The sequence below is a fragment of the Budorcas taxicolor genome, chromosome 8, assembly GCF_023091745.1.
Source record: "Budorcas taxicolor isolate Tak-1 chromosome 8, Takin1.1, whole genome shotgun sequence".
Taxonomy (NCBI): domain Eukaryota; kingdom Metazoa; phylum Chordata; class Mammalia; order Artiodactyla; family Bovidae; genus Budorcas; species Budorcas taxicolor.
The window spans coordinates 10,026,697-10,315,054 of record NC_068917.1 but is presented as its reverse complement, the minus strand read 5'-3'; the positions used below and the strand labels follow the sequence as shown (position 1 = coordinate 10,315,054).

Genomic DNA, 288,358 nt, shown 5'->3' with positions numbered 1-288,358 from the left:
CATTCTCTTCAAGTGTGCATGGAGCATTCGGTAAAGTATACCACATGCAGGATCATAAACCAAAACTCAGTAGATTTCAAAGTACTGAAATAGTTCAAAGTATGTTATCTAACATAACAGAATCAAATTAGAAGTTCGTACTAAGATATCTAGAAAAGCCTTTAACATTTGTAAACTGAGCAGTACACTCCCATATCGTCTATATGTTGGAAAGAAATTTCAAGAGGAATTTAAAAACTGTTTCAAACTGAATGGTAATGCATAATAAAACATCTAAATTAGGAGTTTGTAGCTAAAGCCATTCTTTTATTAGGAAATATTAAACATATGCTATTAGAAAAACAGAAAATGCTATCATTAGAAATTTTCTAATAACAAGAAAGACAATCAGGGAAGAAAAAGAGCAAATTAAATCTAAAGTAGGCAGAAGGAAAGATATAATAAAGAGTAGAAACCAAGGAAACAAAATTAGCAAGGCAAAATTTTCTTCATTGAAAAAACTAATAAAAATGGTATGTCTCCAGTGAGAATAATCAGAAAAGAGAAACCATACATTACCAATTTCAAGAAAGAAAAAAGTGATATCACTTCAGATCCTACAGACATTAAAGGGATAAAAGGGATATTATGAATAACTTCATGAACTGAATAATTTCCTTGAAAACATACAATTTAGCAAAAGTAATCTAAGATTACATAGAAAATATCAATTGCTATTAGTCTTTCAAAGAAACTGAATTTATAAATCTGCTCCGAGAAAATTTCAGGCACAGATGATGTCATTGCAGTGTTCTAAAATCATTTCAGGAAGAAATAATACCAGTGAAACTCCTTCCGCACAAGGAGGACAGAATGACTATATCTCAACTTGCTTTATGAGGCAAACTGAACTCTGATATCAACACCTTTCAAAGATATTAGATATCAGAAGTAAATTTATTAGTTATTATCAGACCTAGCCTCAATCGGAACAGAATATTAACAATCAAATCTATAAAGTGGTAGTATGGCATGTCCCAAAAGGAGTTTATTACAAGAATCAAATTAGCTTACATTTGGAATGAGTACATGTAATCACAGGAATAAAAATTTGCAACTATGTGTGGGGGCAAGAGGAGAAGGGGACGACAGAGGATGAGATGGCTGGATGGCATCACTGACTCGATGGATGTGAGTCTGAGTAAACTCCGGGAGGTGGTGATGGACAGGGAGGCCTGGCGTGTTGCGATTCATGGGGTTGCAGAGTCGGACACGACTGAGTGACTGAACTGAACTGAACTGATGGCAACCACTTTTAATTAGATTTATTGAGGTGATTATTTTTTAGAGTTAGAACATTACTTTGCCTACCTGAAACTAAAGTTTTGTGTCGACTATATCTCAATTAAAAATAATAAAAATTTGCCTTGGGGTTTCCCTGGAGTCTCAGTGGTAAAGAATCCGCCTGTTAATGCAGAGGGCATGGGTTGGATTCCTGATCTGAGAAGATCTCACATAGTGTGGAACAACTAAGCCCATGAGCCACATCTACTGAGCCTGTGCTCTGGAGCCTGGGAACTGAGACCATTAAACCCACTTGCCACAGCTACTAATGCCTGCACACCCTAGAACTCATGCTTCATAACAAGAGAAGCCACACAATGAGAAGTCAGTGCACCACAACTAGAGAGCAACCCTTGCTTGCTGCAACTAGAGATAAGCCCACACAACAACAGAGACCTGGCACAGCCACAAACAAATGAATAAATAAAATTGTTTTTAAAAGTCTGCCTTAATAATAAAAAAGGTCAAGAATATAAAATTGAAAAGTATTTGAGTATGACAATAACAGAATTTGTGCTCAGCTCAGTTCAGTCATTCACTCGTGTCCGACTCTTCGTGACCCCATGGCCTGCAGCACGCTAGGCCTCCCTGTCCATCACCCGGAGCCTATTCAAACTCATGTCCATTGAGTCAATGACAACATCCAGCCATCTCATCCTCTGTCATCCCCTTCTCCCGCCTTCAATCTTTCCCAGCATCAGGGTCTTTTCAAATGAGTCAGCTCTTTGCATTAGGTGCTGGGTTTAGGCAATTTCAGGCTAGAGAATGAGTCAGAGGAACACTTGGGGAGAGTCTTGGTTGCTCTATGGTTTACATTAGTTTCTAATAAATAATTTTTAAAACACAATTGCTACTTCTACAGGGACACGTATGTAGTTAGCATAATCAATAATAACTTTTATGACTTTGTCTTTTGATGTCACTCTCTTTCTATCTTTTAGTGATCAGTGGAACAGCACCATGTAACATATATTAATATGGAAAAGAAGTATTAAAGTTACATGTATAATAATGTAACACTATGTAAAAGTGAATTATGAAGACCATTAATGATTTCTTTTTAAAGTGGATTCTGGAAGTTAAATATCCTATGTTTGAAAATGACATCACATTAACATGTATGCTCTCTGCCATTTTTAGTCTTATTTTAACTTCGTTTTAACAATTTTAATTTGAACAATGCCAGGATATATTTGTAATTACCCCCACTGTTAAAAATAATAGGTTTCCTTCCAGAGCATTCTCATATATATTAATAAAACTTCCCTGGTGGCTCAGACAGTAAAGCGTCTGTCTACAATGCAGGAGACCCGGGTTCGATCCCTGGGTCGGGAAGATCCCCTGGAGAAGGAAATGGCAATCCACTCCAGTACTATTGCCTGGAAAATCCCACGGACAGAGGAGCCTGTTGGGCTGCAGTCCATGGGGTCGCAAAGAGTCGGACACGACTGAGCGACTTCACTTCACTTCACTTCACTTTAAAGGAAATATAGATCTTCCTCAACTTACACTGGGGTTATGTCCTTACAAACACATTATGAATTGAAAATATGCGTGTCAAAACGCATTTAATACACCTGATGTACCAAGCATCATAGCTTAGCCCAGGCTGCCTTAAATATGCTGAGTACTTACATTAGCCTACAGTGAAGCAAAATCATCTAACATAGTGTCTGTTTGTTGAATATTTCATGTAATTTATTGAATTCTGCACTGACAGTGAAAAACAGAATGGGCATATGGGTAGAGAATGGTGGTAAGTAGATTTAGGCTTGTTTCCCCTTGTGACTGTGCTTCCCTGGTGGCTCAGAAGGTAAGGAATCTGCCTGTAATGTGGGAGACCTGGGTTTGATCCCTCCGTTGGGAAGATCCCCTGGAGGAGGGCATGACAACACACTCCAGTATTCTTGCCTGGAGAACCCCCATGGATAGAGGAGCCTAGCAGGCTATAGTCCATAGGGTTGCAGAGAGCTGGACACAACTGAACAACTAAGAACATTCACATATACACACATACCCTTGTGATTGGGGCTTCCCTAGTGCCTCAAATGGTAAATAATTTGCCTGCAATGCAGGAGACCCAGGTTTGATCCCTGGGTTGGGAAGATCCCTTAGAGAAGGAATGGCAACCCACTCCAGTATTCTTGCCTGGAGAATCCCATGGACAGAGAAGCCTGGTGGGCTATAGTACATGGGGTCACATACAGCTGAGTGCCACACACACACACACACACACACACTCCTGTGATTGCATGGCTGACAAGAAGCTGTGGCTGCCACCGCCAAGCATCACAATAAAGCATCAGACAAAATATTGAAAAAAGCTCAAAACTCTAAATGCAAATACAGTTTCTACTGAATGCATATGGCTTTCTCACTATTGGAAAATTGAAAAATCCCAAGTTGAATCACTATAAATCGGGAATCCTCTGTACTAAATTGCTGGATTTCATTCATTCAGATTATTCTAGTAATGTTAAAAATGCCAGAGATAATTTTAGGGATTCAAGCACAATATTTTTCTTGTAAAGTCACGTAGATTCACTCTGAAAGGCCAACATCATATCTAAAGTTACTCTGCTCTGAACTACTAACTACCTGTCCAATTTAGTGACATTTTGGGCTAAGAGTTGGTGGCATTTTCTAGTTGGCCTTGACAAGTCTCTGAACCATAGCATACAGAATTCACCCTATTTCTGATTGTTTTGTAAAACATGAAGAGGCTGAAGCAGAGGAAAAACTCCAGAATTCTCCTTAGGTGATTAGGATTTTGGACCTAAAATCCAGGTCCAGATGATCTCACTCGAGAATTCATTTAACTAACTCTTTTGCCGAGAGTGGAAACTGACGGGTGGCAATGGGTACTAGGTGACGGCCTCACCTACACCCTTAAGGCACACATCAGTGTGAAAAGGTAACATATCCCTGTCCAGTTTTGGATAATAGCCAGTAGGCTTTTGTACTCCAAACTCATTATCAGTTGCTGGAGGGCACCCAGTGAGATTTTTGATCAAAACGCCCTTGTGGATTTGTCCAATAATATTTTAAATTTTGGGTACCATTTATTAACAAAAGTCAATGAAATAAATATCTCCTCACTAATGTTGAGTGAGTACAATGACTAATTTATCCTAGATGTGTGGGTAATAAATATCATGTAAAAATTTTCAAGATTTTTATTTGAGGCTATAAGCAGCCACTCTAACTGTGGAAGGAGTTATTTGCATTAATAAATATGTTTTTTCTTACTCTGGACTAAAGGCTGACATTGTATAATATTTCATAATATTCTCTTTGATATTCTCCAAAGACATGGTCTCTTTAGTATTGTGCAGTTTGGGGTCTTAATAGTGACTGCCTGTTTGGCACAATGATCAACAAGGTCATTTCCTTTGGCTTGAGTATCTCTTTATGGATGGGTGTCTATCTTGAAAATAGCCAATTCCTTAAAAAAAAATTAGAGCTATTAAAATGTCCCTAATATGCTGACCATTCTAACTTAGGGTTCCTCCGTAGATTAAGCATCTCTATTCCAAAGCTTTTAAAAATAATAGACTATTTCCAAAAGGTTTCTACCATTAGTGTGTGTATAAACACCCTACGTTTTTCATTTAGCCAGGAAGCTTATGGGGATCAGAACCAACTTTGCCATCTGGGTGAATTTTGTTTCTGGAAAGGGATCATATTCTAGTGGTGAGTTGAGATCCATTATAATGTATCCTGCCTAATATTTTCTGGTTCCATTATTAAGATATGATCTACAAACAAGATTAAATCTAGGTTTCTAGGCATGTTTTAATAAAGTTATTAGGATTGTCTTGATAAATCTATCAGATATTTGAATACCAGCAGTTAGGGACTAATGAGCTTTCCTTCTGTGCAAGAAAAGTAGAATCTAAAGTATTACAATGGTGAATGAAAATACAGTAAGTAATATGACTTGATAGGAAGTAGCCTACCTACTGGTAAATATTGCATAGTTTTGGTGGGCAGCAAAATTCAGCAGCTTAAACCATTAAGTTTAAGATAAACCCTAAAAGAAATTATGTTAGCAGAAGCCTCTACGATGTGGCAGCTGTGGCAAGCTTTAAATGAGTAGAACTTTGATACTGGGTTAATGGAAAACAGTTGCCTGACACTGATCTGTGATAATTCCATAAAGTTGAGTCAGAACACTGAGGGCTTGTTCAGATCTCTTATGTATGAATAGGTAGTGAGATTAGTGACAAGGTAGGCCTATAGTGGGGCTTCCCTGGTGGCTCAGTGGTAAAGAATCTGCTTGCCAGTGTAGTAGATGTGGGTTCATTCCCTGGGTTGGGAAGATCCCCTGGAGAAGGAACCCACTCCAGTGTTCTTGCCTGGAAAATTCCATGGACAGAGGAGCCTGGTGGGCTATAGTCCATGGGGTCACAAAGAGTTGGACACAACTTAGCCACTAAACAACAGCAACAAGGCCCTTTGTGAGAGGTTATTGAAGAGCTAATTTTTTAAAGCACAAAATGCCTATTCATGTTTAAACTCCAGGTGAGAGATTTGGTTAACAAAGATGTGGTTAAGTCATACAGTATTGGCAATTTCTGAAAATTGATGTGGTAGGCAGAATGCTTAAAAGAGCCCCCCAAATTTCCTGATATAACCCTGGTATAATCGTCTCCTCTTGTGTGTAGATAAGGGCCTGTGAAGATGATAAATAGCACTTGTGTGATTAGATTTTGTTACATGGCAAAGGTGAAAATATTTTACGGGTATAACTGAGATCCCTAATTAGTTGACTGAGTGATTCAAAAGGGACATTATTTTGGGTAGGACCGACTTAATCAAATGAAAGCTGTAAAAGCAGGAAGCTCTCCTGCTGTCCTCAAAGAAAAAGAAACAGCCAAGTTGAAGGACACCAATGGAGAGCACCAGTCTCCAAAACTGAGGACATCAATGCTATAACCACAAAAAGCTAGTGATCTTGGAAGAGTCCTTCCAACTCTAGACGGGACTACAATGTGGCAGATACCTTGATTTCAGCTGGTAAGACCCTGAGCAAAGCACTCATCTAAGCCATGACTGGACTCCTGACCCATGGCCATTGTGACATTATAAATGTATGTTGTTTTGAGCACCTAAGTGTGTGCTAATTTGTTGCTGCAATAGAAAATTAATACATTTGGGGACCCATTGCCTGCTATAGCCAATGAGAGCCAGGAGTCATCTGATAATCTTTTAGTTACTCACCTGGAAAAATTTTGAATTGTTACAATTTTTCAGGAATGAGAAATGCACCTCCTTGATATAAATTATGCCCCAAGGAATACACTATACTTTGACGAAATTTTGCTTCTCCTCAGAAAGTGTATAGCTTATTGGAGATAAAACAATAAGTAGAGAGATGGAGTCAGTTCTAGAGCTCAGCTGAACTTCCCCCCAAAAGATGGTCAACATATACAATAAAAACAAAATTTGGGCAGGTAACTCAGGTCTTGGTTGAGGACTTTACTGATTTTCCTAAGAGACAGCAAAGAAATGACTGAATAAGAAAGATGTTAAATAGCAGAAAACAGATTTATAGCTGTAAATTATAAACAAAAATAAAAGAATATTTGGGATTTGTACTGTATGCAGGGCAGGAAGCAACAGTTAGAACTGGACATGGAGAAACAGATTGGATCCAAATAGGAAAAGGAGTACATCAAGGCTGTATGTTGTCACCCTGGTTATTTAACTTCTATGCAGAGTACATCATGAGAAGCGCTGGGCTGGAAGAAGCACAAGCTGGAATCAAGATTGCCGGGAGAAATATCAATAATCTCAGATATGCAGATGACACCACGCTTATGGGAGAAAATGAAGAGGAACTAAAGAGACTCTTGAAGAAAGTGAAAGAGGAGAGTGAAAAAGTTGGCTTAAAGCTCAAGATTCAGAAAACTAAGATCATGGCATCTGGTCCCATGACTTCATGGGAAATAGATGGGGAAACAGTGGAAACAGTGGCAGACTTCATTATTTTGGGCTCCAAAATCACTGCAGATGTTGACTGCAGCCATGAAATTAAAAGATGTCTACTCCTTGGAAGGAAAGTTATGACCAATCCAGACAGCATATTAAAAAGCAGAGACATTACTTTGCCAACAAAGGTCCATCTAGTCAAAACTATGGTTTTTCCAGTAGTCGTGTATAGATGTGAGAGTTGGACTGTGAAGAAAGCTGAGTGCCGAAGAATTGATGCTTTTGAACTGTGGTGTTGGAGAAGACTCTTGAGAGTCCCTTGGACTGCAAGGAGATCCAACCAGTCCATCCTAAAGGAAATCAATCCTGAATACTCATTGGAAGGACTGATGTTGAAGCTGAAACTCCAATATTTTGGCCACCTGATGTGAAGAACTGACTCATTTGAAAAGACCCTGATCCAGGGAAAGATTGAAGGTGGGAGGAGAAAGGAACGACAGAGGATGAGATGGTTGAATGGCATCACTGACTCAAAGGACATGAGTTTGAGTAAGCTCCGGGAGTTGGCGGACAGGGAGGCCTGGCATGCTGCAGTCCATGGGGTTGCAAAGAGTCAGACACGACTAAGCAACTGAACTGAACTGAATTGAACTATTAGGATGTAGGAATTTATTATTAGAGTTCTACTCCTGAAATTTTGAACAAATCCATATCCCTGCCCTTTGGATTTTTTTTTTTCTCCTTTTCTTTCTTAGCTTAGAAAACAGAACTATTAAAGAGTAATACAAGGTTAATGACTCATTTCTCTCTTTGGTTTTTATCTTGCTACTCATTTCAGTACTTCTTTTGGTTTTAGAGGGTGTGTTCCAAGCCTGGGGAGATGTTTGGGGAGTTCAGCTCAAATAATGTTGGAAAATCAGCATTATTTATACCCAGAAGTATGATCATTCCTTAGACATGTAACCTCTATTAAGAGTACAAGTAAATCAATGTTTAAATTATCTATGACCTGATAATGATTAAGGAGTCCTCAGGAATGTCCAGGAATAGGCCATCAGGAGAGCATCTATTTTAGAGTAAATCCCCTACCCCACCCCATTTAGATAGTGGGCGTGATGTCACAAGGACAGAAGAATGTTTCTCTCTGAAAGGTCTGAGGGTGACCGCCTGGGCCAGGCAAAGTGTTTGAAGTGTTTGAAAGTACCTAGCACTTGATAGCTGTTTTCTCCCAGTGAGAGGTTGGATAAGAGTTTCAGGAAATACGACGTGTTACGTGTTAGTTACTCAGTCGTGTCTGACTCTTTGTGACCCCATGGACTGTAGCCCTCTAAGACTCTCTGTCCATGGAATTCTCCAGGCAAGAATACTGGAGTGGGTAGCCATTCCTTTCTCCGGGAGATCTTCCAGACCCAGGGATTGAACCCAGATCTCCTGCATTGTAGGCAGATTCTTTACTGTCTGAGCTATAGGGAAGTCCTGTCATACAGCCCATCAATCCAAAATCTGCAAGGTTTTTCTTTAGTATTTAGAGAAATTGGCCCTTGAAATAAAAGAAAATTGGTCACTTGATTCCCCCTTGGAGAAGCTTCATTAATTGCCCCACTTTATTTTTTTTCCCTTTTGTGTTTTAGCTAAAAAAATCAGTGCAAGCCTTTCCGTTAAAAATGTATACTATTGAGAAAGTAAGGAAGAGTCGATAAGAAAGATTTTTCAAGGACACTCTCTGGCCTTTGTTAAGCAGGATTTAATACAGTTTTACTGTCAAATTCTAGCTTTACATTTTTTCTTTTTGAAATTTCACATTTTACTCTTCACTTTCCCTCACTTTTATTCCACCTTTATTTTTACTCAAATCTTGTGATATGATGGTTGGATGTTGGGATTTGGGGGGCAGGCAGGAAGGTACAGTCTCTGAAGTTATCCCAAGTTGCAGTCTTAGGCAGGTAAATGTAGAGAGTGGGACCCAGATGTGAGGTCTGGTTCACAAGCGATCCTGGCCCTCCTCCAGAGGGAATGACTGCTTAGTGTTAGATATGCATTCACCCTTCACAAGTGATAGGGTTTTTTTTTTTCTCATTTTTCTCCTAAGTACGGTGTGTTCCCATCTGTGTACCTGGGCATCAGAGTTTGAGGGCCTTGTGTATTAAGGCTTTATTTCCATAAGGCTGATAGGGAAGATGAGATTGGGTGGACATTAGGTACTTGGTATCAGCACATTGGTATCTGCCATTTCACTCCCAGACAACACCTGGAGGGAAACTTTCTTAGGATTTTTTCCAGTTTTCCCTGAAAGTACTTGTGGGGGGTTCTTGGGTGTAAACTTAATTTGCCTGTGTCTCTCTCAGGCTTACCTACTCTCAGATTTGGCAATTCAACTCTGATTGATTCTTCCTACCAGCTTATATGCCACTCAGCATCTTATGTCTTGGGTGAGCAGATTGGTCGATGCAGTGTGCTTTCACATTCCTGTTTTTATTTTCAATTTTTTTCCCATGGAAGTTTTTATTATCTAATTGAAGTTATTAATTTGCATTTTCAAGGTTTTTTTCCTATGGTGAGGGAGGGAGAAACCCTATTTCTCCAAACCTCTGAGAAGACATCAGAACACAACAGCTGGTTTTTATGCAATTTTCTTTCTATTTGGGTTGAATCTAAAGCATTTTCCAGTACTGTGTCTTAAAGCCATTTTTCTCTGGAAAGTCAGCTGACCACTAGCTGAAATTATAATCAAGCAGAGAGTAAATTAGAAAATAATGCTGAGTTCTAAGTTCCTATTTTCATCTTTGTAGGATTAGTGTAATCAATTTTTATGAACAGAATGCTTATAAATTAAAAAAATCAACTTTTAAAAATTAATTATATGACTCATAACACTAATTTCAAAAGTAATGTATTTGTTTAGTTAGACAGATCAGAAATAATAATTTTATACTTTAATTATGTATCCCATATTTTGCAGTGGATAATTTGTCAACAAAGGCTCTATTTATGACACCATAAGTTCAAATAATATTATAAATCAACTTTTAAAATGAATGATACTACAAAACCAGAGTTTAACGAAAATCTTAAACTTAATAATTCATGTTAGTATCAGAGGGGAAAGTGTCATTTCAGATCAAAACACTTGGCAAGACACTGAGAGGTATTCCCACTAATTCTACCAGTGGATTTTATTTATATATATGTTTTTATCTATATATAAATATCTATAGGTCTATAGCTCAGTCTCAACATATCTATCTGGGTCTTTTTTTATGGGTATTCTAAGGTTAAACAAAGCAAGTTATATTTCCCATTTCTTAAATAATTTGAAGTGTAAGAAGTCCTCAGAGGAACTAAACTCTGTCATCTTATTTCTCAAACTTGACTAGCCCACAAGCTTATCTAAAAAATCAAAGAGTGTTGTGTGTGTGTGATCATGTTCATTATCAAACTATGTGTCATGTTGTTTTGTGAAGCTGGAAACTGTTTAAGAGGTCAAATATTTTAGTTAATACTGTTATGCTATTAAAAGATAGAGTTTATGTAAAGTAGTTTCCTTGTTATAATATTTGACCCAGAGCAACACCGAGTTTAGTTAAGTGCTTATGATGTGTTATCCAAGAAAATTTTAACAACTCCTCATTTAAATTCCAGATGAAAGATGCTGGATTTCTTTCTTGTTTAAAATTCACTAGTGGCTATCCTACAGGAAGAAAGAGTAAAAAGCCTCCATATAAACACATTTTTATTATCACAATGCAACAGATGCATCAATGATCAGTTGTTAGACTCATAAATACTACTCCCCTCAAAAGCCTCTTCTCAAACATTCAAATCCATCAAAAAAAGAAAAAAGAAGCCATTTATGTCCAGGATCATCACAGAAATGGCAAGACTTACAGTGAGGGGTGCATTATTTATTCTGTAGCTGCTCCAACAATTAACTCCTGTGACCCAGTTTAACATTCCTCTCTCTTCTTCTCGACTGAGTTTCATCAGCTAATTCATGAGTTTGGTATTTAGCAAGGTCAATTCTCACAGGTCAACTCAGCTTCTACTTAATGGAGAAATTAAGATTGTTATAGAAAAAATTAATATCTGATTTTGTTTTTACTTTCAAAAAATTTTTGAGCATCCAAAAAAGAGGACTTCAAGTGGAGAAGAAGGGAATGGAATTAAAACTCAGAGGAGGGGTTGCATATAACAGTACAAAAGTCTCTGACCTGGCCCAAGTTGCCTCAGAAGTAGAAAAATCTGGTTATTGTCAGGGAGCCCCAATTCTTGAGTATGTGTACTGTTAAATATGGTTCCTGTAGACCTTTCTTTGTCAATCAAAAAGTGCCTGTTGTGTCCAGAAGCAAGGCAACCTTTTATGAGTTATTCTTCCTTTTATCTTCCAGTGTAGGTTTTCTAAGAACAACTTTCTGGATACTGACCTGGATTAGATCACCTAATGTAGCCACTTTCCCTTTTTTTCTATGTAGATGGCTGAAAAATAAAGCTTATAACTCCTAGGTAACAGAGAACAGGGCTTTGATCCCAGAGAGTAAGTGGGAATATAGAAGAGTAAACCCAAATATGACTTGACAGCACCAACCTGATCTATTGGTTGTGATTAAGTCAACATGTTGGCACAACACATACATGAATGTGTATATAATATTTATAATCCTCAAATTATAATTTAAAGTTAAGAACACATATTGAGATAACAAAAATATTTTGATCCTTATAATAGAGGATCTCAATAAGTATTTCAGGAACATAGTAATGAAAACTTTGCTAGCATGAAAAATATAGTAGTCATTATAGAAAGGGTTTTTAGTTTGCAGTTATGAGATAAAATTTCAAAGGTCAATTATAGGTGTTTGTGACAAAAAATTAAACAATTATACATTTATAATACAAAAGAGTAGTATTTATTGACACATTATGATCTACTTAAATTTATTACCTTCATTAATTATAGCTGTTCCATAATTTTATGGTATTGAAGAGTAATAATTTACATCATTTAGAATAATTTCCTTTTTTTAAATTTTCATGTATAAACAAAGATAAACTTTCAAATTATAAAATGAACTTATAAAATGGACAGAGAAATGTAGAACATTTCAAAGTTTATCATTTTTTTCAGTATTAGAAATTATTTACAAGGTCTAATTCAAATGAGTTCTATGGTACAGCCATGCTTCATAATTTATAAGAATTTTCAATGAAGAATTGTTCCTAAAACATATTATGAGTAAGCTCAGTTTTGTCATGTCAAGAAAGTACAATTATTACTAACCTAAAGCATTTATTTTCATTAAGTTTTTGAAAGTCTTATGTAATTCTTCTAAATAAATTTCCCATCCATAGCAAATATATTTTTTCCACTCATAATCTAGTAGTCATGTATGGATGTGAGAGTTGGACTGTGAAGAAGGCTGAGCGCCAAAGAATTGATGCTTTTGAACTGTGGTGTTGGAGAAGACTCTTGAGAGTCCCTTGGACTGCAAGGAGATCCAACCAGTCCATTCTGAAGGAGATCAGCCCTGGGATTTCTTTGGAAGGAATGATGCTAAAGCTGAAACTCCAGTACTTTAGCCACCTCATGCAAAGGGTTGACTCGTTGGAAAAAACTCTGCTGCTGGTAGGGATTGGGGGCAGGAGGAGAAGGGGACAACAGAGGATGAGATGGCTGGATGGCATCACGGACTCGATGGACGTGAGTCTGAGTGAACTCCGGGAGTTGGTGATGGACAGGGAGGCCTGGCGAGCTGCGATTCATGGGGTCACAAAGAGTTGGGCACGACTGAGCGACTGAACTGAGCTGAATTGATAATTTACGAGAAAATAATGTTATACAAGTTTTTAAGAGAATATTGCAAAATAAACTCTAGATTTTCCCAATAGAACTAGTCAAAATAAATCAACCAATGTACTATAATTAAATCACAGAAACAAAATTGTGCCTTAAGCAGCATTCAGTAATTAACGTGGCACTTAGCTTGTGTCTAGTGGTTTTCCCTACTTTTTTCAATTTAAGTCTGAATTTGCCAATAAAGAGTTCATGATCCAAGCTGCAGTCAGCTCCCAGTCTTGTTTTTGCTGACTGTATAGAGCTTCTCCATCTTTGGCTGCAAAGAATATAATCAATCTGATTTCGGTATTCACCATCTGGTGATGACCACGTGTAGAGTCTTCTCTTGTGTTGTTGGAAGAGGGTGTTTGCTTGACCAGTGCGTTCTCTTGGCAAAACTCTGTTAGCCTTTGCCCTGCTTCATTCTGTACTCCAAGGCTGAATTTGCCTGTTACTCCACATATTTTTTGACTTCCTACTTTTGCATTCCAGTCACCTATAATGAAAAGGACATCTTTTTAGGTGCTATTTTGGAAAGGTCCTGTAGGTCTTCATAGAACCGTTCAACTTCAGCTTCTTCAGTTTTACTGGTTGTGGCACAGACTTGGATTACCGTGATATTGAATGGTTTTCCTTGGAAATGAACAGAGATCTTGGAAGAAAAGTTATGATCAACCTAGACAGAATATTATAAAGCAGAGACATTACTTTGCCAACAAAAGTCCATCTAGCCAAAGCTATGGTTTTTCCTGTTGTCATGTATGGATGTGAGAGTTGGACTATAAAGAAAGCTGAGCACCGAAGAACTGATGCCTTTGAACTGTGGTGTTGGAAAAGACTCCTGAGAGTCCATTTGACAGCAAGGAGATCCAACAAATTCATCCTAAAGGAAATCAGTCCTGAATATTCTTTGGAAGGACTGATACTGAAGCTGAAACTCCAATCCTTTGGCCACCTGATGTGAAAAAATGACTCATGTGAAAAGACCCTGATGCTGGGAAAGATTGAAGGCAGGAGAAGGGAATGACAGAAGATGAGATGGTTGGATGGCATCACCAAATCAATGGACATGAGTTTGAGTAAACTCCAGGAGTTGGTGATAGACAGGGAGGCCTGGCGTGTTGCAGTCCATGGGGTCCCAAAGAGTCCAACACAACTGAGTGACTGAACTGAACTGAACTGAACTGATTCTCTTGTGAGGTAGATCCTATAATCCACATTTGATAGGTAAGGAATGAGCGATTAAGTAATTTTCTCCAGGCAGGTGGCTCAGATGGTAACAAATCTGCCTGCAATGCAAGAAACCTGGGTTCAGTCCCTGGGTTGGGAAGAATCTATCGAAAAGGAAATGACTACTCACTCTGATATTCTTGTCTGGAGTATTCCATGGACAGAGGAGCCTGGTGGGCTACAGTCCATGGGATTGCAGAGTCCACATGCCTGTTGACTTCAAGTCAACAAAGCTGTTTATTGTCTCTGAAGTTTATGAATCCATCTGTGCCTTCATGAATTATGTATTTCCTACTCTGAATGTCTTTTCTCTCAGTCATTTCCAGTTCAATTCTACACTGGCTGTCATAGCATCTACAAAAGCTTTGCCACTGGAATTCTTATCTGAGACACAGTAAAACAAGTTTTATACATATATAAATATATATACATACTAATAAATATTCTGTTTATATCTGTACTTCTGTCTAGTTGTATTATGGGCAGTGTTAGTCACTCAGTTGTGTCCAACTCTTTGCAACCCCATGGGCTATAGCCCACCAGGATCCTCTGTCCATGGGATTTCCCAGGCAAGAATACTGGAGTGGGTTGGCATTCCCTTCTCCAGGGGATCCTCCTGAGCCAGGGATCGAACCTGGGTCTCCTGCATTGCAGGTGGATTCTTTACCTCCTGAGCCACCAGGGAAGCCCAGTTGTATTGTAGAAAGGGAAAAATATTTCCCCAAATTGTTGTCTTTGCTTTCAATACAACTTATTTGTTTTGTATATACATATGTATACACTATGTATAAACACATATATGATATATACACATGTTATATATACATACATAACACAGATAAACATTATATATACTACATATATTATACATATATATGTATATATTTTTAACATATTCATATAAACACACACACACACATATCATAATCCCAACAAGTTCACAGTATTTCTGAAAATGTAATAGTGTGCTCTTGCAAGCTGAGATGAGCCTGCCCAAGTACACCATTGTTTTGACTACTTTGCTTCTGATGAGCTGCTGCTTCGGATTGCCTGAGTACCTCCAATTGACAGAGATAAAAAATTCCTTTCCAAAAACAGTCCCTCTCTCTAGTTCCCCAGACTCGCAAAAATGGTGAGCAAAGTACTTTCAAACATAGTGATGCTTTATCCTACTTTATTATGCTTGATGAACTAAGAAAACTCTACATGTAATGCAGGTAGAGGATAATGAATGAAAAGTTATGAGAAACACTCTATATACTCAATATTTAATATTTCTGAGTTTCCAGGACACCTCAGGTATTTTACATGATATAATCTGATTTATTATTACCTGGAAACTAAAAATTCTGTTTTTTTTTTCTAAATTTTTTTTCTCTGTCTTGTGTCAGCATCCCACAACTTATTTTATATAGCATACTGACTCTTAGGGATAGATAAGTTCATTACTCTGTCATTTGTGCCATTTCTAGCTTTTAAAATGTCACTGAGTAAGTGTAAAAGTAGTTTTTAAGACACTCCTCAAGTGTTTAAGTAGTGACACACTACTTACTGTGGTTAAGACAGTCTGGTTCTGCCACTGACTTGCTGTGTTACCCTGGTAATTCGCCTGACTCACTATTGCTCCTATCAACCAGACAGGAGATTTGGTAGGGGAAGCCACGGAGTAAGTGTTTCTCTCCTACTACTTGTTGGTGAGAGGAATCTTTAAAGACAAAAGATAAACAATCTTTAAGTAAATTTTTATGTAAGAACAAAATAAAAAAACCAAGCATATAAATAGAGTGTAGAATAGAAATTATAAGTTAAATTAAGGTCAGTAAAGTATATGTGTGCATGTGTGCTTAGTCGCTTTTATGTGTCTGACTCTTTCCTATGGACTGTAGTCCACCAGGCTCCTAAGTCCATGGGATTTTCCAGGCAAGAATACTGGAGTAGGTTGCCATCCCCTTCTCTAAGAGTTCTTCCTGACCCAGGGATTGAACTCTTATCTTCTGCTTTGCAGGCAGATTCTTTACTGACTGAGCCATCAGGGAAGCCCAAAATATACATTTACTCCCCAAATTAGAACAAATAGAATAACACCAGGTTTTCTTTTAACTGTGTCTATAACAAATGAGGAGGAAAAATAATTTCCTTGAAACAAGTAGATATTTTTATCTCTGACTCATAGTTAAGCATAACAGTAAAAAAAAAAAAGTGCACTCATTATACAGGAAAATGCTGGCAATTAAAATATAAAATAGATCTTTAGACATTATTACTTTATATACATATGAATAAAAAGAAGATGTATGTAAGTAAAAACCAGGTATTTCATATGCTCATAAAGACCACTACCAAGAAATGTCCCAATTGTTCTGATTATGGTCATCATCTTTATCTATTTGGGCAGCTATCCCAAAATACCATAAACTGGGAAGCTTGTAAACAACAGATATTTATTTCTTACAGATCCAGAGGCTGGAAGTCCAAGATCAGGGAGTCAATACGGGCATATTCTGGTGAGTATTCTTCTGCCTGTTTTACCATGAATACCTCTTGGCTGTGTCTTCATAGAGTGTAAAGGGCTAGGGACCTCTCTGAAGGCTCTTTTATTATTAGGGCAAAGCCCATCCAGAGGGCTTTTCCCTAATAACTTAAGCACCTCCCACTCTCTCCGTCTCCTAACAATATTATCTTTGAGGATTAAGATTTCAATGTATGAATTTTGTGGTGACATGAACACTCAGACTATAGCAATCATATTAATTAAAATTTTTTTTTTCATAAACAGAAAAGTAATTAAAATATCACACACACACTCCCTCTCTCTCTTTACAATACATAGAGTGCCAGACCCATTTTGGTTATATTAAGCACAAAATCTGGTAACACTTTGCTTAGTTTATTGGCAAGAATATTATAAATACTTGTTAAATGAGTGACATGCATTCATTGTTTCCTATTTCTGCATCACAAATTGCCATAAATTAGTGTTCTCTGCTCAGAGTCTCTGCAGACTGACAATAAGGCATTTGCCAGGATTGGGTTCTCAGCTGGATGTAGGAGGTCCTTATCCAAACCATTCAAATGTTGATAGAATTTAGTTCCTTGCAGTTGCAGGACTGAGGTTCACTTTTCTTCCTTGTTGTTGGCCTGGGGTTGCTGTTGGTTTGTAGATGCCACCACTTGGGTCATGTGATCTAGCAGCTTCAGTGATGTTATACAGCAGGAGTCAGTGAACTGTCTCTGCAATCAGTCAGATGGTGAACATTTTAGGCTTTGACGGCCCTTGGGTCTTTGATGCCACTGCTAAACGCTGTTGATGTCTAACTATTCAACCCTGTTATTAAGCAGAATTACTTTACTCTATGGTTGTGGTGCAGACACAGCCACAGACAATACATAAATGATATGGCTGTGTCCCCATACAATTCGAATGATAAAAATGGGCCCTGAGTGAGATTTGGCCCATGGACTATAACATGCTGGGGCTTCCTAGGTGGCTTAGTGGTAGAGAATTCGCCTGCCAATACAGGAGACTTGAGTTTGATCCCTGGGTCAGGAAGACCCTCCAGAGAAGGAGATGGCAATCCATTTCAGTAGTTTTGCCTGGGAAATCCTGTGGACAGAGGAGGCTGGTGGACTATAGTCCATGGAGTCACACAGAGATGGACATGACTGAACGACTGAGCACATGCATAGCACATAGTTGAGTCACAATGTGGTCTTAGTTTCAGGTGTACAGCAAAGTGACTCAGTTGTACATACTCAGGGAAGAGTTTTTAAAGGCAACATTTGGAGTAAGAGTTGGAGAATGTGTGTTCAGCTCATGGACATTCTTCTGATTGGTTGGTGGTGAAGTAACAGGGTGATGTTTAGAGAACTTTAATCATTGACTTTCTGGTTCCAACCAGTCTGAGATGTACATGCTTGTGATCTGCATGGAGTCACCATTCCCCACCAGGTGAGGGTCTTAGTTTCACAGAACAACTCAAAGATCTGCATCAGATTGTTACTATATCCCTTTAGGAGGAACTAGGAGTCATGTGACTATTGTTCAAGCTTCTGTTACATCTCTTGCTTGACTGCTTTCCTTTGTTTCTGCCTTTTCCACTTCTATAATCATCTAGTGTTTGAGTCTGCTCTTTGAAGCTCCAGGAAAACCAAATAAGTGAAGGATACCGAGGGGCTTATACCTAAGTGTATATGTGTGTTAAGTTGCTTAGTCATGTCTATTTCTTTGCAACCCCATGGACTGTAGTCCACCAGGTTCCTCTGTCCATGGAGTTCTCCAGGCAAGATTACTGGAGTGGACTGTCATGCCCTCCTCCAAGGGATCTTCCCAACCCAGTGATCGAACCAGAGTCTCTTATGTCTCCTGCATTTCAGGTGGGTTCTTTACCACTAACGCTGCCTGAGAAGCCCTAGGAGCCATAATGTTCTGCTCAGTTTCATAGTGAGTTTGATATCCTTTATTCAAGGGAAAACAATCCGTGGATTGGATGAGTACAGTGTCTCACGAACAGTGGAACACTTCCCAGTGGATGTGTTAGCCAAAATTTCAGAAACAGAGACCTGATTGAAATTAAAAGGTGTTTATTTGGGGCTTATCTAGGGCTGCAATGTGGGGAAACACAGATTCTAGGACTTGAATTGTGTTCCCTCGGACTACAAAATGGGGGAGGCTTATAAAGGCAAAAAAGTTGCAAAGTTACATTTAATTACATGACTTGTTAATCAAGAATTATAATTGGAGCTGGCAAGAATTGGGATGCTTGTTAAGTAAGGATTGGTTGGGATCCAAAAATGCTGCATAGTTACAAGGGAGACCTTAAGACCACAAGGTTGTAGCTAGCAGGTGTTCTGAATACAGTTTGCGATGTCCTTGGACCCAGAACAGTTCAAAGAAAGTTCAAGTTCTCAGTGGTACAGAGACGTGTTTGAGACCAGATCCTCTATTTTTGTGTGCCTGAACTGTGATCACTCCATTATAATTTAAATTTGTCATTGAATATTTGGAAAGAGTAAGTTTTATAAAATGTTGGAAATAGCCATTTGGAAACAGGGCATGATTGGCTTGGAGGTCAGGAGTTTCCTTAAAAGCTAGCACGTCAGTCGGGGAATAAGGAAAAGAGATTTGACTTAAGTTGGTTGTCTGGGGTTGTATATCCGACCTTGTTTAGAACCAGGAAATCTTCACAGATTATTGGCAATCGAGAATCAGCTGCCTGGATACACATACTACATTTCTGGTCAAGTAGACCATTTACAGGGACACTAAATTTATCTAAATCTCAGTTTTCTGACATAGCACACCAAGTAGCGGCAGCTCCATCTTGGACTTAGAAACTTCTTTCAACACTAGGTTCTCAGTATACATGGAGTGTCTTGTAGTGAGTAAAACAGACATTAAGTATCAAAACAGTAAAATATTATAAATAGTCTTAAGTGGTCTTACAGAAAACAAGAGCACTAAGAGAGAAATATGAGAACTACTTCAAAACCAGGTTTCTGGGCAAAAGTATCACTGAGAAAATGTTAAGAAATATGAAAAATTAGAGGACGGGAAAAAAAGGAAGTAAGGGAAAAAAAAGGAAGTAAGGAGAAAAGATCTTAAGGCCCAGAAGAGCTTGGCACATTCAAGGAATTGAAAGAAGGCTAAAATAAATTATCAGTATGCAGAGCCAGGAGGGAAATTTGAGGTGAGAGAGGTGGGAATGAGACAGATACCAGTCTCATATAGAGCACTCCTTCTTAACCAGGGCAACAGTGCCCTCAAGGGGACAAAAATTGGTTTTGGGTCAGGAAGGAGGTGAATCTTACTGTATAAAGCACAGATACTTACAGTAAATTAATAGGTATAGATTATATCTATGGTATTATAATTTAATGCAGAGGCCATGATTAGGAAAAAAATGTCTTAAATAAAAACTTTCTAAGGACTGAAAATGAGTACAAGTTTGAGAACCATCAACTTAGGGTAACACCAGTCCTGTTATTTCTGAATAATTCTCCAATTTCAGTGGCCTAACAGCAATACATTTCTCATTAATATGTTCATGTGGCTTTGCTTTCTTCCACTTGATGATTCAAGCACACACTGCTTCTAAATTTGGGTTCAGACAGTTCTCAATGCCTTAAAGTTGGGAACTCTGAGCTCAGAATCCAGGATCTTGCTGTCAGGTACATTGTCATGGTCTTATTCTCTATTAAATAAAAGATGATCATATGCCCTTGTCCCTTCACCCCTCCATTGTACAGTTACAAGATATCCATTATGAAAAACACCTGAACATTCAGAGAGGGGTAGATATGGGGGGTGGGTGGGGGTGGGAGCACCATGAGGACCTGCCCTGGCGGAGATGGAAAAGTTACTTGATTAGATCCTGGTTCTCATCTGAGAACTAGCAACTGGGAACTTTGTCCTCTGTGAACCTCAACTGTATTCTGCGTGGTTTTTCCTACTTCATTTTCCTGGATAGTCACAGGTAAAGTGGATGTTAGTTATACATTCCATGCTGGCTGTAAGGTTTTGGCCGACTGCTTTCTGCTTAGGCAAGTCTGGGGATCTGGTGGCAGTTCTAGCAATAAATGTCAAAGGTTTTCTGTGCCGGAATTTGGTTTCTTTGACAAGAAAATCCCTTACAACTTGGGTGGAATTCCCAGGTGGCACTAACGGTAAAGAAGCCATCTGCCAAAGCAGGAGATGTAGGAGACTCAGGTTCTATCCCTCGGTGGGGAAGATCCCCTGGAGGAGGGCATGGCAACCCACGCCAGTATTCTTGCCTGGAGAATCCCATGGACAGAGGAGGCTGGTTGGCTACAGTCCATGGGGTTGCACAGAATTGGGCACAGTTGAAGTGACTTAATGCAAATGTACAACTTGGGAAGGTTTTTGCTTCTAGCCAGTTCAGGGTACCAGGAACCATACCAAACTTCTTTCTTAGAAGTAGTTCTCAAGCCTGTCTTTTCTCTTGGTTCCTCTCCCCAACACCCTTCACTCTATGGGACTTTTAGGCTCTGAAATGACAGCTTATATAACTTGGCAGATGAATAAACAGAATAACTCCCTCTGGTGCCCACTAAAACGGACTGCCTTCTGCATTCAGTAGCAGTTGGTTTCCACAAATATTTCCAGGAATCCCCATGTGTGAACTGTCCAGCCACTCACATTTGTTCATCTGTCATTTTTTGGTCAAATTAAAGCACATCTCCCACCACTATCACAAATAAATATCAACATTTCCGTCAATATACTAAAAATTTATTTCTCTCTTATCTAACAGAATGGCTGGTTTTTCCACTTATCCTAAGAACTGTCTTCCATGAAACAATTCAGAGAAACAATTTCTTCCATTGTGTGCTTCTGGCTGATAGAGGCAAAAAAGGAGGCGGGAGGGGAGTGAAATAGGAAATGGCAACCCATTCCAGTATTCTTGCCTGGAAAATTCTATGAACAGAAGAGCCTGCTGGGCTACAGTTTATGGGGTTGCAAAGAGTCAGACATAACTGAGTGAACACAAACAAGGGGCCACCCTGAATCCAGGGTGATCTCATCTCAGAATCCATAATTACATGTGCAAAGGTCATTTTTCCACATAAGGTCACTTTTGCTGGTTCTGGGGATTACAATTTGGACATACCTTTTGGGGACCACTATTAAACCTGGTACAATCTGGTAAGAAAAAACAAACAAACAAACAAACAAAAAAAAGGTGGGGTGGGTGAGAGGACAGAACATGCATTTAACTTCCTCCCCTGTCTTGGTCCAGATGTAACATATATCACCTGTTGAGAACTAAAGGTCTGAGAGTTTTCACTACTTGCAGATCAATAGGTTAGACTGCCGTAGCTTCATGAATGCAGACAGAAGGCACAAGATTCCTGAGTCAGAAACTGTGGACAGTCTATCACTTACCCCAAAGCAGGTAAAGAGTTTCGAGCTGTCTTCTGCAGTTTCAATAGAGTTATCAAGGAGGTCGATGATCAAACTATATTTAAGTCACACAGGTGATGATTTGGAGACCCAGCAGTGACAAAAACTTTGCAAGCTGCGTGGCCTGAAGGATTTTAGTTCTGGACCAGGGATTCTACTTGTGCACCCTGCGGGGGAAGCTCAGAGTCCAAACCCTGGAAAGTGAAAAAAAGTGAAAGTCCCTCAGTCACATCCTACTCTTTGTGATTCACTGGACTAGTGAGTAGGCCACCAGGCTTCTCTGTCCATGGGGTTCTCCAGGCAAGAGTTCTGGAGTGGGTTGCCATTCCCTTCTTCAGGAGATCTTCCTGACCCTGGGATTGAACTCAGGTCTCCTATATTGCAAGCAGATTATTTACCCTCTGAGCCACCAGGGAAGGCCAACCCTTGGGTCACCAGGGAATTTCAGCAGTCAATACAATTTGGCATCAGTGTATACATGGGAGATATACAGGAAAGCTTGCGACCCCATGGACTGTAGCCCACCAGGCTCCTCCATCCATGGAATTTTCTAGGCAAGAGTACTGGAGTGGGTTGCCATTTCCTTCTCCAGAAATGGTCCAAGTGAGCAGCAAAATATCATCTTCAGCTAAAGATGAAAGATACTGAGGAAAGGAAATTCAATTCAAGGGAAGATGAGTGTAGAAAATGTTTGGTAAACAGAGGTTGCCCTGCCCTGCAGATAAGTCTGTCAGGTGAAAAGTTATCTTTGATAACAGGTCCCTTCCCAGGTGGCACTAGTGGTAAAATAATCCACCTGCGAGGGCAGGAGACATAAGAGATGCCAGCTCGATTCCTAGGTTGGGAAGATCCCCTGAAGGAGGGCATGGCAACCCAACTTCGGTATTCTTGCCTGGAGAATCCTTATGGATGGAGGAACCTGGTGGGCTACAGTCCATGGGGTCACAAGGAGTTGGACATGACTGAGCGACTTGGCAGGTACACAGGCCCCTTGCTAGTACAGGTCCCCTTTCTAATGTAAAATAAATGTAGATTTCCTTTTGTAAAGGGTAACCTCTCTGTTTTCAGAGTTTCTCCTATGTCTGCAGCTTTTTTTTTTTTTTAATAGCTCAAAACGATCCTTATGCCAAGAAGGCCTAATCTTGGACCATGGAAGGGGTCCCCCTTCCTGCAACAGAAGTGTGCTACCTTCCATGTTTTGGGTGACATATTTTGCTGCCCTTCAATAGTCAAAAAGAGGGACACTAGGAGGTTCAAAGGGGTCACTGGGTCCAGCAGCTCCGAAATACAGCTGGTCACATGTTTCACATCTCTTGATTAGTTTTCAAAATCTGGGTTTAACCCTACGTGTCATTCAGCTCCACTCTGGTTTTCTCCTTTTTCATGGAAGGTAACACACTTCTGTTGCAGGAAGGGGGACCCCTTCCATGGTCCAAGAGTGGGCTCTTGTTGAACACTAGAAATAATCATAGGAGGAGACACAGGGGCTAACAAAGCAAAAGACTTACTGGGAAGGGGTGCCCGGTTGGAGAGCAGAAGGGTAAGGAACCCAGGAGAACTGCTCTGCCACGTGGCTCACAACACAGCCTTGGGTTTCATGGTGATGGGATTAGTTTCCGGGTTGTCTCTGGCCAATCACTCTGATTCCGCATCCTTCCTGAGGGCACTCCCATGGTTCAGTCACGGTGGATTCTCGTGAGGGGAATCCTGGGAGGTGGTAGGACATATGGGTTGGAATCTCCTCTCTTGAGTTTTCCTGAATTCTTCTGGTAATTTGTTAGTTCTGTGTTCCTTACCAGGACCTCCTTTTTAAGATAACTTGTTCAAGTCGTTGTTACTATGGTGCTTGTCCAGGGTGAGTGGTTTCAGTGTTTTCCCTAACTCTTCTAAAGCTGAATAATTTTATCAGTGCTCTTCCTGCCCGCAGAATTTTGGAGATCTGACAACTTCCTTTCATCTTGCACTCTGTCTGCCCTTTCAGTCCAATAAGCAGTGTTTTTTTTTTTTTTTCCCCTTTTAAAAAAAAAATAAGCTAAGCTTTTCAAAAACTTTGTAGGGCTCCCCTGGACTTCAGTGGAATTAACTTCATTTGATAAAACCCATTTCTACAGATCTTTCCAAATTAATGCCTTCTCTGTTACAGCTTCCTGCTGAGATGGATAAGGGTCAGTGCCCCTTAAACCTCCTGGAGGCCCCTGGTTTGATTAAGAGAATCTAACAGGCACACCCTTCATCTTTTAAAGGATTTTTTGTGTGTGAGTGGATACGTCTTTTTTTTTTTTTCTGAAGTTTCAGCAGAAGTTTAAAAAGTCACATTTTTGGGTTTTTCTTTGCCATCTTAACACCTGAGGCTGTCCAAATTCATCAAGTCCTGGATCCTTTTTGTTTAACAGTTTACCCTCAATTTCTCCCTCTTATAAGCAGAAGAAGAAACAGGTGGCATATTTACCCCTGGAAAATATTTACTTTTTTATGGAATGCAAGATCTTAGTTCCCTGACCTGGGATTGAACCCATGACCCCTGCACTGTAAGTGCAGAGTCTTAACCACTGGACCACCAGGGAAGTCCCGGAGCATCAAGTTTTATTCAGTGGGAATTTTTAGGACTTCAAGCCTCTGAGGCAGCATCTCAAGTAACCCTGACAGAACTGCTCTGAGGAAGCGAGGGGAGGAGGAGTCAGGTTATTTAGAAGGGAAGGTAGTCTAAACATCCAAAAATGATTGTTAATTAAAGAAAGCCAGGTATCTCGAGTTAAGGAATTTGTTGCTTTTATATTTATGGGAAGATACAAGAGTCTGGGCTCATTGAAATCATTCCTTTGATATGCACCTCAGCTATTTGGGGCCAGTTTCCTGCATTCTCACACCCTGAGTTTCCTCAGGGCTCAGCCTAGGGAGGGGCTTTCCTGGCGGCTCAGACAGAAAGAATCTGCAAGCAGTACAGGAGACCCCGTTCAATCCCTGAATAGGGAAGATACCCGGAGAAGGGAAAGGCTTACACACTCCAGTATTCTTGCCTGGAGAATCCCATGGATAGAGCCTTTATATTAGCTCCCTTGGACTGTCATAAAGTACCACAAACTAGGTGGCTTAAAGCAAGAGGAATTTATTCCCTCACAGCTCTGGAGGCTGGAAATCTGAAATCAAGGTGCTAGCAGGGCTGCATTTCCTCTGAAGTCTCTTGAGAAAGATCCTTCATTGCCTCGTCCTAATATTACTATTAATACTTGGTGTCCCTGCTGATTCACACCACTCTTAACCTCCATCATCATGAAGTCTTCTTGCCTGCCTTACACCTTCAGATGGTGTCCCTTTTCCTGTGTGTCTGTCCAAATGTACTTTTTCTTACAAGGACACCAGCTATTGTACTAAGCCCCCCCAAATCCCTTTGTGTGTGTGTGCTCAGTCGCTCAGTTGTGTCCAGCTCTTTGTGACCCCATGGACTTTAGCCTGCCAGGCTCCTCTGTCCATGGAATTTTCTAGGCAAGAAAAAACTGGAGTGGGTTGCCACTTCCTACTCCAGGGGATCTTCTTGACCCAGGGATTGAACCATGTTTCTTGTATCTCCTGAATTGGCAAGCATATTTTTTTTTAACCAGTAATGCCATCTGGGAAGCCTTCTGAAGACCAATTCATTAGTCACTGAAATTCAAAAAGTGTGCAGTGCCAAAGTTAGAAGCAACTTTCCTACAACTCATGGGAGAATCCCTTGACACTATTGGGATGGGAAGTATACCAATATAATATACCAATTCCTACTATACATTAGATGTAGTGAAAGTGAAAGTGAAGTTGCTCAGTCGTGTCTGACTCTTTGTGACCCGTGGACTGTAGCCCACCAAGCTCCTCTGTCCATGGGATTCTCCAGGCAAGAATACTGGAGTGGGTTGCCATTGTAGAAGCAACAACAACAACAACAAAAAAAATCAAATTGGTTCATAGGTCCCACCCACAAGGTCACATCAGCTTTCCTCACTTACTGTGCCCCCTATGAAAGTGAAATTGAAAATCACTCAGTCGTTTCCGATTCTTTGTGACCACATGGACTATACAGTCCATGGAATTCTCCAGGCTAGAATACTGGAGTGGGTAGCCTTTTCCTTCTCCAGGGGATCTCCCCAACCCAGGGACATAACCCAGGTCTCCCGCATTGCAGGTGAATTCTTTACCGTCTGAGCCCAGGGAAGCCCTGACCCCTATGAACCCTATCCAAACTGTATTAACTATATTTGGGCATTTTGTCTTCCCTGGGCACCCCTGGGCACCTCTTCTCATTTCCATGAAAGTGAGAAGGTTGGCCCTTTGGGTGGCTGATCCTGTAGAGTCACAGAAGTTTAAAACCCTCCATATCCCAAAGTTCAGAGTGTACATGGCCTTTGATCTTCCTTGGGACCAGAGAGACCTTGGCCCTACCACAAATTCTGTTTATCCTTACAGCCAATGAAACTGGGATGGAATGGGAGTGAGGGTCCTGTGGGTGGAGAGAGAGATCACAGCTTCACATTGGTTGGCAGGGCGCATTTGTTTTTAGGTTCAGCTGTCAGCCACTCAGGGCTCAACCAAATGAAGTCTTTTTCTTCATTTATCTATCTGCGCTGGGTCTTAATTGCAGCCTGTGGGATTTTGAGGTTGAAGTATGTGAACTTTTCGTTGTGGCTTGTAGGATCTATTTCCCTGACCAGGAATCGAACCTGGGCCCCCTGCACTGGGCGCAGGAAATCTTAGCCACTGGACCACCAGGGAACTCCCTCAACCAAATAAAGTTCTAATGCTTATACTACATGTAGAGTTCCATACTATATAGCAAGATCCTCATCGCCAACATCATTTCAGCTTAGGAGCTCCTCGGCTCAGGTGCCACAACTGCATCGTCTTTTGCATGGAGCTGTGGAACTGTGGAGAGGGCCACCCCATCTTCCTGATAATACCTCTTCCTCTACTTACCCAGATAAGAGTGGAAATGACCAAGGCACCATTTGACCAGTTTGAATCATATTTCTCATCACTCAGCCTCTTTAACTTCTTTAACAGGCAGGGCACTGCTACCCCCTCATCCTCCCACCGTTCAGTACATGGGTGACACCACTCAGTAATGAATTCCCGGTAATCAAGCCACTGATCTCAGAGTGTGGGGTCATTGTCCTTTCTCTTTCAGCAGCCCCTCGCCATAGACAGAACCATCAAAAACTGTGAAGAGTCTGAGATTTTACTTTGGTTGTTGTTGTGGTTGTTCAGTTGCTTAGTTGTGTTCAACTCTTTGCGACCCATGGACTGCAGCATGCCAGGCTTCCCTGTCCTTCACCATCTCCTGGAGCTTGCTCGAACTCGTGTCTATTGAGTCAGTGATGCCATCTAACCATCTTGTCCTCTGTTGTTGCCTTCTCCTCCTGCCTTCAATCTTGCCCAACGTCAGGGTCTTTTCTAATAAGCTGGCTCGTCACATCAGGTGGCCAAACTATTGGAGCTTCAACTTCAGCATCAGTCCTTCCAAAGAATATTCAGGACTGATTTCCTTTAGGATGGATTGGTTTGATCTCCTTGCAGTCTAAAGGACTCTCAAGAATCTTCTCCAACACCACAGTTCAAAGACATCAATTCTTTGCTGCTCAGCCTTCTTTATGGTCCAACTCTCACATCCATACCTGACTATTGGAAAAACCATAGCTTTGACCAGATGGACCTTTGTTGGCAAAATATGTCTCTGCTTTTTAATATGTTATCAAGGTTGGTCATAGCTTTTCTTCCAAGGAGCAAGCATCTTTTAACTTCATGGCTGCAGTCACCATCTTCAGTGATTTTGGAGTTTGAGAGCCACCTTCTGCAGTGAAGAGTTTGAGATTTTACCCTACCTACTGGTTAACCAAGGAAGGGGACCAGAATATGTGACCCTAAAACATACTACTATTGCATAATGATTACTTTGAGTTGATGGCAATTGAGGAACATTGGATACAGGGAAAACTCTAGAGAAGAGCATACCTTTTCTTTGTGTAAAAGGAAATTTATTTTTATAAAGAAAATTTAAATTTGTAAAGGTGTCTCCTCTTCCTGTGCCAGGAAGAGGAACTCTTCATCCTAGGAACACAACACCTGAGATGACTCTAGATTCTTATCAGCCATTCTTTCCAATGGGAAGAAATTCTTGCAAGGCTCTTGGCAGGTGAAATGGTACATTCTACTTCTAACCAATTTGCTTTAAGATTTTTAGTTCAAAAAATTATTTACAAAATCAGGAAAATATTCTTATCTTTATAGTCTCAATTTATTGATGCTATTTCATGATGTCAATGTATCATATGTCGATTATATTGAGGTGCTATCATTTATCTTGGCACTTCATAATGCTAAACACAATGGCTAGCTATATAGTATTAAAACTCAATTGTTTAAAATAAAATAAAAATTGATTCATGAAGTTATTTGAACTACTACCATATTCTAGGACACCAGCTTTTGCTACTTTTTTCCTATTTTTTGGTGAGGGACCAACACTAATCCTCAGAGCTCCTTGAGACCAATTAAATGTGTCTGGGATTGGCTAGCCAAGGTTAGTAAAACATCCACTTGAAATGAAAATTTATTAGCAGCATAGTTGTAATAGCCTATCTAACTAGCTATAGACTATCATACACATTGAATATGATTTTAAAACAGAAAATCAATTGAACCTCTCATGACTCTAAACTATATTCAGAGGGTAAGGCAATATACCCTGTTGAAAGCAGCAAGAAATCAGGTCATCTTCCTTACCTCTCCACTCAGAGGTGGGTAAAATTTAATTACTATTCCATACATGAAAGTCAGTGTAATGTAGGTAAGAATATGGCCTTTGGAGTCAGACAGGCATAGGACTGAGTCACATCTGCTCTTTGCTGTTTGGCCATAAACAAGTTACATAATTTTTCTGTTAAAACACAGAAATCAACTGAATAAAATTTAAAGGTTTTTTTGACTTTATTCAATGATTCATGAATGGGGCAGAATCCAATCTGGCTGATAGAAAGGGGTGCCAAGGAGCTTTCTAAAGTGAAGGACGTTCACGGGCAGAATGGAGTGGCAACAAGGAAGATAACAGGCAAAAAGCAGGTTGGTTATTGCAATATTACTTTCCTTTGGAGGCTGGAGGTGATCTGTCAGGTGGATTAACTAGTGATTCCTTAATCAGGTGATTCCTGATTTTCTGGTTTAAGATTCCATTACAAGCAGAAACTGTAGTTAGCTTAAATCTTAAGTTGGTGACATAGGGTTTAGCATAGGTAACTCCATTTTGGATCTATCATCTGGTTTTTAAAATCATTAAGTGTCAATTTCTTCTTCTATATTACAGAAATAAAATTGGCAACTCCTTTATCAGTTCTTGATAGAATTACAGGAGAGATAAAGAATGTGAAATTATACCTCAGTACCTGAGTACATACACAATTAATGTTTGCTTTTAAAAAAATAGTTTATTGTGTATGTGTTAAGATTACGAAGCTTCCCATCATAATGCAAATATCCTAATTTTACATTCAGTTCAGTTAACTTCATTTGCTCAGTTGTGTCTGACTCTTTGTGACCCATGGACTACAACACACCAGGCTTCCCTATCCATCACCAACTCCCGGAGCTTTCTCAAACTCATGTCATAGCCTCTGTTGGCCCCTTCTCCTCCTGCCTTCAATCTTTACCAGCATCAGGGTCTTTTCAATGAGTCAGTTCTTCACATCAGGTGGCCAAAGGATTGGAGTTTCAGCTTTAGCATCCGTCCTTCCAATGAGTATTCAGGACTGAATTCCTTTAGGATGGGCTGGTTGGATCTCCTTGCAGTCCAAGAGACTCTCAAGAGTCTTCTCCAACACCACAGTTCAAAAGCATCAATTCTTCGGCACTCAGCTTTCTTTATATTTCAAGTCTCACATCCATACTTGACTACTAGAAAAACCATAGCTTTGACTAGATGGACCTTCATTGGCAAAGTAGTGTCTCTGCTTTTTAATATGCTGTCTAAGTTGGTCATAGCTTTTCTTCCAAGGAGCAAGTGTCTTTTAATTTCATGGCTGCAGTCACCATCTCCAGTGATTTTGGAGCCTAAGAATATAAAAGACTGTCACTGTTTCCATTGTTTCCCCTTCTGTTTGCCATGAAATGATGAGACTAGATGCCATGATCTAAGTTCTTTGCATGTTGAGTTTTAAGCCAACTTTTTCACTCTTCTCTTTCACTTTCATCAAGAGGCTTTTTAGTTCCTCTTCACTTTCTGCCATAAGGGTGGTGTTATCTACCTATCTGAAGTTATTGATATTTCTCCTGGCAATCTTGATTTCAGCTTGTGCTTCATTCAGCCTGGTATTTGCATTTCTCATGATGCACTTTGCATGTATGTATATAAATTAAATATATGTATATACAAATGTATATGTGTATATACATGTATGTATATAAGTTAAATAAACAAGGTGACAATATACAGCCTTGAAAGACTCCTTCCCCAATTTGGAATCAGTCTGTTGTTCCATGTCCAGTTCTAACTGTAGCTTCTTGACCTGCATATAGATTTCTCAGGAGGCAGGTAATGTGGTCTAGCATTCACATCTCTTGAAGAATTTTCCACAGTTTGTTGTGATCCACACTGTCAAAGACTTTGGATAGTCAATAAAGCAGAAATAGATCTTTTTCTGGAACTCTCTTGCTTTTATAATGATCCAGTGGATGTTGGCAATTTGATCTCTAGTTCCTCTACCTTTTCTAAATCCAGTTTGAACATCTGGAAGTTCATGGTTCACGTACTGTTGAAGCCTGGCTTGGAGAATTTTGAGCATTACTTTGTTAGTGTGTGAGATGAGTGCAGTTGTGTGGTAGTTTGAGCATTCTTTGGCATTGCCCTTCTTTAGGATTGGAATGAAGACTGACTTTTCCAGTCTTGTGGCCACTGCTGAGTTTTCCAAATTTGCTGACATATTGAGTGCAGCACTTTCACAGCATCATCTTCGAGGGTGTGAAATAGCTCAGCTGGATGCTTCCTAAGGCCCACTTGACTTCGCATTCCAGGATGTCTGGCTCTAGGTGAGTGATCACACCATTGTGGTTATCTGGGTCATGAAGATCTTTTTTGTACAGTTCTTCTGTATATTCTTGCCACCTCTTCTTAGTATCTTCTGCTTCTGTTAGGTCCATATCATTCCTGTCCTTTATTGTGCCCATCTTTGCATGAAGTGTTCCCTTGGTATCTCTAATTTTCTTGAAGAGAATTTTAGTCTTTCCTATTCTATTGTTTTCCTCTATTTCTTTGCATTGATCAGTGAGGAAATCATTCTTATCTCTTCTTGCTATTCTCTGAAACTCTACATTCAAATGGGTATATCTTTCCTTTTCTCCTTTGCATTTAGTTTTTCTTCTTTTCTCATCTATTTGTAAGGCCTCCTCAGACAACCATTTTGCCTTTTTGCATTTCTTTTTCTTGTGGATGGTCTTGATCACTGCCTCCTGTACAATGTCATGAACCTCCGTCCTTAGTTCATCAGGCACTCTATCAGATCTAATTCCTTAAATCTGTCACTTTCACTGTACAATCATTAGGGATTTGATTTAGGTCATCCTTGAATGGTCTAGTGGTTTTCCCTACTTTCTTTAAGTTTCAGTTTGGCAATAAGGAGTTCATGATCTGAGCCAAAGTCAGATCCCGGTCTTGTTTTGGCTGACTATATAGAACTCCTCCATCTTTGACTGCAAAGAATATAATCAATCTGATTTCAATATTAACCATCTGGTGACGTCCATGTATAGAGTCTTTTCTTGTGTTGTTGGAAGAGGGAGTTTGCTATGGCCAGTGAATTCTCTTGGCAAAACTCTGTTAGCCTTTGCCTAGCTTCATTTTGTACTCCAAGCACAAACTTGCCTGTTATTCCAGGTACCTCTTGATTTCCTACTTTTGCATTCCAGTCCCCTATGACGAAAAAGATTTCTTTTTTGGGTGTTAGTTTTAGGTGGTCTTGTAGGTCTCCACAGAGCCATTCAGCTTCAGCTTCTTCAGCATTACTGGTTGGGGCATAGACTTGGATTACTGTGATATAGAATGGTTTTCTTTGGAAATGAACAGAGATGATTCTGTCGTTTTTGAGATTGCATACAAGTACTGCATTTTGGACTCTTTTGTTGACTATGATGGCTACTCTATTTCTTCTAAGGGATTCTTGTCCACAGTAGTAGATATAATGGTCATCTGAGTTAAATTCACCCATTCCAGTCCATCTTAGTTCGCTGATTCCTAAAATGTCTATGGGAGACCTAGGTTCAATCCCTGGGTTAGGAAAATCACCTGGAGAATGGAATGGCAACCCACTCCAGTATTCTTGCCTGGAGAATCCCATGGGCAGAGGTGCCTGGTGGGCTACAGTCCATGGGGCCACAAAGAGTCAGACACATCTGAGTGACTAACACACATTTATTAATATGCCCTTGTGCTAGGTCACTTTAGTCATGTCTGACTCTTTGCAACGCTGTTGACTGTAGTCCATCAGGCTGCTCTCTCCATGGGTTTCTCCAGGCAAGAATACTGGGATGGGTTGCTGAGCCCCCCTCCGGGTGATCTTCCTGACCCAGGGATCAAACCTGTGTCTCTTGCATCTCCTGCACTGGCAGGCAGGTTCTTTACCACTAGCGCCACCTAGGAAGCCCATTATAGATTAATATCTTATACTAAAGATTTTGAGGAAAAATTAAAGAAAGCTAAAGATTCATGTTTTAATGTGAGTATAGTTGAAAGGAAAGAAAATAACTATTCATTATGTACTATATATATATAATATATAATTTATTAGATCTGTTAGAAATGTTACTTTATAAATCCTTTATAAGTTACTTTATAAATATCATTCCTATTTTCTTTATATAAGAAACTGTATTCTTTTAGACAGTTTTACAAGAATATAAAATACATAATGTCATAAATTGGAGAGAATCCAATAATAACTATAATATGCACCTGTTTTACCCAGAGCAACATTGGAAAAAAAAATGATTGAAAAATAAAAGGCATCATTTTTATTTTTAACCATCAGATCTCATCTCTAAGTTCATAAATGCCCTTTAGCTATTTCTAAATTGAATTCACTCTTGGATAAATGGGAAGATTGAACAATAAGTTTGACTTTAGTGTTCATCTATAAACACAAAATATAATTTTACCTGAAAATGTTTTAAGATTTTGTTAGCCCATAGGTTTTCCAAGAAAGCATGCAGTTTTAATACAACCTATATGCAGGTTGTAAAACTTGGATGAAAAATTATGACTAAGGATCCTGGACCTTAAAGGTGATGCATGATATTCAAGTACTGTTAAAATGATTATCTGTAGAGAGAAATGGTAGATTACTCTAACTATAAAGTCATTGTAAGAAACAATGTCTTCTATAGAATATAGATTAGAGTAAGACACAAGACAACTCACATTACTTACCAACTCACCACAAGAATTTACACAAAGTATGGGGAAAAAAATTCAAGAGCAATGATCAAAGTGGATCAACTCAACATTTATTTGTGAAACTCTGTGACCAAGTTGAGATAATTTTCACAAGTATGAAAAGCTGACATATAAAACATAGGTAACCACCAGTGCTCCATTTTTAGGGATGGAGACAGCAAAGAGCAATACTCACAAGACTGGGTTGCTAGAAATTTCATTTTGTGCTACAGGAAAGCTAAGCCACCCAAGCAAAGTGTTTCTATCAGCTTCTTCCTGGAAGAAAAATTACATAGCATGATTGGGATATGAGAAAATTTGGAATAATAACATTAGTTGTAATGTTTCCTGCATTAAGTTGGAGAGAACTTGGCTTTGAGCTCAAGGCACTAGAAAAAAACAATTACTCTAAACACCTATTTTCCCCCTAATTTATATGGCTAAAGAAAGAACAATTACTTGTTTTGTATTTTTATATTCTCTTGTGTACAGAAAATCCTTAGAGATAGGTGGTTTTTGTTGTTGTTGTTGTTTGTTGTTGTTTGGTTGGTTTCCTGATTTCTCTCTTGAAGGGACAAATAAGATTAATTACTTAGTGAAGGAAACCTTCATTTCTTAGACGTAATTTGACAATTAGAAAAGATTAAAAGCAAGCAAAGTAAAATTTCTCTGGCCCTGCATGTTCTTATTTCTTCTTCAGGAAATCCAGTCTCCCCCTAGATAATCTTGGGACGTTCCTGGAATTGTCATTCCCACTGCTCCAAGAAATGAGTCGTCTCCATAGCTACTGCATGCATTTTAGCACTTTTCGCTTTCTTCTTTTGCTCACTGAGTATCTCAGCTGTTGCTCTTCCCCAGATGTCAACTGTGCTACCGATACCCACCAGAGACACAACTGCTCCTGCTGCTGCTACAGAGTCACATAGGGGCCCCGGAGCTGGCCTTCGTGCTGACCTTTGCACCAACTACTGGTGACTGACAGTGTTGATGAGCACAGCCTAGCCCAGGAGTACTCCCAAATTTGCCATCCTTCACCTTTATCTTCACTAATCAGCATAAATGTTGTCTCTGATCTGAGTGCTCAGATTTTTGTGTCCCACATTACAGAAAAACATCTATTTCCCTTCTCTCTGTCCTAGTCTGTCTCTTTTTTTCATTGTCTTCCTTGCATGTTAGGACACAGGAAAATGCAGGTGAAAAGTCAAGGAGGGTATTTACCTCTTGGATCTTACCTTAGGGGAGGAGAGACAGAGAATACACACGTACATACATACATAATCATTACCTGTGAAGTAAATAAAGTTGTTTATGTGATAGGAAATTACAGGTATAGTGTCTGCTTTACATAGTCTAGTCAGGAAAGCCTTCCTGACTAGAGACATGAAGGACAAGAGCAGTTAATAATGCAGAGAGTAAATATTCCATTTAGAGGCAATGATAAATTTAAATTCTTTAGGCAACAGAGAACTAAGTCTATTTAAGTATACTGAAGAACTAAAATGAAGCTAATCTATCACAGAATCTACATGACTTGACTTGACTTTAAAATAAGTTTTTTCCCCCCCTTGGTATTCACTTACACATGTACGTAGGCCCTACTGCCTTCTTGAAATGTCCTAAATATACTTACATCTTATAGTGAATATGATTTATTCTCAAGTGAAGTCTTCTCTACAGGCCAAAATATGCAGTAATTAAAAAGTCAAGAAATTCCCCAAGATATGGAAATCCCCAAAACCTAAGATCAGGTCAGGCTTTTAAAATTCTTTAAAACTATAATAAACTTCAGGTTTCTTGTGCAGCCTGTCACTTAATCTCAACAATAAGTGAAAAGTTGAGCAAACTGAAAAATCAACAGCTCTTCTTAAATTCTTAAGAGAAAAGTGAAGTCACAGGGCAAGCCAGTGCCATCAAACTGAATAGACAAATAGGCAGCTACAGAGGGTCACAACTTACTTGAGCAGAAACCCACTAGCAGACACCATCACAGGAACCAGGGCCAGGGAAGGGAAACCTGAATTTGCTCAATGATGAATTGATGGAGACTGTGTAGAAAAGTCTGAGACAGAGAAACCCCAGAGGACCCAGAGTCATTGGCAGGGTCTCACACTTCTGTGAAGCTTACAACCTGGAACTCTACCAGGTTCTTAGGGTGAATATCAGAGAAAAATCCTCTCCTGCTTTCAGCAGGGTGATGGGGAAAGAACCTTTTTGAAATACACCACAGCATTCTGTACTTCTTATCAAGGTCTGTTCTCAGGAGACACTACTTAAGTATAGCCTAACTTAAGCTGCTTGGGTTTTATCAGAACCTAATTGATCTGAGGGAGGAGAGATATCCAACTCCAGGCCATTCTAGCCATCTTGTACCACCTCAAGGGTGAGTAAAGAAAAAAAGTGAGAAGCACTGGTGAAGTTCACCATCCACAGGCATAGGCTCATTAAAAGACTGAGAATGAGAACTAAGCATAGAACTGAAATGTGTCCCCAGCTCATGACATTACTAGAGTTTTGTGCACAAGTAGTTCCACTATTGCAACTGAATTCGTTGTCATAATTGGAGAGTTCAGCAGACCTCTATCAGGAAATAGTTTCAGCAGGGAGAAAGTCAGCAAGGGCATAATTGAACTAACACCCCCATGAATCAACTGTATATAGTGGATTCTATAGCCTATTTCATTTAACTTAAGCAAAATACACATTTTTTTTTTTTTAAGTTCACGTGAAGTGATCCTCAAGACAGACCACATTCTGGGCCATAAGACACTTCTTAACAAACTTAAACATAATAAAAACCACATATCTCTTCTCATTGTTGTTGTTTCATCCTTAAGTCATGTACAACTCCTTTACGACCCCATGGAATGTAGCTTACCAGATTTCTCTATTCATGGGATTTCCCAGGGAAGAATACTGAAGTGGGTCACCATTCATTTCTTCTCCAGGGGATCTTCCCAATCCAGGGAGCAAACCTGGGTCTCCTGCATCGGCAGGCAGATTCTTTACCACTGAGTCATCTGGGAAGCCCTATTTCTTCTCATACCACAATGGAATTTAAAATAGAAATCAATAACAGAAAGATACTAGGAATGTCCCATGATACACGAAGATGAAACAACATACTTCTAAATAGCCCATGGGTCAAAAAGAAATCTTAGGAGGAATTAAAACCATTTTGAACTAGATGAAAGTAAAAGCACAATTTATCAGAATTGGTGGAACACAGCAGAAGTGATGTTTATAGGGAAAGTTAGAGCACTGAATGAATATATTAGGAAAAAAAGGTCTAAAAGGTCTATTCCTAAAGATTCCACTTTAGGAAACTAGTGAAAGAAGAGCAAATTCAATTCAAAGTAAGCAAAACAGATGCAATAATAAAAATTAGAGAAGAAATCAATGGAATTGAAAGAGTAGGTGAATGAGTAGATAAACTATGGTATATCCAGGTGATGGAATATTGTTTGCTTCTAAAAAGAAATAAGTTATTAAGCCATGAAAAGACATGGAGGAAACCTAAATGTGTATTAATAAGCAAAAGAAGCCATTCTGAAGAGGCTACATACTGCATGATGTGTGAAATTCTGGAAAGGCAAAACTAGAGACAAGAAGAGGTCAGTGTTGCCAGGATTTGGAGGCAAGAAGGGAAGAATGACTAGGCAGAGCATAGTTGATTTTTAGGGCAGTGAAGCTATTCTGTATAATATTATAATAGTGGATACATGTCCTTAAGACATTTGTCCAAGTCCATACAATGTAATACCCCAACAGTAAACCTTAATGTAGGGACTTCCCCTAGTGGTCCAGTGGGTAAGACTTTGCCTTCTAATGCAGAGGGTATCCGTTCAATCCCTGGTCAGGTAGCTAATATCCCACATGGCTCACAGCCAAAAAGCAAAAACATAAAACAGGAGCGTTATTGTAACAAATTCAGTAAAGACTTTAAAAATGATCCACATTAAAAAAATATTAAAAACTTTTAAGGTAAACTTTGGACTGTGGGTGACAATGCTTAATGTGGGCTCAATTATAACAAGCATACTAGTCTGGGAATGTTGATGATGGGGAGGCTATACACTTGTATGGGCAGGAGATAAATGGAAAATCTCTGTGCTTTCTGCTCATTTTTGCTGTAAACATAAGGCTATTAAAAATAAACTCTATTAAATACAAACAGAGTCTATTGAATAAAAACAAATTAGGTCTATTAAATAAATACAAAGTCTATTAAATAAAAAAAAGAGAGCCATAAGTACTTATATTTGCTTGACATTAAACTAATTTAACATATCAGGGTCAATGTATTGTATACAACAAATCTGAAAAACATTACGCTAATGAAAGAAATTAGTCACAAAAGCACACATCTTGTATTATTTCATTTATATGAAATGTCTAGAATAGACCATTTTATGGAGGCAGAAAGTAGATTTGTGGCTCCCAAGGGCAGAAGACTGGGGAAAATGGGAAGTGACTATTAATAGGTATGGATTTTTGTTTTGTTTTAGGTGGTTAAAATGTTCCAAAATTGGATTGTGGAAATGGTTGCATAGTTACATAAATACACTTATAAACCACTGAAATACACATAGAAGAATGTGCATTTTAAAGGGTATGTCATTTTAAAGGATGAATTTCTAAAATATGAATTATATTTCAGTAAATTATATTTACTTTACAATAAATTATTTTTCAATAAAGCTATTTTTAAAAATATTAATAATTTTCTATATATAGGTCTTTAGTTTCTTTAGGTAGATATATTCCTAAGTATTTTATTCTTTTCGTTGCAATGGTGAATGGAATTGTTTCCTTAATTTCTTTTTCTACTTTCTCATTATTAGTGTATAGGAATGCAAGGGATTTCTGTGTTGATTTTATATCCTGCAACTTTACTATATTCATTGATTAGCTCTAGTAATTTTCTGGTGGAGTCTTCAGGGTTTTCTATGTAGAGGATCATGTCATCTGCAAATAATGAGAGTTTTACTTCTTCTTTTCCAATTTGGATTCCTTTTATTTCTTTTTCTGTTCTGATTGCTACGGCCAAAACTTCCAGAACTATGTTGAATAGTAGAGGTGAAAGTGGGCACCCTTGTCTTGTTCCTGACTTTAGGGGAAACGCTTTCAATTTTTCACCATTGAGGATAATGTTTGCTGTGGGTTTGTCATATATAGCTTTTATTATGTTGAGGTATGTTCCTTCTATTCCTGCTTTCTGGAGAGTTTTTATCATAAATGGATGTTGAATTTTGTCAAAGGCCTTCTCTGCATCTATTGAGATAATCATATGGTTTTTATTTTTCAATTTGTTAATGTGGTGAATTACATTGATTGATTTGCGGATATTGAAGAATCCTTGCATCCCTGGGATAAAGCCCTCTTGGTCATGGTGTATGATCTTTTTACTGTGCTGTTGGATTCTAATTGCTAGAATTTTGTTGAGGACTTTTGCATCTATGTTCATCAGGCATATTGGCCTGTAGTTTTCCTTTTTTGTAGTATCTTTGTCAGGTTTTGGTATTAGGGTGATGGTGGCCTCATAGAATGAGTTTGGAAGTTTACCTTCCTCTGCAATTTTCTGGAAGAGTTTGAGTAGGATAGGTGTTAGCTCTTCTCGAAACTTTTGGTAGAATTCAGCTGTGAAGCTCTCTGGACCTGGGCTTTTGTTTGCTGGAAGATTTCTGATTACAGTTTCAATTTCCATGCTTGTGATGGGTCTGTTAAGATTTTCTATTTCTTCCTGGTTCAGTTTTGGAAAATTGTACTTTTCTAAGAATTTGTCCATTTCTTCCACTTTGTCCATTTTATTGGCATATAGTTGCTGATAGTAGTCTCTTATGATCCTTTGTATTTCTGTGTTGTCTGTTGTGATCTCTCCATTTTCATTTCTAATTTTGTTGATTTGATTTTTCTCTCTCTGCTTCTTGATGAGTCTGGCTAATGGTTTGTCAATTTTATTTATCCTTTCAAAGAACCAGCTTTTGGCTTTGTTGATTTTTGCTATGGTCTCTTTTGTTTCTTTTGCATTTATTTCTGCCCTAATTTTTAAGATTTCTTTCCTTCTACTAACTCTGGGGTTCTCCAGCTCTTCCTTTTCTAGTTGCTTTAGGGGTAGAATTAGTTTATTTATTTGACTTTTTTCTTGTTTCTTGAGGTATGCCTGTAGTGCTATGGACTTTCCTCTTAGCACTGCTTTTATAGTGTCCCACAGGTTTTGGGTTGTTGTGTTTTCATTTTCATTAGTTTCTAGGCATATTTTGATTTCTTTTTTGATTTCTTCTGTGATTTGTTGGTTATTCAGAAGTGTGTTGTTCAACCTCCATATGTTGGAATTTTTAATAGTTTTTCTTCTGTAATTGAGATCTAATCTTAAAGCATTATGGTCAGAAAAGATGATTGGAATGATTTCGATTTTTTAAAATTTATCAAGGTTAGACTTATGGCCCAGGACGTGATCTATCCTGGAGAAGGTTCCATGAGCACTTGAGAAAAAGGTGAAATTCATTGTTTTGGGGTGAAATGTCCTATAGATATCAATTAGGTCTAACTGGTCTAATGTATCATTTAAAGTTTGTGTTTCTTTGTTAATTTTCTGTTTAGTTGATCTGTCCATAGGTGTGAGTGGGGTATTAAAGTCTCCCGCTATTATTGTGTTATTGTGTAAAAGAATGAAATTAGGTCACTATCTAACTCCGCACACGAAAATAAACTCAAAATGGATTAAAGATCTAAATGTAAGACCAGAAACTATAAAACTCCTAGAGAAGAACATAGGCAAAACACTCTCCGACATAAATCACAGCAGGATCCTCTATGATCCACCTCCCAGAATTCTGGAAATAAAAGCAAAAATAAACAAATGGGATCTAATTAAAATTAAAAGCTTCTGCACAACAAAGGAAAATATAAGCAAGGTGAAAAGACAGCCTTCTGAATGGGAGAAAATAATAGCAAATGAAACAACTGACAAACAACTAATCTCAAAAATATACAAGCAACTTATGCAACTCAATTCCAGAAAAATAAACGACCCAATCAAAAAATGGGCCAAAGAACTAAATAGACATTTCTCCAAAGAAGACATACGGATGGCTAACAAACACATGAAAAGATGCTCAACATCACTCATTATTAGAGAAATGCAAATCAAAACCACAATGAGGTACCACTTCACACCAGTCAGAATGTCTGCGATCCAAAAATCTGCCAACAATAAATGCTGGAGAGGGTGTGGAGAAAAGGGAACCCTCCTACACTGTTGGTGGGAATGCAAACAAGTGCAACCACTATGGAAAACAGTGTGGAGATTCCTTAAAAAATTGCAAATAGAACTGCCATATGACCCAGCAATCCCACTGCTGGGCATATACACTGAGGAAACCAGAATTGAAAGAGACACATGTACCCCAATGTTCATCGCAGCACTGTTTATAATAGCCAGGACATGGAAACAACCTGTCCATCAGCAGATGAATGGATAAGAAAGCTGTGGTACATATACACAATGGAGTATTACTCAGCCGTTAAAAAGAATACATTTGAATCAGTTCTGTTGAGATGGATGAAACTGGAGCCGATTATACAGAGTGAAGTAAGCCAGAAAGAAAAACACCAATACAGTATACTAACACATATATATGGAATTTAGAAAGATGGCAATGATGACCCTGTATGCAAGACAGCAAAAAAGACACAGATGTGTATAGCGGACTTTGGGACTCAGAGGGAGAGGGAGAGGGTGGGATGATTTGGGAGAATGGCATTGAAACATGTATACTATCATGTAAGAATCGAATCACCAATCTATGTCTGAAGCAGGATACAGCATGCTTGGGGCTGGTGCATGGGGATGACCGAGAGGGATGTTGTGGGGAGGGAGGTGGGAGGGGGGTTCATGTTTGGGATCGCATGTACACCCGTGGTGGATTCATGTCAATGTATGTCGAAACCAATACAGTACTGTAAAGTAAAATAAAGTAAAAATAAAAATTTAAAAAAAATAAAAAAAAGAAAAAATATTAATAAAATAAAAATACCTTTAAACATTAAAACATTTTTAAGTAGATAAAATAAAATAGTAGCATAGATTTACAAACTTTTCAGTTAATAACTAGGCTACTCTGTCCATGGAATTCTCCAGGCAAAAATACCAGAGTGGGTAGCTAATTTCCTTCTCCCTCTCAGTCCAGGGATTGAACCTGGGTCTCCTGCACTGCAGATGGTCTCCTGCACTCCTCCTCTTTACCATCTGAGCCACCAGGGAAGACCTTTTAAGTAGATAAAATCAAATAATAATATAGATTTACAAAAGTTTCTGTTAATAAGTATGGAAGTTTCAAGAGAAATTCTAAAGAAGTCAGAATTATTTGGAGAAACTGAAGAGTAAAGGAAAATATATAAAACATTATAACTTTAATTTTATAATAAGTAACAAAAGGACTTTGCCCAAGATAACACAGAGGTTAAGTGACAGCCCTGGGACCTGAGTATCCATTGCTAAAAATCTTTTTTTTTTTGATCTTGAAGTTTCCTTAAAATTCCAGTGTCTCAGCAAGCAAATATCTTTTTCACATTAAGTCATATTCTTAGGGGACTTCCCTGGTGGTCCAGTAGTTAAGACTTCATGCTTCCACCACAGGGGGCTTGGGTTCAGTCCCTGGTGGGTAGGTAAGATTCCAAATGCCACGCAACAAGACCAAAATGTGTAAAAAAAAAAAAAAAGATCATATTTTAGAACACAAACAATAAAAAAATCTATAAGGTGTTAAAAATAAATCCTTTTAAAATATTTACACCTCTCACAAATTTCCTCCAGGGCATAAGAAAGGGAAAACGCATATTAAGTATTTTAGATAATTAACATTTCAAAAATGTCCAGAAAATGACTAATAAAAATTCTTTGCACACAAATAGAATACTATCATGATCATAGATCTAAACTGCAAGTGTGAAACAATTGTTTGGTTTTGTGGCATCAAAGCTCTGTTTCATTTGTTTTGGGCACCTAATTTAGGAACATCTGTTTAAATAGAATCTGTTTAATAAGAAAAATATCCTTTGATATGAGAATAGGCTGAATTGATATTTAGACCATTTATTAGTTCTGTTACTACTAAGTGAAGGCAAATCAGTCACCCTAGCTAAAAATTCCAAATTACAAAAAAGATGCTATATAACTGTTAATAAAAATACATATTTTGCTCATTCATTCATTTAAAATATTTGTTTAGCCTCTATTCTGTGTCAGGTACATCTATACGTTTCAAAGCTGTGATGTAGACCAAAAAATATATTGAGTATTTCCTTAAAGGAACTCGCAATTCAGCTGAAGAACCAAGCAAGTAAATAAAAACTTGAAATACTTATGATAAATTCTATTATAGGTTTAATTTACCAATTTCATTAAAATGGTATAATGTTTTAATTTTAGCATAATATTTTTTGCAGCATATTTGGTGATATTTATTGTATTCAAAAAAGCATACTGCTTTATTTGTTAAACTCAGAAATTTTATCAAATCTTGCCAAACTCCATTAATGATATGTTTTACTTCTTAAATTTGCTGATAATTGATTATAATGGCACATTTCCTTATACCGAAAACCCCTTGTCTTCTTCCTATAAACTCCACTTGGTTATAAAGAACTTTTTCCTTGGATAAATTAATAAGTTCTTTTTTTTTCTAAAAGTTTATTTAGGTTTTTGCATTAGAATCTGAAAGCCCATAGTGTTTTTTTTTCTTGATTTTAAACTTATTTCTTGGTTTTAAGCTTATTAATCCCAGAATCAAGATTGCTAGGAGAAATATCAATAACCTCAGATACTCAGAAGATACCACCCTTATGGCAGAAAGCGAAGAAGAACTAAAGAGCCTCTTGATGAAAGTGAAAGAGGATAGTGAAAAAGTTGGCTTAAAACTCAACATTCAAAAAACTAAGGTCATGGCATCTGGTCCCATCATTTCATGGCAAATAGAAGGGGAAACAATGGAAACAGTGACAGTCTATTTTCTTGGGTTCCAGAATCACTGGAGATGGTGACTGCAGTCCTGAAATTAAAAGACACTTGCTCCTTGGAAGAAAAGCTATGACCAACTTGGACAGCATATGAAAAAGCAGAGACATTACTTTGCCAACAAAGTTCCATCTAGTCAAAGCTATGGTTTTTCCAGTAGTCATGTATGGACATGAGAGTTGGTTGGACTATAAGGAAAGCTGAGCACTGAAGAATTAACGCTTTTGAACTGTGGTGTAGGAGGAGACTCTTGAGAATCCCTTGGGCTGCAAGGAGATCCAACCAGTCCATCCTAAAGGAAATAGTCCTGAATAGTCATTGGAAGGACTGATGCTGAAGCTAAACCTCCAATACTTTGGCCACCTGATGTGAAGAACTGACTCATTGGAAAAGACCCTGATACTGGGCAAAATTGAAGGCAGGAGAAGGGAATGACAGAGGATGAGATGGTTGGATGGCATCACCGACTCAATGGACATGAGTTTGAGCAAGCTCCGGGAGTTGGTGATGGACATGGAAGGTTTGCGTGCTGCAGTCCATGGGGTCACAAGGAGGCAGACATGAATGAGAGACTGAAGTGAAACTTACTAATTATAGCAGAGTATGTCTAACTTTATTTTCTTTAGAAATCTGCCTCAAACTTAGACTCATCAATTTGATAATTTGGTAATAATTTGATTCTTTATTCAACTCAGTTGAAATTTCCTTCATATATTTGTTACTTTCTTAAACTCTGTCATTTTTTTTGTGGAAGTCCTTCCTCCCCCTTAATTTTGGTCTTCCCTGGTGGCTCAGATGGTAAAAAAATTGCCTGCATTAGGGGACCTGGGTTTGATCCCTGGGCCAGGAAGATCCCCTGGAGAAGGGAATGGCCACCCACTCCAGTATTCTTTCCTGGAGAATTTCATGGATATAGCAGCCTCAAAATGAAGACTTGTTTAGTTTTTTTCCATTATAATTTATACCTGTTTACATTATTTGTCTGTGTTTGAAACATTTCTTTACAAGATCTTTCATATCTATCAATGGGTTCACAGTTTAAGTATAATTCTATCAGTTTACCTACTGAAGTATTTAGTTGGAAAGTCATGTGATTTTAGTTCCAGAAACAGTTTGTGATTGGGATACACTTGAGTTTCCTTAAGTGTTTCGTTATTTGTTTGTTCAAGTGGCTTTCTCTCTCTTGCAGCAGCTCTACTTTGTTGGAATGAAATGTGTTTGTACTGACTGGATCTTCCTCTCTCTGGCTGTTAGAACCCCTTAGATAGTTTGTGTTTTCTATATTAGCCCTCAGATCTGGTGGAAGTAAACAAGTGGAGACAGTCTGACGAGCTTTACAACACTGAGCTAGTTGTGTGGCGCAGAAGGGCTGCAGGTCCCCTGCTGAGGAGCAATAGAGGGATGAAGCGTTCCTGTTCCCAGAACTATAAACATATTCTCAACTTCAGGAGCAGAGGACCTAGTCTGACTCCTCCCTCGTCCTCAAGGTCACACTTACTGGACAAATTTCCAGCCATGTCAAAATTTCCTCTGAGAATCTCTGTACTAGGATTTTCCAAGACTGTGGCTAACTTTACTCTCTATCTCAAGCCTGGTGTGTTGCAAGCCATGGGGTTGCAAATAGTTGGACATGACTGAATGACTGAACAACAACAACAACAACAACAAATCCCTTGCTTTGTAGAAACAAAGGAAGAAAGACTCTGTACCAGTTCTCTCCATCAAGATCTCCTCCAAGACTAAACCTTCGTCTGTTCCACCATATAAACCAATTTCAACAGCAATTTGAATTGGAAAAGAGAAGTAGTCAGAAATTTGGAGAAAAGGTGTAGGGAGTCACATTACTAGTTTGGTAGGGCTGTCATAAAAACATGATACAAATGGGGTGGCTTAAACAACCAGAATTTATAGTCTTACAGTTCTGGAGGGTAGGATTCTAGCATCAAGGTGTGAGCAGAGTTGGTTCTTTCTGAGGACTGACAGAGAAGGATTGGTTCCAGGCTTCTCTCCTTGAATTGTTAGATCGTCATCTTCTCCTTGTGTCTCTTTACATCATCTTCCTTCTAAATGAGTCTAATCTCTGTGTCCAGATTTCTCCTTTCTAAAAGGACATCAGTCATATTGGATTAGAATCCTAAATGATTTGTTGTGACTTGATCATCTCTGTAAAGACCCTATCTCCAATTAAGGTCACATTTTGAGGTGCTAGGGCTTAGAACTTCAACTATACCTCTCTTCAGGGGATTTAGTTCAGTCCACAATGGCCATGTTTAAGTCAGTTGTCTGTCCCTGATAATCTACCGAAGATATTAGTTAAGCTCTAGATTGGTGATGACCTCAGAAGCCATTAAGGAGGGCAAGTTTCAGCACGAAATTCTGGTTCTAGTCCAAAGGACCTGAGGGGATCGTGAGAACCATAAGATCATTACCATAAGAAAGTCTAAAATTTCATGTACATCCTATGTATTACTAGTTGAAAAATAAATGAGCATTTATAAAAAGGTGACAGGCTCCAAAATCACTGCAAATGGTGCCTGCAGCCATGAAATTAAAAGACACTTGCTCCTTGGAAGAAAAGCTATGACCAACTTAGACTGCATATGAAAAAGCAGAGACATTACTTTGCCAACAAACGTTCATCTAGTCAAAGCAATGATTTTCCAGTAGTCACATGTGGATGTGAGAGCTGGACCATAAAGAAGGCTGAGTGCTGAAGGATGATGATTTTTGAACTGTGGTGTTGGAGAAGACTGTTGAGAGTCCGTTGGAGTGCAAGATCAAACCAGTCCATCCTAAAGGAAATCAGTCCTGAATATTCATTGGAAGCACTGATGCTGAAGCTGAAACCCCAATACTTTGGCCACCTGATGCGAAGAACTGACTCACTGGAAAAGACCCTGATGCTGGGAAAGATTGAAGGCAGGAGGAGAAGGGAATGACAAAGGATGAGATGGTTGGGTGGCATCACCAACTTGATGGACATGAGTCTGAGAAAGCTCTGGGTGTTGGTGATGGACAGGGAAGTCTGGCGTGCTACAGTCCAAGGGGTCGCAAAGAGTCGGACACGACTGAGCGACTGAACTGAACTAAACTGAAGGGATTGCTAAAGTTTTCAGTTTTTTCTAGCTTAGAAATTTAACACTATATATGAGTATTCATTTTCAAATTAAGTCAGAATTTTGGAGAAAATATTCTATGGAATTTTTCTGAAAGTAGTGTTGTTACTTCATTTAGAAATAACATATGGTAAAATACTCCAATCTGCAGCTGCCGGCCATAATCCATTTAGCGTATAAGACACATATATAATACTGAGAATGAGTATCAGACTCAAAATTCCCCTCAGGTGAAAAATGAAAAGAACAGTCAAGGTTGTGGCATTTGGGGTTTTGTATATTTTAAAGCTCTTCTGTTTTTCTTATATTTATATAAGAGGCCTGTGATGAAAAAAATCTACATGATAGGGAAACCTCTGCAGGAGTGCAGATATGAAATGGAGGTTTCATTGGTTGATGTCTTAATAAGTGGTGGAGGAGGGCATGGCAACCCACTCCACTATTCATGCCTGGAGAATCCCATGGACAGAGGAACCTGGTGGGCTACAGTCTATAGGGTTGCAGACAGTCAGACACAACAGAAGTGATAGCACACACACTAACGCTAACAAGTGAATGAAGGTATCTCCTGACATTACAACCACATTCCCTTAGCAACAATTTTTAATTGTGCTCATCATTTGATTGAGTGTCTGCAGTCCTCCATGATATGCCTGAAACCCATTTCCTGCCATTTCCCTTCAGTCATCACTTAGAAGTTAGATAAGATCTGAATGTAACTTCTGCCTTAACGTAATAATAGTGTGATATTGGAAAAGCTTCTTAAATTCATGAGAACACATGATTAAAGCCTGAATAGGATTATGTATACCTTAGAATCTTGGGAGCAGAAATAAGACGGAACGTATCCAACACAGTTAGGCTTCCCAGGTGACTCTGTGGTAGAGAATTTGCTTGCCAGTGCAGGAGATGCAGATTAGATCCCTGGGGGGGTCAGGAAGATCCTCTGGAGAAGGAAATGGCAACCCACTCCAGGATTCTTGCCTGGAAAATCCTATGGACAGAGGAGCCTGGTGGGCTACTGCCCATGGGGTCGCAGGGAGTCGGACACAACTTGGCAACTATAAATAACAACATCCAATAGTTAACTGCACAAACTACTAAAATTACTAAAATCCTATTCACCCCAATTTTTTCTGCTTCTATGCTTTGAAGTTTTTTCACTCCTCTACAAAGTTTTCCAGTATATTTTTCATATATTCAAATTCTAAAAATGAACAGTGAACTGGCTTCAAAGCTTTGTTAAATATTCCCCACTCTATCCACGTTTTCTAATCTTCTCATGCTTTCTATTCTGAAATAATGTTTTTGAATTCCCATTGCTTCCTTCAATACTTACGTTCTATGAGCTACTATGAATATTCACGTATATCTTACACACTATGTGGAATTGTAGTCTCTAAGACAAGATGTTTCCCATTCACATGTGTATCACAGAAAGCTCCTAAAATTGTGCATATTATAAACCTTGTATTGTTAGTGAAGAAACTACTTAAGGAAAATATTTGGAAGTACTTTTACAAGTTGTGTCTACTTCAAACCAAACATTCAGAGAAAGAATGAAATATCAAGGCAGTTCAGTTCAGTGCAGTTCAGTCTCTCAGTTGTGTCCAGTTCTTTGTGACCCCCATGAACTGCAGCACACCAGGCCTGCCTGTCTATCACCAACTCCTGGAGTTTATTCAAACTCATGTCCTTTGAGACAGTGATGCCATCCAACCATCTCATCCTCTGTCATCCACTTCTCCTCCTGCCTTCAATCTTTCCCAGCATCAGGGTCTTTTCCATTGAGTCAGTTCTTCACATCAGGTGGCCAAAGTATTGAAGTTTTAGCTTCAGCATCAGTCCTTCCAATGAATATTCAGGACTAATTTCCTTTAGGATGGACTGGTTGGATCTCCTTGCAGTCCAAGGGACTCTCAAGAGTCTTCTCCAACACCACAATTCAAAAGCATCAATTCTATTGTGCTCAGCTTTTTTTATAGTCCAACACTCACATCCATACATGACTACTGGAAAAACAATAGCCTTGACTAGATGAACCTTTGTTGACAAAGTAATGTCTTTGCTTTTTAATATGCTGTCTAGGTTGGTTACAACTTTCCTTCCAAGGAGTAATTGTCTTTTAATTTCATGGCTGCAATCACCATCTGCAGTGATTTTGGAGCCCCCCAAAATAAAGTCAGCTACTGTTTCCCCATCTATTTGCCATGAAGTGATGGGACCAGATTTCATGATCTTGGTTGTCTGAATGTTGAGTTTTAAGCCAACTTTTTCACTCTCCTCTTTCACTTTCATCAAGAAGCTCTTTAGTTCTTCACTTTCTGCCATAAAGGTGGTGTCATCTGCATATCTGAAGTTATTGATATTTCTCCTGGCAATCTTGATTCCAGCTTGTGCTTCTTCCAGCCCAGCGTTTCTCATGATGTGCTCTGCATATAAATTAAATAAGCAGGGTGACAATATACAGCCTTGACGTACTCCTTTTCCTATTTGGAACCAGTCTGTTCCATGTCCAATTCTAACTGTTGCTTCCTGACCTGCATACAGATTTCTCAAGAGGTAGGTCAGGTGGTCTGGTATTCACATCTCTTTCAGAATTTTCCACAGTTTATTGTGATCCACACAGTCAAAGGCTTTGGCATAGTCACTAAAGCAGAAATGGATGTTTTTCTGGAACTCTCTTGCTTTTTTGATAATCCAGCGGATGTTGACGATTTTATCTCTTGTTCCTCTGCCTTTTCTAAAACCAGCTTGAACATCTTGGGAGTTCATGATTCATGTATTGCTGAAGTCTGGCTTGGAGAATTTTGAGCATTACTTTGCTAGCATGTGAGATGAGTGCAATTGTGCAGTAGTTTGAGCATTCTTTGGCATTGCCTTTCTTTGGGATTGGAATGAACACTGACCTTTTCCAGTCCTGTGGCCACTGCTGAGTTTTCCAAATTTGCTGGCATATTGAGTGCAGGACTTTCACAGCATTATCTTTCAGGATTTGAAATAGCTCACCTGGAATTCCATCACCTCCACTAGCTTGGTTTGTAGTGATGCTTCCTAAGGCCCACTTGACTTCACAATTCAGGATATCTGGCTCTAGATGAGTGATCACACCATCTTGATTATCTGGGTCATGAAGATCTTTTTTTGTACAGTTCTGTGTATTCTTGACACCTCTTCCTAATATCTTCTGTTTCTGTTAGGTCCATACCATTTCTGTCCTTAATTGTGCTCATCTTTGCATGAAATGTTCCCTTGGTATCTCTAATTTTCTTGAAGAGATCTCTCGTCCTTCCCATTCTATTGTTTTCCTCTATTTCTTTGCACTGATCGCTGAAGAAGGCTTTCTTATCTCTGCTTGCTATTCTTTGGAACTCTGCATTCAAATGGATATATCTTTTGTTTTCTCCTTTGCTTTTCGCCTCTCTTCTTTTCACAGCTATTTGTAAGGCTTCCTCAGACAGCCATTTCACTTTTTTGCATTTCTTTTCCATGGGAATGGTCTTGATCCCTGTCTCCTGTACAATGTCACAAACCTCTGCCCATAGTTCATCAGGCACTCTATCAGATCAAGTCCCTTAAATCTATTTCTCACTTCCACTGTATAATAGGAATTTGATTTAGGCAGTAGAAGTGGCGCAGGAGCGGCAGAGAGGAGCTACCCCACTCCCAAGGTCAGGAGCGGCGGCTAGGAGGAGTTATCCTACATCCAAGATCTGGAGTGGCAGCCGAGAGGAACTACCCCACATCCAAGGTCAGGAGTGTGGCTGCGCCTTGCTGGAGTAGATGTGAAGAGATACCCCACGTCCAAGGTAAGAGAAACCCAAGTAAGATGGTAGGCCCTGAGAGAGGGCATCAGAGGTCAGACACACTGAAACCACAATCACAGACAACTAGCCAATCTGATCACACGGACCACAGCCTTGTCTAACTCAATGAAACTAAGCCATGCTATGTGGGGCCACCCAAGATGGACGGATCATGATGGAGAGTTCTGACAAAATGTGGTCGACTGGAGAAGGGAACGACAAACCACTTCAGTGTTCTTGCCTTGAGAACCCCATGAACAGTATGAAAAGGCAAAAAGATAGGACACTGAAAGATGAACTCCCCAGGTCAGTAGGTGCCCAATATGCTACTAGAGCTCAGTGGAGAAATAACTCCAGAAAGAATGAAGGGATGGAGCCAAAGAAAAACAATACCCAGTTGTGGATGTGACTGGTGATAGAAGCAAGGTCTGATGCTGTAAAGAGCAATATTGCATAGGAACCTGGAATGTCAGGTCCATGAATCAAAGCAAATTAGAAGTGGTCAAACAGGAGATGGCAAGAGTGAAAGTCGACATTCTAGCAATCAGTGAGCTAAGATGGACTGGAATGGGTGAATTTAAATCAGATGACCATTATATCTACTACTGTGGGCAGGAATCCCTTAGAAGAAATGGAGTAGTCATCATAGTCAACAAAAGAGTCTGGAATGCAGTACTTGGATGCAATCTCAAAAACGACAGAATGATCTCTGTTCATTTCCAAAGCAAACCATTCTATATCACAGTAGTCCAAGTCTATGCCCCAACCAGTAACGCTGAAGAAGCTGAGGCTGAATGGTTCTATGAAGACCTACAAGATCTTTTAGAACTAACACCCAAAAAAAGATGTCCTTTTCTTTATAGGGGACTGGAATGCAAAAGTAGGGAGTCAAGAAACACCTGGAGTAACAGGCAAATTTGGCCTTGGAGTACAGAATGATGCAGGGCAAAGACTAACAGAGTTTTACCAAGAGAACGCACTGGTCATAGCAAACACCCTCTTCCAACAACACAAGAGAAGACTCTACGCATGGACATCACCAGATGGTCAATACCGAAATCAAATTGATTATATTCTTTGCAGCCAAAGACAGAGAAGCTCTATACAGTCAGCCAAAACAAGACCGGGAGCTGGCTTTGGCTCAGATCATGAACTCCTTATTGCCGAATTCAGACATAAATTGAAAAAAGTTGGGAAAACCACTAGACCCTTCAGGTATGACCTAAATCAAATCAAGTCAATTAAGTGCTTCAAATATCTCAATATTTGAAGTCATTTAGGGGATTATGGCAAATTATCACTATAATTTGGAGAAAAGATGACAGTCTGAGAGTTAAAAAGTAAATATCACAATAGAGTGGGTTATATTGTCTTATTTATAAATAAGGCACTCTCAGAGTGAACCAAGGACACACATATTAACTCAAAGGTTACTTTTAGATGGCCAAAGAGTATGTCTGGAAGTATAATCTAAATAATTTTCTGGAAAAAGAATAGGTTAAAAGAGATTACTAGGAATGACATCTAGAAAAGAAAGAACTAAGGAGCAGAGAAAGTGTCTGCCTTTGTTCACTCCTTCAACAAATATTTCTTGATCATTAATATCTACCAGACATGTGCCAGGCATAATACAAGTTCCCCATCTTTCAGAATTAAACAAAGACAAATTATAATTTGATCTGTGAAGGAAATAAATCCTGATATAAAAGTGAATGGAGGAAATTTTATTGAAAAGAGAGAGAAAGAGAGATATTTAAACTGTGAATTAATGGCTAGAAAGAGACTGGACATAGGAAGTCCAAAGGAAGAAGTTTTAAGTAGAGAAATCATGAGATAAGAAACAGCTCATGTGACTAGTGCATTATGGGGAAAAAGAGCACCAGTGAACAGTGAGGCTGAGGAGATTGTCAGCCTTTTAGAACCAGCTGTGAAAAGGAATGTGTATTTCAATCTGTAATGGAAAGGCATTGCAGTGTTTTAGGAATAGAAGAGGTATCATTTGATTTAGTAAAACCAACAAAGAGCAAACAAAAACCTCTTAGTATTCACAATGGAGGGCTAATCAAGGGGACTAAGAAGTCAAACAAGAGAAACTATTTGGAGACTATTGCTGAGATCTATGTGAAAAAACTTGTGGACTGAACAAAAAAAAAAATGGATATAAATCACTGGATATTTCTGTTAGTATTTCAGAAAAAAAAGAGGGTCATTTGATCAGCTAGCCAGTCACAATTAGTCTGTTCAGTAGGTAGATCTCTATGCAAAGATAAATTCACTAGACACACACACTTGGAGGTGATATCTATCACCACCATAAGATTAATTTTCCTCTACCTAATTTGTATTAAACAAGTGACTTTCTGATTGATTTTTTTAAATTAAAACTTTTTTAATCTTCCCAGAGACTGTTAATTCAAAGAAATGACTGTTCTAATATTCTAAAAGTGGCATTGCTTTTTATAAGTTTAAAAACTGACATTTCACTCATATACAAGCTTTGGATGAGATGATAGAATGACCTAATTCTACTGAATATGATAAAATAGTAGTAAATGCTTTTAACCTCATACTACATTGAAAAAATATTTATTATTTATTCAAAAACTAAAGATTTCATTAAATAGGTCATTTTAGCAATATGTACGAAATATTATGTATATTTTAGCTCATTGGTAGTAACAAATGAGCATATGAAAAAAGCTTTATCTTTACATCAAAATCGATCTACTTTTCTGTAGTTTAGGTAATATGCTTATATCTTGACACAGTAGTGAAAATACAACATTAAAGATAGCTCTGTGATAGTATGCAAAATAGTGGACAATGGGCCAGAAGCACCAATTTCAAGTTTGATATTGTCAACTTGCTGAGTACAAAGGTTAGTAACCATCACTTGACCACTTTAGGCTATAATTACTTCCTTGTAAAAGGAAGATATTAAATATGATTAATATCTCATTCAGTTCAAAAAGTTCATGTCTTGTCCAATGTGAAATGAAATCTGTTTGTGCAAGAAGGATATAATAAAGACTTGAAGAAGAGTAGAGACTTGGCCATATCAGAATCCAGCTTAATTTTACATGAATGGGCTGGTCAGTTACTCATCAGCCATAAAATGCTTTTTCTTTTCCCCCGCAAACATACTCTGTCACCTACCCATAAAATCAGGACTATTTTAGTCTCAAAAGAGTAAAATTTACAAGAATGGCTATCACATATGTAGTTGCATAAAATTTATTTTGACTTTATAGAAATTAAGAACGAACTATAAAAATCCACAGGCAACAAGTGAAATTGCTAAACAACTGGTAAATTAATCCTCAAATGTTAAGCAAGGCACTACAACCCACTTTGATTCATTTCTAATTATTTAATCAAAGTTAATCTACTAACCAATGTGCTATAACAAGCTTATTAGCTTACTAATTAAAAGTATCATGTTTCTAATATGATCATGGATACATTTAGGAGAAGGCAATGGCAACCCACTCCAGTACTCTTGCCTGGAAAATCCCATGGATGGAGGAGCCTGGTAGACTGCAGTCCATGAGGTCGCTAAGAGTTCAGACACAACTGAGCGACTTCACTTTCACTTTTCACTTTCATGCATTGGGGAAGGAAATGGCAACCTACTCCAGTGTTCTTGCCTGGAGAATCCCAGGGGCAGGGGAGCCTGGTGGGCTGCCGTCTATGGGGTCGCATAGAGTCAGACACGACTGAAGCGACTTAGCAGCAGGATACATTTAACAAATATTGTTTATCAACTATATGCTACTTGCTATACTAAATAACAGCCATTACTTCACTCTGGTGCAAAAGCCAAACAAATAAATCAGGGAAACAGTAGGTTGTTACAAGTAATTTGAAGGAAGTAATCACGATGATATGAAAAACAAGCAATATGGGGATTCTAGCCACCCTCTTATATGACATTATATCCAATAAGCTGATTCACTACAGTTCAGTTCAGTTCAGTTCAGTTCAGTCCCTCAGTCGTGTCCGAGTCTTTGCGATCCCATGAATCGCAGCACGCCCGGCCTCCCTGTCCATCACCAACTCCCGGAGTTCACTCAGACTCACGTCCATCGAGTCAGTGATGCCATCCAGCCATCTCATCCTTGGTCATCCCCTTCTCCCCCTGCCCCCAATCCCTCCCAGCATCAGAGTCTTTTCCAATGAGTCAACTCTTCACATGAGGTGGCCAAAGTACTGGAGTTTCAGCTTTAGCATCATTCCTTCCAAAGAAATCCCAGGGCTCATCTCCTTCAGAATGGACTGGTTGGATCTCCTTGCAGTCCAAAGGACTCAAGAGTCTTCTCCAACACCACAGTTCAAAAGCACCAATTCTTCGGCACTCAGCCTTCTTCACAGTCCAACTCTCACATCCATACATGACCACAGGAAAAACCATAGCCTTGACTAGACGGACCTTAGTCGGCAAAGTAATGTCTCTGCTTTAAAGTAATTTTGACCCTAGTTGATAGTAAATAAAAGCCACTATAATGTTCTAACAACATGTTTTAATTATTAAAAATCCCATCATTTTGAGATGCATGAACAAACACAGAAACATGTGCACACTTACACACACACACTTGCATACATACACACGCGTGGTGTGTGTTCACAACACCAGTTCACACACACACACACACACACACACACACACACACACACACTCTTTCTCCTTCCAGTCTTCCAATCCAAGTTCCTATAAAGATAGTCATGGAGGGGAGAGGAAAGAGAAAGATGAGACAATAAAAGATGTACCATATGACCTAGTTGTCCCTTTCACTTGAAGTTAATGTTTAGACATGGAAAATGCATAAGAAAAATGGTGTGTAGCGTTGTTCCCCACTAGTAGCCATCTCTTTAGATTTCCCAGCTTCACCTTTTTTGGACCCTTATTGTGACTGAAGGAAACTCAACTGACAAGTCAGCAACGCTTCTCAGCCAGAAGCTGGCCAGGGTTGTGAGATGATTCTAGAAGCAACTGATTCCGCACCACGTTCTCTGCTCTTCCTTAGCCCTTTCCAAGGGTCTGGGTTTACCGCTGACTCTTGCATTTTGATGTAAGGTCAAAGAGACAGGGTCACATCCGAAAAGACCTTTTATTACTAAATTGTGCCTTCTCCCGGAAGGCAAAAATGGAGGGTCCCTCAAAGTGCGGTTCTGCTACCTAATCCGTAAAGGCTGCTGACTCCTTCAGTTCTCAGCGCTGAGGATTCCCTCCCCCAATTCCCTCCAGGCGCGCTTCAGGCTCTGCACCAGTTACTCAACGCTTTTTTTGAAGTACGGCTAGCTAAGCACCGCCTTCCGTCGTGAGTGGCCCGTCACTCTGCCCCGCTGTGCAGTTGTGATTGGCTGGCAAGGCGGTGTCGTTTGGCGCCGCCCCCGCTTCCCTTTGCCGCGCTAGTGGCTCGGGATTTACCCAAAGGTGGAAAGTGGGATTCCAGCGGGCGGCGCTTGGAGCAGGTGCAGACGCATTCCTGTTCCGCAGTTGCTGTTTTTTCTCCTCCAGTCGTGAGTCTGAGTCAGGAAAGGACTAGCATTTTTCCTTTGCCGCTAGAGCTCCAAGGAACTGCTGCCCAGAACCTAGGCACCTCAGATATCTCTCATCCGTTATTGCGCGGTCACTGTATAAATCACCTGCACATTTATAATCCCGTGAATCTCCCCGCAGCTCAATGCTCAGAGAAGGTGTCGAAAGGGAATTTCAAGAGTTTGAAAGAGAGGGTCTCCTTGGACCGTGGGGAGCTGTCTCAGGTGCTGAAGCTTTCCAGTCGTTGGTCCCTGCCAACACGACACGGAGTCAGGCAGCACACTCTCATTCCCGGCTCATTCACGGCTTCCCCATGCCTTGGATAAGACTCATTTCAGAGCCGTGAATATATCCCTCCGTATCATGGCCTACGTGAGACACTTTCGGACTTTAGTTTCGGGATTTTACTTCTGGGAAGCAGCACTGCTACTCAGGTGAGTCCACTTGTATTTAACAGTTGGAGAACTCATTCAAGCCTACAACCACTTGTCATTGCTGAAACCAAGGATGCAACTCGAGGTTGACTTGTTGAAAGTGTCCCTTAAATAGTATTGCTTTCTATCTAACAGTCTGTTTTCTATCTAGCAGTCTGTCTCTTGAGACCTCTGAAATATGTAACTTTGCTTTATTTTCACTAATTAATGTATTTTATTAACTGGCATCTTCTGTTATTTGCAACTGAGGTTACCCTAGGAAAAAAATATTTCCAAAGCCTAGGATTTTCCTTCTCAAATTGCGTTTATAGTTTCTTTTTTTTCTAAGTGAATTATAAATTCTGGGTGTTACTCTCGTTTTGAAAGTTAAAAAATATTTAGTTATTAAAAGTGGAACATTACGTACATTTTAGAAGACAAAAAATATCCAGAACATAAGCATTTAGTGGTGAGAGAAATTCTGAATATTATTTATATATCCAGAGGTTAAGTTTGAATGAATAAAATAATAAAGGCTTTGAAAGTACTGTTTCCTAAAGAACTTAGTTCATGGAGACAAAGTGATAAATAAATCACTAGGTATGTTCTATGCCAAGAAAAATCATTTTGTAGAAAGTAATAAAGCCTACTGAACAGCAAAATTGTTCTATGACGTGCTATTTTCCTATCATCTCCAGTCATATTTGGTAGGCTCTTTTTCTTTTTAGTTAAAAGAGAAGAGACACTAAGCACAAGATCAGTTAATTTAACCCCGTTCTTAATGAAACAATATATAAGCCAATGTAAAATTTATTTTACTATTATAATTACCTTAAAATTTCCATTTTATGGTTCACAAGCTTTTCAAAAAGATTGAAATAAAAAATTTGAGTGCTAAGTTACATGTATAATGATTTCCATTTGATGTATGTAAATATTCTCTCTGGGTTGCTATGTCAATTTTTCATCTTTAGGCACCTTGAAAAATATAGCATATCTCACAAAAACTACCTTTAGGAACCAGGAACTAATTGTGAAGTCTACTATATTTCTGAAATTACTAATTTTTCCTGAAGTAAAGAGTTGAACCATTGTAAATGAGAATATTTTCAGTGAAAAATATTTTAACATAGTAAATTTTTGTAACTTTACAACTGGTACAAATTTCATATATAGTGATAAAAGCAAAGAATGTAGAGCTTTTACATTTATGTAAATTTTATAGAAAAGAGTGCAAAATTCATGTCATAAGATAAGCTGATTATTTTATTATAATTATCTTTTAGTATCTTAGATGATAATATGCATACTTATTTTCTCAAAGAAATCTGAAGAGCCTAGTTGATACTTAGATTTAGGAAATTTAATGTTGATAACTAAAATATTTTGATCGATGAGGTCAAATTTGTATAATAGAAAATCACCATGATATTTGCTATAATATATTCTTAGAAAGAATTCATGTTAATTAATATTAAATAATTTAGTTTAAAATCCTTCTTATGAATACTTCAGAAATGTAATCACTCAAAAAAGATATATCCAGTATAGAAGTTTGTGCAATATATATATCTTCATCATTTTCTTTCACAAATCAAATAAAAATTTTATCTTTTTTCTCTTAGATAAAAGTAGCTCATCACTCTGAAGAATTTTTAATCATACATAAAAAATCAAATATTTTAATTTTTCAGTGATGGTCCTTGAAGGAAAATTTCCTATAGAAATTTCCTTTTGAAAGTAAAGCTCCCTCTACTGGAAATATCTTATAAAATACAGTTTCTGCTCTGCTCACTGAGCCTATTTGTGAGGTATTGAGCAAAAAAGGAAAACAAGTAAAGGAAAAATTAAATTCAAACAAGTATTTTTTTAAGTTCACAAATATATCTTTTTAATTTTAAAAATACTGTTTCCAGGGAAATTTGGAAGTAAGAACAACAACCAGAAACCATAGATAGTCATGATTAAATAGCATACTAGTAGAAGTGGTTTTTTTTTTTTTTTTTTGGTTTAGTTTAAAACTTTTAAATTGAGATTATGAATACATACAGAAAAGTACAAAAATAGCAAAGTTCTGTATAAAGTGGTACAAACGTAACACTCTCATGTAAAGAGACCATGGATCAAGAAGCAGAATTCTCAGTATCACAGAAGCGTTCACCCTGCTCCCTCTTACCACCATATCCCTTCCTAAGCATTACTTTGCCTGAAGATAATCTCTATCCTGACTTATGTAACAATAACATTTTTTCCTGCTCTTGAACTTTCTATAAATACTTATTTGGGTCTGCTTTATTTTATGAATTGTATGTGTTTTAGCTATGTTGTAGCATGTAGCAATAACTTATTTTCATTTCTGTATGGTATTCCATTATGTGAGGGGTTCCCTGGTAGCTCAATTGGTGAAGAATCCACCTGCAATGCAGGAGACCCTGGTTCAATTCCTGGGTTGGGAAGATCCCCTGGAGAAGGGATAGGCTACCCACTCCAGTATTCTTGGTCGTTCCTGGTGGCTCAAATGGTTTTAAAGAATCTGCCTGCAATGCAGGAGACCTGGGTGCAATCCTGGATGAGGAAGAGCCCCTGGAGGAGGACATGGCAACCCACTCCAGTATTCTTGCTTGAATGCCCCATGGGGCTGCAAAGAGTTGGACACCACTGAGTAACTAAACCCAGCCCAGCATATTCCATTATATGAAGACATAACAATTTATCCCTTGTCCTACTGAGGAATATTTGGGTATTTTAAAAAAGTTTTTGGTTAGTGCTGCTATGATCCTCCTTGAGATTGCTTTTTTTGGTGAGTACCTGTGAATATGTGCATTCTGGGGACTATGTGAGTTGGGTCCAAGAGTTTCACTGGGCAAAGAATTGCTGTAATATAGGATAGATATTCAGAGAAGGCAATGGCAAACCACTCTAGTACTCTTGCCTGGAAAATCCCATGGGCGGAGGAGCCTGGTATGCTGCAGTCCATGGGATGGCGAAGAGTCAGACACGTCTGAGCGACTTCACTCTCACTTTTCACTTCCATGCATTGGAGAAGGAAATGGCAACCCACTCCAGTGTTCTTGCCTGGAGAATCCCAGGGGGAGCCTGGTGGGCTGCCCTCTATGGGGTCGTACAGAGTCGGACACAACTGAAGCGACTTAGCAGCAGCAGCAGCAGCAGCAGCAGGATGGATATGAGTATGTCTAGCTTTAGTAGATACTGCAAGTTTTCTGACACAGTTGTACCTAGTTACATTTCTGTTAGTAATACATGAAACTTCCTATTGCTATTACTAGTAAAAAATTTTATCAGTGAAGTATTATTATAAACATTTATAGTACTTTCTTAGACTATTATTACAAACCCACAGATGCGATTGAAGGGTTTACTTTGGCATAATTTATACATTTTAGTAAATGAGTTTTATTAAGGCAAACAGCAGAACAAAAATATTTACTACTATAGTACAATTATGCGTATTCATTATCAGAATACACCAGGTATTAGAAACATAGTGCTTAAAAGGGACTCATTAAAGAGGACAATTCTTTTAATAAATACAAGTCAGAAATAGACATAAGAAATCTAAATTTCCTAGTAGTGAAGTTTTTTAAATTTTCACCCTTTGCTCAGATATTGCAGTTTTTGAAAAAAAATTTTCTTTGGCTTTTGAATTCTAGTTCTCATACTAGTGAAATAAAGAACAAAACACCAGTGTTCAGCTTTCTTTGAAATGTAAATAAGTGATGATTATGAAGAGCTTGCAGAGCAATTTCCAAAAGCAAGAAAAGTGCCAAAAGTATTCCATCTAAATTAATTATTTTCATAACATGCAATTTTGTTTTTCATCTTGATAGTTTGATAGCAACACAGACTTGCTATTTGGATAAATTATGGTACATTGTGTCAAAAACTGAATGTATGAATTTCAGGCTTTATGATAATCACAAATAAAATATTTTCTTGATTAACTTCAAAGTCTAAGAAAAACATTTTGGCATAGAATGTCTTGTTTTTTTTTCTTTTGGTATGTTTTGGAAGATGGGGAAAATTCTTTTTAATGTTGTGTCTATTTTCTTATGTAAGACTTTGAAGAAAAATGTACTTTAAGGAATAAACTCCTACTGTTATGATAATTTCTTGTATGTAGGTACTGTAGCAGGATTCTGTACATAATATATGCTTTTTTCCTTTGTTTCTATAAATAATCATGCATTTTCCTAAGTATAGAAGGCTCATGGCCCAGTTCTTTAGTCAATGCCTCAAGCAGTTTGCCCTGCTGATTCAGGAAACAGCTTGTAAAATATTTCCTCTTGTATATAATTTTTCTGTCCCTTGATCCCTTGATATACTGAGGCCAGTCAATCACCAAGTATGTGTTTAATGTGTAATGTTAAGCAATTCAGCAAGATTTTTCACCACATTCTGTGCACACATGTTTATGCTAGGTACAGTTTGGCCATGGGTGATCAAGAGATTATCACCTTTTCATCGTGAAACTTAGAGCCTAGAAGGAAAGAAAATACAAAGGCCCAAGTGACAAAAGAGCAACAGAAGTGGCAACGTTTTAGGGACTGTGAAACAGGGAAATTCTCCAGAGAATTGGTACTTGTGATGGATCTTTTAAGATGCTTGTTCAATGGGCAGAAGTGAGATATAAAGAAAATATTCTATTTTCTATTCCATTTCCTATCACTAGGAAATGTATAGGAATGTAAAATCATTCCTATGATACAATCCTACAGTATGCTGAGGGAATGGTGATGGTCAAATTCAGTTGAAATATCTCCAGTTCATTGTTTAATTTCATATTTGCTAGCAACAACTATAGAGCTCACTACAATAATAAACCTGCTGAAAGGTAGAGGAGTTGCAGCTTCCTTTCATAATGGAATATGGGTAAAATTCAGAAGCAAATAATTTAATGATAACTGAATAGTTATCGTTATAGGAATGGCCTTGTCATTTGGCTCAAAAAAGCTCTACAAATCCTTCTCTCTCAGAGGTAGTGTTTACCTCAAAATTATAATTAATCAGAAGATTGCTCATAACCATCAGGAATAGTAAAAACTATAATGTGTAGACGGAGAACAATGACAAAACTACTAGAAGACAATGACAGTCTGCTTGGTTTAGAATTTGGAGATCATGTTTGAATTTATCATCAAAATATGATCTCTCTAAAAAAAGGCTATCAGGTAGAGGATTTGGATTGTTGGAAGAAAGGATGCCAGTGAACTGGGTTTGGGGTGTTTTGAGTCTGAGATGCTAGCAGTAGATCTCTTCGATCTTGCTGTCAGCTGAGAATGCAGAGACCCTGCTTGAACTGTAGATTGAATAGTTAAATTGTTACAAAGGTGATCACACTGTGTGCAAAAAAGAAGAAAAAAAACAGAAAAAATATTTATCTGAAATGACGGCAGAACATTTAGAGCAGGCACAGAGAAACACTCAGAGAGAGTTCTGAGCTAAACTGTGGTGGTGGGACTGATCATAAGTGACAAATAAACAGATTTATCATAATTTTATACTGTCGATCCCAAGGACTTGCTTTTATCGATAGCGTATATTTATCACTTTTCTATAGAGCCTTCAAATGCTTGGTAGGTATGTTATTTACTCAGTCATATCCAGCTCTTTGTGACCCCATGTACTGTAGCCCTCCAGGGTCCTCTGTCCAGGGAAGATTCTCCAGGCAAGAATACTGGAGTGGTAGCCATTCCCTTCTGCAGGAGATTTTCCTGACCCAGGGATCAAACCCAGGTCTCCTACATTGCAGGCAGATTCTTCACTGTCTGAGCCACCAGGGAATCAATGCTCTAATTTCAACTAACCTTATAAACTAGTCCACAATCATGTATGGTATATTTTACCCACTCAAGTTCTCTGAGGAGATTTTTAAAGAAACTATTTTGATGAAGATGCATCTTTAACTTTTCCTTACTTCATGAAGCATATAACATGGAGCCTGTTTGATTTTCCCAGCAAATCTGTCTCTTAAACTCTTCTCCAAAACTCTTCTCCTATCCTGATACTTGGATTAACCGTACTTATTGAAAATGAACTCCCGTGCATGCAAATGTCCATGTTGAAACATGGATGGTTTGTCTTTCTCCACTAGAAGGAAGCTATAGCTTTGTTTTGCTTAGGAAAATACATCAAGTAGAGAGACAAGTGAGTCACCTTCAGAGAACTGGTTCTGGAGTGAAGGCAGGCATTCTAAGACAGGACCAACTGTTTGGTAACAAGCAGAAAGTGTATGAATAGAATGAGCTGTTCAGCCACAGAAAATGAAGCTGTTCTAACAACTGCAAGGCAGCCACACACACTTTAGGAAACAAAGTTTGAAATCCTTAGACGTTGGCAGAAGAAGAAACAATAGTAAAATAGTTAATAAGCAGCCTCACTATAAAGCATTCCTGAAATTCAGAATCTCCATACTAGAGATGTTTTTAGAAGGAAGTATTACCAGTTACCTCTCAGACAATTTAATACACAGAGGCAATAACCTCAGTGGAAAATTTGAGAATATCATAAAATGGAAATATTATCAACATCCTCTGAAATAGTTTATTGCATGGAATAAGTTCTAATGCGAATGATGAAGAATTCCTAGGAGTTCATGCAAAATTTGCATACAGACAAAAATAACGAATTAGGAATGATAAACTCAGATATTTCTGATCCTACTTTACAAACATTGCCAACATAGGATGGTTGGGCTAACATCAGAGATAACTAGTTCACTCAATATCCTACCTAAATTTGAAAATATCTCAAAAATATCTACAACAGGTAGTCATCCTGTGAACATTTAAATTTCGAGCAATAAGGGCCTCTTTACCTGAAAAGGAAAATATTTATCAAGCCATTTTAATAATAAATAAAAAACAAAATGTCATTTTATTTTCTCCTGGCCATAGGAAACTTTTTCTTGCCACCTGTGGTTCCCCCTTCCTGCCAATATTTGTGTATTCTTTTCTTCTTCTTTTTTTAATGCTTGCCTCTTTACTGAAAATGACCCTTGGAGAGTGTGTTTTCTGTTTGAGGCGTGTTTTGAATCGATAGCCTTTTCCATGTGGTTGCTCCTTGCATGATGCTTATATGCTCCAGGTCTAGAGTGCCTATAGCTCTAGAATTTCTTTGTAGCATTATAAACATCGATTCAGCAATTACTACATTCTAGGAAGAGTGCAATGTGCTGGAGCAACAGAATCTCAACTTTCTATAATATACCATTGTGCAGGTGTGTGTGTGTGTGTGTGTGTGCGCACATTACCTTCACATGTATGTTTTAGATTTTCATGCAGGTCTTGTCTCTCCCTCTTAATTGTTAGTCCCACGAGGACTGGATTGTTTTTGGTCTTGCTTTACTGCCATAATATTTAATTCAATGTCATGCATGGAGTAGATGCTCCATAAACAACAAATAAATACCGAGATGACACACCTGTCGTCTCTCTTTATCTATAATTTTAGATTTGAATTTTATTTAGATCTGTGTTATTACTTGGAGTGAGAAGGGAATCTTGTGTTTTAGACACCACAAAGGATATAAAATCAAATAAGATGGCTTGGAAGACATTACCTGCTCTGAGAAGAAGTTGTAAAACAGATAAAAATTGTCAGCACCTAGTGGAAAAATAATGGATTTACTTCTCCTTATCACCATGAGAAATTGAAATTTCTATTGTATAATGCATTATTTCTCAAGCTTTTTTTTCCCATCACTGCCTCCTAAAGAGCTTTTTAAGAGATATTTTTAGACTTTCTAATTGACTGCATGAAATTATAATATCACTATGTATTATATATTTGCTCATGTGTGGTATATAGATACAAATACATAGAGATAGATCTGTGCTTTACATGTTAAGAAGAATAAAAATTTTCACCCTAGAGTCTGTTTGGAAATAAAAAAATAATCAGTAATATAATATTAAATGCCATAAAAACAAAAAGAAGTACAGAAGATTATTAGTCACCTTTTCAAGAACACTCTAGTACAAAAGTACATGTGCAAATATGTTATCATAACATGAATGGTGAGTTAAAGAAAAAGGCAAAAAGATTCCCTTTTAAAAAATTAATTTTTATTGGCATATAGTGACTTTACATTGTTGTATTAATTTCTACTGTACAGTAAAATGAATCAGCCATACGTATACACATATCTCTTCCCTTTTGGACGTCTTTCCCATTCAAGTCACCACAGTACCTTAAGTAGAGTTCCTGTATTATACAGTATGTTCTCATTAGTTATCTCTTTTATACATAATATCAAGTGTGTAAATATGTCAATCCTTATCTCCAAGAGGCTATAACAAGGGAAAGTAACAGTGGACACAGTGAGATTGATAGTTCCTGATTTGTTTGTTTAATTTCGTGTTTACAGTGAAAGGGAATTTGAGCTTGCTTACATCTTGGAGAAAAAAGTCAGTAGATTAGGAAATACTTACAAAGACACAAGAACGTTTAGAAGAGAAGAGGCGATGTCACTGATGAGGTGAAAAGAAAGAGTTTTCAGAGCGGTAGTTGAAGGGTGGCTTTTGAACCAGAACAGTGTAAGTCTTTTGCTGGGACTAGATGCAGAATGTGACAGGAGTAGAGACGGGAACTAAGATTTTGTAATTCAGCGGCTGAGCACTCAGTCATCTCTTTGAAGTAGGAGACAAGGTCATTAGTCTGGAAGAAAGATGAACAACAAAGCAGACAGGTTTAGGCTGATTTGGTGGTTACAAAACATAGAATAGAGCCAAGTCCGTGTTACTTCTGCTACAAGGCAGGCTGTGCTCCCAGCTCTCTTAGAAGGGTCGGTCCAGCCTACTACAGCAGAAGCCCCCTTCACCCTGCAGAAGAGGGGGATGAATTCTAGGACATGATCTTTATTTTTTTAATTGACTGATGATGGGCTTACAATATTGATTTCTGTCATACATCAACATGCATTAACCATAGGTGTACATATGTCCCCTCCCTCTTGAGTCTCCCTCCAACCTCCCACTCATTCCCATCGCTCTAGGTTATTACGGAACCCCAGTTTGAGTTCCCTGAGTCATACAGCTAACTCCCATTGGCTGTCTGTTTGCCTATGCTAGTGTATATGCTTCCACGCTGCTCTTCATTCATTTCACCCTCTCTTCTCCCCTACCCTTGTCCGTAAGTCTGTTCTCTATGTCTGCATCTCCAGTGCTGCTCTGTGAACAGATTCGTCAGTACCACCCTAGATTCCATTTACATGCATTCCCCACTTAGGACATGATCTTTATTCAGGCCTCACTCATTTAGGTGGCAAAGCCAGAGACAGAACCCACATCACCTAATTGAAATGAACTGCTTATTTTTCCAAAAGAGCACAGTGATTTATGTTCTCCTACAGTAGAAAAAGAAAAGATCATACCCTTCTTTAAAAGGTGAAATGTGACTCATTCAGTTAAAATCACAGTAAAAGTTTTAACAGTTTCATAAAAAAAAATCTAAGAATGAGACCCGCTTTCAAACTTTCTGCTCTTCTCAGAGATCAGTGTAGGTGTGTACATTCACATCTCTGACCTTCTTCTTTTACATCTTGAAAATAGGTAGTCTTCTCCTATGAGGCATTATCTCCAGGGATCTTCTTATGCTTGATTAAAGGAAAACATATGTTCTTCTGGGAAAAGGAAATCATGTCTATAATTCAGAAGCTTTTATAATCTTTTTGTTTCCTGAGAAACTGTAAATGTTTTGCCCAAAATGATTGATGGAAAGGGAAAGGAAGACTGGAGATGAGGCTGAGTGAAAAAAGGGGAGAAGGATGTATGTATACAACCTCAGCTGAATATTAGCTTTAACTAAATTGATATAACTAATTAATTTAAGGTAACCAACTGATTTAAGGTACAATCACTGATTGTATCTTGCTAAGATCTTCCCTCTCTTAATTTTTTAAAAATAATTAATTTATTTTAATTAGAGGCTAGTTACTTCACAATATTTAGTGGGTTTTGCCATACATTGACATGGATCAGCCATGGGTGTACACCCTCTCTTAATTTTGAAAAAAATATAATCCAATAAAACCTTGGTATATAGTCTGATTTTCACTAGAGGGAATTGAACAACATACTCACCACTCTATTTACCTTTCCTCACCACTTCCAATTGTAAACTCCTTTTGGCTGTATTGTTGATTCCCTTCTTCATTCTGCATCATTTCTCTCTCCTTAAAGGAACGTAACAATCAGGTAAATGTAGGGCTTCCCTCACCACGGAAGAAAAGTGTCCAATAACTCAGATATGCTTAAGTCAGAACACATTCCACTGAAAGGTGACATTAACATAAACATTGGTAGTCACACAAAAGGGAATAGCTACCATAACCTGAATAAGTCAGTGCTCTGCTGGTTCAATATTATTATGGAAAAAACCTGAGTATGGCTCCGTTTTAATATTCTGTGTACGTTTATTTTCAGATTCAGAGACCCAGAGATTGATGCTTTAAAATATCATTCTTTTATGCCCTCAATCTGATTAATATGGGGATTTATAAAAACACATTTTATTAGTAAGCCTTCATTGACGCAAGCACGATCAGTTCAAAATCAAGCAGTACTCTTTCTGCTGTATCATTTCCTTTGTAAGTATAACTCAGTTAAACGTCTCAAGTAAAAAGATGATTTCTGTATCACTCACTTCTGGCTGGTGGGATTTTACCCCCTTACTTTTACGATATTTTTATGAAATTTTGGGTACCGTTGACATAGACTAAAATGAAATTTTATAAAACAAGTTTTATCCACATTTTAAAGGTTTAATAAGTGTTTTGTCAATAAGATTCAGAAGAGAAATACAGTTCTTAACATTCCCCCTACATTGGTTTGATGTAATCACTTCTTAATTATCACTAGAAAAATAGTTCTGAAACCACATGCAGTGATGTTTGGACAAGTTAAACTGGTTGAGGTATATTTGGAATATAAGAAACACTATACTCTTGGATTGAATTTCAGAATATTCACACTTTATCAAATTGAGCTGTTGTTGTTTAGTTGCTAAGTCCTGTCAGCTGTTTCATGACCTCATGGACTGCAGCCCATCAGGCTCTTTTGTCCATGGGATTTCCCAGGCCAGAATACTGGAGTTGTTGCCGTTTTCTTCTCCATGGAAACTTCCTGACCCAGGGATGTAACCTGCGTCTTTCTGCACTGGCAGGCAGATTCTTTACCACTGAGCCACCAGGGAAGCCTGTGAACTTGTGTATTAGTGTAATTGTTGATCTAGTTCCAGTGAGATGATGAGTGATGGGATCCAGTCATACCCGAAGTTTCCAGCTAGCAGGGGAGATCATGGCATGAAAGTGTCAGACGTCCACAATGGAAACCAGTGATTGATAAGAACACATGGCCTGTAAGAATCCAGTGGAGAAGAGACCAGTTCCCACTCAGTTAAGCTAATAAAGGCAGTGCGGAGGGCATGGCATTTAAGCAAAATAACTAACAAACTTCTTTAAGACAAACACGTGATTGGGGCACATTCTGGGTTTTGAAGGATTACCATTGAAACTCCTAGGGTGCCCTGAGTCTTTCCTGACTGAAGGAAAATTAAGTCTGTTCTTCCAAGGAGATTTTACCTTTCTAATTTTGGTTTTGTTGATGACTCAGTGTCTTTATTGGCTTTATCGTCCAAGAGTGCACCATACTCCGGAGTCAGATAAAAATCCCTGGTCATTTTTCAGTTGCAAAAAATAATGTTTAGAGGTGGTGAAGTGCTTAATGCCTTCTGGGTGTGTGTGGGTGTGTGTGTGTGTGTGTGTTAAGTGGACACAATTTGAATAAGAGGGTTTCGAAAGATCATTTGTAGAGATTAGGGTTTAGAATCAGGCTAAAGGAGGAAGTTTTTTAAGATAAGTCAGAGTGAAAAGAAAGAATACTTATTCTCAGAAGGAAGAGAGGGTCAACATTATTTTTGAGATTCATGATTGGCTTGAACAAATCAAGTGGTATTTCACTGATTTGACAAAAGGTGATGTTGCTAACATATTTTCTTTTTTATTTTTTATTTTTTACTGTTAGATTTATGCAGTTTACTTATATTTACATTTAACAGTGTTACAGATTCTGTATTTTTTAGGCATTTGGGATTTTCAAACAGTACAATAACATATTTTCCATTTAACTTTGCTATTGGACTTTAGAATGTAACTAGCGTTTTTTTTTTTTTTTTGAAATGCTTAAGTATGCAACTTCTGTAGCAATTGATGTTCAAAACCCACACATCTGTATCTATAATTATGAACTTAATCATTATAGACACTTAGTTAAAACCAGTTTCCAGGTGTTTATGTGAATTCATGTTACTTAAGTAATACATGCTTGTGTTTTCAGTGTGAAAATTCAAATATTTAGGTAAATCAACACCCTCCCCCACCTTGGTCGCCGCTGCCCTTAGTCCTTTCCTTAGATGAATGACTGAAATGATTTGGTGTGGTTTTTTTTTCCCCAGATCATATTCCATATATTTATATAAATGTATGTGTGCAAAGAGTCGGACACGACTGAGCGACTGAACTGAACTGATGCGCACATAAAGAAACACAGAGTGATTTTTACATTTTTTAAAGAAAAAAGTTTTAATTAGAGCAGCTATACAGTTTGCCCACTTTATGTGTTTTCTTTCAGGAGGTGAGAGGTCCCATCGAGAATTTGTTCTGACCTCTCACCATCTTCTGATTCATTCTACCCTAGAGGAGAAAACTGAGTCTTCTATCTGAGGAGTTTGGAAGGAAAATCTGGGCAAGTGTAGCCTGGTGCCTGTCTTTGTCCTTTTTACGTGGGGCTTTGAGTGATGTGGGACACGGAGGCATCGTTTTCAATTCAATGTTAGGAAGCCAGTGTGTCTTTGGATATCAGATAATTTCTGCCAAGTCATCTTTGTAACATCAATTTGATCCCAATTTTTTTTACTCTTTTTGAAAAAATTTCTTGAGTTCTTTCGTATTTTGAGGAGCTGAGGAGAGGATGCTAATTTGAAGTCTCTTGGATCCTGAGAGTTATATCGAATAATAACTATTACTTTGTACTTGCTATTTGTTTCACTCAATGATATTTCTTTAAACACTTTATGTACAATAACCTTATTTTTATTAAGGCTGTACAAATCTAAAGTGGGATTACATTAGAGATTTAAGAAAAAACACATTGATAGCTATCTAGGTGATCTTAAATTTTTATTGATGCCACAATGGTACATCAGATAGTGGTGGCTCATAAGGAAGATGTGTCAGTAATTTAAATACAGACCATGAAGTTCCCTCTTACAATGACTGTTTATGCTGCCTTTCAATGTATTGTATAGACTGCATTTAAACAGCGTTGCTGTTTTCTTCTCTCCTTCCCCATCTCTTCTCTTTCCATTTGTACTTACTTCCTTGGTCACCTTGTCTAGTCGCAAGGCTTCAAATATCATATATTTGTCTGTAGCACTTTTCAACAATAAAAAAAAAGATGTTCTTACAAAATCAGTCTCCGGCGTCTTGCTGTAAACTTGCTTCACTCACTGTTTCCCCCATTTCAGTTCATCAAATCTCTTCAGTTGTGTAGGCCAAAAATATGAACGTCTCCTTGACTACTCTTTAATCTGTTAGAAAATCATCTTACCTCAAGCTTCAGAATACATCCAAAATGTGACCAATTTCCATCACCTCCAATATGACAACTTGGTCTGAGCCACCATCACCTGAATTCTGTTGATAATCTGACTGATCTCTGCCAAACATCTGGGCCCTGCTCTAGTCTGATTTAACAGATCAGTCATGGTGATTCTTCACAAATGAAAGGCAAGCCATTCCATGTTCCTACCCGTTGCTTTAACAATTTCCATTTCACTCACAGTAAAAGCAATTTCCTTATAAAGACTCTTATGTTCACAAACGGTTTGTTGTTCCATTTAATCCTTTGATCTGATTTCTTGCTATTATCCCCCCCTTCTAACTTGATTCTGGTCCCTTTTGGTTCTGTGAATATATCAAGTGTGTCCCTGGCTTAGTTAGACCTTCGCACAGGTTGCTCTCTCTATCTGGAATAGATACTTTGCTTCAGGTGGCCACCTCCGTGACCTCCTTCAACACGTGGATAAAGCGACCCTTCCTCAGCGAAGCTAACCCTAACAACTCTACGTAAAATGTTCCCAGGTCCCCCAAGTCCTGTCACTTCTGATTATCTTTTGCTTTGTTCTAAATTTTCCTTCCTTTCAAAATAGTAAATAATTTACTACTTTGTAATAGTTCTTGTTAATTATGTCCCAGTCTGCTGAAATATAAGCTCATAGAAATGAAGGATTTTGGTCTGTTTTGGTTTTTGCTGAATTCAAAGCCTCCAAACAATGCTAGGCATATTGTACATTTTTCAGCATCTAACAAAGAGAAAAAGTAAGTGTGAGTACTAAATGCATCAGCCTTCCTTTTTTGTCTTGCCTTGTCCATGACAAGTTTTATTTTATTTTATTTTTTTTTCCATGACAAGTTTTAAACAAGTTCTTGTATTTTAAAAATCCTTTACTATAATCTTTTTTTCCCAAATATAATTTGCTCATGGATTAAAAATCAAATGGGACAGAGAGCTGAAACATTGTTCATAGCCCATCTCCATCCCATCTTCACTGCAATTAATTGTCCTTCCTAAGAACAATCAGTTTTAAATGTGTTTTACTTATTCTGAAGGCCTCTCCCATAACCTGAACAATATTCTTCTATTATTACTGCTTTATGTTTTGTTTCCTTTGCCTTTAGTTACAAGAAATGCTTCTTGAAAGACTCACTTTCTTTTCCCTCACATTCTTAATTCTATGCACATATTCTAAACTTCACGCCCCTGTGAGCCTGATAGCAAAACGACCTTCCTAAATTTCTTACTTCCAATAAAAATGAGATTGTTTTCTGATGTTTTTCACAGAGAACTCATCTGAAGAAATTTCACAGCTACTTTCTAAGTTGTGTCAGCTCCTTTCACGGTTCTATTTCCTGGTTTACTTCCTCATTTCACTACAGTATCTTCTCCATGATTTTCTCAAGAGAACATTTATGCAGGTATACTGCTCCATTCCTTGAATTTGTGGCTGCTTAACAACTTCTCCTTTGATCCATAGATTGGCTGTAATACTGGATTGGATATATGGAATGAAAGAACAAGCCAGCAAGAACTTTGCTGGCTTTTTCTTGTTGTCTGGTAGCATATACAAATGCCCATTTGCCTAAAGCTAGTCTTGTCTCATTCTTTTGTGTGGGCTCATTCATTTTGAAAATATGTTTTTTTAAATTTATTTATTTTAACTGGAGGCTAATACTTTACAATATTGTATTGGCTTTGCCATACATTCACATGAATCTGCCATGGGGATACATGTGTTCCCCATCCTGAACCCCTCTCCCACCTCCCTCCCATCCCATCCCTCTGGGTCATCCCAGTGCACCAGCCCCTAGCATCCTGTATCATGCATCGAACCCGGACTGGCGATTTATTTCACATATGATAATATACATGTTTCAATGCCATTCTCCCAAATCATCCCACCCTCGCCCTCTCCCACAGAGTCCAAAAGACTGATCTATACATCTGTGTCTCTTTTGCTGTCTCGCATACAGGGTTATCATTACCATCTTTCTAAATTCCATATATATGCGTTAGTACACTGTATTGGTGTTTTTCTTTCTGGCTTACTTCACTCTGTTTTTATCTATTTCTGAAGATTCTCCCTCACCTCTGTCTCTCCATCTATCTCTCTATTTATTCCTCTTTTCTCATCTTGCAGAACTTGTAGGAATCTCTTATTTGCTGACATCTCCTTCCTGTTGTAATTAAAGTTTATACCTCTTTTGGTATATTTGGTATTATTTTAAAAAATATTACAAGAAAGCGAGAATAAATACACACGCTTGCTCTTAAACTATTTAAAAATATACATTTCATTATTTACATATTTATACTTAGAGCTTTAACCATCTGAAAGTAGTTTATATTCATGCTATGAAATAGATCAAATTGATGTTATTTTTGCCAATATTATACGGTTGGTTGTTGCTGTGCTGGTGGTCTGAAGCTGTTCCTTCTGCCTGAGACATCCTTGCCTTTGCTCCCACTCAGCTCACATTTCAGTCTCTCAGAAAGTCTTCATCCACTGTGCCATCCAGCATGGCTGCTCTCATTTATTTTGTTTTGTCATCCTGGCTATTTTCTCTTGAGAACTTGGAGCAATCTCTAATCATCTTGATTACTTACGTGTTCCTTTCTTGTCTGTTTATATACATACATTTATATGTTACATACTAAATAAAATATAGAAGAACAAATCCTCTTTGTCTTAACTTGGCAACCTGTTCATTTTACTCTCCTATCAAATTTTTGAAATTTTTTTGTTGATTTATTCTTAGATTCCTAAAAACGTGCTTTTGTTGTTATTTGGGAAATTCAGTGTACTTTTACTGAAACACTTTTGCCTACAGTGATTCATGTAATGATATATGTGTATAAAACTAAAGATTTAAGTTTATAATTTTAAACTTCATTATTGTAAATGCCCGATTCACAACTTTGCACTTCTCAAGTTAAATAAAATGATTTACCAAGAGTATTTAAAGGGAATAAGAGCATGAACTATAATCTTCAGAAGTTTTTGCTGGAGCTTGCTCCTGATCTTTTCAAGGGAGATTTTTTTTTTTGAAAGAACATACAAAGTAGCATCTGGACAAAGGCTCTATGTGCTCTACTTCCCAAAGAGACAGCAATATTCTAAATCAAATAAAGGGTGCTTTTATTGCTCTCTGGAGCTACAGTAAAGTTGAAAGAGCTGAATCACTGACTTTATCAGATAGCATCATTGGGAAAACATATCCTTACTTGAACTGCTCTCTTGAAGACCTGTGAAGTGTCTGTGAAAATAATAACACATTATATGATTTATTGAAAGCTTACTGAGTTCCAAGTCTTCTTGGTTATATATATAGTTTATCCATCTTATGACATATTTCAAGTACTATTTATTCATTTATTCCAAAAAAATTATATAATATCTCCTATTTACCAATCAGTGTTCTAGGATTTGGGGATACAGTAGTAAGTAAGCAAAAATCCCTGCTCTGATCCCTATGATGTTTTCTTCTAATAGAGGAAAACATCAAATTAAGAGGGAATAAATAGTAATTTTAGCTCATGATATAGTTTATGGAGAAAAGAGAAACAGAAAGGCAAGAGAGAATATGTGAGAAGGGAAGACATTTTCTTTTTTGAAATGAATTTTTATTGGAGTATAGTTGATTTACAATGTTGGGTGAGTTTCAGGTGTACAGCAGAATGAATCAGTTGTACACATACATGTACATATGCATGCTTTTAAAGATTCTTTTCCCATATGGCCCATGACAGTGTATTGAGTAGAATTCTCTGTGCTATCCAGTAGGTTTTTATTGTTTGTTTTTCATATGTGTAGTATGCTTAGTCACTCAGTCATGTCTGACTCTTTGTAACCCCATGGACTGTAGCCTGCCAGGATCCTCTGTCTGTGGGATTTTCCTAGGCAAGAATACTGGAATGGGTTCTCATTTCCTACTCCAAGGTATCTTCCTGACCCAGGGGATTGAATCTGGGTTTTCTGCAAGTCTCCTGCATTGCAGGCAGATTCTTTATCCACTGACCCATCAGGGAAGCTCGTATAGTAGCGTATATATGCAGAAGGGAAGACAGTTTCAAGGAGACCTTTTGAGTGAAGACTTGAAGGTGATGAAGGAGCAATATGGTAGATTCTAGATGAAACTGCCCTAGCAGAAGAAGTGGCAAGTGTGAGGGCCCTTAGATGCCAGCATGCTTATTAAAACTTTTCAAAGGAACCATCCAGTAAAAAATCATCCCAAATTTTTGTTTCTCAATGGAGATGACCTATTATACTGGGTAAGTTTCTCTTAGATGTTTTAAAACCATACTTTAATTCAACAGGTCCAAAATTGAACCCACTATCACAACTTTCAAAGTTGGTCTCCATTTACACACTATCTTATATTGGTGAATGGTGTTTCCATCCATTTGGTTGCTCAAACCAGAAAGCTAAGAGTTGATGTCAGTTACCTACTGCTGTGTAACACATTATCCTGAAATATAGTGGGTTGAAAGAAAAATGAATATTTAGTCCATGGGTCAGAAATTCAAGAACAGCTTAAGTATTAACAGATATTCTAGGTAAGAATCTTTCATTAGGCTACTGTCAAGATGTCAACTTTGGTTGTAGCTATGTGAAGGCTTGACTGAAGTAGAGAATCTGATTTCAAGGTGTCTCGGTCAGATAACTGGTGAGTTGGTGAATCCACCTGATAGAAACTCTCATTTTCTTCCATGTAGCTGCTTGAGTGGCTGAGGAAGAGTGAATAATCCAAAAGAGAGCTGAGTGGAAATAGCAACACATTTTATGATTGAATTACAGGATTTGCATCTTCAAGCAGTTACTTTGCATAGGGAACATTCAAGAGGAGGAAGATTAAGCTCCCCCCTTGAAGAGAAGAGTGTCAAAAAATTTGAGTAAACAGTTTGGAAGGTTGTACCAAAGGAGCTGAAGAAGATAGAGATGTGGTTGGATTACTGATAAAATTAGAAAGTAGGACAAACTGGGTGGATAGGAATATGATATGTGGAATCCAAGAACAGTCGAGTTATCAAAGGTTTTCCTCCCCCCAAATGTAAAGATGGAGTTGCCATTAGCAAAGTCTGGGGAGAATGGAAAAGAAACAAGCTTATGTGAGAATAGTATGAGTTTGCTTTATGTTTGCTTTTATTAGCGAGCTAGGCTTCTGGCAATCTGTGACTATTTTATTCCAATTTCAGAAATAGTGAGGATTTCAAGGGATGCTTAGCTTCCTGCTAAGACCTCTGTACTTTTGATTCATTCTTACTCAACAGTTGTAATTCTTTGTGCTTTCAAACCAACTCATAGGTATTCACTCCTTTTTATGTCCCTAAAATCCATAAAGCTTTCAAAATGTGTGCACAGATTGCTAACCACTCAGCTGATACTCTGAAGTTTGCTGCCATCACTAAAATACCTGATTTACTTCTGTGAGTTTACTTGGTCTTAGATCTTGTGCTGTGCTGTGTTGCTTCAGTTGTGCCCGACTCTTTGTACTGGAGCCCACCAGGTTCCTATGTCCATGGGATGCTCCAGGCAACAATACTGGAGTGGGCTGCCATAGCCTCCTTCAGGGGAACTCCCCACCCAGGGATCAAACCCCATCTCCTATGTCTCCAGCACTGGCAGGCAGATTCTTTACCTCTAAGTCACCCACCAGAGAAACCTGTCTTAGATCTTAGCTATATGATTTTTTTCCACTGTGTTTTTAGTTCTCTAATGCATGGTTTTGTTTTGTTTTCATTTGAACTGAGTCTAGTGTTTTCAGCACAAAGTTTAATTTGACTTAAAATATTGGGTTATAAATTCAATATCTGACTGGCCTGGGGAGAAAACACCTTGCAGTTTCTTTATCTGTAATACACAAGTAATAATATCTTGCTAGAAAAGTTATGAGAAAAAAAATGATACCATAATTATATGAATCTTGTGCTTGAAAGATCAGGAAGCAACTCCATTTTTACTGTTCAGTTCAGTTCAGTTCAGTTCAGTCACTCAGTCGTGTCTGACTCTTTGCGACCCCGTGAATTGAAGAATGCCAGGCCTCCCTGTCCATCACCAACTTCCGGAGTAACTCAAACTCATGTCCATCGAGTTGGTGATGCCATCCAGCCATCTCATCCTCTGTCGTCCCCTTCTTCTCCTGCCCCCAATCTCTCCCAGAATTAGAGTCTTTTCCAATGAGTCCACTCTTCTCATGAGGTGACCAAAGTACTGGAGTTTCAGCTTTAGCATCATTCCTTCCAAAGAAATCCCAGGGTTGATCTCCTTCAGAATGGACTGGTTGGATCTCCTTGCAGTCCAAGGGACTCTCAAGAGTCTTCTCCAACACCACAGTTCAAAAGCATCAATTCTTCAGTGAGCAGTTATCTTTATAGTCCAACTCTCACATCCATACATGACTACTGGAAAAACCATAGCCTTGACTAGACGAACCTTAGTCGGCAAAGTAATGTCTCTGCTTTTGAATATGCTATCTAGATTGGTCATAACTTTCCTTCCAAGGAGCAAGCGTCTTTTAATTTCATGGCTGCAGTCACCATCTGCTGTGGTTTTGGAGCCCCCCCAAAATAAAGTCTGACACTGTTTCCACTGTTTCCCCATCTATTTCCCATGAAGTGATGGGACCAGATGCCATGATCTCAGTTTTCTGAATATTGAGCTTTAAGCCACCTTTTTCACTTTCCTCTTTCACTTTTGTCAAGACGCTCTTTAGTTCTTTGCCTTTTGCCATAAGGGTGGTGTCATCTGCATACCTGAGGTTATTGATATTTCTCCCTGCAATCTTGATTCCAGCTTGTGTTTCCTTCAGCCCAGAGTTTCTCATGATGTACTCTGCATCATGAGAGTATTTAACTCTCTTATATGTACCCTACATATAAGTTAAATAAGCAGGGTGACAATATACAGCCTTGATGTACTCCTTTCCCGATTTGGAACCAGTCTGTTGTTCCATGTCCAATTCTAACTGTTGCTTCTTGACCTGCATACAGATTTCTCAGGAGGCAGGTCAGGTGGTCTGGTATTGCCATCTCTTGAAGAATTTTCCACCGTTTGTTGTAATCTACACAGTCAAAGACTTTGGCATAGTCAATAAAGCAGAAATAGATGTTTTTTTTGAACTCTCACTTTTTTGATGATTCAACAGATGTTGGCAATTTGATCTCTAGTTCCTCTGCCTTTTCTAAACCCAGCTTGAACATCTGGAAGTTCATGGTTCATGAACTGTTGAAGCCTGGCTTCGAGAATTTTGAGCATTACTTTGCTTGTGTGTGAGATGAGTGTAATTGTGCGCTAGTTTGAGCATTCTTTGGCATTGCCTTTCTTTGGAATGAAAACTGACCTTTTCTAGTCCTGTGGTCACTGCTGAGTTTTCCAGATTTTCTAAACTTCCTGTGTCATCACAGCAAACAGTGCTTTCTCTTTAGGATGGAATGATGCCTTAGTGCAAAATGCTCAAAACTCCATGTGTTCTCAGATGTCTCAGTTTCTCTTTAGTTCTCCTGTAAAGAGACTAAAACCATAAAGAACTGGGAAGAACTGGCTCATCTCTCCCATTCTGGGTTTTATTTTTCAAACTGAGGCTTGAAGTGTCAATTGCTTGTTCTGACAACTCAGAAACTTCCAAGTAATGATGTGTGATATATTTTTTTTTGCCCCCATTAAGAATTGTAATCCCATGGGACTGGTTTCTAAAGCTAAAGAATACATGTCCAACTGTCTTTCTCTCATATACCCCAAACCTTCTCTACTTGGGAGTCTGAGCATGATTTATTCCCCACAGGTCACTTTTTCTTCTGTGCAAACCAACTCAAGAAAACAGATGCACAAAGATTTGTGACCCCAGCTGCCAAGACTTGTCTCAAACCCACATTACGTTTCCTAGCTACAGCTTTCATATTTTCCTCTCAATTTTAAGGTGCATTTTAGCAGGCAACTGATTGCAGCCATGAAATTAAAAGACGCTTACTCCTTGGAAGAAAAGTTATGACCAACCTAGATAGCATATTCAAAAGCAGAGACATTACTTTGCTGATTAAGGTCTGTCTAGTCAAGGCTATGGTTTTCCCAGTAGTCATGTATGGATGTGAGAGTTGGACTGTGAAGAAAGCTGAGTGCTGAAGAATTGATGCTTTTGAACTGTGGTGTTGGAGAAGACTCTTGAGTCCTTCGGACTGCAAGGAGATCCAACCAGTCCATTCTGAAGGAGATCAACCCTGGGATTTCTTTGGAAGGAATGATGCTAAAGCTGAAACTCCAGTACTTTGGCCACCTCACGTGAAGAGTTGACTCATTGGAAAAGACTCTGATGCTGGGAGAGATTGGGGGCAGGAGGAGAAGGGGATGACAGAGGATGAGATGGCTGGATGGCATCACTGACTCAATGGCCTTGAGTCTGAGTGAACTCTGGGAGTTGGTGATGGACAGGGAGGCCTGGCATGCTGCGATTCATGGGGTCACAAAGAGTTGGACACGACTGAGCGACTGAACTGAACTGATATTCATCTTTAAAATATCTATATTTAGTGGTATTTAGTGGTTATTTCTGTTTTCCAAACTTGGATATATTTTACTTTCTTGTCTCATCAAAGAGGACGGGAGGGAATACAAGAGAAGGGAAAGAGACTTATCTTTTTGATGAATTTTGATATTTGATTTTAATGCCTAAGAAAATAAGTTTCTGTCAGTCTCTAAGAAATTGAAGTCTCTGAACTTCAAGTGGCATATCATTATAAAAATAAGAATATATAAGATTCTTAAGTGAAAAAGTGTTCATTGATGTGAATGTGTATGAGCCCACATAGAATTTCTGAGAAAGTTAATAGTAAATTTAGTATTTGGTACAGCATAGAAAAGATAAGCCAAGTGTGGGAGGCAGGCAGTGCAGAGATTTTTCATAAACAGAAGACTCCTAAAATATACGGAGATACTTCCTTCAACAGTATTGATCATGAGTGATTTGCTAACAACTTAGTAACTTGCTGTAAATACAACAATTGTGTTGAAAGTATGAGGTTTAGACCAAAGAAAAAAGTTTCCTATCCAAAATTCATTCTAAATACATCTTAGATTTCTTCTTACTGCCTCCCCTTACCCTGAGTTTCTTTCTTTTTAAAAATATTTTTATTTCATATTGGATTATTTTGGGCTTCCCTTGTGGCTCAGCTGGTAAAGAATCCACCTGCAATGCAGAAGACCTAGATTCAATTCAGGTCTTGGGTTGGGAAGATCCCTTAGGAAAGGGAAAGTCTACCCACTCCAGTATTCTGGCCTGGAGAATTCCCTGGAGAATTCCATGGACTATAGTTCATGGGGTCACACAGAGTCGGACACTATTGAGCGACTTTCACTTTCACTTTTCATAGTTGCTTTACAATGCTATGTTAGTTTCAGGTGTACAACACAGTGATTCAGTTATGCACGTATGTATTCTTTCCCTTTATGTTAGTACAGAATATTGAGTAGAGTTCCCTGTGCTGTACAGTAGGTCTTTGTTGGTTATCTGTTTTTTATATTGTAGGATGTATGTTTATCCCAAGCTCCTGATTTATCCCTCCCTCATCCCTTTCCCCTTGGTAACCATAAGTTTTTTTTTCTACCTGTGTGAGTCTGTTTTTGTTTTGTAAATAAACTCATTTGTATCGTTATTTAATATTCTACATATAAGTGATGTCATATAATATTTGTCTTTCTCCATCTGACTTACTTCACTTAATATTATAATATCCAGGTCCAACCATGTTGCCATAAATGGCATTATTTCATTATTTTTAATGGCTGAGTTGTATTCTGTTGTATATATGTACCATGTCTTCTTTATCCATTTCTCTGTTGACATTTAGGTTGCTTCAATGTCTTGGCTATTGTCAACAGCACTGCAATCAATATTAGGGTGCATATATCCTTTCAAATATATGCCCAATAGTGGGATTGCTGGATCATATGGCAGCTCCCTCTACCCTGAGTTTTAATAACTTAAGAAACATAGTTTTGAATATGTATATAGAGATGATGTTGACTATTTAAAAATTAAACTAAGATCCCAGATTGGTCATGCGGAGTGTCACACTATGCATACATGTATTTATTACCATCAGCTCTCGTAAATGATTGCAGTTCTTTGAAGGCAGTCTACTACAGTCTACAGTGCTGTTTCACATATTACTGTAATTGGAAGAAAGATCTAGAAAAAATATACCAGAGCAAGAATAGTAGGTGATTGGAAGCCGTACCCATATGCACAGCCTCCACCACTTTCAGAAGTGAAGGGATAGCCTGTGTAGAAATGCTTTTAAGCCAAATTAACCAATGTAATTTTGCTGATAATTCCTTTTGAGTTAAAACTATAAACCTTTAGAAGTAAAAGATTAAAATTAAAATGAATTTAAATTAATATTAAAAGATTAAAGCAATAATTTATTAATCTTAAAAGAATCAAGAACTATTTCATCTTATTCAAACAATAGTATTCTTGATTTCATTATTTATTCAAATAATTTCATTTTATTCAAACATAATATTCTTGGTTTTAGTATTCAGTTATTAAAATAATTTCATCTTATCCAAAGATAATAATCTTGGTTTTATTATTTAATTATTCAAATAATTTGAGATGGGTGAGAGCAGATAGTTCTTGGTAATAGAGTTTAAGATATTCCACCGGGAATTTGGGACAGTGCAGGTATAATGTGTGTGTACGTGTTCTGTGGAAGAGGCTCAGTTACTATCTAGTAAGATGGTGGTGAGTCATCTTGCTTCTATTCAGATACATACAGAGAGGAAGCAAGTAGAACACAGCATACTGTTGCTACTCTATATTTCTTTATGTTAAAAGTCAAGTGCAGAAATAACCATTACTGGAATCATACATTAACCACAGAAAATATTATATGCTGATTGTGTAATCCTGTTATCTTCCCCTAGGGGTGCAGAATTCCTGGGGTTCTTAAGTAATGTGATGACACACTATACAAACTACAACATAACATGTCTTTAGCATGTTAGCACTGACCACTAGCTTGAATGTGGGGTAATAATTAGAGAAAAAAATATACAGTGGACATCTCTAACTACTGGGAGATATTCACTGTCTTATTCTGCACATTAGTCCAAATATGAAACTTTTATAATAACCCATTACAATGAATAAATGATTGCTTGATAGGAGATGAAAAGTTTATTTAATGTTTTTATTCTATTCTAACCCTTAAATTTTTTTTTTAACTGAAGGATAATTGTTTTACATAATTTTGTGGTTTTCTGTCATACATCAACAAGAATCAGCCATAGGTACACCCATGTCCCCTCCCTCCAAGAACTCCCTCCCATGTCCCTCCATACCCCACCCTCAGCCTGTTGCAGAGCCCCTGTTTGAGTTCCCTGAGTCACACAGAAAACTCCCATTGGTTATCTGTTTTACACATGGTATTGTAAATTTCTGTGTTACTCTCTCCATACATCCCCCCTTCTCCCTCCTCTCCTCCACCTTGTCCATAGGTCCGTTCTCTGTGTCTGTTTCTCCACTGCTGCCCTGAGAATAAATTCATCAGTGCCATCTCTTCAGATTCCATATATATGTCAGTGTACGATATTTATATTTCTCTTTCTGACTTACTTCACTCTGTACAATGGGCTCTAGTTTCATCCACCTCATTAGAACAGATTCAAATGCATTTCTTTTTATGGCTAAGTAGTATTCCATTGTATATATGTACCACAGCTTTTTAATCCATTCATCTGTCGATGGACATCTAGGTTGCTTCCATGTTCTAGCTATTGTAAATAGTGCTGCAGTGAACATCGGGGTACATGTTTCTTGTTCAGTTTTGACTTCCTCAGGGTATATGCCTAGGATTTCTGGGTCTTATGGTAGTTTTATTCCTAGCCTTTTAAGGAGTCTCCATATCATCTTCTGTAGTGGTTGTATCAGTTTACATTCCCACCAGGAATACAAGAGTGTTCCCTTTTCTCCACACCCTCTCTGGCATTTATAGTTTGTAGACTTTTTGATGTTGATCATTTTGACTGGTGTGAAGTGGTATCTCATCGTAGTTTTGATTTGCATTTCTCTGATGATGACTGATGTTGAGCATCTTTTCATGTGTCTGTTAGCCATCTGTATGTCTTCTTTGGAGAAATGTCTCTTCAGCTCCCTTTCCCACTTTTTGATTGGGTTGTTTGCTTTTCTGATATTGAGTTGTATAAGCTGCTTGTATATTTTGGAAGTTAATTCTTTATCAGTTGTTTCCCTTGCTATTATTTTCTCCCATTCTGAAGGTTGTCTTTTCACCTTGTTTGTAGTTTCCTTTTCTGTGCAAATGCTTTTAAGTTTAATTAGGTCCCGCTTGTTTACTTTTGTTTTTATTTCCATTACTCTAGAAGGTAAGTCAGAGAAGATCTTGCTTTGATTTATGTCGTGGAGTATTCTGCCTCTGTTGTCCTCTAAGAGTTTAATAGTTTCTGGTCTTAAGTTTAGGCCTTTAGTCCATTTTGAGTTTATCTTTATGTATGGCATTAGGTAGTGATCTAACGTCATTCTTTTGCATGTAGCTGTCCAGTTTTCCCAGCACCACTTATTGAAGAGGCTGTCTTTGCCACATTGTATATTCTTGCCTCCTTTGTCAAAAATAAGTTACCCATAGGTACGTGGGTTTATCTCTGGGTTCTCTGTCTTTTCCACTGGTCTATATTTCTGTTTTTGTGCCAGTACCATACTGTCTTGATGACAGTAGCTTTGTAGTATAGTCTGAAGTCAGGAAGGTCGATTCCTCCAGCTCCATTCTTCTTTCTCAAGACTACTTTGGCTATTTGAGGTCTTTAGTGTTTCCATATGAATTGTAAATTTTTTTGTTCTAGTTCTGTGGCCATTGGTAATTTGAAAGGGATCACATTGAATCTGTATATTGCGTTTGGTAGTATAGTCATTTTCACAATATTGATTCTTCCTACCTAGGAACGTGGACTATCTCTCCATCTGTTTATATCATCTTTGATTTCTTTCATCAGTGTCTTATAGTTTTCCATATACAGGTCTTTTGTTTCCTTAGGTAGATTTATTCTTAGATATTTTATTATTTTTATTGCAATGCTGAATGGTATTGATTCCTTAATTTCTCTTCCTGATTTTTCATTGTTAGTATATAGGAGTGCAAATGATTTCTGTGTATTGACTTTGTATCCTGTGACTTTGCTGAATTTGCTGATTAGCTCTAGTAATTTTCTGATAGTTTCTTTTGGGTTTTCTATGTACAGTATCATGTCATCGGCAAAGCTTTAAAGATACCAAAAATATAGACAAATCTCGCTGTATCTTTAGAAGTTAGTCTAAAAAGGTAAAACAGTGCGAGTTTTACTTCTTTTCCGTTCTGGATTCCTTTTATTTCTTTTTCTTCTCTAATTTCCATAGCTAGGACTCCCAAAACTATGTTGAATAATAGTGGTGAGAGTGGACACTTTTGCCTTGTTCCTGATCTTAGAGGGAAAGCTTTTAGTTTTTCACCATTGAGAATTATGTTTGCTGTGGGCTTTTCATATATGGCCTTTACTATGTTGAGGTAGGTTCCTTCTATGCCCATTTTTTGAAGCACTTTTTATCATAAATGAATGCTGGATTTTGTCAAAGGCTTTTTCTACATCTATTGAGATGATTATATGGTTTTTATCTTTCAATTTGTTGGTGTGGTATACCATGTTGATTAATTTGTGTATATTGAAGAATCTTTGCATCCTGGAATAAACCTGACTTGCTCATGGTGTATGAGCTTTTTAATGTGTTGTTGGATTCTGTTTGCTATAGTTTTGTTGAGGATTTTTGCATCTATATTCATCATGATATTGACCTGTCATTTTCTTTTTTTGTGTTGTTTTTTCCTGGTTTTGGTATCAGAGTGATTGTGGCCTCGTAGAATGAGTTTGGAAGTGTTCCTTCCTCTGCAAATTTTTTGGAAGAGTTTCAGAAAAATAGGCATTGGTTCTTCTCTAAATGTTTGATAGAGTTCCCCTGTGAAGACATCTGGCCCTGGACTTTTGTTCTGGGGGAGGTTTTTGATCACTGTTTTAATTTCAGTGTTTGTAACTGGGTTGTTCAGAATTTCTATTTCTTCCTGGTTCAGTCTTGGGTGGCTGATCTTTTGTAAGTATCTGTCCATTTCCTCTAGGTTGTCCATTTTATTAGCATATGGTTGCTCATAATATTCTGTGATGATCCTTTGTATTTCTGTGTTGTCTGTTGTAACTTCTCCTTTTTCATTTATAATTTTATTGATTCAATTTTTCTCCTTTTTTTTTGATGAATCTGGCTAGTGGTTTGTCAATTTTGTTTATCTTGTCAAAGAACCAACTTTTAGTTTTATTAATCTTTGCTATTGTTTCCATCATTTCTTTCAATTATTTCTGCTCTGATTTGTATGATCTCTTTCCTTATGCTGACTTTGAGGGTTTTTAGTTTTTCTTTTTCCAGCTGCTTTAGATGTAGGTTAGGCTGTCTATTTGATGCTTTTCTTGCTTCTTGAGGTATGATTGTATCACTATAAACCTCCCTGTTAGAACTACTTTTGCTGAGTCTCATAGGTTTTGGGTCACCATGTTTTCATTGCCATTTGTTTCTAGGAATCTTTTGATTTCTTTTCTTATTTCTTCAGTAACCTCTTTGTTATTTAGTAACATATTGTTTAATCTCCATGAGTTTGTGTTTTTTGCTATTTTTTTCCTGTAGTTGGTATCTAGTCTCATAGCATTGTGGTCAGAGAAGATACCTGATACAATTTTAATTTTCTTAAATTTGGTGAGGCTTGATTTGTGGCCCAAGATGTGGTCTATACTGGAGAATGTTCCATGTGCACTTGAGAAGGAAATGTATTCTGCATTTGGATGGAAAGTCCTGAAAATATCAATTAGATCCATTTGGTCTAATGTTTCATTTAAGGTTTATGTTTCCTTATTGATTCTCTGTTTTGATGATCTGTCCATTGATGAAAGTAGGGTGTTAAAGTCTTCTACTATTATTGTGTTGCTGTCAGTTTTTCCTTTTATGCCTGTTAGTGTTTGCTTTATGTATTGAGGTGCTCCTATGTTGGGTGCATAGACATTTGCAATTGTTATGTCTTCTTGGATTGATCCCTTGATCATTATGTAGTGTCTTTCTTTGTCTATTAGGATATTCTTTATTTTAAAGTCTATTTTGTCTGAAAATAAGGATTGCCACTGCAGCTTTCTTTTGCTTTCCATTTGCATGGAATATCTTTTTCCATCCTTTTACTTTCAGTCTGTATGTGTCTCTAGGTCTGAAGTGGGTCTCCTGTAGGCAGCATATATATGGGTCTTGTTTTTGTATCCATTCAGTCAGTGCGTATCTTTTGGTTGGTGCATTTAATCCATTTCCATTTAAGGTAATTATTGATATGTATGTTCCTATTAACATTTTCTTGATTGTTTTGAGTTTGTTTTTGTAGGTCTTTATTTTCTCTTGTGTTTACTGGCTATATAAGTCCCTTTCGTATTTGTTGCAAGGCTGGTTTGGTGGTGCTGAACTCTCTTAACTTCTGCTTGTCTGTAAAGCTTTTGATTTATCTGTTAATTTTGAATGAGATCTTTGATGGGTATAGTAATCATGGTTGTAGGTTTTTCTCTTTCAGTACTTAGTAAATATATCTTGCCATTCCTTTCTGGCCTGTAGAGTTTCTGCTGAAAGATCTGCTGCTAATTGTATGGGTTTTCCCTTGTATGTTACTTGTTGCTTTTCCCTTGATGCTTTTAATATTCTTTCTTTGTGCTTAATCTCTGTTACTTTGATTAATATGTCTCTCAATGTGTTTCTCCTTGAGTTTAACCTGTAGGGAACTCTCAGCATGTCTTGGACTTGATTGACTATTTCCTTTCCCATGTTGGGGAAGTTTTCAACTATAATTTCTTCAAAAATTTTCTCAGTGCCTTTCTTTTATCTTCTTCCTCTGGGACCCCTATAACTTGCATTTTGGTGCATTTAATACTGTCCCAAAGGTCTCTGAGGTTTTCTTCAATTCTTTTCATTCCTTTCCCTTTATTCTGCTCTTCAGCAGTTATTTCCACCATTTTATCCTCCAGCTCACTTGTCTGTTCCTCTGACTCAGTTATTCTGCCACTGGTTCCTTCTAGAGTATTTTTAATTTCAGTAATTGTGTTGTTCATCTCTGTTTGCTTATTCTTTATTTCTTCTATGTCCTTGGTGATTGTATTAACTGTGTTAAATGCTTCTTGTATTTTCTCCATTATATTTTCAAGTCTTTGGAGCATCTTTACTATCATTGTTCTGAATTCTCTTTCAGGGAGATGACTTATTTCCTCTTCATTTATTTGGTCTTGTGAGTTTCTACCTTGCTTTCTCATTTGTGCTGTATTTCTCTGTATTTTCATCTTTTTTTTTCTCTAACTTGCTCCACTTGGGGTCTCCTTTTCCCAGCCTTTAGGGTTGTGTTACCTCTTCCTTTTGATTTTTGCACCTGGAGGGAAACGTTGGTTGGGTGGTGTGTGTTGATTTCTTGCTGGGGGTGACTTGTGCCTGTGTTCTCATTTCAGGGAGCTTAGCCTGTCCCCCTGGAGGCCTGGGGTCTTCAGCTGTCACCTAGAGGTTGCTTTGTAGGAGTTGTTCTGTATCTTGATGAGTTTTTGATGTATTTGGGGGGAGGCTTGTGATCTCCCCATCTTACTCCTCTTCCATCTTCTTCCCAGCCTCTTATTCTATTTTAAGATTAATGTTAGATGTAACATTTGCAAAAATTATTTTATAAGTAGGTTAATAAAATGTGTTAGGAAAAGACAGACTCTTTTGGAAGGTAGGTACTGTATGAATGCAAGCAATTATCATTAAAATTTAGCATTTATCTGCCTAAAAAAATCAAATTGCTTCTATTTTGTTAAAACTGTAAGCATGCAGTATGAATCTTAATTACATTTGTTGCCCTTCATGGTTTTATTTCTTTAATGTGCTATATAATACTTAATATATCTGAAAATATAGGTAGCCAAATTTTGAAAATGATCAACTAACATTTGTCATGTTGATATTTAACTCATGTTGATATTTCTCTCTTTCTCATTCCTCTTTCATCTCTCTTATTGGTAGAATATTTACTGTTAGTTAATTAAAATTGTTGACTATTCATTATGGGGCAACCCAAAAGGTAAACTCTGTATCTTTTCTTTTAAAAACAAATCTTTACATTACTTACAAGAAAAGAGTTTTTAGAGAGTTCTACAAAATAGTATTATGGGAATTAGCTGTTACCATGGGAGTAAACACAAGTAAGTACCAAGCAGAGAAAGATGGATGGAACTGTGAACTCTATCCATGGTGGTTCTTTAACTCCTAAATACAGTAAAACAAATACAAAAAGAAATCTGCGAAGACAGTGTCAGAACAGTGACAGCAAAATTAATGGAATACCAACTTCTGTAAACTCCTTCCTCCATGAAAGGAATGAGAAAACTGTTCCAAAAAAGTGACAATCAGCTTTCTCAGAACTCTGGTAATTAATCAGAGACTTGCAGTAATCCACGAAGTAGTTTAATCAAGGAAAACGTCTGAACCTTGGTAAGAACAATGGGATTTCTGGCTTGTAACTTGCCGTATTCCCTTCCTTTTTCCTGAGCTCCTTAGTAGCATTGTAAGCCAATAGCACACAGTCACAGTCAAAACAGCAGCCTGGTAGTTACCAGAGGGGACAGAATGGAGTTTGAATTTCTTTAAAATCATATTCTTGGGAAATTGCCCTGATTTTACCTGTCTGGAGGTTTTCTGGGAGACTCCATTTGCTTTTTCCTGAAGATGTTTGTGTATTTCTTAACTTCACAGGTACCTGAGGCAGTAGAGATCAGTGAGTGTAAACAACAGAGTAACCAAGAAGCTTGAAAGAAAAAGCAGTGGAAAGATAAATATCCCTAGGGGTTTTGAAAAGCCCCATATATTCCTGGGCATCTAGAAGTCCACACATATGTCTGTGGTCATGAGATCCAGTATAGTGGGCTGAACTGCATCTTTCCAAAATTTGCATGTTGAAGTTCTAACTCCCAGTATCTCAGATTGTGACTTTATTTGTTGATAATTAAGGTGTAATGAGGTTATATTGGTAGACTCCAACCTAATGTGATTGGTGTCCTTCTGGGAAGAGATTAGGACACAGATACACAGAGAGGAAGGACCATGTGAAGACACGGAGAGAAGATGGCCACCTAGAAACAAGGGAGGGAGACTCTCGAAGGAAACTAACCCTGCCAACACCTTGATGTTAGATTCCTAGCTCCCAGAACTGTGAGAAAATTAATTTCTGTTGTTTAAACCATTAGCCAGTGGTACTTTGTTAAGAGAGCCCTAGCAAACAAATACCAAGAAGACTCTGCGCTCCCTCCAGTGTCTTTGGATCTTTTGTGCAAATAGGAAGTAAGGCTACAGCAGCTTCATCAATTGCATGACTCAATGTTGAAGAATGGCCCCATGAGCTTAGGGCCACCAGAAAATACTGGGAGACTTACTGGCCCTAGGAGTTTAAAAAAATCACTGTCTAATTATTAGTTGGTCTCTAAGTGAACTAAACAGATATTCCCGTAGTCATATATTATAAAGAATGTAGATTTTACCGAATTAGTTCAGAAAAGTCAATTAATAGCCAAAGACATAAAATCAGCTTTTTAAAGTACTTTCAAAGAACTAAAGGATACCATGCCCAAAGAACTGGAAAGAAAGTCATGACAATAGTATCTCACCAAATACAAAATACCAACAGAGAGATGGAAACTACAGAAAGACACAGATGTAGAGAACAGACTTTTGGACTCTGGGAGAAGGAGAGTGTGGGATGATTTGAGAGAATCACACTGAGAGATATACCTTACCATATGTAAAATAGATGACCAGTGCAAGTTTGATGCATGAAGCAGGGCACCTAAAGCCAGTGCTCTGGGATAGCCTGGAAGGGTGGGGTGGGGAGGAGGGAGGGGGAAGGGAGGTTCAGGATGTGGGGGACACGTGTGTACCTGTGGTCAATTCATGGTGATGTATGGCAAAAACCATCACACTATTGTAATTATCCTCCAATTAAAACAAATAATAAAGAAAATGAATTGCAGGAAGAACAGAAGAGTAATTCTTCAGTTGAAAAGTAGAGTAAAAAAATTCACCAGAAGGCTTCTATTAGATTCCTATGACTGTCGTTAACAAGTCAAATTGGGTAGCTTAAAACAACAGAAATTTATTTTCTCACAGTTCTGGAGTCCAGATGTCTGAAATGAGTTCACTGGGCTCCAGACAAGATGTGAGTAGGACCGCCCACCCTCAGAGGCAGTAGCGGAGAATCTGTTCCTTCCTCTTCCCGTCTCTGTTGATCACTGGAATTCCTTGGCTATGGGCACACCGCTCTGATGTCTGCCTCAGTGGCCACATGGCCTTTCCTCTTCCACTCACAATCAAACATACCACTGCATTTCTCTTCTAAGGCTACGTGTCACTGCATACAGAGCTGAGCCAGATAACCTATCACAACCTTCTCCACAAATGCAAAATGTGAGTGCTTGCCAGTTCAGGGTATTATTTTTTAAAAGCTGATGGGTAGAGTATCGAGATCCAGGTAAGTTGGTTTATTTGTTGGTAAAAAATGTAGAATTTTATTTTCTGACAACTGAAAGGAAGGGTTTTGCAAAAGAAACCCAGGGAGTAGTTTAGAAGCAACAGTATGTAGCCAGGAGAGCCCCCCAAATGCCCTTTTCTGCCCACTGTTCTTGGGCTATGGAAAATGAGCAAATGCTGAAGGGCAGGCAAAAGTTTCTTAAAGCCAGATGTTAGGGGAAAGTTCTAGAGTTATTGAGAAGAGAGTAGGTTTTTTATTTTTCTTTTCATGATGATTATTGTGACCTTAGAAAAAACTTTCCAGAGATCACCGTGGCAAGGGGTTCAGCTGACCAGTAATGATCAGAGATAAAGGATTACAAAGTAATATGGAGGCAGCAGAAAAGGGAGAGAAGAAGCTTCTGTTTAGAGAGAAAGCAAGAGAGACAGAAAGACAGTTGTTCGGAAGATAACTGAGTTAGACTGTCCAGAACTAGATACATCCTCTAGAACACGGCAAGAGCTAATAGGTGCTGTTAGCTGTGATACTATACTTTCATAAATATTATTCTCACATTATCATTGATATTAGATTTTACAGTTGTGCTTATTAATTACTGAATACAAACAATGCGGGAGACCCAGGTTCAATCCCTGGGTCGGGAAGATCCCCTGGAGAAGGAAATGGCACCCTACTCCAGTACTCTTTCCTGGAAAATCCCATGGACAGAGGATCCTGGTAGGCTACAGTTCATGGGGTTGCAAAGAGTCCGACATGACAAAGCAACTTCCCTTTCACTTTTCATATGACTGTAGTAGGTAATTTAATGGTTATGGTTCTAAGCCCATTTCCACTACTTGTTGGAAATTCTGGCAGGAGGAATTTAATAACTTGATACTTCTGAGAGTGACCACAAAGGTTCAGAGTTTGATAATACTCTGAGTGACAGAGCTGGGAGGATGTGATGACTGACAACCTCTGGGAAGTAACATCAGGTCAAATATATTTATATATATATCAAACACGTGTCCTCAGAAAGTCTGCTTCGCTTTCTTGAGCATAGCTCTGTAAATAAAAAGATTCATTTGACACTAGCAAGGAGGCCCAGACCTTCTGGGGACTAGCCTAGGTAAACGAGGAGCTGGATGGGGGTGCAGTCACTTGTGGGCGTCTAAGGAACATGTTTGAATGAAAAAAAAAATGCAATAACCCTCTACCTTTCCCAGACACAGCTTCTCATTGGATAATAGCCAAGTACACAGACCACATTTATGGTAATTTCTCAATCTCCATGCACACATTCTAGATCTGAACAAAATGTATTGTAGAAGAGAGACACAAAGTGAAAGCAGAATAAATTTAACTGAACATGTTACTAGTATAGGAAGCACTCATTCTGATTGATGAAAAGAACATTATTGTTTAATATTTAGGGCAGAAGTTTATTGCTGTTAAGAAAAATTCTCAAAACCTAAAAGGTGGTGTGTTTTCCCTCTATAAAAGCTATAGGAGCTGTATTTTACAGCTGAACATTCACATTTTCTTATGCTTGAATCACAAAGGGTACTTTTAGCTAAACATTGCAATCAGAAATAAAGTTTGGGTAAATACAAATTTTGAAAGCCTAACAGTTTGGAGTAGCTTTGTTTCCAGACTTAACACAAATATTGTCACTGCTAAATACATGTGAAAACTTGTAAATTCTGACTGTAAATCTATAAACATCTGTCATGATAATATTCATTCTACAGTATATGGACCTTTTTGGGGGTTTGATTTCAAAGGTACTTTTTGCTTTGCATTTTAATTTTACATTTTAAGGTAACAACTGTTAGGAAGACTTTTTGGTAAAAATCTATTTTTCTTTTTCTCTCATTTGCAGTTTGGTTGCAACGAAGGAAACAGACAGTGCAAGGTCTCGAAGTGCCCCAATGTCACCTTCTGACTTTCTAGATAAATTAATGGGGAGGACGTCGGGGTATGATGCGAGAATCAGACCCAATTTTAAAGGTAATTGTTCTGCTTACTACAATATATATGATTAAGCAAGACAAATTTCCAAATTGATTCCCCCCGAATTCTAATACTTATTTCCAGTAATCCTCCAAGCACCATGTTGGTCAAAGAAGAAATATATTCTCGTGTTAATAGGTATCATAATTTGTCTTCTTTGGATTGTACAACATTATGTTGGTTTTAAGTGTACAGCTTCATGATTCTATTTTTTATACATTATGAAGTGATGGTCACAGTGACATAGTTAAGAAAAACCTTTAGAGAGTTTGTGGGGGAATGAACACATGTATTGAGTTTATGCATGGCTAAGTCCCTTTGCTGTTCATGTGAAACTGTCACAACATTGTTAATCAACTATACCCCCATACAAAATAATTTTTTTTTAAAGAAGAAAGGTGACAAAAGAAAACTCTTAGAAAATGCCTAGATAGATGATTATGCAATAGGAAAATGGTTTTAAAATATAAAATTCTTGGGAAAAACTTGTGTGTTTGACCTCTCAGTAATTTATAAATTTTGTAAGAGGAAAACAAAATAATCTTGGTAGAGACATTCTCAGACAATTTGCAAAAATTAAATAAGAATATTCAATCTAATTAACAATCAATAAAAACACTAGATGTAGACATTTTTCTTTAAACAAAATTGTGATACTTATTTGTATGATTTTGTGTAATTTCTCTAAAATATAGTACATTTAAAAAATTTTGATTTACTTGAGATTAAATATTTTAAATGTTATTAAAATGCATTACACAAAAGTAGAAATAAATAATTCTCTTAAATTACTTTAAATTGGCCCTGAGCACAGATAAGATGGTCTCTTCCATTGAAAATTATGTTAGTAAATAATTAAACATAAATGTTAGCTATTTATAAAACTAAATATTTAAAGACATTAAAACACTTAGACATCTAACTTACTAAGATTATTATTATTTTTCCTTCCATGGGTTAATCAACTATTCTCTTTCCCTCCAGGATAGTCATAATTCATCTTAAACCTTTCTGAGAATCAGGTTTCTCCAAAAAAGACTCTGTGCCTTTACCATAATTGGAGTATGAAATCTGTTATGTCTTAGACCTATTAAATATAATGATTTTGAACTATTATAAAGAATGCATTTAATAACTATAATTGGGTTTAGAAATAATCTGGGAGTCTGCTAAAAAAGAATTGGCAAATAAAGCTCCATATCTTACTAAGTTAGTTAATCATTCAAAACAAATCAGAGTTTTGTACAAATCATTATTTCAAAAATTTGGTCTTAGGCAGAAGAAGTGATGTGTATAGAAGCAGTTATTTCCATTTTGAAAAGCAAAAATAATAGGTAGATGCTAGTACTTCTTTCCTGGGATTTGAAACGTTTCCTGTAGAACTTTCTATTTAGGGAAAAGCAGAAATGGAAGAGGCACAGTTTATCAGGCAGAAGCCACACAAACTACAGAAAGATGGTGTTCCAAGTTGCTAGGCAGGTGCTACTTTATACGTTTATCTGTTTGTTGTTTTATGACAGTAGTAAATATCATGTACCTGAACTTGGTAAAAGCTAAATTGTCCAAAAATATTAGTGGTGAATAGCTTCAACAGTCCTTTGGCACAATTCTACTTCTTACAGGCAAACACTCCAAAAGGAAAATTGGTAATTTGCAGTGAGCATCTGTTTAATCTCTGATGGCTTTTTAGGCCTCTTACAAAGAAGGTGTTATGACCTTTCTTTGCACTAACTAGACTGCTAATTGGATGCCTCCGTTCCTGCATTCCACCTCTTCTGTTTTACTTTTTTTTGGCCAATGATTTCTCTTCCTGCAGGAGCAATATTTATTCATCTTGTTCACTCTCTTTCGGTTGTTAGTTTTCTTGCATGTAATAGAAATGCTCTGTCGTTTAGGAGGGACCAAGTCCATTTGCCTGGGTGCTGATACGTGTTCTGTCTGCTGTGTGTGTGGAAGGAGGTGGCTTTGTGCTATTTCTCTCTCAGGGAAAGGACATGTGACAGAGATGGTTCTGCCCTGGGCACAGCTTTGTTTCAGCTGAGGGCTGAGTTGCTAGGCTTTGGTCTGGGGTTCTCCAAATGCCAGAATAGAGATGACTTTAGTTTTGAGGTACGGTCAGGAACTCTTTTTTTCCCAATCTTTTTTTTTTTGTAAAGAGAAGTTGAATAAATTCTGGAAATCTAATGCATAACCTTGAGGTTATAGTTAACAGTACTGTATTATATACTTGAAACTTTTTTTTCCTGAAGTACATTTTAATTTATTAAAAATTTTTTTGAAGTGTAATTGCTTTACAATGGTGTGTTAGTTTCTACTGTACAGCAAAGTAAATCAGCTGTCCATATAAGAATAATCCCACTTCCTTGGATTTCCTTCCCTTGTAGTATACCACAGAGCACTGAGTAGAGTTCCCTGTACTATACATTAGGTTCTCATTAATTATCTATTTTATGCATAGTATCGGTAGTGTATATATGTATATATGTCAGTCCCAATCTCCTAGTTTATCTCACCTCCACAATCCCCCTTGGTGTCCGTGTTTTCTGTTTTGCAAGTAAGTTCATCTATGACATGAAATGAAGTCAAAGTCGCTTAGTCGTGTCCGACTCTTTGCGACCCCATGGACTATATAGTGCATGGAATTCTCCAGGCCAGAATACTGGAGTGGGTAGCCTTTCCCTTCTCCAGGGGATTGTTCCAACCCAGAAATCGAACCCAGATCTCCCACATTGCAGGCAGATTCTTTACCAACTGAGCCCCAAGGGAAGCCCAAGTTCATCCATACTATTTGCTAATAGAGTAGATCTTAAATGTTCTTACCACGAAATGAAATAGTAAGTATGTGACATGATGGAGGTGTTAGCTAATGCTAAAGTCATAATCTTATTGCAGTATATAAGTGTACCAAATCAACACATTGTATTAATACATTTTAAGTTTATACAATGTTGTGTGTCAATTTTATCTCAATAAAGCTGGAAAAAGAAAACACTTAAAAAGTTAGCATTGCTTACAGACTCATATTATTTCCAATCACCTTCATAAATTATGTCTGCAAAAAGGAGAAAAAAAAATGTGCATCCTTCAAACCCATGGAAACCCCAGGCCAGCCCTGCTCTAGGGGACGATGGATGGGGGCAGGGAGCTTTCTGGGACAGGTATCCATGCCCTCTGCTACTCTGTCTGATGCCCCACCTCCTTTCCTGTTGATGGTGACTTTGAATTTTGTGCCTCTTAGCGTGTTCGCTTCCTTCTCCATGTTCTAATCATCACTTATTTAGGCTTTTCTCTGTTTCATATATCAACTGTTTTCTTCTGCCTTCTATATTTTATATCATTAAACCAATGCTGACTTTCCTGTCATTCTCTTTGGTGTGATATGTCTAGTCTCATTTTTATTCACTAATATCATTTTTATGTCCTCGGAAAGTAACCATGCTCAATCTTCCTTCTCGAAATAGAAGCTTCCAGGAGTCATTTGAAACTAGAAGCCAGTTTAACAGATAAAAAGCAATCAAATAGCAAATAAGAGGATGTCCATAGGCAATAAAATATTATTTCACCAGACTATTTTGCTAGCTTTTTTTAGATTTTATTTCTTTTCTTTGACTCTGTTGTTTAGGCCCTCAGTTGGTCTTTATAACCTTAAGTCTAATTTGGATCCAGGCAGAAAGGACTGCCAGCAGTCACCTGTTTGTGTATTCCCCCTGGACATTTACCGCATTGGTGTTTTTTTATTGTTTCCAGGGACCACTCCCTTTATCCAGGAATAACACTGTTGCCTTCACTATGTCTTTGTGTTTTCTGTCTTTTCATCTGTAATATTCCTCTGTATTAATCCTTTTATCCCATTTCATAAATCCAATTTTCATATAGTCTATTCTGCTATAACACATTCTATCCCCAGAATGGTATATGTACCCAGTACTCATTTCTGCCCATTTTTTTTTCAGGGAAAGTGTTAGAATCTCTTTATCCATTTTAATTATTCCTATCCATCCAGACACTACTTTTCTTGAATAAAATTCACAGTTGTTCTTTTGAAAAAGCTGTATTTTCTATTTGCATTTTTATATCATGCAAGGTCATTTTAACAAGAAAAATCCCTGATAATAAATCTTTCTAAAACTGTAGACTAACACCTGAAAGATTCACAGATTTAAATTCCACACCATATGTTTTTAGATTTTGTGTGATTATTCTTTAATATATTCTTTCTGTAGTGGTTATTTCCCTTTTTTATTTTAAAACAAACTCAGACTAACAGACGATTTGCAAGTATAGCTAGCACAGACTATTTTTTCCCTAAACTGCTTGAAAGTAAGTTGTTGACCTGATGCCCCAATGGTTGGGTGTATCATACAGATAAGAATATTCTCTTAGATAGCCACAGTCTGATCACTGAAACAAGCAAATTAACATGGATATATTGTGCTCAGTCGTGTCTGACTCTTTGAGACCCCTTGGACTGTAGCCCGCCAGGCTTCTCTGTCCATGGGATTTCCCAGGTAAGGATACTGGAGTCGGTTGCCATTTCCTTCTCAAGGGGATATATTGCTACCATCTAATTTAGAGCTCCCATTCAGATTTTATCAATTATCTAAATAATGGCTTCATAGCACAAGAATCCAGTTTAGACTCATGTCTTGTTTCATGGGTCATTTCTCATTGTCTCCTTTAGGCAGAACAGACCCTCCTTCCTCTGTCATGATCTTGGCATTTAAAAAATATTATTCCTTTATTTAACAGAGTGTTTCTCAATTTGCAATAGTCCAATGTTTCCTCATGATTCAGTTTAGATAATGCATCTTGATAGGAATATCACAGAAATGATGCTGTGTTCTAATTGCACCTTATTAGATTGTGGACCTTGTAAATTTTTGCCATGACTGAGGATGTTTGTTTTGATTAACTGGCTAAGTGGATTCCTGATAGAATGTGTCCCTATATACACACATATACATGTAAATATACATACACACACATGTTAATTTACATCTGTGTATTTATATCTCTATCTATTGAAAACCATGTGTTCTCGCTGATGGCTATACCACCATACATTTATTCTAGTTTTTGAATTTCCATGTTTTAACTCCTTCATTTGACAGTGAGGCTCCCATTATTTTCTTTCTTTCCTTATTTTAATGCACTGGATCTTGGTTGTGGCACGTGGACTCTTAGTTGCAGTATGTGAGACCTAGTTCCCTGACCAGGGATTAAACCTGGGCCCCCTACATTGGGAGCGTGGAGTGTTAGCCACCGGACCACCTGGGAAGTCTTGACTCCCATTGTCTTTAATATGATTACATGTTTGATCAGTACATAATGAATCTCCTTTGTCTGTTGCCACTCCCTCTCCTGCCCAAGAGTCCTGTTCAGATGGTCACTCCCCTTGCCTGGATGCCGCCATGTGGACACAGTCCTCACCCTTCTCTGGTTCTAATAGCCCATACCTGGCTGCCTCATTCAGGCTTCAACACCCAGTGCTGTGAAATCCTCCTCACCCTGCTCTAGCTGACCACACTCCCGCAGCCATCCCCAGCTTGAAGCCTATTGTGCACTGCCCAAGTGAATGGCTTTTGGCTACATTTTTTCAGGAATAAAAGGTAAGGGGAAGAATAAACTGAATCCAGGCCATCCTTTTCAAACCTTTTTTCTAGTATCTGAAACATAATTGAAAATATGGATTTAAAGTCATCAAATATTCTTTTGTCAATCAAAATAAAATATCTTTCCTCATGACATGACTATTTTTTTATATATATGATAAAAACAAAGTAAACATAAAAACAAAATCTAAACAGATCTTTAAAAAATTTAATCTTTTGATTGCACTCATATCTTTAATAAGGGTGAGGCTTTAATGCAACATTATATTAAAAATTTTTAGTCATTTTCATGAACACTTGGATTTTTTTTTTTGTCTATTTGTTTGCTCTGTATCTGCCGGGTGAACAATTTTTCCCCAACATGAATCACAATAATGTAACTGCCAAGGCTTTGCTTTGTACTTTGCCATTTTGCCTTGGTCCACCTCTGAGCTTAAAAGCCACATTCTATTTAAGAAACATCTAAAAGAAAACATGCTGCTGAAAACATCTGCAGCTACTGTCATTTGCTTTTCAGACCAGTGATGGCTAATGTAGTGAACAGTTTTAAAGCACAACTTGCCATATAGATCCTAGGGCAGTTTTTTGTTCTGTTGCTAAACATACAGGTATATCAGATGGATGTAATAGCTTTTGCTTTGGCACTGAAGTAGTAGGTGTATCAGATGGATGTAATAGCTTTTGCTTTGGCACAGAAGTAACAAACTGACCAACAACTGCTAAACAGGTGCTCTCTATAATGGCAATAGAAGTTCTACAGTCTTCTCTGAGCATCTTTTTCTATACAACATTTTAATGCTGTATATATAATCAGTTCAGTTCAGTTCAGTTGTTCAGTTGTGTCCAACTCTTTTGTGACCCCATGGACTGGGGCACACCAGCCTTCCCTGTCCTTCACCAGCTCCTGGAGCTTGCTCAAACTCATGTCCATCGAATCGATGATGCCATCAAACCATCTCATCCTCTGTTGTCCCCTTCTCCTCCTGCCTTCAATCTTTCTCAACATCAGGGTCTTTTCCAGTGAGTCAGTTCATAGCATCAGGTGGCCAAAGTATTGGAGTTTCAGCTTCAGCATCAGTCCTTCCAATATATAATAACAGTGAAGGTAAAAAGACTTCTCCATGACCTGCCATGATCTGACATGGACCAGAAGCTTAACATGTAGAATATCTGCTTTATAAATATTATGGTAGTGTATCTATCTTGTTCTTGGTAACCTATCTCCATTGTCACTATCCTTGGTCAGGGTCATTCTATTTCCCATCTGAACAGTTACAATAAATCCCTGTTTTTTTCTGTCTCTAAGCTTTTGCTATCCATTCAACCATTCACCATGTTGTGTTGATTTACTTCACTCTCATGATAAAGAATCTTGTAATGACTCCTTCATGTTCATGAAGTAAATTATGAAATAATGTGATTTTACTTTGTAGAATTTCTATGATCTAGCCTGAGACTATCTTTAGAAACAATAGACATTTTTTTCACATTGCTTCATATCTTAACATATTTTTTAAATTAAAAAATTAATTCTATTATGGATATGTATTTCAGGTATATGTATATATACATATCGTGTGGATATATATATGTATATCTTTCAAGTGAGTGCTCTATTTTTGAAATTAAGATTTGGTGCCCGAATCCCTTCACCTTTCTTTCTGCTGAAGAAGAGAACACATAACAAATAAGCAGTAAAATAGAAACCAGATCTGCTCTTTTGTATGTACTAATAACCAGGGGAGGAACACGTCTGATAACTGATGGATTGGACAATAAAGCTTAGACATGAAAGCACTGGGATTTACTTTACTACACATCAAACTGAGATTTTGAAGCCAGGTTGCCTTTCTGTTGTTAAGAAGATGTTATTGCACCTGGTGGGAGGCATATTGGAGAAGCAAGACCTAGAGTCTTGTTCATTCGATGTGAGGCATCATGCTCCCAACTGTTAGGGCCAGTCCTCAGTACCCGCTTCCCCTACGAGTGACCATGGCTCTTCTGTGGAAACATGCTATTTTAGAGAGAAAATGAATGTACCCCAGGAGCACTCCTCCCAGCACAGTGCTTAATACTGTTCCTTTCAGAGTTTTTCTGGAGTCATTAGGTGGTACTGAATAGCGCCTGGTCCCAAGGAATGCATCAGAACAGACTTTATTAACTTCAGGTTACCGAAGCCTACACTGAATTTTCAACTAATCCAGTTTTTCACCAATTTTACCTACAATTCTATGCATAATAATTAATTTAAAGGATGAGACCAAATAAATAAATAAATAAAGCCCCTGGTCCTTGCTAAGTTAAAATAAGAAAATCATCTTCCCACTGTTTTATTTATTCCAATTTCAGCCAAAGAGTTTGCAGTCAGATTGGGCTGACAGTTCTGTAACAGCAGTTACAGAAGTTACATCCAATGTGGATGTTCCTGAAGCCGCATTTTATTGGAAGGTGAATTAACCCAATACTAAAACATTTGTGTTTTCCCTCTTCCAATGGATTTGAGTCAATAAAGCACAACAGAATTTATCTTAAGCAAAAGGGTATCCCCCAGATTCACATTGCTGTCACCAGCAAAGGAAAATAGCAGAGTTTTAGAGTTCTCAAGAGAAAAAGAGAATAGCTTAGCTTCCTTGGTGGCTCAGAGGGTAAAGAATCTGCCTTCAATGTAGGAAATGCAGGTTTGATCCCTGGGTCAGGAAGATCCCCTGGAGAAGGAAATGGCAACCCACTCCAGTATTCTTGCTTGGAGAATCCCATAAGTGGAGGAGCCTGGAAGGCTACATTCCATGGGGTTGCAAAGAGTCAGACACAACTGAACAACTAACACTTAGAAAGTATCAAAGATTGGTTTTTAGCTTTTCAAGATTTCAGTCAGCCTGTGCATAAAGCAGAGACATTACTTTGCCAAAAAGGTCCATCTAGTCAAGGCTATGGATTTTCCAGTAGTCATGTATGGATGTAAGAGTTGGACTAAAAAGAAAGCTGAGCACTGAAGAATTGATGCTTTTGAACTGTGTTGGAGAAGACTCTTGAGAGTCCCTTGCCTGCAAGGAGATCAAACTAGTCAATCCTAAAGGAGATCAGTCCTGAATATTCATTGGAAGGACTGATGCTGAAGCTGAAACTCCAATACTTTGGCCACCTGATGTGAAGAGCTGACTCATTTGAAAAGACCTTGATGCTGGGAAAGATTGAAGGTGGAAGGAGAAGGGGACGACAGAGGATGAGATGTCTGGATGGCATCACTGACTCAATGGATATGAGTTTGAGCACGCTCTGGGAGTTGGTGATGAACAGGGAGGCCTGGCTTACTGCAGTCCATGGGGTCGCAAAGAGCTCAGACTGAGTGACTGAACTGTAACTGTAACTGTGTATATATTTTAGAGTTCACCACCACTTACATTAAGTAAAATACATATGTACATATTTAACTATATATATGTATCTTCTAACCATTAATTGTGACTTCATATGTCTCTTATGATGGGATAAAGTGACCATGGAATAAAATATCTGTGCTTTTTCTTCCCTTTAGTCAGTTCAGTCACTCAGTCATGTCCGACTCTTTGCGACCCCATGGACATTAAGCTTCCCTGTCCATTATCAGCTCCCGGAGCTTGCTCAAACTCATGTCCATTGAGTCAGTGATGCCATTCAACCATCTCATTCTCTGTCATCCCCTTCTCCTCCTGCCCTCAATGTTTCCCAGTATCTTTCCCAGTCAGTTCTTTGCATCAGGTGGCCAAAGTATTGGAGTTTCAGCTTCAACATGAGTCCTTCCAAAGAATATTCAGGACTGATTTCCTGTAGGATGGACTGGTTGGATCTCCTTGCAGTCCAAGGGACTCTCAAGAGTCTTCTCCAACACCGCAGTTCAAAAGCATCAGTTCTTGGTGCTCAGCTTTCTTTATAGTCCAACTCTTACATCCATATATGACTACCGGAAAAACCATAGCGGTTACTAGATGGACCTTTGTCAGCAAAATAACAGAAGACTTTTGTCTGCTTTTTAATATGTTGTCTAGATTGGTCATAGCTTTTCTTCCAAGGAGCAATCATTTTTAAATTTCCTGACTGAAGTCACCACCTGCAGTGATTTTTGGAGCCCCCTAAAATAGAGTCTCTCAGTTTCCATTATCTCTTATAGGAGGATGATGGGAGAGCATGAATGACTGTTATGCTCCAGGACAATAAAACTAGAGTGGAGTAAGCTTGAAGGAAGAGAGAGTTAACAGAATATGTGATGAGTCTGATATGGAAACACAGTTTAGACATTTCAGAACTTGTGGATAATCTGATGATACATATGGAAGAAACTATATGAAACACATAAAACAATTATCCACCTCAGGAACATGTTTTGCAGAAAAGAAACAGGGATCATAGTATATTATATGGTTAGTTGGGATACTATTTACCTTGTCATAATAATGTAAAACTGGAGACTTCCCTGGTGGTCGAGTGGCTAAGACTCCATGTTCCCACTACAGGGGCCCCAGGTTTGATACCTAGTCAGGGAACTAGGTCCCACATTGCTGTTCAGTTGTCCAGTCATGTCTGATTCTTTGTGACTCGATGAACTGCAGCATGCCATGCCTCTTTGTCCCTCACCATCTCACAAAGTTTGCCCAAGTTTGTGTCCATTGCATCAGAGATACCATCCAGCTATCTCATCCTCTGACACCCTCTTGTCCTTCTGCCCTCAATCTTTCCCAGCATCAGGGACTTTTCCAATGAGTCAGCTGCTCATATCAAATGAACAAACTACTGGAGTTTCGACTTTATCATCAGTCCTTCCAACTAGCATTCAGGGTGGATTTCCCTTAAGATTGGTTTGATCTCTTTGCTGCCCAAGAGACTCTCAGGCGTCTTCTCCAGCACCACAGTTTGAAGGCATCAGTTCTTCAGCTCTCTGCCTTCTTTACAGTCCAGCTCTCACAACTGATTGAGAGACTCAATTATGTTTATGTGAAAATAAACTAACAAAAGAAATTTTTGGTTAGATATCAGTTTTGGTGATTTTATATGACTAGCTTAGACAAGATGAACTGAATTATTTTAACTCCTATCACACAGTATTTCAGTGTTTTTTGTTTATATAGCGATCAAGCCTAATAACAAGGCTTATATAATATCAAGCCTAATAACAAATTTTGTAGCCAGATAATGAAATGCTTTGAATTCTTTTTTTAAAATGACATATCAGATGCATGGAATTATTTGAAAATATTTTCGATAAGCATCCAATCAGCCCTTCTGTTTTAATCTCTCTTTCAGGCCCTGCAGTTAACGTCACATGCAACATATTCATAAACAGCTTTGGTTCTATTGCTGAGACAACCATGGTAGGTAGGCCTGTTGACTTTATAACGAATTGCACACTGGAGTAATTTGTAATAATGTTCATGTCAATTTTTTCTGCTAATATTATGTAATTTAAAGCTAAAATTCATATAATGAAATTTTAAAGGATACAATTGATTCTATAATTAATTTACAATCAAGGCAGGTAATAATGTTTCATTTAGAGATGATATATTAGAGAATAAATGTAAGTGAAAACACGATTGATCTCTCCCATTTCAGTAACTATTAGATCTCACATTAAAACTAAAATTAAAAACAAAACTAAAATTTTACCATATGAATTATTCATTTGCAATGCTGTTTAATCAGCAGAAATAAGCATAGGAGTAAATAATGTCATGTTTAATTATTCTGTATACTTAAGTGTGCTTATAATGTTATTTTAAGTATTTTGATTACTTTTCCAAATGAATATGGTATCTGCTTAAATGTCATAAATATTTTGCAAATTGTGGTGTGTGCTTTAATTTAACTAAACTCACTGAACTGAGACTTCATTACTGCTTGATTGAGAACTTAATCAAGTTATTAAAGCCCAACAGATTATCATTCCAAGCCCAGCTTATTCTGATTTGGATTTTAAAACTTTTTGTAAAGATCATGGTGTATCTTTTCTTTGTCCTATAGTTTTCATTGTGCATTTTAGGGAAAATGAAAATGCAGAGATAGACTCATGAACCACTGAATATCTGTTAAGATTATCAGGGACATTTTTAAAAATTGAAACAATGTATTGTGCTTCTTAATTTACCTAGTTATACTTCATTCCTAAATTTAGCAAATATAATCCAAATTAATTTTCAGAGTTGCTTTTAGCTAAAGTATGATATGAAGAACTTAAAGATTTATTAGCTAAAACCATTATTAAGAGAATTATTCTTATTTTACGTGTATCAGAATGACTTGATAGCAAATTTTCTAAGGAAAAATAATCTAATATGTAAATTATTTTATGGGGAGCTGTGTGGAGTTGTGTGTGTGGACATGTGTGTATATATGTGTATATAGAAGATCTTTCTCAATAGGAAGAGATTTTATTCAGGCACCACTTTTAAAAATGCTGTTTTGCTCATGTATACATTTAGTCATTTAGCACCATCTCTGTGGTTCTATTAAAACTCAATACAGTGTAATTACAATAAAAGCATCACTGGAAAAGAACTGAATTCATTTTGGGGAAATTGCATAGAATTATCTTCATTGGACTATATAAGTTAACTCTTAGGTATGTACATATGTGTAAACACAGAGAAAATTATACTATTTGCTTGTAAAAGCATACTGTGATTCTGGTGTTATTTTGACCCTGAAGTCACTATAATCCTGTTTCAGAAGTTGACCTATTATGGATTCTTATTGAATGTGTGGCCCTGATTTATAATCCTGTATTTGTCCATACCCAGTTCAAATCATATTCATAGATAAAGGAAACTCTACTGATTTTTTTTTCTAACTAGACTTTCCAAATTATATTTCTAGCCCTGGAAACTTTCTCTTTTTAATTGCTATTATCCAACACTGTGTCATCCTGAAAGCTTGGACATATGTTTATACTTTATCTTTTGCAAGATCACTTCAGCAAAACAGTTTCAACAGCAATAGTTGGAAAGGTTGCTAGCCTGACTTGTGGGATGGAGTAAGGGATTTGGAAAAAAGAGAGAACATGGCCAGATTTCCTCATTAAAACCTCAAAAACTGTCATGTTCCTGAAGGTCTCTGCTTTTTATGACATAATTCATCAGTCTACCACCAAGTGGTTATAACACAAACTGCATAGGATGACTGTACCTGCTAAATTTCTTACCCTTAATAATTTTAGACAGATTTCTTTGCCGAATACTACTATACCCAAAGCTTTAAAAATATTACAAATACACCTTCTTAGGGACACTCAGTTTTATTTCCCTTCTCCAGTGTAGAAATCCTGTCCATTCCTTCATCTTCTATCATAATGTATCACTTTCAAATTATTTTTAGCATCTATCATCTTCCTCTTCAGTTATGAGCAGCATCAGTGAATACTAGTGAAACATCCTAGAGGTAAAATATTATAAAATTAACTAAGTCCACCTTAGTATCTTTCCCTTTAGTCTCCAAGACCCCTAAATCATGTGACATTATTTTTATCCACATAATCAGATTCAGTACTTTAAAAAAAATTAATGGTATTAAATATAGTATCTGAAAAATGGTGTCTGTCTATACAGGCATAGAAAGAAATTAGAACTTGTTGTTATATCTTTTACTTTAAAATCATAAACTATTTTGCTACCCCTAATTACTTTGATGTATTAATTGCATCATTTCCAACATCGCTGATTTGCAACTAAACTTTATTCCATTGCTTTACTAGCGATAATATTAAGTTAACTTATTTTTACTCGTTCATCCAGTTTTACTCAACATTCACATTTTTTTTATACAAATGTACTTTCCTTTTGTTCTTACAGTAAATAACTGAATTCAACTAAGACAGTATATTACATTCAGAGGATGGAATTTCAAATGACCTATAATCGTTAATGGATATCTTTGCATCTGAGAATTCATATCTAAAATAAAACTAAATAATTCTCCCAATCTTTATGTCTTTGCTTAACGAAGACCTTAACCATGCTCAGTGTTTTCACCAACCAACTAGATGAAGCTCCCTTCTCTGATCTAGTCTCTAACCTGTTGTATCTCTTCCCATTTAAGAATAAACATTAGTCCATTTGAGGTAATGATTTGATTTTTGAGAAAATTTCTCTAGCTGATATTCTGTTTATTTAGCCTTTTTTTTTTTTTTTTGGAAAATTAAGTTAATTCGAATCTTTAACTTATTTTGCATCTACTTCTTGCCCCAACTTCGTTTTTCTTAGTATTTATGTGCATTTCTTCCCAATAGCATAAGTTCAAACTTCTTTTTAACTGTGAAACTCATCCTTTCCCAATGTTGATTGGTCTGAATAATGCATTACCAATCATTCTCACTTGAGTACAATTTTATTATTCTTGAGATAGATTCACTGAAATTTTTCCATGTATGTAGTGGAAATACTGAAGTTCCTTATTTCCCTTCTGTTAGAGTCAGATGGACTTCCCTAGTGGCTCGGCTGGTAAAGAGTCCACCTGCAATATGGGAGACCTGGGTTCGATCCCTGGGTTGGGAAGATCCCTGGAGAAGGGAAAGGCTACCCACTCCAGTATTCTGGCCTGGAGAATTCCATGGACTGTATAGTTCATGGGTCGCAGAGTCGGACACGACTGAGGAACTTTCACTTTTTCAGAGTCAGATGTCATTATATATAATGAGATTCTCTAAGGATTTGTTCAGCCTCTATTCTACCAAATTCACTTTCTTCTTCAGCAGGTAATGACTTAACAATTGTCAGAAACCATAGTTCTTAAAAAAGATTAAATTAAAAATATAACTTGCTTACTATCATGAGTCACCCTTCCATTTTACAGCATGGCCTTGGTGAGAGAGGTGCATTTATCCTGTCTTTTAAAATGGTGGTGACAAGAGGGGCTCATAATTGTTTTTTTTTTTTCAATTCCCCAAATAATAATTTATTCTGTATTTATAGTAATTGTTTTTATTGTTATGATGAGGTGAAGCTTAACATCTTTGCATTAAGTGCATGTTGGTAAGCACATTCCTGTAAACCTGTGATGAGTTGTGCATACGGATTATATGCCAGAATGACAGCATTTGTAAGTTGGGCTTTTTTAAAAAAAGCATGCCTCACATATACCTCTGCAGCAGTTTGGGTGTGTATATAGCATAGTATTTCAAAGTTGATATATTGGCATAACCGCCTATCTTCAGCAAACAGATGGCTCTCCATCTTGCCACACATATGTTGGAGAGAGAATTGCTCTGCTATGTGCCTTAAGTCCATATTTACTCAGTGAACTGTGGCTTTTCACCAGGCCCATAGAATAAATTAACTTTACAAAATAAAAACAAAAAGGGTGAGGTGTTTGGTATAATGCTTTTTCAGATGCCTGTCTGTAGAGACGTATAGTGGGACTGGGTGAAAGCGTCTGATGGTCTGCTGTGATCTCACCGAATGGTCGGACTGTACGCCTTTTCCATTTTCCACACAAATTATAGGTTCACATTTTAGTTGCAATAGTAATTATGCAGATGTAGGTGTTACTTCAAATCACTGGATCATTAGATTCCTCAGAGAAATCTAAGCTAATATTGCATAAAAAATTGATAGTGTCATTTACGTGTTCTTAATGGAATCTTTAAAACTCCTACACTGTCTTTTTTCCTAAGTGTATTTTTATCAAATAAAGTTATGCACTTTTTGCATAGCTATTAATAACATAATAATGCTCATGCAACTGTCACCATCTTAAGAAACTAAACATTACAAACACAAATTGAAATTGACTATGAACTCTTGCCCAGAGTGCATTTCTCTACCTTCCCAAAGAAAGCTTTGTTCCTGAATTTAATATTAAATTCATTCTGCATGACTGAAAATGTCAATAGGATTGCCATACTGTAATACTCACATATAACTTCATTTTTTTGGTTCAAATGTATATTTTTTGAGATAATCCTTGTTTTTAGGCTTATACTACTATATTCACTTTCATCTGAGCAAATATTCCAATCTGTTTTACATTTGTTGGACTTTTTGATTGTTTGTAATGTTTTGCCTCTATAAAAAACTGTGCCTTCAAAATTATTGCACGTTATCTTCCAATATACATATGTAGGATATTCTGTAGGGTATGTGTGAGTGGTGTATGTGAGTGTGTGTGCACTCAGTCACTCAGTCAGGTCCAACTCTTTGTGACCCCATGGACTGTAGCCTGCCAGGCGCCTCTGTATATGGGATTTCCCAGGCAAGAATACTGGAGTGTGTTGCCATTTCCTTCTCCAGGGGATCTTCCCCACCCAGGGATTGAACCCGTGTCTCCTGCATTGGCAGGTGGATTCTTTACCACTGAGCCACCTGGGAAGCCCTCTTCTGCAACGTATATACCCAGAATTGGAATAATTTGGCCCAAGTTGATATTCTTAGGAGTAAAATCACTTGGTTTAGACAGTGCTTTCCAAAGCGGCCAGTCTGAAACACCTACTACCAGACTTATGAGATTTCCTGTTTTAAGTTTCCCACAGCTAGTATTTACCCACTTGGGATTTAATTGTTTCTTATCATATACTTCTTTGATTACGAGTGAGATTATGCATTTTTCTTGAGTGTTTTGGAGTCACTTTGGTGTTCTTTGTGCAAAATGCCTCTATGCATTGTTTCTCAATTTATATTTGTTTGCTTTTATTGTATACACATGAATGTAACCTCCAGCCCACCCACACACGTACACGCATTATTCCAAAGGTGAATACTTTGTCAGTTGCATACATATAAATACCAGTTCTGCTCTTTTCAATGTGTTTATGATGTCTTTGGATGTATAAATAATCTTAATTTTTGTTTACAAAATGTAACCTTGTTTTACTTACTGACTTGTGTTTCTTTGTCTTAACAAATTCTTCTCTCACCTAAGCTCACAGAGATATCTTCTTATATTTTCTCCTAAAAAGGCTTTTGCTTTTCCTATGTAGGTTTGAATTCACTTGGAATTTTGTGCAGTTCTATGTGTGTGTATGATGTGCAGGAAGCATTAATTTTCATTTACTTCACAATTGAGTAATTATTTCCAATAATCCATAACTATACCTCTGTCATGTATGTTCCTAAATTGAATGAGTCTGTTTCAAAGTTCTCAGTTCTGTGCCAGTGATCAATTTGTCTATGCTTATCAGTGTCATATTGTTTTCATTTTATATAGCATTAAATTAGACTTGATATTTAATACCTCCTAAACACACCTTTTATTTGTACATCTTCCCTTCCAGGCTTTATGCTTTAAATCTCACTTCATTTTGCTCTCCTTCTCCTTTTCCTACTCATCCTCTCTCCATTTTTCCTCTTATCTTACTGTACTAATTCATAACTTACATATGATGCTAAAAAAAATGGATGGAGATTAGACACCTTTGTCTTGTTTCTGATACCAGTTAGTTTGCATGCAACATTTCACAATGAAGAATAGTATTAATTTTAGGTTTCTCCTAAATGAGCTTTATCACATTGAGGAAGTTTTTTCCCATTCCTTGGATGCTGAGGTTTTTTTCTTTAACTGTGAAGAAGCACTGAATTTTCTTCAGTACTACCTCAGCATTCATTTTTAAATGATTGCCTTCTCTCTTTTATTCTGTTAATATTATAGAATATATACAAATAAATTAATTGATTTTCAAACAGTATATCATCTTGTACTCCTTGGTTAAGTCCTACTTGATCACAATTGATTGTCCTTTTGTATATTGCTGGATTTAATTTTCTAACATCTGGTTTAAGATATTGAACTATGAATTTCTTTTTTCTACAGTGCCAAGAGAACAGTGTGGTAAAAATATTATGCTGTATTTCAGACAATTAGGAAGTGTTCCTTCTTCTACTCTCTGAAATAGTTTGTGTAAAACCAGTGTTATTTCTTCTAGAAGTATTTAGTAAAATTCACCAATAATGCTTTCTGGGTCAGTCATTTTATTTGTTGAAAGATTTTAAATGATAGATTTCATTCTTTGAACAAATATTGGACTATTTAGTTTTTCTATTGCATACAGTTTGAAAAAGTCTTGTTTTCCGAAGAATTTGTCCATTTCTTTACATCTTTCAAATTATTGACATAAACTTATTTACTACCTCAATCCTTTACAATCCTTTCATCTGAGGAATATTTTTACTGCCTTCATTTTCATTCCTCTTAATGATAATTTGGTTTTAGCTCCTTTTTCTTCATAAACTCACACATGGATTTTTATTCTGCAAGGCAAAGAATGCTCAAACTATCCCACAATTGCACTCATCTCACACGCTAGTGAAGTAATGCTCAAAATTCTCCAAGCCAGGCTTCAGCAATACATGAACTGTGAACTTCCAGATGTTCAAGCTGGTTTTAGAAAAGGCAGAGGAACCAGAGATCAAATTGCCAACATCCACTGCATCATGGAAAAAGCAAGAGAGTTCCAGAAAAACATCCATTTCTGCTTTATTGACTATGCCAAAGCCTTTGACTGTGTGGATCACAATAAACTGTAGAAAATTCTGAAAGAGATGACAATACCAGACCACCTGACCTGCCTCTTGAGAAACCTGTATGCAAGTCAGGAAGCAACAGAACTGGACATGGAACAACAGACTGGTTCCAAACAGGAAAAGGAGTACATCAAGGCTGTATATTGTCACCCTGCTTATATAACTTATATGCAGAGTACATCATGAGAAACGCTGGGCTGGAAGAAGCACAAGCTGGAATCAAGATTGCTGGGAGAAATATCGATAACCTCAGATATGCAGATGACACCACCCTTATGGCAGAAAGTGAAGAAGAACTAAAGAGCCTCTTGATGAAAGTGAAAGAGGAGAGTGAAAAAGTTGGCTTAAAGCTCAACATTCAGAAAACTAAGATCATGGCATCCAGTCCCATCACTTCATGGCAAGTAGATGGGGAAACAGTGGCTGACATTATTATTTTGGGCTCCCAAATCACTGAAGATGGTGATTGCAGCCATGAAATTAAAAGACGCTTACTCATTCGAAGGAAAGTTATGACCAACCTAGACAGCATATTAAAAAGCAGAGACATTACTCTGCCAACAAAGGTCCATCTAGTCAAGGCTATGGTTTTTCCAGTGGTCATGTATGGATGTGAGAGAAAGCTGAGCACCAAAGAATTGAAGCTTTTGAACTGTGGTGTTGGAGAATACTCTTGAGAGTCCTTTGGACTGCAGGAAGATCCAACCAGTCCATCCTAAAGGAGATCAGTCCTGGGTGTTCATTGGAAGGATTGATGTTGAAGCTGAAACTCCAATACTTTGGCCACCTGATGGGAAGAGCTGACCCATTTGAAAAGACCCTGAAGCTGGGAAAGATTGAGGGCAGGAGGAGAAAGGGACGACAGAGGATGAGATGGTTGCATGGCATCACCAACTCAATGGACAAAAGTTTGGGTAAACTCCAGCAGTTGGTGATGGACAGGAAGGCCTGGTGTGCTGCAGTTCATGGAGTTGCAAAGAGTCAGACACTACTGAGCAACTGAACTGAACTGAAGGAATTTTCACTGCTTTCTGAATCTATGATTAATGTTAATTTTCTGAGAATGCTGCTGCTAAAGTTGCTTCAGTCGTGTCCGACTCTGTGAGACCCCATAGACGGCAGCCTACCAGGTCCCTCGTCCCTGGGATTTTCCAGGGAAGAACACTGGAGTGGGTTGCCATTTCCTTCTCCAATGCATGAAAGTGAAAAGTGAAAGTAAGTCCCTCAGTCATGTCCAACTCTTAGTGACCCCATGGACTGCAGCCTACCAGGTATGCTCCTCCCTTGGGATTTTTCAGGCAAGAATACTGGAGTGGGGTGCCATTGCCTTCTAAGAATAATACTACTCAAATTTCATTCCTTCCTTTGTTCTTTCTGTGAAATCGATTACATTGGATATTCTATTCCTCATTCTTTCCATCAGAGTTTCTCTTTTTATTTCTGTGCTGCATATTTCCTGTCTTTAAAGATTATAATTACTAAATACATTACAGGGAATTCATGAGTCCCAAATAAGCTGTAATTTCATATCAATCCATTTCAGATTCCTTCAGTACAAATAACTCAACAACTTACACAAAGAAAATATATTCACACACTACAATATGATTGTTTTTAATGCTACTTTGTCTCTGTTAGAGAGTCATTTAACTCCTTGTACTGATTTATCAAATTGACTTCATTGACATCCTGTGTTTTATCCACTTTACTTTTATGTTTTATTCATCTTTTCCTTTTTAATATTTTGTTTAAATCTATGGGCATTAAAATTTTTTGTTGTTGATTATAGGCTATAGGAGCACAGTCCACTCTGATAAATTAATAATTATATCATTAATAACTAGATTAATCTTAGCACAAAGTAGCTCTTAAATATATTTTTGAATATATATGTACACATATAAATGTCTTTGGGGTTTTACAGGCAAGAAACTAAATGGATAGCCATTCCCTTCTCCAGGGGATCGAATCCAAGCCTCCTGCTTTGCAGGCTGACTCTTTGCCATCTCAGCCACCAGTGAAGCCCCATAGATATGTGTGTGTGTGTGTGTATAAATATATATATATATATATGTATGTAGCCTATATATGTGTATACACATATATAGGCTAACCAGAAGTATTGTTTCTAAAAAGAGAACTCTGCTATTGTGTACTTAACACAAGTGAATAAATTATTATTTTTTCCCTGTTTTGCAGTATGACCTGTTTTTATAGTCTGAGTCCTAGTCACCGTCTTAAATTGGTGCTAAAGTTTCTAAAACAGAAGCTAAGTAACTATTGTACACAATGCTGGCTCTTACTGCCCAAATGAACTTGATGTTTTAATTCACATCTTCCCATGGAATTTTATAATCTTTTCTCAAAATGTATTTTTTTAGCTGTATTGATAGATAAATTCATTAAGAATGCTAAAATACAGTGTGAGAAGTGAAGGGTTAATGCAGCCACAGTAGGGAAAGTGGAGATGTGCTGCTTGCAAACAGCATGTTCTGCCAAGGAGACGGACACAGCCTTGAGATTAATGGTCGCTTGCAAATAAGGGAACATTCCCTTCTTGTGATAAGGGCTCTGGACAGACTCTGCAGTAAGCCGGAATTTCACTCCCTTTTGCTGTACGATAACATTTATGCACATGCGCTGTACTGAACAAATTTGGTCATACAGTCTGGCATTCTGCCCAGGGGGGCTATATAAAAATAAACTGTGAGCTTGCTTGCTGGCGCAGTTCTTGTCCCTCTGGCCAGAGTGTAGGTCTCTTGTGTGCGTCTTGTATGTCTTGTATGTTCTGTGTCATTTCACTCGTAGTAACCAACAGAGAAGTTCTCTATGATAAGAAATAAGAGCTATTAAACAGTGCTTATGGTAATTCAAGAGTAATGTTTAAAAATAAAAAGTATGGGGATGCAATTATTTCAGGTATCAACTATGTTTCACAGTAATGTTTTCTTCGTGACACTAGGAATGAAGTGTGTATAATTTGAAAAGTCCATTTTTTCCTGTTTTTTTTTTTTTTTTGGTAACCTTTCCCCAAATGAGTCAAGGGTCCTCTAATTTTTTTGCCAAACAATTCAGTTATTGTAAAAGAAGTTATTTAATGAGTGCCATAATAGTGTTCAGTGACTAGTTCTGTCTCATTCATATCTATAAATTTAATAATCTGAATATAACATATAATTAGACAAATGCTATTTCACTTACTTTAAGCATAACCTGAAAGCATCCTGCTATCTTTTCCACAATGTGTCTGTTAATATCTTATCCTCACTGCCTTTTTTTTCTTACTTTGAGAGATGGGTAAAGCCTCAACAGATACAGCAGTGATATTGGTCTGAAAGATTTTTAATTTCAAGCATGAGTAACCAGTGACTGGCAGCATGAATGTGTTCTGAACTCTCATTTATAAGCATGAATCAGAAACAGGCAATATTTATGGGAGAGGTTGCAGAAAGATAAGGTATCATGAAGGTCACACATCCTGGTGACCCCATAGAAATAGGAATAAATCTCTGCCTAGTGTAGTCATCTGCAAACCATCCTTATAATTACTGTATCCCCCAAAAAGACAGTGTACAAATCCTATTCACCCAGGTAAATTTTTCTTATAAAGAATATCCCAAAGAATACAATTGTCCAGTTGTGCCACAGTATTGTTAAAAGAAACACAAAGTTTGAAAGCATATTTTCAATTCTGTGGGGGGAAGTGCCAAAGAGAAACTGATGCAAGAAAACAGAAAGAGTACTCTCTTCAGAGCAGGGAGTTGTCGGGCACATAATTCTGTAATTTCTCTCCTTCCTTTGAACATGTGTTCTTGTATTAATAGTTTCCTTTTACTGTGGTGGAGTAGACTGAAAGATTAATTATATTTTGTTTTGAAATATTTGGGTTGGGAAAAATGAAGAAGATTATAGGGGTAAATGCAGTATCAAAGACATATGTCACTTAATTTAACTCCGCTCTCTCTGCCTTCAGTTCAGTTCAGTTCAGTCGCTCAGTCGTGTCTGACTTTTTGCAACCCCATGAATCACAGCACGCCAGGCCTCCCTGTCCATTACCATCTCCCGGAGTTCACTCAGACTCGTGTCCATTGAGTCAGTGATGCCATCTAGCCATCTCATCCTTGGTCGTCCCCTTCTCCTCCTGCCCCCAATCCCTCCCAGCATCAGAGTCTTTTCCAGTGAGTCAACTCTTCGCATGAGGTGGCCAAAGTACTGGAGTTTCAGCTTTAGCATCATTCCTTCCAAAGAAATCGTAGGGCTGATCTCCTTCAGAATGGACTGGTTGGATCTCCTTGCAGTCCAAGGAACTCTCAAGTGTCTTCTCCAACACCACAGTTCAAAAGCATCAATTCTTCGGCGCTCAGCCTTCTTCACAGTCCAACTCTCACATCCATACATGACCACTGGAAAAACCATAGCCTTGACTAGATGGACCTTAGTCGGCAAAGTAATGTCTCTGCTTTTGAATATGCTATCTAGGTTGGTCATAACTTTCCTTCCAAGGAGTAAGCGTCTTTTAAGTTCATGGCTGCAGTCACCATCTGCAGTGATTTTGGAGCCCCCCAAAATAAAGTCAACCACTGTTTCTACTGTTTCTCCATCTATTTCCCATGGAGTGGTGGGACCAGATGCCATGATCTTCGTTTTCTGAATGTTGAGCTTTAAGCCAACTTTTTCACTCTCCTCTTTTACTTTCATCAAGAGGCTTTTGATGAAAGTAACTGTAGTGGGAAGTGACTGTTATTTGCACATGGTCCTCTCTAGTGGAGGACATTCTATAAAATGAATGTCTATAATTCTATAGAATTTACTGTCACAAGATCAATTAAGCACTTTTGTTGGCCACCTAACAAGACATAGAAATGATCCGAGTTCAAGAACAGTTCACAACAATGGTGTTCCTCTTCATGGCATTTATATTAAGAGGTTTAATGAACAAAATTGATCTTACAACATATAGCAACACTAAATAGATAAAGTGCAGATATTCACAAATCAGTCCTGGGTAGCCATCATCTGTCCAACCTATTCAGTTTTTCTGTAGATGATAATAAAGTCTTATTTTTCACCTTAGGGTAGGGAAGACATTTGGGAGTGCTTGCTTCCTCCTTAAAGTCTTCCAGCCCAACTAGGACTCTTCTTTCCATTCTTTTTTTTCCCCTTTGAATTAGTGAAGAATCCCCCCCCCCCACCTACTTTAGCCTGCTGCTGCTGCTAAGTCACATCAGTCGTGTCCAACTCTGTGCAACCCCATAGACCGTGGCCTACAAGGCTCCTATCCCTGGGATTCTCCAGGCAAGAATAATGGAGTGGGTTGCCATTTCTTTCTCCAGTGCATGAAAGTGAAAAGTGAACGTGAAGTCGTTCAGTCATGTCCGACTCTTCGCAACCCCATGGACTGTAGCCTACCAGGCTCCTCCATTTAGCCTACTGAGCTCTTATCTCCTTCTCTATCCTCTGGACTTGCCTCCATCCCTTTAACGGTGTTAGGCAGTGACATTGTTTCCCTTCCAGACTTCCTCTTCAATTTGGCTTTGAAACTACTATTTTTGACCATTCATACTCCTTCCCTGTGTAGGCTTGTTACACACCAGGGCTCTGGTCCCTCCATTCATCTAAGATTTTGGCAGCTGTCCTCTGTCTCCAGGTCAGCCTTAGTTCTAAGTGGGTGCAGCATCCAACACCTCCATCCCCCAGAACTCATCTTCTGTAAGCATCTTTTTCACTTCCATCACCCACCTCTATGGATACCCAGGAGTTGGTCAAAACTGAAATCTACTTGAAAGTTTGAACAGATTCAGGCATCTCAACCTTTGATGTTAATTTCAAATCTCTTTTTGTCTCTTGTCTTTCAACATCAAATTGCATAAGAACAAAGCACACTCTAGTTATTTTAGGTTGAAATGGATACAGTGCAAAGATGAAAATTCTTGTAAAAGTGTTGGAAGGATTGGTAAAGGCAGCTCCAGGTTGATCATCACTCAGAATTAGCAGTCTCATGGTTATTTAATGAATGGCGCAAAACATCATACACAATGTGGTATGTGTTGCTGCCATGATTCAAAAGGACCCAGGCATATCATACAGCAACTATACTCCAGTAAAAATTAATTTAAAAAGTGGCCCAGGCACATTGTAAAGCAATTGTACTCCAGTAAAAATAAATTTTAAAAACAGTGCAATCAATCAATATTGCTTCTCATTCTTCATGGGAAGGAAACAACTTGTCTTCATTTTTTAAAAAACTAGCTTTTACTGGGGTATAGTTGGTTTACAATGTAATGTTAGTTTCTGCTGCTGCTGCTGCTGCTAAGTTGCTTCAGTCACGTCCGACTCTGTGTGACCCCATATACGGCAGCCCACCAGGCTCCGCCGTCCCTGGGATTCTCCAGGCAAGAACACTGGAGTGGGTTGCCATTTCCTTCTCCAATGCATGAAAGTGAAAAGTGAAAGTGAGGCCGCTGAACAGCAATGCATATACATATACATATATCCTTTCTTTTTTGGATTTATTTCCCATTTAGGTCATCATGTAGTGTCGAGTAGAGTTCCCTGAGCTATACAGTAGCTTCTCATTAGTGATCTATTGTATACATAGTATCAATTATTTATGTATATATGTCAGTCTCAATCTCCCAGTCAATCCCACCGTCTCTCCCTACTTGGTGTTCTTGAATTTGTTCTCTTCATCTGTGTCTCTATTTCTGCTTTGCAAATAAGATCATCTATGCCATTTTTTCTAGACTCCACATATATGTGTTAATGTATGATATTTTTTTTTATCTTTCTGGCTTACTTCACTCTATATGACAGTCTCTGGATTAATCCACATCTCTACAAATGACCAGTATTGTTCCTTTTTATGGCTGAATAATATTCCACTGTCCTTCATTTTTAGAGTTATCCAGTCATACTCTAATCCCTCTATGCCCTAAAACATTGCTGAAGTCTTCTGGGGCCTATCTTCCATTCTCTGGCTCTTCCAAAGGCATCTGCTCTTTTCTACTCACCTATTCTATCAGCATGGTATCTTCAATATCGCAGACCAGTAGCGTGTCTCGTGAAGCTGGAAGATCAATGTTCTCATAGACTTAGTTATGACACAAGGTTGCAGGATTGGATCTATTCTGTTTTTGCAAAGCAGCAAAGATATCTCTACTGGATGCAAGCTGATGCTTCTGATGTTCTCTGCTGTAGAATGTAGAAAAAGTATATCTCATTCATCAATCATAAATCAGGTGCCAGTGAATATAAAATAATTTGGTCCAATAAAGAAATTAAATATAGAACAACAGCTATCATGGAAGGAACAGCTGAATGAAATTAAGATTGTCTATTGTCATTTATCAAGATTTAAGTCTCTTCTCCATAGTCTGAAAGGAAAGTTAGATGGAGATGTGAAGAGAATCACTGCTGTACCATGATACAGACCTTTGAAGGAGTCACTCATTTCTTTGGCTCCCTCAGAAATTCCATGTTGCTTTTCCTTAGCTATACTGAGAAGAAAACAGCTTTAGAAGATTCCGTGTGCATCTTCTCATCTTAATAATTCTTACTTCATAGGTCAAAGAGATTATGTCAGGATTCTGCAGTTGATGCGGTTTTACATACATAAACTCTACAGCCATTCATTTAGGAAACAAAAACATAAAACAAAATGAATTCACAGAATCATTGAAACCAATGTGAGACAAGCTCTCATCAAAATTTAATGACTATCTGACTCTCCCATAACTTGCTACTCTGACCAGCTTACATAGTAATATTTTGTATGTCCAGGCATTGAGTTAACTAAGATCTGTCACCCAGCATTTTCAGAAGCATTGATCCTTGTAGCTCCTGTTTCTCAGCATATATTCATAATATATTGCTTCTGAGTTCTGTAGAAGAAACACAGCATGCATTTGTGATGTACTAAAGGTCCTTCTCCAAGGGACCTTGACTCTGAATTCACTCACGTCTTCTAATTAAATGACATTTGTGTGTCTCAATAACTTGAATAAATTATCTATTTCTCAGCCTTAAAGTTCTTTTGATTAATCAAGGCAAGTTGGATATTCCTTGGTAAGTTACCCATATATCTCAAGCTTATTGTCCTTGTGATCAGCCGTCTACTATCAAAGACCACTGTGATTCACCTGTTCTGAATAGGCACTCCAACTCTGCTCCAGTTATGGGAACTAAGTCTGCTTTGTCTCTGGGGTTAAGTGTAATAAGTAATACTAAGTGATATTTGTCACCCTGGCAACTATCTCACCACTAAACTCTAGGAGCCTTTTCAGTGGCCATATCTTATGACAGCAATAACTTTCAGAGCACACCCATCACAGTGCTTTTTAAAAAGATCCCATTCTGAAGCTGAAGCTCAAATACATTGGCCACTTCATGTGAAGAACTGACTCATTAGAAAATATCCTGATGCTGGGAAAGATTGAAGGCAGGAGGAGAAAGGGATGACAGAGGATGAGATGGTTTGATGGCATCACCAACTTGATGGACATGAGTTTGAGCAAGCTCCGGGAGTTGGAGATGGACAAGGAAGCCTGGCGTGCTGCAGTCCATGGAGTCTCAAAGAGTCAGACATGACTGAGTGACTGAACTAAACTGAACTGAACTGTTCTGAGGGAGGTGGGAGGGGGATTCAACAACGAGAGGGCATATGTATACATATGGCTGATTTATGCTAATGTTTGGCAGAAACCAACACACACACACACACACACACACAAAATAAACTTTCTAAAATATGGGAAAAGACCCTGTTCTGTCACTAATCAGGGTATTTTTCAAGGGTACAGAACTGGCTACATCTCCATTCTTAAGTCTTTAGAGATCTTTGATGATTGACTAACAAATGTGTAGCATACCAGCCTCATTCTGCACACATCCCTGCTGGTTCTAGCTTTTAGTTAACCAACTCAGCAAGCAATTGGAACCACTCCTAACTCCCTGAGCTCTAACACACTAAATCCAGAATCTCAGTAAGTGCACCCAGATCAATAAATTTGACCGATTCTAAAATTTCATTTCACGCTCCATGGTCTAGTACTCTCAGAGTCCATTCCACATATAAATATTTATGCACATATAAATTAGGAGCATCTAGCAGTGCCTTGGGGTGTAAAACTTCTGGAATTGGTAGTAACTGACTGCTTTCTGAGATCTAATCTTAATTATAAGATCAAGGGGGGAATGTTGGATGGTAGAGATAGAGTCCAGTGAGAACAGGCATACCCCTCATCACACTGGCCAGAAGAAGCTTTTTCAAACACATGAGCAGTAGAGTTTTGTTGCTCAGCGTACTTGGAGGTTTCTAAATCCTCCCAACCCATGCATATGCTTGAAGCTTCGCACCTTCTCAGTCAAGGCCCTAACATTAACATCTGTCACTCTGCAAAGAAATGAATCGTGTGTGCTTTCTGGTTTAGTATCCCACGGGCTCATCCTTTCCATCTATTTTTCAGCCATGCACCCCTCACCCATGAAGCTGTAGAAGATAAGATACTCTTTTACTTGCCAGGTTTATGCACAGTAAATGTTTTACCTCAGCAAAAACAGACAAATAATTGAAATCAGCCAGGATTTGGGGTGGGCAGACCCCCAATATAATGCATACAGTAGCAGATAAACTTCTCTGTAGCATTAATGGGAATAACCCTGGCAGACACCACTTACCTAAGTAATCCAGCTTAAAGTTACAAACGATGAGGTGTGGGAACATTGACTGTCCCTGATGGCATGCACTTGGGAAAAAACCAATATTCTTTCAGTGTTCATTTCTTGTTACAAATGAACAATATCAACCTAATTGTGAGACAGTATCAGACAAACTAAAATTGAGGGACATTCTATAAAACCACTGGCCAGTATTCTTCAAAAGTGTCAAGGATATGAAAGCCTGGAAAAGACTGAAGGCCTCTCACAGACTGGAGCTCGTGGATAGCTGAATGCATTGTGGGATCTTGCAATGGATCCTAGGCCAGGGAAAAGCAAGACGTTAGAGGGGGAATTCTCGAAATTTTAAAAAAGGTTTGATAATATGGTATCAAGGGGCTCCCCAGGTGGCACTAGAGGTAAAGAACCAGCCTGCCAGTGCAGAAGCCACAGGAGATGCAGGTTCGATCCCTGGGTTGGGAAGATCCCCTGGAGGAAGGCATGGCAACCCACTCTAGTGTTCTTGCCTGCAGGATCCCATGGACAGAGGAGCCTGGCCGGCTATAGTCCATAACATCGCAAAAGAGTTGGACACTACTGAAGTGACTTAGCACAGCACAGCACAGTATGGTATCAGCATTAATTTTCTGGTTTCAAACACTATATTGTCAGAAGATAATAACATTAGGGGAAGGTGGATCAGAAGTGTACAGGGAACTCTCTACTCTTTATGTAAATCAGCAAGTCTAAAATCAGAAAGGATTTATTTATTCATTTCTGGATTTCCTAAGGAAATGTTTTTATTCAACAACATATATGGAAGTTTGTACAATCCAACAGGTTGTTCTTTCTCACTGCTGTGAAATGAGAAAGATGCAGAAAAACAGGGAAGAGGCAGCAGTGTGGATCTCCGGTCATCTGCCGTCTCTCCTATGTGGCATTGTTCCTTCCCATCAGCTCTGTTCCTTCAGACGGGATTGGGTTTCCTTAGGACTTGGTGTCTTAATAAGAGGATGTCTTCACAGAAATTCTTCTCTAGGAGTTCATGTCCTTCTGGGAAAGCTGATGAATTGGCTCTACGAGCTGTCATTCGTCTGCAGCGATCATGGGGACTTTACAACTTGCAAACAGCTTAAACTGCAAGTCCGAATTCCTGTCTAACGTTTTTTTACTCTTGAAACAGAGAGGAGAAGTCAAACATTTCAAACAGGAGAGAGATATTTTACCTTCTTAAATTTCTGCATCAGTTGAAGCTGTATCTTGCCCTGTAAAAAGCCCAGTGGCTATTAGATTCAAAAGGCAATATATTTTGTAATCCTCTTTCTTTTCTGGAGCTTTGATTTCTTATTGCTTATTAGGGCTAAATTGTTTGCCCTTGACAATTTTTAGTACTACAGTTATTGAGGATTATGTAATAAAACTTAATCCATTCTGACCACGTCAACAGTTGAAGCAATCTTCACTGCTCTTACTTTTCAAATAATATTTCTCAATATATCACATATATATTAAAAACACTGAATGATTTGTCTTAACCTCAAATTATTTAGATATGCTTCTGGTCAATATGAATGCAGATATTGAACCATTGACTCAATTAAAATGTTTCTTAAAATTTTAAAATATTTTCTTCCTATTTTTCCTTTAAAAACAACGCAACAGTTCATTAGCTACATTTTCTGTTTCCCACATGCTGAGATGACAGCATTACCAAACATTCTGCTGCTACAAAATAAAGGTTTTTTATTTCATCCTATAATAACAATTTCCTCCTCATACTTTCAGCCCTCGCATAAGTCTCCAAAACCCTTGAAACTTCTGCTTATTCTCTGGTTTCAAAGTCAATTGCATGTGCTTTACAGTTTTTCTCACCAGAGCACCCATTTCTAGTTACCAAACTGCGAGAAGATCAAACCACTCAATCCCTAAAGGAAATCAACACTGAATATTCACTGGAAGGACTGATGCTGATGCTGACGCTCCAATACTTTGGCTAACTAATGCGAGGATCCGACTCAATGAAACAGACCCCAATGCTGGGAAATATTGAGGGCATGGGGAGAAGGGGATGACAGAGGATGAGATGGTTGGATGGCATCACCGACTCAATGGACATGAATTTGAGCAAACTCTGGGGGATAATGGAGGATAGAGGAGTGTGGTATGCTGCAAAAAGGTGGACATAGCTTAGCAGCTGAACAACAACAGACTCCATTTCATGTACTGCTGCATGGCAAACTCTCCTAAAACTTGGTACAAAAACAATAATTTCATAATTTTGTAGGTCAAAGTTTGGGGCAGTTATTCTGGGCCTTTTTCACATGATTTCAACAGGAGTCACAGTGGGATGGTGCTGGTGGATGGACCAGGCAGACAAAATAATCAGCCACTATAGACGAAAGCCACCACCTTGGCTTTGAGGTGGTATTGTCTGTAGTAAGCCATAGACTGAGAATCATGCAGTGAGGGCTTAAGGCCTGAATGAAAACGAGGGAGATCTCAGCATTTGTTCTTGCCCTATAAAATGGCATCAGTGAAGACAATTTATTCCATGCATACTTCCAGTAAAAATAATTTTCCAGTTATGAAAGTATTCAAGAATCAGTAGCAAGCTAATTCAAAGGGAAAATAATACACCAGCAGATTAAAACATGAGCCAGGAGAAAGCTAGGTGTGGAAATGTAATAATCATAAATAAGTACTCCTAGAAGTTCTCACATCCAAATTGTGCTAAACCCACTCCAGAATTTGCATTTAATAAAGAATGTATGTCCTTGGGCTTACAAATTCAAATAGAAGAGCCTACCTACACGTTGCCAAATATTTTGTCAAAATTGTGAAAACACGTGGAAACTTGGCAATTTATATTTTGCCTGTGATGTTACTCTACACCTGAATACTTTTAAATATATAAGCATCATCCAAAATATTAGTAAATATAAAAATATTGAAATATATAGTGTTTTCTGCCCAAGAAGCAAAATACTTAGTGATTGACTACATTTTCTTTCTGATTTTTGTGGGTTTGCATATGTGTTATAATATTTAGGTAGTTGCCTTAATAGTAACCTGTGGATATTTTTTAAGGGATTGTTTCATTTGATACAGAAGAAGCAAGCACTTCATCTGTTACTCTTAAGAACTATCCTAAATAAGGCTGTAATTGTAATCGTTTCTAAAAGAAGTTAATTCCTCTACAGCTTTAAAGTGCAGTTAATAGCCTCTGCACAGCTTCTTGGCCAATCTCCAAATCATCAAACAGCTAGTGGAGAATCATCTGGATTGCTCAGAAGGAAAACATTGTTCTAAATACAATTTAATTTTGTCTTGAACATTTAATATATGTCTCACTAAAACTTTTCCAAAGTGAAACTTTTTTCTTTTAATAATCAACATCTACCATTTCAAAGTAAATAATATATAATATAAGCCCTCATGAATCAAAAGATTCACCAAAGTTGTTTTTCAGAAAAACCATGAATATTTAAATATCTATTAAAATATAAAAGTGTTATATTTTAAGCTTCAGTGTTAAGAACAATTTAAAATTACTGAAACTGTTTATTGGAATAATTTGTTTACATGACCAATTTTTTCTACTGAGGACAAGTGTAAAAACACAAAATAAAAATCCTTTGTAAATAAGATGTATTAGTTTTTATGTATCAAACCAAATTTTTTCCCAAATCCAAGCTGTGTTCAAATTTCATTAAAATTCTGAAGGGAAGTGTGAACATTACTGTAAAATAATAAGTGTAAAAATTGTGTTGGTGTATAACTAAAAATCTAAATATACTTCAAGTAGGAATACCTTAAGGTAAAGAAAGGATTTGCATAATTTATCTACTTTGGTAGTGTTTAATGCTATATAGTTTCAGAATAAATCTTCCTTCCTTTGTTAGTCTATTGTGTAACATTACTCCCCAATTTCAGGTAGCAATAAAATAAGACCTGATTGTTGGGAAGTGACTAGGTAATGCTCTGAAAACATCAGACTCTGCTATCAGGAAAAATACTTGAAATGCAAGGTGAGACTGTTAGTCATTTCCAAGGTTAAATATATTCCTGAAGACTTGTATGCAAGGCAGATTTTAGTCAGTATTTATTTTCAATCATAAATTTTATTTAAGGCATCTAGTTTCAAGCCTGAAAGTTAGTAATCATTCAGTTTGCATAGTTGCTGTTTTCATCTTTTATGTTTATTGTGGAGATATATATATATATATTTATATGGCATTCATTTCCAAAAACATTTATATCTTTAAAATTATATCACCTTGCAAATATAATTATCTCAATGAGATTCTTCAGGTTTCTGTAAATTAAACAGGTGATTTCTGTGTATTTTTAAACACACTTTAAAACAGCCATATAATAAACCATGGTAATATTATGCTGAGTGAAAGAAACCAGATACAAAAGACCATATATTGTATAATTCCATTAGTATGAAGTCTTCAGAGTAGGCAGAGCTGTAGACACAGAAAACAGGTTAGTGGTCACTGGAGGGAAGGAAGATGACAAGTGACCCCTTAGTGGACACAAAGTTTTCTGGAACTAGATAGAGTGATGGTTACACTATATTGTGAATGTACTACATGTCATTGATGTCAAACATTGTATTATTTGACTACAATTTAAAGAAAAAGACACATAAAATATAATATAGTTTACATTAGATGTTGAAGGAAACATGGAAGATCTTCAGAAAATTATTATTCTATGGTTCTGTTACCCGTCTTTTAGACTGTGAAGTGTCCTTCAGCTATCCTCGAGAAGTATTCTTCCTGTTAGCGGTTCCTTATAATTTCTTGCTTGATTTGAGGAGCTCTTAAAGTGTTGATTGACAATAAGATGTTCTGAAGACCAAATGATAGTTCATTTTCCAGGAGAATTTGATCTTTTTGTTTGTTTTTTGACTGCATCATGAGTCTTGCACGAACTTAGTTCCCCAACCAGGGACGGAACGCAGGCCCCCTGCAGGGGAAGCACGGAAGTCCTAACCACTGGACCGCCAGGGAAGACCCAACTTGGATTTTTTTGTAATCCAAGTCATATTTCCAGTAGTGAAACAATTACTTAATGGAAGACCTGAAGATAAATAATAATAAGTCACTGCCAACATGTCATTCAATATACAAATTGAAAATTAAGAAGCAATATATGTAAAGGCTTCGGTTAATTTTAACATGCCAATTTTGTGATCAACATTAAGTAGAAATATAACAAACAAATGAGCACATTCTATCTTGGGTACAAATTTTGATAGAAAATTTGGGTCATGAATGGAAATGGTAGTGACAACATTTTTATGTCCATGTCGCTTCAACCAGCAGAAACATATAAACTTCCTCTTCCTACTTGGTATAGTATAAAGTGAAGTGAACAAACATTTTAGGGGCTGATTTCGGCAGAAATGTAAGGCAGGAAATGATGCCATTTTCTCCCATCTGTAGATTTGTTGGTGTGACTTGCTGTGAAGGAGAGAAAACATTCTGCTTGACTGTCTGGCAGTTGGTGGGAAGGCTGAGCATTGGGCATACAATTTGCAGATACCAGGGGTTAGAATAAGAAGGCAAGAGAACCCTGGGGACAGAAGGGCATTGCTGGATAAACAAAGCCTTGTGAAGCTATGAAGGCAAAGATTCCTCTGTGACCTTACAACCAAAGATCAACGTAAATTACTGGTTTTCATAGGTAGGAAGCAACTATTGGAAGTACTAACTTTGTGCAGTCCTTTTTTTAAAAAATTAATTTTACTGTAGTATAAGTTGCTTTACGATGTGTTATTTTCTGCTGTACAGCAGAGTGAATCAGCTACGTGTATGCACATATTGCCCCCCCTTTTGGATTTCCTTCCGATTCAGGATACCACAGAGCACTGAGTAGAGTTCCCTGTGCTATAAAGTAAGTTCTCATTAGTTATCTATTTTATATATAGTATCAACAGTATATATTTGTCCATCCCAATCTCACAATTCCTCTCATTCCCCTTTTTCTCCTTTGGTATCCACATATTTGTTCTCTGTATATAACTCTGTATATCTGTGTCTCTATTTCTGCTTTGCAAAAAAGATCAATCCCTTAACTTTATGTTTCCAGGATTGTATATAAGTAGGTTTCCTTAAAAATTATAATTTTAAGTAATTCTTCCCTTTCCTAGAATATGACTAAACATATGGATAATGAAGACGCCAAGGGGAGATTAGAAATAACCTTTCTGAGCCTCAGAAGAGTTCTTATGAAACTGCTCTCTTCCCTGTTGGTGTAGCAAGAGAGAATGGAGAAACATTTTCCCAATGGGCCATTATTTCAGAATCAGTGGCCCCAAATGACCATCCCCCTTGTGGTGAGGTTTCTAGAGCAGATGGTACAAGCAACAAGGGCTTATGTTAGGAGCAATTATTCCACTATTGCCTATTGTGTTCCAACTTTGTGAAGCGTGGTAACCTATGTTGGCAATACTGAATTAGACAATCTTATAACACTAAACCAGAGAAACATTTGTTAGGGAGTTTGCTCTGTATCCTTGTTTCTTTTAGAAAGAAAAGCTATTTTCTGATTATTTGAAATTAGGGCCTCTGATTAGGGCTTTTATAAACAGAAAACATTCTGAGTTATTTCTTTCATTTGGCTATAAATCCAGCTATTTTTTTGCCTTACATGTCCTACCTTCTTGAATGACTAAGGAAAAACCCCCCAAAAAACAAACAAAAAAATCTTGTTCTAGAACTGTCTTCAAAAAGTGAGGATGAGAATGTATGGGATTTTAAGGGATATATGTATGTATGTATGTATCTTAATGCTGCTGTAATAAACTGCCACATACTTAGTGGCTTAAAACAACAAAATGTATTTTCTTATGATTCCGGAAGTCAGAAGTCCAAAATGGGTTTTACTGGGCTGAAATCAAGGCTTCTGAAGGGCTATGATTTGGAGGCTCTAGGAGTGAATTCACCCCCTTGCCTTCTATAACTTCTGGAGGCTGCCTACATTCTTTGTCTCATGGTCCCATTCCCTTATCTTAAACCAACCCATTCCCACACTAGATCACTCTGACACTGACTCTGCCACTTTTTCCCTCCTGTGGATCCTTGTGATTACATTGAGCCCACCTTGGATAACTCACCTCTAGGTTCTTAGTCACATGTACAAAATCTCTTTTGCCAAATAAAGTTAACACCTTGACAGGTCCTGAGGATTGAAATTCAAATGTCTTTGGGCTACCACTCTACCTACAAAGTAATATAAGATGTGCATAGAAAGATGTTAATAAGAACATGTTATAAGTCATAAAATATGTTGCATTAAGTATATAAAGGGCTTCTCTTGTGGCTCAACTGCTAAAGAATCTGCCTGCAATGAGGAAGACCTGGGTTCAATCCCTGAGTAGCAAATACCTTCCAACAACACAAGAGAAGACTCTACAGATGGAAATCACCAGATGGTCAATACTGAAATCAGATTGATTATATTCTTTGCAGTCAAAGAAGGTGAAGCTCTATACAGTCAGCAAAAACAAGACTGGTAGGTAACTGTGGCTCAGATCATGAACTCTTCATTGCAAAATTCAGACTTAAAGAAAGTTAGGAAAACCACTAGACCATTCAGGTATTCAGTCAGTTCAGTTCAGTCGCTCAGTCGTGTCCAACTCTTTGTAACCCTTTGTAACTCCATGGACCACAGCACGCCAGGCCTCCCTGTCCATCACCAACTCCTGGAGTCCACCCAAACCCATGTCCATCAAATTGGTGATGCCATCCAACCATCTCATCCTCTGTCATCCACTTTTTGTCTTGCCCTCAATCTTTCCCAGCATCAGGGTCTTTTCAAATGAGCTAGTTCTTCGCATCAGGTGGCCAAAGTTTGGAGTTTCAGATTCAGCATCAGTCCTTCCAATGAATATTCAGGACTGATTTCCTTTAGGATAGACTGCTTGGAGTCCAAGGGACTCTCAAGAGTCTTCTCAAACACCACAATTCAAAAGCATCAATTCTTTGGCGCTCAGCATTCTTTATAGTCCAACTCTCACATCCATACATGTTTACTGGAAAAACCATAGCCTTGAATAGATGGACCTTTGTTGGCAAAGTAACGTCTCTGCTTTTGAATATGCTCTCTAGGTTGGTCATAACTTTCCTTCCAAGGAGTAAGCGTCTTTTAAGTTCATGGCTGCAGTCACCATCTGCAGTGATTTTGGAGCCCCGAAAAATAAAGTCAACCACTGTTTCCACTTTTCCCCATCTATTTGCCATGAAGTGATGGGACCGGATGCCATGATCTTCGTTTTCTGAATATTGAGCTTTAAGCCAACTTTTTCACTCTCCTCTTTCACTTTCACCAAGAGGCTCTTTAGTTCTTCTTCATTTTCTGCCATAAGTGTGGTGTCATCTGCATATCTGAGGTTATTGATATTTCTCCAGGGAATCTTGATTCCAGCTTGTGCTTCCTCCGGCCCAGCGTTTCTCATGATGTACTCTGCATATAAGCAGGGTGACAATTCAGGTATGACCTAAGTCAAACCACTTACGATGATAGTGGAAGTGACAAATAGTTTCAAGGAATTTGATCTGATAGAGTGCCTGAAGAATTATGGACGGAGGTTTGTGACATTTTACAGGAGGCAGTGATCAAGACCATCCCAAAGAAAAAGAAATGCAAAAAGGCAAAATGGTTGTATAAGGATGTCTTACAAATAGTTGAGAAAAGAGAAGCTAAAGGCAAAGGAGAAAAGGAAAGCTATACCATCTGAATACAGAGTTCTAAAGAGTAGCAAGGAGAGATAAGAAAGCCTTCCTCAGTGATCAACACAAAGAAATAGAGGAAAACAATAGAATGGGAAAGACTAGAGATCTTTTCAAGAAAATTAGAGATACCAAGGGAATATTTCATGCAAAGATGGGCACAATAAAGGACAGAAATGGTATGGACCTAAGAAGCAGAAGATATTAAGAAGAGGTGGCAAGAATACACAGAAGAACTATACAAAAAAGATCTTCATGACCCGGATATTCACGATGGTGTGATCACTCATCTAGAGCCAGACATCCTGGAATGTGAAGTCAAGTGGGCCTTAGAAAGCATCACTATGAACAAAGCTAGTGGAGGTGATGGCATTCCAGTTGAGCTATTTCAAATCCTGAAAGATGATGCTGTGAAAGTGTTGCACTCAATTTGCCAGCAAATTTGGAAAACTCAGCAGTGGCCACAGGACTGAAAAAACTCAGTTTTCATTCCAATCCCAAAAAAAGGCAATGCCAAAGCATGTTCAAACTACTGCACAATTGCACACACCTCACACACTAGCAAAGTAATGCTCAAAATTCTCCCAGCCAGGCTTCAACAGTATGTGAACTGAGAACTTACAGATGTTCAAGCTGAGTTTAGAAAAGGTAGAAGAACCAGAGCTCAAATGACCAACATCCACTGGACCATAGAAAAAGCAAGAGAATTCTAGAAAACCATCTACTTCTGCTTTATTGACTATGGCAAAGCCTTTGATTGTGTGGATCACAACAAACTGTCGAAAAAGAGATGGGACTACCAGACCACCTTACCTGCCTCATGAGAAATCTGTATGTAAGTCAAGAAGCAGCAGTTAGAACTGGACATGGAACAACAGATTGGTTCCAAACTGGGAAAGAATTATGTCAAGGCTGAATATTGTCACCCTGCTTATTTAACTTATATGCAGAGTACATCATGTGAAATGCTGGGCTGGATGAAACACAAGCTGGAATCAAGATTGCTGGGAGAAATATCAATAACCTCAGATGCACAGATGACACCACCCTTCTGGCAGAAAGCGAAGAAGAACCAAAGAGCCTCTTGATGAATGTGAAAGGGGAGAGTGAAAATGTTGGCTTAAAACTCAAGATTCAGAAAATGAAAATACAGCATCCAGTCCCATCACTTCATGGCAAATAGGCGGGGAAACAATGAAAAGAGTGTCAGACTTTATTTTCTTGGGCTCCAGAATCACTTCAGATGTTAACTGCAGCCATGAAATTAAAAAATGCTTGCTCCTTGGGAGAAAAGCTATGGATGAACCTAGACAACGTATTAAAAGCAGAGACATTACTTAGCTGACAGAAGTCCATTTAGTCAAAGCTATGGTTTTCCAGTAGTCCGGTGTGGATGTGAGAGTTGAAGTATAAAGAATGCTGAGTGCCAAAGAATTGATGCTTTTGAACTGTGGTGTTGGAGAGCGCTCTTTAAAATCCCTTGGACTGCAAGGAGATCAAGCCAGTCAATCCTAAACGATATCAGTCCTGAATATTTATTGGAGGGACTGATGCTGAAGGTTAAACTCTCATACTTTGGCCACCTCATGTGATCTGACTCATTAGAAAAGACCCTAATGCTGGGAAATTTGAAGGCAGGAGGAGAAGTGGATGACAGAGGATGAGATGGTTGGATGGCATCACCGACCTGATGGACATGAGTTTGAGCAAGCTCCAGAAGTTGTTGAAGGAAAGGCAAACCTGGCATGCTACAGTCCATGGGGTAGCAAAGATTTGGACATGACTGAGCAATTGAACTGAACTGAAAGTATATAAATGGAAACACACTACAATGTGTAGGGTATTTACCCTGAATTAACATGGTAGTTCCAATGAGCATTTCCAGTGATTAATTTCATATTCATATATTAATATTTTGGTAAGTAGTTACATAAATCATATATGTAAGTGTCAGTGTATAATTTAATAACACACTGTTCTACCACCACCAAATTTCAAAACTGAAACATTACCAATATTAAACTTACCTATATAACCCTTCCCGAATCCTGTTCTCCTAAGGTCTCTCTAGGATACCACTGTCAACCATTTTGTGTTTATAATTCTTTTGTCCTCAAAATTTTATTAGAGAGATGGAAAGTGACACAGATAGATAGATTGGTAGGTAGGTAGGCTGGTAGATGAGAGAGAGAGACATTGCTTGGTTTTTAATTTTACAAAAGTGGTGCTATAACATATCTTTTATTTTATTTTATTTTTTACTAAATTTAACATTTCTAAGATTTATCCTCATTGCCAATAGTAGTATTAATTCATATTCACTGTTATATTGTACTTGATTTTTTTGACATATTATAATATACATTCTTCTGCCAATGAATATTTGAATTGGTTTCAGTTTTTGTTTTGTTTTTCACTATCACTAACAGTGCTGCTATAAATATTTTGTTAATATCCCCTGGTACACAAGTGGAAGGATTTCTTTAAGATTTATACTTAGAACTAAAATTTTGGTATCTTGAGTATTCACATATCAAATTTACAATACAGTTTTTGTAATTAAAAAATTACAGTGTCAATTTTTCCCACTTTTTCTACTTTCAGCTGCAGTATATAAGCTATCATTTGGCTCTATGTTTTTGCCAAAATCTGTGTCATCAAACCTCTTATTTTTAATAACCCAGCAGGTTAAAATGGTATCTCAATATCTTAATTAGTACATCTTTATTTACAAATTGGTCTAAACATTTTTTCACTTATTTATTGGACATTTGTGATCTCTGTCCAGTGAAGCAGTTCTTCTTCTGTCTGTATTCTGCTCAGTTTTTTGTCTTTTTCTCGTACATTGGTGTGAGACTTTTTATATTCTGGCAATGGCCAATCATAAGTTCTACCAGTGTGGCAATTATCTTTTTCCATTGTGATCTGTTTTTTCATTATTCTTAAATAGCCTGTTGATGAATAGAATTTCTTAATTTTGACATCATAGAATTTATTAATGAATCTACCTCACGTCAAGGCCATAGAATATTCTGCTATATTTTCTTCTATTTTTTCAGTTTTACTATTCTGCTTGAACTTTTAATCTACCCAAACTTGCTTTCTTGGGTGGTGTCATGTAGACATAGAATGTGACCTTTTTGCCCTAGGCAGAATCATTTATTAAGCACCCAGCTCTCACCTGAAAATTTCTTTTCTTTTCTTTTTTTTTTTTGTCAAATAAGGACTGTTTTCAGGCTCTTCCTTTAGTCCTATTAGTCAGTTTATCTTTGTACCAATATCATAATCTCTTACAGTATTTTAGTCATTTTAAGCATCTATTATGTGAAATCTCTCCATGTTTGTTCTTTATTTATAAGCATGTTTTGGCTATTCCTGGATCTTATAATCTATAATCATACAAATTATAAGATTTGCTTGTCAATTTCCTCAAAAAACTTGATGGACTTTGATAAAAGTTGCCCTGGATCTAACAACTAATTTAGAAAGAATTGCTCACTTCATAATATTTAATCTTTTTTGTATAATCATGGCATCTCTCTCCATTTAAATATTTACATTGTCAGAAAATTATGAAATGTTCTGCATGAAAGAGTTTAACATATTTTAGAGGTATCTCTATATATGATTTTAGTCTTAGTATATGATAATATCTTTTCAATTTTTCAGTTCATTTGAACCCCATAAATTCAAAGACTAGTGTCAAATTTATATCCACTTGGACCAGTTCTCATTCATCATTTCTTTTTGCATTTCAGAACAGAATTCTGTGGGTTTTGTACTGTCTTTTTAAAGTAAATTAATTAGAAGTCCATTTTGTAAATGTTCAAGATTAAACTGTATATTTTTCTTTACTGACTCACCTTCAATTTTGAGATTATATTACTGAGTACACTATTCAAAGTTAACTATAATTTCCTCTTATTATTTTGAGTAAATTGACCCATTGTATTGTGAATTTCATTATTAATGTTGAGAAGTTTGCTGCCAGTCTAAGTATTTTCCAGTATAAGTGATAAGTGCTTACTGTACACATGCCAGACAGTTAATCTAGCTAAAATTGTATAGACTTAAGTGATTTTTAGTATTCATATAGTTGTGCAACCATCATCATAAAGATTTTTGGATATTTATTTTTCCCTAAAATTCATGTCACTTCCTACTTCCCCTCAACTAAGAAATTATTTTCTGTCTGTTTTAATGTGGGATATTTCTTTAGCTGTAGATTCAATTCAACTTCTATTTTCAACTGATTCTTACATGCTTTTACATATTCACTATATCTTTAATATCAACAATTGTATATTTTCATTATTTATTATTCTACTTGATTATTTTAAAAAATATATCTGATATTAAAGCTTCCTATTATCAACTTTCTCTTTTATTTCTTAAAATGCATTTTATCTGTTTATTTTCTATTCTTGATATAGTATTCCAACTGAAGTCCATGCATACTCATGTGTGTTTTCATCTTTAGTAAAATAATGTCATAATAAAATAGCTATCTCTTCCCTATGTTTCCATAGCTTGCTGTGCACTTCAACATAGCACTTTTAATGGAAAAAAATTATGTTTACAGTTTGTCTTTTATAATAGAGGGAACAAATTGAGAGCAGACATTATCCTTCAATATTGTATCATCAGCCCTTAATTAAATTCCAGGTTAGCAATACATGATAAATAAACATTTATTGGACAACTCTAAATCACTTTGATCTTTTCATATTTTTAACTTGAATAAATTCTGTTGAGTTTTTGGCTGAAATAAATATATTCTACCTCAATTTTTCAACATCAGTTCAGTTCAGTCACTCCATCGGGTCCGACTCTTTGTGACCTCATGGACTGCAATATGCCAGGCTTCCCTGTCCATCACCAACTCCTGGAGTTTGCTCAAACTCATGTTCACTGAGTCAGTGATGCCATCCAACCATCTCATCCTCTGTCATCCCCTTCTCCTCCTGCCCTCAATCTTTCCTAGCATCAGGGTCTTTTCCAATGAGTCATCTGTTCCCAACATGTGGCGAAAGTATTGGAGCTTCAGCTTCACCCTCAGTCCTTCCAATGAATACTCAGGACTGATTTCCTTTAGGATGGACTGGTTGGATCTCCTTGAAGTCCAAGGGACTCTCAAGAGTGTTCTCCAACACCACAGTTCAAAAGCATCAATTCTTTGGTGCTCAGCTTCCTTTATGGTCTAACTCTCACATCCATACACAAATACTGGAAAAACCATAGCACTGACTAAATGGAACTTTGTCAGCAAAGTAATGTCTAGGTTCATCATAGCTTTTCTTCTAAGGAACAAGTGTCTTTTAATTTCATGGGTGTATCACCACCTGCAGTGATTTTGGAGCCCAAGAAAATAGTCTGTCACTGTTTCCATTGTTTCCCCATCTATTTGCCATAAAATGATGGGACTAGATGCCATGATCTTAGTTTTTTGAATGTTGAGTTTTAAGCCAGCTTTATCACTCTCCTCTTTCATTTCAAGAGGCTCTTTAGTTCCTCTTCACTTTCTGCCTTAAGGGTGGTGTTATCTGTATATCTAACGTTATTTATATTTCTCCCGCAATCTTGATTCCAGCTTGTGCTTCATCCAACCCGCTATTTCTCATGATGTACTCTGCATATGAGTTAAATAATCAGGGTGACAATATTCAGCCTTGACATACTGCTTTCCCAATTTGGAACAAGTTCGTTGTTCCATGTCCGGTTCTGACTGCTGCTTCTTGACCTGCATACATGTTGTGGTCCTTTAATGGACCGGAACCTGGTGGTCGGGAGTCGATGATAAGAAAGTAAAGGAGAGAAAGAGGCTGATATTCCTTGGTTTATGCAGAAAGCCAATAAAGCCCCTGACATGGGGCTTGCTCTGTTCACAGAGGCCTCAGGCACCCTCTCAATGGGGTGAAGGTGCAGAGTGCCTTCTCAAGAGGGTCTTAGAAGCCCAGGCAGGAAAGTGAACTCAGAAGGCCTCTGCGCTCCAAAGAAATAGCCTGAGAGAGAGAGAGAAAGAAAGAGAAAGAAAGATACAGAGACCAGAGCTCTGATGGAGCAAAGGTGTTTTAATCAACATGGTGTGGGCATATATACTGTAGTTATTCTCAGCAAAGATAAAGATTAAAATTCCAGACTTACAAAACATAAGCAATCCATATTAAAAAGAGAGAGAGTTGTAAATAATCACTTTTACCATATGGTTCACAAGAAGAAAGAGGGTACATATCACCATATAGAAAAACTAAGGAAGGAAATGCCTGGATCTCTCAGCCCTGGGAGAGGCTTGCCTCTCCTCTTAATTCCTGAATATTCAGGAATTTATAAGGAACAGAAGATTCCTGACAGATCCAAAACAGCACAGAGGAAGCTTCCTGTTAAATGCTTCCTGACACATACAGATTTCTCATGAGGCAGGTAAGGTGGTCTGGTATTCCTATCTCTTTAAGAATTTTCCACAGTTTGTTGTGATGCACACAATCAAAAGCTTTGCCATAGTCAATAAAGCAAAAATAGATGTTTTTCTAGAACTGTCTTGCTTTTTCTGTGCTGCAGCAGATGTTGGCCATTCGAGCTCTGGTTCTTCTGCCTTTTCTAAATCCAGCTTGAACATCTGGAAGTTCTCAGTTGACATACTGTTGAAGCCTGGCTTGGAGAATTTTGAGCATTACTTTGCTAGCGTGTGAGATGTGTGCAATTGTGCAGTAGTTTGAGCATTCTTTGGCATTGCTTTTCTTTGGGATTGGGATGAAAACTGAGCTTTTCCAGTCCTATGACCACTGCTGAGTTTTCCAAATTTGCTGGCATATTGAGTGCAGCATCATCTTTAAGGATTTGAAATAGCTCAACTGGAATTCCATCACCTCCACTAGCTTTGTTTGTAGTGATGCTTCCTAAGGCCCACTTGACTTCAGTCTTTGATGTCTGGCTGAGGGTGAGTGATCACACCATTATCATTATCTGGGTCATTAAGATCTTTTTATATTCTATCTCAACTTTTCAATGTACAGAAAATAAATATATTCCATCTCAACTTTTCAACATACACATGCTCAAATACATGTATGTACCGTTAAGTATTCACATCTTACTTTTTGCAGAATGTAACTGAATAACATGTTGGGGCAAAATTTTTATCAAGTTAAAAATTACATGAATGTAAAATAAATTTCCAATAGTTTAATCAAGCTAAAAGTACCACTTCCTAACAACATTTTTGATAACATCATCAATAACTTTAAAAATAGGGATAGCAAAGCAACTGAGCTCTTTTACCTGGGAAAGAACATCCTTTTCAAAATTTAGTATGTGAATGTATAATTTGTCAAGCCAATCTCATTAAATCAAATTATAAATAAGAAAGGCAGTGATAATTGCCACTATAAACCCAATTTTAGATGATAAGTTTTACAGTCAATTGGGAGATATTCAAGTGATCCAGAAAAAAATACTGTTTGGTGTTTCTTGTTCTATTTTGTGATGATTATTTTTACAATACCGTTTTCAAAGTCTTGTTTTAGAAATGTCTTTTTTTCAACATGTATAAGATTTATACAGTTTTCACACAACAGCAGAATACAAATTCTATTCAAGTTCCCATTGATTATATACCAGGAGACACTGGAACATATCCAGGGACAGAAAACAAGGTGCAAAAATTTCATGGTCTAAGGGTATTGAAATCATACAGAGTCCGTTCTCCTATCTCTGTGGAATTATGTTAAAAATCAACATCAAAAGATATTTGAGAACAACCCACATATTTTTAAGTGCAAACTGACATTTAGCAAGAGAGATCTTTGACTTAGCCATTGAAAGCTTCAATAAAGTTAGACTAAGTATGAACAGTGGAGAAGGAAATTGCAACCCACTCCAGTATTCTTGCTGGAGAATCCCATGGACAGAGGAGCCTGGTGGGCTACAGTCTGTGGAGCTGCAAGAGTCAGATACAACTTAGCAACTAAACCACAACTACAACCACAAGTTTGAACAGAATGCTAGATTTCCAATTTATATTCACTGAAAATTTGATATAGTTCCATTTAATCTGGCATTTAATATTACTGCTAAAAGTGTAGAAAGCTTATTATTTTAGCTTTTTAAAAATTTTTTGTTACCCAAAAGTAATTTTTTTATTTAAAAAATTTTTGAATAAGACTTGAAGCTTATAATCCAATTCTGAGAATATAAATACTATGTTGTTAAAAAAAAGCCCAGGAAATTAATATGTGATACAGTATTATTAACTAAAGTACAGATTTTATTCAAATTTCACAAAATTTTATGCTTGTGTCCATTATTTGTTTTGATACCTTACTCAAGATTCCACAATGTGTTTAGTTGCATTGGGCAGCTTCAGCTGCATGCAATAAATTCTGATAAATTCTTTTTTCATTTTTATTCTGTTACAAATATTTTCTAATTTTCATTGTAATGGCTTCTTAGATAAACCCATCATTTAAAAGTGAACATTTAATTTCCAAATACATGCAGTTTTTAAGTGTCTTTGATATTAATTTCTCATTTAAATGCTTTCTTCTCAGAATTTATCTTCTGATAATATGCTCCACAGATTCTTTATAAGTATTTTATACTACTAATTCTTGCTCAGATTTATTGAGACATAAAGCAAAAATTTATTTGGCTATTGAAAATAAATGAGCACTTAAGTTTTTTCACAACTTTCATAATTCCTTATGCACTAGATCCTATTCAATCATATGAAAAAGTATTTGTGTAAAAAAAGGGCATCATATAGTCATTGGAATAATTAATAAGAATACCAAGAAATGCTATAATACATTAAATGACATGAAAGATGCAAAAGTGCAGGTAGGATAGAATTTCAACTATGTGACAGTCTGTAGGAAACAGAAAAAAAAAAAGCAAAGATATCAAGTTATCAACAGTGCTGGCATTGTTTACATCGTTTTTTTTTTTTTTTTTTGATCTGTAATAATACAATGTAAAAACACCTGCACACAACAACAAAACAGAAACTTGGCAGCAGGTCCTAAAGAGGTAGTAAGATTGGGTGTGCCATGTGCGTGTGTGTGAGTGAGGGGCAGGCGGAGAAAGATGAAGGAGGAGACAGACACACAGAAACAGGAGTAGAGAAGGAAGGCAGGGAAGGGTTGGGGGCAGGCTTAGTTGCTGGGTTAGAAATTTCCTGAAGCACCAGGGAATTTAAAAATGAACTGAATTATGGATCAAAGGAAAGACAAGCACTTAACTTGCTTTGTTACCATTAAGCTATTATTTCTCTCTACTATTTTTTTTTTTTCCTAATTGGTCATTTCAGTTAGTTGCTAGCAATCATATACATCCCTATAAGGCAAAAGATGCTTACTCCTTGGAAGGAAAGTTATGACCAACCTAGATAGCATCTTAAAAAACAGAGATATATTGAATCAGTTCTCATGAGATGGATGAAACTGGAGCCGATTATACAGAGTGAAGTAAGCCAGAAAGAAAAACACCAATACAGTATACTAACACATATATATGGAATTTAGAAAGATGGCAATGACGACCCTGTATGCAAGACAGGAAAAAAGACACAGCTGTGTATAACGGACTTTTGGACTCAGAGGGAGAGGGAGAGGGTGGGATGATTTGGGAGAATGGCATTCTAACATGTATACTATCATGTAAGAATTGAATCGCCAGTCTATGTCTGACGCAGGATACAGCATGCTTGGGGCTGGTGCATGGGGATGACCCACAGAGATGTTATGGGGAGGGAGGTGGGAGGGGGGTTCATGTTTGGGAACGCATGTAAGAATTAAAGATTTTAAAATTAAAAAAATAAAAAACTAATTAAAAAAATAAAAAAATAAAAAAATTAAAAAAAAAACAACACAGAGATATTACTTTGCCAACAAAGGTCCATGTAGTCAAGGCTATGGTTTTTCCGGTGGTCATGTATGGATGTGAGAGTTGGGCTGTGAAGAAAGCTGTTCAGTTGAGTTCAGTTCAGTCGCTCAGTTGTGTCCAACTCTTTGCGACCCCATGAATCACACACAGCACGCCAGAGAAGAAGAAAGCTGAGAGCCTAAGAATTGATGCTTTTGAGCTGCGGTGTTGGAGAAGACTCTTGTGAGTCCCTTGGACTGCAAGGAGATCCAACCAGTCCATCCTAAAGGAGACCAGTCCTGGGTGTTCATTGGAAGGACTGATGCTGAGGCTGAAACTCCAATACTTCGGCCACCTCATGTGAAGAGTTGACTCATTGGAAAAAACCCTGATGCTGGGAGGGATTGGGGGCAGGAGGAGAAGGAGACAACAGAGGATGAAATGGCTGGATGGCATCACTGACTCGATGCACATGAGTTTGGGTGAACTCCGGGAGTTGGTGATGGACAGGGAGGGCTGGCGTGCTGTGATTCGTAGGGTCACAAAGAGTTGGACACGACTGAGGTACTGAACTGAACTGAACTGAAGGCAAAAGATGAAAACAGTATTTTATATGTCATTTTAGCTGATCTAATACATAGGGTTATGTTTTCTACTAAATTTGTTCTCCCACCAGGGTACCTCTTATGGAGAAATGACAACGTGGCAACTATCATTTAGTCTGGGCACACTTAGATTTAGTGCTTGTAATTTCCCATCAGAGAGCATGTCGATCAGTAAATCCCCAAATTCCTTACCAAAAAATCCCCACCATTAACCACATAGAGCAGAATCTGTATTTGTTTATAAAATGTTTGGTTTGCATGCAGTGGAATGATGAATGGCTGTGGATCACACAGTCAGTAAGTACATCATTAAAACTGGAAACACAACTTCTAGGCCTGAATTACAGCTCTGCCATTGATAGGTCTGTAATCCTGCTGAAGTTCCTTAATGTGTCTTTGTTCTGTTCTCTATACCTGTGCAGTTAAGTACACCTAATAACACTTACTTTATAGATTTTCTCTGAGGATGGTAGAAGTAATCCACGGAGCACCTAGTGTAACATCGGCACAAAGTGAAATGTAAACTGTACTTACTGTGATGGAAAAGGGCCTTATATACTCAGAACAGATTTAATATGTGTATATGTATGTATGTTTATATATAAAGGGAGAGGAGGGGCAATGGAATAAACACAGAAAACATAAAAATACAGAAGTGTTGAAATACAAAAGTTAATGATGTTTATCATAATAGTCTTTCACTTTTTCAAAGATATTATTCACCAGATTTCAGCATTACAGTTATCCATCCCGTATTCTTCCACGGCAAACTCAGTTATTCCAAATTCAAATAAAAATGCCGCTAGTACTTCAAAACTAATTTAGACAGAAAATATAAGCAAATTTCTATTTACTATGGCTGTTAATTTTGAGAGTCTAACATTTAGTGAGTGTGGTTCCAAGTACTTCACACAGATCAATCCAGTGCTCACAAGAGTGCTATCAGAGAAAGTGGTGTTATAATCATCCCCATCTCACCACTGATCAAACAAGGGACAGGGGGAATAGAAAGCCATTCACTAGATTTCATTCCTTTGTACGGCTGAGTAATATTCCATTGTGTATATGTACTGCATTATCATTTGTAGAGACAATGGCCGGACCTCGAGACTGTTATAGAGAGTGACGTAAGTCAGAAAGTAAAAACAAATACTGTATATGAAAAAAATATTGCATATATGTGGAATATAGAAAAATGGTATAGATGATCTTATTTGCAAAACAGAAATAGAGACAGAGTTGTAGAGAATAAACGTATGGACCCCAAGGGGGGAAGAGGTGGGTGGCATGAATTGGGAGAGTGGGGTCGACATAAACTAGGTAACTAATGAGAACCTACTGTATAGCTCAGGGAACTCTACTCAGCACTTTGTTGTGACTGAAATGGGAAGGAAATACAAAAACGAAGAGATATATGTATATGTATAGCTGATTCACTTTGCTGTACAGTAGAAACTAACACAATGTAAAGCAATCATACTCCGGTAAAAATTAATTTAGAAAAAGAAAGCTGTTCTCTGGGAGAGCTGACATTTGATAGCAAGAAGATTTACTTCTGAGCCTAATGCATTAATCATTATAATATTTACCTAATAGAATTACTATTTGCTTATATCTTGTAATGTAAGATTTCAAATACTAGGAGAGAAAGTGTAGTGTGGTTCTATAATTATTTACTATGTGACATACATATGGAATTTAAACCACATTTTAATGGATGCTTCTTTTCACATCCAAATGTGGTATATAATTTTACTTGGTCAACAGAATATTTTCCTGCACAATTAATTTAAAGTAGTTAGAATAACATGATGCACTCTATTCTAATAATAATAATAAATTTGAACTCCAAAATGTCAAAATTAGTTTTTATATATTTATGAAATAATCATAATGTTTCTATCACTGTTGTGTAAGATTAATACACTGGTATAACATTTAGAAATAACTCATTAATTATATAGCATGCAAAATGATGAAAAAAATAAAATTAACTTCTGAAGAGATTGCAAGCATATATATATTACTACAAAAGACATTTCTAGGGAAAAAGAATCATTAATGTCTCTGTCCTAAAATATGATTACAGGCATGTAAATGTCAATTCAGCTGCCTTATAAGACTTAGGAATGAATTTATTAAATGGGTAGATTTTAGAAATGTGAGATAAAAATATTGATTTTAGTCTCATGATGTATTACCTCATTTTTTAAAAAAACTCACATATGACCTTTCTACATTTTCTCCCTTATAGAAGCAGAGCCAGGAGAACAGGGAAAATCCCATTAACAAAACACACCTGAAACTAACACAAAATTGTTAATAAAAATAAATAAAACAGAAAAGCACCCAAAACACCAAAGATACTTAGTCTTTCAGTATATCCAAGGAATGACTGAATTTCTAAACTGACTTTAGTAAATCCATGTAACTTTTTTTTTCTCTGTAGGCTGCATACACATTTATTTGTCTCTGTTTTGCGAAGATGTTTCCTTCTTTGGTCTATGATCTTTTGTTATAAGCAATTTATTTCAAGTTGAGTTACATGTATAACAAGTTGAGTTACTCTTCTTTTAGAGTGGTGTTATTTGAATATGTTGTTTTATACCCTTGTCTTTGCACATTTTCACATATGACCAGGATTCATAAGGGATTCTCTGGTGGCTCAGACAATAAAGAATCTGCCTGCAATGTGGAAGACCTGAGTTTGATCCCTGGGTTGGGAAGATCCTCTGGAGAAGGGAATCACAATCCACTCCAGTATTCCTGCCTGGAGAATTCCATGGACAAGAGGAGCTGGCGGGCTCCAACAGTTCATGGGGTTACAAAGAGTTGGACATGACTGAGAGACTACACTTTAACTTCTTTTTGGAATTCAAAAATAATTAATATAATAGGTTGATGAGCATAGATGGGATACATTGGCTTGAAGATTTGGGCTTAAAAGTTTATTTTCAAAAAGCTGAAGTTGATTGTTTGGTAGGGAAGCTTCCCATCACAACGTTCATTTGCAGGCAGGTCAAAACCTAAACTGTGTGGACTGTTAAAACCTGTTTCTGGGTTATCAAGAAATGGTCATTTTTCAGTTATGCTTTGGACTCGGGCTCTAAACCATAGACCTAGACATGTTAGTAAACAAAGATAGTTCTGGTTATTCACAGAAGGAGCACACTGAATGCCGGAAAATATTTGGCTGTGGTGACAGATGACAGTTGATGTTTTCCTTGTGTGATTTACAAACAAACTGAAGGGTACCTGATGTCTTTTTTTTCAGCTCATTCTTGGAGTAAAAATTGTTTCTGGAAGAAGCTGCAATTGTGTGTATCAAATTGATCACTAAATCAATCACATAAAGATGAGGAGAGGCAATCAAATTGTATCACATATGGGCAGGCTAAGTCACTTCAGTCATGTCTGACTCTTTGCAACCCCATGGACCTTCCTCTTGTGACCCTCTTCTGTCCATGGGATTCTCCAGGTGACAGTACTAGAGTGGATTGCCATGCCCTTCTCCAGGGGAATCTTCTCAACCCAGGGATTAAACCTGTGTCTCTTAAGTCTCCTGCATTGGCAGGTGGATTCCTTACCACTAGCACCACCTTATCACATAAACTGCAGCTTGAAAGTACTCTTAGCATTGCAGAGTACTCCATCAATAAATTAGTTACAATATAAAAATACGTCAGCTTTTTAAAAAAATGTCTTAAGAATCCGTCTTAAGGGAATAATCAGTTATTTTTCCTGGCAGATATCATCATAACTTGTCTTGTTTTAGTCTTTCCCTATAGATTAGGCAGAGGCAAACTGACTCTAGACCCATCACTGATGCATTTGGTGGTAGTTAGGGTGGAGGCACGGATTACAGGACAGTGAGGGATATGGGAACTGACCACCAGCCATGAAACTGTACTTCTTGGGCTCTGAGCCCTATGCTAGGGGAGGATGACCCATCCTTGTGGCCTGTGAGATTTCCACATCAATGTGAGTTTTGTGGTAGAAAGTTGAAGTGATCTCTGCTCCATTGTCACTTTGGAAGATACATGAGGCAACTAGAAAGCAGAAAAGTACTATCTGGTGTGTAACCTCAGCTCCAGTTAGAATATAAGAGTCCTGGTGCAAAAATAATGATCAAGAGAACATATATATTTGTAACATGCGCTTCAAACTCTGAATTTGACCTCATTGCAAGATAAGCAATCTTTGGGTCTAATATTAGGGAAGCATTTTTTCTGATTGTTTGGTTATTCAATTCTGGTGACGTAATTTGGTATGTAAAGAATGATAAAATAGATGAAAACAGATATTCAGTTTCTCTGAATATCTCCAGCCTTAGCTATCTTCCATGGAAATGAAGCTTTCTTAAAAATGTTCATTTTACTTATGCTTGTACTAACTCTGCATGTTTATTTGCTCATTTCAAGATTTTATAGTCATAGATATTGCTTACGTATTATGTACAAATACAACACAAACACATGGTTGTCAATCTTTGTCAATCTATACCTTAGTCAAGGCTATGGTTTTTCCAGTAGTCTTGTATGGATGTGAGAGTTGGACTATAAAGAAAGCTAAGCACCAAAGAATTGATGCTTTTGAACTGTGGTGTTGGAGAAGACTCTTGAGAGTCCCTTGAACTGCGAGGAGATCCAACCAGTCAGTCCTATAGGAAATCAGTCCTGAATATTCACTGGAAGGACTGATGTTGAAGCTGAAACTCCAATACTTCGGCCACCTGATGTGAAGAACTGGCTCATTTGAAAAGACCCTGATGCTGGGAAAGATTGAGGGCAGGAGGAGAAGGGGATGACAGAGGATAAGATGATTGGATGGTATCACCAACTCGATGGACATGAGTTTGGGTAAACTCCAGGAGTTGGTGATAGACAGGGAGGCCTGGCGTGTTGTGGTTCTTGGGGTCGCAAAGAGTCAGACACGACTGAGGACTGAACTGAACTGAACCTTAGTCTGGAAACTATAAGCAAGAATTTGATTGGAATCTTTGACTTTTCTTTCATTAATAACTATGAAAGATCTAATTGGGAAATCTCATAAGTCAAATCTTAAAGGATTACTGGCAATAACGTTCCTTTATTATTCCAAAACCACCTTTTATTTTTACCACTCAGCAGTTTCATAGAACCTTTGTGATATGTTAAATATGAGAAAATGGGGCTTTATTGTAAAAAATACATATGTTTATTTTTACAAAATAGGCAGCTTTCAAGAAAATTTTGCTAAATGCATTCTGGACAGACGCCTACTAAAAGAAGTGATTCTAAAATATTTTATTCTGAATGTCCAATAGCAATTCAGTATTTTATTCGAGAGAGTAAAATTAGAATGGAACAGCAAAATATAAGCATGATAAAAGTATACTCTTCTGTAGCCTTTTCTTTGGAGGTATGTAGAAACATGGGCAAAGCCTCAGAACTAGAGACTCCTGGTGGTAATGACTGAGGATTGAGGGGTATGGAAATCTCACAAGGATGTCAGCAGTTTTTGCTATAATTCAGAGAAGCTGAAAGACTAACACATACAATTCAAAGCTTTTAAAAACAGGCCTTTCCCCCTCTTTCTTTGTTTTGTCACAGGATTACAGAGTGAATATTTTTCTTCGTCAGAAATGGAACGACCCACGTCTTGCATATAGTGAATACCCTGATGACTCCTTAGACCTAGACCCTTCCATGTTGGATTCCATTTGGAAACCTGATTTGTTCTTTGCCAATGAAAAGGGAGCCAACTTTCATGAAGTGACTACAGACAACAAACTGTTGCGGATTTTCAAGAATGGGAATGTTCTTTATTCAATAAGGTGAGCATTTCAGTGAAACAGAGTAGTGGTTTGTTTGTTTTTTAGCTTTTAGTGAGTGTTTTGAAATGTTTGAGTAAGTGCTTTCATTGTTCCACTCAAGTTCCTATGATATACCATTTCCCAAATATATTTAATCAACATTAAGACACCAAGTTCCAGATCCAGGAACTATATGAGTAATTCTTGGAAATCCACTTTTTAAAATAAATGACCCAGGTTCTTACATCAGCCAAACTGGTGGGTGGTTTAAAGGTAAATTGAATGTAGTTTGAATCATATGTTGTGATTATATTTTAATGTATGCATCCTTCCTTTAAATATTTATACATGAGGTAATATTTAGGTTTGCTTCTCTGGGATCCATTTCCCATAAATTATTTATCAGGTGTATGTATTTTTTAAAGATGTCCTTGAACTTCTGTGGTCAGTCTTTAGAAAAAGATCTAATTTACATTTTAGTTATTTACTATACATTTCTCAGAAGACCATGTGGCCTTTCAAAGCTAATACCAAAACATTAGCAATAATATCAAAATATAAACATTAATAGTAACATTTCTTGACAGTTGAACTTTAGAATTCATTCAAATTCAGTTTTGCTATTTATACCTAATATCAGATAAGTATAAATTCAGTAAATAGGTACTTACACTAAACTACTTGAAGAACTGTGCTCCATTTGAAAAAATTCTAAAATAAAATGACTCTTACTTATTTTAATTTTGTCTTAATTTATCTCAAATTTCTTAAATTAATTTATCTTAATTTTCTCTTAATTTATCTTTATTTTCCATAATTATTTTTAGTCAGTTAGTTAATATTTTTAAAAAGAACAGAAGATTAGGATCAGAATTCATATCATATTTCTTAGAAGAGACAATATGCTCTATTTATAGCAATAGGCAATTGCTTCCAAAATATGTGTATCACCAGTAACATACTTTCAAAGTGTCAAGGTAAACTAGGCATTGGATCTATAGCCTGAAAGTTATTTCCTTAGATTTTCACCTCTCTATTTTCTATTTTTTAACTTTTCTTCTCACCAGGAATGGATATACTTGATTTTAAGTTCATCTGCCCAATATCAGGGATCAGTTCAGTTCAGTTCAGTTGCTCAGTCATGTCTGACTCTTTGCAACCCCATGAATCGCAGCACGCCAGGCCTCCCTGTCCATCAACAATTCCTGGAGTTCACCCAAACTCATGTCTGTTGACAGTGATGCCATCCAGCCATCTCATCTTCTGTCGTCCCCTTATCCTCCTGCCCCCAGTTCCTCTCAGCATCAGTCTTTTCCAAAGAGTCAACTCTTCACATGAAGTGGCCAAGGTATTGGAGTTTCAGCTTTATCATCAGTCCCTCCAAAGAACACGCAGGACTGATCTCCTTTAGTATGGACTGGTTGGATCTCCTTGCAGTCCAAGGAATTCTCAAGAGTCTTTTCCAACACCACAGTTCAAAAGCATCAATTCTTCTGTGCTCAGCCCTCTTCACAGACCAACTCGCATATCCATACATGACTACTGGAAAAACCATAGCCTTGACTAGACGGACCTTTGTTGGCAAAATAATGTCTCTGCTTTTGAATATGCTATCTAGGTTGGTCATAACTTTTCTTCCAAGGAGTAAGCGTCTTTTAATTTCATGGCTGCAGTCACCATCTGCAGTGATTTGGGAGCCCCCCAAAATAAAGTCAACCACTGTTTCCACTGTTTCCCCATCTATTTCCCATGAAGTGATGGGACCAGATGCCGTAATCTTTGTTTTCTGAATGTTGAGCTTTAAGCCAACTTTTTCACTCTCCTCTTTTACTTTCATCAAGAGGCTTTTTAGTTCCTCTTCACTTTCTGCCATAAGGGTGGTGTCATCTGCATATCTGAGGTTATTGATATTTCTCCCAGCAATCTTGATTCCAGCTTGTGTTTCTTCCAGCCCAGCGTTTCTCATGATGTACTCTGCATATAAGTTAAATAAGCAGGGTGACAATATACAAACTTGACATACTCCTTTTCCTATTTGGAACCAGTCTGTTGTTCCATGTCCAGTTCTAACTGTTGCTTCCTGACCTGCATATAGGTTTCTCAAGAGGCAGGTGAGATGGTCTGGTATTCCCATCTCTCTCAGAATTTTCCACAGTTTATTGTGATCCACACAGTCAAAGGCTTTGGCATAGTCAATAAAGCAGAAATGGATGTTTTTCTGGAACTCTCTTGCTTTTTTGATGATCCAGAGGTTGTTGGCAATTTGATCTCTTGTTCCTCTGACTTTTCTAATACCAGCTTGAACATCTGGAAGTTCACGGTTCATGTATTGCTGAAGCCTGGCTTGGAGAATTTTGAACATTACTTTACAAGCATGTGAGATGAGTGCAATTGTGCAGTAGTTTGAGCATTCTTTGGCATTGCCTTTTTTTGGGATTGGAATGAAAACTGACCTTTTCCAGTCCTGTGGCCACTGCTGAGTTTTCCAAATTTGCTGGCATATTGAGTGCAGCACTTTCACAGCATCATCTTTGAGGATTTGAAATAGCTCCACTGGAATTCTATCACCTCTACTAGCTTTGTTCGTAATGATGCTTTCTAAGGCCCACTTGACTTCACATTCCAGGATGTCTGGCTCTAGATGAGTGATCACACCATCGTGATTCTCTGGGTCGTGAAGATCTCTTTTGTACAGTTCTGAGTATTCTTGCCACCTCTTCTTAATATCTTCTGCTTCTGTTAGGTCCATACCGTTTCTGTCCTTTATCGAGCCCATCTCTGCATGAAATGTTCCCTTGGTATCTCTAATTTTCTTGAAGAGATCTCTAGTCTTTCCCATTCTGTTGTTTTCCTCTATTTCTTTGCATTGATCGCTGAGGAAGACGTATCTCTCCTTGCTATTCTTTGGAGCTCTGCCTTCAGATGCTTATATTTTTCCTTTTCTCCTTTGCTTTTCATTTCTCTTCTTTTCACAGCTATTTGTAAGGCATCCTCAGACAGCCATTTTGCTTTTTTGCATTTCTTTTCCATGGGGATGGTCTTTATCTCTGTCTCCTGTACAGTGTCACGAACCTCCGTCCATAGTACAGCAGGCACTCAATCTATCAGATCTAGTCCCTTAAATCTATTTCTCACTTCCACTTATAATCATAAGGAATTTGATATAGGTCATACATGAATGGTCTAGTGGTTTTCCCTACTTTCTTCAATTTAAGTCTGAATTTGACAATAAGGAGTTCATGATCTGAGCTACAGTCAGCTTCCGGTCTTGTTTTTGCTGAGTGTATATAGCGTCTCCATCTTTGGCTGCAAAGAATATGATCAATCTGATTTCGGTGTTGACCATCTGGTGATGTCCATGTATAATGTCTTCTCTTGTGTTGTTGGAAGAGGGTGTTTGCTATGACCAGTGTGTTCTCTTGGCAAAACTGTATTAGCCTTTGCGCTGCTTCATTCCATATTCCAAGGCCAAATTTTCCTGTTTCCCTAGATGTTTCTTGACTTCCTACTTTTGCATTCCAGTCCCCTATAATGAAAAGGACATCTTTTTTGGGTGTTAGTTCTAAAAGGTCTTGATAGTTGTTATTTTTTCCATGAAATAATATAAAATAGAAACAACAGGAATGAAAATTTAATCTTAGTATGTTAGTGATTTTGAAAACATTTTTATACAAAGCTGTTTTGTAAATCATGCTAATTCCTTATCCCAATATATATGATTTTCACATTTTTTTTTCCATGTGAAAAGAGGAAAGAACTAGTGAACTCTAAGAATAATGAAATTACACATTCTAAACAACAGAGAAATGATAGATTTTGGGCCAATGGAGGACAGTGCCTCAGGGACCTGTGGCAGTATAACAGATGATCGAACATTCGTGTCGTTGGAGTCTCAGATGGAGACAGAGAATAAGATATAGAGCTACAAAAAATATTAAAAGAATTAATGGGTAAAATGTATATATTTTGCAAAAGGCATAGATCTACGAATTCAAGATACTGCCTAAATCCCAAAAATATTAATACCAAATCACATCACATGCAAACTTCTGAAACTAAATAAAAAGACAGATAATATTAAGAACAACATAACCTTACCTGTAGGGGAAAAACAATTGAAATGCTAGCTAATTTCTGATCAGAAATCATAGAAACCAAAAAGAAGACATGCATTTTTCAAGTGCTGAAGGAAAGGGACTGGTACCCCTGGCATCTCGTTGTTCAGTTGCTCAGCTATGTCTGACTCTTGACGACTCCATGGACTGCAGCACACTAGGCTTTGTTTTCTCCTGGAGTTTGCTCAAACTCCTGTCCATTGAGTTGATGATGCCATCCAACCATCTCATCCTCTGCCACCCTCTTCTCCTGCCCTCACCCTTTACTTTCATCAGAGTCTTTTCCAGTAAGTCAGCTCCTCGCATCAGGTAGTTAAAGTATTGGAACTTCAGCTTCACCATCTGTCCTTCCAATGAATATTCAGGGTTGATTTTCTTTAGGATTAACTAGTTTGATCTCCTTGCAGTCCAAGGGACTCTCAAGAGTCTTCTTCAGCACCACAATTCAAAAGCATGAATTTTTCATGCTCCAACTCTCGCACCCATACATAACTACTGGAAACTTCATAAGTTTGACTATACAGAGCTTTGTACCTGGTGAAAGGCTTCCCTGGTGACTCAGTTGGTAAAAAGTCTGCCTGCAATGTGGGAGAGCTGGGTTCCATCCTGGGGTCGGGAAGATCCCCTGGAGAAGGAAATGGCAGCCCACTCCAGTATTCTTGACTGGAGAATTCCATGGATTAGGGGAGCCTGGTGTCCAAAGAGTCAGACACGACTGAGTAACCAACACTTTCACTTTCACCTGGTGAAAATGAAGGGGAAATTGAGACATTTTTGGATAAAGGAAAATTAAGAGAATTTGTCACAAATAGACCTCATGGCACTGCTCACATCAGTTGTGTCTGACTCTGTGCAACCCCATAGACCTCAGCCCACCAGGCTCTTCTGTCTCTGGGATTCTCCAGGCAAGAATATTGGACTGGGTTGCCATTTCCTTCTCCAATGCATGAGAGTGAAAAGTGAAAGTGAAATTGCTTAGTTGTGTCTGACTCATAATGACCCCATGGACTGCAGCCTACCAGGCTCCTCCATGGGATTTTCCAGGCAAGAGTACTGGAGTGGGTTGCCACTGCCTTCTCCCCTTCATGGCACTAGTGGTAAAGAACCCACCTGCCATGCTGGAGATGTAAGAGAGGCGAGTTGGAGGAAGGCACTTCAACCCACTCCAGAATTCCAGCCTGGAGAATTCCAGGGACAGAGGAGCCTAATGTGTCACAGTCCACAGCATTGCAAAGAATGTGGGACATGACATGACTGAAGTGACTTAGCAGGCAGGTAGGTGGGCAGATCTCCCCTGAAAGTACAGCTAAAGGAAGTTTTCTAAACAGAAAGGAACCAATAAGAGAAGAAGCATTGAAGCATCAAGAAAGAAGGAGACTGTCATCAGAAATATGAGCAAATATAATAGACTTTTCTTCTCCTCTTGAATTTTCAAAATTATCTTGATAGTTTAAGCAGGAATTATAACACTGCTGTAAGGGAAAATGCCAAATAAGAAATAAGAAAACTTTTTATAATTACATTGGCAGAAATTAATGAGATGTAATATTTAGTGCTGTCGAATACCTGGTCAGGAAGCAACAGTTAGAACTGGACATGGAACAACAGACTGGTTCCAAATAGGAAAAGGAGTATGTCAAGTTTGTATATTGTCACCCTGCTTATTTAACTTATATGCAGAGTACATCATGAGAAACGCTGGGCTGGAAGAAGCAAAAGCTGGAATAAAGATTGCTGGGAGAAATATCAATAACCTCAGATATGCAGATAATACCATCCTTATGGCAGAAAGTGAAGAGGAACTGAAGAGCCTCTTGATGAAAGTGAAAGAGGAGAGTGAAAAAGTTGGCTTAAAGCTCAACATTCAGAAAGTGAAGATCATGGCATCTGGTCCCATCACTTCATGGGAAATAGGTGGGAAAACAGTGGAAAGAGTGTCAGACTTTATTTTGGGGGGCTCCCAAATCACTGCAGATGGTGATTGCAGCCATGAAATTAAAAGACGCTTACTCCTTGGAAGAAAAGTTATGACCAACCTAGATAGCATATTCAAAAGCAGAGACATTACTTTGCCAACAAAGGTCCATCTAGTCAAGGCTATGGTTTTTCCAGTAGTCATGTGTGGATGTGAGAGTTGGTCTGTGAAGAAAGCAGAGTGCCGAAGAATTGATGCTTTTGAACTGTGGTGTTGGAGAAGACTCTTGAGAGTCCCTTGGACTGCAAGGAGATCCAATCAGTCCATTCTGAAGAAGATCAGCCCTGGGATTTCTTTGGAGGGAATGATGCTGAAGCTGAAACCCCAGTACTTTGGCCACCCATGTGAAGTGTTGACTCATTGGAAAAGACTCTGATGCTGGGAGGAATTAGAGGCAGGAGGAGAAGGGGACGACCGAGGATGAGCTGGCTGGATGGCATCACTGACTCGATGGACGTGAGTCTGAGTGAACTCCAGGAGTTGGTGATGGACAGCGGGGCCTGGCGTGCTGCGATTGTTGGGGTCGCAAAGAGTTGGACACGACTGAGCGACTGAACTGAACTGAATACCCTTTTGTAGGCAGATGACTTTGTAAAATGATTTGTTGGGTTATAGAAAATGTAAAATACATTTTTCCTTCAACCCAACAATTCTGCTTCTAGAAATTTATGTTATTTATGTGTTCATGTGTACAACAAGACACATTTACAAAGATACACACTGCACCACTGAAACAGCAACAAAAGACCCTGTATATTCACTAATGAGAACAAAGCAGAACAAAATGATAGCCCCAAATCATGAAATACTCTTCAGGATCTAGACCTAAATGAATTGATAAGAAAATGCCTTCAAAATATCCTTAAGGTTAGAAATGTTTCATGCTTATTTTTGCTTAAAACATTCTATATATTTAAGCATAACAGTATATGTAAAAATACACATATATCTGGGGGGAGTTGGACAAACTGGGAGAGCAGTATTGACATATATACACTTACTATATATATGTATAAAGTAAGTAGTTAGTGGGAAGCTGCTCTATAGACAGGGAGCTCAGCTCCATGCACTGTGATGCCCTCGAGGGGTGGGCTGGGGGAATTGGGAGGAGGCTCCAGATGGAAGGGATACATGTATACATATGGCTGACTCCCTAACACAACACTGTAAAGCAATTATCCTCCAGTTACAAAAAACAAATTAACATTGTGCTCTTAACTGAAAAAAAGTAAATAAAAAAAAAAAACACATATATCTAATTCCATACAAGAAGTTCAGAAGGATACCCACAATTTGTTAAAAATAACCAATTATGGAAAAGAACCTTAGAATTTAGGTAGAAATAAAGATGAGTTATAAATTTCCCTGTATGTAAGTTTATATTATTTGAATGTTTTAGTAAGAGTTATATTTTGCTTGTGAATTACATACATATATTTTAAGTGACAGAGGCTTTTAACCTGAAGTCATGATCCTTGACTCCTCTGTGATGTGGCTTTGTGATGGTTATCAGGGGATCCATAACAGGTATAAACAAATCAAAGTTACTTCTTTTCCCGTTAACTTGAAAATAAACTTTGTGGAAGACATAATTTGTTAAATTGCAAGAATATATCACCAAGTTGCTTGGAAAATCATTTTGCAAAATTATAATATCTAGATTTCTTGAAATAACAAAGTGTTATTGTATCCTGTATGATTGTGTCTATTTAGTTGTTTATATCAAGTCTTAATGGACTTGGAAAATGGTGCCATCCATTATAAATTGCCCACATTTCTTCTAATATTTTGAGAAAAGTTACAGAATAATTCAGAATTGCGTCTTTCTTCTTTCAGTATGAGTTCAGATGAAACAGACGATGTCTCTTGGCATCTAGTTTTTGTTTGCTCTATCCTGGCTCCCATGATCAAAGACTAAATTCATGTTTTTTTCAGTTGTTTTTGGAAATTTCACAGGACTTAGAAATTTCAAATGGCAAGCAGTTTCTTTGTTAACAAAAGTTGTGCTTGGGAAAAAAAATCTTGTTTGATTTACAAATGGAGCACCTGTGATGTTTCATGAGCGATCTGCTTTCTTGCTTGTTCAAAGAAAAAAGAATGTCCTGGCAAACTTGACCTATCAAACTTACAATTTCTCTGTACTTCCTCCTTAAAGCCACTAAAACAAAGAAATAAACTGAAAAAGGAATGAAATGACATTAACATACAGGAAGATGAAAGGAATGGGAAATAAGAGTGACAGATGAGTGATAAGATATTTTAGGAAGCTTGAAAATGAATGCACTTGTGAAAACTGACTTCACAGAGATAGGGAAAACCTAAGACAAAATGGGGGAACCTAAAAGGAAGAAAATAATGTCCTCAAATTTTTAGAAATTTGAGATAGCTAGGACATGAGAAAGAGGGGGCTAGAAAGGAGATACAAAAACCAAAGAGCTGAGGGACTTCCCTGGCAATCTGGTGGTTAAAAATTCACCTTCTGGTGCAGGGAGTGTGGGTCCAATCTCTGGTTGGGGAGCTAAGATCCCACATGCCTCTCAGCCAAAAAACCAGAGCATAAATGACAGAAGCAATATTGTAACAAACTCAATAAAAGACTTTAAAGATAGTCCACATCAAAAAGTCTTTAAAAATAAAAAAAAAAATCTAATGTAAACTTTACAGGAACAACAGTGAGCCCTTTATCTTCACTTTCTTGCCCATGTTTCTCAGACTAGGATCTACTTTTATGCCTTCTGATCTGGGCAGAAAGCAGGAGGACAGAAAACTCCAACAAGGTTGTTCCAAGAGCTTCTGGAGTAGGGACTACAGGCACAGCTGGGTCTGTCAGAAGCATCACATCAAGAAAATGAGGATAGTGTGAGGTCTGCGCACTGAGTGGTGTAGCCTGTTCTCTGCAGAATGTCTAAGAGGAAAGGTCTACAGACAGTTGGGGAACCACCAGTGAAAAATCTGAGCAGCCATCCTATGATGGATGAATCATGCCGTTACTCAATGAATCATTTTCTGTTCATTGAATTCCAACTAGTTTTTATTACCTCATTCTTAAATATAAACAGACATTGGAGGACATCCTATAATAATAACAGTAATTAAAAAAAGAAGCAGAGGTCAGAATAAACATGCAGAGGAAATAAAGAGCAAAAAGAAGAATATTAAAGAGAAAAAATTACTCAAGAGAAAATGCAAGAAGCAGAAGAGACCATGAAAAGAAATCTCTGGACAGAAATGAAATAGGAAACTTTCAGGAAAGGAGAAATGAAGTCATTCAGAGCATAAAAAAGTACAGATAGTAAACTGAAGTGGAAAAAAAACATTACTGGAATATTTGAAAGATGAAATGGAGAATCTGCCAAGAAGCAGAATCAAGATACTGAGAAATAGGAAAGAAAGGATATGAAAAGTGGAGTATCAATACAGAGGTTCGATATCTGACTTGAAAAGAAATAGAGACCTCCATGAAAAATAAGGAAGAGATCCACTGTCTGCTCTGTTTAATCACTGAGAAGGACTTGGTTCTGATAAGCAGTTTGTTGAGTTTGAAGTAATAGTAGGGAATAAAAACTGAAGTGATCATTAAAGTAAGACAGTTATTAACACTAGGGTAAATAAGCACTGTCCAAGAGCTGTAATTATGGCAAAAAACTTAACTATGAACACTAATTGCATATTCTGCATATTCACAATATGTAAACGCTGAATATTAATTTCACTGTTAATTTTTGCATAACTAAATTCTGAATTCTGCTGGAACGTTAAGTGTACATAGAGTGTGATATAAGGGAAATATACTCTTATTTTCCTTTGTAGCAAATTAATAGGAAACTTCACATATTTAAAAAATCCAGCATAATGTGATAGCAGTTTAGATACAGAATGTAAGTCCCAAACAGATTTCCAAAGAAAGTTGCCTCTGAGGAGCTAGAACTGAACTGGGGGTAGGGATGGGTGGGGCAAAGCTCTTTTCCATATGTTTTATGTAATTGTCAAGCTTCTAAATGACATCTGTGAATTACATTGATAAATTTTAAGTAAACTATATTAATAACTTCTATTATAATTTTTAATTATGTTGATAATTTTTCTTTTCTTTTTAAACATGATTTTTACTCATTTACTTGCAAGAGAAGAATTTTGCATTTATGTCAAATTTTTAAGAATTTGGAGTATAATTGCTTTATGACTATGTTAGTTTCTGCTGCACAACAAAGTGAATCTGCTGTATGAAAACATATATTCCCTCCCTCTTGGAGTGAAATGCTTTTCAAGTGAAGGTGTTGGGACAAGACACATGATTTTGGATTTCAAGTTTGGGATTTGACTTTATTCTGCTTACAAAGTTAGCTTAGTATGTACTTCATGGATACTGACTGCCAACACAGGTCCTTGGGATCAGAGACAGGAATGAATTACTCACTGCAGCCAAGCAGCAGGCGCCTCAGCACATTGGCCCAACTTCTGCATTGTCCTCAGCTCTCCTGGGAACAACACAGCAGACACAGATGGACACAACACATCCAGGGATCTGCCACACAATTGTGGACACTGAGATTGGGGAATTCACTGCTTTCATAGCAAGCAGCAAGCAAGCCTTCTCTTTGTCCATGGGAATGTGATCTCATCTCTCAGAATTAGCAGCTACACAAACAACCCTGAGAAATAAATGGTTCAGGAGAAAGGATCGTCAGAGCCTTCCAATCTCAATAGACCCAACAGGAGGTAAATTTACTTACTGGCTGTGGTTTGGGACAGGTCTCTTTACCTGTGAAAGGGTCATTTTTCTTCTTACATGCATGATGGTGAAAATATTTGCAATCATCTACGTAAATCACCTGGATAGTGCCAGGCATACAATTAGCACTAAAGCTTTTATTTTTATCTTTCTGAAGAGAAAATAAAACCCCCAAAAGTTTAAATTCTGGTCTTTTCCAGAATCCATAAATGAGCAAATTTGTGAACTTCTGCGAATTGTCAGTCTAAGCCCTGGTTTTATCACTTGTGAAATGGGAATGGTAAATCCTCATCACTAGATAATAAGCACATTATTGGCAGTTCAGTACTACCTACTGCTTCCTTTACTAACACTGCAAATGCACACCAAGACATCCAACCGTACTGTTTATACCACAGAAGCATGATTGTATTAACCGTCAAATACCAGGAGGGAACTTTCAGTTCAGTTCAGTTCAGTTCAGTAGCTCAGTCGTGTCCAACTCTTTGCGACTCCATGAATCGCAGCATGCCATCACCAACTCCCGGAGTTCACTCAGACTCACATCCATCGAGTCCGTGATGCCATCCAGCCATCCCATCCTCTGTCGTCCCCTTCTCCTCCTGCCCCCAATCCCTCCCAGCATCAGAGTCTTTTCCAACGAGTCAACTCTTCACATGAGGTGGCCAGAGTACTGGAGTTTCAGCCTTAGCATCATTCCTTCCAAAGAAATCCCAGGGCTGATCTCCTTCAGAATGGACTGGTTGGATCTCCTTGCAGTCCAAGGGACTCTCAAGAGTCTTCTCCAACACCACAGTTCAAAAGCATCAATTCTTTGGCGCTCAGTCTTCTTCACAGTCCAACTCTCACATCCACACATGACCAGAGGGAAAACCATAGCCTTGACTAGATGGACCTTTGTTGGCAAAGTAATGTCTCTGCTTTTGAATATACTATCTAGGTTGGTCATAACTTTTTTCCAAGGAGTAAGCGTCTTTTAATTTCATGGCTGCAGTCACCATCTGCAGTGATTTGGGAGCCCCCCAAAATAAAGTCTGACACTGTTACCACTGTTTCCCATCCATTTTTAAATAAAAAAGCAAACTTATTTCACTTGATGCTTTTAAAAATTTTTCTAAAAATTTATTTTTAATTGAAAGATAATTACTTTACAGAGCTTTGTTGTTTTCTGTCAAACATCAACATGAATCATCCATAGATATACATATGTCCCCTCCCTCTTGAACCTCCCTCCCATCTCCCTCCCCATCCCACCACTCTAGGTTGATACAGAGTCCCTGTTTGAGTTTCCTGAGCCATACAGCAAATTCCCATTGGCTATCTATTTTACATATGGTAATGTAAGTTTCCATGTTACTCTTTCCATACATCCCACGCTCTCCTCCCCTCTCCCTGTGTCTGCAAGTCTGTTCTCTGTGTCTGTATCTCCACTGCTGCCTTGCAAATAAATTCATTGGTACCATCTTTCTAGAGTCCATATACATGCATTAATATATGATATTTATCTTTCTCTTTTTGAACAAACCACGTATGTCTTTTACTTTAATAACTTATAGTGTATGAAAATCATCATTTTTTATGTTACAGAAATGCACATTTTCAAAGTCATTAATTAGAGAACTCATTTTCATGAAAAGCATTCTAATGCCCTTGAAAGGCAGTAGACTTAAAGGTTAAAGGCATAGAATCTACAGTTAGACTCTCAGATCTATTGATTCAGCTCTATCAATTTCTGCTTTACATATCAGGAGAGTTAAGTCTTAATCTCCTCATCTCTCAGTAAAGGTAGCATCACTTACCTGTAAATTCATATTAAGAAATAAATGAATTAAGGCATATATGAAGTATTTAAAATAGTGCCTACCACACAGTAAGCAAAAAGTATTACCTAGTATGATATTACAGATAATATTTCAATGCTTATAGTTGAGGCAACTGTCCTTATAACAGTACATTTAGAAATATTAAAAATAATAAAATGCTTATTGTTTGCAAATAAAGCCTAAAGTGGAGTCAAAAAGCCGTTTTACAAAATACTTCAGTTAATGGTTGGGACCACATACTCTGGGCAAACAAGCAATGCTTGTTTGAAATTGGTAATACCTTGATTTTAATGAGGTGAATTGTTTAGAATAGATTACCGTCATAGTCTTTTTTTTTTTTTTTTGACATTGCTGCTTAACTAAGCCAAGATGTTTTAAGGGAAAATGAAAGAAACACACATCCTGTTTGCGTGTCTTGTTTCAGAAAAGAGAACGCCATGTCCTCTCTTACACAGTGTTTCCTAAACCGTAGAATGTGATTAATTACATCTTGACTTAGTTTTCTTTTGATGTGGTCGGGACAAATCTTTAATTTATATGTTTTAATAAAGAAATGCAGGATCACACTCACCAAGGTGACACATTTTTTCATCCCTGTGCTGTTAAAGAAGCTATTGTATTATACCTTAAACAAAAAGAAAGTCAACAAATGGATTTTTATTCAGGGTATGATTTATGACAGAAATCCTACAAACAGTGTTTTTCATTGCCAAATAATTCCTTCTAAGTATCTTTTTTTTTTAAAGAATTATGCAATGTCCATTTTTTATTTTACACCAGAAAAATACCAAAGATATGAATTTGACATCACATGCATGGTGAGAGCCTGGAAAAGATTCTAAGAATGCTATTTACTTCCATACAAAAGGTCACAGAAGTAATTCTCTAAGCCAGTATTTGAAACTGGCTGGCTAGAGAGTCTTGGATGTTTGGGAAATTAATGAGTGTACGTTCAAATTGTACTTGTGCATATACTTCTAATAAACCTTTTCACAAGACAGAGAACATTGTGTCCAGCAGATTTTACAATTGCCTTTTGAAGAGAGAATTTTGCAGATGGACAATATCACACTTGCAGGATCACTTAACCTAGCTGAGTTAGGAGAAAACTTGCTTTTGAAGAATCAGTTCTGTGGGTTCTTTTAGTGTGCTGTGGACTCTAACTTGAATGAATTGTCAGATGATCCCCTGGGACTCTTAAAAATTCAGCAGCTTCACCCTCTGTCAGCTTATGCCTCTCAAATGACGTCACTGGGACCCTACCAAGAGTATTCACTGTCAGATGTACATCATTATAGCTTTATGTCTATGGCCCACATAAAAATGCTACTTCAGAGAATGTGGTTGCATTTAGTAGAGCTGATGGTTATTTTTTGCTAAAACTTAAGTTTTTAAATAAGTGATTTAATCCTGTCATCTTTGTGTGCATACTGTATAATTTGGGGGAGGAGGAAATGGGGAGGCCTGGGGTAGTGAGAATGTGCTAGTAATCCTTAATAACTAATGCTGATTGTTTGCTAGGTGTCAAGCACTTGACTGAGCATTTCACAGATTAACTAATATATTGCTCACAACCTCTCTCCAGAATAGGTATTATTATTACCTTCCTTTTGGAGATGTGAAAACTGAAATGGAGTGAAATGACATAATTGGAGACCATAAATTCTTTGGTCACAGAGTTTAGATGAATGACTCAGCCTACGATGTCCACTAATACACTGCATTTCAGTGGGAAAGCTTTTCAATAAAAGGGGCTGGCTAGATGGCACCCGACTCCAGTACTCTCGCCTGGAAAATCCCATGGATGGAGGAGCCTGGTAGGCTGCAGTTCATGGGGTCGCTGAGGGTCGGACACGACTGAGCGACTTCACCTTCACTTTTCACTTTCATGCATTGGAGAAGGAAATGGCAACCCACTCCAGTGTTCTTGCCTGGAGAATCCCAGGAACGGGGGAGCCTGGTGGGCTGCAGTCTATGGGGTCGCACAGAGTTGGACACGACTGAAGTGACTTAGCAGCAGCCGCAGAGATTTCTTAGAAAAGAACTTCATTGGAATAAATTTGGATTTATTTGGATGTGGACTTCTTTTTCTCATATCCAGAAACTACAAATTATTGGTAATCCATGAAGATAGATAATCCCTGAAGTCATGTACTCTTTAAAGGAAAAAAAAAAAAATCGAGCAGTGAATTACCTGGAAAGTCAACATTATAATACATTCTGACATGAGGAAAAGTAGGGTTCACCATCATGTCATCTCACTTTGTGTGAAGTCACATCAAAAGTTTGTTTGCTGAACACAGAATATGTCACACGTGTTTGAGAGGGCTATTTTGTGGACCTAATACAATGTGGTGAAATGCTCTAATTCCACAACAGGGAAGCCCTAATAATGAGAATTTTGGAGTCCTCTAGATCCAGAGATTTTTTTCCCACTGGATGTTCACTGAGAAGATCTTCAGTGTAGTTAAAAAGACAGTAAAAGATGTCACATGAAATTACTTTCTGGCACTCAGTCTTTTCACATCCAGATTCCAAACCTTGGATCTATTGAGTTGGCCAAAAAGTTTGTTTGGGTTTTTTGGTAATATCTTATGGAAAAACCTAAATGAACTTTTTGGTCAACCAATACTTGCCTCAATGATGTTTTCTCTATGATATGGGGGAATTTTGTCTTTGGGCCTTTGGCATCAATTTTATAAAGCTTACTCTCAAATATCTTTTTAAAAAGGGTCTTTTCTGGAAATAGAGACCACTCTTAGATATCTCCAGTACTATCTAAAGGAAAGCATAGATATAAAAATAAATAACTGTGATTAGATGTTTATATATACAGCTTTTCTTCCCTCGAAAACTAGATTTATTTAAAGGATAGTTATTTCACACTATATATACAAGCTGGAGCAAATTTTCTTGAGTAGATGTTAGCCACAACCTAAACAGCATTGTTTTCCATTGTATCCTGAATAATAGAATATTAACATGATATAATAAATTTCTTTATAAAATGATTACTTTGAATTCTTTCAGGTTGACATTAACACTCTCCTGTCCAATGGATCTCAAGAATTTTCCGATGGATGTACAAACATGTATAATGCAACTGGAAAGCTGTAAGTAAGAATAACATAAGTTTTCCTTAATATTTAAAAACAATAGTAGATATAGATTTCTCTCAGAATACTCACTGAACATCATTCTCAGAACACCATCTCACCCTCCTTCTCTCAGAATTCCCTTATACTCTTTCTCATGGATAATGAAATCAAACCCTCCCTCACTCAGATATCCTTTCACCAAACTTCTCAAAGTAATTTCTGTTATCATCCTTCTAAAAATTACCTCTGATTCTTTCAGAATTCTGCAGACCCTCTTCTTTCTCTCAGAATTCCCTCAGACTCTGCTTACTCTCAGAATTCTCTTGAAATCTCCTTCTATGTCTCACATTTCCCTGACTCTCAATCTTTCTCCCAGAATTACATGGAATCTCATTCTTCACAATAATATTTCAAATCTCATTTTCTCAAAATTCAATTTCAATTTCAAGGTGTAAAAATTCCCTCATACTCACCTATAAGCAGGATTCCTTTCACCAAAGGAAACCTGACAGAAAGACTGAAATAAGTATAAAATTCCTTCACTCAGAATTCCCTCCTACAAACCTCACTCAGAATTTACTCAGAAAAGTCCTACTTTCACTCAGAAATCTTTCATTCTGTCAGATTTCCCTCGAAGAAAAGTCCTTCTTTCTGTCAGAAATCTCCTATCTCTCAGGTTCCCCTAGAAGAGACTTTCTGTCTGTCTAAAGACAGAAAGAAAGACAGAAAGAAATCTCCGTCTTTCTGTTAGGTTTCTATAAAATAAGTGAAAGTGAAAGTGAAGTCGCTCAGTCGTGTCCGACTCTTTGGGACCCCATGAACTGTAGCCTATCAGGCTCCTCCGTCCATGAGATTTTCCAGGCAAGAGTGCTGGAGTGGATTGCCATTTCCTTCTCCAGGGGATCTTCCTGACCCAGGAATCGAACCCGGGTCTCTTGCATTGCAGGCAGACGCTTTACCATCTGAGCCACCAAGGAAGCTTTTATAGAGATCGTCTTTCTATCAGGTTTCTATCACAAAGAAATCCTTCTTTCTGTCAGAAATCTCCCTTTTTTTTCCTATCATGTTTCCATCAAAGAAAAGTCCTTCTTTTTGGCATATCTCTTCTTTCTATCAGGTTTCAATCAGAAAGGGTTACCCTGATATTCAGTTGGTAAAGAACCCTCCTGCAATGCAGGAGGCCCCGGATTGATTCCTGGGTCAGGAAGATCTGCCGGAGAAGGGATAGGCTACCCACGCCAGTATTCTTAGGCTTCCCTTGTGACTCAGCTGGTAAAGTATCTGCCTGTAATGTGGGAGACCTGGGTTTGATCCCTGGGTTGGGAAGATGCCCTGGAGAAGAGAAAGGCTACCCACTCTAGTATTCTTGCCTGGAGAATTCCATGGACTGTACAGTCCATGGGGTTGCAAAGAGTTGGACACGACTGAGCAACTTTTACTTCAATCAGAAAAGTCCCTCCTTCTGTCAGAAATTGCCTTCTTTCTGTCAGGTTTCACTCACAAAGAAAACCTTATTTCAGTCAGAAATCTCCTTCTTTTAGTCAGCTTTCCTCAGAAAAGTCCCTCTCTCAGCCAGAAATCAGCTTCTTTCTGTCAGGTTTCTCTCACAGGAGAAATCTTCTCTTTGGAAGAAAACATCTTCTTTCTTTCAGTATCCCTCAGAAATATTCTTTCTGTCAGAATAGCCTTCTTTCTGTCAGGATTCTCTCCCAGAAAAGACCTTTCTGTCAGAAAAATTCTTTTCATCAGATTTCCCTCAGAAACGTTCTTCTTTCTGTCAGGTTTCCAACCCCCCACCCCCCCAGAAAAAAACACATTCTTTCTGTCAGAAATCTCCTTCTTTCTGTCAGATTTTCCTCAGAAACGTCCTTCTTTCTGTCAATAAAGAACTTCTTCCTGTCTGATATCTCCTTTCTGGCAATTTTCCCTCAGGAACATCCTTCTTTCTGTCAGAAATTCTTTCTGTCAGGTTTCTCTCCCAGAAAAGACCGCCTTTCTGTCAGAAATCACCTTCTTTGTGTCAGGTTTCCCTCAGAATCATCCTCTTTTTCTGTCAGAAATTGCCTTCTTTCTGCCACATTTCTCTCCCAGAAATGACCTTCTTTCTGTGCGATATCTCCTTTCTGTTAGGTTTCCTTCAGAACACCCTTCTTTCTGTCAGAAATCTCCATCTTTCCATTAGGTTTCCCTCAGAAATGTCTTTCTTTCTGTCAGAAATTGCCTCTTTCTGTCAGATTTTGCTCCCAGGAAAGACATTTCTGTCAGAAAACTCCTTTCCATCAGGTTTCCCTCAGAAACATCCTTCTTTCTGTCATGTTTCTTTCCCAGAAAAAACCTTCTTTCTGTCAGAAATCCCCTTCTTTGTGTCAGGTTTCCCTCAGAATCGTCCTTTTTTTCTGTCAGCAATTGCCTTCTTTCTGTCACATTTCTCTCCCAGAATAGACCTGCTTTCTGTCCAATATCTCCTTCTTTCTGTTAGGTTTCCCTCAGAAACACTCTTCTTTCTGTCAGAAATCTCCATCTTTCCATCAGGTTTCCCTCAGAAATATCCTTCTTTCAGAAAGTACCTTCTTTCTGTCAGGTTTATATTCCAGAAAAGACCTTCTTTTGTTAGAAATACCCTTCTTTGTGTCAGATTTCCCTCAGAAACTTCCTTTTTTTCTGTCATGTCAGAAATCGCCTTCTGTCAGATTTCTCTCTCAGAAAAGACCTTCTTTCTGTCAGAAATCCCCTTCTTTGTGTCAAGATTCCCTCAGAATCGTCATTTTTTTCTGTCATAAATTGCTTTCTTTCTGTCAGGTTTCTCTCTGAGAAAAGACCTTCTTTCTATCAGGTATCTCCTTCTTTCTGTTAGGTTTCCCTCAGAAATACCCTTCTTTCTGTCAGAAATCTCCATCTTTCCATGAGATTTCCCTCAGAAATGGCCTTCTTTCTGTCATAAAGTGCCTTCTTTCTGTCAGGTTTCTCTCCGAGAAAAGACCTTTTTCTGTCAGAAATACCCTTCTTTGTGTCAAGTTTCTGTCCCAGAAGAGACCTTCTATCTGTCTGATATCTCCTTCTTTCTGTCAGGTTTCCCTCAGAAACATCCTTCTTTCTGTCAGAAATCATCTTCTTTCCATCAGATTTCCCTCATAAATGTCCTTTTTGTCAGAAATTGTCTTCTTTCTGTCAGGTTTATCTCCCAGAAAAAAATCCTTATTTCTGTCTGGAATCTTCTTTCCATTAGGTTTCCCTCAGACACATCCTTCTTTCTGTAATTTGTCAGAAATCACCCTCTTTCTGTGAGGTTTCTCTCTAGAAAAAGACGTTCTTTCTGTCAAAAATCTCCTCCTTTGTGTCAGGTTTCCCTCAGAAGCGTCCTTCTTTCTGTCAGAAATCGCCTTCTTTCTGTCGGGTTTCTTCAGAAAAACATTTTCTTTCTGTCAGAAATCTCCTTCCTATCTAGTTTCTATCTGAATTCTCTTTTTTTCCCCAAAAAATATTCTAGGAAAAAACATGTAAAAAATTAGTAGATTTATAATAATGGATCATATATATTATTTGTTTTTCAGTTTTTTCCTGACATTTATTGAAAAGACATGTTATTTTGCACCTGTTATGGATTGGTATCTGTCTTACATTCTATACTCTCTATATTGCTATTTAAAGTAAATTTCAAACTAGAAATGCCATTTTTGAAGATTAAGAAATATCTATTCTCTTTATATTCATCAATGGTAAAATGGATGCTAACATTGAAAAATATGGTACTTTTTTAAATGAAGTGTGTGCTGGAATCCAAACATTCTTATGTGTTATTTCTCATACACACAACAGAACTGTTGTTATTGTCATGTTTCCACCTGTGTAAATCGTTACTTTGAGTATTTTTACCCCAATTTATCGAGGTGGTAAGTACAAACTACACCTTCTTTCTGTCAAGTTTCTTTCCCAGAAAAGACCTTCTCTCTGTCAGAAATCTCCTTCTATCTGTCAGGTTTCCCTCAGAAATGTCCTTCTTTCTGTCCAAAATATTAACACATGAAAATTTTAGGTCTTTTTGTTTCTTTAAACTTATCTGTTTATTACCCCAAACTTGGTTAGTTTTAAGTTTTTAATGCCATACACAAAGGCGACGTTATGTAATATTTTTGTGAAAAATATTATTTGTGAAAAATCATATTTAGAAAAAAATGCCTGTTTGACATATTCTTTTAGAAAAAAACTGCAGCTGGAACTTCAGAATTGGTGGCATGAGAGTCCAGGCCTGTAGTGTGGTGAATCTGCCACTAGAGGGCATGCCTACTTCGCAGGGGGACTTGCTGCCAACCCTGCACCCTGGTTTTCTCTTAAAGTAAGGAAGTGCAAATACCTATTTCTCTGATAATAAAATTTAGCAGGAATATAATATAATATCTTCTTGTTAAATTTAAATACATTATATAAGTAAGTGGATTAATTTCATTAATATAAGTTAATTAATGTGAATATATTAATTTACTCAATTAATATTTACATTTTATTAACTTAAATATAGGGCTTCCCTGGTGGCTCAGAGGTTAAAGCATCTGCCTGCAATGCAGGAGACCTGGGTTCAATCCCTGGGTCAGGAAGATCCCCTTGAGAGGGAAATGGCAACCCACTCCAGTATTCTTGCCTGGAGAATCCCATGGATGGAGGAGCCTGGTGGGCTACAGTCCATGGGGTTGCAAAGACTTGGACACGACTAAGCGACTTCACTTTCACTTTCAACTTAAATATTGATCACACCCATGGATAAATTAAATGAAAGGAAAATAAAAATTTAGTTTTAATTGGAAGAGCTATTTAGCAATAAGAATGGGAGGTTGGAGTTGGGAGTAGGAAGCAATACAGGATTCCTAGCAGTGTTGATTTCTAACTCTACCTTGAAGGCATTCTAAAGACAGGTATCTTTGTTGCAAAATTAGGTACATGGAGAGTATGGAGGAAAAAAAACCATATGAAAAATAGTCTAAGACAGACTGGTTCCCTAATTATTAATTTAAGAATACTAAATACTATCCAATAGTGAGGAGCTGTGGAAGATTTAGGAGCAAGAACATGAGTTGGTTAATATTATGCTCTTGAAGATTCTCTCATATAGATGAACCAAGTTATTTAAGAAGGTTCCATAATATTCCAATAAAAAGAATAAAAGTAGGAGCGAAGAGGAGCAGTATGGAAGGTATATACAATACAGATTGATGCTGTAGAGGAAGCAAAATGTTATCTTTACCTTCTTAGGCTCCTCAGCCTTGGCCTGAAAATTAGGCAGAAATAAAACATGAACAGAAGAAAAGGATACACATTTATTTAATATAAGTTTTACAGAAGGAAATGAATAGTCAAGGAAGTGGCAAAGCCTAAATTCTTTTATACCAGGTTAAACAAAGAAAAGCGAGAAGCGGTTGTGGAAAAGTAATGCTATGTGAGGAAGCGAAAGGAAGATGAGAATTATTTTAACAAGATCTGTACAGAATTCTCTTGGCTTTGATCCCCTGTTGAAGAGTGTTTCTTTTTCTCCTAGTACAAGGAGTACATCTTTACATGGAAGCTTTTAATCTACTGTTTTCAGAAAGAAAACGAGAGATTAGAATGCCCTTCTCACACCTGCTGTTTTCCAGGTGCCTTTAGCTTAAAATCATTCTTCTGCCAAAGAGGCATATTTTAGGGGTACATATTCCACTGTTTTCATTTACTTCAATACAAAGTGGAATGCAAAGCCTCTGAGTGCCCAATTAGTCAGAGACAAAGAGCTTAGATAAGTAGAATCATTTTGGAAATACTGACAGAGAAAAAAACAGAATGAGAAGTAAATGTTAAGAGGAATATTGATAAATCCAGTCTTAATATATTTGTGATTTGGGAAATGTACATAAAAAGCCAAAGGAAGGAGTTAGCACTGAAGATGTACTGTTTTTTGTAATATAATTTTAATTGAAGGATAATTACATTACAATGTTGTGTTGATCTCTGCTGTGCAACAAGGTGAATCAGCTATAAGTATACATATATTCCTTCCCTCTGGAGCCTCCCTCCCACGCCCCATCCCACCTCTCCAGTTCATCACAGACACAGAGCTGAGCTCACTGTGTTATGAAGATGTACTGTTATGAGCCATCTACAGAGCAGTTCAACAAGATGAAATTTCTGAAGGAGAGAGCATAGAGATGCAAGCAAACCCACAAAGAAGAACCAACTCTTAAGAAAGACCTGTATTTAGAGGTTGCTGTTGTTCAGTTGCTCGTACGTGTCCAGCTCTTTGCTACCCCATGGACTGAAACATGGGGTAAAGACAGGCTTCCCTGTCTTTTACCATTTCCCAGGGTTTGCTCAAGTTCATGTCCATTGAGTCAGTGATGCTATCTAACCATCTCATCTTCTGCCATCCCCTTCTCCTCCGCCCTCAATCTTTCCCAGCATGAGGGTCTTTTTCAATGAGTTGGCTCTTTGCATCAGGTGGCCAAAGTATTGGAACCTTAATGTCCTTCCAATGAATATTCAGGTTTGACTGGTTTGATCACCTTGCAGTCTAAGGGACTCTCAAGAATCTTCGCCAGCACCACAATTTGAAAGCATCAATTCTTCTTTCAGCTCTCACATCTATACACAACTACTTAAAAAAACATAGCTTGACTATATGGACCTTTGTTGACAAAGTGATGTCTGTGCTTTTTAATACACTCTCTAATTTGGTCATTGCTTTCTTTCCAAGGAGCAAGTGTCTTTTAATTCCATAGTTGCAGTCATCATCCACAGTGACACTGGAGCCCAAGAAAATAAAATCTGGCATTGCGTCTGCTTTTTTCCCCTTCTATTTGCCACGAAGTGATGGGAGCAGATGCCATGATCTTAGTTTTTAGAATGTTGAGTTTTAAGCCAGCTTTTTCACTCTCCTCTTTCATTCTCATGTAGAGGCTCTTTTGTTCGTATTTGCTTTCTGCCATTAGAGGGGTATCATCTGCATATCTGAGGTTGTTGATATTACTCCTCGCAATCTTGATTTTAGCTTGTGGTTCATCCAGCCGGCATTTCGCATGATATACTCTGCTGCTGCCAAGTCACTTCAGTCGTGTCCGACTCTGTGTGACCCCATAGATGGCTGCCCACCAGGCTCCCCTGTCCCTGGGATTCTCCAGGCAAGAACACTGGAGTGGGTTGCCATTTCCTTCTCCAATGAGTGAAAGTGAAAAGTGAAAGGGAAGTCGCTGCATATGTTAAATAAACAAAATGACAATATACAGCCTTGTCCTACTCTTTTCACAATTTTGAACCAGTCAGTTGTTCCATGTAGGGTTCTAAGTGTTGCTTCTTGATCTGCATATAGGTTTCTCAGGAGATAGGTAAAGTGGTCTGGTATTCCCATTTCTAAGAATTTTCCAGTTTTTTTTTTTTTTTTTGATCTATACAGTCAAAGGCTTTAGCATAGTCAATAAAGCAGAAGGAGATGTTTTTTCTTGTGTTCTTTTCCTTTTTCTATGATCCAATGAATGTTGGCAATTTGATTTGTGGTTCCTCTGCCTTTTCTCAACTCAGCTTTCATGTCTGGAAGTTCTGGGTTCATGTACTGTGGAAGCCTAGTTTGAAGGATTTTGAGTATAATTTTGCTAGCCTGTGAAATGAGCGCAACTGTATGGTGAGGAGGAGGGAGTGGCAAACCACTCCAGCATTCTTGCTGCGGGAACCCCATGGAGAGTATCAAAAGGAAAAATGGAAACTTTACCCTTAGATTAATCTGAAATGCTGAATCCTATCACTGAGAATGCCATTGAAATAAAGGAAGAATGTGGTCCATTTATATGGCCCAAGTTCAGATGTTTCCTTTATGAAATCTAAAGGCCTGTCACACAGTCCAGGGGTCCCCATCCTCCAGGATCTAATGCCTGATGATCTGAGGCAAAACTGATGTAATAACAATAGAAATGAAGTACGCAACGAATGTAATGAGCTTGAATCATTCCCAAACCATCTCTTCCTCCCCCTGGTCTGTGGAAATATTGTCCTCCTCAAAAATGGTCCCTGGTGCCAAAAGGGTTGGAGACCACTGCCATGGTCTACTTATTCCTCAAATCTCAACAGAGTTTTACCCAACTGCTTTTATTTACCCCAAATTTTAATATACCATTTTCTTCTGGTCTTGAATATCCTTCTTTCAACCTCAGAAGAGAATTGTGAAATAAATACAGTAAATGCTTGCTTTGGGTTGAAAAGAAATTGTGTTAGCTTATTTTTCCTTCTTTGTAGTAGTCATTTTTTTACTCTCCAAGTCCAGCCAGAAAATACAGGCCAGTTACTTTGACAATCTGCATTTTCCAAAATTTATATCAATAGAATCCTAATAAAATATAGCATTCTACAATGAAGCCCTGCTTTTCACTAAGAGTTTTATTTAATTTTAAAATAAGCTATAATTTGCACCCCAATTTTTGCTGGCAATATATAAAACTGAGTGGCATTTCTAGTGAAGATGAACTAAATATTAAAGTGATCACTAACTTTGCTTCTCAGAATGAGATGTACTAGTTTAGTTTACTGAAGTTCAAGATTCAATACATGATTCATTTATTTTTAATTGACTGTATGAAGTAAAACTTAGGGCTATCTTTAAAAAAAATAAATTTTCATTGATATTGCTGTTTTACTTATAAAAGCATCTTACTTGTTTCCTTCATAAGTAGCTAATCTACGAGGGAAGGAAACACGGGTATTTTATAATTTAGACTACGCCCCTAAGGAGTTTACAGTGCAAAGCAACGTGCAGAAATAGGGGTAAGGAAAAAAAAAAGATTTAGTTTTCAGCTTTCATTTATGTCATAAAGAAACTTTCTAAATGGGCAATTTTTCCCCCCTAGTTAAAAAAAGAAATAGAGGATATTTTTAATCTTGAAAGAATATTGGATAGTACTTTCTCTGAGTCATAATAAAGCTTTCTTGTTCGTTAAAAGACAGTGTTGACTTTAAAAAATGTACAACATGAGAGTTGTGAGTTAAATTTTATTTGGGACAAAATGAGGACTTAGCCCAGAATACATATCAGATAGCTCTGAGATGCTGTTCCGAAGAGCCAAAGGGGCAGTGGCGGAATGAGTATGTATGTGATTTTGGTGAAGAGGGAATACATGCAATCAAACACATATTTTTTTATAGAAGGTTTCTGTTAGTCACAAGAAGCAGTCATCTCCATGAAGGATTGTAGTGCTTTTCTAGTTATGAGGAAATAAGATAATTGGGCTCATAAAATTGGCTCCTGAAAATATCTATCTGAAGACCTGTTCTGCCAGTTTTTCCTTGAGCACAGATTGCCTCATTCGCATTCTCCACCCTGAACTCCCTTCAATGGGTGTTGAAAATCAGCAGCTGCAGCAGCACATGATTTAATCTTTGTAGAGGGCTTCCCAGGTGGCTCAGTGGTAAAGAATCCACCTGCCAATGCAGTAGGTGCAGGAGATACGGGTTCAATCCCTGGGTTGGGAAGATCCGCTGGAGAAGAGAAGGGCAACCCACTCCAGTATTCTTGGCTGGAGAATTCTGTGGACAGAAGAGCCTCAGCAGGCTATAGTCCATGGGGTCACAAAGAGTCAGACACGACTGAGTGACTAACACTTTCTTTCAGAGGTAAATAGCAAGTACCTATATCAATAACCTCAGATATGCAGATGACACCACCCTTATGGCAGAAAGCGAAGAGGAACTGAAGAGCCTCTTGATGAAAGTGAAAGAGGAGAGTGAAAAAGTTGGCTTAAAGCTCGACATTCAGAAAACGAAGATCATGGCATCTGGTCCCATCATTTCATGGGAAATAGATGGGGAAACAGTGGAAACAGTATCAGACTTTATTTTTTGGGGCTCCAAAATCACAGCAGATGGTGACTGCAGCCATGAAATTAAAAGACGCTTACTCCTTGGAAGAAAAGTTATGACCAACCTAGATAGTATATTCAAAAGCAGAGATGATACTTTGCTGACTAAGATCCGTCTAGTCAAGGCTATGGTTTTTCCAGTGGTCATGTATGGATGTGAGAGTTGGACTGTGAAGAAGGCTGAGCGCAGAATTTTGAACTGTGGTGTTGGAGAAGACTCTTGAGAGTCCCTTGGACTGCAAGGAGATCCAACTAGTCCATTGTGAAGGAGATCAGCCCTGGGATTTCTTTGGAAGGAATGATGCTAAGGCTGAAACTCCAGTACTCTGGCCACCTCATGTGAAGAGTTGACTCATTGGAAAAGACTCTGATGCTGGGAGGGATTGGGGGCAGGAGGAGAAGGGGACGACAGAGGATGAGATGGCTGGATGGCATCACTGACTCGATGGACATGAGTCTGAGTGAACTGCGGGAGTTGGTGATGGCCAGGGAGGCCTGGCGTGCTGCAGTTCATGGGGTCGCAAAGAGTCGGACATGACTGAGTGACTGAACTGAACTGAACTGATGGTAAGTGCCAATTTGTAGTTGGTGACAGTATGGCATAGGATACATAAGCTATCACTATATCCAATAAAGAGTATAATTCTGCATTTCACATCTAAAGAAGAATGTAGGTAACGAAAGAGGAAAACATCACCAGAGAAGTTAAAGAAATTTTAATTATTCAATTTGGAAAAGAAAATATGAGGAAAAAATTCATTGATGAAAGAATTCTTTCTGCAAAGGACAGCTTAAGTCCCTAAAATTACAGTAAAAGTTATTTATAAGAGTTAAAATGAATAAAAATTACTGACTGAAATTTTGAGAAGCTTTTGAAATATGCTTTCATGAGGTTTTTGAATAGATATATCTAAAATAGATTAGAGTTCTTTGCTATTTAATTTTTCAGATTCATTTCAAAACCATGTCTGAGAAGATTCAGACTGGTTACTCTGGAATTTATGTTAAGACTAATTTTTTAAAAATAACTGGTTACAGTTATTTCCTAATAATCTCTATTGTTATTCAAGCTCTTTCATAATTTTAAAAAAGTGTGAATATTATTCAAAATAATATTATGCTTTTTGCCTGGCTAGTTAGAGATACAAATTGTTCTTATTTTCTGAGTAGTTATTACTTAAGCCTCTGTGGTTACAATGGTAGTTAGAAAGCAAGTTTTCTCAAGACAAAAATATTCACTAATGAACTGACTAACTACTTGGAAAATCAGTTCCCACTTAAACATTAAATATTCCATTCTATTTAACACATTTATTTAACATATTCTATTTAACTCTTCTAATTTGTCCATATATTTGTAATTTGAATTTTGCTAATTATCGGATATCCTGAGTGTTTGGCAATATAATAAAAGACCATGTAGTTACAAATCTTTCAAAAAGATAATGTCACGATTGTTTTATATTCATTCAGTTCAGTTCAGTTCAGTCACTCAGTCATGTCCGACTCTTTGCCACCCCATGAATCGCAGCACGCCAGGCCTCCCTGTCCATCACCATCTCCCGGAGTTCACTCAGACTCACGTCCATCGAGTCCGTGATGCCATCCAGCCATCTCATCCTCTGTTGTCCCCTTCTCTTCCTGCCCCCAATCCTTCCCAGCATCAGAGTCTTTTCCAATGAGTCAACTCTTCACATGAGGTGGCCAAAGTACTGGAGCTTCAGCTTTAGCATCATTCCTTCCAAAGAAACCCCAGGGTTGATCTCCTTCAGAATGGACTGGTTGGATCTCCTTGCAGTCCAGGGGACTCTCAAGAGTCTTCTCCAACACCAGAGTTCAAAAGCATCTAATTCCTCGGCACTCAGCCTTCTTCACAGTCCAACTCTCACATCCATACATGACTACTGGAAAAACCATAGCCTTGACTAGACGGACCTTAGTCGGCAAAGTAATGTCTCTGCTTCTGAATATACTATCTAGGTTGGTCATAACTTTTCTTCCAAGGAGTAAGCGTCTTTTAATTTCATGGCTGCAGTCACCATCTGCAGTGACTTTGGAGCCCCCCAAAATAAAGTCTGACACTGTTTCTACTGTTTCCCCATCTATTTCCCATAAAGTGATGGGACCGGATGCCATGATCTTCGTTTTCTGAATGTTGAGCTTTAAACCAACTTTTTCGCTCTCCTCTTTTACTTTTGTTATATTCATTACTTATCTGATTTAGTACTGCTGCTGCTACTGCTAAGTCACTTCAGTCGTGTCCGACTCTGCGACCCCATAGACAGCAGCCTACCAGGTTCCCCGTCCTTGTGATTCTCCAGGCAAGAACACTGGAGTGGGTTGCCATTTCCTTCTCCAATGCATGAAAGTGAAAAGTGAAAGTGAAGTCGTGTCCAACTCCTAGCGATCCCGTGGACTGCAGCCTACCAGGCTCCTCCATCCATGGGACCTTCCCGGCAAGAGTACTGGAGTGGGTTGCCATTGCCTTCTAGGTTTTATTTCCATTTAAATATCAGCAAGTTAAGGCTTACAAAGCTTAAGAGACTTTCCCAAAGTCACACAATTAAGAAGTAAACAAAGCAAATTCTTGTGAATTAATAGCCCACAAACTTACATTAAGCAGCATTCATTCAGTCACTTTGAACTCTATCTGACAATTTCAAAATATTTATAGTGTGTGACTATGGTATACATAATTTAGATCTACAGTTAAATATACCCAGTAATTTTACTTGCTTTCTCAAATGAAAAGGCTTAGAGTTCCTTCCTCTGCCTATTTCTCCTCCCCTGAATGTCTTCCCTTGTATTACAATTGGCCTAAACCAAGCTGTGGGTTTCCCAGGTGACTCTAGCGGTAAAGAACCCGCTTGCCAATGCAAAAGATGTAAGAGATGCTGGTTCGATCTTGGGGTGAGGAAGATCCCCTGGAGGAAGGCATGGCAACCCGCTCCAGTGTTCTTGCCTAGAGAATCCTGAGGACATGGAGCCTGGAAGGCTACAGTCCACAGGGTTGCAAAGAGTTGGACATGACTGAAGCCTCTTAGCATGCACGCAAACCAAAGTGTACTCCTCCCCACCCACCAACGTACATCCCTCCACCCCCCTTCCACTTTGGCTGACAATGCCAATCATTTTGTGACGTGCAGTCTAAGATCTGAGATCACAGGGAGCTGCAAAACACTCTTGACCCAGACCACATCTACATCAGCTACTGTGGATACCACAAGTAAGTTCTACGTATCTTGTTTCACGTCTACCCAACTGGATGACTTGACTAATTACAACTTTGCCTTTGCCCCAGTTAAACATCATTATGTTAGATTCAGCCCATAATCCTTACCTGATATCTGTATCTTTTCTAGTTAATAGAATTGAGCAACGTACCATTATACAATCTGAAAAGGGCTGGTCTGATAAAATGCTTCAACAATGCACGAGAGATGTTCTTCTACATGGAGTACTACTCAGAAGAAAAAAATTAACAATTGCTCTTTAAATCAGCTATAAATCACTTACACATATTGTCCTTAACAGTATTTTGAAATCCTTGTTCATAAGGATAACATAAGAATTCATTCAATATATACATTTGCCTTAGAATGCTAGCACACTTGGTCATAAGATCATGACATGATGTTAATAAGCATGGCTTCTCCTTTATGACGCTATTGGCATCTGCTGACCATGGATGGCTTCCTAACTTACCTACTCACAGACTAAATTTTAGCCTCTCCAGAATTTTGTGGGTTTGGTGTTAAGCTCCTTTATTTTTAATGCACAGTCTACCTGTTAATAAACTTGAATATATTCTCAGCTTTAATCTCATGATAGCTTTGCAATTCTTCAGGCTACTTCTGACCACCCTTTCTCACAAGTCAATCTCTATCCAATTATATTTTTATATTTTCTTAATAATAACTATCACTGTATTTCCTTAATAATACCTGTTATATTTCCTTAATAATACCTATGAGTTCCACCCCTGCCACTACATCCAGGCTCCTTGAAATTGTCTTTTTTGTTTGTAATTTATTATTCTCAGAAATTATGATGAAAATTAAGATAATGTTCTCTTTCTTTCTCTTAACCACAGACAATCATGTGTGCATGTCTTACCTAGAGCAGTTAAGGTGGCCCACTGTAATTATATTTAAACCATGGATTCTTTATTTTATTGGAATATAATTGCTTTACAATACTGCGTTAGTTTCTGCTGTACAATGAAGTGAATCAACCATACGTGTACATACATCCCCCTGCCCCTTGAACCTCCTCCTCCACCCATCCCTATCCCACCCATCTAGGTCATCACGGAGAACTGAGCTGAGCTCTCTCTGCTTTACAGCAGCTTCCCACCAGCAACCTATGTTACACGTTGTCCTTGTTGCTCAGTCGTTCAGTCCTGTCCGACTCTTTGTGGAATGCAGCACACCAGGCTTTCTTGTCCTTCACTATTTCCCAGAGTTTGCTCAAAGTCATGTCCATTGAGTCAGTGATGCCATCCAACCACCTCATCCTCTGTTGCCCCCTTCTCCCTCTGCCCTCAATCTTTCCCAGCATCAGGGTCTTTTCAAATGAAGCAGTTCTTCAAGTCTGGTGGCCAAAGTATTGTAGCTTCAGCTTCAGCATCAGCCCTTCCAAAGAATATTCAGGACTGATTTCCTTGAGGATTGACTGGTTTGATCTCCTTGCTGTCCAAGGGACTCTCAAGAGTCTTCTCCAACACCACAGTTCAAAAGCATCAATTCTTCGGCGCTCAGCCTTCTTTATAGTCCAACTCTCACATCTGTATATAACTACTGGAAAAACCATAGCTTTGGCTGCTGCTGCTAAGTTGCTTCAGTCATGTCCGACTCTGTGCGACCCCAGAGACGGCAGCCCACCAGGCTCCCTCATCCCTGGGATTCTCCAGGCAAGAACACTGGAGTGGGTTGCCATTTCCTTCTCCAATGCACGAAAGTGAAAAGTGAAAGTCAAGTCGCTCAGTCGTGTCCAAATCCTAGCAACCCCATGGACTGCAGCCTACCAGGCTCCTCCATCCATGGGATTTTTCCAGGCAAGAGTACTGGAGTGAGTTGCCATTGCCTTCTCCATAGCTTTGACTGGATGGGTCTTTGTTGGCAAAGTTAAGTTTCTGCTTTTTTAATATGCTGTCTAGGTTTGTCATAGTTTTTTTTTTTCCAAATAGCAAGAATCTTTTAATATTGTGGCGGCAGTCACCGTCTGCAGTGATTTTGGAGCCCCCCAAGATAAAATCTGTCACTGTTTTCACTTTTTCCCCATCTATTTGCCATGAAGTGGTGGGACTGGATGCCATGATCTTAACTTTTTGAATGCTGAGTTTTAAGCCAGCTTTTTCATTCTCCTTTTTCACTTTTATCAAAAGGCTCTTTAGTTCGGCTTTGCTTTCTGCCTTTAGGGTGGTTTCATCTGCATATCTGAGGCTGTTGATATTTCTCCTGGCAATCTTGATTCTAGCTTGTGATTCATCCAGCCTGGCATTTCCTATAATGTACTCTGCATATAAGTTACATAAGCAGGGTGACAATATACAGCCTTGGTATACTCTAGTAGTATATATATATATGTTAATCCTTCTCTCCCAATTTATCCCACCCTCCCCTCCTTGCTGTGAGCTCTTTAAGGAGATTATCAACTAGCTCTGTGGAACAAGTGCCCTCTCTACATACAGTGAATGCCTTGAGGCTAACTCATCATCTTACCCATGCTCTACTTTTAACTCAGGCCATGATGCCACTACGGTCTTCTGTAAGCTATGCTCTCCTCATTCTTCTTCTGCCTAAGACTTTCAGGAGTTTTTCTTTTGAACTTTTAATTTTTATTTGGTAAAATACACAAACATAAAGGCTTCCAAGACGGCTCAGTGGTAAAGAACCTGCCTGCCAATGAAGGAGACATAGGAGACATGGATTTGATTCCTGGGTGGGTAAGACCCCCTGGAGGAAATGAAAGCCTACTCCAGTATTCTTGCTTGGGAAATCCCATGGAAGAGAAGTCTGGTGGGCTCTAGTTCAGTGGGTTGCAAAGAGTCAGACATGACTGAGTGCCTAGGCAGGTATGCACATACACATACTTAAAATTCACCATCTTAACCATTTTCAAATGTACAGCTCAGTATTGTTAAGTATATCGCATTGCTATACAACCAGTCTCCAGAATTTTTTCATCTTGTGAGACAAACTTTGTACCCATGAAACAACTCAGTATTTCCTCCTCCTTGCAGCCCCTGGAAACCACCATTATATTTTCTGTTTCCATGGATTTGATTACTCTAGATACTTCATATATGTGAATCGTATAGTATTTGTCTTGTGAGTTAACATAATACCCTCATGGTTCATCCATGTTGTGGAAAGTATGAGAGTTTCTTTCATTTTCAAGTGTGAGTAATATCCCATTGTGTGCCACATTTTGTGTGTGATATACATGTAATTCATTCATTTGTTGATGGATACTTGGATTGCTTCCACCTTTTAGCTGTTGTGAATAGTGATGCTATGAAAGTGAAGTCGCTCAGTCGTGTCCGACTCTTTGCAATTCGTGGACTGTAGCCCACCAAGCTCCTCTGTCCATGGGATTCTCCAGGCAAGAATACTGGAGTGGGTTGCCATTTCCTTCTCCCTGCTATGAGAGGGGAGTACAAATATCTCTTCAAGACCTTGCTTTTAATTATTTTGGCTATATATCCAGAAGTAGAATTTCTGAATCATAAGCTAACACTATTTTTAATTTTTTGAGGAACTGTCATCCCATTTCGGAGAAGGCGATGGCACCTCACTCCAGTACTCTTGCCTGGAAAATCCCATGGACAGAGGAGCCTGGTAGGCTGCAGTCCATGGGGTCGCGAAGAGTTGGACATGACTGAGCGACTTCCCTTTCATGCATTGGAGAAGGAAATGGCAACCCACTCCAGTGTTCTTGCCTGGAGAATCCCAGGGACGGGGGAGCCCGGTGGGCTGCCGTCTATGGGGTCACACAGAGTCGGACACGACTGAAGTGACTTAGCAGCAGCAGTCATCCCATTTTCCATGATAGCTGCACCATTTTAAGTTTTCACCAGCAGTGCACAAGTGTTCTAATTACTCCCATCCTTGCCGACAGTTGTTATCTGCATTTTTTTTGTAGCCATCCCAATGGATAGGAGTTTCAGTAATCCTTTTAGAATACTCAAGATCAACCTAGAGGGATGGTATGGGATGGGAAGGAGGTTCAAGAGGGAAGGGACATATGTGTACTTATGGCTGGTGCATGTTGATGTATGGCAGAAACCAACACAATATTGCAAAACAAGTATCCATCAATTAAAAATAAAAGGAGTACTCAAAATCACCTTCAATTTAAAGTGTTATGTCATTTTTCTGGCATCCTACCACTTTCTGTTTATAGCTCAGAGTGTCACAATTTTCTTTCTTGCTTAATTAATTCCCCAAATAACCCCAGTTCCTCCAGCCCTCCTATTTGCCACCTACTCCAAATGATCTTTCCAGAGTATGCTTTTTCAAAACTTGAGTGTCCCTTCTCCAGAGGTTGTCCCATGTTTAATCTCAATAACTTCTTAAACTGTGCAATGCATTGCTACTACCTATATAAGAGAGCAAATTCAGGAAAATTCATTGTACCTTTGTCTTTCATTAAGAAACTATGTAAACTATGTAAATCTATTATTTTTCCAGATATTCAGTTCTCAGTTTTGTATGATAAGTGAACTGCATTAGATGACAACAAAGGTTCCCTCAACTCTAGAATCCCATACATTTTTCAAATATGCAAGACCATAGATCTGACACGTAACATTAAAAACATCACATCTACAAACCATGGTGTATCTACTAAACGGAATTGAGAAAAAAACAAACAATGAAAAAAAATTATAACTTGAATTATCTATAATGAAAATCAAGACAAAAACAAGCCAAACTAAAACACAAGAAAATGAAAATATGAAAGAAAGAAAACAATATGCAATGAAAGTTTGGAGAAAATAATCTGTTTTTTTTTTTTTAATGGAACACAAGAATATGATTAAATAGTTTACATGAATACACTGGTGAGATGGTCTTTAGAAGCATTTTTAATGCAATACTGAGGTCAAAACTCAGGACCAGTGGTGATGACAATGCCAGTGGCTGACAAATTCACACTTTTCCCTCTGGGACAGCTATGGCCATAGGTTGCTTGTGTCATGTTGTATGTATCCTGCTCACATTCCAGGAAATTTTAAAGTCTCTAAGGCATTTATAGAATGCTTAATCAAATTTCTGGAATCTCTTAAGTCCCAAGTAAGCTTATGTCTTTTTCACGAAATACCCACCTGTGGTAGCCAGTCCCTAGACATTTGTTGATTTTTTTGCTTTCTGCATCAGAGTGGAAAGAGAGTCCATATGCAAATCTATAAAACAGAACAAAATGAAAAAAATAAAAAGCCAAACCCACTATCAAATTGTTATCACTTGTTAGGAGTAAGGACTCATATCATTGCCAGTCCTTAGGTCTGCTGGAGAAGTTTTGACTTAAAATAATAAATACAGTTATAATGAGCAGTTTCTGCAATATGTGAGCAGTTTCTGCAATATGCTCTTTATATATTAATATGATACAAATATGCCATCAATAGGGGCTTCCCAGGTGGTGCTAATAAAAAACCCAGTAAAGAACCCACCTGCCAGTGCAGGAGAGATAAGAGGTGCAGGTTCGATCTCTGGGCCAGGAAGATCCCCTGGAAGAGGGCATGACAATTCACTGTAGTATTCTTGCCTGGAGAATCCCATGGAAAGGGGAACCTGGTGGACTGCAATCCATAGGGTCACACAGAGTTGGACACGACTGAAGCCACACACACCATCAATAGAAGTCAGAGCATTGTCTAAGAATAGTGGGGTTTTCCCCCTAAGTTAACAGCAGTTTCATAAATTTTTCCAAAATTACTCTTGGAACTGATGTGAGTAGTCTGGACACACTTCACTTCAATCGCTCAGTTGTGTGTGACTCTTTGTGACCCCATGGGCTGCAGCACCCCAGGCTTCCCTGTCCATCACCACCTCCTGGAGCTTGCTCAGACTCATGTCCATCGAACTGGTGATGCCATCCAACCATCTCATCCTCTGTAGTCCCCTTCTCCTCCTGCCTTCAATCTTACCAGCATCAGGGTCTTTTCTAGTGAATCGGCTCTTTGCATCAGGTGGCCAAAGTATTGGAGCTTGAGCTTCAGCATCAGTCCTTCCAATGAATAGTCAGGACTGATTTCCTTTAGGACTGACCATTTTCATCTCCTTACAGTGCAAGGGACTCTCATGAGTCTTTTCCAACACCACAGTTCAAAAGCATCAAATCTTTCTTTATGCTCCAACTCTCACATCCATACATGATTACTGGAAAAACCATAGCTTTGACTAGACGGACCTTTGTTGACAAAGTAATGTCTCTGCTTTTTAATATGCTGTCTAGGTTGGTCATAGCTTTTCTTCCAAGGAGCAAGAATCTTTTAATTTCATGGCTGCCATCACCATCTGCAGTGACTTTGCAGCCAAGAAAATAAAGTCTGTCAGTGTTTCCATTGTTTCCCCATCTATTTGCCATAAAGAGATGGGACCAGATAGTATGATCTTAGTTTTTTGAATGTTGAGTTTTAAACCAGCTTTTTCCACTCCTTTCACTTCCATCAAGAGGCTCTTTAGTTCTTCTTCACTTTCTGCCATAAGGGTGGTGTCATCTGTGTATCTGAGGTTATTGATATTTCTCCCTGCAAACTTGATTTCAGTTGTGCTTCATCTTGCCTGGCATTTCACATGATGTACTCTGCATATAAGTTAAATAAGCAGGGTGACAATATACAGCTTTAATGTACTTCTTTACCAATTTGGAAAATCTGCCTGCAATGCAGGAGACCTGGGTTCAATTCCTAGGTCGAGAAGATACTCTGGAGAAGGAAATGGCAACCCACTCCAGTTTTCTTGCCTGGAGAATCCCATAGACAGAGAAGCCTGGCAGGCTACATGGGGCTGTAAGAGTTGGACACGACTTAGTGACTAAACCTAAACCTTACCAATATGGACCCAGTCTGTAATTTCATGTCCAGTTCTAACTGTTGCTTCTTGACCTACATACAGATTTCTCAGGAGGCAGGTCAGGTGGCCTGGTAGTCCCATCTCTTCAAGAATTTTCCACAGTTTGTTGTGATCCACACAGTTAAAGGCTTTGGCATAATCAATAAAGCAGACGTTTTTCTGGAACTCTCTTGCTTTTTCTATGACCCAACAGATGTTGGCCATTTGAGCTCTGATTCCTCTGCCTTTTCTAAATCCAGCTTGACAATCTGGAAGTTCTTGGTTAACGTGCTCTTGAAGCTTAGCATGGAGAATTTTGAGCATTATTTTACTAGCATTTGAGATGAATGCAATTGTGCAGTAGTTTGAACATTCTTTGGTATTGCCTTTCTTTGGGATTGGAATGAAAACTGACTTTTTCCACTCCTGTGGCCACTGCTGAGTTTTCCAAATTTGCTGGCATATTGAGTGCAGCACTTTCACAGCATCATCTTTCAGGATTTGAAATAGCTCAACTGGAATTCCATCACCTCTACTAGCTTTGTTCATAGTGATGCCCACTGGACTCTGCATTCCTGGATGTCTGGCTCTAGGTGAGTGATCACACCACTCTGGTTACCTGGGTCATAAAGATCTTTTTGTATAGTTCTTCTGTGTATTCTTGCCACCTCTTCTTAAGCACCTCTGCTTCTGTCAAGTCCATACCATTCTGTCTTTTATTGTGCCCATCTTTGCTTGAAATATTCCCTTGGTATCTCTAATTTTCTTGAAGAGATCTCTAGTCTTTCCCATTCTATTGTTTTCCTCTATTTCTTTTCACTGATCACTGAGGAAGGCTTTCTTATCTCTCTTTGCTATTCTTTAGTACTCTGTATTCAGATGGGTATACCTTTCCTTTTCTCCTTTGCCTTTAGCTTCTCTTCTTTTCTCAGCTATTTGTAAGGCCTCCTCAGACAACCATTTTGCCTTTTTGCATTTCTTTTTTCTTGGAGATGGTCTTGATCCCTGCCTCCTGTACAATGTCACGAACCTCTGTCCATAGTTCTTCAGGCACTCTGTCTGTCAGATCTAATCCCTTGCATCTATTTGTCACTTCCACTGTATGATCATAAGGGGTTTGATTTAGGTCATACCTGAATGGTCTAGTGGTTTTCCCTACTTCTATTTAAGTCTGAATTTGGCAATAAGGAGTCCATGATCTGAGCCACAGTCAGCTCCCAGCCTTGTTTTTGCTGACTGTATAGAGCTAATCCATCTTTGGCTGCAAAGAATATAATCAATCTGATTTCAAATTTGACCATCTGGTGACGTCCATGTGTAGAGTCATTTCTTGTGTTGTTGGAAGAAGGTGTTTGCTATGACCAGTGTGTTTTCTTGGAAAAACTCTGTTAGCTTTTGTCCTGCTTCAAGTTTCCTAGCTCAAACTTGCCTGTTACTCCAGGTATCTCTTGACTTCCTACTTTTGCATTCTAGTCTCCTATGATGAAAAGGATGTCTTTTTTTGGTGTTAGTTCTGGAAGGTCTTGTAGGTCTTCATAGAACCATTCAACTTCAGCTTTTTCGGCATTAGTGGTTGTGGCATGGAGTTGATTTACTGTGATTTTGAATGGTTTTCCTTGGAAACGAACAGAGATTATTCTGTCATTTTTTAGATTTCACCCAAGTACTGCATTTTGGACTTTTGTTGACTATGAGTGCTACTCCATTTCTTCAAAAGGATTCTTGCTGACTGTAGTGGATATAATAGTCATCTGAATTAAATTCGCCCATTCCAGTTCATTTTAGCTCACTGATTCCTAAAATGTCTATGTTCACTCTTGGCATCTCCTATTTGACCACTTCCAGACTGAAGTGACTTAGCAGCAGCAGCAGTATCTTCCCTAGTGGCTTAGAGGTTAAAGTGTCTGACTCCAATGCAGGAGATCCAGGTTCAATCCCTGGGTCGGGAAGATCCCCTGGAGAAGGAAATGGTACCCCACTCAAGTATTCTTGCCTGGAGAATCCCATGGACGGAGGAGCCTGGGAGGCTATAGTCCATGGTGTCGCAAAGAGTTGGACACGACTGAGTGACTTCACTTACTTCACTTAGTTTACCTTGATTCATGAATCTAACTTTCCAGGTTCCTGTTCAATATTTTTCTTTACAGCATCGGACTTTACTTCCCTTCCATCACCAGTCACTTCCACATTTGGGTGCTGTTTTTGCTTTGGCTCAGCCTCTTCATTCTTTTTGGAGTTATTTCTCCACTCTTCTCCAGTAGCATATTGGGCACCTACTGACTTTAGGAAGTTCATCTTTCAGTGTCCTATCTTTTTGCCTTTTCATACTCTTCATGGGGTTCTCAAGGCAAGAATACTGAAGTGGTTTGCCATTCCCTTCTCCAGTGACCACATTTTTTCAGACCTCTCCACCATGACCCGTCCATCTTGGGTGGCCCTACACAGCATGGCTCATAGCTTCATTGAGTTAGACAAAGCTGTGGTCCATGCGGTTAGTTTGATTAGTTTTCTGTGATTGTGGTTTTCATTCTGTCTGCCCTCTTATGGATAAGGATAAGAACCTTATCCTGGGCTTCCCTGGTGGCTCAGAGGTTAAAGCCTCTGCCTGCAATGTGGGAAACCTGGGTTCAATCCCTGAGTCAGGAAGATCCCTTGGAGAAGAAAATGGCAACCCACTCCAGTATTCTTTCCTGGAGAATCCCATGGACGGAGGAGCCTGGGGGGCTACAGTCCACGGGGTCGCAAAGAGTCGGACACGACTGAGCGACTTCACTTTCACTTTCAAGAGGCTTATCAGTTCAGTTCAGCTGCTCAGTCGTGTCTGACTCTGCAACCTCATGAATCGCAGCACGCCAGGCCTCCCTGTCCATCACCATCTCCCGGAGTTCACTCAGACTCACGTCCATCAAGTCCGTGATGCCATCCAGCCATCTCATCCTGGGTCATCCCCTTCTCCTCCTGTCCCCAATCTCTCCCAGCACCAGAGTCTTTTCCAATGAGTCAGCTCTTCACGTGAGGTGTCCAAAGTACTGGAGCTTCAGCTTTAGCATCATTCCTTCCAAGGAAATCCCAGGGCTGATCTCCTTCACAATGGACTGGTTGGATCTCCTTGCAGTCCAAGGGGCTCTCAAGAGTCTTCTCCAACACCATAGTTCAAACACACCAATTCCTTGGTGCTCAGCCTTGTTCACAGTCCAACTCTCACATCCATACATGACCACAGGAAAATCCATAGCCTTGACTAGGCGGACCTTAGTCGGCACAGTATTGTCTCTGCTCTTGAATATACTATCTAGGTTGGTCATAACTTTTCTTCCAAGGAGTAAGCGTCTTTTAATTTCATGGCTGCAGTCACCATCTGCAGTGATTTTGGAGCCCCCCAAAATAAAGTCTGACACTGTTTCTACTGTTTCCCCATCTATTTCCCATGAAGTGATGGGACCAGATGCCATGATCTTCGTTTCTGAATGTTGAGCTTTAAGCCAACTTTTTCACTCTCCTCTTTCACTTTCATCAGGAGGTTTTTTAGTTCCTCTTCACTTTCTGCCATAAGGGTGGGTCATCTGCATATCGGAGGTTATTGATATTTCTCCCAGAAATCTTGATTCCAGCTTGTGTTTCTTCCAGTCCAGCGTTTCTCATGATGTACTCTGCATAGAAGTTAAATAAGCAGGGTGACAATATACAGCCTTGACGTACTCCTTTTCCTATTTGGAACCAGTCTGTTGTTCCATGTCCAGTTCTAACTGTTGCTTCCTGACCTGCATACAGATTTCTCAAGAGGCAGATCAGGTGGTCTGGTATTCCTATCTCTTTGAGAATTTTCCACAGTTTCTTGTGATCCACACAGTCAAAGGCTTTGGCATAGTCAATAATGCAGAAATAGATGTTTTTCTGGAACTCTCTTGCTTTTTCCATGATCCAGCGGATGTTGGCAATTTGATCTCTGGTTCCTCTGCCTTTTCTAAAACCAGCTTGAACATCACGGATTTCACACTTCACGTATTGCTGAAGTCTGGCTTGGAGAATTTTGAGCATTACTTTACTAGCATGTGAGATGAGTGCAATTATGCGGTAGTTTGAGCATTCTTTGGCATTGCCTTTCTTTGGGATTGGGATGAAAACTGACCTTTTCCAGTCCTGTGGCCACTGCTGAGTTTTCCAAATTTGCTGGCATATTGAGTGCAGCACTTTCACAGCATCATCTTTCAGGATTTGAAATAGCTCTACTGGAATTCCATCACCTCCACTAGCTTTGTTCGTAGTGATGCTTTCTAAGAGCCACTTGACTTCACATTCCAAGATGTCTGGCTCTAGATTAGTGATCACATCATCATCATTATCTGGATTGTGAAGATCTTTTTTGTACACTTCTTCTGTGTATTCTTGCCACCTCTTCTTAATATCTTCTGCTTCTGTTAGGTCCAGACCATTTCTGTCCTTTATCGAGCCCATCTTTGCATGAAATGTTCCCTTGGTATCTCTAATTTTCTTGAAGAGATCTCTAGTCTTTCCCATTCTGTTCTTTTCCTCTATTTCTTTGCATTGATCTCTGAAGAAGGCTTTCTTATCTCTCCTTGCTATTCTTTGGAACTCTGCATTCAGATGCTTATATCTTTCCACTGGAGAAGGTAATGGCAAGCCACTTCAGTATTCTTGCCTTGAGCACCCCATTAACAGTAGGAAAAGGCAAAATGATAGGATACCACAAGAGGAACTCCCCAGGTCAGTAGGTGCCCAATATGCTACTGGAGATCAGTGGAGAAATAACTCCAGAAAGAATGAAGGGATGGAGCCAAAGCAAAAACAATACCTAGTTGTGGATGTGACTGGTGATAGAAGCAAGATCCGATGCTGTAAAGAGCAATATTGCATAGGAACCTGGAATATCAGGTCCATGAATCAAGGCAAATTGGAAGTGGTCAAACAAGAGATGGCAAGGGTGAACGTCGACATTCTAGGAATCAGCGAACTAAAATGGACTGGAATGGGTGAATTTAACTCAGATGACCATTATATCTACTACTGTGGGCAGAAATCCCTCAGAAGAAATGGAGTAGCTATCATGGTCAACAAAAGAGTCCGAAATGCAGTACTTGGATGCAATCTCGAAAACGACAGAATGATCTCTGTTCGTCTCCAAGGCAAACCATTCAATATCACAGTTATCCAAGTCTATGCCCCAACCAGTAACACTGAAGAAGCTGAAGTTGAACGGTTTTATGAACACCTAAGAGATCTTTTAGAGCTAACACCCAAAAAAGATGTCCTTTTCATTATAGGGGACTGGAATGCAAAAGTAGGAAGTTAAGAAACACCTGGAGTAACAGGCAAATTTGGCCTTGGAATGCGGAATGAAGCAGGGCAAAGACTAATAGAGTTTTGCCAAGAAAATGCACTGGTCATAGCAAACACCCTCTTTCAACAACACAAGAGAAGACTCTACACATGGACATCACCAGATGGTCAACACCGAAATCAGATTGATTATATTCTTTGCAGCCAAAGATAGAGAAGCTCTATACAGTCAACAAAAACAAGACCGGGATCTGACTGTGGCTCTAGATCATGAACTCCTTATTGCCAAATTCAGACTCAAATTGAAGAAAGTAGGGAAAACCGCTAGACCATTCAGGTATGACCTACATCAAATCCCTTATGATTATACAGTGGAAGTGAGAAATAGATTTAAGGGCCTAGATCGGCTAGATAGAGTGCCTGATGAACTATGGACTGAGAGGTTCGTGACATTGTACAGGAGACAGGGATGAAGACCATCCCCATGGAAAAGAAATGCAAACAAGCAAAATGGCTGTCTGGGGAGGCCTTACAAGAGGCTTATGGAAGCTTCTTAATGGGAGAGATTGACTGTGGGGGAAACTGGGTCTTGTTTTGATGGGCAGGGCCATGCTCAGTAAAACTTTAACCTGATTTTCTATTGATGGGCAGGGTTGTGTACCCTCCCTGTGTTTGACTGAGACCACACTGTGGTAGGGGTGATAAAGATAATGGCGACCTCCTTCAAAAGGACCTGTGCATGCACTGTTGTGTTCAGTGCTCCTGACCCTGCAGCTGTCCACTGTCGACCCACACCTCCACTGGAGACTTCTGGACACTCACAGGCTGGGTCAGTCTTCTAAAAATTGCTCTGGAAGTAGTTGACATTCTCAATGGTAATTAAACCTTCCTTCTCAGCCTGTAATGATCACTGTTTCTCTCATCTCCACTAGCGAATAGCCACAATATAATCCTCTGGATGTAAAAATCCTCAATTCTTGAAATTAGTTTTTCACGTTTACCTGAAATAATCAGCATTCAGCTAGCAACTAGTGACTTAGAGCACAAAAATACTCTGGTAGCATGGATTGCAGTAAAATTGAATAATTTAACAAAAATTTTGTTAAATAACAAATATTAATTATCTAAAATAATATAGAGATATTGCCCACTGAGTGAAGCTTTAAACTTCTGGTTCATTTGTGATGAGCAATTTAAGACACATGCAACTTTAAGCAGTAAAGCCCTCAACACCTCTTGGTATGATGAGTCCATCAAAAGTCCATCCCATTTGTAAACATACTAATTTTGTTGAAATTTTATTATTGCAAGTTCTCACAACTGTATTTATGGCTCCTGTAAATCTATCTTTTATGAGTCAGTGCTGATTTTACTGCATAATTTATCTGAGGAGAAAAAGAATAAAGTCATTTTCTTCCTGTTATTCAGATACTTTTCTGCACAAATGTCACTTTCATCTTAGATATATTTGATGTTATAGATGTTGACCTAAGTAAAGAACTAAACAAAAGCAAGCTCAAATGACCAGAAATTGAGTTTATTGGGAATAGCAGAGGAAATGCAATTCGAGAAATCCATGCTGTAGCAAGTTCCAAGCATGACCATAGAGGGTTCTGTTCTTGGAAGTCTATTTATGGGCAAGGAGTGCAAAGAGGGACAAGTCCAGGCAGAGTCCAAGCAGGAAGTTCATTGTCTTGGGGATGGGGAGACATTCTTGGTGGATGTTTGTTGGTCAGGAGGTAAGTCTCCATCTCTGTAAGTCAGACTTTTGCAGAAAATCATTCTTTCAGTTCTTAAGCTCCTTTCTGAGGATCCATGCCTGAGTTTCTTCATTTTATATCCTCCAGTTTCATTTCATTTTAGATAGAAGTTTTTTTCACATGTAGGCTTCTATTGCATATAAAACATCAGCTATCTTTTGCTTCATTCGGCAACGTTTTAAGTTCTAAAAATAAGTAAAAAGATTAAGAATAGGAAAAATATATAAATTCCAAGATACCTGAGAGGAAAAATGTAGTTTGTTTATATGGAAAATTGTAAAATAATAATTCTATTATTTCATTTTTGTTGTTCTATGTATTGGATATGAATTTCAACATTTGACATCCATTTATTACCATAATGCTAGTTATATTGTCTTGTGTACTGCAATGAATGTATTGTAGTGAGAGACATTTTATAATATTTCACCTTGAAGAGAAGTTGAACTAAAGTTTTTTTAATCTTATTCTAGCCATGTTAAAATTTCTGCTATTTTGTAATGACACTCTTCAAATGCTTCTGGAACTAAGATTCTGAAATGGATTTTCTTGCTAATATCATGTAAGACTTCCTTCTCTAAAGTTAACCTAGCTTTTGGTTCTTGTGAATGATTAGTTATACTGATTTATCAGGCATCAGGAAAACTTTGGTCCAATCAAAGGTTTATAGTGCCTTTTTATTCTTTACTCAAACCTTACACAACCTTTGCTGCTGCTAAGTCGTGTCCGACTCTGTGTGAACCCGTAGACGGCAGCCCACTCCTCTGTCCCTGGGACTCTCCAGGCAAGAATGCTGAAGTAGGTTGCCATTTCCTTCTCCAATTACACAAACTTTAAGTGTTGCAAAACTGATGTTGGCTCAGAGTCTGTTTGAAATGTTTGGGTCTGTGAATAAACTAATCAATTCATAAATTTGAGCAGATCTGAATCTCTAACACTCTGATAGGCAGACACAGTGTTTTTCCAAAGAGCCCTCTCAAACTTCTCCCAGGCCAGAAACAATTATATACCTTTTCCTCATTAAAATGGGGTCAAAATTAGGTCCTTTTCTGACTTTAGTTGAGATTTCTCATAAGAACTTTAAAACATGGTACATTCAATGTGTGATAATTTTGTGAGGTTTCAAAAAATGTGAACAAAGTTATTGTCATTTGAGAAGATAGATTAGGAGTCAGGAATTTTTTTTCCAACATTATCCTAAGAGAGAAAGGGAGAAAGGTTACACAGATGATCTATGATAAAGTGTTTCATGTCTTCAAAGACAAATGTAATCAAAATACTAGTAGAATAATGGTTGTGCGTGCTAAGTCGCTTCAGTAGTGTCTGATTCTTTGTGACCTTATGGACTGTAGCCTGCCAGGCTTCTCTGTCTATGGGATTCTCCAGGCAAGAATAACTGGAGTGGGTTGCCATGCCCTCCTCCAGGGGATCTTCCCAATCCAGGGATTGAACATGTATCTCTTAAGTCTCCTGCATTGGCAAGTGGATTCTATACAACTAGCGCCACCTGGGAAGCCCAGAATAATCCTTATAGGTTGTTTATACCAGGGAAGTTTAGTGAAAATAATTCAACAAGCCTAAGAACTTAAAACCACATGTAACAGTCTAGTTTATAGTAAAATTATTCAAATGAAATGTACTCAGTATGAATTATAATGTTTTAGTTAAATACATTTTGACATGGCAGTCACATATATCAGGTCAGTAAAATTTACTGGCGTAACATCTCTTCTGGCCAAAGACTGCCAGCACCTGCCAAATGCGAGCATTTTCTTCCTTTCGTTTTTAAAATTCCAGCTGTTTGTTAAGAACAGGAGATTTCAAGCTGGATTACATCCAGCTCGATCTCTGTCTTTCTCCTTATCATCAGGGTGACCCTGTAATTTATCATCAAAATGGGGGTGCTTATGAGGATAAATGAAGGGCACTACAAGTATTTAAGTTACTGTATCTTTGTAATATCTATTAACTGATGTCTTTTATATTAGAGGATGACTATAGTTCTAATGTATAAAATATAATCCTTCCTAAAGAAATATACAAAGTATATAAAAGCAAATCAAACTAATTTGGAACCATCTTTAGAGCTGCAATTTTTGTACTAAATTTGTAATTGTTGATGCCATTGGTGGACCCTATAGACTATAATGGTCTTATTGAGAAAATAGTCTCTATATAGTTGAGATGGCTAAAGTATTTGCTAATTTTAGGACTTAATTTCTTTGTATTGAAATATTAATAGCTAACTAGTTCAACCCATATATATTTACAGATATTGCCTTTCTCTTCAATGAGTAACTGTCATCAAAAAAATTTTTATAGGACAAAACTCAGTCAAATTAGTCATTTTTATTTAGGAATCTTTTCAAATTCTCCACCTAATTTACTTGCTGGAAAATATGCCTTCTGAATTCCATTGAATTTCAGTATAAATTATCCAGTTAAAAACAAAGAGCCCATCAATATAATCTTCACATAAGATGTTCCAAAATAGATTTATTACATACATAAAAAATAAATATTGTACAACTTTTGAGACCTCAGTGTTTCTCTCTTTCTGTTGTAGGGATTAATCTCAATGTGTTACTGTTTATAAGCATCATATTTATAACTTCCATTTGCTAAAAAGCTTCAGAATCTAAAATTTTAGTGCTGCATTTGTAAAATAATTTGACTAAACATTTCTGACTGATTTTGGATAAATACAACAAAAATTTGGAGAATCTATTTACTGAAAGTTTAATACCATTGCAGAATATATAAGATGATTTATAAAGTAACTCTTCAAATGCTCAAATTTAAAAGAAAATTTAGCTGATGAAAAACAGTAAATAGAACAACATGTTATGCCTTGATGAAATACAATTTTTGGTTCAACATCAGCTTTGTCACACACACAGAATTATAGTTCAGTCACTTGGTGTTCATATAAAAATGAACAATTTAACAACTACAACTTCTTTTAGAAATAGACTTTTTAAGAGCAGTTTTAGGTTCATGACAAAATTGAACAAAAATCAACAGTTTCTTGTATACGTCTCTGACCCCACACATAAGTACATCCTCTGCCAGTATCAACACCCCACACCAGAGAGATACACTTATTACAATCCATGGACCTACACTAGGGTTCACTCTTGATGGTGTGTATTCTCTGAGTTTTGACAAGTCTGTAATGACTTGTATTCCATTATAGTATTGTATAGAATAGGAAACCCACTCCAATGTTTTTGCCTGGAAAATTCCAAGGACAGAGGAGCCTGGCATGTTATAGTCCATGGGGTTGCAAAGAATCGGACATGACTGACTGAGCATGCACACACACACAGAATAGTTTCGTTGCCCTAAATATCCTCTTTGTTCTGCCTATTCACTCCTTCCTTGCCCCAGGCCCCTGGTTATCACTGAGCTTTTCACTGCCTCCATAGTTTTACCCTTTCTAGAATATCATGGAGTTGGAATTATATAGCATGTAGCCTTTTCAGATTGATTGACTTCTTCCACTTAGTAACAAGCATTTAAGTTTCCTCCATATCTTTTCATGATTTGCTACCTTTCACGACTTGGGTCTATGGGAGCCTTGAACCAAAATCTCCAGACTATTACTGATAGATTGACTATCAGTCGACTAATAGACAGACTGCTAATAGACAATTACTCCTATGGGTATCAACAAACCACCAAACGCTGAACATTGGGCATTTTTCTGGCATTGCCCACTCTTGACTAGCCCCAGAGGTACCACTGAAGAAGTTCAGGCTCCAGAAGCTTTTTGTGAATCCCTCAAGATTACGCCTATGTCTAACCCCAACCCACAGACATTCACATGGCTGTGTTACACTTGATGCTCTAGACCCCTACATCTTACAGTGCTGCATGCAAGCGGCAGAACTTTTCAGTGTTCATACATGCTTAGATATCATCCTAAACTTTACCTTTGTTTCCTTCGATCAGCCTGTCTGTCTCTATAACAGTTGTTGCTGTTTAGTTGCCAAGTTGTATCTGACCCTTTGCTACCCTATGGACTGCAGCCCACCAGGCTCCTCTGTCTAGAGGATTTCCCAGGCAAGAACACTGGAGTGGGTTGCCATTTCCTTCTCCAGGGCATCTTCCTGACCCAGGGATCAACCTGGCATCTCCTGCATTGGCAGACAGATTCTTTACCACTGAACCACCAGGGAAACCCTTCTGTAACAGTAACTAACCCTTTCCAAATTTTTAAATTTTTAATTGGAGAATAATTGCTTTACAGTGTTGTGTTGATTTCTGCATTACAACAATGCAAGTCAGCCATAGTATAAATATATTTACATATATCCCTTCCCTCTTGAGCCTTTCTCCCCGCCACCTCCCCATCCCACCCCCGCTAGGTCATCACCAAGAACCTAGCTGAGCTCTTCTGCTTTTTCACACATGGTAGTGTATATATGTCAGTGAATATATATATATTCAAGTTCCTGGTACATGCTACATACTATTTTAGGTACTGAAAAAACATGCCAGTGATTAAAACAGAATAACCTTTGCTTCTATAAAGTTTAAATTCTAGGAAGTTAGATAGGAAACAAACCAAATAAAAAGTTGGTGACTATTTACCATGTCAGAGCTTCCCTGGTGGCTCAGTTGGGAAAGAGTCCACCTGCAATGTAGGAGACCTGGGTTCGATCCCAGGGTTGGAAAGATACCCTGGAGAAGGGAAAGGCTACCCTCTCCAGCATTCTAGCCTGGAGAATTCCATGGAGTCCATGGGGTCACAAAGAGTCAGACACGACTGTCAGGTAGAGAAAAGTTCGATGGAAAAAATAAGCAGGAAAGAGTTACTGAATAAAAATATTTTATAAGATGGTCAGAGAAGCCTACTCTACTCACAGTCTATGTCAGCAAAGAACTGAGGCATAGCTATGTGTCAGTGACTTAGACTTGAAACTGAAAAGTTCTATGACTTCTTATTCTCCCTTCTCTCTGTATTTTCCCCCTATTTTGACAAAATGGTCTACTAAAGTATCACCTCTGACTTCCTGAAGAAACACTGAGGAAGAATGAGAGTTTTTTCTTTACCTTCTCAAGAATGCAAACACACCTTTTAAAATGTTTTATATTGTGTTTGGAACACTTTGCATGAGATCTCCCTTTTTAACAGATTTTTTAAGTGTACAATACATTATTGTTGACTGTAAGTACAATGCCGTACAGCGGTTGTCTAGAGCTTATTCATCTTGTTTGACTAAAACTTTATGCTTGTGGATTTTTCTCATTTCTCCATTCCTCAGCCCCTGGCGATCACCATTGCATTCTTTGATTCTATGAATATGATAATTTAAGATACTGCATATATGTGAAATCATGCCCTATTTGCCTTTCTTTGACTGGCTTATTTCGCTTGACACAATATCTTCAAGCTTCATCCATGGGTTGCAACAGTGAAAAATAAGACTATCATATGATCCAGTAGTCTCACTTCTGGACATTTATTGTAAAAGTTAAAATCAGGATCTTGAAAAAATACTAGTACTGTTATGTTCATTGCAGCACTGTTCACAATAACCAAGATGTGGAGACCACTTACATATCCATTGACAGATGAATGGATAAAGAAAATGTAGTATATACATAACAATAGGGTACTATTCAACCTCTAAAAAGAAGGCAGTTCTGTAATATGGGGGAAAGTCTTTCAGTTTCTAGAGGTGGTAGTTTCCTAAAGGTTGGTTGCAATGTGAAATCGGAAACCCCTGCAATGAATTCATTTTGTTGAAATGCAGTTGATTTACAACATTGTATTAGTTTCAAGTGTACAGTAAAATTCAGCAAAATAATCTGAAAAAATGCATATATATTTTTCAAAGTGGTATGAATCATTTTGCTATATACTTGTAATGAACTCTTCAGACTCTAATAAGTCAAAATCTGTGTGTCCATCTTAAATATTAAATGGATCTCTTATCCATGCATGATTTTATTTATTTATTTATTTTTTATTGACGGATAATTGCTTTACAGAATTTTGCTGTTTTCTGTCAAACCTCAACATGAATCAGCCATAGGTATACGTATGTCGCCTCTCTTTTTAACCTTCCTCCCATCTCCCTCCCCACCCCACGCCTCTAGGTTGATATAGAGCCCCTGTTTCAGTTTCCTGAGGCATACAGCAAATTCCCATTTGCTGTCTATTTTACAGATGTATGGAAAGAGTAACATTACCATATGCATGATTTTTAAAATTATGCGTTGATCATTTGAAAAACAGTGGCTTAATGAGTTATTCAGATATTCCAAACATTAACACATAACATTATATAAGACTGAAAAGTCACATTTGTTAATATCACCATTGAGCTCATCCAAAGAAAATTTTTAGGGGATGGAAAAACAATTTTACCAAAAGTCTAATGTTGAATAAAAAGCTCAAAATCTACCATTGACAACAAATAGTGTCTGTTTCCCTCAACGTGAGAGGTTCACTTACTTCTTTTATTTTCAAGAAAATGTGTGGTCATATAGCTAATTGTAATAACCAGAGCTTTTAATAATTAAATTTATTTATTTTTAATTGAAGGATAATTGCTTTACAATATTGTGTTGGTTTCTGCCAAACATCAACATGAATCCACCTTAGGTATAACTATGTCCCCTCCCTGTTGACCCTCCTTCCTACCTCCCTCCCCACCCCATCCCTCTAGGTTAATAATCACAGTTTGCCAGTCATTTATTTTTTCAAGTAAAAATAGGATTTCAAGCAAAACCAGCCTACTTACTTGCAAATCAGTCACACCAGTGCTTTTCCTTAAAACAACCATTGTGTTTACAATGTGCAGCTGAAGTGTTTTATCCATACCTTCCATTTTAAAACACAGAATATTAAAAGGACATTGACATAGGGGTCAAAGTTTAATGAGATTGTGATTGTTACTGTTTTTATCTAGGATTTAGGGCATTCTTAAATAAAAGTGGTAATGTTTATAATGCAAGATGTGGCCGTAAAGAATACAAAAACCACTAGCACAGTTTGGTGCCACTGTTTTTAACTATGCTAAACACTAGGAGTTTTGCTTATTATTATTTTTTTTTAATCATCTGGGCAAATGTCAGTACAATGAAAAAGGCCAGATAATGTCTTATAAGTATGAAAGCAGTTTGGATCTTGTACATCCCATGAAAAGATTCTACTCGAGTAATGTTTCTAAAGCAGTTTTTGTCACGTCACTCCCCTGCTCAAAAGATTCCAATTGGTTACCATTACCCACAGGAAGTTTTTTAAAAAATCAAACTTTTCAACCTTGAGAGTAAATTTTATATGATCTTACATGAATTCATCTTTTCATTCCATATGCTTCCTCTTGCAAACTGTTTCTATTGCTATTCCTATTATAAACCTTCGAAGTTTGTGGTTTCTTTCAACCAATCATACTATTTCCTTTGCGTGCGTGTCTCACTTTTTCTCGTGTTCTTTATATACAGGTCTTGCTTTTCTTCAAGGTCCAACTCAAATGAGGTTTAAGTGGATATCATAGACCCCTCTTCTGAAGGCACATAGCACATTGTACCTCAACCACAACACTTACTTTGTACCTGGTAATAATGCTCGACATTCCCAGTAGGATGCTTTTACATATTGCCAGTGCCCAATAAATACTTGTTGAAGAAACAAGTGTTTGGTTTCATTGAGTCATTTGTTTGCATGCTTCCCTGCAAATCCACTATGAGATTGTTGGCTGAATGTAGAGTTAATGTCTTTGGTCCCTCAGTAAAGTATTCCTTCTTGTGAAACTCATTAGGATACAAGTCAATCCAACTCACAGCCTTGAACTCATTAGCCAGTCTGCTCATCTTGGCAATTCCCAGAATTGTATAAAGTTCTGCCAGCCAAAAACATAAGGATGCTAAAACACTGTGAACTGTGTGGAAAAGTATTGATCTTTTTAAAGTTACATTTGAAGGCCTATTGAGGCAAAATTACCATTCAGTTATTTTCCTTGAACACCCAGCAAATTACTCAATAAAAGTATTACCCCTCCAACCAAACTTGCCATCTCACTATTTTTCTTCTGACTTCAAACTTAAATAGTGTAAGGAAATAGCATACTCTGATTAGGATATGTGGAGAGCGTGTGTGTGCTCGGTCCTGTCTGACTCTGCGACCCCATGGACTATAGCCCATCAGGCTTCTCTGTCCATGGAATATCCCGGGCAAGAATTCTGGAGCAGGTTGCCATTTCCTTCTCCAGGGGATCTCCCTGACCCAAGGATTGAATCCAAGTCTCTTGTGTCTCCTTTATTGACAGGTGGATTCCTTACCACTGTGCCACCTGGAAAGCCCCATGGTTAGGATATACCCAAGCCTTAAGTTACCTAGTGTGGCTGATTATTATAAGAGCGAGTTATGTATGCTGCCTATAAACTGCATCAGAGACCAACTAAAGCTTCTATTTGAGGGAATTTCAGAGAGCTACCTTCTTTTCACAGAAGACTCTAAGAAAAATTTAGAATGTAAAAAACAAAACCGGGTTTCAGTTCATTTCTCCATTTATCTAAGTTGGGAAATGTATCACATATTTTGTCTTTAGGGATTGCATGTGTGAAAGAATGTTTACCTAGATAAGAATCAAGGTATATTTTGCTAACTCTTGATCCTTGAGAAATGTGCATCTATTTCCTCTCTAGGTAAATGATATTTACAATGGCTATATCAAGAGACTTACAAATAAAATTGAAAGCCTTCTATTATTATCCATCAAATCACTCATTGCAGGGTTCAGTGAAATATATCCCAGTGTAAGCGAGTCTTTGCTGTGCTGAGTCCAGTCATCTGGAAGACAGTCCTGCAGGTTCTCATGTGTGTTCGGGAACCAGAATTCACGTCCCCTTCAATCTGGAGGACTTGACAACCTCTACCAAATCACACTTGCTCCATAATAAGCTATCACATGGCAGCAGCTGCTGCTAAAAGTTTGATAGTAGGATCCCAGACAGTCTACGCAGACTCTCTCACCATGGATGCCCTTGGTACCACCTTCCCCATGTCCAGTGGAGTGGATGCTCTGAGGGGTGCACACAGGTCGGGTGAGTGGGGTAGGTGTCAGGCTCCAGTTGCCACCACCACAGCTGGATGTAATTCAGCTCTTTCAGGGACATCCTATTCCAGGTATTGTGGGAGGAGGGAAGGTGATAAGTTTCCTTCCAGACACATCACTTTGTTCAGTCTAATCTGTGCATCACCAGCTATTTCTACTATTATCACACACACAGCCTCCTGCCTACAACATTAACTAGCAGAGAATTTGTTTGGGAGTTTCTCGTGTTTGCTGTTTTCATTCACCTAGAGTTTTGCTTCCTTTTTCTGACCCCCTTGACTTAGTTCGAGAAGGGAATGGCAAACCACTTCAGTATTCTTGCCTTGAAAACCCCATGAGGAGTATGAAAATGCAAAAAGATAGGACACTGAAAGATGAACTTCCAGGTCGGTAGGTGCCCAATATGCTTCTGGGGAAGAGTGGAGAAATAACTCCAGAAAGAATGAAGAGACAGAGCCAAAGGAAAAACAACACTCAGCTGTGGATGTGACTGGTGATGGAAGTAAAGTCTGATGCTATGAAGAACAATACTGCATAGGAACCTGGAATGTCAGGTCCGTGAATCAAGGTAAATTGGAAGTGATCCAATAGGAGATGGCAAGAATTAACATCAACATTTTAGGAATCAGTGAACTAAAATGGACCGAAATGGACGAATTTAACTCAGATGACCATAATATCTATGACTGCAGCAAGATACCTTAGAAGAAATGGAATAGCCCTCATAGTCAAGTCGAGTCAAGTCATAGTTCCTCTGCCTTTTCTAAATCCAGCTTGAACATCTGGAAGTTCACGGTTCATTTACTTTTGAAGCCTGGCTTGGAGAATTTTGGGGCTCCAAAATCACTGCAGATGGTGGCTGCAGCCATGAAATTAAAAGACACTTACTCCTTGGAAGAAAAGCTATGACCAACCTAGACAGCATATTAAAAAGCAGCGACATTACTTTGCCAACAAAGGTCCATCTATGCAAAGTGTGGTTTTTCCAGTAGTCGTGTATGGATGTGAGAGTTGGACTATAAAGAAAGCAGAGCACTGAAGAATTGATGCTTTTGAACTGTGGTGTTGGAGAAGACCCATGAGAGTCCCTTGCACTGCAAGGAGATCAAACCAGTCAATCCTAAAGGAAATCAGTCATGAATATTCTTTGGAAGGACTGATGCTGAAGCTGAAGCTCCAATACTTTGGCCAGATGATGGGAAGAACTTACTCATTGGAAAAGACCCTGATGCTGGGAACGAATGAAGGCAGGAGGATAAGGGGATGACAGAGGATGAGATGGTTGGGTGGCATCACCGACTCAATGGACATGAGTTTGAGCAAGCTCCAGAAGTTGGTGATGGACAAGAAAGCATAGTGTGCTCCAGTTCATGGGGTTGCAAAGAGTCAGACACGACTAAGTGACTGGACTGAACTGATTGATTTAGTTCAGAGGCCTACCTCCAGGGCTGTTGTGAATGCTGGCAATCATCTTCCCCCACAGGTTACATTTCACATTGACTCCTTCTCTGCAACAGCCTTCTACATTTCAACAGCTTCTCACTCACAGGGAAGAAAAAGATACTACTACTATAGACAGAGGGCTTCCCTGGTGGCTCAGTTGCTAAAGAATCTGCCTGCACTGCAGGAGACCCGGGTTCGATTCCTTTGATCCCTGGGTCAGGAAGATCCCCTGGAGAAGGAAACGGCAACCCACTCCAGTACTCTTGCCTGGAAAATTCCGTGGACAGAGGAGCCTGGTGGGCTACAGTCCATGGGATCGCAAAGAGCTGGACACAACTGAACTACTTCACTTTCATTTTCTTTTCTTTGTACAGACAGTGGGCATTTTAATTTACTAAAACATTCTGGCTTACTATAAAATACATTATTTAATTCTGTTCTTAATTGATTCATTGCATGTACAAGAGTTTAATCCCTCCACAAACTTGTGGATTTTTTTTTTTTTTTTTTTGTACACTGGATAGCAAACATTTCTATCTAAAATACTCTTTTGGACACTTTGGGACTCGGGGCAGAGAAACAGATGCGATAAGCGAAAGCAGTTAATGATTAAACCAAGAAAGGGATCAGCACTGTACATTCCCTCCCTGGATGTTATAGTTCAGGTCATTTCCTAACCAGTGACAATTTCAGCTTTTGTTTGAAAGGGCCCTGAATACTTTGAGGAAAGGTGAGGGAGACCTAATGTATTGGAAACAAAATGAATCATTGAGTGAATGCAGTATCTGCCTATCCTAAGGAAAGGATGCATATGCTATACTTATTAATAGCTTACTGCATTTTCTTATGTTATTTGATGAACATTTCATATGAATAGACTTCAGTAGCCTGAAATTGTGCAATGCATAGCTCAGTCGCTAGAGTTAAGATGACACTATTTGGTCTTCTCATTCTATGGGAAATCTACTAGTGATTTGTTAAAATTTCTCATCTTTGAATGCCCTGCTACATACTAAATATTTTTATTATGTTTTGTCTAGTTGGGTACACAATGAATGATCTCATATTTGAATGGCAAGATGAGGCACCTGTACAAGTGGCAGAAGGACTCACTTTACCCCAGTTTCTGTTGAAAGAAGAGAAAGATTTACGATACTGCACTAAACATTACAACACAGGTAGGGGTTGAGTGTTCTTTATTTCACCTATGACTTATAGTTATATGCTCTCCAGATGCTTCTTATAGTGCTAGGCTAATTATTTCAGCAGTTTATAGCTGAATGTTTTTTATAGTCATCGAGCAGAAAATGGACATCTTTGAAATTTGCAGAAGTTTTGACTCATTGCTGTTGCTATATAATTGCTTTGTATGGAACAAAAGAAATGCTTGGAATTCAGTTATATTTAAATAATTTCTCTTTTTGAAACACCTATAGTTAAATAATAATGCTCTTTTCCAAAAAGTTCCTTTAATTTCTATGTGAGCAGCAAAATGTACTTTTCAACTTTCCCTGGGTCATAAACATTGTGTTTGCTAACAAAAGGAAAGATATATATATATATATATATATATATATATATATATATTTAAGGCTGCTCTTGCCTAATTTTTTATTTTGGCCACAATGTTGTGCATTTCAAGATACTTACTAAGCACTTACCACTCACACTGATGCAGTAGCCTGTTACCTTTGAGGATAAATATCAGATGCATTTGTCAAGATCAAGGACTGCAAAACTTGTACACTCATGTTATCTGTTCACCTTTCCCAGTTGGCATGGGATATTCCTGTAATATCTATTCTAACTCCTAACCTACTCTTACAAGTTCCCTTAAACTGCCCACATTTGAAATATTGCTCCCATGTGGTGAGTGAATGCCCTTCCACTAACATCCTTAGAGTAACTATGATTCCTTTCGGGCTCAACACTTTCAGAAATGTTACCTGACTTTCATTGTACAGCCAGTCCTCCATATCCACGGGCTCATATCCAAAGATTCCACCGACTGGGGAATGAAAATATTTGGAAAAAAATTCCAGAAAGTTCCAAAAAGCAAAGTTCTTCCTGTACCATTTATTTCTTATTTTACTTTAGCTTCTGTTTTAAAAACATAATTTTACGTATTTATTTTTGGCTGTGCTGTGTGGGCTTAGTTGCTCCACAGCATGTGGGATCTTCCAGGATTGGGGATTGGATCCCTGTCTCCTTCATTGGCAGGTGGCTTTTTATCCATTGAGCCACCAGTAAAGCCCTGTACCATTTATTAAAGAGATCATTCTTTCCCTATTGAATAGTCTTAATCCTTTTTTAAAAATCAATTGACCATAAATGATCATACAGTACCACACTTTGTAATTATTGTAAATTTGCAGCATGTCTTGAAATTACAAACTGTGAGTTCACCAAATTTGTTCTTTTTTTCCCTCAAGGCTATTTTGGCTATTGTAGGTCTCTTGCATTTTCATACTAATTTTAAGATCAGCTTGTCAATTTCTACATAAAAACTAGGTGGGATTTTGATAGAAATTTCAATAAATTTGTAAATCAGGATGGGAAATATTGCAATTTTAACCATATAAGTCTTCTGATTAATGGCTACACAATGACCTTTTTTTATGATCTTTAACTTTATTCAACTGTTTTGTTATTTTTTATTGCAGAAGTTTTGCACTTTTTGTTAACTTTATTTCTAAATGTTTTATTTTATTTGGTTCTTATATGAATGGAATTGTTTACTCAATTTAATTTTTGGATTGTTCATTGCTAGTGTACAGAAACACAATTGCTTTTCCTATATTGGTAGTGTATCTTTGTAACCTTGCTGAACTTTTCAGCTCAAATAGATTTTTAATGAGTTTTTTAGGGTTTTCTAAGTACAAAGTAAATGGCTTCTGCTTACAGAGATAGTTTTGCTACTTACTTTTCAATCTAAATGCCTTTTACTTTTTTGCCTAATTATCCCGGCTAGAACCTCAAGGTACAGTGTTTAAAAGAAGGTACAAAAGCAGACATGAATCACGTAAAATCATAGACCTTTTAGTACCTAGACAACTATGAAGTGCTAATAAAATGTGAAATAATAATTTTATATATTATTTCCTGAAATAGCACACTTTCCTATTACATTGCTTCTAGATGCCAACATAAAAAAATATTTTTCAGAAACCAATTTGCATATATGACTTAGGATCCCATTTCATTATAACATTATAATGTTTAGGGCAAAACTATTAAGAAAGCAACATTGTGACCTTTGATGCAATAGTGAAGACCTCTTTTAACCAATTGCTGCATTTATTTTGCAACCAATTAGGAAAGTTTACATGTATAGAAGTGCGATTCCATCTTGAACGACAAATGGGCTACTATCTGATCCAGATGTACATTCCAAGCCTCCTGATTGTCATTCTCTCCTGGGTTTCCTTCTGGATCAACATGGATGCTGCCCCAGCCCGGGTAGCCTTGGGAATAACCACTGTGCTGACCATGACCACACAGAGTTCAGGATCACGGGCTTCCTTACCAAAGGTGAGTGCCCTGAAAGGGCAGACACACGTGTGTGCACTCATTTGTATGTGTATCATTATTTTTGCCAGATCTTTTTCAGTGTATTTACAGTCGGTCTCTGATTTGTGACAGTTTGACTTAAATTTTTTGGACTTTTGTATGGTGTGACAGTGACAAGCATTCAGCAGAAACCACACCTCCAGCCTCAAATTTTGATCTTTGCCTGGGCCAGTGTTGCATGGTATCTGCTCTCAGGATGCTGGGTTGTGGCATCTACAGCACCCATCAGCCATGTGATCAGGGGGGTAAACAGTGGATACACTCACAACCCTTCTGTACCCAGATAGCCATTCTATTTTTTACTGACAGTACAGTATTCAATAAATTACATGAAACAGTCAATACTTTATTATAAGATGTTGGGAAGATCCCATGTAGGAGGAAATGGAAACTCATTCCAGTATTCTTGCCTGGAGAATCCCAAGGACGGAGGAGCCTGGTGGGTTACAGTCCATGGCATCGCAAAGAGTCAGACACAACTGAGCGTCTGAGCACACAGGCTTTGGGATTTTGCCTACTAAGTGTTCTGATCATGTTTCAGGTAGGCTGGCTTAAGCTATGATGTTCATAGGTTAGGGGTATTAAATGCTTTTTCAACTTAAGGTTATTTTCAACCTACAGTGGGATTATCTGGATGTAACCCCATCATAAACTGAGGAAGAACTGGATTCATCACCAGTTTTTAAAGTAATATATAATCGAGCAGAAAAAAATTATAAAATGGAGACATAGGTGAAGGAAAAAATTCTACCAAACAATGATATCTCTTATCCATAGTTTGTGTTATGACCCCCAATTATATAAACATCAATAATACTCTTATGCTTGATAGAATTTATCTACAGATTTTTAAATATTTAGAAGCATATCAAACTTGCATGTAAGTTGAATCTATAGAGTAACTAAAGGGCAGTATATGACTCCATTGTACAGATGTGTCATGATAATCTATGCACTCTCTATTAGGACTAACACAACAATGAATATTTATATAATGATTGTTATATACATGAATATATATGTGCAAGTGTGTACACACACATATACATACATGAATATATAACTCTACATGCATTTTGTATTATTTTCTTAGTATTAATTCTTAGAACCAGAATTGTTGCACTGATAGCTGTATGCATTGATCTGTATTGCCAAATTTCCCTTGAGAAAAAATTTATAGCAATTATACTCCCACAAGTACTGTATGAAGATGCCCGTAGTCAAATGCCCTACGTAGAAAAGGCCCTGGGCCAAATACAGTGTTTACTTTTTTTGTACGTGTGTTTGCTTTGGCTTTTGAGCAGCCATAGGTCAATAAAAAGAAAAACTTATCTAATACATATATTTCAGTCTGTGCTGAGCTGCCAGAATTAAAACTATTCCTGTATGAGGTTTGTAAAAGACCCAGTACCGTTTTTTTTTAAGATGTGGTGAAATAAAACATAGAAGTCCTTTATATCCATTTAGCAGCATAGCAACAGAAAATTATTTTCTTTTCCTAAGTGGTTGCTAAGAAAGGAATTTCTACTATGTAAATTAAGTAATCCTGTCTGGCCTCCAACAGGCTCCACTATTCTTTTCATTACAACGATGTACACTAATGTAATAAAATCGTAGTAACTTTTCTTGCATGTTCAATGCTGTTTTCCCACCATGACAAGGAAATTATAAACCTGCTGTCATGGCTTCCTTTACCCCTTACTATGAATTGCATCTCTGACTAATTTATTCAGCTAAATATCTAAATAAATAAAAGTTGATGGCAGAATATTTTATCATTAAAAATGTTACTTACTATTGAAAGAATTAATATTTAGCAATGCTCACTCTGCCTTGCTAAGACTGAATGGCTGTCTTTCAAAATAAGGTTTACTTTTATTAACACATAATTGTATTTTCAAAATGATCCATAGCAACTAGTGTTTTGTAAAATATTGTCCAAGTGAAAACTGTAAATCTGCTTGTAAGATTAGGTGCTTATTTATACACGTATAAATGTCTCAAGGGCTCTGAGTAATAACTGAAGTTTCATAGTTGATTTGTAAATGAAATTACCAGTTTACTCACTGATTTTCCTCACTGAGCTAAACAGAAATGAAAGCTCATTCATTCCATAAGTTGTTATTCAGAAAGTGGGGGTACTTAATGATCTGTTTAAGGAAACTACAGATTCTATGAGGCACAGCATAAACACATTCGGATAAAGAGATTAAGGCAGAATTAGGAGAGCATGAAGGGAAATAAAGCAGAAATAAAGAAAGCAGTAAATTAAAAAGAAACAGAATGGAGACATGAGTTTTTTTAAAGGAAGAAAGGTCTGAGATGACTAAACTCCTTCACATTACAGCTCATATTCTTGATGAGGCTTAAAAAAAAAAAAAAAAAAGAAATTTTTTTAAGGCATTAATTTCATCATGATCTCAAGGAAGGAATAAATTTTCAAGTATGAAGTCAGTTACATTACATACATAGATGTATACAAAGTCTATCTCTCAGATCATAGAGACACTGGAAATATGATAGCAGATTTATTTTTGACCCATAAGAAAGAATTGATTCTCAAACAGATATCTTAAGAGTCAGTAATTATCTTAGCCTTTGTGATATTTAAGGCACAGGTGATGTACAGCAGTTATGTACATTAGAATTCAGGATGGCATACGCTGAAGTCTGAGAATAAACAAAAATTTTCCTATTGAATGGGATCATTCAAAAGCGTAGAATGTCTCTTGAAAAAAATGCACTCCTGATATTGTGATTTGGAAAGGCAAAGGGCAAGGGCTCACACTGGATTTAGGAATAGAAGTGTGAAACCATGCCCCTTAAGACCTGCTATTCTCACCCTCCCAAAAGAACCCTCAGATGCCTGAAAATTTTGCCATGGAAATATCCGCCATTCTCCTATTGACGAAATCTAGGAAGGAGGAAAACAAAATTAAATTCAGGAAAACAATAGGGGATTATCAGACATGGGAGGAAGAAATGATAAATCACTAATTTATGATCATCGCTAAGTGTTTTGTCAGGCGCTGTGCCAGTACATCTCCTGTAGATAAGAAAGAGCTTGGAAATATGTCAAATAAAAGTCAAAGTAGAAAATCTCTGAGAATGTACTTGAGCCAGCACCTCATGAACTATAGACCTGAGATTCCGCTCTGAAATTTCCTGTTGCACTGGCCTCAGCAGTGTCATAAATCAGGAGTATGATAGCCCAAAGCAAGAAAACTCCTGTGATTCATTCTTGGAGCTTGGAGCAATCTGGCATTTCTGCAGGGCCTGCAGTAGGTGGCCAGAAGAGGTGACAATGCATCCTACTGCCAGCGATTTTTCAAAGTTAGAAAACTTTAGGAATACTTCTTAACATTATCTATTTGGAGTAGAATGAATGAGGGAAAATGGTGGTGATCACAAAGCCATGTCATGGAGGGTTTTATAAAACTTGGTAAGCATAAAGCTTATTTTGGATGGATTTTGGAAGGGTTTTAGTGAGAGGAGTGATCAGTCTCATTTCTATGTGAAGATCAGATAGAAGAGGTAAAAATGGAAGCAGAGGTGCTACCATGAAAACGATAGTTCAGAGCCGAGGATGATCTGGCTAGGTTAGAAGCTGCAGAGATGAAGCATCGCAGGTGGAGTTAGAAAGATGTAGTGTTTTTTTTTTTTTTTTTTAAGAGAAAGTATATTTGCAGGTGAAAGAGACAGGATTTGCTTCTGAACTGAATTTTGAGGATTAAGGGAAAATCAGGAGTCAAAAGTGGCTTTCAGCTGGGTAATGGCATGTAGTCGTAATATTTACTCATGAGGAAGGTCAAAGACGTCTATGGTTAAGCCTGTTAACTTTTAGATGTGTATGATAGCCACACTGAATTGTCAAAAAGTCAGAACTTTCAGAGTTCTGACCAGGGACATCCAGACCTAAGACTTCAAGGAGGGAACTACAGATTGATAGGGAAGCAGACCAGAGATGGTTCTTCTAAGAGCAAATGAAAGTCCAGAAAGAGGAGGAAGTACATTCAAAGGATATTTTAGTGTATATGCTGTGTATTCGAAGTGTCTTCCCTCCTTTTTTCCTCTAGGACTCTGTCTCCACCATGCACAAGAAAAGGTTATACAGCTTAGTTACAGCCTAGACCCAATTACCTCTAAACCCTTCTCCCAAGCTCTTTGAGATTACCAACATTTTGTGAATTTTTTTTTTTTTAGATGTGGAAAAGCAATACTCCTTGGGAGAATTAGATTTTAACCCGGGTGAAAGAGAGAGTAGTGTTAGTCATTAAACTATTTTTAGTATATATTTGATTTATATTAAAATGTTGTTAAGATCTTGACACTGAGGGAATTATTCAATATATTTTTTATTCAGTATTGAGATGGGTAGAACTAGAGAAAATAATAAGAGGAACAAAATATAATTTTAATTTATTAACTATGATTCTAGATAGAATTGCTTTAGGAAACTCCAGGAAAGTCTAGGTATACAATGGTATCTTCCCTTCTCCGGTCTGTGAAACCCACCAGGAGTAGCTTTTTGAGAGGATAGCCTCAAAATTTTTACATATTTTTATCCTCAGAACATGATATAGGTCTATAGAGTAAATGTCATGCTGATATTTAAAGACAATGTGAGGTTTTAAACTTTGCTTAGTAGTTAACTTAGAAAGCAAGAATATGCCATTTTTTGTCCCTCCAAAAAGAATGTAGAAACTCAGTTGAATTACTTTTTATTTATGAAGAATCATATGTGCCCCTGAGAATCACCAAATTAATGAAAAAGGTATTAAATATTGTATGTATCTACCTTGCAGTATAATAAAAATGATGATTCTTAGAAAACATCACAATAGCTTTCATATTAACTTTTATTCTTGAAATCATCAACTATAGAAGTGATTATGATGATTAGATAAAATAAATCTAACTGAGATATTTATAATTGGATACCATGATTATGTGGGCACACGGAGGTCTATTGGCATTACACTGAAAAGACAGGGGATGGGAAGGAAAACGAAGTATTCATATTCACTATTGCCATTTCTAATTAGTTCTCATTCTTCTAAAAAAAAAAAAAATAAAAACTACCCTGCAGTTTTAAAGGAGAGTACATTGTAAATATCAGCAGTAATTAAATGGGGAGAGGGGTTGTATAGTAATCAGGTTTTCCTATTGATAACTATTACTGTCGATAATGTTTTGATTCTCACTATTTGAATATAAGATTCTAATATTGGGTCTTCCCTGGAGGTCCAGTGGTTAAGACTTTACCTTCCAATGAAGGGGATGTGAGCTCTGTCCCTGGTGGGAGAGTGAAGATCCCACATGCTTTGGGGACAAAAAACCAAAACATAAAATAGAAGCAGTATTGTGACACATTCAATAAAAACTTTAAAAGTGGTCCACATTAAAGAAAAAAAATCTTCTGAAAAAAGACTCTATTCAAAGTATAGTTAACAAAAATTACTTCAATCAAGTTCAATACAAATATGATACAAGTGGGCTCATTTTTAATTCATTAACATGACACAATAGTTGTTAAGTATATTTAAGTTTATAATACAGTATTTGATGTAATATATTTAATTTAAAAGTATTTTCATTGAATATGTTAATAGTTTTTTTTCCCCTGCCTTATTCCTGTAGGAAAAAGAGAAAGAAAAAAGGTGCAAAAATTTTAAAAATTATTTACTCCTGCTCTTTCTTTTAAAAGCAAAAGATATACCACATATGAATATTATTCAATTTTATTACTGCTTTTTCTATCTTCAGTAAATAAGTAATTCCTAAACATTGGTAGATCCCAGAGTAAGAATAGAAATTGATAGTTGTCTCTGGTTCTATATTTGATCTTAGTGCCTACAATTAATAGGCTTATTAGGTCTCATTCAGTTGAATTTAGCAATTATCAAGCAGGTCCTCTGTGGATGACATAGAGACAGAGCCGTGACATAAGTTCTTAAATCTGATGGCACAATTGGGAGAAAACACATGATCAAATCACAAAGTTTAAAAATGTTTGAAATGATATAATACAAGAGCTTTAACATCAAACTAAGTTTACAAACAAAAGGTGTTTATGCAACTTGGAGCCAATTTTACCGTATTTAATGTCTTAAACTCCCTTTACTGTGTTCACATAAATCCTACAGTCCATACCATGGCCCACCCTCCCCGCCGACAGATAAAATCTGATGTAAAACTCCCCCTTTGCCAAGGGAATAAAGAATTTGGTCCCCAAATCAGTGTTAGACATAGCTTACAAGTTTTATCTGTCTTCCTGATTTCTGGTTGAAGTTAAATATGAAAATGTCAGATCTTGAGGTGTTGGGAAAAGGGATTGGAAAGGTATTTAGGTATAATAAAGATGATGTTCTAGAAATATAAAACTTTCAGTGCAAGAATGCACAGGGGAGAGAAGTCACAAATGTAATTCAACTTTCCTTAAGCAGGTCACACACAAAAAATATTAACAAATGTCAGTAACAATGTGCAGCTAAGTAGCATTTCTAGCAACATCTAGATTTTTTTTGCTAGTCTTAAGAATCATGTCCTATAGAAAAGATGGCAATAAAGCTCCCCTAACTGAAGCAAAAGTCAGAGTTACCTGTCAAAATACCTTAGCCTTTTTAATTGTGTGTTTCTCATCTGGTGATTGGAAAGATTTGTCAAGTTCATGACTTAGGATATAATGCAGTTCTGCCATTATGACTCTGATACATTTCATTTCTTAAAGCAAAAGCCTTTACATGGCAAATAAAGACTCTATGCAAAGCATCATTCATTTACTAAGTTTATGAGGATCGTAATTAGTATGAACGTAACGTGTAGGATTCTGCAATTGTGAATTGCCCTCCAGGATGATAAACATCAGAGTTCACAAAATCTGTGTGATTCACCACCTAGAATTCCAAGAATACAGTTCTGCAGACAGTTCATTTTTTTTTTTCCGTTTGCTTCATTTTACTTTAACACTTAAAAAAGTTATTTTTTTTCCTTCATCTCTCTGGTTTTTAGTCTTAAATGAAACTCAAAATAATTTTGAAACTAATATAATATTTTTTCTTATAAGCATTACAGTATTCAAAATTCTTATACAGCTTTTACACTGGAAGAAATGAGGGATTAAGTGTACTACAATTAGGGTTTTACAGATTGAAAGACAAATAAATACCAATGTGATCTGAAACACCCCCCCCACCCCCACCTTGGATAAAAGCCGTGACACAAGCAGGGAATTTTTCAGCATAACTCAGAAAAAATCCTTTGAGCCACTTGCCCATTCCACAGCCAGAATTACTCATCGATTCGACAATTCACAGGAACTGGGAGAATTTACCAGGATTGGTCATCATCCAAAGGAGAATGAATCACCCTACTGAAAGGACTGTTTTAACTAATCAAAAGCAATATACTGTGATGTTTGTTATACCTCTTTCTCAAATAAAAAGCAAATTTGAACTGAGAGAGGAATTGAGAAAATGCTCACTGTCCTGGGATATTAACCCTGTAGAGTGCCTGTGTGTTGGTTTGCATTGGATGTGGAGATTCACACCACTTTCTGGTTTAATCAGTTTCTTATCCTTCAAAGCTGTGCTGCTTATAAGTGCACTATAAATTTCTGTTTCTAGAAATTCTTGATTAATAGTAGTCTGGGTTATCACTTATAAATTAGTAAGTATAATTTGCTATAATTTAGTAGTCTGGCTGATAGTCTAATCAATATTTACCCATTCATGCCTTATCATCTACCACCAGGACAGTATTTGTCCTAAGGCTATCCATTTGATCATTTCTATGCATGGTAAGATAAAGTTATGTCTCTTGACAAGAAGCCTCTCAACTACAGCAGATGGTGCCATTCATATAGTTTAGCTCAGTCAATGATCTTGTAAAGGAATATAATCTAAAATTGTTGCTACTTAATTATTTCACCAAAAACCTGCCCTACAAAATTGATTTATGAAGAATTGCCTGAGATACGTGCGAGCCATCTCTTCCTCTGAATCAAAGAGGAACACAGCCAGATGACTTTGGAGGGTATATGCACACATAAGTAAACAGTTGGGTCTGGTGGAACTAGTAAGGGACAAGGATGAGTATTAACTGGTGAGGTGTGGTTCATACTTGGAGGCACAGTCTTTTTCTTTTTTTTGAGACCCTGTGTGGTACAAGCACACCATTCACATGCCTAAATTTACCTGGCAGCCTGCCTGTCTTTATAATCTGAATACTCTCTGCTAGATTAAGTAGATTAAATCAATGCTTCAGAGCCCTATCTGGATTCTTTTGTAACCTGCTTATGACTAATTTTACTGAACTCTGACCTGACATGGTTTGAACAAATGTGGAGTTAAAGATCAGCACTGTTTTTTTTTTTTTTCCCCTCTGTCGTCCTCTCATTACTTAACAGCTGCTCTCTCTAAAGCAGTGAGTTTTGCCCTTTAACAGAGCTGCTCTGTGAGCTGACTGTGGCTCAGATCATGAACTCCTTATTGCCAAATTCAGACTTAAACTGAAGAAAGTGGGGAAAACCACTAAGACCATTCAGGTATGACCTAAATCAAATCCCTAACAACTATACAATGGAAGTGAGAAATAGATTTAAGGGACTAGATCTGATAGAGTGCTTGATGAACTGTGGACAGAGCTTCATGACATTGTTTAGGAGACAGGGATCAAGACCATCCCCAAGAAAAAGAAATGCAAAAAAGCAAAATGGCTGTCTGAGGAGGCCTTACAAATAGCTGTGAAAAGAAGAGAAGCAAAAAGCAAAGGAGAAAAGGAAAGATATACCCATTTTAATGCAGAGTTCCAAAGAATAGCAAGGAGAAATAAGAAAGCCTTCCTCAGTGATCAATGCAAAGAAATAGAGGAAAACCACAGAATGGAAAAGACTAGAGATCTCTTCAAGAAAATTAGAGATACCAAGGGAACATTTCATACAAAGATGGGCTCAATAAAGGACAGAAATGGTCTGGACCTAACAGAAGCAGAAGATATTAAGAAGAGGTGGCAAGAATACACAGAAGAACTGTACAAGAAAGATCTTAAGGACCCAGATAATCACGATGGTGTGATCACTCACTTAGAGCCAGTCATCCAAGATTGTGAAGTCAAATGGGCCTTAGGAAGCCTCACTACAAAGAAAGCTAGTGGAGGTGATGGAATTCCAGTTGAGCTATTTCAAATCCTGTGAAAGTGATGCACTCAATATGCCAGCATATTGGGAAAACCCAGCAGTGGTCACAGAACTGAAACAGGTTTCAATCCAATCCCAAAGAAAGGCAGTGCCAAAGAATACTCAAACTACCGCAAAACTGCACTCATCTCACATGCTAGTAAAGTAATGTTCAAAAATTTCCAAGCCAGCCTTCACTACGTGAACCGCGAGCTTCCAGATGTTCAAGCTGGATTTAAAAAAGGGAGAGGAACCAGAGATCAAATTGCCAACATCTGCTGAATCATTGAAAAAGCAAGAGTTCCAGAAAAACATCTATTTCTGCTTTATTGACTATGCCAAAGCCTTTGACTGTGTGGCTAACAATAAACTGTGGAAAATTCTGAAAGTGATGGGAATACCAGGCCATCTGACCTGCTTCTTGAGAAATCTGTATGCAGGTCAGGAAGCAACAGTTAGAACTGGACATGGAACAACAGACTGGTTCCAAATAGGAAAAGGAGCATGTCTAGGCTGTATATTGTCGCCCTGCTTATTTAACTTATATGCAGAATACATCATGAGAAACGCTGGGCTGGAAGAAGCACAAGCTGGAATCAAGATTTCCGGGAGAAATATCAATAACCTCAGATATGCAGATGATACCACCCTTATGGCAGAAAGTGAAGAAGAACTAAAGAGCCCCTTGATGAAAGTGAAAGAGGAGAGTGAAAAAGTTGGCTTAAAACTCAGCGTTCAGAAAACTAAGATCATGGCATCTGGTCCTATCACTTCATAGCAAATAGATGGAGAAACAGTGGAAACAGTGTCAGACTCTATTTTCTGGGGCTCCAAAGTCACTGCAGATGGTGACCAGCCTAGACAGCATATTAAAAAGCAAAGACATTGCCAACAAAGGTCTGTCTAGTCAAGATTATGGTTTTCCCAGTAGTTACATATGGGTATGAGAGTTGAACTATAAAGAAAGCTGAGCACCTAAGAATTGATGCTTTTGAACTGTGGTGTTGGAGAAGACTCTTGAGAGTCCCTTGGACTGCAAGGAGATCCAACCAGTCCATCCTAAAGGAAATCAGTCCTGAATATTCATTGGAAGGACTGATGGTGAAGCTGAAACTCCAATACTTTGGCCACCTGATGGGAAGAGCTGACTCACTTGAATAGACCCTGATGCTTGGAAAGATTGAGGGCAGGATGAAAAGTGGATGACAGAAGATGAGATGGTTGGATGGCATCACCGATTTGATGGACATGGGTTTGGGTGGACTCTGGGAGTTGCTGATGGACAGGGAGGCCTGGCATGCTGCAGTCCATGAGGTTACAAAGAGTTGGACATGACTGGGAGACTGAACTGAACAGAACAGGAAGCTGCTCCAGTTCTCCCTTCAAGATATCACAGTGATCAGATCACAGTCCACACTCGTCTTCCATCCTGGACTTGTCAGAATCCTTTTGTTTGTTTGTTTGTTTTCAGAAGCACAGAGTAGACCCTTCCCCACCTCCACTCACTTTGCCACCTATGAGCTTTGTCTCCTTCCAGACACACGATGAGGTTGCACCTCCCAGGTCTGTTCTTGTCATGTTGACTCTAAATAGTTCTGGCTAATGCTAAGGCAAGAGACTCAGTTCCATCCCTGGGTCTGGAAGATCCCCTGGAGGAGGAAATGGTAACCCATTCCAGTATTCTTGCCTCAAGAATCGCATAGACAGAGGAGCTTGGCAGCCTGCAGCCGATAGGGTCACAAAGAACCTGACATGACTGAGCATACAGGCACAAACAGATAAACAATGAGTTTTGAGCCCAGTGATCTGTGCCTTTTCTGGCCTGGAGTGTTTATTACCAAATGTGAGATGACCTGTGCCCTAGTTTTCCTCTGCTGTGGTCACCACCAGTGTTCCAGAGAGTGACCACACTAGGAGCTGAGGTCACAGTGTGACGACGCTTGTCCAGAGTCTCCATCAGCTCTGAGTGGACATAGATTGAGCTTTGCTGTTTCAAGCCAGTGAGATTTGGGGTTGTTTGTTATTCTTATCAAATCCTAGCTTGAATCCTCCTATGCCCACTTCCTTGTATCATTGGAAACAGATATAAAGAAATTCATGCTTAGGCAAGTTTCCTGAACATGAATGCTTCCCAAGGTCAAGGGGACTGGATCCCAATCTTTATAACCAGGATAAGTAATAATGATAAAATCCAATATGCATCTTTTCAGGACTCCAGAAGCAGATTTTCTCTGTTTTCTAATGATGACATTGCAAAGCATTGGGTTGGCCAAAAAGTTCATTCAGATTAAAATAAATAGTTTTTCTGGAAAAAAAAAAATCACATGATCTAAGAAGTCTGTAGAATCAATGATGCTTATATATTCCTTCCTCACATTATAAAACTTATTTTTTAACATGAAAAAGATAAGGCTTTGCAGTAACCCAGCTATCTGTACATTCAAATGATAATTTATCAAGCTGATCTCTTCCCAGATTACCACGTGGCAAGTAGGCAACTGTCTCATAAAAACACTTCACCCTAACTAATGTAAGAATGTTGTTGAGGGGACTCTCATTTTATTTCAAAGGATAAAATGTTTCCCTGATAGAGTTTCACTTCTGCAGAGCAAATACTTGGTTTTTAATGTGGTACTTACATTCTCACAACTCCTTTTCTACGTTGTCTACTAGGAAGTTTATTGTCGGATTTTAGGATCAGCAAACATACAGAACCCTCCAATGTGTATACTATGTAATGACTTAACCCTTAACTATTATGTAAAAATTGAAGAGCCTGGAATATTAAGATACAGATAGTTATTTCTATTTAGTGTGCTCACGGTTGTTAACTTATGGTGGTAGCTTAAATAGAAGGAGCCTAATAACCAGGTGATGTAGAATAGTAGTTGATTTACAGATTTTTTAGCCAGATGACCTGTATTCAAATCCTAGCTTTGCAACTTAGTAGCATCCTAAGTTTGTCCAGGTTTCTATGATAGAATATCGTAGATGAGGTGGTTTATAGACAATAGAAACTAGAGCCTGGGAAGTTCAAGATCAAGGTGCTGGCAGATTCAGTGTCTGGTGAGAGCCCACTGCCTTGTTCATAGATGGCAATCTACAGGCTGTGTTCTTTCATAATGGAAGAGGCAACACACACTCTGGGGTCCTTTTTATACAAACACTAATCCCATTCATGAGGGTTCTACCCTCATGACCTAACCACTCCCCAATGATCCCGCCTCCTATTACCATCACCTTAGAGGTATATTTCAACATCAGGATTTTTGAAGGACCATATTCAGTGTATAGCAGTAGCTATGTGATATTATTTTTTTTATTGGACTGTAATTGCTTTACAATATTGTGTTAATTTCTGTTGTGCAACAATGATTCAACAATGAATCAGCTATACTTACATATATATTCCCTCCCTCTTGAACCTCCCTCCCACTCCACCCCTCCAGGTCATCACAGGACACTGAGCTGAGCTCCTTGTGTTATACTGCGGCTTCCCAATAGCTATCTGTTTTACACAGGGTAGTGTAAAGGGGACGACAGAGGATGAGATGGTTGGATGGCATCACTGACTCAATGGACATGTTTGAGCAAGCTCTGGGAGTTGGTGGTGGACAGGGAAGCCTGTCATGCTGCAGTCCATGGGGTCACAAAGAGTCGGACATGACCGAGCTACCGAACTGAACTGAACTGAGTGTATATAATGACAAGCTATTTCACATGTCTCGGTCTCCTCACCTTTAAAAGAGGAATAGTTGTGCGGATTAAAAGTGTTACTTTCGGACAATTACTAAGAATACTCAGTAGTTCTACAGACACTCCTAAGAACATTCCTGGCATGCTAGTTATTATAATTATTTCTCTAATAATAAATGGCCAGTGATTGCAAATCACTCCACAGGGTTCAATCAATTAAATATTATCTGAGAGCCCATCATATAACTGGCACTGTGTTAGGTCCTTGAAACACAAAGGTGAATAAGACCTGGCCCTTGCCTAAACTCACAAGATACATTAGTCTAAAAGGAGAAAGATATGTAAATGGATAATGAGGATACAGTGGGGCAAGGCCAATAATAAGATTAATTATTTGGTGTTTGCTGTCAACACATAGTTTGCTAAAATATCAGTATAGATATTTCACCTTGAAATCCTCAGGGACATATTCATTTTTTCATTCCTCCACCCAAAGTTTTAGGAAAATGGCCCTTAGGGGCTGTGGAACAGAGTAATTAGCTGACGGTGGGGGTGCATTTAAATGATGCTCTCCAGTAGTCACCTTGTAAGAACCACCCACAGATGAATATCATTACAACTGCAATGAGTCATCTGAGAGATGGGTTCGAGGAGGAAAGTGGAGGTAAGAAGGTGAGAAGGGCTGTACTGATCTGAGCATTTGGAGAAGGTTTCCCTGAAATCACGGCTTTTAAACTAAAGTCTGAAGGATTTAACAAGGTTTCCATAAAGGAAGGAGTGTTTCAGACAGAAGTAAGAGGGAGTTCAAAGCTGCTGAGGCAGGATGGAGCTTGTCCATTGGTCTCTTTGCCAAGAACTAGAGGAAGAAACATGAAGAATGATGGGCAAGTAAGAAAGTGGCCTGAGATGGTCGTTGTATCACACCCTCAGCGAGGCCTTCAGGAACTGTGCCCACCTAACAGCCCCCGTCACACTGTCCCTTTCCCATGACCTTACAGGGGTTTCATTATTGCAGTTCTCTTAACTTATCTTTATTTATGTGATTATTTTTGCTGTTTATTTCCCCACTCTTGAATGTTGGTTCCAATAGCACAGGGAACTCAGTTCAGTGCTCTGTGGTGACTTAGAGGGGGATGAGGGGTAAGAGGGAGGTCCCAGATGGGAATACATGTGTGTATACACATAGCTGATTCATTTGTTGTATACAGCAGAAACTAACACCACATTGTAAAGCAATAGTACCCCAATTTAAAAAAAGATGTACCTTGTTTGTCTTACTATCTTTGTAACTTCAGCCCTAAGAGAAACTGAGAAACATTATGGTGGTTGAGATCAATACACAATACGATGTCAGTAAGAAAGGACAGAAAACGATGAATTTCAGAAATAGCTAAAAGGTAGGATTCCCACTCCAGTGTTCTTGCCTGGAGAATCCCAGGGACAGGGGAGCCTGGTGGGCTTGCCGTCTATGGGGTCGCACAGAGTCGGACACGACTGAAGTGACTTAGCAGCAGCAGCAGCATCGGGATTCCCAGACTTGGTTTTTTGATGTGAGATTTGGAGAGGAATGGATTCTAGCCTTTAATGAGGAGGATGAGGCAGCTGTGTGTGTTTGCTGGTTGAGTCCAGTAGAGATTCCGAGCTTCTTTTTCAGTCAAATGAAGTGTGAAGGGCATGAGACATCCAAAGGCTACGAAGGAAACTGGCTAGGGGGAGGTTTAGTCAGGAAACGGAGGTGGGAGGCCCTGAGTGCAAAGGAGAAATTGGATCCAAAGTAATAGTTAAGGGCTGAAAGTGAGAAGTTTCAGTGTGAGAACAGAAGGGGCCCAGGCCCTGTCTCTGAGGATCTCAGGAAGAAGAGGAAAGGCCTAGAGAGCCGAATCGGGTGGGATGGAGGGAGGAAACCAGAGAATGCAGATCAAGGAGCCAGGGGAAGAACGAGCTTCAGGAAGGAAGCAGTCTTCCACACGTGGCTTTGGGTTGGTTTCTAAGACAACGGTCCTCCTGACTAGTGTGTCTAGTCAGCAAATATCACTCTTCCTTTTCTCATACTCCTGTACCCAAGGAATAATACCCAGGAGAGATTGTTACTTAAAATAAGGTCAAGTTTCCAATAGCACAGTGAACGATGGGGCCATGGCAAGGTGGTCCAGGGGGATTGGCTGGATTAGAATGAGGCTGGCACAAAGGACAGGGGCAGGAGTGGGTGGAAACAAGGTGGTGCCAGAATCACAGGCGATGAGTGTTGTATGTCATGAATATGTTGTCAATGTGTTGGTGAGGAAACTGCTGTTTTATTTTATTTATTTTTTTAAACAGGTAGAATTATTAAAATTATTTATTTATTTTTATTTCTTGGCCACACTTTATGACATATAGGATCTTATTCCCTGACCAAGGATCAACCCCATGCCCCTTGCATTGGAAACACAGAATCTTAACCACTTAACCACCAGTGAAGGCCCACTGCTGTGTTATTTTAAAGTTACTAGTGCTAGAGTCCCAAGCCTTCCAGGACCTGTGCTTGCTGGCTTTGGAGGGTCAGTGAGGATGGAGGAGAGAGAACTGAAGTTGGTGGGAGTCAGAGAAGAGGATGAGGAGAGTTGACTTTTCAGTCTCAGCAATCAAGTATTGATCACAAGAAGCAGAATGTGGGCTGCATAGATGATGTTTGCATAGTTCTATTGTCATAGGGAAACAGTTGTCAGGTTCATTTGAAAACCAAATTTCTTATTTGATCTCTTGGTTCATGTCATTATAGATCCAGGTTGTTGAAAAAAATGCACACACACTTTATGAGTCCTATTTTTCCAAGGAAAAAAACTGTATTACATCTTCTGGGATCATATGCATTTGAGGGCAGCCAGAAATTTCTGACACAACTGCAGAACTCATGAGATTTAAATCTATGCTTTACAAACATATGGACAATTAGCATAAGCATGGAATAAATTGAGGGCATACATCTCTCTGCTTGGTAGAGTTCTTTCTGATCAGCAGAAATCACACTTAAGATACAGGAGGAGAAGCAGAGGGCCTGCATGTTGGCACATCTCACATGTAAGTTGACACCATTGGAAGTGGTGTAAGTTGACACTTCTTTTTAAAAGAAAATCAATTCAGTTCAAGGTATTAAGAGAGCATCACTCGAGATAGTGAATTTCCACATGAATCAATATCTATGGCTCCCTCCTCTCTGGTGTTTTAACATTTTGCACCTTCATTTATCTGCTCATTCAGTCAGCAAATATGCACACATCGGTCAGACATTACTGTGGTGGTGAACAAAACGAATGCCATCTGTCCTCAAAGAGTTCACACTCTAAACAAAAAGAAAGCAAGAAATAAGCAATTACAGTGCAGTGTGTTCAGGTAAGCACAGATGTCATAGGATTCTGCAGCAGATTTTGGCAAAATTTATCCTGAGCCCTGAAGGGTCAACTGAGTGTGTGTAGGACAGTGTCGTTTTAGAAAAACACATAAGTATCAGGGCATCATGTCTGCATATTATAGTGAAATAATTCAGGGAGAAAAACATAAGAGATCGAGATTAAGGGAGGGGAGAGAAATGTAAGTAAACATTAACAACTCTTGAACTTGGGAGTTCTTTTTACTCCCAGTTGTTCCACCAACATGTCTATAAGGTTAAAATTATTCAAAGTAAAAAATAAATTTTAATTAAGAAAATATGAAGCTACAAGTTCAATAGTATTTTCTCTATCTCAATATTGCTTCAGACTTTCTCAAGTGTTCTGCTACTCTGCAGGTAGCTTTCAATGTTACTGCATACTTCTCAAGTATGATACTATCTTACCCTGAAGATAAAATTACATTTCATCTCATTTTCTTTCATCATATATTTGGTCTAGTGCTTCATTTGAAAAAAAAATGTTAGCAAGAAATACACATTTTAATGTACAACTAATACATAAAACTTGCAAAAATTTCAAGGAAAAAATTACTAGTATATAAATGGTATGATTTAGGAACAGATGTCCATTTTTGTTCTCCATGGAGGTAACAAGTCACTTTTCTCACTCTCTTTCCTGATTAGGTCTCCTATGTCAAAGCTATTGATATTTGGATGGCAGTGTGCCTCCTTTTTGTGTTTTCAGCACTTCTGGAATATGCAGCGGTAAATTTTGTATCAAGACAACACAAAGAACTTCTGAGATTTCGACGAAAGAGAAGGAGTAAGGTAAGTGATTAAATGCATGAAGTTCCTTGGGATACAATTCTCCCTGGAAAGTGAATTTGTTATGTTTAATAGGGATGTACAGAAAGAAAATGGAGACAGAAACTCAAAGAGATGACTGTTCTTTGATTTTGTCCAACTGAAACTTTCGTTGTCAAAAATTGCTTCAGGGAGAAAATAATAACATCTAGCTGCTTTACAATACTTTACACAGCAGATCTGGTGACATGAGAGCTTTATTGACTGCTTTCTAATATCTGTCCTGGAACAACATCATTTTTTGCTTCAACTAGTAAAATCTATCATTTCTTATTTGCATCACTGTAATGTTTCTGATGGCTTTACTTGACACAAGTCATAAACTATTGCTATTACTTTTTTCTTTTTTTGAACTAATTCCTTGAATTTTTAAATCAAATATTATCTATTTATTTTATAATACTCTGATGTTCACATAAAGCTATGTGGTCTCTTTTTTATATGTATTTTTGTATTTTTGAGACATTTCTTCTGGATCCCCACTGGAAACACAGTAAGGTGTATTTTTGCCTTGCTATCACCTGATAAATCAGGAACATCCTTGGGAGACCACAGGAAACTGTAGAAGTAATCTTCTAATTGGATTTGGATGTACAGGATGAGGTTGTTCCCCTCTAATAAGACTTATAATGTCATCTCTCTTATTTCATAATTTCATAATTTCAATCAACCCTTTTCCTTTTCTGAAAGTTTCTATCAGCCAACCTATCTTTGAGTTTACGTTTAATGTGAATGTGCCAGCTGACATTTTAAAAAAGCAAATGTTCTCAAGCTATAGAGAAATGGCAAAGTCATATATTACAGGGAAAACTGTGACCAGAGCCCAATATACTGAGATAGTTAAGTCAAAACATGGTCAAATCTTAAAATGAATAGTCTGGTTTATATATAGTGTGCATTTTTAAGCATTTAATTTTTAAGGAATTTCTTATGGTTTCTGAAGGACTGACTGTAATTTATATATTTATAAAATGTTTTAAAAATCCCTAAGCCATGATCTCTCAGTGCTGAGTCTACTCAATTTAAACATCTGAAGCAATAATTTATTCAGTAGTGTCTAGTTGACTCCTCAGAATCATCACCTGCTCCAGTAAACATCCCGTGAATCTGTAGCATGGGAGAAATTTCAGCATTGCAATACTCTGGGTAAGACGGCTGACAGAAAAACAATGCCAGAGCTTGTATGTGACCTTTTTTTTTTTTAAAAAAATAAACATTAAAGCACATCATTTATATATTAACATATATTTTCGTGGAGAGATTAACTTTATCTCCTGCCCCCAACCTCTCCTAGTCTGTGGGTGTCCTTACACTTTTCTCACTCTGCCCCCTCCTCTACCCCTCCACTTCTTTCTAACCTCCCTTACTTCTCCTTTGCTCCTTTTTCTCATGATACCTGGCACAGGCTGAAACACTGTGATAAGACAGAGCATTCAGTATCCCAGGAGTGAAGGTGTGGTCATTTTTTTCCCCGCTGAATGACTCATCAAGACAATTTTTCCTTCTAACATCGTGAATCAAAAGTAAAGCAATACTTATTTCCCCCTCTCAGTTTGATTCACTTTTTCACATTTGTTTTACATTTTTCTACCTTTCTCCTCCTTCCTTCAGTATAGGATGTATCAGCCACGTGCTGCCAACACCAGAAATGAGGAGTCGTACACAGGTGGTGTTCCAAGGGGAGATGAGAGCTCAGACCTTTTCTGCACCCACCAATGCTCTACAAACTTAGACATTCATTTCTGGTTCCTCCTTAAAAAAATCCATACCAACTCTTTATTCAGTTTACCACCTGTAAGTGTATTGGGATACAGATATTTGACACCCTTTATTATTTAGCTCACAGAAAGACAGCAAGATTAATTTTTCTAGTGTTTGGCACTCTAGAAAAGTGTCAAAGTGCAAAAACAGTAACATCTGATTATATTTCTAATCACCATATGAAATACTCAGTGAACATATATAGTAATTAAGATATAGTACAGTAAAGAAATTCATTTTTTTTTTTTTTTACTTCATACTCTGGGGCTGGATAGCTTGTGTATGTGAGAAACTATTAATTGATATATACGTTTGTTAAGATGATCTGTGCAATGAAAGCCAATTGTGCAATTATATTTTAACCGTCTATGACTTGATTCTCTGGTTTCTCAATCCCTGTTGGTCCACTTTACCTTCCCACAGACAGAAGCTTTTGCATTGGAGAAGTTTTACCGTTTCTCAGACACGGTAAATTCATTTTCTTAACTCTAAGTAGAAGAATGCGGTCATCAGTTAAAAAAAAAAAAAAAGCAGACAGCATCCTCTGCACTCAGGCAGTGTTGGGTGGGGAAACACAGACCCCTGCACACTTAAAGCTGAACAACCACCAATCCCCTTCAGCTAAGGATATTCTCTTTTTCTAACAATTCCCTTTGTCTCTCTTCACTCAGTCAAAAAAAATTTGAAATGTTATCTTTCATTCTATGAACTGAGTTATTTGTTTGGTTAAAATAATTTAAAAATATATATTAAACAGAAATGTCACATGTATCTTATAATATTCTCTGTAGAGAAAATAATCATACACTTTGACAAAAGTAGTTGCAAAATAGATGGGACATTTATTTGTACAAATAAGTTCTAAAAACAGCTCCTCTTGCCAGAAAATAGAGACCTAAAATTAAGTCAAAAATAAAATGCTTTATCCAACTTATGTATCTTTAGAAACTACTTTTAATGTTAATATATGTTGAGATTCTTTAGAGTAAATGAATGATTTTGGTTTTGATTTCAGCATTCTTAGAAATGTTTGATTTAAAATAGATAACAAGGACACACTTCCAATTAGAATGGCTGTGTTTAGAAATGTAATCTACAGTAGAGCATATTAGTAATTTGACTTGGAGATCCATAATATATCACTCTAATTAAATTTTAAATATACCCAAAGCTGAGCATTTAGCTTGGGAAATCATATCCAAACAGTACAGTCTACTAAATTAAAATTTCTGGAATAAATTGTATTTAAAAATACCCCTCCAGATGATTTTCACCACAAATCTCAGTCAAGAATAGACATAACTAGGTGAATACACAATAGACATACTGTTAGATGAATAGTGAAGTGATCTTTATTTCATAACAAGTATCTAGACCAAAGATTATTGTAAAGCAGTTATTAATTATATTCCTATATTATATATTCCTATATTATAATACTTCCTCAACTATTTTTCTTTTCTACTAAAATTTCATAGTTGTTCCCACTGTAGCTACCCACTTCTTCAATTTTCATCCCTGAGGGAAAAATTCACATGATCCAATTAGTTTTATGTGATTAGCCTAACTAATTTTCTTTAAAAATTCATTGCCTTGAATTTTCATAATAACACATAGTTGCCTCTTTGGGAGAGGTAAATATTTAAATTTTCAGTAACTAAACAGTATATAAGGAATATTAGTATGAAATATATATTCAATTAGATATTGCCTGACAAAACAGTACAAAAATAACTCTAATGAAAATACAGATTTCCTTTGCTAACAGTCAATAAATACTTTTTTTTAAAAAAATAAACAATATGGTTTACTAACTATATTATTTAAGAAAATGCAAATACATTTTACAAATACAATAAATGCAAATACATTTGATTGGAAATATATGCATCACATTTATTTTTATAACATTCTAATTATCATTCAGGTTGATGATAATTAAGGTTGATCATTTTCACTTTTTGAAAACAATTTTTCTCAACCTAATAGTCTTCTGGGCCAAATGAATTCATCATTAAAAAAAAAAAGTATGTGCTTTGCTTAATGACAGTCTAAGCAATCTAAATCATTAAATTAACATAACCAAGATAAGTCTAAAAATTAACCGAATATCCTTTCTTTTCATGAGTACTGATTTGCATATTTTTCATAGTATTTTAATTCGGCAGAAAAGGCAGTAAATAAAATTGCCCCATTATAGAAAACTTCACATAACAAAGGGCTTTACACTGATGAACATATTATTCCAGGGAAAGTTTTAACTTGGTTTAGCATTTGGCCTAGGCACTGCATATGATCTTTTACGCCTTACCTTTTCCCCTGAAGGTACAAGGGATCCTTTTTGTACACTGTGAAAGAATACACGTTCGCACTTGTATCCAAATTTCCCCACCCCACACTGTTCTAGCCTGCTGTGTGCCAATCACACACCACTGCACCTTGCCATAAATGCTTATCCCTAGTGCTGTGTGTGTGTGTGTGTGGGTGTATGCATGATACAAAAGTATTTTGGTTAGAAGTTGCTCTTCCCATGTATGATATCATTACTTTAGTCCTAGAGGGTTTAAACACATGCCGAAATATTTCTGAACATATGTAACTTGTTGAGAAATATGGATGATATGGGATTGCTTTAATGCATTTCATACAGCTTTTGCTTTGCAGTGTAATAATGAAAGTTTGCTGAGCGAAAATACATATGCGTGGTGTTCTGGCATATATTCCTGCTTATTCTTGTATATTAATTGTTACTTGTGTATGCAAATGAAATAAAAATGGACCACAAATTCTAGATTCAAAAACTAATTGCCAAGTGTATATTTTTGCTTGTTTTCTTTTTAAAATAATTGACTACATATTGATTATCTGTACAAAAACTTATTTATGTATGTGTTTATGTCCTGTATTACTTTAAAAAATAACTCAAGGTAACTATTAAGAATAACAAATAATTGATTTTTCTGCCTTGTATTAATACCCTTTGTGAGGTCTAGAATATAAATATAAATATGAAATATAAATTTAGGACAGATATAAATATGAAAAATGTGAAAAAAGTGTTAGTTGCTCAGTTGTGTCTGATTCCTTGTGACCCCATGGACTGTAGCCCACCAAGCTCCTCTGTCCATGGAATTTTCCAGGCAAGTATACTGGAGTGGATTGCCATTCCCTTCTCCAGGGAATCTTCCTGACTGAGAAATTGAACCTGGATCTCTTGCATTGCAGGCAGATTCTTAACCACTGAGCCACCAGGGAAGCCCAATTATAAGTATACTATTTTGGTTGAAGGGATGAGGCTTCACGGTTGGAAGCAATGTAGTACCTGTATACACGGAATTATTTTAGAAAGTTTCCATTGGAGGTCAGTTTATGCTATATTCTAAAATAGAAGATATTCTTTCAATAGGTAAGTATTTGATATATACTTGAAAAAAAGTAGTTCCTCAACAATTTCAAACTAAATTCTACTTGAATGACTGATGCACAGGGGTTAGAAATTTCTTCTTATATAGAAGAAAAATTATAAAAATTTGATTATTTCCTGCGACAAGTATTCCGAGTCTATGTTAAATACAACAGTTTCTTACAGCTCTATCCCCTCTGAAATATCTGTTTAGGAAAATAGTATTCAGTACAATCATATAGTCTCTACTTAAGTTCACATACTGTATAGTGACTTCCATCACACAGTTAAATAAAATAGGCACACTGCTTTTTATATATGCTATCTACCATAAAATATTATCTTATGTCACCCTATGATGATAAGTTGGCACTGAAAGAATCTAGAACATTAAGTTAGAAACAGATATACAGATTTTTAAAAAATATTATTTCATTGACTTTTCAATTCCCCATGTATGTATACATATCATATTTTCATAAAGTTTCACCTAAAATATTCATCCTTTTAAGCTTATATTTTACCATTCAATAATCTCCAAACCATTTCTGAATCTAAATTCAATACACCAAGCATAAGTTTGGCTAATTTATAACTACTTAATGAAAGTGGAAGTGTTAGTCACTCAGTTGTATCTGACTCTTTATGACCCCATGGACTGTAGTCCGCCAGATTCCTCTGTCCATGGGATTCTCCAGGCAAGAATACTGGAGTGGGGAGCCATCCCCTTCTCCAGGGGATCTTCCCGGCCCAGGGACTGAACCTGGGTCTCCTGCATTGCAGGCTAGTTCTTTACTGTTTGAGCCACCTGGGAAGCCCAGCTAATTCATATGTCATCTATAATAAATGCAAGGTTCTCCTGAAAGCTAAATTTCAAGGAGTTTTATATTGACAATTGACTTGTAAGTCTAAAGTATTTTTAACATCATACATAGTTGTCTTCTTTTAAGCCTTCCATATTTGGGTGGGTGATACAGAAATGTACACAGATGTATTAAACAGGATTTTTGTTTTAGGCTGACACTTATTCTAGAGAACAACTTTTAAGTCTTTCACATACTTCACCTTGCCTTAAAATTTTCTAAGTGATGCTTATTTCTCTCAACAAAAACAAGCCATTGTTTTGTTAATTAGCAATTTAAAAAAAAATTTAAACAACATTAAAAAAATCTGCATACTTTGAAATCATATAAATGTGAATTAATATCAATTTACTTTTCCTTCTTCTATCATTTTCCTACTTGACAATTAAAAGTTACAGAAAGTTATTTAAACCAAACAACCTTAAGGATAATTTACTTAGCATCTTCATTGTATAAAGAATATGTCAAAGGTATCCACTAGAGGGAAAACATAAGGATGAAAATAACATATTTAATGCTGTTGTATCTCACAACAATTGCCATAATTAATCATCATTCAGGCTGTCTTATATGATTAATGATTTGTAACTACTCACTAGCAATCTTCATGCTTTCACCATGCCAGCAAACAAATAAGATTTTTTTGTTGCTATTTTAAAACTAAGAAGAGGATAGGAAATTAATTCTTTTCTCATATATATGATAGTATATCATGTTTGATGATAAAGATGAAGAAATTCAACTGAATTACTATATCTGCCCATGAATTTTCTTTCTGTAATAATTCTAGTTATAATATGCATGTTACATGAGTCAATCTTTGGCATAATTCTCTAAATAAAGTGGAAAAGCACTGAGAATGTTTCACAGTATGGTATTGTTGCTTAATTACTGAAACATTTTTCTCATTTCCATATTTAGTGAAAACAGGTCCTTCTGTAGAAAGAATTATACACCAACAAAATGATGTTTTATATTTTTTATTGCCTATCCTAACTTGCTTGAAGCATATTGAGACGATTGACTTGTGGATAAACTAAGCTGTTTCTTCAATTTTACTTTTTGTTTTTTTTTTTAACATTTTTTTTTTTTAAATTTTAAAATCTTTAATTCTTACATGTGTTCCCAAACATGAACCCCCCTCCCACCTCCCTCCCCATAACATCTCTGTGGGTCATCCCCATGCACCAGCCCCAAGCGTGCTGTATCCTGCGTCAGACATAGACTGGCGATTCAATTCTTACATGATAGTATACATGATAGAATGCCATTCTTCCAAATCATCCCACCCTCTCCCTCTCCCTCTGAGTCCAAAAGTCCATTATACACAGCTGTGTCTTTTTTCCTGTCTTGCATACAGGGTCGTCATTGCCAATTTTACTTTTTGAATCAGCCATGTTCTTTAGTTCATTTTTAACTCATTCTATTTAATCTTTATTATTGTCTATATTTTGAGTTGTAAAGGGGCTTAATTTCATGAACTTTAAACACTAGCTAACCTATAGTGAGTCAAAAGTTTTAGATGCTTGTGTAAACCTTGCTTTTGTGCCCTTCACTCTATTAGAAAGCCAAGCTGAAGGTAACTCCAGAAAATTGAATTATCTCAAAAAAATATTTGAGTGCTAATTGGAATAAATAATATCACTGCACTTGTAATCATACATAAACACAGGATAATCTTTTGACTGAGTTTTACAAAGCAGAAAAATTAGTTGTCATAAAATAACTTGATGTACTTTTTAGTTAGGTGCTTAGTTGCTCAGTCATGTCTGACTTTCTGCAGCCTCATCAACTGTAGCCCACCAGGCTCTTCTGTCCATGGAATTTTCCAGGCAGGAATACTGGAATGGGTTGCCATTTCTACTCCAGGGGACCTTCTTTCCCCAGGGATCAAACCTTGGCAGGCGGGTTCTTTACCACTGTGCCACCTGGGAAGCCCCCCCTAAATGTTTGAATGACAGGTTTTAACAAGGGAAATATTTTTACTGAAATGGGATATTTCTATTTCTTCACCTCCAAAATTAATAGAGAAGCCACTGGTGGTATATTTGTTAGTGAAATCATATCCCAGATGCTTTTGAAAACAGTGCAGCACCAAATCACATTATAAAATGTAACTGTCAAAATTCTATTCTTAAAAAATTCTTTGGTCCGTCATAAATTTAAAAATGAATGAAGATATAGTTCACGTAAATAGGCTCACATACAGCCTCTCCTAGACACAGGCTTACTTAAAAACAAGAATTGTTAAAAAATAAAATAATACCTCAGTACTAGCCCAAATGTCATTCAGTTCAGTTCAGTTGCTCAGTCATGTCCAACTCTTTGTGACCCCATGAATTGCTGCACGCCAGGCCTTCCTGTCCATCACCAACTCCCAGAGTTCACCCAAACTCATGTGCATTGAGTCAGTGATGCCATCCAGCCATCTCATCCTCTGTCGTCCCCTTCTCCTCCTGCCCCCAATCCCCCCAGCATTAGGGTCTTTTCCAATGAGTCAACTCTTTGCATGAGGTAGCCAAAGTATTGGAGTTTCAGCCTTAGCATCAGTCCTTCCAGTGAACACCCAGGACTGGTTTCCTTTAGGATGGACTGGTTGGATCTCCTTGCAGTCTAAGGGACTCTCGAGAGTCTTCTCCAACACCGGAGTTCAAAAGCACCAAATGTCATTACAGAGTATGTTTTTCGTAAACTACCACTTTAAATTTAAATTAGAAAGTGTTAGAGGAATTCAAAAAATGTTACATTACCATGAATTCCAGCTAACTAGGATAGCTGCATTGTGTCCTTTGGGAATTTTTGTTTCTACATATTTGAGCATTATGATCACCTGGAGAATTTGGAAATGCAGATGACAGAGTCAACCTAAATGTTAATGAGTGCAAATCTGTGCACTCCAGATGATTCTGAGACAGCTGTTGCATGGACCTCAGTGTGAGAAGTCTTGTCCTGGCCTGGACTGTCATTATTGCATGCACATAAAATATGGTCATTTTACAAATTGTGGCCAGCTTTCATGCCAGGCCAATGCTGCATGATGATGTTGAAGTTTCAATTTTTCAAAGGTGTCATTCTCTATTAAAATCAATATCCAAAGTAAAGTAGCTTTGTCAGTGCAGCTCCATAGCTCTGATTACAGGTTTGAGGAGGCATTTGTACTTTCAAGACAGAAATAAGCTTTGATCTCATATGGTATTTGCTCAGCTCTTCAATAGGATAAGAAGAAAGAGAGACAGCAGATGAAGTGTTTTCATCAAAGTGGGAGGCTTTTCAGCTACTCAAGCACATAGGACGTTTAGATCCGTCTTCCACAGAGAGCATGAATGGTTTTCTAGTCTAAATAAATACATATAGTATGATGAGTAGAAATGAGCCGTTCAACTGGAAAATACAGTTGTGGACCCAAAACCACTATATCAGGTGATACAAAAGGATAGAAAAGGGAAACCTGTGAGGTGGGACAGAGTTAAGTAATAGCCTTCCTATCCCCCAACCCCCCACTGCCAAACACATACATGTCCACTACCAGAAACCAGAAACCTTTCTGAAGGCATTTGCTTCTTACTGTCACTGTGTGGTCTGCATACTCATCCAGTGACCCAACCAGGCAACCGTTCATGTCCTGACCATCCTGTATTTAGTGATAATGGTGTTTCTTTCTTTTTTTTTTTTAGATTTTTATTTTTGTGTGTGGGCCATTTTTAAAATCTTTATTGAATTTGTTTCAATATAGCTTCTATTGTTTATGATCTGAGTCTTATCCATTGGACTATCAGGGAAGTCCCTAGTAGTAAGGTTTTAATTTCTGTTTCAACCACTACTCTGTGAGCTGATGGAATTTGATATACTCTTACTATGTTGTGCTCTTGGGCCATTTTATACACTGATCATTTGTAAATGTGCTCCTTTATCCAAAGAGATCGATTCCAGGGGCCCAGACTGATATGAAAGTAGCTGTTTCAAGCCATAAATAGTATTTTCAGCTGTGGCTTTTGTTATAGTGTAAGCAAAGCCAAATATGGACTCTCTGTCTCAAAGTCACTCAGTTGTGTCCAACTCTTTGTGACTCCATGGACTGTAGCCTGTGAGACTCCTCTGTCCATGGAGTTCTTCTGGCAAGAATACTGGAGTGGGTAGCCATTCCCTTCTCCAGGGAATCTTCCCAATCCAGCAATTGAACCCAGATCTCCCACACTGCAGGCAGATTCTTTACCGTCTGAGCCACCAGGGAAGCCCTATTTTTTCTATAGTCAGTTGACTCCTCCAAGAGCCCTGGGCAAAGACCCTAGTGGCATTCCATCTGTCAGCTTTGTGTTGGCGCTTGTCCTTGGGAGATTCAACCCAAAAGCAATCCCGAGCAATTTTTTTTTTTAATCTTGTTAATATTCTGGACAAGTTCCGACCACATCAATGGCTTCAGCGGTCAACAGAGGGACATGTTATGTCCATTGCCTCATGGTTTGGACACCACCATGACTATGTCAAAGGCCAATCTAAGACATTGCCTTGGCACATAGTTCCCTTCTGAGCCAGCAACTAGATGGGGACCCTATCACCTAATTAATTCTACCCTGGAATTCCTATAATGAAACTCCTAAACAGTTTTTGCCATGTCCATCCTGGTGGAGGCTGTTGGGGGGATTTCTTTAGTGAACTCAAGTGTTCAACCATCAAAGAGCTGGATATGACTGCACACAGCAGGCACAAGGAACAATAGCCGAAGATTAGGCTCAAGACAGAAAATGGCCAGGTCCTTCATCCGTGGCCACATCCTTTTCAATTATATTAATACATTTAGTCTTTGGCTGATGCGACCTACTGGACATATCTTGAAAGGAAAGGTGAAAGTTGCTCAGTCATGTCCGACTATTTGCAACCCCATGGACTATACAGGCCTTGGAATTCTCCAGGCCAGAATACTGGAGTGGATAGCCTTTCCCTTTCTCCAGAGGAACTTCCCAACCCAGGAATCAAACCAGGGTCTCCTGCTTTGCAGATGGATTCTTTACCAACTGAGCTATCAGGGATATGTCTAGGTGGTGGTTTAGTTGCTAAGTCGTGTCTGGCTCCTGCGACCCCATCGACTGTAGGCTGCCAGGCTCCTCTGTCCATGAGCTACAAGGGAAGCCCAGTGGACATATCTTATTTCCTTATTTTCCTATCTGTGTGTCATCATGGTCATTCTGCTATGACCATGATGCCTACAAACCCAGCATCACTGTGCCCCACCAGCTTATTAATATTATTCTTAATATCATCTTCTCATTTTTCAACAGTCTGACTGCACATGGTACACCATCTTCCACAGTTCCAAAGAGCTGTGTTTACCACCCACGGCTATTCTGTGTTAACCATGGCACAGCCTGGGACCCCACTCAGAACTGGGCAAGAAGAACTTGGCCTTCGCACTTCTTTCTGTCTTTGCAGATGGAGTCAATTCAGCCACCCTGTCAGCCCCTTTTGTTTGCATTCCCATTGGCATCACTGGATTAACTTCTGAGATGAAAATAGCAGATTGAATGGGGTTCCTTAAGGGAAGCAGCTGCAGGAACTTGAAACCATTTCCTTCCTCCCGACTGGTGACAACCTGCCAGGAAACCTTTCATAGGAATCCTGTCAGTTTTCATTCTTTTCAGTCTGAGTTTTAAAAGTCACCTCATGAGAGCTGATAGATAGATTCTCCTCTGGCCAAGGTCTTTCTTCTGAATGGCCCAGTTTTTTTTTTTTCCCATCAGTGGAACCCAGCATGTCAACTGCTAGGGTAAACCTCTCCACAAATCATACATACCCTCCTTCTTTGCCCAAAGGAGAACCACCTGGGAACCCAGGCCTAGGGGAGTCCCTGAATCACCATGTCTACCAGAGTGTAGGTCAGAGGATAAGGCTTGAGGAATCTAATTTATTTTCCTTCTATTATTATTATTAATTTTTGTTTAGTCACTTAAGTCATGGCTGACTTTTTTTTCTTTTTTTAAAGTTTATTTTAATTGGAGGTTAATTACTTTACAATATCATATTGGTTTTGCCGTACATCAACATGAATCCACCACAGGTATACACATGTTCCCCATCCTGAACCCCCCTCCCTCCTCCCTCCCCATACCATCCCTATGGGTCGTCCCAGTGCACCAGCCCCAAGCATCCAGTATCATGCATCGAGCCTGGACTGGCGATTCATTTCATATATGATATTATACATGTTTCAATGCCATTCTCCCAAATCATCCCACCCTCTCCCTCTCCCACAGAGTCCACAAGTCTGCTCTATACATCTGTGTCTCTTTTGTTGTCTCACATGCAGGGTTATCATTACCATCTTTCTAAATTCCATATATATGCGTTAGTATACTGTATTGGTGTTTTTCTTTCTGGCTTACTTCACTATGTACAGTAGGCTCCAGTTTCATCCATCTCATTAGAACTGATTCAAATGTATTCTTTTTAATGGCTGAGTAATATTCCATTGTGTATATGTACCACAGCTTTCTTATCCATTCATCTGCTGATGGACATCTAGGTTGCTTCCATGTCCTGGCTATTATAAACAGTGCTGCAATGAACTTTGAGACTCCTGTGGACTGTAGCCTGCCAGGCTTCTCTATCCATGGGATTTCCCAGGCAAGAATACTAGAGTGGATTGCCATACCTTCCTCCAGGGAATCTTCCTGATCCAGGGATGGAACCCGCATCTCTTATGTCTCCTACACTGCAGTCAGGTTGTTTACCACTAGAGCCACCTGGGAAGCCAAATTGCACAGAGATTATCAGTTATCAGTTGTATCTTGAGCCACTTTCCCCTGTTTTATAACTTAGTTTCCCATTGGTTTTCTCTCAATGATCACCCTCCTGCCAATTCAACGGGGCATACAGCTGTGTCATCCGTCTCCCAACAGTACAATTTATCCCCAGTATTTTCCCTGCAGGGTTTGCTATCTCAAACTCAGGGAGGATAGGGTCAAGTTCTCATCAGAACTCCCTCCCAGAAACTTGGGCCACATTGAGGCTGAAAGGATCTGAAAGCCAAGTCACCTTCTGTCATCACCGCTGAGGTTTTGGGTTCAAACTGTCAGTCAGACCCTCCAGACACAATAGACTTTTAACCTGATATTGTGTTTACTCAGTCCTCTAGGAGCAGACAAGGCAGGCAACACACCAGACACAGCATCTCCATCTCAGGAGTGGGGGTGGGGGCAGCCACTCAAGAGCGTTTTTGGCCCCACACTCTTTGGGCCACCACACAGCTCCCCCAGGGCAGGAGCCACAGCACAGGGCACACACTCCTCATTCCTGTTACCTTAAGGCCATTGTTATTTCCAAGGAAATGATGCTGAAAGAACTAGTGTTTCTCTGCAGTTCTCAACAGCGAGGCCTGGCATTAACCCCTTACTCACAGTTCACTGGAAAGACACAGATGAGAAACATATCGCTGTTCATGACATATGTTAAATCTGGAGAGGAGTTTCTCTGTTTTGAGATAAGAGTCTATGTGGGGAGCTCTCTGAAGGTTTGAAAATACTCAGTTCTCTAGAACAGATGGTCAGTGGAGGAAGAGGGTTAGAAGGTACAGACTTCCAGTTTTAAATATATAAGCCCTAGGGACATAATGTACAACACAACTGTAGTTAACACTGCTGTAAGATATAGCACATATGACATATAGGAAAGTTTTTAACAGAATAGACCCTGAGAGTTCGCACCACAAAGATAATTTTTTTCTCTCTTTTAGTCTATATGAGATGACAGATGTTCACTAAACCTACTGTGGTAATCATTTCACAATATATGTAAGTCAAGCCATCACACAGTACACCTTAAATTTATACAGTTCTGTGTCAATTATTTCTCCATAAAGAAAAAAGGAAAATCAAAGAAAAGTTATTTACCCTTAACAATCCCACATAAGTGAAAACTATTGGCAGTATAAATGAACATCCTTTATAAAGACTACTAGAAAATCAGTTTCCAGTTTTTTTGTAAGATTACAATAGTTACGTGTACTTAGGGTCATCAGCATTCATTTCAGACTTATTTACTCAAAAGTCAATTACTTATACATCTTTTGTTCAGGTCAGTGGCTCAGTCATGTCCGACTCTTTGTGATCCCATGGACTGCAGCACGCCAGGCTTCTCTGTCCATCAACAATTCCCGGAGCATACTCAAATTCATGTTCATTGAATTGGTGATGCCATCCAACCATCGCATCCTCTGACGTCCCCTTCTCCTCCCGCCTTCAATCTTTCCCAGCATCAGGGTCTTTTCAAATGAGCCCATTGCTTGCATCAGGTGGCCAAAGTGTTGGAGTTTCAGCTTCAGCATCAGTCCTTCCAATGAATATTCAGGACTGATTTCCTTTAGGATGGACAGCTTGGATCTCCTTGCAGGAGATCCAAGGGACTCTCGAGAGTCTTCTCCAACACCACAGTTCAAAAACATCAATTCTTTGGCACTCAGCTTTCTTTATAGTCCGACTCTCACATTCATCCATGACTACTGGAAAAGCCATAGCTTTGACTAGACGGACCTTTGATGGCAAAGTAATGTCTCTGCTTTTTAATATGCTGTCTAGATTGGTCATAACTTTTCTTCCAAGGAGCAAGCGTCTTTTAATTTCTTGGCTGCTGTCACCATCTGCAGTGATTTTGGAGCGCTCCGCAAACAGAGTCTGACACTGTTTCCATTGTTTCCCCATCTATTTGCCATGAAGTGATGGGATTGTATGCCATGATATTAGTTTTCTGAATGTTGAGTATTAAGCCAGCTTTTTAAAAAAATTTATTTATTTTAACTGGAGGCTAATTACTTTACAATATTGTATTAGTTTTGCCATACATTGACATGAATCCACCATGGGTGTACATATGTTCCCCTTCCTGAACCCCCCTCCCACCTCCTTCCCCATACCATCCCTCTGGGTCATCCCAGTGCACCAGCCACAAGCACCCTGTCTCATGCATCAAAACTGGACTGGCGATTCATTTCACATATGATAATATACATGTTTCAGTGCCATTCTCCCAAACCATCCCACCCTCGCCCTCTCCCACAGAGTCCAAATGATTGTTTACATCTGTGTCTCTTTTGCTGTCTTGCATACAGGGTTATCATTATGATCTTTCTAAAGTCCATATATATGCGTTAGTATACTGTATTGGTGTTTTTCTTTCTGGCTTACTTCACTTGTGTAATAGACTCCAGTTTCATCCACCTCATTAGAACCGATTCAGATGTATTCTTTTTAATGGCTGAGTAATATTCCATTGTGTATATGTACCACAGCTTTCTTCTCCATTCATCTGCTGATGGACATCTAGGTTGCTTCCATGTCCTGGCTATTATAAACAGTGCTGCAATGAACATTGGGATACACGTGTCTCTTTCAATTCTGGTTTCCTTGGTGTGTATGCACAGCAGTGGGATTGCTGGGTCATATGGCAGTTCTATTTCCAGTTTTTTTTAAGGAATCTCCACACTGTTCTCCATAGTGGCTGTACTAGTTTGCATTCCCACCAACAGTGTAAGAGGGTTCCTTTTTCTCCACACCCTCTCCAGCATTTATTGCTTGTAGACTTTTGGATAGCAGCCATTCTGACTGGCATGAAATGGTACCTCACTGTGGTTTTGATTTGCATTTCTCTAATAATGAGTGATGTTGAGCATCTTTTCATGTGTTTGTTAGCCATCTGTATGTCTTCTTTGGGGAAATGCCTGTATAGTTCTTTGGCCCACTTTTTGATTGGGTAGTTTATTTTACTGGAATTGAGCTGCAGGAGTTGCTTGTATGTTTTTGAAAATTAGTTGTTTGTCAGTTGCTTCATTTGCTATTATTTTCTCCCATTCTGAAGGCTGTGTTTTTACCTTGCTTATAGTTTCCTTTGTTGTGCAGAAGCTTTTAATTTTAATTAGGTCCCATTTGTTTATTTTTGCTTTCATTTCTAATATTCTGGGAAGTGGGTCATAGAGGACCTGCTATGATCTATGTCGGGGAGTGTTTTGCCTATGTTTTTCTCTAGGAGTTTTATAGTTTCTGGCCTTACTTTTTGATCTTTAATCCATTTTGAGTTTATTTTTGTATATGATGTTAGAGAGTGTTCTAGTTTCTTTTTTTTTTTTTTTTTAAGTGGTGACCAGTTTTCCCAGCACCACTTGTTAAAGAGATTGTCTTTTCTCCATTTCTTTCTTTTTTTTTTTCAAGTGGTGACCAGTTTTCCCAGCACCACTTGTTAAAGAGATTGTCTTTTCTCCATTGTATATTTTTACCTCCTTTGTCAAAGATAAGGTGTCCATAGGTGCATGGATTTATCTCTTGGCTTTCTATTTTGTTCCCTTGATCTATATTTCTGTCTTTGTGCCAGTACCATACTGTCTTGATGAGTGTGGCTTTGTAGTAGAGCCTTAAGTCGGGCAGTTGATTCCTCCAGTTCCATTCTTCTTTCTCAAGATTGCTTTGGCTATTCGAGGTCTTTTGTATTTCCATACAAATTGTGAAATTATTTGTTCTAGTTCTCTGAAAAATACTGTTGGTAGCTTGATAGGGATTGAATTGAGTCTATAGATTGCTTTGGGTAGTATACTCATTTTCACTATATTGATTCTTCTGATCCATGAACACGGTATATTTCTCCATCTATTTGTGTCCTCTGTTTCTTTTTCTGCTCTGATTGCTGTGGCCAAAACTTCCAAAACTATGTTGAATAGTAGTGGTGAGAGTGGGCACCCTTGTCTTGTTCCTGACTTTAGGGGAAATGCTTTCAATTTTTGACCATTGAGGATAATGTTTGCTGTGGGTTTGTCATATATAGCTTTTATTATGTTGAGGTATGTTCCTTCTATGCCTGCGTTATGGAGGGTTTTTATCATAAATGGACGTTGAATTTTGTCAAATACTTTCTCTGCATCTATTGAGATAATCATATGGTTTTTATTCTTCAATTTGTTAATGTGATGTATTACATTGATTGATTTGTGGATATTGAAGAATCCTTGCATCCCTGGGATAAAGCCCACTTGGTCATGATGTATGATCTTTTTAATATGTTGTTGGATTCTGTTTGCTAGAATTTTGTTGAGGATTTTTGCATCTATGTTCATCAGTGATATTGGCCTGCAGTTTTCTTTTTTGTGCATCTTTGTCAGGGTTTGGTATTAGGGTGATACAATAGACCAGTTAGGCCTCATTGATAGCTATAGGACATTTCACCCCAAAACAATGAATTTCACCTTTTTCTCAAGCGCACACAGAACCTTCTCCAGGATAGATGACATCGTAGGCCATAAATCTAGCCTTGGTAAATTGAAAAAAATTGAAATCATTCCAAGCATCTTTTCTGACCACAATGCATTAAGATTAGATGTCAATTACAGGAGAAAAACTATTAAAAATTCCAACAGATGGAGGCTGAACAACATACTGCTGAACAACCAACAAATCACAGAAGAAATCAAAAAAGAAATCAAAATATGCATAGAAATAAGTGAAAATGAAAACACAACAACTGAAAACCTATGGGACACTGTAAAAGCAGTGCTAAGGGGAAGGTTCATAGCAATACAGGCTTACCTCAAGAAACAAGAAAAAAGTCAAATAAATAACCTAATGACAACCCACTCCAGTACTCTCGCCTGGAAAATCCCATGGATGGAGCAGCCTGGTAGGCTGCAGTCCATGGAGTCACTAAGAGTTGGACATGACTGAGCGACTTCACTTTCACTTTTCACTTTCATGCATTGGAGAAGGAAATGGCAACCCACTCCAGTGTTCTTGCCTGGAGAATCCCAGGGACGGGGGAGCCTGGTGGGCTGCCATCTCTGGGGTCGCACAGAGTCGGACACGACTGGAGCGACTTAGCAGCAGCAGCAGCAGCTACACCTAAAGCAACTAGAAAAGGAAGAAATGAAGAACCCCAGGGTTAGTAGAAGGAAAGAAATCTTAAAAATTAGGGCAGAAATCAATGCAAAAGAAACAAAAGAGACCATAGCAAAAATCAACAAAGCCAAAAGCTGGTTCTTCGAGAAGATAAATAAAATTGACAAACCATTAGCCAGACTCATCAAGAAACAAAGGGAGAACAATCAAATCAACAAAATTAGAAGTGAAAATGGAGAGATCGCAAAAGACAACACAGAAATACAAAGGATCATAAGGGACTATTATCAGTAACTATTTGCCAATAAAATGGACAACTTGGAAGAAATGAACAAATTCTTAGAAAAGTACAAATTTCCAAAACTGAACCAGGAAGAAATAGAAAATCTTAACAGACCCCATCAAAAGCACGGAAATTGAAACTGTAATCAGAAATCTTCCAGCAAACAAAAGCCCAGGACCAGCTTCACAGCTGAATTCTACCAAAAATTTAGAGAAGAGCTAACACCTATCCTACTCAAACTCTTTCAGAAAATCGCAGAGGAAGGTAAACTTCAAAACTCATTCTATGAGGCCACCATCACCCTAAGACAGCTTTTTCACTCTCCTCTTTCACTTTCATCAAGAGGCTCTTTAGTTCTTCTTCACTTTCTGCCAAAAGGGTGTTGTTATTTGCATCTCTGAGGTTATTGTTATTTCTTCCAGTAATCTTGATTCCAGCTTTCCAGCTTCATCCAGTCCAGCATTTCTCATGATGTACTCTGCATATAAGTTAAATAAGCAGGGTGACACTATGCAGCTTGACATACTCCTTTCCCGATTTGGAACCAGTCTGTTGTTCCATTTCCAATTCTAACTGTTGCTTCTTGACCTGCATACAGATTTCTTAGGAGGCAGGCCAGGTGGTCTGGTATTCCCATCTCTTTCAGAATTTTCCAGTTTGTTGTGATCAACACAAGTCAAAGACTTTGGCATAGTCAATAAAGCAGAAGTAGATGTTTTTCTGGAACTCTCTTGCTTTTTCAATGACCCAACAGATGTTGGATAACTTATTAGCCACATAGAATTTTTTCTTGTCCAGTTTATTTAGGTGGTCTGGCAATATGTAGAGAATACCAGAATATTTAGTTTTTCCATTAAAACATAACAGTTGAGAGTTTTATTGAATAGACTCATCTATGTGATACAGCAGGATAAATCATTAAAACTTGAATAGGAACAAAAGTCAACTCACCTTGATATGCTCTATCTTTTCATTATAATAATGTTACCATTTATCATTATAAAGCCTCAGTAATGGTTCTGAAGCACTTGTTATACATGCCTTGCCTTATTCTATAACTTCAGTGCTTCTATTTTTCTTATGACAGGATGATGAGATAAGGGAAAGCCGGTTCAGCTTCACAGCTTATGGAATGGGGCCGTGTCTGCAAACCAAAGAAGGTGTGACTCCAAAGGGCCCCAACCATGCTGTCCAGGTAATGCCGAAGAGCCCAGATGAGATGAGGAAGGTCTTTATCGACCGGGCCAAGAAGATTGACACCATCTCACGAGCCTGCTTCCCATTAGCCTTTTTGATTTTTAATATTTTCTACTGGGTTATCTATAAAATCCTTAGGCATGAGGATATTCATCAGCAGCAAGATTAAGTCTCGGGGAGTGTGCAAGTGTACAAACTCAGTGTGTCAACTCAGAGGGAAGGTTTTTGCCACAAGGGTGTGTGTGTGTGTGTGTGTGTGTGTGGTATACAAATAATGACCATTGTGCTCAAGTGACATATAGAAAGGTGTTATTATGACTTGCTATGCAAAGTCATGAGGCAGTTATGATTCCTTTAATGAATACAAAATATATGTATTATTGGGATTCTAGTTCATTAAGATTATCTGTTCTGTCACAGTAAATTTTACAAGTGGACATATTATTATCAATGTGTTTGTATGTAATATGATGTCACATAATAGTACATGTGAAAACTGCTTTGAAATTCTTTGATTTTTCAATTCAGTATTAAATAACACAAAAGTAAAATTTGCACAGAAAACTTTTAAATAGAAAAAACAGGAAATGTTGAAGATTTTTAAAATGTAGCTTCAGGCTTTAAAATATTTTCTTATACTTGTAGTTACAAAATAGAAAAATAGATAGTTAAGTGACAAATTCACTCAATAATAATAGGAAATTGTACACACAAATGCTATAGAACCAACTTAAGTAATAGAAAATTAAAATCAGAAGGTTAAAGTAAGAGACTTTTATTGTTTATGTACTAAATTTAATTGTTTAAAATATCAAATTTCCCTCTTTGGAAATGTCTCTAATGGCCAAAGCAATCATATTATACATAAACTCTACTTTTCTTAACTTTATATATCTGTGAATGAATGTAGATATACTAAAAACATAATTGTTTTAAAAAAGTGTTATAGCTATGTATTTTTCTTTGTTGCCAAACACTGAAAAAGTTCAAGCCAGCATCTTTATTTTATTAGACTTTTAATAGTTGCTTTATCATCTATAAGTAATTATGTTTATTGTTTTGATATAGTTGAACAAAGTTCAGTAAGACTTTTATATTTTAGTTTAGAATGAGACTTTAAAATTCAATGGGATTATAGTATTTACATTTTGGTAAAAATGAATTTAATAAAAATCAAAATAGATTTAGGGAGATATTTTAAAATAAGAACAGACTTCCCATCAAAGTTATATGCATTCCAAATCCTAGCCCTAAATATAGGAAGATTTTAATTCTAAATTATATAAATAAATCACTTCTGTAAATAAGAACTGATTGTTTTGTATTTCTGAATTAATAGTTTCAATCTATAAGAGATCCACTAGTTGTGAATCATTCTGAATAAAAATTTTACTTAAAACTTATCAGCAACCCCATGGAATTATTTCAACTACAATGGGGCATTAACTCATTTCGTGCAGTGTAATTAAGTGAAAATATATGACAGAGTTTTGGGGTTAAATTAAACTAGACTCTGATTCTTTTCCAGTTTTGCTATTTTTTGCATTATTTTTATTATAAATATTGTATTTTTTAAAAGCTCTATAATCCTTTTTAACAATGTTTAATTACTGGTCAGATTCTCTAGATGGAAACTCAAGCCAAATTACTGAAGGAGAAAGGTTTAATCATGAAAAAAACAACTAACTCAGATTTAAGAGGGATAAATAAGGCACTTTTGAACAAGACACTACTATTTTCTGATCTTTAACTATTATTAAACTAAAAGCAAGAGCTGCCATTTAAAGCTAAATGTTTCAATATTATTGAACTTTGGTCTACCTAATTGTACTTTTAAAAAAGTAAATTTAAAAATAATGCATATTTGGCATTTTTTGCTACTAAAACACCAAATTTTCTTACTTTGTAGGTACTTTAAAGTACAATTAGGGGGAAAAAAGGGTTGCCACTAAATGAAAATGCCACAGCAGAAGATACTACTATGTACTTTATTTTGAGGACTCTGCATCTCGAGGTTAAACATCTCCTTCTTCACTGAGTGTTTATGAACCAAAATCATGGAAATATATTCTTATACTAAAGGTAGATTAAAAGTAGATATGTTGTTTGTGTTCTCTGAGGATAAGCTAGTGGGTTTGAATCGATGATAAACTCTGTGTTGTCTCAACATATCTCTGAAATACTTGAACACATTTTTCTATACTTAATACATCTTATTTTTAAAGTTCTTCATCATTGCTTAAATTAAATGAATTCTGCCAGAAGCAAATGTACAGTGTTTGCTTAGACATACATAGACATAGGCAATGAACCTATGCCCCTAAAGAAATTTATGAACATCACTTGTTTTTCATTTGAGAATATTAAAAGTATCTTTTTTTTTTTTAAAGCTTGAAACTTGGAATATAAAAATACTAGCCATGAAACAACTTTTTCAGCAAGGGTGTTGATATGGTGGAAATCTCTCTTTCTCAAAAGAATTTTTAAATTTTACTTAGGTATATATACTTAACATTGTCTCCCTATGCAAAGAAAATACTCTGAAAAAAATTTGTTTTAATTTAAAATGGAGTTCCCTGGCAGTCCAGTGATTAAGACTCTCTAATAGGGTAACTAAGATCCCATATGCCACATGGTACAGCCAAGAAATAAATAAATAAAATACTCTCATGTTTCACTCATATGGTAACAGTGACATCGCAAATATATCTGAATGCAAAAAGTTTAAAGGAACCTGTCCCCTTTAATGAACTCCTCAATTCAGATCAGTTCAGTCACTCAGTTATGTCCGACTCTTCGTGACCCTGCAGAGTGCAGCACACCAGGCTTCCCTGTCCATTACCAACTCCCGAAGATACCCTTTAAAATGAACTCCTAGATACCCTTTAAAATGGTGAAACGTTATTGTAATTAGCATCCTAAGGCAGTATTTGCCTAAATGAGCCCTGTGTCAAACCCTGATATTTCAAATTAAACCAACTGCAAATCTGTTAATGATGTGCAAATTAAAGTGTGTGCATATGCCCTGAGTACCCACACATAGGTTGAAATTCTAATATGGATATTCTGAAGCATTTTGAAATAGTCACATTAGGAAGTTTGTTATTTTCCTACATGCAGTTTGCTTCACCTTTTTTCTAATTTTGTATCTCAACCACTGAAATCTGCGGTTGCATGTGAATTTTAGGAAACCTTGTATTGATACCTTGGCATATACTGTGTAACATCTTTTTCTTTTCCAGCTATTAGAATTGGAGTTTAATTATAGTGAGGACCTAGAACTTTCTTTACTTTTTAAAACAGATTCCAGAAAGTTGCTGTAGAAGCAGAAAGCCAAGGCTTTCTAAAATGTCTCCATACTTTTTGGTTGTTTCTCCAGAACACTTACTCACCTGGAGAGCCTATGCCACTCCCAGCTGCTGAATTTAAGGGACTGTTCTGACTACTTATCCTATAGTCAATTTCTATTCTATAGGTATATTCATTCTAACAACTTTAATTTTAATTACAGATGCTTTCAACCTATATATCCCTAAAATATGGATACATGTATTGTGCTTATAAATTCCCAGGATCTTATGGAAGATAATGGAAATTTTAGGGCAAAACAGTGAGCAAATGAGGCTGCATGTTTGATGGAAGAGAGAAAGTTGTTAACTGTTTTAGCACTCTGTGCAACTTATGTAGTTTTTAAGATTTTAAGAGAAAAATAAGTGTATCCTCCATACTATACATTCCCTTTTCTGAATGTCTTTCACCCTGTTTTTAAAAATATACTTTTCTATTCTTAACATGATATACCTCAACCTGCTTCACTTTGGAAGACTGAGTTATATTGGCAGCTAAATCGTTCTTTCATCTAGAAAGTACACATTCCATGAAAAGTACTCAAAGAAAGATGGGACTTGCCAATATTAAACATAGAAAATTCTTTCAATATTAAATAAATAGGAAGTGGGCAACACTGACATTCACAGATGTCCCCTAACAACCTGTTAGAGCCCTCTCAGAATGAAACTCAGAAGGCATATAAGCCACAGTTCTTAGACCAATGAATCATTATTAATCTTTGAAGTCCTGTCTCCAACTCTAAATAGATTTCACAGACCTTGAAACATAGATAACAGGAAAAGTTCTCAAAATTTACGAGCATATACCATCTGTATTTCTCATCTAGTTAATGCTGACCTAGTAAAGAAAAGCAAAACACCCTAAGGACACAGCACTGACTTTTATATAGTCTGTCTGTCCATACTCATTAATGCTGACAAGGCAAAGACTTCAAGGTAATGAACTTGACTGAAACACATTAAGAGAATAAGTATAGGTTCCACCTCAAGGCATTTTAATTTTAACAGTCTATCCACGGAAAATATCATCAATGAAACTGAGCCTATGCATTAATATTTATGTTAGTTCATTTAAGGAATTAGTTGGAAATTGTTTCTGTGACTCAAAGAATTGTTTCTGCACCTGTATAACTGTACATTTGTCTTTTGAGTTATATTTACTTACCAAGCACAAATATGGTAATGACATTTTGCTTGTTCATTTGGGTATTCAGTTTTTAAACTAGATCATTTTATTTCCTACCCTTGGCTTTTGGACTGAGTTACATGCGATTATGGAGGTATTGGAACTTTTAGCACCATCGTCAGCTCTGGCAGACTACAAAAACTTGCCACTGTCATGTGCATTTCAGAGAAGAATTGAGTTGCAAAAATTGCACAACTTTTTAAAGTGACAAATTTCAGTATATCTTAAAGCTGTATCTTGAACTGTCTAATTTGCTGAAGCAAAACTAAAGGATTTTCTGGTGCAGTTTTTCCAATATTTTTTGACAAGACCACTTTCCTTAGCTGAGCCTTCCTGAACAACGGGCAGTGCAAAGGCAAGACCATGAGGCTTAGAATTCCAAAAAGGACTGAAATTTTGAATATAATGGCAACCAAATCTTATTCTCCACAATGCCTACATAATTCCTTACTGTATCGTCTTCTTGGGACCATTCATAACAGTGCAGAAACAATCTTGTCCATCCCAGTGATCAGTGAGTAACAACCTTTAACTAAGCAGTCACCATCTCAGTTTCCATGATGTATTTTAGACCTCGAAGTTCACCAACTCATCTCTTTAATGAGGGATGCTGAAAAATTATAAGAATTAAAGTTTGTGTCTGGAAAACAGTGGGGTGCTTTTCAATTAAATATTTTAGAAACTACAGTGTATATGAACACACAGGTTCCCCTTTGACTGAATACAAATAAAAATACCCATAATATCTGATCTGCCTTCCTCTGCAGATGCATTGGTTTTTATTTTCTGGTTCAAGTACTACAAAGAGTGATGAAAAGTGAAGTGAAAATGTTAGTTACTCAGTCGTGTCTGACTCTTTGAGACCCAATGGACTGTAGCTTGCCAGGCTCCTCTGTCCACAGGATTCTCCAGGCAGAAATACTGGAGTGGGTAGCCATTCCCTTTTCCAGGGGATCTTCCCAACCCAGGGATTGAACCTGGGTCTCCTGCATTGAAGGCAGAGTCTTTACCATCTAAGCTACAAGGGAAGGCCCAACAAAGAGTGATAAAATATAGCAATCTAGTTTTATTCTTATTGCTATATAAACTCTCTATGAATAAATGAGTAGGACACAGTAGGAAGGAACTGTGTTAATTTAATAATTTTAAAATTAAAGTTTTATCCCAGCCACCATTCCTCTTTAAAAATATCCTCAACTTCCATAAGGAAACGGCTATTGTTCTAATTACCTAAAAAAGTGAAGCACATGTTCTTGGATAAAAAGGATACCTAGAGTCCATGTGTAAAATATAGCCCCCAAGGATCTGAAAATAACTCGGGCAGGGAAAATATTCTGGAGAAGCTTCTATCAGAAATCAGCCTAAAAACAGAATCCTGAGCCAGTTGCTAGGATACTCTTACTCATTTTTCCTTCTACCATTTTTATGTTACCCTCATCTCTTTCCTTCCCTTCTCCCAAACACACGTGTGTGTGTGCACACACTTATCATTGCTGCTGTGGGATAAATGTCTTCAAATTGGAAATGCAAAGAAAGTCAGCTTTTCTAGGAAGATGCTCTTAATTCTGTGATGTGTTTTGTAATATCAGTGATTACTGGTAGGAAATACGAACAGTGTAGTCATTTGATTTGGCCATCTCTTATTTATGAAACCAGAATATTTTGGCTCAACAACATAAGAACAAAGCTATGTGGGTCAAATTTTTCTCCAACTATTAATGATAGAATTCTAAAACACTGCTTGGACTGTGTTTGAAGAATGACTAACTATTTGTCAAACAGTTCTTCCGAAAGACAATCAGTAATAACTAGTACTACATATAAAACACACTAAAAGGGTTTTGATGGTGGTAGAGTATTATTTTAAAAAATAGTGATTTTGATTCCTGGCTGTACCTTAATATCCCTTACACACATTTTTGAACATGTATACATGCTGGTGTTCAACATGAGAGTTTATAATTCAATCATTGGTTTAACAAACATTCCTGAAGTACCTTCTAGGTACCTGGCATTGTTGTAAGTGTTGAATTCAGTATATTCAGAGTGAGTATGGAATTCTGGGTTATTGACAAGAGTTCCACAAGTGAGAACAATTGACATGAACATACACAAACCTATTCTTCTAATAATACTCAATTTATCACTGAATGTTTTATAATGTTTCTTTCTTCATATTCATTGTAATTATTTCTCATTTGTATCCTTATAATTAAAAATTAAAAATAAACCTTTGAGTTGTTTCAGTTCAGCTTTCCTTCCAGTGTCAGAATCGTCACCATCTCTGGTACATTCCTGGTACAAAATTATCCACATTCTCGTGACACACTTAGAGCAACAGAGAATTCATTACTCTGAATGCAGCCTCTTCCACTGTAACACAGCTTGAAGTGATTAAAAAAAAAAAGTTTATCAAGAAATGACTTTTACTTAATATATTCCAACAAAGTCTCCCCCATCCCCTTAAGGACAGTGCATCACGTGTTTTTTCATATCTACTTCCTGTGTGGGGGCTTCATCAATATTCCTTTTTAATCCCCTATCACTAGCTTTATTCTAATTTAAGTAAATTATTGATACACTTGCGTTCAACGATGAGATGCTTCAGGTGCATAAAACAATGAAATTTAAAATTATCTTTGTCAATAAATAGAAATTGATAAAATTCTATGTAAATCATTTTAAATGTCTTCCTATAATGTGGCAATAATTTTCAATTAAGTGTTTAACAATGTATTTCATGATATGAATCTGTTTAGAAAAAAAAAAAAAAACCCTAATGGGCTTCCCTGGTGGCTCAGATGTAAAGACTCTGCCTATAATGTAGGAGACCAGGATTTGATCCCTGGGTCGGAAAGATCCCTTGGAGAAGAGAGTGGCTACCCAGTGCAGTATTCTTTTCTTTTTTAAAATTTTGTTGCACCACGTCTTAGTTGTGGCATGTGGGATCTAGTTCCCTGACTAGGAATCAAACCTGGGTTCCCTGCATTGGGAGTCTTAACTACCAGACCACCATGGAAGTCCCATACTCCTGTATTCTTCCCTGGAGAATCCCATGGACAGAGGAGCCTGGTGGGCTGCAGTTCATGGGGTCTCAAAGAGTCAGACACAATTCAGTGACTAACACTTTCACTTTATCAGTCAAACATAATATTTTCTGAACTGAACTGAACTGAATATTTTCAGAGCAAAGCTATTAATATAATAAAAATTTAATGAATGAAGTTGTTTTAATTGTTGATTTTTTTTTTTCTGGGATGGTTGTAGCCAAGGTGTCTTCAGGCAAACCCACTACATATTCATTATTCAGTCTGGCTTGTAATGTAAATGAAGAGTAAGAACCTGTGGATCGAAGGTCAGGAAAGGTTCAGAGTGAGACTGTATTGAACATGCTTGAATAATTTTGCACTCCTTCACTTTCATCTCTATGAATTATGCAATGGCTTTTCCTTAAATTTGTATTTTAATGTAAGATAGATTATGATACTTGGGAAAGATAGAACTAGACTGCCTTTCTATGGATATTATATAACCTGCTGTGGAAAACAAAATGAAAAGAAAATGTGCCATATATTTTCAATGTACTATTATAATGTCATATACAGTGATTTATTATTCCTGAGCCAAGATGTCTAAAAGACTACCAAAAAAAGTACAGCTATTTTATTTATTTATTTTTTTCTGTAGATTTAAAACGCGTCTTCCTGAGTCTGATGTCTGTCTACTTTCCTGTCCAGATGATGTCATATTTTTCAGGAAACTATGCTGAAAATATATTTAAAATTGTATGCATTGTTTTATCAACTTGTTCCTCTCTGTATGATCTTTAGTTCAATTCTGAAAGTTACAAATTCTCAAATCAGAGTCATTAACTCATGTATAATATATAATATTTATCATGTAAGTGTAGATAATTTGATCAGAAACAATAAAAATTAACTTTTCAAGAATATGAATAACTCTTTTGTCCCATTCTTTTGAGTTTTATGAAAGGGTCATGTTTTCTGCATTTCTGATGGAAGTTATTATGCAGAGATTACAAACTTGGTAATACACCATTCAGAGAAGACTTAATATATGTATATCATTACAGAAAAAGTGCAGTAAAGAGGCTGGTGAATGGAACTTCTCAACTTAGAATAGAATGAGAGAAGATGTATGACTATACAGAAAAATTATTTCACATTATTTTTTAATAAGTTTTGTTTGTTTGAAAGTCTTTTCCTTAAAATCTCTTTGTTGAATAAACCACTTTTATTTAATTTGCCCATAGAGACCATTTCAGAATAGAATGTTGGTCTTTTCTATTTTTAGAATTTTGGTGTGGTGTTTTCCTCCATACGGTGATGCTAGAGTTTAGTGATAATACAATAATTGGCAAAGAAATAAAAAAAAATTAATGTGTCAGAAATTAAGAAATTATTGCAATATGACCTGTGACAACTGGTCTTTCATTTTTGAAGTACTTATAATTTAAATGTAGTTTTGTGTTTATGGAATGCCCAAGGTTCAGAAAAATTGATGGACTGGAAATTGCTTGCTACTTTGGCATTGTGTTTTCCTTAATGACCTGGCCTTTACTAACTTATTGAGTTGCAGTTGAATGGTTCATACTACAGTGTCAGTGGAAACTCTTGACTGAAATGCTGTCATTGTAGGAGACAGGAAGAATAAAAGAAAAGCAGGCCCCAGCAAGGGCTGCAAAATAAATTTATAACTATTGATAAACTGGATGCTATAAGGCATGTGACTCTTGGAACCAGTCCAGAGGGGACAGTTCATAATCTTGAAAACAAGATATGATCCTGGGGTTGGAAAACCGACTCCAGATGGTTTCTCAACTGGTGTCTCAGAGTGACATGTTTTACTTTTCTGGTGGAAAATCTATAGATAAGAATATTAGTCTTAGTTACTGATTTGTTATTGATTACTGTTGCTTAATTACTCAACGGCTAATGATCATTTTGTTCTTTGACGCTGAAGGCCACATACGTTATAGTTTAACTCCCTGTTTATTCTTTCATGTCATAGACTCAAGCAAGGTCATCTCTAAGTATTAAGTGCTAGAGATATACCTGGGTGAAAGACATTTAACCAAAATGTACATGAATAAGCATCATGTGCACAACTTATTGATAAACTATAACTTAAAAAAATCAATGTGTATTTTCATGATTTAAAATATTATTATTCTCTTATATTTTCTATTTTCAGTACCACTGAATTGTTTGTTTTTTCTTGGTATTTTATTCCAGTTTACTCTTGCTGACAATTACTTTCTTGATCAACTTACTTTCCCTCTATATATGTATTTCTTGTTTCTAACTTTGTATAGTTTCCATTGCTAACTACCTGTTCATGGAAAAATTAAATTGGAATGAGACTGTCATTAACTGAACCATGGTACAGTGAAAATAGGTAGCTATCTTGCTATTGTTTCCTTGTATTTGACCCTGTGTGTTGTCTTACTAAGTTTTCTCAGTAAGTAGTCTTTACCCCAGTGGTGTGCTGCTCTGAAAAGCCCACTCAGGACACTGGGAACTTGGGGTTGTTCTCACTCATGGTCCCAGATGTGATAAGAGGCATTAGCGGCCTAAAGACTATTCTCCAAACAAGGTATACTAATTAGAAATCTAATGACAACATCTGCTTTTCTAGCTTCATGGCCCCTGGTCTTCCAAATGGGTCTCTGTTTAAGCCATCCAAAAAATAATCAATCATTCTTTTGAGATAATGTCAGATTCATTTTCTTTAGAGTAAATAAATAAATTAGGCTCTTTTAAATAGTTACAGAAGTAATCATATTTATAGATTTATAGGGTCTTTTTTGAAACAGTTACTTTTCTCCAAAAAACTAATTTTGTACAGAATGACCTAGCTTGAAATACTTATTCTATGAAAGATCATTCTTGTGAGTGCAAGCTTGCATTTACTAAGTGACTAGTCAAAAACTATGGAATGAAATGTAAATAAGAAAGCAAGGGAATTCAATTTCCAAATTATTTAAAACAGAGTAGAAACTCCAACAGTATAGTTTTTTTTTTGTTTTTTTTTTGTTTTAGTTGCTAGGAAATTGCTGCTAGGAGGTTGACAATGGATTATTGCATCCCTTGAAAGAAATAATGTTTTAATTGGTTATTTCATATTTAGTAAATACCAGAAGTCTACCTGTTGGTAATATTATCTCTGAGTAATACTATCTTTCTTTGTTCCCATCATCATCAACAAATCTTCCTGAGTCCCTCCTGATTAGGCAGTGGAAACCCCAAGTGGCAGTGAACAGGAAAGCTGCTTCCACATTCAGGAGCAAAACAAGAACGAAAACATTTGCAGGAACCATGTGTCATGGATCAGAAGCTTATTTCATGCACACTTCATGTCAGTACTGTTTATGAGCAATAAGTAATCGCTATACAAGACTCAACCTTTTCTAAAACTAAGGAACTTAACGTGTTGCATTTAATAAAGTAAAATACTTTTCCAATTCATATATTGATTCCATTTTTTCCATGTTGAATGAAAAAGAGGAAGCATGAGAAATAACTAGAAATAATATAGTCTTTGTAATATACTTTGAGTCTGAAAAATCAGAACCTATTTGCTGATGCTAAATTGGTTATGTTAAAAATGTCTTTTTCATACTGTCTGCAAAGCTGACTAGTGAAAATACTGGGATATATAAAAAATGTTATTTTATTTATTTAAAGAAACACACCTAGGGAAAATATATTCATATTATTTATTCACCTGACAGACAATATAGTTTCTAAAAGGGAAATTTAAGAAGTAATATTAATGTGATAGTATTTAATATTATTAACATATTTTTAATACCTTTTATATTACATTGGTATTATTTATGATAAACAAGTATGCCTTTTAATATGTGTTATACATTGTATTCTTAAGCAACAAAATATAACAAGCTCACATGCCATTATCAGCATAATTAACTGTCTGGTCAATGTGCTTGATTTTTATGACTCAGAAAAGTAATTACAGAATACAAAGGTAACATATAATTGTCTGTTTTAATATCATTATTCTCCATTATTTCCTAAGTGAAATGGCCAAAACACCTTTGGCATCTTCAGTAAGCATTACAACTACTAACTCAGTACATACCGACTTGTCTTTGCTAAATAAGAAAATAAATCACAACCATCTTGTGCTAGGTCCTATGTGCCCTTGGTTTCAAATAAGTTCTCAGAATTGTTTAAAGAATAATTACTCCATATCCAGAATTTTCTTTAAATTTCCTGTAAATGAAGACTTTAGATTATGTTCATAATGTATTTATTATTATACATATATATATTTGTTATTTATTATATTTTCAAAGAATATACATTCTTTCCGTTTATAAATGTAAGCTGCTCTGGGTCTAAACCACAAGATGGCTCCCTCCCATTGGTTTGGGAATTTTAAATGTCACTTCATTGAGTATTTAGGGCAATATTTTCATACAAGAGTGTATTTATATAGACTGAAAATAAATTGTACAAATCAGTATAATCCTGCTCTTTAACAGCTTTACTAAGCAGAGTTTTGAGGGATAATCTATTCAAAACCCTTATGTTGCAAGTGATGAAATGGAGCCTAAAGATACAGGCGATTTTGCTCCATGCTTCAGATCCCAGTAACTACAGAAATGGCCAAAGGTCGGATCCCAGACCTGTCCTCTCAGTTGGTCCTGGTTCTTGATCTTCACATGGAGATAAGAAGACCCTGGTTTGCTCTGATCAGAAGTTCTAAGATAAACATTAATATCTTTCTGGAGTGACAATTTCACTATAGAGTCTGAGACACCTATATCATGAAAGAAATTTAAAGTTAAAATGAGTATCAGATGCTAAAGAGAAATTCCAGAGTCACAGAGAGAAACCTGATTTTTCACCTCCATTCCAGTTTTATCAGGGATTCTTGCTGGAAGCCCTGCAGTTGCTCCTGAGCTAATATAAGGAGTATAAATACAGAGTCAGCACCACTGGGGATATATATTAAATCTGAAGACAAGAAAACATATGTAGGGGCCTCACATCATCTACACACCACACTTCTGTGTGCTTTGTTTCATGTCATCTCACTCTTCCACAATTGGTTGGATGCCAGACAGTTGGAAATGCTACATGTGTGCTCAGTTGCTCAGATATGTCTGACTCTTTGCAACCCCATGGACTGTAGCCTGCCAGGCTCCTCTGTCCATGGAATTTCCCAGATAAGAATATTGGAGTGGGTTGCCATGCTCTCCTCCAGAGGATCTTCCCAACCTAGGGATTGAACCCATGCTTCTGGGTCTCATGCTCTGGCAGGCAGATTCTTTACCACTGAGCCATCATGGAAGCCCCATGTAGCACCGGGAAATGGTACACGTAGAGACAAAAAAAAAAAGGAAAGAAGACGAAAGCTCTTACTCTGTCTCTATACTATCCCAGCATATGAAGCAACTCCATCTTAAAACACTGACATGATTGGTTTAATTTCTTTGAGTGACCTGGCCACTCATACTGTAGAAGTCATAGGCCCACATATCACATATATAAGAGAAATGATCTATGGAAAATTAAAATACATTTTCAAGATGACCTAGTTTTAGTTCAATCATGAGTCATATTATTTGTCTGTTTCAATGCAGGATTTAAAATCTATACTTTCAAAAAAGCAACAGTGTCCCAATCATATTCCTTAAACTACAAAAACTTGTTAATTTACATCTTTCCTTTTACTTTTTCTCTCTAGCTTTCAATATATGGATACATTTCATTTGTAATTTCAGTTTCAATTTAATAATAAAAAGGAGACTATTTTAAGTAGACATTAAAAACGTTCATCTCATGCACAAATCCCTGGGTTTGAAAAGCATTTGGATAAAATCTCTTTATTCATCTCTGCTCTATGACATCCCAAAGAAAAATAAATACATTGCAAGTCAACTTTTGTACATGGTGAATTTTTAATTTAAGAAAAAAATTATAGGTGACTTACTCCAATTTCAAAATAATTTTAAAACATAAGAATTGACAGCAGCCTTGAAATACCACGCTAAACCTGCTGAAACTGTAATATGTAGAAACATGCATCGGAAAAAGAAAACAAACATGAAATTATTTGAATTGACCTAATGTTTGAAAGTTAAACTAGGATCCTCTTTTCTTTTTATTACTCACCCTTATGTCTTTCTTTAAGTACGTATTATTCTTCAATAAATCTATGACATTTTTATTGCTTGTTTGATGGTCAGCATAAAAGCTGAAACTATGAGTTTACTCTTACTTTCTGTACACTTACTAAGAAAATTTCCTTACAATATTGTTGCTTAGCTGCCATTTCCAAAACCTGAAAAGCAAGCACATAAATCAAGCCATAGTCATGGTTGAAATAAATCACAAGAATTTTCAATGAATATAATATTTTTCATATGACTTCTTCTGGCAAGTTAGAAGCCATCACAATAAAGTCAGATTGAGTTTCACTGAAATATTTCAAGATAAATACATTATCTGCTTCTTCAAAATTTATACCTGCCTATGTCATCACCAGGTTTTAGAATCTAGGGGAGATTAATGAGATTCAGGTTTCCTGCTTTATATGTACCACACGAAAAGAGATCATCGACCCATGTAAAAGCTACCTAAACCTTGGGAGTGGTCAAGAAGCAGTCCAGTTGCCTCTGAGCCAGATTAATTTTCTCTAGTCATTGCTAATGAAAAAACGAACAACAACAACAGCAAAAGAGGTGTGGAAAAAAGAGTACTCGAGGCCCAAACCGTGTGGATTGGCCTTTGGTATAGATGCTAAAAATCACAGCCTACTACCTAGTGTTAGATGTGTTTCTCTGCACCTTTCTTTAATCTTAGTGTCACTCCACACATGAAGCCATGAGCAAGCTGTTCCTTATACACAAGACTAGTATTTTTTACCATCTATTGATGGAATTAAAAGTCTAGAAATGAAGATCAGGATCAACAGAACACACACACATTCTCCCTAATTCATATCTCTAATACCATGCAACTATAAATCTTCTAATATCCCCAATAGAACTGCATTCTTAAAAAGAGACTTTTTTTTAATTGGAGTATAATTGCTTTACAATATTATGTTAGTTTCTGTTGCACAATAAAACGAATCAGTTATATGCAAACATATATCACCCCCCCCCCAAATTAAGCCTCCCTCCCATCGCCCCATCCTACCTCCCCAGGTCATCACAGAGCACTGAGCTGAATGAGCTTTACAGCAGGTTCCCGCAAGCTCTGTATTTTACACATTGCAGTATATTTATGTCAATTCTAATCTCCCAGTTCATCCCATCATCCCTTTCCCACTCCCAGGTCCACATGTTTATTTTGTATGCCTGCATCTCTATTCCTGCCCTGGAACTAGGTTCATCTGGACTATTTTTCTAAAGTCTACGTACATGTGTTAACATATGATATTTGTTTTTCTCTTTCTGACTTACTTCACTCTGTTTTTGTAACCTTAACATCAAGTACTTATCTAGTAAGTGATCAACCAATATATAATTGCTTTATAAATAAATTAATGAATTATTGCAAAGTACAAAACGTTGGCTACTGTAGAAATTGAGGCATATAATGAGCTGTCAGAATGCTCCTAACCTGGCTTCCCTAATAATTCCCTTTAAAAATTAAATATAAATATTCGGAATAGAAATAAGCACCAATCCAGTCTATGGCAGTTAATTTGCTTTGTGCTTGTTGTTGCTGTTGTTCAGTCACTAAGTTGTGTCTGACTCTTTGTGACCCCATGGACTGAAGCACCCCAGGTTCTCTGTTCTCCACTATCTCCCAAAGTTAGTTCAAATTTATCAGTTGGTGATACAATCTATCCATCTCATCCTCTACCGCTCCCCTTTCCCCTTTTGCCTTCACCCTTTTCCAGCATCAGGGTCTTTTCCAATGGGTCAGCTCATCACATCAGGTGGCCAAAGTATTGGAGCTTCAGCTTCAGCATCAGTCCTTCCAGTGAATATTCAGGGTTGATTTCCTTTAGGATTAACTAGTTTGATCTCCTTACAGTCCAAGGGATGCTCATGAGTCTTCTCCAGCACCACAATTCGAAAGCATCAATTATTTGGCCCTTAGCCTTCTTTATGGTCCAACTCTCATACCTAGAAACAACTACTGGAAAAATATTTATGCTTTATGCTTATGTCCTTCTTATTAGCTGGAGTTAAATTATGTTTTTGTAGTTGATAAAAGAAGGCATTTTAGTGCTCTAGATGTCTCTCAAGTTCAGAATTTATGGTCCCATACATACCTTGAGCTTGGGAAGTTGAGAGTAGAAGAGAATCTGACCCACTAAATGTAATAATGAATTTTTTTATAGTAAACAATGTAATAGAAAAACACCTAAAATTTAAAATAGTTTTCTATTTGCCCTCCCCAAATAATATTACTATAAGGTGACCTTTAATTCATACCTAGTCTGTTAATCACACTGTTCCCCAAATTATCAACAATCATTTGCCACTATCCAGATTATTTAGTATGATGTAGTCTGTATATTGTTACCACTACAATTGCTGAATTTGTGTTTCCTTTTGGCTTATTCTAAATTCCTTCTGACTCTATCCAGATTTTTTCAATCATTGAAACTATTCCTAATCAATGTGATCCTCTATTTGTTGTTTTCTCACAGAAAAGAAAACCAGGAGAATTTTCTCCTAGACAGTTGTGCTTAGTTCTTTGGGGGGCTATAATTTATTCATAAATATAGCAGGATAGAAACTGTCAGCAGCACTCTACAGAATGTGCTTGGGGCATACACAAACCAGGGGAACAGGTGAAAAAGCAACTCAATAAGACATTTACTACCATTTGCAAGAGGTTTCCTTGGAAACAAGTTCATACCTCAGGGAATAAATCTGAAAGCCACCTGCAGCATTTTAAACATTCTAATCATTTTGCACTAGTGAATTTCAATGGGATTTGTTCATCTTTAAGTTTCAACAAACGTTACTCCAAGGGCTTCCTAAGTATATATCAAAAACATCTGTGGTAACTTTGGGGATCTTGATGAATTCCATCAAAATTCAATAAATTGAAAGAAAAATGAGAAGATAGATGATATTCAAAACATGTGTGTAAGTAATTTACTGTGGACATAATCCTCTGTGTTCTGTGTCAGCACTGTTGTAAATTGAAGAGACAGCGTGAGGTCAACTGGTATTGTGTATGGATTTCAATCATTTGCATATTTTCCAAACATTTTGCGTAATTCCACAGAACAAAACAATCTAAAGGAGATGCAAAAACATAATTGTATCTGAGCCAGTAGAGATTTACTATGTAGCAAAGGTGAGAATCACATGAAAAACTTTCTCAAAGGTGTTATATAACAAACAAGTCATCTTTCAGAGGAATTACCATAGTACCCAGAGGCTAGCTGTGATATGTCCATTCACCCCTGTGACTCAGAGCTTCTGATGAATAAAAGAAATTAATATGCACTTCCCTCTGAGAATTACTGTGATTCACCATGATGTTACTATGTGTGACAATGTGTGCTTCTATAGTGATTGATGGTTCTGGGAAGATTTCAAGGAAGAGAAATTATTACCTTCTGATATAACTGGTGACCAACATTACCAACAGTACTATCACTTCATCCTCCCATAATATTTATAATACCTTACGTAGAGATACTTGTGAAGATATGTATATTAAAGACTGAATAGAAACCCTGTGCTCCAGAAAATTAATGAGATACGAGGTGAGTATTCTTTGAGAAGGATCATATCCATATAAATGTAGTTGCTCAGACACAAAGGGTATTCTACCACAGATGTTTTAAAAGGTAGCAGAAAAAGTAGCTAAGACACAAACACTGGAGCCTAACTATCTGATTCAAAACTTGGCTGCACCATTTAGTGATTGTCCATGGAACTACCAGCACCATCTATCTTAGATGAAAATTTTAAACTTTGCTTTCCCCTTTATTTCCTCTTCTGTAAAACTTAGATATTTTAATAGAATTATCATGAAAACTTAATGCATTATTATTTGTTAAAAAACTTTAAATAATGCTTATGAAAATGAAATACAAACATCTTAAAAATTTATTTTCATTTTCCTTCCTATTTGCTATAATTTTAGAGTTTACTTTCAGATGGTTTTTATATTTTGTAAGTAATTTATGATTTTAAACTGTCAGTTATCTGCAGGAATAGGGCTAACATGTATAATCAAAGTCCACTGATAACCATAATGCTTTGTTTTTTAACTTTTTATTTTATATTGAAGTATAGCCAATTAACAACGTTGTAATATTTTCAAGTGAATAGCACAGGAACTCAGCCATACATATACACACATCCATTCTTCCCCAAACTCCCCTCCCATCCAGGCAGCCACATAATATTGAGCAGAGTTCCCTCTGTGATAGCATGTTTTTAGACTCCTTCAGACTGAAAGGAAAAAAGGCACATTTGTATTAATTCAGGTGACACAGTTTTGTCATAAAGATATGGAGAAAATTATAAAAATAATCCAATGCTGCTGGAATATAAATCCACAGAGCTAAGAACTCTCTCCTGTTCATGCATATGCACTTGGCACAGAAGCAATTGATAAGTATCTGTGGAATGAGAAATGAATACTGCTGCTGCTGCTAAGTCACTTCAGTCATGTCTGACTCTGTGCGACGCCATAGACAGCAGCCCACCGGGCTCCCCCATCCCTGGGATTCTCCAGGCAAGAACACTGGAGTGGGCTGTCATTTCCTTCTCCAGTGCATGAAAGTGAAAAGTGAAAGGGAAGTTGCTCAGTCATGTCCGTCTCTTAGCGACCCCATGGACTACAGCCTACCAGGCTCCTCTGTCCATGGGATTTTCCAGGCAAGAGTACTGGAGTGGGGTGCCATTGCCTTCTAAATCAGTATTCCCAGACCTTGAGAAGCCATCCTAAACACACACTGGAACACTGGTAATTGTCACCAGCTGGTCACACCCTCACAGCTTCCTCATTGCTTCCTACTCTCCGTGGCTCACTATTCCAAGGCTCTGGCTTTCAAACATACTCCTAATTTATTTCAACTGCTTCCATGAATAATGACTGAGTTATTCTCCCCTAGCTTTTTCTCCATGTATAGTAGCTGCTTCAGACTTGTCATGTCTCTACACGGCCAGTTTCTGTTCCCATTATCAACTGCTAATCTCCTCATTTGGTCTCCGGGTTGTCATTACCAATTACTAAGCTCCTCAGTCATTGTTGTTGTTCAGTCACTCAGTCATGTCCAACTCCTTGCGACCCATGGACTACAGTAGACCAGGCTTCCCTGTCCTTCACTATCTCCCAAAGTTTACTCAAACTCATGGCCATTGAGTTGGTGTTGCCATCCAACTGGCTCATCCTTTGCTGCACCCTTCTCCTCCTGCCCTCAATCTTTCCCAGTATCAGAGTCTTTTCCAGTGAGTCTGTTCTTTGCATCAGGTGGCCAAAGTATTGGAGCTTCAGCTTCAGCATCAGTCCTTCCAATGAATATTCAGGGTTGATTTCCTTTAGGATTGACTGGTTTGATCTCCTTGCAGTCCAAGGAATTCTCAAGAGTCTTCTCTAGCACCACAATTTGAAAGCATCAGCTCTTCCCTAACATTCATATATGACTGCTGGAAAAGCTGGCTTTGACTATACCAGATTTTTTTTTTCCTCTTAGTTTTGACTAGGTCCCTTAGTTAAACTCCACAAAACCAAGAATTTAATGGTTGGGACCATCACATTCCAATATAGTCTGCTTCGAGTGGGCAGAACTTTGCATCTCTGTTAGGTCTTAATCTGTTATCCACTTTATTACATTGGCCAAATTTGGCTTAGGTAACCACTTCCTGTTTCATTAGCTGTGGCCAATATAAAAGAGTCATCTAATATAGTGATAGGAATGCTAGAACATATAATCTGTGTGTAAGAAAAGTTTAAGGAGACTGTAAGAATAACAGTCATTTGGAGTTCTCCAGAAAGGGACCCAATATATAGCAAAAGGTTTACTTGTCCTATCCAAGACAAATTCATAAAATATTAAATAAAGTCCATGGACATTTAGGTTGTTTCCATGTTCTGGCTATTGTAAATAGTGCTGTAATGAACACTTGAAGTGTGTGTCTTTTGAATTATGGTTTTTTCTGAGTATATGCTTACTAGTGGGATTGCTGGGTTATAAAGTAGTTCTATTTTTAGTTTTAAAGGACCCTCCATACCATTTTCCATAGTGATAACACAACACAGTAAAGCAACAATGCACCAATATAAAAGTAAGTGAAAGTGAAAGTCACTCAGTTGTGTCCAACTCTTTGCAACCCCATAGACTATACAGTCCACGGAATTCTCCAGGCCAGAATACTGGGGTGGGTAGCCGTTCCCTTCTCCAGGAAATCTTCCCAACCCAGGGACTGAAATCAGGTCTTCCGCATTGAGGGCAGATTCTTTACCAGCTGAACCACCAGGGGAAGCCCAAGAATACTGGAGTGGGTAGCCTATACCTTTTCCAATGGGTCTTCCCAACCCAGGAATTGAACCAGGGTCTCCTGCCTCCAGGCAAATTCTTTACCAGCAGAGCTACCAGGGAAGTCACAAAAAGTAAGACAAGAAAACATTAAGGTTTATTTTAGGAAAGGGGGTGAAACCCGAAAGTATTCTAAATGATGAACAGTGTCACTGGTGAGATGCAACCATTTATGGGTAAAGGAAAAGTTTATAAATCATTCCATCACCAGTTTTAAGAGAAGTAAAACATTCATTTAGGAGGACTTATCCTGTTTTTCACCAGTCATGTCACCAACATAAAATGGGACTAGGTAAAAACTTTTGGAAATAATATCAGATGTCAGGGATTGCATGTCCCTTTGCTGACCCAGTCTCGTACATATGAAGAGCCTTCAAACAGAGTTAACTGTCGAATTTGGAGCTGTATTTCCATAGATGTGGTACACAAACCAAGTCTAGCTCTGGCACACATTTGTCCACTAAAACTCCCATCATGGTCACTTCAATAGAGCACTTCTATTTTTTTCACCATACATTACATCTTTCATAGCACTTATTGAAACAGGTCCTGCTAACTCAAAACTACCACCAGTATCATTCTTGGGGTGCTCCTTAAGTTGAACTTTTCCTCAAATTGCATCTGTTACAGCCTGACCACAGGGTTTCCAATTCATACCACTTTAGTACTATATTCAGCACAAGAAAAATACATTCTTTTTGTTGTTGTTGTTGTTGTTGTTGTTGCTTAAATGTGCCCTGGATGTTTCTGATTTGAGCAGGGAGGTTTTTTTTTTTTAAATATTTATTTGTTTGTCTGCATCAGGCCGTAGTCATAGCAGTGGGATCTTTGTTGCAGCTCATGGCCTTTCTAGTTGCAGTGAGTGGCCTTAGTTGCTCCGTGGCATGTGGGATCTTAGTTGGCCAATCAGAAATCAATCCCATGTCCCTTGCGTTACAAGACAGTTTCTTAACCACCGGACCACCAGGGAAGTTCCTGAATAGAGAAGTTTTAATATGAGAAAATAAAAGTGGTTTGCTGCTGCTGCTGCTGCTAAGTCGCTTCAGTCGTGTCTGACTCTGTGCGACCCCATAGATGGCAGCCCACCAGGCTCCACCGTCCCTGGGATTCTCCAGGCAAGAACACTGGAGTGGATTGCCATTTCCTTCTCCAATGCATGAAAGTGAAGAGTGAAAGTGAAGTCGCTCAGTTGTGTCTGACTCTTAGCGACTCCATGGACTGCAGCCTACAAGGCTCCCGCACCCATGGGATTTTCCAGGCAAGAGTACTGGAGAGGGTTGCCATTGCCTTCTCCGAAAGTGGTCTATGCTGTCATAATTAAGATGGCATTTTAGAAGCATAGAAGAAATCGCTAAATAATCTTTTATTTCCTTCATATTACTTTTCACCAGGCTACTTGCTGTTCATTTACCTATATTTTCCAAACCCTCTCTGCTCTGGCTGCAGTTTTCTGTCTTTCTTTTGTCTCATTAGATTGTTCTCCCCACCAGCTTTACTGAAGTATAGAAAGCCTATGACAAGATGATCTGATATGTGTATGCATTGTAAAAGGAGGTCCACAGTCGAGTTAACAGAGCCACCACCTCACATATTTACCTTTAGGAAAAACACATTTTAAGGATAAATTGCAAAACAGGTTAAAGATACACTTGAGTGAACCAGTGCTTAATAGTCAAAAGGTAAAGCGCTAGCTAGTTTTTATAAAATTTAATTGAAATATCTTTCCCATACCACAGACTAAACTGTACAACTCAGTGGTTTTTAGTATATTCATAGTTATGCAACCACCATCATTATCTACTTCCAGAACATTTCATCGCCTTAAAAAATAATCCCATACCTGCTATCAGTCATTCCCCCATTTCCTCCCACCATTCCCTTACCAATTGGCAACCAGTGATCTATCTCTGTGGATTTGCATATTCTGAACATTTTGTGTAAATTAAATCTTAGATTTAATTAACTTAGACACCTCTGGTGTCTGAGTTTTTTTACTAAGCACTGTTTTCAAGATTCATCCATGTTATGGAATGAATCAATATTTTACTTCTTTTTACGGCAAAATAATAGTTCATTTTATAAACAGAACAGTACTTGTTGATTTTTTATTATAGCATTTAGAAATACAATAAACAGAATTGCTGAGGCCACAGAGTGCAGAGTGCTTTTCAGTCCAAGAATAGCTGGTAAAAATGCCATCTACAAGCAAACACGGCTCAACTGTTTGGGCTAAAAAGGTCAGTCAATTCAGTTAACAAGAGGCTAAAAATAGCAGCTCAAAATTTGATTCAACTGAACACACATCTCAGAAATGCATTCAATATGGGTATACTGTGTTCAAAAGGTAAGATCTCTGATAATAGTGACTCTTAACCTTCTCATATTTTTGAAAATTATGTTTTATTTTGTTTTCCTTGTTAAATAGAGGCTTCAGCTGGACACGACTGAGCAACTTCACTTTCACTTTTCACTTTCATGCATTGGAGAAGGAAATGGCAACCCACTCCAGTATTCTTGACTGGAGAATCCCAGAGATGGGGGAGCCCGGTGGGCTGCCGTTTATGGGGTCGCACAGAGTCGGACACGACTGAAGCAACTTAGCAGCAGCAGCAGTTGATGAGTACAATCTAAACTCTTGTGGATCTCACATATCTCACCAGGGGTGATCTGGACATAATGCAGTCATCGTGCTCCTCATATTCTTTGGGATTGAGTCATATCTGCATTATTAGTCAAATTACAAGACTGTAATACATTCAGCTTCTTAAAAACATATTTATTGAATCCTGAGGATGTACTAGACTTTGACCATGGTGTAAATATATCCACTGCTACTTGGTATGACCATTCTAAGGCAGTGAAATAAGACTGTCCTGTATTAAAATTATTTCATAAATTACTAAACACGTACTCTATATACATGACATAGTTAAGTTGCAGGCAATTTTTATGCTTGGAGGATGAGATTTCTTGTTATTTAACTTTTTAAAGTTGAGCATTAATGTAAGAAAGGTCTTCCGTGGTGTCTCAGTGGTAAAAAATCTGCCTGCAATTCAGGAGGAGATGCAGGTTTGATCCTTGGGTTGGGAAGATAACCTGGAGAAGGAGATTGCAACCCACTCCAGTATTCCTGCCTGGAAAATCCTGTGGACAGAGGAACCTGTGGGCTATAGTCCATGGGGTCTCAAAGAGTCGGACTTGACTTAGTCACACAACAACAAGCATAATACAGTAAGAAAGCAAAATTATGTTGTTTGAAAATATGAGAATTTAGATACTGAAAGATAATTATCCTAAAATTTTTTGTTGTTGTTAGAGATCCAGAAGTATATAGGTCATAAACATAAATACTTAGTTTATTTTTCCTCTTGAACATTAAGTCCAGAAAAGTAAATCCAATTATTTCCCATTAATTAAGTCTTATTACTTAGTTACTGGTTACTTTAGGTTTTGATTTATTTATAAACTTTATACTTTAAATTTTTAGGATTCAATCTTTTGGTTTATTTTTGATCACCTTGCACTTTCTTGCCATGCTATTACAGTGACTGCAAAGGTTTTTTTTTTTTTTTTTCCCTGTGAGAGATTTGTTGCATGTATCTGTTTGGATATAATACCCAAAATCAGAAAAACCAGAACAAATAAATGATGAAAGAGTCTAAGTATACAGAATATCCAGTGAGAAAATAAGTTTCCATGAAAACAGATACAAAAGTCAACTAAGAAAAGATATGCTTAGAACAAAGAATTAAAACATTAGGAAAAACACCCAAATGGAATAAATTAAGACTTTCAACACAGTTATTGCTCTTGGATGTTTCATGAAGAGAAATAAGAGCTGAACTCAAGAAACACATCAGCAAATAAATAAATAAACAAATAAAGAGAAATAAACACAACCAGCAATCCTACTCAAATTCTATGGTTTGAAAAAAAAAAAGCCTCATCCACTAGAAAATCTATTAACTTTTTCATTGGTAAGGAACATTGATGAAACTTGCTGTTCTTCTGGGAAATTTTTACTTCCATTGGAGAAGAGACCTATTCCTCCCTAATCCCTAATCCTTAATCCTCCCTAATCCTCCATTAATACTAATCCTCCCTAATCCTGAGAACTCTTGGATTTTGAAGTAAGCTTCCTGCTGTAATATAGAGTATCTTCAAAACAGAGTGCTTGGTGCTCCTCAAATCAGCCAATGGTGAATTCACCACTCAAATACTGATAAAAGTTTGGAAAACTTCTTGTTCCCATATGATAAATATTTTTTGAGAGTCATTCAATTACTTACATGGAGCATGACAATGATCTCCAAGACATAAAATAATAGCATTGCCATATTTATCCATAAATTTTCTCATTTATTAAAATGGCATCAGATTGCTTTAAAATAAAAGATATTAAAGAATGATTTTTATATATCAGTGATTAATATCTATATCGCACTTATATCTGGTGCTAGCTCCACTTACTCTATCTAAATTTATCTCCCAAAGGCAATTTTAACATGGTCAAATCTAATAGACATTTTAATCCTTGATTTTCATGGACATTTCAATGGCAGCTGTCTTCAATCGTAACTCTCTTTTCATCTCACATTATGTGTAATTCTCAGAACATTTCATCCAAAAAAAGAAAAAAAAAAGAACTGTCACCCATGTGATAACTACTCTCAGATCGTTGTTGACAGCGCAGTTCCCTGACCTGGGTTCCAAATTCATTAAACTAACATTAAACTCATTTCTAATGCCAGACTTGGGCATCCCAGGCAGCGCAAGCGGTAAAGAACTTGCCTGCCAAGGCAGGAGATGCAAGAGACCTAGAATCGATCCCTGGATCTGGAAGATCCCCTGGAGTAAGCAATGGCAACTGGCTCCAGTATTTTTGTGCCTGGAAAATTCCATGGACAGAAGAACTGACGGACTACAGTCCATGGGGTTGCAGAGAGTCAGACACGACTGAACACACAGCACAATGCCAGACTTAACTAAACTATGCAACTTCTTGTGTTCTCTCTCATAAGCATCACTAAATGGTGCCCTAAATGTTCAAGCTATCTGAAATGTTTTCATTCTCACCATCCACTCTTTGATTTATTCATTTCTATGTGTTTTAGTTATTTTGTATCTATTCCCTCTGACATGATTATCATTCAGATCTTGATCTTTTCTCATATGGATTCTAAATCATTTCCATATTGCAGGTTTAGTCCCTAAACCAGTCCCAAAGGTTAATTCTAAAAAAGAAAGATACACTTTGATCATGTCACATCACTGCTTAAAATTCTCCACTGGAACTCTGTCACTGACATCCTACTACTCCAGCCGTCTCTCTCACCTGGGACCTATACATATCTTTAGCTCCAAAATTATTAAATTACTTACAAATTTCCAAATATTACCAGACGTCAGGGCATTTTAATACCTGTCATTCTGAGTTTGGCATTCTAATATGTGCAGTTAATATCATGTCATTATCATCTTATAATTCTAAATTCCCCTTGGAAAATGATATCAAATGAATTATAGAAGCACGTTGAATATGTTTAATAGTAAACTCAGGCTTTTCTTTGAGTCTCTTTTTCTTGATTTCCGAAATACTCAATGTATACATCGGTTAAAACTGCTTTTCTCTATGTTATCATTATTTTCTTGACTATCTCGCCAAATTTCCTGAGTTCCTTAAAAAGTGAAAGTCGCTCAGTCGTGTCTGACTCTTTGCAAGCGCATGACTATACAGTTCATGTAATTCTCCAGGCCAGAATAGTGGCGTGGGTAGCCTGTCACTTCTCCAGCAGATCTTCCCTACCCAGGGATCAAACTGGGGTCTTATACATTGCAGGTGGATTCTTTACCAACTGAGCTATCAAGGAAGCCTAAGTTCCTTGAGGTCAAACTTAATTTTTTTTTAATATCAGTATACCTGTGACTAAAACATCAGCTAATAGTTAGTTATACTCCATAAATATTTCTGACAAGTAAAATGGGGAACATATTTGAGACAAGCATAGTAGGCCCTCAAGAAAGGCAAAAGTATAATATAAAATGCCCACCTCATTCAGCCTTATAACATATAATCTGTATGTTAAATAGATATATAAATACTTATATATCAGCCAGTCAGTCAATTTAGTCGCTCAGTTGTGTCCAGCTCTTTGCGACCCCATGGACTGCAGCACACCAGGCCTCCCTGTCCATCACCAACTCCTGGAGCTTACTCAAATGCATGTCCACTGAGTAAGTGATGCCATCCAACCATCTCATCCTCTGTCTGTCCCTTTCTCCTCCCTCCTTCAATCTTTCTCAGCATCAGGATCTTTCCTAATGAGTCAGTTCTTCGCATCAGGTGGCCAAAGTATTGGAATTTCAGCTTCAGCATCAGTCCTTCCAGTGAATATTCAGGACTGATTTCCTTTAGGATGGACTGGTTGGATCTCCTTGCAGTCCAAGGGACTCTCAAGAGTTTTCCAACACCACAGTTCAAAAGCATCAATTCTTCAGTGCTCAGCTTTCTTTATAGTCCAACTTTCACATCCATACATGACCACTGGAAAAACCATAGCCTTGACTAGACAGACTTTTGTTGATAATGTAATGTCTTTGCTTTTTAATATGCTGTCTAGGTTGGTCATAGCTTTTCTTCCAAGGAGCAAGTGTCTTTTACTTTTCTGGCTGCAGTCACCATCTGCAGTGATTTGGAGGCCCCCCAAATACAATCTGACACTGTTTCCACTGTTTCCTCATCTATTTGCAATCAAATGATGGGACCGGTTGCCATGATCTTAGTTTTCTGAATGTTGAGTTTTAAGCCAACTTTTTCCACTCTCCTCTTTCACCTTCATCAAGAGGCTTTTTAGTTCTTCTTCACTTTCTGCTATAAGGGTGGTGTCATCTGCATATCTGAGGTTATCGATATTTCTCCCAGCAATCTTGATCCCAGATTGTGCTTCATCCAGCCCGGCATTTTGCATAGTGTACTCTGCATATAAGTTAAATAAGCAGGGTGACAATATGCAGCCTTGATGTACTTCTTTTCCTATTTGGAACCAGTCTGTTGTTCCATGTGCAGTTCTAACTGTTACTTCTTGGCCTGCATACAGATTTCTCAGAAGGCAGTTCAGGTGGTCTGACATACTCATCTCTTGAAGAATTTTCCACAGTTTGTTGTGATCCACACAGTCAAAGGTTTTGGCATAGTCAATAAAGCAGAATTAGATGTTTTTCTGGAACTCTCTTGCTTTTTCTATGATCCAGTGGATGTTGGCAATTTGATCTCTGGTTCCTCTGCCTTTTCTAAATCCAGCTTGAACATCTGGAAGTTCATGGTTCATATACTGTTGAAGCCTGGCTTGACATATACTTATGTATATTTATATTAATTTTACTATAACACTGATCATAGTTGAGCGAGATAGGCATTTTCATACTGTATTTTGTATTTGTATTATACATTTGCCTTTACACATAATATTTTTGAATATTAATATTTATATTTAATATTTGCAACAGAAATATCTTTCCATATGTTTGAAGCAATGTGCTTCTTTTTAAGATTTAAATCAGTATATGCAAGCACTAAACAGGATAAAAATGTGTTAATAGCATTTGTTTAACTTTCTAGCAGCATGTAGACCAAATTAAAGAAGAGTATAGCAGCAGAATAAATTGTAAAACCGATCTTCCTGTGATGGTACCTTGGCAACACCCAACCTCTATTGGTACAGATTCATTGTACTTTCATTAGGCATTTCCTCATCATTAGGACACACCCAGTGGGTGTAAGCCTCCAGAGCTCATTACTTAAAGCAAGGTGACAAATAATTGTGAAATTAACTGTGAACCTGTTTGAAATTTAAAGTAAGAACATTTTGTACCAGGTTGAGATGGTCTCAAGAAAACAGTAACTCTAGTCTACACCTTAAGGGAGCTTTATTACACATTCTTTTAAAATTTATTTTATCAGCATATAGCTGATTTACAATGTTGTGTTAATTACTGCTATATGGCAAAGTGATTCAATTATACAAATATATATATATATGCTTTTTCATATGCTTTTCCATTATGGTTTATCACAAGATATTGGATATATTTCTGTGTCTTCTATAATAGGACCTTGTTTATGCACTCTTGTTTTCAATATTTAAAATGATTTGTGTGTTTAGTAATATAACATTCCATGTTCCTTTTTTCTTTCTGAGATGTGACATTTCTTTTTTCATAAAAAATCACAATACATTAGATGAGTATTAGGCCATTTGAGACTTAACGTACATACATGACAAAGTACTTTGTTTTCAATAGTTCCAGTGATTACAAAGAGAGACCAGAAGAGTGGAAGAGGGAGGCAGAGGATGAGATGGTTAGATAGCATCGCCGACTCAGTGGTCATAAATCTGAGCATCTCTGGGAGATAGCGAAAGACAGAGGAACCTGGTGTGCTGCAGTCCACCGGATCGCAAAGAGTTAGGCAAGACTTAGTGACTGAACAACAGCCAGAAGACATCCTGGAGACAACTGAGAGAGCAAAAGACTGCGATCTCAGGAGCTAAAGTCTTCTGTAAGTGGCCACTTATATCTTGGCTTCCTCAACTACAGAATAAGGGTAATAATGCCCTTTTTCAGAGGGCTGTGAAGTATAAATGAGATCATACACGTTATGAGCACAGTTCAGGACCTAAATGATAGTGTTTGTGTTTGTTTTTGTCTGTTTTATCAAATTGATTAGAAAGACATATTAAATACATAATACAGCTAGAAAAAGTATTTTTAACTTTTTATTTTGTATTGGAGTACAGCTGTTTAACAATGTTGTGATAGTTTCAGGTGAACTATCAGTCAAGGGACTCAGCCATACATTTACATGTATCCATTCTCCCCCAGACTCCCCTCCCATCCAGGCTGCCACGTAACATTGAGCAGAGTCCCCTGTGCTATACAGTAGGTCTTTGTTGGTTATCCATTGTAAATATATCTGTGTGTACATGTCCATCCCAAATGCTCTGAATATCCTTTCCCCTCATTCCTCCTATGGGCAACCATAAGCTCATTCTCTAAGTCTATGAGTCTGAGAAAAAAACTTTTTATTTTAAAAACTCCATTAACTTCTTTGGTTATTCTTGCCAGGAATATTTCTGGCAATCTATTCTGTGGGCTCTACTGTACTGAGTGTTACTGAAAATGTGAAAACAACAAGTCAATTCCTGCCCTGCAAGTAGTTTACAACTAGTGGCGGACAACGAGTAATGAATGATGAGTTGCACTGAAACTGTGAGCTCCTTGAGGATGGGGATCACAGGCTTCCATTTAACACACCATCTGGCAGAGCACATGCTCCAAAAATATCTGTCATTATAAAAGCAATTTTTACATTTTAAGGTATGGGGAACTAATTTTTTTTTTATGATTTAATTTGAATTTTATGCTAACTAAAATTGCCTTTTTGTGGGCTATCAAACATACATTATACCTCTACTTTAATTAAAGGAAAGAGTGCATTGACCAGAAGTAAAGAATATTCCCTGGTGGCTCAGACGGTAAAGTGTCTGCCTACAATGTGGGAAACCGGGGTTTGATCCCTGGGTCGGGAAGATCCCCTGGAGAAGGAAATGGCAACCCACTCCAGTACTCTTGCCTGGAAAACCCCATGGGCAGAGGAGCCTGGTGGGCTACAGTCCATGGGGTGGCCGAAGAGTCGGACATGACTGAATGACTTTACTTTCACTTTTTCAAAGAATGTTCACGTTAAAAATAAAACTTAAATGCTTCCCTTTCTGGGTCACTAATGCTGGTCCTCCTTCAATGACGAAAATCCCTTCTCATATGTCATACTGGTCTTACTGACTCGCTGTATATATGCTTTTTTATTCTTATGAAAACTTGAAGGAATGTACACCTGACTTGTTTGATGTTCTGTGTTCTGACAGGATCTAAAACTGTGCTGAAAACCATGCTTCTCCAGAGCAATTCCTCAGAGTTATCTGAGAGGCTGTCTTCCAAACTATAGTCCTCAGTTTGACTCAAATAAAACTCTTTTCTATTCCTATTATAATCAATTATAGATTGATTATTTTTGTCAACAGTTGAAAGAAAGAAATGGCAAGGAAGAAAGAGAAGGATAAGAAGGATAAGAGGGTGAGAGCAACTGTCAGAGAAGGTATGAAGAAAACACATTAAATGTGAATAAATATTTCAAATAGTTAGTGTGGGAAGAAGAGGTGATCTTTGAGCTTTAAAAGATGAAGTGAAGGACTCCCCTGGTGGCCCAGTGGTTAAGAATCTACCTGCCAATGCAGGGGACACGGGCTCAAAATCCCCGATCCAGGAAGATCCTACGTGCCACAGAACAACTAAGCCTCTGCACCACCACTACTGAGGCTGTCACCTCTAGAGCCTGTACTCCACAACGAAAGAGTAGCCCCTGCTCTCCACAACTAGAGGAAGCCCGAGAGCAACAGTGAAGACCCAGTGCAGCCAGAAATCAATCAGTAAATAAACATAAGGGAAAAAAGATGAAGTGAGGAAATAGAAGAAAGCTATCCTGGGTTTAGGGAACAAGTGTGATGTTGAAAGATTAGAAACTAGCACAAGTGGCCTGGAGAAGTTCTGTTGGATGCAAGTCCAGGTCCATGGAGTGGAAAGAAGGGTGGTGGATTTGGTGAGATTCCAGGTTGGAAGGCTACCCTGATAGCTTAGTTGGTAAAGAACCTGCCTGCAATGTAGGAGACCTGGGTTTGATCCCTGGGTTGGGAAGATCCTCTGGTGAAGGGAAAAGCTACCCACACCAGTATTCTGGCTTGGAGAATCCCACGGACTATATAGTCAATGGGTCTCAAACCGTTGGACATGACTGAGTGACTTTCACTTTCACAGGTTAGAAATATGGTGGTGGGGTAAAACTGTGAAGATCCTGATAGTCAAACTTGGATTTCGTAGAGATAAGAGGGTTTTCTCTTAGATAATGGAAAGCAAGTAAAACGTGTTATTGGAGGAGAGCCACACTTGCTTTGTTTTAAAAAAAAACCCATCAGGCTTCTTTGTGATAGATGAATTACAAAAAGTGGTCACAGAAAGGCCACTTAGGAGGATAATGCACCAATTCAAACAAATTATGATCAGTCAGGCTGGATTTGGATAAAAGTACGTAAGAGCCAAAGGTTTTGGAAAACAGTTACTTTCCCCCTTTAGCAGAAGCTTCTCCCTTTCATCCACCTCAGGGGCCCTGCACACTACTTCTCAATTCCTCTGGCTGCCCACTGCAGGGTTTGAAAAATCCACCTATCCTTGACCCATGATCCAGGAAATGAGTCATCACACAGACAAAACTTAACAGGCTGAAACCGGCATCGAAGGTCATGATGAACAGGAAACCCACATCCGGATAAGCATGGGAATAAAAGAAAATGAGAAAAGTCACTAAACTAAAAAGCAGGCAATAAAGTGAATGAACAAGAAAAGACCAGGAGAAAACGTGAAATTTGTGATGAAGATACATCAAACCCTTATGCATTAGGAAAGCACCCAAGTGGCTAGAGATTAAGGATAAAAAGAAAAATAGGAAATCCGAACTTTGGAAAATCAAACAATAGGTGCATAGCACCCATGACAGATCTTACAGACCGATAGCCCCTATATGCTTCAGTCTGACTTCCTTTATTTGCTTCCTGCTGGTATGTCTCTGTCATTCTTACAATGCACACTTTGTGTGTGTGTCTGTGTGCATACTCAGACCATGCCCTACTCTTTGTGACCCCATAGACAGTAGACTCCCAAGGTCCTCTGTCCATGGGATTTTCCAGGCAAAAATACTGGAGTGGGTTGCCATTTCCTCCTCCAGAGGATCTTCTCAACCCAGGGATAGACCCCCTGTCTCCTGCATTGACAGGCAGATTCTTTACCACTGGTCCACCTGGGAAAACAACAGAATCTGTTTCGAGGAATAGACTGGAACATCTTAACCTGCTTCTCTAATTGTCTCTGTCGTCCAGCAGGTCTTTGCTCTGAAGCTAGGCCTTCGATACTGTGTGTCTCTCTAGCTTTTGGTTCCAGGTATTTTTCACCTTCCTGTAGGACTTTCACATCCAGGAAGGTCTCCCTGTAAAATGGATATCCCATGATTTTCCACTGGATGAGCTCCCTTTCCAGCCTACTTTTATGTCTTCATTTGGAAAGTTCTAGAAGGGCAAAGCTAAGTGGTGAATCTGGGAGCAAGAATGTATCTGGCTCAGGTGAAGGAGTGGCCCTTCCAAAATGAAACTATCCATTAAGCAGATTCGGGCAGCTCAGACTATTGCTGCTACTTGGAACAATTTGCCCTTGTTTTTGTTTGCTGTTTCGCTTGGTATTTTTAGATGATGCTACATGTAAGCCAATATATTTAATGATAAACCCATTTAATATGTTGATTTGTAATAGCCCTAGAAAACATTTTATAAGCCAGATGAAAGGAATGACATTCAGATGATGGGAAATGGAAATTCAGTTCCTAGTATCCTGTCCTCCATGACCCACGTGAACATCCAAATTCCTGAGGCCTGAATGCCTGCCACTGAGCACTGACATCTTAGAATAAAATGACCCCAACTCTTTTTTCTCTTTTCTGCTTAGTCACCATGTCCTCTGCAATATGATCCTTAGTGCTCAGTTTGGCAGCACATATACTAAAATTGCCATATGAAAGAAGCTGTTAACCTAAATACAAAGGATTATACCAGAAATGCTATATATATAAGCATTATACTTGCCAAAGATTATATATCAAAGATGGTTTATGTGGGAAGCCACCTCTATCATGGTTGAAACAAATTATACCCCCCAAATACACAACATATCAAGACAAGAAACAATTACAATAAGAATGATCATTAAAAAAATCCCACTATTGCAAAGTATTGCACTTAGTTTTTAAAAATACATTGTTTCATTTAATCTCCATGATATTCTATGAAGTGGGCATTAAGACTCCATTTTTATAGACATGACAGTGAAGGCTTTTAGAGAAGTTAGCATACTGAAGATAACAGCAAGAACACATATATGTAAACACATATATTTAAATATCTGTGTTTAAAGCAAGATATAGTTATAAAAATAATAAAACAAAAATTGTGCATGTAGATCAGCCTTTCATTTATTCAAGTTCATGGTGACAGTCATAGCTCTCCTAAGCCAAGAGTGGACATCTAACTGTCAACAGATTGTCTTTCAAAAGAGAACCAAAAAGCTAATGTTCTAATTTCTCTTGTTTATCAACTTAAAAAAAAAAAAAGAAGACTAAAATATCGAGTCATCTCAGTATTAGAAGGTTATTCTTCTCAATTATGGATTCTTATTATTTAGAGTTAAGTCATTCTTTTTGCACTGATCTCTGAAGAAGGCTTTCTTATCTCTTCTTGCTATTCTTTGGAACTCTGCATTCAGAACGTTTATCTTTGCTTTTCACCTGTCTTCTTTTCACAGCTATTTGTAAGGCCTCCCCAGACAGCCATTTTGCTTTTTTGCATTTCTTTTCCATGGGGATGGTCTTGATCCCTGTCTCCTGTACAATGTCATGAACCTCATTCCATAGTTCATCAGGCACTCTATCTATCAGATCTAGTCCCTTAAATCTATTTCTCACTTCCACTGTATAATCATAAGGGATTTGATGTAGGTCATACTTGAATGGTCTAGCGGTTTTCCCTACTTTCTTCAGTTTGAGTCTGAATTTGGTAATAAGGAGTTCATGATCTGAGCCACAGTCAGCTCCTGGTCTTGTTTTTGTTGTTTGTATAGAGCTTCTCCATCTTTGGCTGCAAAGAATATAATCAATCTGATTTCGGTGTTGACCATCTGGTGATGTCCATGTGTAGAGTCTTCTGTTGTGTTGTTGGAAGATGGTGTTTGCTATGACCAGTGCATTTTCTTGGCAAAACTCTATTAGTCTTTGCCCTGCTTCATTCTGCATTCCAAGGCCAAATTTGCCTGTTACTCCAGGTGTTTCTTGACTTCCTACTTTTGCATTTCAGTCCCCTATAATGAAAAGGACATCTTTTTTTTGGTGTTAGTTCTAAAAGGTCTTGTAGGTCTTCATAGAACACTTCAACTTCAGCTTCTTCAGCGTTACTGGTTGGGGCATAGACTTGGATTACCGTGATGTTGAATGGTTTGCCTTGGAGATGAATAGAGATCATTTTGTCGTTTTTGAGATTGCATCCAAGTACTGCATTTCAGACTCTTTTGTTGACCATGATGGCTACTCCATTTCTTCTGAGGGATTCCTGCCCACAGTAGTAGATATAATGGTCATCTGAGTTAAATTAACCCATTCCAGTCCATTTTAGTTTGCTGATTTCTAGAATGTTGACGTTCACTCTTGCCACCTCTTGTTTGACCACTTTCAATTTACCTTGACTCATGGACCTGACATTCCAGGTTCCTATGCAATATTGCTCTTTACAGCATCAGATCTTGCTTCTATCACCAGTCACATCCACAGCTGGGTATTGTTTTTGCTTTGGCTCCATCCCTTCATTCTTTCCGGAGTTATTTCTCCACGGATCTCCAGTAGCATATTGGGCACCTAATGACCTGGGGAGTTCCTCTTTCAGTATCCTATCATTTTGCCTTTTCATATTGTTCATGGGGTTCTCAAGGCAAGAATACTGAAGTGGTTTGCCATTCCCTTCTCCAGTGGACCACATTCTGTCAGACCTCTCCACCATGACTTGCCCATCTTCAGCTGTGACCGGCGCACTAAGTGCGGCTGAGAGGAGCTACCCCATGTCCGAAGTCAGGGGCAGAAGCTGGGAGAACCCCATGCCCAAAGGGCAGTGGCCAAGAGGAGTTACCCCACATTTGAGGTCAGGGGCAGAAGCAGAGAGTGCCAGGCTGCGATGGCACAGGAACGCCCGAGAGGAGCTACCCTGCGTCCAAGGTCAGGGGTGGTGGCCAGGAGGAGCAAGCCCACGTCCAAGGAGCAGTGGCTGCACGGGCACAGGAAGGCCCAGAGGAACTATCCCACGTTGAAAGTCAGGAAGGGCGGTGGTGAGGAGATACCCCTCATCCAAGGTAAGGAGCAGTGGCTGAGCTTTGCTGGAGCAGCCGTGAAGAGATACCCCACGCCCAAGGCAAGAGAAACCCAAGATGGTAAGTGTTGCAAGAGGACATCAGAGGGCAGACACACTGAAACCATACTCACAGAAAACTAGTCAATCTAATCACACTAGGACCACAGCCTTGTCTAACTCAATGAAACTAAGCCATGCCTGTGGAAGGGAAACAACAGAATGGGAAAGACTAGAGATCTCTTCAAGAAAATTAGAGATACCAAGGGAACATTTCATGCAAAGATGGGCTCGATAAAGGACAGAAATGGTATGGACCTAACAGGAGCAGAAGATATTAAGAAGAGGTGGCAAGAATATACAGAAGAACTGTACAAAAAAGACCTTCACGACCTGGATAATCACAATGGTGTGATCACTCATCTAGAGCCAGACATCCTGGAATGTGAAGTCAAGTGGGACTTAGAAAGCATCACTACAAACAAAGCTAGTGGAGGTGATGGCATTCCAGTTGAGCTGTTTCAAATCCTGGAAGATGATGCTGTGAAAGTGCTGCATTCAATATGCTGGCAAATTTGGAAAACTCAGCAGTGGCCACAGGACTGGAAAAGGTCAGTTTTCATCCCAGTCCCAAAGAAAGGCAATGCCAAAGAATGCTCAAACTACTGCACAATTGCAATCATCTCACATGCTAGTAAAGTAATGCTCAAAATTCTCCAAGCCAGGCTTCAGCAATACGTGAACCGTGAACTTCCTGATGTTCAAGCTGGTTTTAGAAAAGGCAGAGGAACCAGAGATCAAATTGCCAACATCCGCTGGATCATGGAAAAAGCAAGAGAGTTCCAGAAAAACATCTATTTCTGCTTTATTGACTATGCCAAAGCCTTGACTGTGTGGATCACAAGAAACTGTGGAAAAATCTGAAAGAGATGGGAATACCAGACCACTTGACCAGCCTCTTGAGAAATCTGTATGCAGGTCAGGAAGCAACAGTTAGAACTGGACATGGAACAACAGACTGGTTCCAAATAGGAAAAGGAGTACATCTAGGCTGTATATTGTCACCCTGCTTATTTAACTTATATGCAGAGTACAACATGAGAAATGCTGGACTGGAAGAAACACAAGCTGGAATCAAGATTGCCGGGAGAAATATCAATCACCTCAGATATGCAGATGACACCACCCTTATGGCAGAAAGTGAAGAGGAACTAAAAAGCCTCTTGATGAAAGTGAAAGAGGAGAGTGAAAAAGTTGGCTTAAAGCTCAATATTGAGAAAACGAAGATCATGGCATCCGGTCCCATCACTTCATGGGAAATAGATGGGGAAACAGTGGAAACAGTGTCAGACTTTATTTTTTGGGGCTCCAAAATCACTGCAGATGGTGATTGCAGCCATGAAATTAAAAGACGCTTACTCCTTGGAAGAAAAGTTATGACCAACCTAGACAGCATATTCAAAAGCAGAGACATTACTTTGCCAACTAAGGTCCATCTAGTCAAGGCTATAGTTTTTCCTGTGGTCATGTATGGATGTGAGAGTTGGACTGTGAAGAAGGCTGAGTGCTGAAGAATTTTGAACTGTGGTGTTGGAGGAGACTCTTGAGAGTCCCTTGGACTGCAAGGAGATCCAACCAGTCCATTCTGAAGGAGATCAACTGTGGGATTTCTTTGGAAGGAATGATGCTAAAGCTGAAACTCCAGTACTGTGGCCACCTCATGCAAAGAGTTGACTCATTGGAAAAGACTCTGATGCTGGGAGGGATTGGGGGCAGGAGGAGAAGGGGACAACAGAGGATGAGATGGCTGGATGGCATCACTGACTCGATGGACGTGAGTCTGAGTGAACTCCGGGAGTTGGTGATGGACAGGGAGGCCTGGCGTGGTACGATTCATGGGGTCGCTAAAAGTCGGACATGACTGAGCGACTGAACTGAACTGACTGAATTCATTCTTTTTCACAAAAGATTTATTGGGTTCATCCCATGTAGCACCCATCAGCATATACCCTGGAGATGTAACAGGTAACATGGAACTCCATGTCCCTTTTGTCATAGAGCTTACATTCTAATCCAGGACATATGCCTAAATTTAAATTCCAAATCAGGATCAGTGATATATAGGTCATAAAGATCTTAGGGAAAGTGAAAGTGTTAGTTGCTCAGTCGTGTCCAACTCTTTGTGACCCCATTGTCTGTACCCCACTAGGCTCCTCTGGCCATGGGATTCTCCAGGAAAGAATACTGGATTGCAGTGGTCATTCTCTTCTCCAGAGGATCTTCCAGATTGAGGGATTGCTTAGGGAAAAAATTAAAGGATGAGCTGGTGTCAGGAAAGATACCTCTGATCAAGTTTAGTGGACCTCAGATATTTTGGTCTATCCGCTATTTATTCTTGGTGCTGAAAATTTTTGGACAGACCATTTGCCAAGGTGCCTATTCCACCTACCATGGAGATAGGATTGGATCTCTTCCCCTGTAACAGTCATTGGCTTGGGGATGAGCACCTAATCCCAAAGAAGGCAATCAGAATCAGATACCTTAAGAGAGAAAAAGTTCCCATCTCAAGGAGTTGGTAAACTTGTAAAAATCAGGCTGCAGTCATGTTTACAACCCTGAACTAATTTGTTTAAGAAATGAAAGAGAATACGAGGAAATCTTAAATACCAGTCTGAGTAAAGCCACAATCACCTCTGTGCCTTTCAGGTTGAGGCCAATACATGGCCCCTCAATTGATTAAGTTACTTAGTTCTTATCATGGGTTCCTGTATCATTATTCATGGAAGAATCATGAATTATTCACAGGTGCGATTTCAGCTTTGGCATGAATGACCCAAAAGAAAGAATTGAGAAGAATATGAACAAAACAGCATCCTTGGCAGTGGAAATGGTAGGTGAAAGTTTCTTGGAGTAGATAATAATTTTAATTTTTCTAGGAACTAATAGCTATATCACCCATTAAGAGAATAATTAGCAACAATGTCTATTGTGATTATATCAACAAAAATCATCAGATTGGAATTCCTCACCAGTTAAAAACAGAAATTCTTTAATTAAAGAAATAAAAGGTAGGCGAGAAGAAAGGAAGAGACAGAACTGTCAAAAGTAAACACTTGGTTTCATAGAAAAATTTTGAAAAAATATATAAACCATCCGTTAAAACAAACTAAAGGGTTTTGCATGAATTCCGAGGAAAAGATCAATATGGAGAAGCCGGTGGTGTTTTACACAGCAGCAATAACCCATTCAGTTCAGTTCAGTTCAGTTCAGTCGCTCAGTCGTGTCTGACTCTGCAACCCTATGTATCGTAGCACACCAGGCCTCCCTGTCCATCACCAACTCCCGGAGTTCACTCAGACTCACGTCCATCGAGTCGGTGATGCCATCCAGCCATCTCATCCTCTGTTGTCCCCTTCTCCTCCTGCCCCCAATCCCTCCCAGCATCAGAGTCTTTTCCAATGAGTCAACTCTTTGCATGAGGTGGCCACAGTACTGGAGTTTCAGCTTTAGCATCATTCCTTCCAAAGAAATCCCACAGTTGATCTCCTTCAGAATGGACTGGTTGGATCTCCTTGCAGTCCAAGGGACTCTCAAGAGTCTCCTCCAACACCACAGTTCAAAATTCTTCAGCACTCAGCCTTCTTCACAGTCCAACTCTCACATCCATACATGACCACAGGAAAAACCATAGCCTTGACTAGATGGACCTTAGTTGGCAAAGTAATGTCTCTGCTTTTGAATATGCTGTCTAGGTTGGTCATAACTTTTCTTCCAAGGAGTAAGCGTCTTTTAATTTCATGGCTGCAATCACCATCTGCAGTGATTTTGGAGCCCCAAAAAATAAAGTCTGACACTGTTTCCACTGTTTCCCCATCTATTTCCCATGAAGTGATGGGACCGGATGCCATGATCTTCGTTTTCTCAATATTGAGCTTTAAGCCAACTTTTTCACTCTCCTCTTTCACTTTCATCAAGAGGCTTTTTAGTTCCTCTTCACTTTCTGCCATAAGGGTGGTGTCATCTGCATATCTGAGGTGATTGATATTTCTCCCGGCAATCTTGATTCCAGCTTGTGTTTCTTCCAGTCCAGCATTTCTCATGTTGTACTCTGCATATAAGTTAAATAAGCAGGGTGACAATATACAGCCTAGATGTACTCCTTTTCCTATTTGGAACCAGTCTGTTGTTCCATGTCCAGTTCTAACTGTTGCTTCCTGACCTGCATACAGATTTCTCAAGAGGCTGGTCAGGTGGTCTGGTATTCCCATCTCTCTCAGATTTTTCCACAGTTTATTGTGATCCAATAACCTATTAGAAAATGCGATAATATAAAAAGATCCTATTTGTGATAGTAGCAACAAACATGGTGTTTCTAGAGGAAAAAATTATTAAAAGAAATGTAAAACTGCTATATAGAAAAATTATAAAATCTCACAGATGGACATAAATAAAATTTAGATAATTCAAGAAAGCCATTAATAGAGTGGGAAGATTTAATGTTATATATATTTCCATTTCTACTCACTATATCTACAAATCAAATGTAACTCCAATCAAAATATCCAGTGAATTATTCACGAAGCTACTGAAAGAGGGTGAAAAACTTTCCCTGGACCCTCTTAGAGTTTTAGACTGGGCCTGAGAAGACAAATCCACAGGAGAAAAGTATTAATATACAAATATTTCCATGTACATCACAGTCCCATAAGAAAATAAAGACCCAAAGAAGGAGCAATGAGAACCAAACATGTATATATTCAGTTCAGTTCAGTTCAGTCACTCAGTCATGTCTGACTCTTTGCGACCCCATGAACCACAGCATGCCAGGTCTCCCTGTCCATCACCAACTCCATGGTTGATGGAGTCCACCCAAACCCATGTCCATTGAGTTGGTGATGTCATCCAACCATCTCATCCTCTGTCATCCCCTTCTCCTCCTGCTCTCAATCTTTCCCAGCATCAGGATTTTTTCAAACGAGTCAGCTCTTTGCATCAGGTGGCCAAAGTATTGGAGTTTCAGCAACATCAGTCCTTCCAGTGAACACCCAGGACTGATCTCCTTTAGGATGGACAGGTTGGATCTCCTTGCAGTCCAAGGGACTATCAAGAGGCTTCTCCAACACCACAGTTCCAAAGCATCAATTCTTCAGTGCTCAGCTTTCTTTATAGTCCAACTCTCACATCCATGACCACTGGAAAAAGCATAGCCTTGACTAGACAGACCTTTGTGGACAAAGTAATGCTTCTGCTTCTTAATATGTTGTCTAGGTTGATCATAATTTCCTTCCAAGGAGAAAGTGTCTTTTAATTTCATGGCTGCAATCACCAGCTGCAGTGATTTTGGAGCCCAGAAAAATAAAGTCAGCCCCTGTTTCCACTGTTTCCCCATCTATTTGCCATGATGTATTAAGCAAAGAGTAGCAGCCAAAAACAAAAAGAAAAAAGTAGCTAAAATGTATAGGGAGGTTAATGGAAAATAATAATTATGCTTCAAAGCCTATTTGCACAGATTTTTCTAGGGCTCAATTCAGCTTCTCTGGTGATAAGAATGTTTCTTTTCTCCTGTTACAGAGAAGGCAAACCTCATATCGGAGTTTTAGCTTCCAGTTTCAGGCAGAAAGAGGGTAACTGCTGTTTTTCAAGTGCCTTTAGCTCAAAATAATCCCGATGCCAACGGGCATATTTTAGGATAGCATTTTCTGCCACCTTCACTACATAAGCTAATTCTAAAATGCATTTGGAAAAATGCAAGTCCAAAGACACCCATGACAATTTTGACACCCAGGTAGGCCAATTAAGTTTCTCCAAGAGCTCTTCTTCAGCATCTTGTTCAAAAGTCATCTATGACTAAGGCCATCAGCTTATGAGAAATGCAGAAGCTCAAGCCCTGCCCACACCTACCAAACCAGAATCCACACTTTAACAAAATCCCAGGTGATTTGAATTCAAATGAAAGCTTTCAACACAATCATTCTGGTATTCATCATTATACTTTCTCCCCATGGATCAATCTTTTGACTTTCGATTTTAAATTTCAGCATAGGCTTTTAGGCTCAAAAGTGTAAGACATAGAATTTGTTTTGCTTTCATTCTATTGCATATGCTTATTATTAGTTAGTGTTTAGTGTTAGTGGCTCAGGCTCTTTGTAACCCCATGGACTGTGGCCCACCAGGCTCCTCTGTCCATGGAATTCTCTAGGCAAGAACTCTGGAGTACGTAGCCATTTCCTTCTCTAGGGGATCATCCCAACCCAGGGGCTGAAGCTAGGTCTCTTGCATTGCAGACAGATTCCTTACCATCTGAGCCACCAGGAAAGCCTTTGCTATGATCAAGACCTAATCTAAATTTTCTCAATGTGCTTTCCTTATATAAAGACCAGAAGAAATATCATCCCAGCTAGCAATGTATACCTTTCATCCTATCATCCTTAAGGAGTATCATACATATATAGTGAAGTCGCTCAGTTGTGTCTGACTCTGAGAACCCATGTAGCCTGCCAGGCTCCGCCATACGTGAGATTTTCCAGGCAAGAATACTGGAGTGGGTTGCCATTTCCTTCTCCAGGGGATCTTCCCAACCCAGGGATCGAAACCAGGTCTCCCACACTTCAGGCAGACTCTTTACCATCTGAGCCTCCAGGGAAGCCCAAGGAGTACCATACCATCTAATTATTTTTGCCCATAAATCTTTCTTCTGATGAAACACAGAGAAACAATTGAGTAATACCATTGACTGATTGTAAAGGAAGCTAAAGTATTCAGGGAAGTTGTGGGTGCCTTTAGTAATCCTGCTGTGACATTGCCCTTCCTGAGCTTCTCAGTTGAATTTAATGTTTCCTTTTCATGGTTGACTTTCTTGCTCTGCTTTATGGCAACAGCTCCAGGCCCTTTCTGGTTTTGAAGTATTTCCTGCTATAGTTCCACTCTGTTGTTCTCTCATGAACTTCCACCTCTATTATCAAAAGATCAACACCCTGGGACCTTGTGCCCTTCCTCCCAGCACCACAGCCTCATCAGCACAGCTTGGTAAGATGTACAGGATGGGATGAATGTGCTTTTCCTCCTTTGCGTTTCCTTCTACTCACCTCATCTCTGTTCTGCCAACGACATGATTTTGCTCCAAGGTAGTTTAGCATTGGTGGCAAAGAATGGAAATGTAAAGTAAGTGTTGTTATTGAGACATTTTAGATTTAAGATTTTGGAGATCCCAATAAGCCTATAGACTTAAATAAAAAACCTTTACAAAAGAAGCATTTTCCAAAGACTTCCTTGGTGGTCCAATGGTTAAGAATCCACATTACAAAGCAGAGAATGCAGGCTCAATTCCTGGGCAGGGAACTAAGATCCCACATGCCTCAGAGCAGCTAAGCTCACATACCACAGCTACAGAGCTTGAGCACTCTGGAGCCCATCTGCTTACACCTAGATAGTCCATGGACCACAACGAAGATCCTGCATGCTGCAACTGAGACCTGACTCAGCCAAATAAATAAATTACTTAAATACTAAAAAAAGAAGTATTCTCCAAACAGTTTAATACCTTTCAAATACAACAAAGCCCAGTATCTGGGCAAGTTGACTATTGAGATTCCTAAAATGAAAGCAACCTAAATGTCCATCGACAGATGAATGGATAAGGACTATGTGGTACCTACATACCATGGAATATTACTCAGCCATTAGAAAGAATGAAATAATACCATTTGCAGCAACGTGGATGGACCTAGAGATGATCATACTAAATGAAGTAGGTCAGACAGAGAAATATCATATAATATCATTTATATGTGGAATCTAAAAAGAAATGATACAAATGAACTTATTTACAAATCAGAAACAGACTCACAGACTTAGAGAAGAACTTAGGGTTTTCAAGGAGAAAGAATGGGGGATAACAAAGCGGAAGGATGGGAGATAGAGATAGTTACAGAGTTTGAGATGGACAAGTACACCCTGCTATATTTAAAATGGATAACCAACCGTGTTAGTCAATCAGTTGTGTTCAGCTCTTTGTGACCCCATGGACTGTAGCCCTCCACACTCCTCTATCTGTCCATGGAATTCTCCAGGCAAGAATATTGGAGTGGGTTGCCATTCCCTTCTCCAGGGGACTTTCCCAACCCAGGGATCAAACCCAGGTCTCCTGCATTGCAGGCAAATTCTTTACCTTCTGAGCCACTAGGGATGCCCCTCAGGTACCAATGGGAGGAAGCAGAAAGATGGGGATGAGAGGGGTCCCAGTGATGAACAGTGACGTGACACTGAGAGAGAGGCCGTGAGGTCTGGATGTCACACTTAGGACTGTGGAAAACATCATGAACATAACAAGAAGCCTCACAACTTTTCAGCGAATAACTTAGGTAGATTGTGGTCTGACTTTCCCAGTTCTCCAGCTCCAGTTGCACTAGCCGTGTCCTACATCCCTGTCATTCTTACCATGTTTAAATTTTCCATACACTTCACACCACCTTGTATTTGTGTATTTTTCCATTTCCTGAAAATTTGCTCCCTTTCTGAACTGGCCAGGTGTTCTGATTCCTTAAACTCATCTCAGGCATCATCACCTACCAGAGTCTGCCCCCTCCTCATGGCACATCCACTACCAGTCACAGCATCCTCCATCTGGGGACTGAATTTCTCTCTTCTTGGTTCCCAGATCCCTGCAATTATCCTCAATATTCCTTTCTCACACTTACAGCAATGCATTGTAATTGTGGTTCTCCTCTGTCTGCCCTGGACTAAACTCCCTGAAGGCAGAAGTTTAGCATCTAATTAATGCTTGATAAACAATTCACACTCAGTAAAGGGTTCTTGAAATAAAAGCAATGAAGGCACAAAGGTGGCCAAGCAGACCCACCTGATTAGAACTGCCTGGGAAATCAGAGTAGACTTTTTCTTGAGAGGTGGAAAATAGGTCTTAGAATGTTTAATTCTGATAAAATATTTTATATTTTTAATAGCATAAAATTAAAAGTTTATTAGTATGAATTTACATTAAAAATTTTTATATTGGAGTGTAGTTGATTTACAATGTTATTAGTTTCAGGTGTACAGCAAAGTGATTCAGTTATACATATAGCCACACTTTTTTCAGATTCTTTCCCCCTATAGGTTATTACAGAATATTGAGTCTAGCTCCTTATGGCATACCGTGTATCTTTGTTGATATCTATTTTCTATATAGTAGTGTGTATATGTTAATCTCAAACTCTGAATTTATCCCTCCCCGCATTAATATCAATGCTTGATTAAACTATGATATATAATTCCTAGCAAAGTTTATTGCTGCATGAATGCCCACAAATAAGTTGGTATCTTCTCAAAAATGGGTACTTATTGTAAAAATGGGTGTTTGTTGTAATTCTAAGTGTTCATCTAATCTATAAAAAAAGTATTTTCAGCTTCTCATTGTAAAGAGGTCTGTCAAATTTTATCCATTACTGCTGTTAAAAATGTTTTGCTGCCCTAAACTCTCTGTTATGTCTAGATTGAACAGGAATCCATTTTATAAGAAAGGTTTTTTCACATAAGCTTAGTGATTTCTCTATTTCATATGTCTTTTCTTTCCTATGGTCCTGTACTTTTCTTCTTTTCCAAGCAAAATAGAAAATCAAGGACACAATAACTGAATATCCAAAATATCTGGTCTACTTTCACCAGCTTTGCTAATCAGTTAATTTTTTTCTTTTCAATTAGCCATCTCAATCTCGGTACACAGACGTTAAATATTGGTTTTGAACATTTCTTCATCTTTGCAACTTTTTTAGCTTCATCTAAGGCAGAGGTTCTGGAATTTCTTTCAAGGTTTGGCAAAAATCATAGACCAGCTCACAAAAGAAATATATGTAGATATACAGATATACCCACAGATATGTATATACATACAAGGCATATATATATATATATATATATATAATTTTGAGAAGTCAATTAACAGAACTTATTTTTAAGACAACTTTTTTTCTAACTATTTAAATAAGTGTTTGATTAAAAAAAAGTCTTCATATATGGTTTTTCATTAACTTCCTCATAGAACAACAGATATTTATGCCAACTTTCAGAAGATGTATTTGATGCTGGGAGGGATTGGGGGCAGGAGAAGAAGGGGCCGACCGAGGATGATGATGAACGCCAGTCTGAGTGAACTCCGGGAGTTGGTGATGGACAGGGAGGCTTGGTGTGCTGCGATTCATGGGGTCGCAAAGAGTCGGACACGACTGAGCGACTGAACTGAACTGAACTGATATATTTCCATCATTAAAAACACCTAATCATTACTTTGTTTTGTAGATTTTTATTGCACTTGCTTTAAAAGTACCATTCAGGTACCAGAATATTTCTCTAACTTGGATTTACTTAAAGGTAACTTAAGAAAATTGAGCTATTAATACTACTGTATAATAATATTTTTCAAAGCACAGTTTGTTTGTGTTAAAACCTGGTTAAAAGAACAGAAATGAATATTTCATCTTGTATTAAAAGTTGGATAATAATTCTTTATTATAATCTAAATTTAAAACAATTTTGATTGGCTTTCTGAATTTCTAATATATAGAAATTCAACACATTTATTGTGTAGAATACAATGTAATAAATGGGAATTGTGATCTTAAGATTTTAAATTTCAAATGAACATTGAGAAATACAAATTTTAGAAAAAACAATCATATCCATCTTCATGTTCCTTACTCCAAGTACAGAACTAAAATATGAATTCTCAAGGAAGAAAAAAATGAATTTTCTATCATCTTTAATTATCAACAACTTCTCAGAGGAAATGACCATCTACTTCAAATGTGACATCTTGAAGAAAGCTAAAATGATTTATAAAATGAGTAATAGAGTACCTGTTCTCAAGTAGCTCATAATTTAATGAAGAAATAGCAAATAATAAGCATACAGTATAAATATGTATATGCATAAATTCACATAATATGCTGCTGCTGCTGCTGCTGCTGCTAAGTCGCTTCAGTCGTGTCCGACAAAAGCAACATATATGTTAACATAGCAACTAGAATAAGAAGAGCAACTCACCTCTGACAGAATTAGATCTAATACTTTTATTCAAATAATTAATTGATATTAATTCAAATATTAATTAATTATTCAAATAATTAATTGATATTAATTCAAATATTAATTAATTATTCAAATAATTAATTGATATTAATTCAAATATTAATTAATTAATAATTAATTAATATAATTAATTAATCAAGACTTGATTAATGAAGACTTGATTAAGACTTGATTAATCAAGACTTGATTAATCTAATACTTTTATTCAAATAATTAATTGATATTAATTCAAATATTAATTATTCAAATAATTAATTGATATTAATTCAAATATTAATTAATTAATAATAATTAATTAATCAAGACTTGATTAATGAAAGCCAAAATAATCTCACACTCATTAAGAAGGCTGAGCACTAAAGAATTGATACTTTCAAACTGTGGTGTTGGAGGAGACTCTTGAGAGTCCCTTGGACTGCAAGGAGATCAAACCAGTCAATGCTAAAGGAAATCAACCCTGAATATTCATTGGAAAGACAATGTTGCAGCTAAAGCTCCAATATTTTGGCCACCTGATGCGAAGAGCTGACTCACTGGAAAAGGCCCTGATGCTGGGAAAGATTGAAGGCAGGAGGAGAAGGGATGGCAGGGGACGAGATGGTTGGATGGCATCATCGACTGAATGGACATGAGTCTTAGCAAGCTCCAGGAGATGGTGAGGGACAGGGAAGCCTGATGTGCTGCAGTCCATGGGGTTACAAAGAGTCAGACTCAACTGAGTGACTGAAGAACAATGAGAATGCAAAACCAGTATCACTGAATACTGATATAATAGCCCAGAAGACCTGAAATCTACATAACAAGGGCAGCATATAGATGCAAGAAAAATTGGTAAGAACACAATCTAACTTTCTTGTGTTGTTCTTCAGATAAAAACCCAGCAAGGTTTATTGAAATTATTGAAATTTCATGGTGTACTCTCCAGAGAATTCTTTGCAAATAGTTAAAGCAGTTACATTAGTAATAAGAGTAAGTTGCTAAAAAAAAAATGTATATATTATTCTATGGTATTGTAAATTTCATGAGGTAGAGAAAATATTTTTCTCCATTACTAAAAGAATTGATGCTTTTGAACTGTGGTGTTGGAGAAGACTCTTGAGAGTCCCTTGGACTGCAAGGAGATCCAACCAGTCCATTCTGAAGGAGATCAACTGTGGGATTTCTTTGGGAGGAATGATGCTAAAGCTGAAACGCCAGTACTTTGGCCACCTCATGTGAAGAGTTGACTCATTGGAAAAGACTCTGATGCTGGGAAGGATTGGGGGCAGGAGGAAAAGGGGATGACAGAGGATGAGATGGCTGGATGGCATCACCGACTCGATTGAGGTGAGTCTGAGTGAACTCCGGGAGATGGTGATGGACAGGGAGGCCTGGCGTGCTGCAATTCATGGGGTTGCAAAGTGCCAGACACGACTGAGTGACTGAAATGAATGAAATGAATGAACCTAGATAGTAGGGTCTCAGTAAATACTGGGTTGGCCAAAAGTTTCATTTGAGTTTTTCTGTAAGATTTTATGAAAAAACCACTATGAATTTTTTCAATGAATTTGGTCAACCTGATAATACTGAAAGAGTAAAATGTTAGGAAGATTAAATATAAAGTAGTGCAAATGCAGGGCTTCCCTGATATCTCAGTTGGTAAAGAATCCACCTGCAATGCAGGAGACCCTGGTTTGATTCCTGAGTCAGGAAGATCCCCAGGAGAAGGGAAGGCTACCCACTCCAGTGTTATCGGGCTTCCTTGTGGCTCAGCTGGTAAAGAATCTGCCTGCAATGCAGAGGACCTCTGTGCAATCCCTGGGTTGGGAAGATCCCCTGGAGAAGGGGACTCCAGTATTCTGGAGTATTCCCCACTCCAGTATTCACCACTCCAGTATTCTTGCCTGGGAAATCCCATGGACAGAAAAGCTACAGTCCATGGGATCACAAAATGTGACTTAGCGACCAAACAACAATAATGGAATATGCTGGATACTTTCCTAGGAATTTTATAAGACTTCTCATTTTAGCCTCATAGAAATTCTATGAAGTAGTATTCCCGTGCACATTTCACACATAGGTAAAGTAATTGCCCTAAAAAGGCAAAAAAATTAAAAAGTATCGACCCAGGTGTACAACCTTCAAGCTATTCCTTCCCATGGGTGAGAATCAAGCAGGTGATGAGCAGTGTTGGGCGTTAAAAATTTTCCTATGAGTAAAAGGGAGAGGATTAGCAAGAAGGAAATGCAGGATGTGAGTTGAAGAGTAAGTGAACCTGTCAAGCTGGAGACTGAATAAAATCAGGATCGCCCGACAATGTGTATGTGCATGCCCTTCACCTTATCAGCAGAATTAACTTCCCAAAGTGTGTATCTATTCTCTTATTTACCAAATATTTCCTGAGTATCTTCTCTGAAATATGCACGTACTGGCTATTTGGAAGCATTTTTAAAACTCAGACAAAAAATTTTTTGTTCAGACTAAAAAACAGAAAATAAACATAGTACATAAATAAATTGCATAGTCTTTTAGAGGCAGCAGAATTTTGCCAAGAAAGTGCACTGGTCATAGCAAACACCATCTTCCAACAACACAAGAGAAGACTCTACACATGGACATCACCAGATGGTCAACACTGAAATCAGATTGATTATATTCTTTGCAGCCAAAGATGGAGAAGCTCTATACAGTCAGCAAAAACAAGACCAGGAACTGACTGTGGCTCAGATCATGAACTCCTTATTAACAATTTCAGACTCAAATTGAAGAAAGTAGGGAAAACCACTAGACCATTCAGGTATGACCTAAATCAAATCCCTTATGATTATACAGTGGAAGTGAGAAAGAGATTTAAGGGACTAGATCTGATAGATTGAGTGCCTGATGAGCTATGGAATGAGGATCGTGACATTGTACAGGAGACAGGGATGAAGACCATCCCCATGGAAAAGAAATGCAAACAAGCAAAATGGCTGTCTGGGGAGGATTTACAAATAGCTGTGAAAAGAAGACAGGTGAAAAGCAAAGGAGAAAAGGAAAGATATAAGCATCTGAATGCAGAGTTCCAGAGAACAGCAAGAAGAGATAAGAAAGCCTTCTTCAGAGATCAATGCAAAGAAATAGAAGAAAACAACAGAATGGGAAAGACTAGAGATCTCTTCAAGAAAATTAGAGATACCAAAGGAACATTTCATGCAAAGATGGGCTCGATAAAGGACAGAAATGGTATGGACCTAACAGAAGCAGAAGATATTAAGAAGAGGTGGCAAGAATACACAGAAGAAGTGTACAAAAAAGATCCCCACGACCTGGATAATCACGATGGTGTGATCACTCATCTAGAGCCAGACATCTTGGAATGTGAAGTCAAGTGGGCCTTGGAAAGCATCACTACGAACAAAGCTAGTGGAGGTGATGGAATTCCAGTGGAGCTATTTCAAATCCTGAAAGATGAAGCTGTGAAAGTGCTGCACTCAATATGCCAACAAATTTGGAAAACTCAGCAGTGGCCACAGGACTGGAAAAGGTCAGTTTTCATCCCAATTCCAAAGAAAGGCAATGCCAAAGAATGCTCAAACTACTGCACAATTGCACTCATCTCACATGCTAGTAAAGTAATGCTCAAAATTCTCCAAGCCAGGCTTCAGCAATATGTGCATCGTGAACTCCCTGATGTTCAAGCTGGTTTTAGAAAAGGCAGAGGAACCAGAGATCAAATGGCCTACATCCGCTGGATCATGGAAAAAGCAAGAGAGTTCCAGAAAAACATCTATTTCTGCTTTATTGACTGCGGGGGACTGCCCGTAAAGGGTTAAGTCTTGGGAGCTGCTCGGCAGATATGCAGAGCCTTAGGCAGTTCCTAAGCTCCCTGTCCCGCCACCCTCAAGAATTTTTATAGCCCTTAAGGCCCCAAGATGTCTTGTTTCTGCAACATGTAAGATAGATAATCTTATAGTGCTCTGTACACAATGGTAAGGGTCTGGTGATTGTATCCTGAGGTTAAAAAATAATCCTGTGCATGTCTTAAGTCACGTATTTTATCCTATAAATATTGTAGCCTAATAAAGAAAGGCATCAGCCATTTGTGGTCTGATCCTCTCAACCCCATCTTTTGTCTCTATCTCTTATTTTTCTTAGCGGGGACACTCCGTTCTCTCCCTGTGCAGGTGCAACTCTTGCTTGTGCTGGCTGCGGCAGGTGGCGCCCAACGTGGGGCAGATCGACAGTTTTCCTCGCCACTACTCTTATTAAGCTGAAAAGAGTGAGTATATAAGTATACAAGTGATTTAAATTAAGGAGGAGTAGTAAGGTATATAGTTGAGAGTATAAATATGGGACAGACGCATAGTCGTCAATTGTTTGCACATATGTTATCTGT

The 288,358-nt window shown here is 37.9% G+C and overlaps 1 protein-coding gene across 1 annotated transcript; it reads left to right on the top strand.

The window, feature by feature from the left end:
• Positions 1-56,473: 56,473 nt before the first annotated feature.
• Positions 56,474-237,992, top strand: GLRA3 (glycine receptor alpha 3). Its single transcript, XM_052645083.1, is given in 11 exon segments — positions 56,474-56,491; positions 56,494-56,594; positions 91,662-91,789; positions 102,682-102,749; positions 144,336-144,559; positions 160,214-160,296; positions 198,818-198,955; positions 201,094-201,308; positions 218,273-218,416; positions 220,637-220,681; positions 237,714-237,992. Coding segments are annotated over 11 exon segments (1,443 nt in total).
• The last annotated feature ends 50,366 nt before the right edge of the window (positions 237,993-288,358 follow it).